The 281,814-nt window shown below is 44.7% G+C and overlaps 18 protein-coding genes and 1 long non-coding RNA gene across 35 annotated transcripts in view; 10 read left to right on the top strand and 9 right to left on the bottom strand.

Moving 5' to 3' along the window:
- The first annotated feature begins 19,034 nt into the window (after positions 1–19,034).
- wfdc1 (WAP four-disulfide core domain 1) lies at positions 19,035–29,841 on the top strand. Its single transcript, XM_056416767.1, has 7 exons — positions 19,035–19,319; positions 27,024–27,219; positions 27,334–27,417; positions 27,868–28,008; positions 28,371–28,415; positions 28,516–28,579; positions 28,689–29,841. Exons 1-6 carry the CDS (start codon positions 19,218–19,220, stop codon positions 28,572–28,574), a joined length of 627 nt encoding a protein of 208 aa, XP_056272742.1. The 5' UTR covers positions 19,035–19,217; the 3' UTR covers positions 28,575–28,579; positions 28,689–29,841.
- A 1,508-nt stretch (positions 29,842–31,349) lies between these two features.
- dyrk4 (dual-specificity tyrosine-(Y)-phosphorylation regulated kinase 4) lies at positions 31,350–53,854 on the top strand. 5 transcript variants are annotated; one of them, XM_056417545.1, is made up of 15 exons: positions 31,350–31,799; positions 32,313–32,382; positions 44,829–44,912; positions 46,430–46,582; positions 47,178–47,328; positions 47,544–47,707; positions 48,671–48,807; positions 49,390–49,530; positions 50,308–50,446; positions 50,698–50,779; positions 50,888–51,060; positions 51,181–51,241; positions 51,420–51,549; positions 51,733–51,869; positions 52,113–53,854. In XM_056417545.1, the coding sequence occupies exons 1-15, from the start codon at positions 31,792–31,794 to the stop codon at positions 52,370–52,372; spliced, it is 1,890 nt and encodes a 629-aa protein (XP_056273520.1). In that variant the 5' UTR covers positions 31,350–31,791; the 3' UTR covers positions 52,373–53,854. The 5 variants fall into 5 exon arrangements, with proteins under 5 accessions (XP_056273520.1, XP_056273523.1, XP_056273521.1 ...); XM_056417546.1 differs by lacking the exons at positions 31,350–31,799; positions 32,313–32,382 and adding exons at positions 42,003–42,400; positions 42,667–42,717; XM_056417548.1 differs by lacking the exon at positions 44,829–44,912.
- Positions 53,855–55,037: 1,183 nt separating this feature from the next.
- Positions 55,038–60,639, top strand: ndufa9a (NADH:ubiquinone oxidoreductase subunit A9a). Its single transcript, XM_056416524.1, has 11 exons — positions 55,038–55,105; positions 56,340–56,513; positions 57,366–57,463; positions 57,587–57,678; positions 57,845–57,986; positions 58,068–58,170; positions 58,441–58,511; positions 58,616–58,692; positions 59,872–59,967; positions 60,192–60,258; positions 60,386–60,639. The coding sequence occupies exons 1-11, from the start codon at positions 55,051–55,053 to the stop codon at positions 60,554–60,556; spliced, it is 1,146 nt and encodes a 381-aa protein (XP_056272499.1). The 5' UTR covers positions 55,038–55,050; the 3' UTR covers positions 60,557–60,639.
- A 3,770-nt stretch (positions 60,640–64,409) lies between these two features.
- Positions 64,410–78,107, top strand: LOC130195952 (probable polypeptide N-acetylgalactosaminyltransferase 8). The gene is made up of 10 exons (XM_056417795.1): positions 64,410–64,651; positions 65,198–65,364; positions 65,559–65,742; positions 65,901–66,098; positions 66,661–66,775; positions 75,927–76,112; positions 76,731–76,868; positions 77,011–77,106; positions 77,194–77,361; positions 77,557–78,107. Exons 1-10 carry the CDS (start codon positions 64,410–64,412, stop codon positions 77,689–77,691), a joined length of 1,629 nt encoding a protein of 542 aa, XP_056273770.1. The 3' UTR covers positions 77,692–78,107.
- Positions 78,108–79,974: 1,867 nt separating this feature from the next.
- On the top strand, positions 79,975–89,262 carry LOC130195972 (probable polypeptide N-acetylgalactosaminyltransferase 8). The gene is made up of 11 exons (XM_056417834.1): positions 79,975–80,281; positions 81,100–81,433; positions 81,631–81,797; positions 82,916–83,102; positions 85,106–85,303; positions 85,964–86,078; positions 86,676–86,861; positions 86,989–87,126; positions 87,279–87,371; positions 87,522–87,692; positions 87,933–89,262. Exons 1-11 carry the CDS (start codon positions 80,047–80,049, stop codon positions 88,050–88,052), a joined length of 1,944 nt encoding a protein of 647 aa, XP_056273809.1. The 5' UTR covers positions 79,975–80,046; the 3' UTR covers positions 88,053–89,262.
- An 896-nt stretch (positions 89,263–90,158) lies between these two features.
- On the top strand, positions 90,159–92,341 carry ribc2 (RIB43A domain with coiled-coils 2). Of its 2 annotated transcripts, XM_056417486.1 has the most exons (7): positions 90,159–90,314; positions 90,409–90,490; positions 90,880–91,155; positions 91,250–91,368; positions 91,681–91,875; positions 91,980–92,146; positions 92,240–92,341. In XM_056417486.1, exons 1-7 carry the CDS (start codon positions 90,198–90,200, stop codon positions 92,307–92,309), a joined length of 1,026 nt encoding a protein of 341 aa, XP_056273461.1. In that variant the 5' UTR covers positions 90,159–90,197; the 3' UTR covers positions 92,310–92,341. The 2 variants fall into 2 exon arrangements, with proteins under 2 accessions (XP_056273461.1, XP_056273460.1); XM_056417485.1 differs by having other exon boundaries at positions 91,980–92,324.
- ada2a (adenosine deaminase 2a) lies at positions 92,340–98,770 on the bottom strand. 3 transcript variants are annotated; one of them, XM_056417482.1, is made up of 10 exons: positions 98,522–98,770; positions 97,884–98,198; positions 96,806–97,025; positions 95,972–96,185; positions 95,762–95,889; positions 95,559–95,649; positions 95,357–95,465; positions 93,795–93,952; positions 93,463–93,665; positions 92,340–93,375 (listed from the first exon to the last, which is right to left on the bottom strand). In XM_056417482.1, exons 2-10 carry the CDS (start codon positions 98,185–98,187, stop codon positions 93,285–93,287), a joined length of 1,518 nt encoding a protein of 505 aa, XP_056273457.1. In that variant the 5' UTR covers positions 98,188–98,198; positions 98,522–98,770; the 3' UTR covers positions 92,340–93,284. The 3 variants fall into 3 exon arrangements, with proteins under 3 accessions (XP_056273457.1, XP_056273459.1, XP_056273458.1); XM_056417484.1 differs by lacking the exon at positions 98,522–98,770 and adding an exon at positions 97,150–97,325 and having other exon boundaries at positions 97,884–97,954; XM_056417483.1 differs by lacking the exons at positions 97,884–98,198; positions 98,522–98,770 and adding an exon at positions 97,150–97,851.
- A 1,228-nt stretch (positions 98,771–99,998) lies between these two features.
- Positions 99,999–132,416, bottom strand: LOC130194702 (chromatin remodeling regulator CECR2). Its single transcript, XM_056415762.1, has 19 exons — positions 132,133–132,416; positions 118,517–118,611; positions 115,703–115,886; positions 114,807–114,934; positions 114,476–114,559; positions 113,900–113,967; positions 113,579–113,739; positions 110,867–110,956; positions 110,561–110,708; positions 109,529–109,658; positions 109,396–109,433; positions 109,209–109,300; positions 108,935–109,061; positions 107,813–108,195; positions 107,562–107,702; positions 106,591–107,395; positions 104,060–106,094; positions 102,941–103,002; positions 99,999–102,689 (listed from the first exon to the last, which is right to left on the bottom strand). Exons 1-18 carry the CDS (start codon positions 132,250–132,252, stop codon positions 102,951–102,953), a joined length of 4,881 nt encoding a protein of 1,626 aa, XP_056271737.1. The 5' UTR covers positions 132,253–132,416; the 3' UTR covers positions 99,999–102,689; positions 102,941–102,950.
- Positions 132,165–142,029, top strand: slc25a18 (solute carrier family 25 member 18). Of its 3 annotated transcripts, none has more exons than XM_056415764.1 (10): positions 132,165–132,235; positions 136,337–136,692; positions 136,929–137,054; positions 137,990–138,045; positions 138,280–138,370; positions 138,982–139,097; positions 139,400–139,556; positions 140,048–140,211; positions 140,481–140,556; positions 140,657–142,029. In XM_056415764.1, exons 2-10 carry the CDS (start codon positions 136,673–136,675, stop codon positions 140,796–140,798), a joined length of 948 nt encoding a protein of 315 aa, XP_056271739.1. In that variant the 5' UTR covers positions 132,165–132,235; positions 136,337–136,672; the 3' UTR covers positions 140,799–142,029. The 3 variants fall into 3 exon arrangements, with proteins under 3 accessions (XP_056271739.1, XP_056271740.1, XP_056271738.1); XM_056415765.1 differs by lacking the exon at positions 132,165–132,235 and adding an exon at positions 134,655–135,309 and having other exon boundaries at positions 136,932–137,054; XM_056415763.1 differs by lacking the exon at positions 132,165–132,235 and adding an exon at positions 134,668–135,309.
- Positions 142,027–146,555, bottom strand: atp6v1e1a (ATPase H+ transporting V1 subunit E1a). Its single transcript, XM_056415766.1, has 9 exons — positions 146,414–146,555; positions 145,913–145,978; positions 145,330–145,439; positions 144,552–144,618; positions 144,169–144,258; positions 144,003–144,071; positions 143,779–143,873; positions 143,552–143,639; positions 142,027–142,639 (listed from the first exon to the last, which is right to left on the bottom strand). Exons 1-9 carry the CDS (start codon positions 146,444–146,446, stop codon positions 142,577–142,579), a joined length of 681 nt encoding a protein of 226 aa, XP_056271741.1. The 5' UTR covers positions 146,447–146,555; the 3' UTR covers positions 142,027–142,576.
- An 806-nt stretch (positions 146,556–147,361) lies between these two features.
- Positions 147,362–159,591, top strand: bcl2l13 (BCL2 like 13). Of its 2 annotated transcripts, none has more exons than XM_056417530.1 (7): positions 147,362–147,454; positions 148,312–148,516; positions 150,574–150,657; positions 151,343–151,499; positions 152,353–152,425; positions 152,545–152,673; positions 157,597–159,591. In XM_056417530.1, exons 2-7 carry the CDS (start codon positions 148,375–148,377, stop codon positions 158,590–158,592), a joined length of 1,581 nt encoding a protein of 526 aa, XP_056273505.1. In that variant the 5' UTR covers positions 147,362–147,454; positions 148,312–148,374; the 3' UTR covers positions 158,593–159,591. The 2 variants fall into 2 exon arrangements, with proteins under 2 accessions (XP_056273505.1, XP_056273504.1); XM_056417529.1 differs by having other exon boundaries at positions 150,571–150,657.
- Positions 159,592–159,864: 273 nt separating this feature from the next.
- Positions 159,865–162,995, bottom strand: bida (BH3 interacting domain death agonist). Its single transcript, XM_056416840.1, has 4 exons — positions 162,886–162,995; positions 162,234–162,507; positions 161,667–161,800; positions 159,865–160,377 (listed from the first exon to the last, which is right to left on the bottom strand). The coding sequence occupies exons 2-4, from the start codon at positions 162,487–162,489 to the stop codon at positions 160,180–160,182; spliced, it is 588 nt and encodes a 195-aa protein (XP_056272815.1). The 5' UTR covers positions 162,490–162,507; positions 162,886–162,995; the 3' UTR covers positions 159,865–160,179.
- Positions 162,996–163,556: 561 nt separating this feature from the next.
- On the bottom strand, positions 163,557–168,136 carry wee2 (WEE2 oocyte meiosis inhibiting kinase). 2 transcript variants are annotated; one of them, XM_056415759.1, is made up of 12 exons: positions 168,048–168,136; positions 167,027–167,360; positions 166,718–166,929; positions 166,367–166,424; positions 165,906–166,075; positions 165,712–165,833; positions 165,448–165,594; positions 165,244–165,348; positions 164,908–164,993; positions 164,381–164,551; positions 164,082–164,230; positions 163,557–164,001 (listed from the first exon to the last, which is right to left on the bottom strand). In XM_056415759.1, the coding sequence occupies exons 2-12, from the start codon at positions 167,309–167,311 to the stop codon at positions 163,839–163,841; spliced, it is 1,668 nt and encodes a 555-aa protein (XP_056271734.1). In that variant the 5' UTR covers positions 167,312–167,360; positions 168,048–168,136; the 3' UTR covers positions 163,557–163,838. The 2 variants fall into 2 exon arrangements, with proteins under 2 accessions (XP_056271734.1, XP_056271732.1); XM_056415757.1 differs by lacking the exon at positions 168,048–168,136 and adding an exon at positions 167,713–167,750.
- A 206-nt stretch (positions 168,137–168,342) lies between these two features.
- dennd11 (DENN domain containing 11) lies at positions 168,343–174,010 on the top strand. The gene is made up of 9 exons (XM_056415760.1): positions 168,343–168,739; positions 169,206–169,305; positions 169,509–169,667; positions 170,440–170,593; positions 170,691–170,829; positions 170,933–171,064; positions 171,177–171,327; positions 171,401–171,469; positions 171,594–174,010. Exons 1-9 carry the CDS (start codon positions 168,349–168,351, stop codon positions 171,787–171,789), a joined length of 1,491 nt encoding a protein of 496 aa, XP_056271735.1. The 5' UTR covers positions 168,343–168,348; the 3' UTR covers positions 171,790–174,010.
- Positions 174,011–174,900: 890 nt separating this feature from the next.
- Positions 174,901–179,595, bottom strand: agk (acylglycerol kinase). The gene is made up of 14 exons (XM_056415761.1): positions 179,347–179,595; positions 179,206–179,245; positions 179,029–179,108; positions 178,854–178,929; positions 178,633–178,758; positions 177,938–178,032; positions 177,716–177,785; positions 177,393–177,472; positions 177,249–177,306; positions 176,629–176,776; positions 175,857–175,954; positions 175,672–175,742; positions 175,512–175,596; positions 174,901–175,385 (listed from the first exon to the last, which is right to left on the bottom strand). The coding sequence occupies exons 1-14, from the start codon at positions 179,454–179,456 to the stop codon at positions 175,248–175,250; spliced, it is 1,275 nt and encodes a 424-aa protein (XP_056271736.1). The 5' UTR covers positions 179,457–179,595; the 3' UTR covers positions 174,901–175,247.
- Positions 179,596–180,014: 419 nt separating this feature from the next.
- Positions 180,015–196,898, top strand: nup205 (nucleoporin 205). The gene is made up of 42 exons (XM_056415756.1): positions 180,015–180,053; positions 181,154–181,296; positions 181,430–181,601; positions 181,838–181,982; positions 182,136–182,295; positions 182,434–182,662; positions 182,806–182,970; positions 183,104–183,279; positions 183,411–183,527; positions 183,753–183,890; positions 184,042–184,192; positions 184,514–184,719; positions 184,877–185,059; positions 185,350–185,400; positions 185,771–185,980; positions 186,119–186,356; positions 186,465–186,654; positions 186,816–186,936; positions 188,459–188,540; positions 188,662–188,826; positions 188,950–189,074; positions 189,187–189,301; positions 189,572–189,721; positions 189,943–190,017; positions 190,180–190,337; positions 190,443–190,523; positions 190,765–190,956; positions 191,270–191,471; positions 191,565–191,663; positions 191,881–192,029; positions 192,601–192,792; positions 192,887–193,008; positions 193,651–193,783; positions 194,051–194,177; positions 194,292–194,365; positions 194,497–194,625; positions 194,932–195,058; positions 195,359–195,531; positions 195,699–195,828; positions 195,940–196,068; positions 196,189–196,265; positions 196,381–196,898. Exons 1-42 carry the CDS (start codon positions 180,026–180,028, stop codon positions 196,531–196,533), a joined length of 5,982 nt encoding a protein of 1,993 aa, XP_056271731.1. The 5' UTR covers positions 180,015–180,025; the 3' UTR covers positions 196,534–196,898.
- A 605-nt stretch (positions 196,899–197,503) lies between these two features.
- Positions 197,504–245,708, bottom strand: fgd4a (FYVE, RhoGEF and PH domain containing 4a). Of its 5 annotated transcripts, XM_056415977.1 has the most exons (19): positions 222,559–222,869; positions 222,392–222,485; positions 219,328–219,408; positions 208,976–209,107; positions 208,192–208,405; positions 205,081–205,483; positions 203,414–203,503; positions 203,152–203,297; positions 202,874–203,030; positions 202,175–202,313; positions 202,026–202,084; positions 201,771–201,917; positions 201,332–201,504; positions 201,010–201,040; positions 200,821–200,901; positions 200,612–200,737; positions 199,753–199,890; positions 199,488–199,628; positions 197,504–199,389 (listed from the first exon to the last, which is right to left on the bottom strand). In XM_056415977.1, exons 2-19 carry the CDS (start codon positions 222,456–222,458, stop codon positions 199,120–199,122), a joined length of 2,595 nt encoding a protein of 864 aa, XP_056271952.1. In that variant the 5' UTR covers positions 222,459–222,485; positions 222,559–222,869; the 3' UTR covers positions 197,504–199,119. The 5 variants fall into 5 exon arrangements, with proteins under 5 accessions (XP_056271952.1, XP_056271951.1, XP_056271950.1 ...); XM_056415976.1 differs by lacking the exons at positions 222,392–222,485; positions 222,559–222,869 and adding an exon at positions 245,565–245,708; XM_056415975.1 differs by lacking the exons at positions 222,392–222,485; positions 222,559–222,869 and adding an exon at positions 227,997–229,062.
- Positions 245,709–248,824: 3,116 nt separating this feature from the next.
- Positions 248,825–279,320, bottom strand: bicd1a (bicaudal D homolog 1a). 2 transcript variants are annotated; one of them, XM_056417702.1, is made up of 10 exons: positions 279,090–279,305; positions 259,705–259,917; positions 256,339–256,491; positions 255,251–255,739; positions 253,251–253,649; positions 252,396–253,163; positions 252,093–252,244; positions 251,761–251,971; positions 249,742–249,817; positions 248,825–248,913 (listed from the first exon to the last, which is right to left on the bottom strand). In XM_056417702.1, exons 1-9 carry the CDS (start codon positions 279,303–279,305, stop codon positions 249,770–249,772), a joined length of 2,649 nt encoding a protein of 882 aa, XP_056273677.1. In that variant the 3' UTR covers positions 248,825–248,913; positions 249,742–249,769. The 2 variants fall into 2 exon arrangements, with proteins under 2 accessions (XP_056273677.1, XP_056273678.1); XM_056417703.1 differs by lacking the exons at positions 248,825–248,913; positions 249,742–249,817 and having other exon boundaries at positions 250,671–251,971; positions 279,090–279,320.
- A 2,106-nt stretch (positions 279,321–281,426) lies between these two features.
- The window catches only part of LOC130195996 (uncharacterized), a 1,188-nt gene continuing 800 nt past the window's right edge, over positions 281,427–281,814 (bottom strand). Inside the window, exon 3 of the long non-coding RNA XR_008832144.1 lies at positions 281,427–281,740. This is a non-coding gene — a long non-coding RNA (uncharacterized LOC130195996). The remainder of the gene's footprint in view (positions 281,741–281,814) is intronic.

The raw sequence follows: 281,814 nt of genomic DNA, 5'->3' as shown, positions 1-281,814 counted from the left end.
CATAATCATTGTGTTCCCATTTGCAACCTGATGAAAAAAGCAAAACACTGAGTCAAATATTTAATTGCAGATAAATCTACAGAGATGAGCAGTAAACATTGATTTACCAGACTCTTTGCTCCACGACTAATCAGACAGCCACCAGTCGATGCCTGCGGACCCTCTCCTCCTATGACTCACTTGTCATTTACAATGACCTTGGCTCATCACACAATCACATGTCTGATTGCGGGACACTTACACACTCACACATTGAATGGCTTGTTAGCTTTTACAGCATTTGGGGCGCATGTGTTAGTGGCAGTTGGACACACGCGTGTTGAATCAGTAAACAGGGGAGTTATCTCTTCTGAAACACTTCTATCCATAAATCTGTCTTGCTGCAAACAAAAATCTGGCGCCCCATTGCCTGATGCTGCAACAGCTAGAGGCCGGTGTTTCTTCAAATGGGATGAAAGACAAACACTTTGATTTTCTTTAACTATAACTAAGAATAAACATTTAATACTGTAACTGTGTACTAGGCACAGTGTTGTTTTGCGTTGTTAATGCTCATGTCTGATACTATGGTAATATGCTCACAATGGCAATGCTAAAATGCTAACGTCCAATACATATATTGTTGACCACGTTAACCATTGTAATTTGTGCGTGTTGTCATGCCAACGCTGGCTACTTAGCATTAAGAAGATGTAAAGCCGATGTCATGAACGACATAGAAATTACACTTTTGAGTCGATGATGGCGCAGAGGTAAAGTAAGGCATTACCAAAGTAACTACGATTCATAGGATTACAAAGGCCTCCATCAAATGTCATGACAATCAATCCAATCGTGCAACTAACAGACCTGTTCATTCCACTCACGAGTAGAGAGAGGAAGCTTGCAAATATACGTGGAGTCAACTTTATTTCTGCGTTATTGCATCACCAACTTGCAGAAAAAGTTTTCAATCTTTTTCCGAAACATGGAATAACTGGAAAAGATGAAGTCAGCAAAGTTTCACAGAAATCGGGATGCTGAAATTGTGAGAAATAGCGGTTTGTCTTTTTTTTTCGAAATTAAATTGAGTAAATCACTGAATACATGAAGGCAATACTGCCCGTGTGGTTGTGCAACATAAACCCATTTCAATAATTCATGATCCATGGTGAGACTAGCGCCGTGTGGTCTTTCCTTCACATGCTGCAGGGTTACCTTGGACAGCACTCGCAGTGGTGAAGAGCTGAGATTCTGTCTGGAAGACACACAGTGAGACGTTATTTCTTCAAGACTCGTTCTCTGACATTCAGGGGCGTACAAAGACATGTCCTTGCTGCAGATACAGTAAAACCATAGAAGAAGACATAAAGACATCAGAGGAGTCTGTCCCTCTATGCCCAGTATGTCAGGCCTCTCCAGCAGATATTCATTATTCAGAGGGTATTCCTCTCCATCTCTGCTCTCCCCTTCTGAGTTATCCCCACCATAGATTTATAATTGATCACCCATATAAATCTTTAATTGTTTGTCGAACACCAGTTGAGGATGTATAATTTAATGATCAGGGCATCAAAAGCAAGCCATGAACTACAGAATAGCCTGTAAAAAAAGCCAGGCACATGATATTATGGAACAGATCCAAACAATTCAAAAAAAAATAGAATACGGCCAAACTAAGTGGTCCAAAAAGAGTGATTAGAAGACCGTCTTCTAGAAATACAACAAAAGAGTGAACACTTATGAACATTAAATATGTAAAGCGAGCCAATGAGTCCACTCATGTTGTCAGTTAAGTGGTTAAGTGTTCAATTCAATTCAGTTTATTTGTATAGCCCAATTTCACAAATTACAAATTTGTCTCGGAGTGCTTTACAATCTGTACACATAGACATCCCTGCCCCAAAACCTCACATCGGACCAGGAAAAACTCCCAAATAACCCTTCAGGGGGAAAAAAAGGGAAGAAACCTGCAGGAGAGCAACAGAGGAGGATCCCTCTCCAGGATGGACAGATGCAATAGATGTAATGTGTACAGAAGGACAGATTTAGAGTTAAAATACATTCAATGAATGTGACAGAGTGTATGAATAGTTCATAGTAGGCATATTCCACGATGGAGACCTCCACGATCCATCAGGCAGATGGCGGTTGGGAGGAGGAGTGGGCGGAGTCTCAACAGGACAGTGGCGTAGTCAGGAGCAGGAATTCCACGACCCAGACCTCGATGATCCATCAGGCAGATAGGATCTATGCCGTCTCATAGGGTCCGATGACCCCATGAGACGTGAAGTCAAAAGGACTCCAGGGGAGAAAGCAGAGTTAGTAACGTGTGATTGAGAGATGAAAATTCATCCTTAAGGTACTCAGTGCATCCTAAAACGTCCCCCGGCAGCTATAAGCCTATAGCAGCATATCAAGGGGCTGGACCAGGGCAAACCTGATTCAGCCCTAACTATAAGCTCTGTCAAAGAGGAAGGTCTTAAGTCTACTCTTAAACGAGGTGACTGTGTCTGCCTCCCGGACTGAAATTGGAAGCTGGTTCCATAAAGAGGAGCTTGATAACTAAAGGCTCTGGCTCCCATTCTACTTTTTAAGACTCTAGGAACTACAAGTAGTCCGCATTTAGTGAGCGTAGCTCTCTAGTGGGGCAATATGGTACTACAAGCTCCTTAAGATATGATGGTGCATCACCAATCAAGGCTTTGTACGTTAAGAGAAGAATTTTAAAAGTGATTCTTGATTTTACTGGGAGCCAGTGCAGAGCAGCTAGTGCAGGAGTGATGTGATCTCTTTTCTTAGTTTTAGTGAGAACACAAGCTGCAGCATTCTGGATCAACTGGAGGGACCTAAGTGATTTATTAGAGCAGCCTGATAATAAGGAGTTGCAGTAATCCAGTCTCGAAGTAACGAACGCGTGAACCAATTTTTCTGCATCTTTTTGAGACAAGATGTGCCTGATTTTTGAAATATGTTGTGCCGGCAGTGATTGGGCCTGGAGATTTACTGGGCTCAATAGTCCATGAATAGTAACAATGTGTTGCCCTAATAAAGCAAAACTAAAAAAAACATCTTGGCCGTTGTGTTTTGACAGGAGCAGAAACTTGGCCTGAACAATGTCAACAGATGCTTATCCCCAGTCACGATCTGACACCCCAAAAGCCTTAGTACTGTGCCTATTTAGGGAACTGTAAAGCCCATAAAGGAGGCCGTTCATAGTTTTCAAAGGTTTATTTGCAGGCTGGACCTCTAAGAGGTAGTTAAAGGTAATTTATGAAGCATTTATCTGAGCTGTATGTGGAATAATGAAGCCATCTCAAATCCAGGCATGCCTCCACACAACCATTTAAAAACATGGACAACCTTGATTTATTATATGTATATAAATGATGTATACATATAGCTATATATCTGTATATACTTTTATAAATGATGTATACGTTTTGCTCTAAGGATTGCAGGACTCTGAACACTTTGTTGGTTTATTTTTTTTTCACACATTCTGATCTTCAGAGGATTCATTCGATTGCAATGGTTCCCAAGTGTCTGTGAGACAGCAGGAGGGATGTGAACATGCAGAGCTGATCACATATGAAAGGACTCGCTGGGCGCCCCACTGTGTTGACTTGCCCCACGCGGAACATTAACTCGGTTGTTTGAGCTTGTAGATGTGCCAATTAATATTATCTGACTTTATTCTTTACTTTAAAAAAAAGTGGAACTTCACGGTGAGACATCATAGGTGTAGGTGTTCCCAATATTAAATCCACATGGCCCGCCGCATGTTGCACTGCTGCACAATGATAGGAATTATTTGAGAAATCCTGCATTTCCAAACAACATCTTTGATTGTGTCATAAATATTTAATGTGAAAATGAGAGAATACGGTACAATGGTGTATTTTCTATAACAAAACCATACATTATGTGATTGGACTTCATATCTCGCATACTGTATATTCTTTCTCGCTTGCTTTTGACTGATTTTTCAGCGTCCCAGCGCACTGAGGAACCCAAAAAATGGTTTACAAAGGTCTTTCCAGGTCACCTGCTCAAGAGCGAATGTTTTATGCACATATTCAGCCTTAGATATATGCAGTAGCATCAATGTTTTTCTCAAGGTGCCTTGGTTGACCTCAGACATATTGTTCATGTCTGACCCTTGTTGTGTAATCTTCAACATGACGAAGCCTGGAGAGTTGGCCGGCAGCATGATGGCTTCATTTTGACCGAAACAGTTCTGGTAGAAATTTAATTTGACATATGTTAACTGTAGCAGCTCTATTGCCACTACCCGTGGGTTTCCCCCAAAAGCTCCAAGGATAGCCAGATAACAGCGACGAGGTTCCGTTGGAAGACATATTTTATTGTCAGCACACAAACATTGCTGTCAGCTCAAATCCGTAACTCAAGGTTATGGTGTCTGTCATTTTCCCAGAGCCTATTCTTCCAGCACATTAAATCTCACACAATGGATGTCCTTATACACCGTTCTACATTGTAACCACAGCGCAGTAAGCCTATTTAACTGAAATGAGATTTTTATACCTTCATGGAATGCAGCCACATCAATTAATCAGGAGTTTTGTCGTCCGCACCATCCCACAGGACCTGGGGTTTTATTCACAGAGCAACTAAAAAAATGATATCATGATACTCTATGGTTATGTTAATTTCATGGCTGATTGCTTCTCAAAGATTCATTTTTCCTCTTTTTAATGGAGTTTCTTCCCCAATGCCTTTCATTTTTTTACTTGTGATTTAGACTGTCTCCTTCAGAGTACAACAACAATTGTAAAAGAGAAATTGGCATAAAGGGGTTTTCATTATAGTAAAATTAATAACTACTGCGGCTTTAAGTTATGGGACAATAAATAAAACATCCAGCAGACAAATTCAATATTATGGGCATATTCCTCAAAGGATCCTTTGAACAATTCAGTGTCTATCTCTCAGAATTAAATATGTATTGTCTACTTATAGTTTTTATGTACTTTCTTCTTTTGTGATACAAACAACAAATTAATCAAAGAAGGCGACTCTTCCCGTCGCCTGTGCATTTAGGTTTCCATCATTTTTTTATCCTGTGTTGTTCCAACACATTTTTTTTTATTATTAATAAACAGGTAGATTTGGCAGTGGCTGGATAGCTTCTCAAAAGTGTCCGCCTCTTTGACAATATGTTTTTACTTCACAGATTTTTTTAAATGTTATGTGTCATGATGAGTCCAGGTTGTCGCAGCGAGAGAGGACCCAAACTCCGACATTACTGCACAAATTATTTAATTACAAAAATCACAGACCAGACCAGACAGAAACGACAAACACGCGGACCAAACAGTACGAAGCCACACTGGGAATGAGACGAACAGGGTTTATATACACAGGCAGGCGGAGGTGATTGGACAACGGGGAACGAGACACAGGTGAACACAATGAGGGCGGGACCAGCAATCACACAGAAGGAAACAATCAGGGCCAGGGCAGACAATCACAGGGAGACAGACGACACAAGGACTTCAAAACAAGACACAAAACGAGACACAAACTCCAGATCCTAACATTATGCAGCTGAAACGCCCCTTGCCCTTACATGCACGAGAAATAGTTTTTCTTCTTGTGCTCTCTCTGTGAAGGGCAGCACAATGTGCCGCCGCGCCCACAGCGCCGTCCTGCAAACCTCTCCGAATTTGAACCTGATTACTGAGGTTATGACCCCACAACTTTAAACAACAGCAGTAAATACAGCTGCTTGACTTTGGCTCCCAGACACAGGAATAACCCGCCGCTGAGCAGTCAGTAGAGAATCAGCTGCTTCAATATGAAGAAACACAGCCACAATATTGTAGTTTGGATTTATTTTATGGTGTTCAGTGGATTTTTTTGGTGGTTGGTTTCGAAAAAACAGGAGTTACGAGTGGTTTGAGTTTTTAAAGTAAAACAATCTGCTATTTTGCGCTGCTGGATTATAGAAAAATTGACTTTCCCTTTTGCAAAGTATATGTTGTAGTGCCGAGAGACGGGAGTCGGAGGCGGAGTATCCAGCACAAAGCTTTAATGAACACAATACCAAAAGACGTTCATTCGTCAAGTCAAAACCGGACTAAACTGGACGGTCGTTCCGTCCCCTAAACGGGTCCGTGCTAAACACTCCCCCCACCCATAGTTCCGTGGGTGAATTATGTTATCCACCACACAAGCCCCCCCAGAATTCACCCATAGTCAAAGTCCTCGTGACGGAAAGGGGCGACGACCCGACCCCGTCTCGAGCGGATGACAGGGGCCGAGGGAGAGGAAGCAGCAGGCACGTCGGCGCCGTCCGCTACCCCGGAGGTCCCGGGGGTCAACAAAGTCGCTGGAGTCTCAACGGGCAGCGCGGCGCGCGGCGCAGGCGGACGTCCCCGGCGTGGGGGTTGCGCTACCTCCACCGGTCTGGAAATGTCCACGTTAGCCGGCTTAACCCTATCCCAGGAAACGGTCTCAGGCCGACCCCCGACGTCCACCACCAGGCACTTGTCTCCATGTCTCAAAACCCTGAACGGGCCATCGTAAGGAGGGCGTAGGGGACCACGGTGGGCGTCGTGGCGAATGAAAACATAGTCTACCGTGCTCAGATCGGGGGGCATGCGGAAAGTGGGAGTGCCGTGTTGCGATGTGGGAACAGGCGCGAAAACCCTAGCGGTTTCCAGTAGGGAGGAACGTTGTTTGGCCGCCGACCAGGGGACCGAGGCGTCTGAATAAAATCGCCTGGCACTCGTAGGGTCTGCCCGTAGACCAGCTCCGCCGAAGAGGACCGCAGGTCCTCCTTAGGGGCGCACCTGAGGCCGAGCATCACCCATGGCAGCCTATCCACCCAGTCGCCGTCCCTCAAGCTGGCCCGTAGGGCTGCCTTCATGGAACGGTGGAAACGTTCGCACAAGCCGTTCGCCTGGGGATGATAGGCGGTAGTGCGGTGCAGCTTGACCCCCAACCCCTCAGCCACCGCGTTCCAGAGTTCCGAGGTGAACTGCGAGCCCCGGTCCGAGGAGAGGTCTGAAGGAGTCCCAAAGCGCGCGACCCAAGTGCCGATGAACGCGCGTGCCACGTCAGAAGCCGACGTCGAGGAGAGGGGAACAGCTTCAGGCCAGCGGGTCGTCCTGTCGACCATGGTGAAGAGGTAGGTGAACCCGTGAGAGGAGGGAAGCGGTCCCACCAGGTCGACGTTGACGTGGTCGAACCTCCTTTCGGGAACGGTAAACTCTCCAAGGGGGGCCTTAATATGGCGGTGCACTTTGGATCGTTGACAGTCAACGCAAGAGCTGACCCACGCACCAACGTCCTTTCTCAGTCCCTGCCATACAAACTTCTGGGAAACCAATTTCACAGACGGCTTCCTGCCGGGGTGGGAAAGGCCATGCAACGCCTCAAAAACGGGCCGGCGCCAGGACAACGGGACCAGCGGTCGAGGGTGGCCTGTGGAGACGTCGCACCATAGCTTCACGTCCGAGCCGTCAACCGCGACCTCCTCCAGGCGCAATCCTGTGTCCGAATCCCTCAGGGCCTGGACCCCATGGTCGGAGGCCTGGTCCACGCTCATGCGGACGTAATCCAGGCCCAGTTGGACGGCCCCGATGACCGTTCTCGAGAGGCAGTCTGCGACCACGTTAGACTTGCCAGCAATGTGTCGGATGTCCGTGGTGTACTCGGAGATGTACGCCAGCTGACGCTGCTGGCGGGCCGACCACGGCTCCGCCACCTTGGACATGCAGAACGTCAGAGGCTTGTGATCCACGAAAGCCGCAAACTCCCGCCCTTCCAGGAGGAATCGGAAATGGCGGATCGCCAGCCAGAGTCCAAGGAGTTCCCTGTCGAAAGCGCTGTATTTGCGCTCCCTGGGGGTCAACTGGCGACTGAAAAAGGCGAGCGGCTGCCAGGCACCATCGACCCATTGCTCGTGCACCGCGCCGACGGCGTAGTCAGACGCGTCGGTGGTGATGGCGATGGGGGCATCGTGCGACGGATGGGCCAACATGGCGGCCTCGCCCAAGGCGGTCTTCGTGGCCTCGAACGCCTTCTCCCTCTCCGCCGTCCAGTCGACAGCCTGGTTAGGGGACTTGTCCTTGAGAGCCCCGTACAGTGGGCGCATGACGTGAGCCGCCTGGCGGATGAACCGGTGGTAAAAAGTCACCATCCCCAGGAATTCCCGGAGCGCCCGAGCGGTGTGTGGGCGGGGGAAAGCCGAAATCGCCTCCACCTTCGACGGAAGAGGGGCGGCCCCCTCCTTGTTGATGAGGTGCCCCAGGAAGTGGATGGAGGACAACCCGAACAGGCACTTCGCCGGGTTGACGATCAGCCCGTGCTGGTCGAGCCTCCTGAAGAGGTCGCGGGTGACCCTGGTGCTCCTTTTCGAGGAGCTGGCGACCAGGATGTCGTCCAAATACACGAAACGAAGGGCATCCTCCTGAGCGCCGAGTCCATTAACCGCTGAAAGGTCTGAGCCGCGTTCCTGAGCCCGAACGGCATACGCAGGAACTCGAACAACCCGAACGGCGTCACCACCGCTGTCTTTGCGATGTCCGAGGGATGCACCGGCACCTGGTGATAACCGCGCACCAGGTCCACCTTCGAGAAGACCCGCTTGCCCGCCAGGTGTGCTGAGAAGTCCTGGATGTGCGGGATTGGGTAGCGGTCGGGCGTGGTGGCGTCGTTCAGGCGGCGGTAATCCCACAAGGTCGCCACCGCCGTCTGGCTTGGGAACGATGTGGAGTGGTGAGGCCCAGGGGCTGTCCGAGCGCGGATGATGCCCAGGCGCCCATGTTGGCGAACTCCGACTTAGCGACTTTCAGCCTCTCGGGGTTGAGTCGTCGGGCCCTAGCGTAGACGGGCGGGCCCTTGGTGTCTATATGATGCTCTACACCATGTTTCGCCGTGACCGCGGAAAAGGTAGGTCGGGTTATACCGGGGAACTCCTGAGCAGGCGTTGATATACGTCCCCCTCTGAGAGGGAGCTGGAGAGTCCGCCGTAAGCCGCCCGACTGCGGGCACATTCAAACGATAAGAACGTCCGTGCGTCCACCAGGCGGTTGTTTTTCACGTCTACCAGCAGATTGTGCGCACAAAGGAAATCCGCGCCGAGGAGGGGAAAGGAGATGTCGGCCGTGACAAAATCCCACCTGAATCGCTGGCCTCCAAAGCACAGGTCTGCGGTCTTTGTGCCATACGTGCGGATGGGTGTGTCGTTAGCGGACCTCAACTGTGGACCATGGACGCCCGGGGCGGTGTCCTCCACCGTAGCCGGCAGGACGCTCCTCTGAGCCCCGGTGTCGCAAAGAAACTCGCGGCCGGAGAGGGTGTCCCTGATGAACAATAGCCGGGTTGACGTGCCTGCACTCACGGCCACTAAAGAGCGCAAGCCTTGGCGTTTCCCGTCGGCTTGAAGTTGCACGGGGACCGGCACCTCTTTGCCTTAGCGCCGAAACGTGCGTGGAAATAGCACATACCATTGCTGGCGCTGCCATCGGCGGCTACTGGGGCTCTGTTGGTCAGCCTGTCCCTGTCCGGTGGGTAGGCACTGCGTGTTGGGGCTAGCACTTCGGGTGCAAAACTCTGAGCAGCCAGGAAAAAACGGTCGGCTTCCTCCGCCAACGCGCGTGGCTCAGTAATCTTCGTGCCCGCGAGCGCCGTCCGGACCTGTGGTGGCATGTGTTGGAGGAACAGCTCCATGAAGAGGAAGTTAGGTTCTTCAGCACCCAGCAGGTTAAGCATCATCTCCATATGTTCAGAGGGTTTGCTGTCCCCGAGGCCCCGAATAGCCAACAAGCGTTGGGCCCGCTCTGACTGTGACAGCCCAAAAGTCTTCAATAGGAAGGCTTTGAGGTCCCTGTACTTGCCGTGGTCCGGGGGGTTCGCTATGAAATTCGCCGCCCGGGTCGCAGTGGATCTTCCCAGCGCCGACACGACGTGGTAATAGCGTGTGGTGTCGTCCGTGATGTCACGGATGGCGAACTGCGCCTCTGTCTGCGCGAACCACGCCGTCGGTGAAAACTCCCAGAACTCCGGCAACTTAATAAAAGCATTATTCGCCATGTTCGTTTTGGTCTCTGAAGCTTCAGCGAGACCTTCGTCGGGGTCACCAGTGTAGTGCCGAGAGACGGGAGTCGGAGGCGGAGTATCCAGCACAAAGCTTTAATGAACACAATACCAAAAGACGTTCATTCGTCAAGTCAAAACCGGACTAAACTGGACGGTCGTTCCGTCCCCTAAACGGGTCCGTGCTAAACACTCCCCCCACCCATAGTTCCGTGGGTGAATTATGTTATCCACCACAATGTAATACATTAAATCTGTCAATTTGTATTGGCATAATGTATGGAGAAAACACTTCTGATCACCCTTCTTAGTCCTTTCTCCCTTTCCCTTCCACTTCACAAGTTCCTGAAAGCCTTCGACGGTAATTAGGATAAAAGCACCGCCAGCGGTGGGCTGGCCATAGGGGATACCGGTAGGCCAGGTTGGACTGGTCCAATACCGGCCCAACTCCATCAACAACCGGCCCTCCCTCTGACATCGCCGACTATATTCTATACTCCACAGAACACGTTACATTTACTCTAATGCTGCGTTCACACCGAAGTGTTGCAAGAAAATAGTGTTGAGCGAAAGATGTTGCCTCATTCGCCAAAAAATTCAACCAATGCTGAGTTGGGAAAGCCAATCAACATCGAGATGCCACGCTCGTCATCACTGATGTCATGCGGTTAGTGAATCCAACTGGCTGCTGCTACTCTAGTAGTATCCAGACATAGTCGGTGGAATTCACCGAGCTGTGTGAGCCTACGGGTGATGTTATGAACTCAGACACAAGGGCGTTAGATGTTGTGGGATTTCCACAACAAGTATAAAGCAGAAATAGTGTTTAATTTTTCCATGGTGGATAGCGTAAAACAAACTGTTTCCACTGAGATAAGCCACGCCCCTTCTCCAACACGTGGAGCGTGAATATGAAGTGGATGACGCGAATAAACCACAAATAGTCAGGCGAGTAACGCAGGATAATATCTAAAGTCAATAATTCCTGACTGACATTTATACTACTCCTCGTGATCTGTATTCACACTCATGGTTTCCATCTTCTTCACTCTATATATAACGCTGTTATTAAATGTCAATCGCCTGCGTCACTTGTTTTTGAGCGCGAGCCAAATTAATGTTAAGTGTATGGATATTGTTCCAAGTAGGCCACAGACTGGTCGATACGTGACTGGCCGTGTGTTGAGTGGGCAGCGCACCGTGTATTGAGTGGGCCGGTCTGACAGGAACCCCCGGGCCACGTTTCCCCCTAATCCGCCAGTGAGTACCGCCACACGTAAATGTCAGTCAATGCTAAAAGCTGAAGTTGACCTCAAATACAGTAAAAAGTTAATTAAAGTGAAGGTTGTGTCCTATTTATAACTTAACATGCCCCCTCTGACACAGGCTATTTCTTACTTATCTACTGAAGTGTTCAGTACTTTGAGGACTTTGAAGACCGTAGAGTTGATGGGTGTTGGAGATTCATCAAAGCGTTGTAATTATGTTTCCTTCATGGGAGGAAGGCGCTGCCATTACTGCCTCGGGATAAAATTAATATTCGTGCAATTCTCTCTTCCTTATCTCAGCCTCAGTCTTTTGCCTCATCTAGACATATCTGTCCAAATATCAGCCACAATCATATCATAAGTGTTCATGTTGCTGTGCGTCGGTCAGCATGGGAGCATTCCAGTCAGCAAAGACTTCTTTTTTTTAAATGGTTTATCTAATAAGGGACAGTGCACATTGATAAAAACATTTCAGTAAATGTGCCAGAGTTAGCCAAGAGGTTATTTTTCATCTGTTGACGTAAGACTTAAATATGGTCATTACAAATATAACTGTCAAAGCTGTAAATCACTTACATGCATTTTTCACTTTAGGATTCTTCCGAGACAAGACGAGTGAGGTTCTTGATGGCAGGAGTGGCTCTCATCGTCTCTGTTCCTGCTCCTCCTCCATCAGATGAACCACAGGGGTCAAGGGTCGACCACCAAAAACATCGATAAGCATCCAGACATGATGGGACGAAGCTGAGACTCGACATGGTTGATGGAAAAATGTTTCCAGATGCAGAGACGATGCATTTTAAAGAGATCTCCACGATCAGTCAGAGGCTGAATCAAGTGAAGTCACACATCAATTGTTTTTATAAACTCAAGGCCCTGTACACACATTCTTAGAGGAGGATCCGACCAGGAAAGAGTTATCTTTGTATTCCTAATTTAGTTCAAACATTACTGTTATTTTTGCTTCTGCAGGTGCATTTTTCTGTCCATGGGCAACTTGAAGCTTCCTTAATGTATTTCACTTTTAAGAGCGTCCTGGTGGTGCGGAGGTCATGTTGCTCCTGTGGCTCGGAGAGTGGATGGAAAATTTGCTAAATGCGATGAATCAGTTGTTCGCCAACAAGTTGACGATTGATCATCTCCTTTTTAATGTATGTATTGGTTTTACACAATGTGGAAATTAAGTGTGTGTATGCTTTTTTACTTTTTTTGTTATTTATTGTAAAAAGAGTTTTACCATTATAGTATTTTAAGACATCGGTGGAAGAGCTTTGCAGCTTTTTAAAAAGTCATGGTGGAAATAGTATTAAAGCGGTATTAATAAGTAATAAGTGTCAGCCTACCTCCAGTAATTATTGTACAGCCCCTAAAGTGTTCATATTGCACATTGAATGGACCAATCAGTAACATAACACACTACAAAAACTGTATATACATGTATGTCTCATGACTTTTTATTGATTACAGTCAAAATCACAAGTTCAGAAGTTGATTAAAAAAGCATGTGTTACAGATAGTGTTTGAAAGTCACACTTTGTTATTGAAGGTGTTTTATTGCAGTCATGTCACGTAAGTATGGCTGCTGGGTTGCAGAGGGGGATGTGTCTGTGGCTCCCTCCAGTGACAAGCTACTGCTATTGCATTTGCAACCTTCTCAACAGCAGGACGGAGCTGAAAGGTGCAGATATTTCCAGATATTATACCACTGGGGGGATTGTGGAATTCACAGATGTAGACCAAACAACCACAATTATGTAGATTGTATCGCGTGTTGGTTCAGTGCTCACACTGAATGTGAGTATTTTGCTGCTGTCAGTAATATATACAAAGCATGCTCCCTTTAACATGCAAGCATCTGCAACACAATTAGAAGTGTTACATTGCATCACTGAAACAACACAATAAGATCGAAATGGTTCGGTGATTTTTATTTTCCCCTCCAAGTTCAATGCCAATGCAGCCTGAAACCTGAGAGCAACGCTTTTCTTCATTCTCTTCCTCTGCAGAATGAATGTGCAGCCAACAAGAAAACTAGCTTTCATAACCCGAACCAACGAGAGGCGACCGATAAACATCTTCAACCTGGTATAATGCAAACATAAATAAACATGTCACTCTGCATACATCTGCAATAACAAAGCTGAAAACCAAACAGTTTACAACAGTGGAAGCCCCCTATACTAACAGACAGAAGCCACACACACACACACACACACACACATTGCCATACACACACTACAGAAAAGAACTTGCCACAACAAGAGAGTTGTTCCACGAGCCTTTGATCTGCCAGACAGGAACAAAGACATGATCCATGTTTCGTAGAAACTCAACATGAAAACCAAGCACAAAGACATGGTTGACTGCCAAGAGAAAGCAGGGGCCACCTATTATCAGGGAAAGGAGAATTTAAAATGAGGAGGATTTCCAATCCAGTGAACCGAAAATACTTGAAACATGAGCTAATACCCTTAAAAGGGAAAACACGTATGAGTATGATTGAGCAAACACAACACGCAGTGTGAATATTAAATAGATGCTCTCTACTTACAGTGTGTCTAAACCCATCTGAAAGGGCCCCTGTACCTATTCTGTCGTTAAAGTTTCAAAACAACCATGTTGATGTCACTGAGATGTCATAAGAATAACATCGGCTTGAACCTGACATTTACATTTTTTAACAGGAAGCCTGAGAGTTGGAAAGAAGTGGCCTTTTAGCTGGCTGGGAGAGTTTAATGAAAGATGCAATTGATTTGCATCATGTGACTTTTAGGATCCAGCTTTTTTTGGAGTGTAGCCCACTGAGGACAAAGAGGGAGGATATCTCGGCCTCTAATGCTTTGAGTTTAATACTGTGTGCGTCTACTTCTTGAAACTAAGTGGGACAATTTCAACCCGAAACATGTAATGCACATGTAATGTAATGTCACCTACCTGTGTGCGTGAGAAGAGAGAGAGAGAGAGAGAAAGAAAGGAAGAGAGAGAGAGCATGGGACTGTCTATATTTGACACTATTAACATCAACTCCAATAAAGTAGGAGACTTGTGAAAGATCTTTGAAGTCTACCCAGCGCCTCCCGGTCACGTTGACCTGCAGTGGAACCCCTGGGTTCATAGTCGCTCTAGAAATCGCTGGAATAGTTTATAGTTTTCTTCTTTTTTGCTGACCTTTGCTCCCGTGGGGTCATGCTGAGGAATGCGCCACGGCTACCTGAGTTCAAAGCTCTTCGGTAGCGGTAGGAGAAAGAGTAGAGGTGAGAGGAGAAGTCGGAGGGAGGGAGGGAAAGGGAGAAACCTAAATGGGGGACAAGAGAGGGGAGAGAAGAGAAGCTAACTGCATGTGAGAGAGGAGAAACCGGCTGGGAGAAAGTTTGGGTCGAGGCAAACATGAAGAGAGGAACTTAAAACTGAGGAGGAGCACAGGAGGGGTCGGAAACAAGTGGGAAAGTTACAGCTGATCAAAAGGAGAGAGAAGCTGTGAGGAAAGAGGAGAATGACAGAAGAGTGGAGTGGAGATGGTGCATGGCTTCAACCTCCTCCCTGAGAGAGGAAACGAGACATGCCGGTAATGAGGAGTGTTGGTGCAGCCACAGGAGGAGCAGACCCACGCAGCAGCGCCACCGGAGGCCCAATACGTGTTGATACCGGTTCCTGTATCACACATGGGACAGCTGCAACTGCCCGTCCGTTTACAATTTTTCAAATACATAATGTAAATCTTCTTTCACATGTTTTTTTAATGAACATAATTTGTGGCTTCCTGTCCAAGTTCTACTCGTTATTTCAGTTTGCAGCTTAAAAAGACTTCAGACAAGAGAGGCAGATAGTGTGTGTACTCAAGCAGATGTTTAGTCCACATGGTTTGTCTGGTGTCATCATTCCGCCTCCCCCCCCCCCTTCCTCCCCACCACCACACCACCACCTCCCCCATCCTCTTTTTATCGACCCATCTGTATTTTGATTGTCCTCCCTCTTCATGTTTCCTTCCTTTCCCCCTTTGATCTCCCTCACCTTCTCTTATTTTTCCATTAGCCATGCCAGCCCACATCTTTAAACACTTTAAATCACCGATGTCAATGTGTTGAAAAATTACATCATATAATAGCACAGATCATAAAATACATCACGAACATTTAAAAGACCTAGATGCAGTTGAAGCGTGGCAGATTGCATTACCAGCGTAGACACGTTTCCACTTCTGTGTCTATGCACTAAGTTTATGGCTCCAGTGATACTCCTCCTGTCTCTTTATAGTCAAATAAATCCAAAAACTCAATCTTGTTCTTTGAGTGCATCCATAATGTATGTGTGTGTTTCAAGATTTATCGCTAAACCTCAAACTGAACAAATAATACAGACGCACACCCTAAAACAGACTAAAACAGTCATTAAGTCAGAGATGTATTATCCCTCGACAGCTGCTCAAGGTTTATATTCTATCAGACGCATATTAAAACCAAATCCCGGGACGCAGTTGATGCCCATTAAACTTTTTTTAAGTGAGACACTAAAAAGGTAAAGCAAAGTAGATTTGTATTGATGTTAATATACAGCACATCAAAGGGATGAAACTAGTGAGAGTCAAAGTGCTGTAAGGACTTGGCACAACAGTGCAGCATGAAATACCTTCTGAATAAATAGAGATGTAGATTGATAAATTCTGCAGGCATGGTTTAGGATTGTATTTTGTGTGTACTAAGTATTTTAAATATGTCATACTGCATATGTGTTACAGACTGCAAGGGCAACTTTCACCCCAATCAGAATTAATTCAGTAGTCTATTTCATAACAACCAATCGCAGCTGACCCCTGACCCCTCCGGCTGGCCTCTGACACTAACTGACCGGCCCGATGTGGAGAGAATGGCTTCAGCACACCGACACGAGAGGCCCACCAAAGTCGACTGCAGTAAACTGCAATAAAAGGATTATTTCCATGTTCACTATGTCATTTTGCATTGTTGCAATGCCAAAACAATAATAATGCAAAAACAAATATAGAGAGGACCTACATCCATGAGAGTTACCATTGAGTGAAACCAGAGCCAGAACTGTCTAGAATTTTTCTCTGGTGCTCGGAAACACTACCACCTGCATCCACAAGGGCCGCCACACTTGTAAGTTCCTATAGTAAATTTAAATGAACACCTATAGAATCCTGTGGCAAAATATTTCAGACAAATTCAAGAATTTAGGACATTTCCAGGAGGAGTGGCCTTGTACAGATTGCACGCAAAGAAGCTCAAAGCAAAGAACAACCTGACTCTTGGCCTTGTTGTCTCCTCCTTCACCCTTAGACAAACGTCTCTTCTGAAAACATATGTATGAACAGGCAAGACTTAACATTTATGATTGTATGTTATTTTGCTCCACAAAAATCCTAATTTCAGCCAGAAATGTTGTGGGTAACAAGCAAGTGTCAGTTAACCAATCACAGGTGTATACACATATGATTATAATAAATGCATACCTATAACACCTTGCACATGTTTTGAGTACACAGACAGTAATAGACACTATCAACACGTGTGCCTAAGCCTCTGTGAGTCAACAAAGTGCACACATTCCATCCAGAGGCACAAGCTGGACCTCGTTGTGAAACATATGCCGAGCATGTTCCCATTCGCCTCGTCTCCAATAATACCTACCGTGCTTGTATAAGCCTCACTTGTGGCTGAGGAGCTGCCCTGACAAGATCCACCGCAGATTTATGACGCCATAAATCAGATTAATATTAATCTTGACCATCGGAGAGGGGGGAGCATGTGATGTGAAGCCCCTTGAGACTCACAGACACTCCTCCACCCTCCAGAAACTGCTTCAATGTGCCTGTCAGATGAGAGGAATTCCTGTTTTCAGTGAAGAGTCCATCTCTGAACCCTCTAACATTCAGCAGACTCTTTCTCTGAGATGTTATTTCCTTTCTCTCTCTCTCTTTCTCTCTTTTATTTCTGTCTCATATTATTTTTAGAATTCACATTATTCCCCCATTCACAACTGTAAAAATGGATATTGTCCAGACTGAATGCTGTGTCTGGATAGCTGTGGGAGTCTTTTTGTATGTATTACATTGTGTGTGCGTGTGTGTGTGTGTGTGTGTGTGTGTGTGTGTGTATTTACATGCATGCTTAAAGTTGTTTCATCTGGAATGTGTGAATGTTTCACCTCTTATTCTGTTCATGAATGCAATTGTTTAGTTTATTAATATCCATGTGTACATTCCAGATTTAGGAAGAGGACAGGATATGGATGATGTATGTGTCCGGGAATATTAGTCTACAACTTGAAACTGTGCAGCTGCAGTTTTCCCCCCATTAGTTGTGGAAGAACTGCAGACAGCTCAGGGTGCGGTACAATCTTTCAAGATAATAGAACACAGGGCTCAAGATTGATTTTTTATTCCAGTGAATTTCATCAAACCAGGCCCACATAAAATACAATACACATGTAGCCTCCGTAGAAAATATGCTACAACTATAGTTTCAATTAATTTCCCCATGTGTTCTCTCGTGTTATGGAGAAGCAGAACACAACATGTTAAGCCTACTCATTGAGTTAACGTTGGCTCGTAGAATCTGCTGCAGTAATTTAAATTTCTGATGCATTATTTATGTTTAGAATTGACTGAAGGTTGAAGGAGATACAGTAAACGTTGTCAAACTCTGTTCAATGCACCCCTGCACCATAATGATCATATATAGGATACTACCAAGTGGACAGGCTCACATTGTCTCCTTCACTATCTCTATACTTCCCCCTCTTCTGTTCTGTTCTCTCTCTCTCTCTCTTTCTTTTCTCTCCCACTCCAACTCTTTCCTCAGTCTACTGAGTAAGTGAAGCCGGGGCCCTCCCAGTGACATGAGCGCCGCTCCTGTAAAACTAATAATGACTGAGACGTGAGCGGGCTCAGCATTCTTTCTCTCTTTCAGTGCAAGACACTGAGAATGGAGTGAGGGGAGGGGATGGGGAGGAAGGTCCAGTGGTAAGTAGGGGGGCGAGGGGGCGAGGGGGATGGGGGAGGGGGGTGTCCTAGTTTGAGATGGTGCAACTTGGGGAAGTTGTGAAAAAGGAAGACGGAGAGGCTCCTTTCCCTGAAACACGCCACATGCCTTTCTTTTTTATTGGTCGATGCCTCAGAAATCACACTTCATCTACTCTAAACATATTATACAGACACATGAGTACACACACGCACGCACGCACACACACACACACACACACACACACACGCACATACACATTCAGGAGTGTTCAGGTATTCCCTCCCACTCTGTGATATTATAAATCATGCATCTTGACCCCACACAAATTCTGGAATGGAAACACAGATGTTGAACAGTTAATAGGTACAAATTACTGCTTCGTTTTTTGTTTTAAAGCCCACACTTAGCACACACATTGGTTTCTCTCACGACACCGCAGCGCACGCAACCAGAACACGTGACGCAAAGCCACGGAGGACACACTCTGCCTTGACCACACACTGACACAGATCTGTCAAACTCACATAAAGATCACCAGATGTCCATTCATCCCCTCGGTACTTTCCCCTTCCTTCCCCTCTGCACTCTGTCATTCTGCCCCTGCACTTTTCCTCGGGCGGACATAAAAGCAGGTCCCGTTGGAGAGAGAGAGAGAGAGAGAGAGAGAGAGAGAGAGAGAGAGAGAGAGAGAGAGAGAGAGAGAGAGAGAGAGAGAGAGAGAGAGAGAGAGAGAGAGTGCTTGTGTAATCTCTGCGCGCCGGAGAGTTATTGCTCCAGCTGAATTGGCGCCGCAAACGTGCAAAAGGACACACTTTTGGAATAAGGAGAGAGGAAAGGAGGAATCCCATAGACAGGGCAAAGGGAGCAGAAGGGAGGAAGCCGCAGAACGAGTTTGGAGTTGGGGTGCAGGACGCAGACCATGACGGGCTCTGTGGTGCTGCTGCTGCTGCTGTCCCTGTTGGCCCTGTTGGCCACAGGAAGTGGCACCAGGAGAATCAGGAAAAGAGGACTCATCCATCAGGTGGGGATGCTAACTTTACTTTTTTCACTTTTTTATGGACGTGTGTGTATGCATGCGAGTTGTGTTGTCTCTTTCTGTCTGACTTGTTGTTTTTTGGAATATCCTCCAAAGTGGAAGGAGGTGAAAGCTCAATGCGTTACAGCACAATACCAGCTCTGTTGCAGAGAGCTCCCACCGTGAGAGCAGCTTTGTGGCTGAGGTGAGAGGTGGTCCAGTTGACCTTGTCTGAGGAAAAGCTCAGTGCTGTGAATTAAGTATAACCAAGTGCTGCATTTCAAGAGAATATTTTTTTTTAATGTTGTTGTTGCCAGAGTTAGAAGAAAAGATCAGTACCACCAGGCTACAGCTGACAGGCTAAAGGAAGCCAAACAGCACCTATAGAGCTCTCCAATTCACATGTCTGGCCAGAGGCTGTGTGCTCTTTCTTGGCCCGGGGCAGTGACAACATGCTGTTTGTCATCTTGGCTTTAGTATAGATTTAACAAACAGGATGAAACATACATGTGGTTCTTTCCCGTTGGTTGTTGTGTGGATTAAAAACTGGCTGGCAAGCCTCTCTGTTAAACCAAGCTGACTGGCTGAAGGCAGCAGCCTCATATTTACCATTCAGATATGTATAATTAATTGTGATTTTGTCATCTTTTTTACACGTATATGACAGCTATACATATCAGTTGGTTTACACATTCAGATTCCAAAGCATTGGTATAGACCAGAGTACCCTCACGTATAAGGTAATCACAATTAGCTCCATTAGAACAACATCAAAATGCTGATCCGGGTTAATGCATCTCTTTTAAAAATGTATTACATTAAAAATATTTATATTTTTTCTTTTGCCTATGTTTGATACATTTGACTGTTGATGCTTCTGAAGATGTATGTAAAAATGTGAATGCGGGACTTTTATTTGCAATGGAGCATCACCCAATTGTCACAAAAAATGTCTTCCACCAGAAAAGAAACACTAACGGACACGCTTTGATTTTGAAGCGTGAGAAATCGACATGGACAGGACTGTTTTTTTCCCCCAGTTTGGATGAGGAGCAGAAAGTGGAGTGTGCAACAGGTTGGAATAAACTGCTGATTTTCAACTTTCCATATGAGTAATTAAAGAGCACACACGATGTACAACCTTTGTCTGTGTGTGTGTGTGTGTGTGTGTTTAGAGTGGATTATTAGGGCAGGAACTGAATTTGCAGACCGGGCCCCTGCTTGTTAACTCAACTCAGTAGCTGATTGATCATCCCTAACAAGGGCTCACTGTAGCGTGATGCCTTCTCTTTCTTTTTCGCTCTCGTGCTTCAATGTTCTCATTTTCGAGCTGTTTTTTTCTTCTTCTCTCTGTCGTGCTCTGGCTTCATCCCTCTTCACTTCTGTCATATGAATCAGTTGGCCTTCCGACCTCCCTCTGTCCTGCTTTCTCCTTCGCCTCGCCCTGTTTTTCCTCTTTTAAATCTCTTTCTCTCATCTCCTCTCAGGATGGGCCAAAAGCACCGTCTTGCTTGACTCTGCTTCAAAGCTGCTGTAATTGAAACATGCTGAGACGGCTGTGCGGAAGGAGTTTGCCTCATTCCTTCTCAACCTTTTCATCTCTAAATCTCTGAATCTTAAAAAAAATGTCAACCACCTCCCCCACACGCAAACATACACACAGCCTCTGCCTCGTTCATAACACCGGGGCAGCGCGGAAAGACAAATTATAGTCACTGAGAATTTCACGTGGGGACTGCGCAGTGGAATAGTCAGTGAGTCTTGAAAAGAAAATTGGTAAAAATGTATAACAAACCCTCGGCCACCAGCATGCAGAGTACCTTGTTTATCTACTCTATGATCACATGAATGTCTTATTTTATGTATTTTCAAATAAGATGTGTAAACACATTACTCAATGTCAATTCGAAATGTATTATTAAAATGTAAGTTCTGAATATTTATATGTGTTATACAATCTACAGTTTGCTTTTCATTCAAAAATAATAACTTAAAAGTTATTACCAGAAAAGTGTGTGTTTGACTTGTGGGTCAGATCGCCTTCTGGAGCAGAGTAGTTTCCTCCCTGGTCTCTTATCTAGACCGCCCCCCTGCAAACAAGGGTCAAAGGTCCACAGGAGCACTTTGAGTATGACTAATATTGCCTAATAATACATGGGATGTAATAAGGGTGTAGAGGGAAGAAACAGGCGTAAGAGGACAACTTACAATCAGTTTGATGTGTAGATGGGAAAACAGGTGGAATCGTGTGAGCAGCAGAAGTCCCACACACACACACCCACACACACAGATTATTTAGTCTCACACAGCCATAACACAGTCTGGCTCAGACACCTGCCCGGGCATGTCAGTGAGCACGAACAGTGTCTGAGCCTACCACCATGAATCTTTCTAGTTTTAATTCATTTGATGTGATGCGAACCATTCTGGCAGCACCTGGTATTTAGATAGGGGCCCTGCAGATGCTCAAACACATGTGTAGCCCACTTCCTGTTGATGGCGGGCGGTTTGACGAGGCCTGGAGCAAGTAACGTTAAACAAAACAGATTCACACATCGCTTGTTGGCTGATTTGCGGCATATAGGGACGTGTCTGCACTGTGTAACTTGTTGCTATAACGAATAAGAGTAAACCAAGAGGTTCTTGTCATGAGCTCAGTTGAAGGGGATTAAAAGGGACATTTTGATTGCAAAGGTTGAGAATCAATGTGTATCCAATATAACTACACACTTACATACTGACATGCTGCCCTGCCTGACTCCTGCTGTTTAAACGGTGTTGTTGCACGAACACATTAGCTGCTAAACGCAAAGAATGTATCTAATGCATCAGCACATGGTGCGGCCTTCAAGGAGTTGACATGTCCTGGGAATGCATGACAAATGCAGCGCGGCTGGCTGTTTAAAGGTCACACTGGCTTTTCAAATGGCAAAATTCCATTGTAATGATTTTTTTTTTTAAAGTGCTAATAATGAATTTGCTTGCAGGGCAAAGGAAATTCCTGAGACTTTGTTGAATCAAGTTAAACTTTTGAATTTGACAGTGCGGAGAGGCGGAGAGTCCAAAATGGAGGAATATTAGTTTGTTAGCTATGAAAGGTACGTAGGAGTAAATCCACAAACCCGATATTTGCAAGTTAACCAAATCAATTCTCAGAATATATTTCACAAAAACTTAAATATTAAATGTGTGACAGTCAGGAAAATAGCATAAATGGAGGTAATAGCATCTTCAATGGAGGCAATTCTTTTGTGAATATTTTGACGTATAAATTGTGTGGCTCTCTGTAAAGAGGGGTGTTATTGTACTCAGTCAGTCATCCATCTCACCTGTAGTCATGTGAACTGGTGCGTGCGGCTCTAAGCAGGACTAATACCAGTCAGATGATGTGAGCCTGCTGGTCAGAAGCGTATTATTGCATTCACACTGCAGTCCAATTACACTTTCTTTTGTTCCTCCCTGGAGCCTCTGATGATTCACATGCCTTTTACGAAGCAACATATATTTTATATCATAACCAACAAGAGAGAGAAAATTGAAATCTTATTATGTGAGACCATAGACGTGATCGTACAATTGACCAAATATGAATAATATACAGCTGCACTACAAATGGAATAGTTGAGTAACAGATGAGTTTAGGGCGACCTCTATCATTACTGTCCCTGCTACCTCAGGCTGTGACTGACAAGTAGCAGACGCTGTTCTCCCAACTCTAATTAGCTGCATTCACAGTCGGTTCAGCTCCTGTCGGGTAAAGCACGCCTCGTGTGGGTTCAGCCTGTTAGTCTGCAGTTAAAGGTTGGACATCACCACTCTCCCAGTATGCTCCCAGTTTTGCTCAGCTGTCGATCTCCCAGTTCGTCCGTCAGCGTGTCTTTCCATGACCCACTGAAACTCTCCCACTGATGTACATACACGCTGTTTGCTTCACAGCTTCTGTTTCTCTCTCTATCGGTACGTCTGTCTATCCTTCTGTCAACCTGACTGCTGGTGTAGAAACAGGAAATGAGTCCTGACAACCCAAAAGATAGCCAGATGTGTGCTGTGGGCTACTTCACGTATAGTCGACATGGGAGATGTGGCACATTGGAGTTAACACCTTGATGAAAGAACACCCGTTTTTTCTTTGTTTGTGCAAATACTGTATGTACAGAGATTGAGTGTGTTTCTGGGTATGTGTGCGTATCTGTGTGCTTGAAGCGTAGGAAACAGAAAATGTCATTATCCGTCCAAAATCTCTGCGTGGAAGCAGAGACCGGCCCGATCGCAGTACAATTACGGAGCCAGACAGGGTCTCCAGTGGCTCCCCATAAACCACAGGCCAATGCAATAACAAGAGAGCCATTGAAAGACAGACTGAACCAGAGCACCAATGAGATCAAATGTAGGCAATGAGATAGTGAGAGTTTTTATGAATGACTGCGACAGACGGCGAGGGGGAAAACATGCCCACAGAAAGACATGAGCACCCCAAACGGGCCCACTGTCAGTGTTTACAAGAGAGCCACATAGCAGACAGGACTGTAAATAACCATTGTGGAACATCAGTGAGATGTGCGAGACATCTCTATGTAGAGCATAGCGAGATTAGCGACCCTTCTGGCATACCAAGACACAAAGAAAAACAGAGGAGCCCTGAGAGGGAAGCAGGTATAGTAAGAGCTGAATGACAGCAAAAAGTACAGTAAAAAAGAAAAATGTATACTATAATATGATATGATATGATATGATATTCCTTTATTTGTTCCACAGTGGCGAAATTTCTAAACTAGTAGTAGCATCCACAATGTTGGCAGGTCCAAGGCTTAGGGATCAATGCAGTAAACACATATAAAAGAAGGAGGGGCTTCTGCTGCGTACAGTATTTAGCCGCTTTACCCACGCAGTCGCATAAACAGGAAGGGCGCACTTGACCTTTTTGTAGGACATGTTTGCAAGAGACTTTAGGAGCAGATCGGATGTGAGACAAGGAGTAGTAAGGGCAGTCATTATGTCATTATCTAATCACAGCAGTGATCTTTGTAGTCTTCATTCATAGAACTAATTGTACTAGAAGAAACGATGAACCACTTCGGCTCCACTAATCTCCTGAGAGCCATGAATGAAGGGTTTGAAAGGCCTGTAGTGTGCAGTGTGTGTGTGAGCATGTTCAAGCAGAGGCGACTGTGAAAAGGCTCATGTCATTTGGGGCAGAGTATTGACAGAAGGGTCTTGAGACTGCTGTTTTGGAGACATGCGTTTCGGTGCCAAGACGGATATGCAGTAAAGGTCCCGAGGACGAAATTGAAACCGAGACTCTGCAATTATATGGCATCCCCTGTAACCACTCGGCATCCAAGCCACTCCAGAATTTGATTATTTTGGCCGCGTGGGACAGCCCAAGAGTTCTAACCGCAACATTATCATATCCTCTTTTAAAGTTGACAGAGCAACTGGGAAAGCAAACAATGGATTTTTATACTTGACTTTCACTGGAGCAGATTGCAGCTGATTACCATAGGTACTGTACAAACACTAGGTACTGTACACACACACACACACACACACTAGGTACTGTACAGACACACACTTACACACCGTGCCTCTGATGTAAGATATTCCTTTTATTTGGCAGCACTGAGATTTTCCACATCATATCATCTCAAGCAACTGAGAGGAAATTGTAAGCAACTCCATTCTGAGTATGTGAAGAAGCCCAGGCGTGTTTGTTTTCTCCCCTCTGCAAACAAAGTGCAGATACATATACCTTGGAATTTGATAAATAGTTTAATTAACCACACTTGGAGCAGCAGTAGGGCTCACTTTGGTCACCTGATGATTGAAAGTCCAATATTCACTCTCATTGTAGCTCTGTTTTGGTCTCTACCAACTCCTGAGAAAGATGTCTGTCTCTCTAGCTGCTAATCGCTCCACGACACAAACTAATTACTAACTTTGTCACAGTGGGCAAAAACAGCTACCTTCTGTGTCAGGAAACAAAGCTGAAGAGAGCAGCACGACTGACTCATAGCTACAAACATATTTCAGCCAGTCCCCCAAAAAAATTGGAAATTTGAAACCCAGCCCCTCAAGTGATGCACAATCAAAAATTGGACTGCTTCCTGTAATCTGCAGGACCTCAGCGTAGCTCCTACCAGCTCTGGCTATTGTTCCCTCCGTCCCTCCATAGTGTGAATCGCTCAGCCCACCCCTCCGAGAGCCTTCCGCCCACTAAGCTCTCAGCTGCCAGGACGAATTAATGTGGGTTTCAAGTGAACTCACGTACAGTGTGTGTGACACCACCATCGACGCCAAACATTTGCTTTCGTTTTGCTGGTTGGTTTGTCAGAGCGTTCGGTAAGCTGCCAAATAAACAGCACCGCTTTAATGATCGCGTGCGACCACAAGCTGATTATCTAATTACTAATCTAGTGCAGAGCGAAAAACACCCATCTCTCTCTCTCGCTCTTTCCCTCTCTCTTTTTCCCCCTCTCTCTCTCTCACCCTCCCAAATGAATGTACTGCAAAACCAGAGAAATTCACCCACACAACTAGAAAAGACATATTGAGAAAAACTGAAACACTGGCCGTGCTTGTTCGACACAGCATGTGTTGTTGTGACAAATAACTCTGCAGAAGTACAATTGTAAGTTTGATTGCAGCCATGATGACAGTGTAGGACAACCAGCAACATAACGCCCTGTTGAAGGGCAAAGAGTTCAAAGGTAACCTTGGTTGCTATAAATGGGATGTTAGATTGGCACAAAGATGGTCATTGTTACTTGTAAAGAAAGGAGTGGAATAAAATAAAAACTTGATCACACTGAATCCTACCATACCAAAGCAAATACAGTGTTTAAGAATGTATGAGAGTTCATGTTTAGTCAAGGGCAGCTGTGCTTTTTTTGGATTTTGTTTTAATATCCCCGTTTGTACATATCTTGAACAAGAATCACTGCTGACATACTGGAGCACAAAACATGTGATATTTGATACCAGCATTGTGAAAGCATATTAAAACACACTCTGTCCTTGACATGTCTAAACCAATGAACATAAATCAATAAAGAGTAGCAGCATTGTAAAAAACAACAATTACACCCCAGACACCCTGGCTGGGATGCAATTAAGTTATCCAAAGCATCTAAGAGCAGATATTCTCAGCAATGTGGGCCTGCACTTAATGTTGCCAAAGCCGTCGAAGTGTGTGAAGTGTTTCAAGCGCGTCCTTGCTTAGCTCAAAGTCCTGTGATCTACTTTCCACCTCTCAGAAAAGTGTTTGTTCCCACGTTGAATCGCCTTCCTGATCCAAGTCAAGACTTTAGGAGGCAGGCATGCTGAAGCCGAAACATCAGCATCCTTGTGAGAGCTCCGCTCTGCCAAAAAGGATCACTCAGATCCATTGCTGCCTTCTGGTGGTTACAATGTGCAACCGCAAAGTCTACAACCACACTGTCAACTTACAGTGCTCTTTTTTCCGTTTATAACCAAATGAAAAGTTGAATTTCTTTTCAACTACAAAAAGACCAAAAAGCATTAATGGTGTTTAAAAAAACCTTTGCAACAACTTTAATGTTGTTTCCTTCCAAAATGACTCGTCAGAAATCCCAGTTCTAACTATATAACTACATATTTTCTTTAGCCAGGAGGTATAAACAGCGACTAGAAACAACCAAATCTACATTCTTATGAATTTATTGGACATGCGTCTCGTTCTCTGCCCTCCAGGACGACGAGTACCCCAACCACCCCCAGTCCACGGAGCACCAGAAGAACGACAGGTGTCCACCGCCACCCCAGATGCTGCCGGAGAGAGCCTGTGAGGTGCCGGGCTGCCGCTCGGACTCAGAGTGCGAGCGCCATAAACGCTGCTGCTACAACGGATGCATCTACGCCTGCCTGGATTCTGTCCAGCCTCCACCAGGTCAGCATCAAACCAGCACACAGGGACACGCAGCTTTGTTTGGGAAATTAGCCCGATCGTTGTTTTTCTCTTAAAAACAACTGTTTCGTATGGATCTGTGCGTCTTCTGAACAGTGTTGGACTGGCTGGTGCAGCCGAAGCCTCGGTGGTTGGGGGGCAACGGCTGGCTGTTGGACGGTCCGGAGGAGGTTCTGCAGGGTGAGTACACACAAACACCTGAGTCACAAGGGAACACGTGCAGCTCCAGATGGTCGGCTTGCATGACTTAAAACAATTCTCGCCGATCACAGTGTATCTCAGTGGTTTTATAATACCCTGCGGTTACGTATGTACTGCTGATGTTGACACTCAACAAGTGGGAAACAACTTTATTATCAACCATCTATCCACTGTTAATAGTCTGAGTATAAATAAAATGCATCCACAAGATTTACCACAGCTGGGCATTATTCAAAAACTGTCATTCTGCTCCTCTTCAATGGATATAAGAGGTTACTGCAGGGTGTTTTAAAGTCTGCATGGTAGCTTGAGGGAGGAAAAGCAAACAAAACAGAAGTAAAACTCACCAACAGCATAACCACTGAATGACGCCAGTGTAGTTCAAGTTTTTGATTTCTCCTCGTGTACTGTATGTTTGCTGCCCACTAGCTGAGGCCTGCAGCACCACTAAGGATGGGGACGAGCCTCTCCACTGCCCCACGGGCTACGAGTGCCACATCATCAACCCAGGAAACCCCGCCACCGGCATCCCAAACCGAGGACAGTGCATCAAGCAACGCGGGAACTCTGGTATGACTTCCGTTTGACACACATCATTTCCTACCTTTTTTTTTTTATCTTGAAAACTAATCTCTTGCTTGTCATATTTAATGGGACGTCTCTGCAAAGTCTGTGCTCCTTTAACTGAGAGGACTTCTGGGGTCCTCTTGGTACCTTCCATGCTGTTGGGTGCCAAGTTTCTCCTGTGAAATAGATCTACAAATAGACAAATCTGTACGCTCTGTCAACAGAGTCTCTTGCCTCAACATATGATCTGTGGCTGAAGCAGTTGGCAGAAATATCAAACTAATGACCAAATAAAAAGAACATAATGGTTGTGCATGATATTATCAATCTTTCTTTTTCCTTTATGGCAATTTCATTTGCTGAAGGACGTCTGAGACACAAATACTTCAAGGACTACAAGGACTACTTAGGTAAGTGAGATAATGTGGACAACCTGAAAACCCGCATAATTACTGAATCAGAAATAAGCGCCAATCCTTCTGACACGTCCATGGCTCTTTTCACTGACAGGTACCAGTTCGAGCAACGCAGTGGGCTACGAAAAACCTCATCATAAGCACCTGGGATGAATGAAGTAGGCTTACGGTCACGTTGAATTTTAATGTCGTATTAAAAAACAAAAAGACCTCTGTGCCTTTGACCTCCTTTGAGACAAAGCCTAATGTTCCCTGTTCTGCTCTCAGATCAGCCTGACCTCAGCCGCACCTCCGACCATAACACAACCTCGGACATCAGCCCAGTCCTGTTCGATCTGCTCTCTTCACAACTGAACCGGGATCCTCTCTGACCTTTTCACCAGACCTCCAGCTGCTACCTCCTCTCGCAAAGCCCCCCCGAAGTTGTTGTTTTTCTGTCTCTCTGTCTGTGGTCTGTGAGAGCATGTAGCAGAGTTGTGTGTGAAAGCTGCTCGTCAAATATCTTGAAAGGAAGTAAGGAACCCATGCTATTTTTGTACAACCCTCTCCTTCCCTGCAGCTCACTGTTATTCTCACAAACACATTATCTCACCTTAAGGCTGGTCAGCAGAGAGAAAATCAAGACCATGTGTCCGTCATTCTGTCTCTTGTTCTCAGAAGGGTGGTGCTCAAATTTCCTGATCTGAAATCTGGAAGGTTTTACAAACAAATGCCATCTGCAGAGGTTGTCCAAATGGGGTTTAATGTTCAAACTTATAACTCAAAACTAAAGTGATAAAGGCCATATGAGTGTGTGGTTGTGTTAGTTTGACCAGATTTGGAACAGCTGTAGAGTAGTTCGAGCTAACGGATGCTGAACGGGATTTCATCTCTATAAAAAAACAAAAGCAAAGATGAAGATTTAAAGAGATACTCCACCTGTGGTCGTATGGAAAATCTGAGCATTGGAACTCTGTACATATTATAGCTGTCATACATTTCCTGAAATACATGTCATGAAACAAGTCAATTATCTACCAGTGCAGTTCAAAGATTTCATAATTTTTAACAATACTGCCTACTTTCAAAATGATGGTCTCTCTATTGGACTTTACATTAGCCCTTTGTCATCAAGTGCTTTTGCACAGAGCAGATGTGACTGCTCCAAAGATCTTCTGTTTCATTCTCAAACGTAGCTTTGCTTTCGTCAAACTTAGGTTGTCTCAGTTGTCAAATGGTGCTCAGTTTTATTGCTGCCGAGAAAATGGAGAATAAGCTGGTCACACGATAAGCTGAAGGTGTCAAACAAAAAGCTGTCGCCGTTCTCCATGAGCAGAGCTGAAGTGACATCTGAATGTTGCCATCGGACTGGTGCTGCAATGTTGCCTTGTTCATTCTATATAAACCACATTGTTGAAATAAATCCGAGTTTTGTGCCGTCTTTATTAGTTTCTGCAGGTGATTTTAAATCTAAGGACAAAGTTAGAAATCATGATGATTATGAGCATTGACCAGCAGGTAAATATCATAATACCATTGCAATGGCTACACTACACCCCTTTGTTCTCTCTGGTCATATCTGTTTTGTTGTTCATGAAGTCTTGCTGACAGTTTCAGGATGTCGTCTGTACAATGAACAAGTGTTTCATTTAACTGCCTGGAAGTGAGCACAGAGGAAAAAGTGCTCTTTTTTAATTTCCCTGAACTTGTTACGTCCAAGTTGTCATATGGGTCCATATATATTTATTATCGACAGTGACAAATGACTTCCAAAATGACACACAAAGTATATTTCACTTAAAATAATTGAGTTGTTTAAAGTATGGTTAAATTAATGATGGCTGATTTTGTTTAGCTTTAGTGTTACTATTATGAGTAACACTTGTTCTAAATTGAAATGTCTGCTGTGAAAAAGCTCAATGGATAAAAAAGAAGTTGTAGGATGTGAGACAATTGCTGCCCTTGGATGGTCTGATGTAGGATTATGAGGCCTGCACAGATTAACACCTTCACGAGCCTGTGACTACAGCCTGACAACTTGCAGTGGACTGCATTAAAACTAATTTGCAGAGGGTAATTGAAAGTGTCAGTGTCTGTTCTCTGTCTATGTCATATCACGAGTCATTAGGAGCTCTCGTTTTGGACTTTTTGGAGATCAAGTATTGTGGGCATCTTGTATGAGACAAATCCCTCATACAAGATGCCCATTGTACCAATGCCAGGTGATTCAGAGTGATTTACCATCCAATCATCAACTTTTTAGCCTCAAATATACAAAAATGAAAAGAGAGCCTTATAATTTTTTGTCTTGTATTTCTGCATACTTCAAAGACACATTATCATATTATTCTAACTTTTTCCCATTCTATTTCCTTCCTGTTCCATCTCATGCACGCCCCTTAAATTTATTCTCTGTGATCACAAGCAAAGTGCATGAGCTGGCTGCATTGCAATCGCACCGGGAGTCTCTCCCACTACACAGGTTGGTCGGAAAACAACTCTCTCAAGCAAAGTTCAGCCTTTTAATACAAAGATGTCGTCACATCACGTCATCCTGAGCTCGGATTGGCGCTGGACCGTCTAGGTAGGAGAAGGACTCCAAGAGTTCCCTCTCCTCAGCCCTTCACACAGGACAGGGCCGTCTCTGTCCCCCTCCCTCATGCAACAATACCGATAACATGGTGAGTGGTGTGTTGTGAGTCGCGTTTCTATACTTGAGAGCAGACATCAGAATATTTCCCAGGGAATTTTCTCACAAAACTAAGACTTTTTATACAATTACAATTAGGCTACAATTTGTTTTTGTTATTCTGAACTGGAGTAACCTGACAATAACATCAGCACATTCAGTATTTAAGATTTCTATTAACACATCCCAGAGCCTATACAGGAAATACATTAAAAAAACAAAAGAAAACATAGGCACCAATTTCCAACAGCTTACAACATTGTACATATGCATAGTCTATGCATTTACTTATTTACTTCTTTTTTTACTTTCTTTTTAAAAAAACATGATTTAAGATAACTTCTTAGTCACCTTTTCATCATTAATTGGGAGCATCTCGAGGTTTTAATCTCGGACATGGTTGTTAAATGCAATGCTACACCTTCGAGGAAAAGGTATAGCCCAGTGGGTGTCTGCCCCTCCCTTTGTCTCTCTCCTCTCCTCTCTCCTACCCGCACGTGAGCACCTGCCTAAAAGCTGCGTCAGAGTGAAAAAGGCAGAATCAAACTGTCAGTGAGCACTTACTGTTGCGCGCATAACAGCCATTGTATTTTGGATAAGCCGGTGGTGGTCACGCTCCGCGGCACACGGGCTCAGAGACCTCCAAATGTATTAAGCATGTCGCGCATGGCCGCTTCCTCACTGCCACCCTGTTGATTCACCATGAAAAGGTCAGTGCGTGTTGCTGTGTTGTTGTTTATTCATGTTTACAACAATATTTCTGCCATTCTGTATAGTGGAATAGTCTTATAGAGGCCAGTCTATAGATTTAAAGGCACATTCGTGTATAGTGTTTTTTGTCTCCCATTCATAAAAGTTTTCTTTCTTCGGGTGATTGGCTTCGGCTACTGGTTTAGAAAGGTGACTCAGAAACTACCTGACTGGCTTGCCACCTCATTAAAACCGGCATAGTTTGTATGCTGAATATAAGACAAACCAAAAAGCATGTGCCCAGAAGGTGTCAGTGTAGTTTAATGCAAAAGGCTGCAGCAATGGTATGTATGTATCTCGGTCTCCCTGTGACTGTCAATAAGATAAACCGGCTCATAAATTCCTGCCTTTTAAAAATATTTATCTCTAAATAATGTTGTTGAGCCATGGACCAATAAGTATTGGCATTACTAAATATTATGTTTGCATTCATACATGCAGTTATATTAAACTCAACTTTTTCCTTTGGACAGGATTGGCTCTAAAAATAAGCTGGAAAAGCTATTAAAGGAAAGAAAAAGCACCTTTCCGCTTCTGATCAAGGTAAGAGGATCGCTTTTCAGAATAACAAGTCTTTGATAGGCTCGTAATTGTTTTGTTGTTGTTGTCAGCCTGACCGCTTCGGTAATATTACCATAATTTCTAGCACCATGTTTTTGAGTGCCTCCAAGCAACCCTATACCCCGTGTCGATGTGCAGGCCATGAAATAAATGTTATTTCGGGGATTGTGTCCACTCAGCAGAAGAGATTTATTAGGGAACATGTTCTGTCTTGTGATGTTCTTGGCATGCATCACTAAACCATCTGAGAGATTAAAACTAGCCAACCCTGAGTCTTTATACAGCCACATGCTGTATCGGAGGTGTTCTGCGCTAACACCAGGATATCTCCTCTTCATGGTAAATTCCACGATCAATACGACATGTTCATGCTGCATTGGTCCGATTCACCTCCTCCCTTCCTGCGTGGAGGGATTATAATGTTTTAAAGCACTCACAGAGCTCCTATAAGACACTTTTCTATGAACTGTTGATTGAGCTTTGACAATAGATATTCATACTGCAGGGTAGTGCTGTGCAATAAAAGAGACATTTAAATATCTGGTCAGAAATATAATGAATGTTTATGATCCTACACCCTTGTAAGGTTGGCTGATATTGCTTTTCTATGATATTTATGCAATTAAATGTTGGATGGAGTAAATGTGGATATCATGAATAAGTGGGCAAAGGCAAAATAAAAAAGAACGAGAACGCAGAAGGTACATTCTGAAAGTTAGATTACTTTTGCGTAATGCAGCCTTTAAAACTGTGAAAAGACACCGACATGCGATACTACGATGCCTGGCCACACTGCAGGGTGTGTTGGTCTTCAACTCTTCAGTGCTTAATCCCACTATGGTCCTTTTTTGTACTTTGATCTAAGCACTTAAATAAAGCCCCTCACATAGATATTCTCATTCAGGTCCTTCCAATAAAGTCACTTATTTTTGTATATACTCACTGAAGACTAATCCCAACGTTTTGAAGTCTCAGATTCAACATTCTGTCCAGGGATTTTTTTGTAGATTCCTGAACCATTTTTATATATGATGATTATTTTCTCTATTGATATATTAATAGCATTTGTCTGTAAAATGTTAGCAAAAACTGGAAAACGTCTGTCACAGTTTTCCAACAGTCCAAAACCCTGAAGATATTTGGTTTACAATGATATAAAACAGAGGAAAAACAGGTATGGAAAAGCTAGAGACAGAGAATGGTTCATTTTTGCTTTCAAAAAAATAAAGACATAACAAACGAATCTCGATTGTCAAAATAGTTGAAGATTAACTTTGTTGACTAATCTGCATAAAAATAACGTCACCGCACTTGATCATTTGTTGTGCTCTCCATGGCCACGCCTCTACCCCCACTGACTGAGGAATAGGGAGTGCGCCTCCCCATTATTCCGATGAACCCTGCCCCTGATTGGGTTTCTCATCACAGCTTTGTCCTTTGTTGACACCGGACCTCGTGAAATAAAAGTGGCCATTAAGAGAGCGAGCTCACCTTTGCTGATATCAGTGTCACCAAGCATTAAAGTAGAGTATGAAAGCCTATATAACGCCATCCTTTCTATCAGCCCCTCTGCTTATTTATTACTTTGTGCATAAGGTTGTGCTGTCAAGTACGTAATTTAAGTTGAGTCCATATTTCTGTGTGTACTCCTCTGGCTGGTTGTCAGGGCCGTCACATGGCCAATGCTTCTCAACATGTGAACGCACCATAACAGTTGGCAGCCCCCTCTCTGCTGTGGATGACTGGTGGTGCACACAGGGCTGTGAAGGCAGGGGCTGCATTGGCCTTGCACAGCTAAGGCCGAGCCTAGTCTTTGTTGAGGAGGTGCTCCGGAGAGGACAACTGGACTGAGACACTCCCCAAGTCTGATAAACATTGATTGGATTTTTAAAAGAATGCTGGGTAAACAGCCACCCAGGGAGTTTTGTTAATGAGTGCCTGGCTTCGTTGCGCGAAGCGTCTGTTTTCCTTTAACGGTGACTCATGCAATGCAGAGCAGCGAGACCGGGTATGGCAACGTCCTCCCCCGTTGCAATCGCTCCTTCCGTCTCCTTGGCTCAGCTGCTTTGTTGTGTAATAATGCGTGAGCTCTGATGTGAAGTGTGGTTATATACAAAGGATTGGTTGTCGTCAACTTGTTAGGCGCACCGATTCCATCATCCATGAAATTATCATTTTCATATTTTCATTTTCGTTATTAGTTTGCACACGTCAACACCCACTGTGTCCAAACCAGAAAATGTTGCAGCTAATAAAAAAATTCAAATAATATTAATAAAACCGGATGGAAAATCCTCTTCAAACTCTGTCTCTCCACTGTTTTGACGACACTGTGTGGCACCATGCCGCTTGTATTTGGCACCCAGAGAAAACAAGTGTTTCGATCCTCATTGTCCACATCTGCCAAACATGTCACCACATTAATCCCTGCAATTTGTGCTAATTGTCACAGTTTGAAGGCGGCGTACCATCTGTGTCGGTCTCGCTCGGACACTGGGTCTTTTGTGTCCAGGTGGCGACAAAAGCGGATCGCCTTGCGAGGTTGTTGTTGAAGGTGACAGTAGAGTCGGTGCTTATGGGGTCAAAAGAGGAGCGGGCAACGCTCATCTTACCTGCACGACAAAGCTCACCTTTGCCTGTCACCCCTGGAAGAGCAAGGAGACAGGCTCACAGTTTCAGAGGGCTGGTAGGTTGGATACAGGCAGTGACTCAGCGTTTCCTGACTGGTCTTTCGTCAATGGCGAGAAGATTTGAAGAGAGTGAAAAGAAAGGGGGTCAAGTCTTTGAAAGTTCAAGGGGAAAATGACAGACGGTGACTTGTGTTGCCTGGCAGTGGGCAACATCGGAGCCATTTTAGGACGAGGTGTGTGGCCCCCGAGATGCCAGCCCGTCATCACTCACACGGGCCTGGCTGCACGAGTGCTACTGCTCCATCCTCGAGTTCTCAAAGCTGGCAGGGCAGAGTCTGGGGCATCCAGCTCAACACCCGCACTGCACATGATAGCTTAAAGCCCGTCGTGTTGATCTGCGACACACACGTTATGAATATGGAGGTGAACTAACAGGCTTTATAAAGTCTCACGCACACACACGCACTTGCCCAAGTTTGACGCCACACCTGCCTCAGCTGGTGGGTCAACTCCTTAATCTGATCGACCTCACTGAAATAACCGTGAAGCTCTGAGGCGCGAGCAGAGCCAGCCATGGGGCCCTGGGTCGGGTCTCGTTCCACGGTTGCATGAAAACAATTTGTTTTTGATGATACTGTACTAGATGAAAAAAGATGTGATTCTCAGTCACTGAGCAGTTTTAGGAGAATTATATCACGTTATTTAGGTTTTTAAGCCCTGGATTAGGTCTGTCTGTATTCTAGACTAGCTTCAAACATGAGGGATTAATTTATCAGACTCACGTTTGAGAATTAAGCTTTTTAATACCACTACGGTCCAACTACCTGCTAAACAATGCCATGGAACGTGGCTTTTGGCCCACTTATGGACATTTTTGTGACAGTTGGGGTCTCTGTTTGACAAAGAATGTAGACAGGAAGCTCTTTGTATGTCTGTTTGAGTTTATTATAGAACATGAAGGGATGTTTTATGTAGTATGAAGCACAAGAGGATTGTATTCTGTAAGCAGGTTGACTCGACAAGCTGGCACAGTTGATACAAATATGAAGTAGTAGGTCAACATCTGCCTCCATCAACCACCACAACTCATCACATATGCAAATAAACAGAGGTTATACATTATGGGTTGGCTTTAACAGTGTATGTGACAGCCACAGGGTCATTTGATGCAAAGCATCATAGTAAGAAGCAAAAAACCCGTAAAGTGTGAAGTAGATCGGATGAACGGTGCTTGAGACATACAAACCAACACACACATACAGACACATGGAGATTCATGAGAAATAATTCAGTGTCTCTTATTAATAACTCTTTTATTGATGGCATATTTCTTATGTGACAATGACAAATAATGTTTTTAATCTGGAAATTTATGTTGTCCAAATTACTAATTTAATTTAGATATCATCTTATATAGTCCGGCAGTACTTGGTTGCTAGTAGAAATGGCTCAAAATGACTACAGAGGTGATATTAGGTTACATATGATTTGCAATCAAAATATTTTATGATATTTTGTTGTCATAGTTAAACATCAAGGGGCGTAGTGAGCCACCATGTTTACCATGAAGTTACAGCATGATGTCATCACAACACAACTTGCTGTCACCTTCTGCTCTAAAACACAGTAGCTTCATGTACACAACACTTGTGAGACATATGTACTATTTTTTAAATATATATACAGTATACACTTTACATCAGTACAGAATGTTCCTGACTGAAGCAGTGAACGTATTACATGACTGGTGCAGTAGCCCATTTAGACATTGACAGAGCTTACCAACACATTGCTGATTGTTACTGTTGGAGTTTTTTTTAATGTCTCACTCTCTTCACCAACGTGAAGTGATCCTCTCCACATGGCTCATGGGATTTTGCTTGGTCTGAGTCCCGCTTAATTCTTTCAGCTGTGTCCACTACAACCACACAGACACACACACCAACACACACATACACACATACACATGCACGAATTTACTTCAACAAAGAAACACACATAATCACTCATTGCTGATTCCTTTTGAGAGAGAATGAGGATAATCAGGCAAGAGATTTAGAACTTGACTTGATTGTAATTACTTTGTAATAATTACAGCTTATCGCTGTGCCCGTGACATGTCATGTAATTTCTTTTTTAGGGGGGCAGAGGGCATTTTTAGGGGGAGATAGCGAATCAACAGTGTGTGCAAAATAGAAGAAGCAGTTTTTAAATTTGGAGATTTCTGCAAGAATTTAATATTTTGGTGAGCATTTCTTTTCTGGAAAAGCTACATTTTCAATCTACCTACAAAAGCCATACATCCTCTGAATGCCAGAGTTTGTTGTTGGACAGTTCCATGAAGCTGTATCCTAGATGTCATTTTTTATAGAGTATGAAAAGATTTCCGTACGATCACGTACAGTATATTAATGTATAGAACTGGGCTCCTTGGAGTCTCGGGTTTCCAGTCAAACACAATTGTTGCAATTCCAAGAGTTTTAAAATCCCTCAGCAAGTCAAATATTTTTAGAATAGGCAAAAAATAACACAAATATTTTGCCCAAAACTGCATAGGATTATCATAAAGTTGACATGTCAGTAAAGGGGTCCTTTGTGGGTATAGTCATAGATCCCATGTTAATTCAGATATCTTCAGGTGAGAGGGAACACTTGAACTTGTTGGAGCTTCTTCAAGCTAGCATGACTTGGCTAATACCAATGGCTGCATTAGGTTGTCTAGTTTCATGTGAAAGCTTGAAGACTAGTCTCAAATCTTTCACATGAAATTAGACAACACTAGAGTCTGTTAAATACAGCAATGTCTGCCGTGATTTTCAGGGTCACTCAGAGGGTTAAAGAGCAGTGTCCTTTAAGTCTTGATCCACTGACTTTCCATTCACAGACAACTGGATAAAGACTATAAGGGACCATCACCTGCAAGACTTTGTTAATATGCACCAATATCTATTGCCAAGACCATTAACATGTCATAAGCCACATATGAGACGATAATTGTCTGTATGCATTCGTGTCGAATGGGAACTCGACCTATATTTCACTGCACACCCTGTGTGTGTATGTGACAAATAAAACATCTTGAATCTTGAACATCTTGAATCTTGAATCTTGAATGTCGCTGAGAATCTCCCCGTACTGCTGATGCCACAGTCCACCTGCCAGCCAGGTCAAGCTACCCACACTCCTCTCTGCCAAATGGAAGGAGACTGATACTGTCTGCTTTGGCTGGCAGCTCAACTCGCTTCAGTTTGCCTCGTCTAGCACCTGGTAGCAATTCGCCCGGGCCTAAAAGCATGTAAAGCTCCGGGTTATGGTTCTCTAAGAGGAGGTCATCTGGCTCTGCTTTGACTGGGTCTCATCCGGCCTGGTGGAGCTTGTCCAACCATCTGCTGCTCACTCTATCCAGATCTGGCCTAATGGTTGAAACACGTGGGGAAGGTGTGTCCCTGGAAGGCCAGCAGACGGTCAAATGACTGTTATCACTGGGATTAGAGTTAATTAAAATGACATGAAAAACTGAAACCCAAATATGTTAAGAAATATAAGAGATACAGCAGCCACGACCCCGTGACATATACACTGCAAGAATGTCTCAGAGGGCAGTAATGAAATTCATCCGTCTGAGTCACGCTACAGAAATAGCAACATTTGATTAATGGATTTGGGCAGAATTTATGTAACATGCGTGTGGCCATTAAAAATAAATTTTCTTTGGTATGATAACAATTTTCTTAAAATGCTGCACTGTTACTTGAGGTAGAGGCACTTACTCACGTTGTACAGTAAATCATTTAATCATCAAAAATGAATAAAGAGATACAGGGAGGTAATTACGACACGGCGTTCCCCCATGACAACCTGCAGTATGAAGCTCATACTCACTGTGTGCTGTCCTGCTGTGGACTCTGCAGTTCTCTGCCACAGTGTCCAGCAGGCAGGAGGCCAGGAGCAGCCATCGGTGTGGTGGGATAAACTTTCACCTCCGCACGAGTTGTCAGCCAGACTGTGGCGTCCCACAGGGGTTCGTGGCTGCAGCGAAGCAGGTGGAGAACGGTAGAAGGGTTGTAGAGGGAGGGGGGTTGACAGCCCCTCTGGCGTTGTCTCCAAGATACCGTGGCAAGCGAGAAGGCATAAGAAAGTTGTGGACGCCACACAGGAGGCCCATTAGGGCTGCACCTCCTCCCCGTCTGACTTCCTCAGCCCCACGAAGAGGGCCACCGGGGAGGATGAAGGGTTTCTGTATCTCCTGTAACCCCCTCCCTCTCTGGACCTGCACTCCCACAGGCCTCCTTTACAGGAGGCTAAGTGCCAGGCCCCTGCTGCTGTGTCTCCGGCTCCGGATGGGTCCCTTGTTGAGTCCCATACATACGTCACCGGCAGCGGAAGAGACAGCGAGCACTCCCTCACCGACTATAGCAACAGCAGACGGCAACAGCCTCCTCTCACGGTCTGTCTTCAGCCTGCCGCTCTACTCTGTCTGTATCCCGGAACAAAGCAATGTAGTCTGGATGAACCTGAAGACAAAGAAACAGAAAGGGCACCGAGGTCTCAAACGACCAGAATGTAACCGTTTCTGAATATATGATGATGAGTGTAGGGGGACCACAGGAAGTCCTGCGTTAAGACGTCAGTCATATCTTCAGGATCCACATCGAAATACGACAACGGAAAGTCAGCGCAACTAAACTTTGGACCATCAAAGCTCTGCAGAGTTCAAGAAGGACTTGATTCTGTCAAATGGAGACGAGGAGCAACACCATAACTTACAGTTTCTAGACCGGAGGAAATGCAGGCCTGGCATCATCATCACCATCATCATTCATTTAGCTTCTGAGTGCACCCATCTGATCTCTGACTCCCCTCAAGATGGAAATGGTGTCTGGAGGCTGAGGTTGTCTTCAGTGTGTGTTGGTGGCAGCATGGGGGAGATGTGCTATGTGGGAAGACGGGACCTCGCCTGCCTGCTGTGGCTTTAGCCTTCTCCAGGGCTGCTGCTGGGGCAGGAAGAGGAGAGTCCAACCTGAGGTATGTTTGGAGGCAACAGAGGCAGCACAACTATTTGCTGAGAATCTTTTCCATTCCACACTCACACTTCTCACAACTTTGCTTTTGTATTCCCTGTTCAGAGTCTCTATTTTCAGAATTGCTCACTGGTATCACAGTCCTCATATATATTTGTGGTTGCCATGGTGAGATATACTGTCTCTGCATTGTTTTGCTCACCAATGTGTCCCGTCCCCCCCCCACACGTCTCTCATAGTGTGTCTGGCAGTGATGTCTGAGTAGCTCTCTTTATCTGCAGCCAGCGTTCAGGAGGGGGAAGCTTGTTTAGGGGATGGTGGCAGTGGCTGTGTACGATGGTCATTGCTCTGCGAGCGGTGCCAGCGTCCATGAGGGTCTCTGTTGGTCTCTGGTGTTAGGATCGAAGCTTGTTTGACGAGTCCAGGTTCATACCGAGCTCTGCACCGTCTCCAGTGACTGGCCATTGGTTGAAATGGGGCAGTGATGGGCGGCGATGTCGATGCTGCTGTCAAGAATGAACTCTGACGTCTTGGTGACGTTGAGGAGCTGCCTGTGAGTACACCACTGAGGGAAGAGGGCAACAGATTGTTGGCAGGCTGTGGTTGAGTCTCTGTCCGTGAGACTGTGTTTAGTTGTGTCAGCAGAATATTCAAAAGTGTGTTGTGATGGAGGAGGAGCTGAGACCATCATTGATGAGGAGTTAGTCTAGAAAGGAACTCAGAACCGAGCCTTGAGGGAACATTGGAGACACAGTGGTGCCGACCCTGACTGCCAGTCACTCGTGTATCGATGGATGAGGAGAGTGTGACGGGAAGACGGGAGAGATAGCTGATTATCAGGTCTCGTTGAATGATAAGCGATTCTTTTTTTTTTAGATCCCCCTTCTCCCAAACACCGTCGGAGAATGTCACCCCAGTTCATAAAACTGCAAAGTCATGGGCTTTCAGAAGTGGGCCATTTATTTATTAAAATGAAAATCTTTACATTGAACGTAATATTTCTGTTTCTATAATAATTGAATTGATCACATTCACTTTCATTCTTCCGATTACAATTGTTCCGACAATGCTGAAGTCTATAGATTGAATAAAATGCAAAGTAATGTGTGATTACGTCTGAAATTGAACTCCAATAGCACACAGCCGCCTCCAGTCTGGTCTGTTCTACTCTGCATGTTGTATAAGGCGAAGGCCTCCTGCTGCAGCCTGTAATATCTTTATTAATCAGGCCAGCTTTAAGGAGCCTCCACCCTCTTGTCGTCCCTCTGTTCCTCCTGAAGGGCCAGTCCACAGCGGGGGCTGATCACGGATTGTTAGCAGCACCTCACGTATATGTAATGTCTGATCTCCAGTGATTTAACCTTGTGATTACGTAGTGTTTTATTGTGGTTATATATAACTTCTTAAGTGCAACAGTAGATTAGGGAAGAGGGGAATCGATTAGGAGAGTAAGGAGGGCAGGTTCATGTTCTCTTGTTACAAGTTTTAGCTCTGAGAAAATATAGTTCACAAAAAAGAACGAGACTGGTTTCTGTATTTGTCACTAAAACATTTAACATACCCAAGACCTCTTTTCAGATACATTAAAAGCCCTTTTTTCATCACTCTTCTTTAGCTGGATGTTGATTCTGTTAGCTCTTGTACCAATTATGAAAACAGATTTAGATCTCACAAGATGATGCCGGTTAAATAGAAGCTTCCTGTAGGTTGGGCATGTATCTGCAGGGCTCAGACCTGACAGTGGGCAAGGAAACGATGACCTCTCACGGGCTGTTGTTGCACTTTCTGGAGGGTTTCAGCAAAAGTAGGAATTCAGTTAATAAATAATAATTAGTAAGAAACGAGTGCAACTGTCCTGTCATGTCCGGTGTAATATTTGCAGAACGGACAGCAGTCAGTTAGTAGAGAGCGAGCAGAACCACAGAATAAGACTGGCCACGACGTGCGTGAGTCGGTGTGAACCCTCGCGCTGTCCGGCGTCGGTGTTGGAGCGCGCATCAGTCACACACAACACGGGGTCGCTGGACGACAGCGGACGAGTTAAAAACACATCGATATCAAGAAAACCGCAGCTGTCAGCGGTAGAAACCTGAACAGGTGGCAGAGAGCCCTCGACAGATCGCCTCGCTCGCTAATCGCCTCTCAGCGGCGCGCGCGTAAAACCCGGAGGAGCGCGCGGGTCGGATCCGTCATCGGGACTCGTTTGTGTCGCGGAGTCGCAGGACGTGCGTTTTGGTTTTCGGGCTGGACCGACAGAGTTGGAGACAATGACCCTTTGTTGGATTTGATAACAACTCTGGTTGGAAGACACTGATAACAAGCAGCATGTTGCCAGAAATAAATAACAAGGTGAGGCACTTTTTGTGATGGCCGTTAGTGTCCTGTGGTGCTCTGGTTTATATTATGGTGGATTTGAAGGCAATGTATTTCCAATCAGTGTCAAAATTAGTTTGTTTTAATATAATAGCATGGCTGGTTTGCTTATTGAGTCAATTCAAACATGATATATAGTTATAATCATACATTATCTCCCATAATATCACTTAAGCATTCCTCTAATACTCACACTATTCCTATTTTTGCTTTTCCATGGAATAAGAGTGTATTTTGCCCAGATACAGGGCTTCGTTCCAGGCCAATTCCATGTTGGGAGAAACCCTCTGCAGGTATCCTTTTACAATTATGAACTATGATACAAGTCACTGTAAATTCTCCAATAATCTGTAGCTATACATGCCAAGAATGTGAAGGGATCCTCAATGTGCTCACTCTGTCGTCCCCCTGTCACTGGACCGCGTGCCAAGTTATGAAGAAAAATCAGATCCACTTCTATTTTAGTCGTTTCGTCAACTTATTTCAGTGTTTGTGCTGCTGACAGAATTCTATATGTGTTGTGGTGTATTTTACACCTTACATGGAAACTATTGCAGATGTAAACCTTACCATTTGGGGTATTTTCGCCTTTATATTGTTCTAGTAACATAAGTTATATATAATGGAATGTTTGCATTGATAAACTAATTATCTTAAAGCCTAAGCCTCAATGTCGTGGTCACATGTGATGCCAACAGGAAGCAGCATGCTGTGTGCAATAAAAACAACAGTGTGATTATACAATGAAAAAATACGTGCTGGCATGTGTGACAGCCGATAGTGTGAGTGGGCACAGTTTCACAGCTTGTTGATGTTACTTCCGGATTTATTGCTTTGCTGACCCCCTGACCAACTGACACTTGAGGACCCAAAGCTGCTTCACATCGGCTCCATTCATCTATTCGTGGGACTCAATTTATACTCGTTGACACATTGAGAGCAAATGCCTCCTATCATATACGTGTTTCATTTGTGCCCAGAGAATGTACTGCATGTATTTATGGATATGCAGGAAGGATTATTTACTGTATTGTTCAATGAAACTGCACCCGACCGCTTTCTTGGGCAAACAGGAATTTTAGGCACAGATATCGACAAATATATATATATATATATATATATATATATATATATATATAGATAGATAGATGGATAGATATTGCTCTTCTGTCTCTTAAAAAATGTCATTATTTCAGTAAAAGGACAGAGGTGAGATCTTGGCTTCCCAGCCATTATTATACAGTAAAACTGTGTGCACTCGGCATGTTATGATGTCACTTGGTTTCCACTGGCTAAGTGCTCATTAGCCAGGCTTACTGTAGATGTTAACAGGTGATGTTTTAGAAGCCAACCTGCCTCAGTGACCTACATGGCTCACTCGGCTCCTGGCATTGTAACACGACTGTTGTAAACCTTTCTCTTTGTATATTAGGGCCGTCTTCGACGACACAAATTCATACACAAACACAAAAGTTTCTCCACAAAGAATCACACAGGCAGCCCTAGACTGTCACTCCGTGTTTTGGGCTTTTCTTACTGAAATATTGAATCAACTTTAATGTTGATGCATGATGACTTTAAGAATACAATCCAGAAGGTTAGAAGACGGTTCAGTGTCTCGTCCTCTTCCTCTGATCTGTGACCGCCGACAGGACGTTTGCTTCTTCATCAAAGTTTTACTGTAAGATGGTTGGGAAGCCGTTTCCTATCCAGCACCTGCGGACCACACCAGCCCCAACCTGTCCCTCCCTCCCTCCCTCCCTCTCTCCCTCCCTCTCTCCCTCTCTCCCTCCCCGAATGCAGGCTGGCAGAATGAGTCCAACCCGTATCCCCATACGGGGCTAAGCTTTATTTCACCCATATGGTTTCGCCTCCACGCAGTCGCACTCTAACCCGCTGATTAAAGGCACATGTGAGCTGGCTTGGTGTCAGAGACAATCACACTGGATCACTCCAAATGCATATGCTACTTCAGTATATCAAGAACTCGGTTGCTTTATTACTTCATTTGTCGCTTCCTTTCGACACATTTAGGAAAGTGGATCTGTAGTTTGCGCGGGCTTGGTGTCACTTACGTGTTCACCCACATGCACATGTTCACACACCTGTGCTAACTAGCAGGTAAACAGAAAGCACTGGATTGCGAGAGGGTGGTTGTTGCTGGGTTATTGCAGAAGTAATCTATTTTAGTACTTTTCTTTTGCTCGTCTCGCTGCCCCGGGCTGTGTATTCTTTTTAAAGCGACTGGAGAATCCAGGCAGCACGAACACAAGCAGTGGCTTCTTATTATTCATTATTATTCATGACCGCTTCAGTTTGCCTCTCGGCCTCAAATACTTTCTAAATCTGACGTCAGAGGTCAAGAAGAAAGATATAGTTGATGTGTCTCTCATTCCTCCCACAGACGTCACGAACGGAGGCCTTCCCTCACCCTCACAGACTCCAGGCAGAAGGCAACCGTCTTGGGACAAACAGACCCTGCTCGCAGGTGTTTAGTGTTTGACTTTTGTGAGGTTTATTATTTCATCAACATTGATTGAGAGAGATTTGTCTTATTATTTTCTTTTCATGCACATGCAGTAAACTACTCCAGAATGCTTTCTCCTAGTAGAAATGCAAGGCTCAAATATGATGCTTTTGATCATTAGCCGAGCAGCTCATTGAAAACGTGTGTATTGGGATGGACAGATCATCTATATTAACATACTCATAGAAAAGCATAAATGTGGCTGGAGACGTCTGTCTGCACATGTGGTTGTGTGTTGTAACGCATCACAGATTTCCATTGATGCAAGTGCAGCTTTTGTTAAGCAGCATGCCCCCCGGTTATGCACAGGCACATAACTGTGTGTACTTCCTCTGCCTGTTGAGGCAGGAGCTGCCAACTATATTTAGCTCTATCTCTATGCGTCACAACCAAGTTGGCAGATCCTGCAGCAGCCCCCTAACGCGTGAGATGACTATCTACTGTATGGATGGGGAAGCTTGTTTTCCCTGGAATGCTATTAATAATTAATATTAAATAATGTCGTAGGTTGCTAATGCACTACATTACTGAAGGCTACATGAAAGTATGCAGTTCTGTTTTGACTTACTCCAACTGAAATTCGAGTGGAAATGCAACTCAGTAAGATAAGACATGTCTTAGAATATACTGTATAATGCCCCTCTGACACAGATACTAGTCCGTAGGATATATCTCATTTTTCCCAGAGAACTTGGCACTGGACACAGGAGGTCTAATTTTGCCCATCATTGCCAGGGCTCAACCTCGCCAGGCTGTGACACATGTAATCATGCTCGCAGAGCAAGCAGCATGGCAGCCAGTGAAAAGCAGGTTGCTGCTCTTCACCTCCCCCACGGAGCCGCGTCCGACAGACTCTGTCAGGGCCCGGCCTCACAGGCTTTGTCCCCATTTCACTCTCAACCTGATCAGTAATTCCAGCCGCCGCTCTGGGGGTCCCGGTCACCTGAACCCCGGCAGACGAAATGCATGTGAGAAGGATGTAGAACGCGAGCTGAGAACATGAACCACAGTTGATGAGCTGGAGCCCAACACACATACTCTTGAAAAAAATGAAAGGGTCTGGAACAAGTTTGTAGCTACAGTGTCAAAAGAATAATTCATTTTGACTTCCCCCTCTTTCTGCCTTTGCTGTGTGTAGATGTGCTGATCAGTATTAGTTATTCTGTTGCAACACAGTGGGCTATTCTCTACAGGGAAAGATCTGAAAAGCCTTCAAGTTGTGAATATCGGCCATTTTCATTGAAGATTTGACGGAACATTCTCATGAATATTCTCATTTTTCTGATTAAGACGGAAGTCTGCACTCATCAACGTCTTTAGTCTCACTGCTTGACATGTTATGTTGTCGGAGTGACTAGAAAAGCGTGTTTCCTCCATCATCTGACCCTACTTCTCTTGTGTCTGTTAAGTAACTTTATTGTTTCTAATGTGCATGTATTTATTCACGGCAGTAAAAATAAACATACTCTTGTTTACAGAAGTTTGGCCCTGGTGTAGGGACCCTGCCTCAGCTTGAGCCACCAGTGGTCCAGGTGGTGGTCAGCAATGCCAAAAACCAACACCAGCAGTCGGACAACATCTTGCCCCAAATTGCCAACAAAGGGGCCCAGAACAACTACCAGACCCACCCGGTGAGGCTCTCATCCACCTGCAGCTTGTGAAACCCTCCAGGAGCAGCTTGTTTGCATTAAAGAGCCTGAATGGAACAAATAAATTGAGCATCAATATTTCTCGAGATTATACTTCAAAACTGAGTAACACCATAGTGCATTGGTTCTCAAACTTTTGGGAGGAAGAAGAATGTCCATGCACCACCACAACAACAAAATGGTCTATGCTGACTTTTTATTTAAATAACTTTGTATGACTCCTCCAGCTGTGCTTTTTCAAATAACAGAATAATGAAAAGTGCAATCACTTTCAAGTAAATGTGCAATCACCTTGTTAGAACAATGCAAATAAAGTTAGTTGTGCAAAAAAACGGTACAGGCATTTCAACATGTATTTATCAATGACTTAGTTGTATGTCCTTTGAACTTGTGTAATATGTGAATTTCTAAATAAAGGTCTTTCTGCATTTCCTCCTGCGCCCCACTAGAGGGGCGCGCCCTACAGTTTGAGGACCACTGCCATAGTCGATGCAGAAACTGAAATGTTGTTACTTTATCTTTTCTATGCTCATAATTACAAATAACCGCTGTCTGTGTGTGTGTGTTTATTGTGCAGGACGAGAGGCCAAAGCCCAGCCAGCAGTTCAGTATGCGTATCGGTGCAGCAATGGATAAAGGGTCCGTGTCCCGCAACAGCAAGATGTTCAGCAACAAGCTGGAGAAAGAGAAGGCGTATGAGGGACAGAAGTTACCGATGTCCCCCATAGGTACGACTTTGTGGATAAGAATACAAGATAACTAAAAATGTGTTTTCTCACATTTTGAATCTTTCTAAACAGGCTTGTAACTAAGTAAGATTTAGTTTTGATGCTGTAAAAAAAAACATGTCGGTATTGAAGTCGACGGCTCACAATCCTCGGCTGAAGTGCAATCAATATGATCGTGACTCATCTCACCCTCCTCCTCTTACTTCCTGTTGCAGAGGCACTGAAGAACTTCCAGGACCGGCTGACAGAGTTTGAGCAGGAGGAGGTCATGGACTACGCAGAGATCTGGTTCCTCGGTCTGGGCTCTCAGAAGCTCGAGGGTTCCCAAGGCACACCGCAGAACTCTGGATATGATGACGAGCATGGAAGCTACGTCAGGGTGAGAGGGTTGGTCTGTCACAAAACATTAAGGCTGGTTTTTTGGGTCAAAAGTTAAAGATTAAACAGTATTTGTTTGTTTTTTACTATTGTTGAATGTCAAAAGCCATACATTTAGAAATGTTGTGGTCTGTAGCCCGGCACGCAAACCTTCAAGAAGCATTACGCAAAAGATACTCCCAAGTCTTACATGATAGCATCTCCCGGAGGCACTTGAATGCACCGCCAAAGAGTTTGCTAACAAAAGTGACGAAATGTGCACCGTGGGGAATTTTGTACTGTATAATAAAGTGCAAAACAGAACTAAAAGTCACAGTGTTGTTGATTTTCAACGCACCAGTATAGTCCTATAAATGACCCCGTGGCTATTCAGAAAAATACATACACTCATCAATTGTGCAGAAACATGAAATTTATATAGTTTGAAAAGTAAGAAGATTAATTGAAAATGTGAAGACTTGTCAATTATCAGTTCACACGCTCACACACACTCACACACACACACACACACACACACACACACACACACACATATGCATGCTTTCAACCTGTGTAAGATGAACTGTACAAGACCAGGCGCCTTTATATGACCTTAATCCAGCGCTGCAGACAGTCTGTTGGGCTGACTTCATTGTTTACTTCTGTACGATAAACTGAACTGAGGTCATTCAACAGACTGTATGAATCAGACGACTGACAGGCAGTTATTTATGTCACAATATGTGATAAATGAGCTGTTTAAGGCTGAGTATGTCTCTATTGAGGCTCACCTCACTGTGGCAAGCGTGAACTGACAGTTACAGCAAAGCACGGTTGAAACTGTAGCACGCAGCCCATCAAAGGTGTTGTCATTGAGTCAATAACATGTATATTCATGTTAGGATTATGAAGTGATTGAGATTTTATTTTTCAGTAAAGGCATAATGCTCAAATAGTCATAGTGCTCTTCCTTTTGCCTTTTCAGGTGCTGCATGACCACATTGGATACAGGTTTGAGGTGCTTGAAGTGATCGGGAAAGGCTCCTTTGGACAGGTCCTGAAATGCCTGGACCACAAGAACAATGAACTGGTAGCCATTAAGATGATACGCAATAAGAAAAAGTACGAGCACACTCACATATTTCCTTCTGATTTATTTCATTTGATTCTGGCGAGGTCACCTTCGTCTGGGCCTTTCCGAGAAAAGATCTTAAAATGATTCATCCATCTGTGTTTCATAAATATGTACTCTCTAGAATAAGTTATTTATCAAGGAGTCAATTAATCTGAGATCTGACACCCTGTTGTGAGGTTTTCTCAAATCCCTTTGCTGCGATCGCTTTACACTTTAAGAGTCAAATTGTTGACATGTTGATTTGGCAGCAGTCATCCGTCTTACCGACTCCTCAATAATGCAGAAAACAAAATAGTGCTGGAGAACTCTGCTTATCTCTCCATGGAGAATGTTGTGTATGGTTGACATGAATAAATGTCCAGGGATTGATGTACAGAGACAAACCTCTCAGAGATAATCAACAGCAGAAATGCATATATAGCATTTCCATAGAGATAGTATCCGTCACAATTGGACCGAAATACATTCTTTAATTAATTCTGGCCCTTCGATACCTTGAAATTCAGAAATAAATGGTCATATTTGTGTATATTCCAGTTCTCTAACACCTCCTCTGTAAATGTGTCTAGGTTTCATCACCAAGCTCTGGTTGAGCTGAAGATCCTGGATGTAATAAAAAGGAAAGACAAAGACAATCTCCACAACGTCATCCACATGAAGGAGTACTTTTACTTCAGAAATCACCTCTGCATCTCCTTTGAGCTCCTCGGGTTAGTACGTGTCTGGTGACTTTGTCACCTGTTTACAGTTAAAGTTATTCAGTCTTACCTCCTTCATTACTACATATTCTGCAGGCAGGCAGGCAGGCCTGCATGTTCATGAGTTAGTGCCACAACAGTATGTGTAGACATTACTGTTAATCAAAGGCGCAACAGCACAGTTAGATCACTATCTTCACAAAGGCCCTTCTAACTTGTCTTTACTCATTCTAACACTACATTAACACATTCAATCAGGAGTTAAGTGATCACCTGTGTACCTTAAACCATCCGTGTTCAACTAATATCTCTTTGCAGGGAGATCGTTCTGTGTATCACTCAGGCTGAGTGACCTTTAGAGGACGTCTGGGACCGACACCTCTTCCATTACTGTCACCCAATCCTTTAGTTAAGGCCTTGATTAGAGCCCTATCTCTTACCCCTTATTGCTTGATGGTGTGAAGGCTCAAGTCACACAGTCTAAAGAAGTATATGCTCATTACAAGTAGCAAGAAATAGTAGGTGGACACATTCTGTGCCTCACAATCAAAAATAATTTAAGTAGTTCTCAGTCAGTGGATGTTTTTTTGATGTAAATAAAGTGTAGAGCGTTGATTTGTGGAGCATTTAGAAGTTCTTCCTGAGGTGCATCTTTTCTTAAAGTGAATCTGCACCGGGCTCACAAAGTACTGAGATAGAGATTATTGTAAAGAAAATGAATCTTATCAGTCTTTTTATGTATTAACAGCATTATGAACTAACGATACGCCGTCTTGTTTCTTTCGTCAGAGTGAACTTGTATGAGCTTATCAAAAAAAACAACTTCCAGGGCTTCAGTCTGGCTCTCATCCGTCGGTTCACCCACGCTCTTCTCAGGTGCCTGCAGATGCTGCACAGGGAGAAGATAATCCACTGCGACCTCAAGCCGGTATTGACTTCATAGTTCCTGGAATACCTGAACCTTTTATGAGATATAGAATATAAAACACAATTTAGAATATAGTCAACAAAACCCAATGTGGACCACTTCATCCACTGAATCATTGCACTGCTGGTAAAAATGGATTCCCTAGAACAGTAGTGGACACATTGCTCCATCTTGTGGAACAATGTGATATTGCAGCTGCATCGTATACAAGCAACTCGTTTGAAGGTGTTTTCCTTCTACTTGTCATACAGGAGAACATTCTTCTGTCTCAGAGAGGGCCGGGGAACATCAAGGTGGTTGACTTTGGATCAAGCTGTTATGAACAACAAAGAGGTGAGCGCATAAAACTCCATGAGAGAATGTGTAACGATACTTAACATGTCGGGATATTCCCAGGAACGGTTTTCCATTCCTCACTGTGTCGTCTGTCTCTTCCCTTAGTGTACACCTACATTCAGAGTCGCTTCTACCGCTCCCCAGAGGTCATCCTGGGTCACCCGTACAGCATGGCCATCGACATGTGGAGTCTGGGTTGCATCCTTGCTGAACTCTACACAGGCTATCCTATCTTCCCAGGGGAGAGCGAAGTGGAGCAGATCGCCTGCATTATGGAGGTACGACATGGAAATGAGTGTGTGTGTTTGTGTATGTGTTTTGTAAATGCATAAACATTTTCCAATATGGTCGTTGAGTTGCGTCAGCTTGTTCAGGCGTCCTGATATTTTGACTTCCAGGTTCTGGGGATGCCTCCAAATGATTTTGTTCAGTCAGCTGTGAGGAGGAGGCTGTTCTTTGGTGAGAGCTTATTCAATTTCATATATTTTTAATTTTAATGTATCATTTATGAGTTATAGCAACCAATGTGGACCATAGGATTACTAAAAGCCATCAGAAGATAAAAGGTGTGAGGCTACTCCATAGGAACAATGTGCCGAGATTATAAATGAGTGCTGTGTGTGATGATTGTGTGCAGACTCCAAAGGAAACCCCAGGAACATCACCAATAGCAAGGGGAAGAAGAGGAGACCCAACTCCAAGGAGCTGTCAACGACGTTGAAAACAAATGACACTTTGTTCTTAGACTTCATCAAACGCTGCCTCGCGTATGTTCACTCTAAACATCTGCATGACTGTATACCAGAACAGGCTTTTCTTAAATCTGTAATAAGCTCCAATAAACTGGATGTGACTTTCTTTATTAAGTTTGCTTCAATAGTACTTTATTGAAGAGGAAATCACCATCTGTACAAGCAAACTTAAATTATTATTTTTCTGTGTGTTTTTAGTTGGGACCCGACTAAACGTATGACTCCAGACGAGGGGCTACAGCACCAGTGGATCCTGGAGGGAAATTTCAACAAAGTCCGGCCAAGAACAAAGCCAACGGTTAAGAAGGTCTCAGAGAGTTACACCAGCAAAGCTGGTAAGAGGACAGTCCATTGCATCATCCATACTATATTTTACGCACAAAGTATAAATACAACAAACAGGTCAATTAAAGCCGAGGAAAAATGCAAAATATAATCTGTACGGTTTAGTTGGATTTGGGTACATGTTGCTCACTCTCATCCACTATTAGCTGTTGCCATAGCAGCGGACACACCGACAGAAATGTTGTGTGTTCACGTCGAGCTGGCATTTAATGTCTTTTGTTTCCGTGGCACAGTGGAGAAGGACGGCTCAGAAAGCAGCGCCACTGACAAGCTGAAGAGAGACGGCACAGCGACGGCCACAAAGATGGCCCCCGCCGAGCGTCTGCGGCCCATAGGGGCCTCAGCGGAGGAGGAGGTGTGTGAGTATGAGGGGAAGCAGCCAGGAGGAGGTGGAGAGAGGCCCGTTCACATCATCATCAAGCCTCGGGAGGAAATGGGCACAGAGAGTAGAGAAAGCCAAGAGCTGTCTCCGTGTTTGCCCCCGATCATATAACAGTCAAAGGGAATCGTGCTGCGTTCACGGCATGTGGGAACTCTTGTTTAGGCTCAGTGGCCCACTGCCCACCTGGGAGGGATTGAGTTGGTGAAGCGGAAGTAAGTAACAGCTAAGAGAAATTGGGATTTGTTTGGCCCTGCACACAAAGAAAATATAGAGATCCTTTAAATCCATTAACTACAAACACTGCCATTTTGCTGCTGTGTCTAGATGACGTCATAAAACAACATGTTAGAGACGTCCGAGCCAGAATAAAGTCTCAGTTTCTGAGTTTCAAGTCGGAAAGAAGTGGATGTTTTCATCTGAAAGGCAGGAAGCAAACCAGTTCCCACATGCCGTGAACATATAGATGTAAGGAGGTGACACTGTGTTCATCAGCAAAGAGGGACTTCCTCTATTTATTGTTTTAAGTATACAGTCCTTGTGTATTCTTTTATTCTGTGAAACTTTGAATTTGTATGACCGTGAAGTCAGTCAAGTTGTACTTTTTTTATACAGGACTTAAGGTGCAGTTGGAGGCATTTTGTTTTTGTGTGTCACAGTTGAGATATCAAGCTGTCTGCCAGGTTATACAGGTTATATACCATAACGCTTTTACTTTGACTGTTAAGAAACAAAGGCGTACACACTGCATGGTTATGAAATGTATAAGATATTAGTTTTTTTGTCTTTTATTTTTTTTTTATTTTACACATTTAGCATAACTTACATGAAGTTAAGAAGTGTGCAATAAAGGCTGAGCCAAAATATGTTTTTTTAAATCATGTTAAAGAAATAATTGTCATATGCAGTTGTAGAATGTAGTTGATGACATTGATTATCAATGATTTCAGGTATTTATAACAGAATATGTTTGATCCTATGTTTCATATTTGTTTAAAAATGTAATTCAATAATTGTAAAATATGTAATTGTAAGTGAAGTCAATGTATATATTTTTGCTGTATTTACTGTGTATGTGTAATACAGAACTCATGTTAAGAAATTATTTCGGATATTTGTTGAGAGTTTAGACAAGGTTTTACTTGTTGTGATGTTACTCTATGAACATATTTTGTATGTTTGTTATTCATGAACCCTTTTATATTATAAAAAAAGACAATCCCGTTATTGATAGTTTGTGCCTTGCAGTATTAGAAGTCTTGCACTTTACTATTGTGTGTGTACACCTGCATTAGAAACTGTTGGATTCTCACCTGTCAACAAGGGTTCAGACTACTCTGCCAGTATCCCTTTTATTTGACAAAATGATATAGTGTCTAATGTTAAAGAACATAGCATCTTTTTATAATGGATTTATGTCTTAAGTCGCCAACAGAGATCAATTTACATTTATTGTATTCAAAATTTAATCTATTAGCTAAGCAACAAGATCCCAAGAGAGATTGCAGCGGAAATAAGAAACGTTATGTTATACTCATGAACATGTGTATGTCTCTTTGTCTTTTATGATGAAATAAAATGTTGTTTTAAAGAGTTTATGTTTATAACATTTATTATATTGTTGTGGGAGAATTTAATGCTTCATTTTGAAATTATAATGACGCACTGTTGGCATATTGTTATAATGCAGTATCTCACTTCGTTTTCACAGCCTGTTGCTAAATAAGTAACTGATACATTAAAACATATGTATTTTAAATAAGTATTGTACAATAATTGTATCATGATGATTACATTTAATTTACTATTTGTTTCCATTTACGAATTTCTCTTTATCATATTCCGTCCTTATAATTTCTCAACCTATTTCTACATGAACTAACATTTGCAGTTTTCACTTTGCTCTCTGTATGTCAACAGTGTGCCACCGACCAATTAGAAAACAGCAACAGGAGCTCTGATTGGTTGATTTTTCCTCACCTGTGCAGCACAGGGCTGCCACCTGCTCCCTTGACCGGGAACTAGTGGTTGCAAGAGTGGATTTGACCTTTTTTACTTTTAGTCATTCAATGCATCATAAATACTGAATCAAAATAGCTTTTAAATTATTAATAATAAGTATAATAATTATAATTAGATATTGAAAATCTATAACCTATAGAAACGTGCAGATTGCATGTCAAATTATGTGAAAGAGTTTAAATATGCGTAATCTAAAATGTTAGATTTTTAATTTATTTAAAAAACTATTGTTCATGAGAAAAAAAGGTAAAACACAGCATGCAAAAATACATCCACGGTCAGTGTTTTTTGTATTTATATATTGGTGCCAATAGAAACAATCGACAGCAGTGAAAACATTCATGCAAACAGATTATATCATCGGTTTTTTTATCATGACACAATTATTTATTCAACAAAGCATACTGTAGTTTAATCATTTAAGCATAATATATGTTTATATGTATTGCGTATTCCTCTGTATATTTAATATTATTATTGTTATTGTGTTTTATTTGTATCTGTTATGCTCTAAAGTCCACCTGCTGCTGTGATCCTGCGATTTCCCCTCTGCGGGACGAATAAAGAAATATCTAATCTAAACTAATAATAAAATTGTAATATGTCTCTGACATGAAAAACTCACAATAAGTAACTTTCACACATTTCATTGTCAAACCAGAGGTTGCATTTGTCTGCATGGTGACATCCACATGTTTTAACGCTCCACGTACCACTGTTGTGATTCGACTTGGGCTTTTTGGCCCATACGGTTTGCCGTAGTCGGAAAAATGGCGACCATAGCGCTGGTTAGCCGTCCTGCTGGTATCCTTCCCAGGATTACAAGTGAGTAATGTTTAAAACAGTAGGCATGTTATGCTTGCCTTTACATCTAGGAATATATTGTTCTTTCAGATATGTACACGTAACTCCTGCTAACCCAGGCTCACAGTTGGACCACACATTCAGCGCGAGTGACCTTGCTCGGATAGTCACCTATCAAGGGGGCTTTAGCTAAATTAGCTAGTAGATCACATTTTGATTTTGTTATAACTCTTATATCATCAGCGACCTGACAACATAAATACCCTTTCACAATGTGCGATAATGAATGAATGATTAGTTAGGTTGAGCTGTCGCTAATCCCCCCTGACGTTATGTCTGTTATGATGGCTCACCTGCTGTTGTTATTGACGTGACATTAGCTTTACTTTCACGTCACGATTAGTTTTTACTTTTGAAATGCAATCGCAATGTCATATGTTCGACTCGTATGTTGTTTTCCAGCGACGATGTTGAAAGTAACGCGTCTGCACAGTGACACGGAGCCTTAGTCATCAAACAAGTCGCACAACAGGATACAACTTGGTCGCCATGTTTCTTCTTTTTTTTTACAGATAATTTGTACTAAATTTACAGAATAAAACGCAATGTGCCCAAAACATGAAATGGAGAAGAAACAGTATTGCATTCGAAATCACTACAGAAGCTCTGTGTCACACACGCATTATTGATCTCCAGTTTTACTGTCGGAGGATTCGGCTCTGTAGTTAGTGATGATGAACTGTCCTGTGTGGTTCTGTGTAATGTGTTTTATGTGCACCCCTTTCAATATAAACAAGTTTAAATCGCAGTAAGCATTAGTAACACCTCTTAGTATAAAGCCATTTCAATAAAGCGCGTCACAAAAGTCTATAATGTGGATTAACCCTTGTGTTGCCTTAGGGTCATTTTGACCCGAATCAATATTACACCCTCCCCCCGCCTTTGGGTCATTTTGACCCGATTCAATGTTTCACCCTCCTGTTACCTTTATATTTACTAACATATTTTACCCTTTGGGTTCAATTTGACGCCAGCAATTAAAACCTCCAGAAAATTATTAGAATTAATATTGTTTTCCAAGTTTAAGTGTGAGGCACTTTATGTTTGTTTGTTGACTACCGAAAGAACACCGACATTAAACATTGAATGGGGTCAAATTAATCCTAAGGCGGGGGGAGGGTGTAATATTGATTCGGGTCAAAATGACCCGAAGGCAACACAAGGGTTAAGCACGATGTTCCTTTCCTCTCGACAGGTAGCTGCTCCCCTGCTGTACTGTCGGCGGCCTCCGTCACCAAAGTCCAGCAGAGGAAGCTGCACCATGTGGTCGTCCCCAAAGGTCAAGGAGGACGCTCCTCCTCCAGTGGAATAGCGGCAACAGTGTTTGGAGCTACTGGTTTTCTTGGTCGATATGTGGTCAACAGGCTGGGTGAGTTGAGAAAACATAGTGTAAATAATTATTGATAAGTTAACTGCACACTAATATTGACTATATTCAACAAACTTGTGTACTTTGACCGTGTGCTTGTAAACCTCACATCTGGTATCCAATATCTCAGATAAGATCTCATCACTGCTATGAGCACAATTCGGATATACGTCTTTATTTATCCCACTAAATTACTATTTACGGCATTTTAATATATACTGCATCAGTTTAGGTGATTTGATTTATTTGAAATATGAAAGAAATACAAAAACATATAACAACATACACAAATATACATTAAACAATGTATTGAGGATAACACAATAAAGCTGACGGATACCTCTTTTTCATAGTGGTCCCCTATTTTATTTCAAGGGTTCTAATTTCTCATTTGAAGTATCAATAATTAATAATACTCATTTCTAATGTTTTTATTCTTTAGTTTGTCCAAATATGTCCAAAGTCTGACCTTGAGGCTACCTAAGAAAACATTTTTTACAAACAATATTAAATAGTGTAAATTACTCCTCATATTTTATGTCTAAATATTTGTTTTTATTTTGTCCGTGTTCATATCCGATGGTGTGTTATTGGCCAACAATTCTGGTTTTGCCAGCTGGTGGACAATGAAAAAGTTTTAAGAAGAGTTCTGAAGGCTGACTCATAAAACAAACCGTTCTTAGGAAAGAAATTAGTTTGCTAAACTCATTTACACCCACCACCAAAACTGACTTTTCTTCACTCGTGTCCACTCAAGCCAGCGGTTCTCAAACTGTGGGGCGCACACAGAGGAGGAAATGCTGTAAGAGAATGACACAAAGATATCATTGTTTATTTTCTGATGATTTGCAGGTCGCATTGGCTGTCAGATTGTCATCCCTCACCGTTGTGACCAGTATGACATCATGTACTTGAAGCCAATGGGTGATCTTGGACAGATCATTTTCATGGTAAGATGCAGACGGACACGGGTGTCTTGAGGACATGGCGGGTGGATTCTTTGATCTGCATGCACTTGTTTATATGACTAATACATTTAGAGCCTTAAATTACATGCAAATGTGTTGTCACAGGATTGGGATGCAAGGAACAAAGACTCCATCAAGCGGGCCTTGGAGAACTCTAATGTTGTCATCAACCTTGTCGGCAGAGAGTGGGAGACGTGGTATGTGTAGTCTGGAAAAAAATTATTAAAGTATCTGCTTCATGTTGTTGATTTGAAATCCATTTTAAGCCGGTTTATACAAGATATGTAGGTGAATGCTGGAGGACATTGCTGAATGTAGGTAAGCATTCACACACACAAGTATTTAGCCTCTTTCTGTGCACAGGAACTACCTCTTTGAGGATGTCTTCGTGAACATCCCTCAGCAGATTGCAAAGGCATCCAGAGAGGCCGGCGTCCCAAAGCTGATCCACATGTCTCACCTCAACGCTGACATGGGCAGCCAGTCCAAATACCTGAGGAACAAGGTGAAGGGCTCCTCTGGCTCATTCAAGGAGACGCTTCTGTGTTTCTGTTGAACAGGACCAACATTGTTCTTTCACCATCAGGCTGTCGGAGAGAAGGCGGTGAGAGACGAGTTTCCCGACGCGGTCATCTTGAAGCCCGCTGAGTTCTTTGGGAGGGAGGACAGATTCTTCAACTATTTTGCAAGTAAGATAAAGAGAAAGTAAAAATCAGTCATTGACTCATCGACTAGTCAGTTTCTGAGTGATGGGAATGTGACTCGTGCTTTTCAGTGCTCCTTAATGGATTCTCCAACTTAACTCATCGTCGTCTCTTCACCAACTTCTACGAGCGCTGAAGTGGAGTTATTGCTAAAACTATTTGACCACTTGTTCCACAGTATTAAAACGGCTCCCTTTTTAAAAGCTATAAGCTAAATAGTGAATATTGAACGTTTGGTTTTAATCCTTTTTTCAGACATGCGCAAGTTTGGCGGTGCTATTCCTCTCATATCCATGGGGAAGAAGACTGAGAAGCAGCCTCTTCATGTAGGTTTGATGAAAGGGGGCAGCTATTCTGATATGTTCCCTTCTAATTAATAAAATAATTGTGATCAAATGAACCAAACTAACCCGTCTCTTTTCTCCCTCAGGTGGTGGATGTGGCCAAAGCCATCGTCAATGCTGCCAGAGACCCTGATTCTAACGGGAAAACATACGCATTAGTTGGGTAGGTGGTCAGTACTCAAACTGTGCCTAGGTTTAGAGCAAATACTGAAATGTGATAACGATAATAACATAAAGCACACAATGTGTAGATAAAAATGTATAGCAAGAGCAATCAGTCGTAATATGTAATAAGCAAGAAAGTGTATTTTGATGAAGTCACGGGCACTATTTACAGAATTTGTGCATTTCAGGGAAAAACCCAATGCATGTCACCATGTCGGCGCATTATGTGGGATTTGCAGTCCATAAAAGTTTATGTCTGCACGAAACAAAAGTCAACTTACAAGAAATGTCAACCGTTTTGTCTTTAGTAAACAGTCGTGCATCTGTATTTCACGCCGTTATTAATATTCCTATCTGAGAGCTTCTTGCGGTCTTCAAATGTAAACTTTGACTAGGATTGGCTGATTTTTTTACATTTGATTGTATTTCAGTTTTATTACGGTTTATTTCATGCTGTTTTGCTACCATTGCTGTTGTTATAGTTTTACTTTTAATTACCTTCGCATTGAAAATGCGGAAGGTTATGTTTTGATCGCCGTGTATTTATTTATTTATTTGTATGCGTGTTATTCGCATAACACAAAAAGTATTAAACCGAATCGCATGAAATTCGGTGGGATGATTGGTTATTATCCGGGGACCATTTGATTAGATTTTGAGATCAAGGTCATGAAAAGGTCAACATCTTCTTTTTACCATAGCGCGGTCAATTTATATCAAATTGGCATGCAACTGACAACAAAATGTTCATAATGCAATGCCCAATCTTGTGATATGCGAAGGTATGCGCTCTACCGAGTGCCCATTCTAGTTTAACTATATTTTTGTCCATTTCTACATTTTCATTCAGTAGTTTTAGTCTTTTCTGTTTTCACGGTCCACACTTGTTAATTATCAAGTTATATTTATTGGAATGATGTTCATGAGTTTAAAGTTTGCAAGTCAGATGATCAGACGAAGATGCATTAAAGTGAAAGTCCGGGACCTCCTTGCCTGCACAGCGGTGTCTTAAATATTGAATCGGGTCAAAATGACCCGAAGGCAACACAAGGGTTAATGAAGGATAGGAGTCGTGTGGCTCTGTGTCACGCCCTGTATTTGTTTCACTTTGAGCTCAGACTTGTGTGATGGGGCTCTTTCATGAATACTCTTTGTCCTGTTTCCTCTTGGTGTCTAGGCCCAACCGTTACCTCCTCTACGACCTGGTGAAGTACATCTACGGCACGGCCCACAGGCCGTTCGTGCCCTACCCGTTGCCCCGCCCACTCTATCAGTACGTGCTTTACTGCATTTTCAGAGCAACCGCAATGAAGGCATGTTGCCAAGCGAGACAAAATAGAGGATTAATTGTGGATCGCTAAATGTCCACAATATTACCACATCTGATTTCACGTTATGCAAAACATTTAACACGTTACCTCATTTGTTGTGTTCCTGTGCTGCTTGAACACATCCAAACGAAACGACAACCAGCTCATCAAGATTTTTTACTTTCAGCCTTCTTGCTCGGTTCTTTGCAATGAACCCGTTTGAGCCCTGGACAACCCCAGACAAGGTGGACCGGGTAAGACGACCAGGATCTCTGGAACTTGACATTTTGATGGGCTTCTGTGAAAATGGCCTATTGCGCCACCAACCGTCGAGGCTCTACAGCCGGCACTAATCATGTCCTGTGCTTTAATTTTTTCCAGTTTCACACAACGGACATGAAGTACCCAGGACTTCCTGGTCTGGAGGATCTTGGCATCACTCCTTCCTCTGTAGAACAAAGGGCAATTGAGATGATGCGTTTTCATCGTAAATTCCGTTACCAGGAAGCTGACATGGATGAGACCATGCCGGCCAAGACCGTCGACTACTAAACTACCAACAACACCGGGGCAGTACCTCTGATTGTTTGGTCTTTGACATCATTCTGTACATAAATAAAAGAATTATCCTCTTATGGGTTGTCTGATTTGTATAAGATATGCCTTCTTACCATCACATTGCCTCCTATAAAGTTTTAACCCATTCTTCATGTTTACTCCATTGGACTTTTATTGGATGTTTATTTGTTGTACGACAGAAAATACAGACGTGCACAATGTCATGCTGCAACACTGGAGTCTGCAGGAAACGGCAAACGTTGTTCACAATAGTGTTAATATCCTGAAGAGGTCGAGTGTGGGTTCAGACTTCAATGCAACTGAGACGTGACTTATAGATGAAGAAAAACACACCTGGAGTCTGAAAAGTTAAATGGAAGGACTGATTGCTGAACTTCATGACATAAAGAAGCTAAGAGCTGACCAGAGTAAAATGCCTCACTTTACACAGCAGGGCCGAGATCCTCACGGAGGCACCACAAAGAATCCAGTAGTCGTCGACAATCGGAAATTGTACAGAAGAAGTACATTTGCCCAGAACAAAGACTCCAGAAAACGGGCCTTGGAGTGGGCAGAGTGGGAGACTTAAATATTGAGATTATGAAGACCAACCCATATAGAACTAGAATGGGCACTCGGTAGAGCGCATACCTTCGCATATCACAAGATTGGGCATTGAATTATGAAAATGTTGGCATTAGTTGCATGCCAATTGGATAAAAATTGACCGTGCTATGGTAAAAAGAAGATTTTGTCCTTTTCATGACCTTGACCTTTGACCCGATTGATCCCAAAATCTAATCAAATGGTCCCCGGATAATAACAAATCATCCCACCGAATTTCATGCGATTCGGTTTAATACTTTTTGAGTTATGCGAATAACACGCATACAAATAAATAAATGGCGATCAAAACATAACCTTCCGCATTTTCAATGCGAAGGTAATCAGGTCAAACCTGTTGAATCTTCTGTCCAGTAGCATCAACGTTATGGATGCTCTGCTGATTCTGTGACTTTGTTTAAAAATCAACTCTTGACATCTGCTCAGGCTGCCGTTTGAGTACACTCAATGCTTTAGGTCTGCTTTTAATCTGTTTTTATTTTGTTTTTCATTTTGCCTTCCTAAAATACATTTCTTGTGTAAAAAACTTATTGTAAATTATTGGCCCTTATGTGGTCACATTGTGTTCATTTTCTTTTCTTATTACTACTGTCAAGTACTCTGTGACTTATCTGTGCTCTGTAAATAAATTGTATTTTTATGGCGCAATTAAACCATAAAAACGTGCTTAAATCGAGGTCGTTTGATTAGCTTTGAGGGTGCAGTAAATAAAGTGTACTTTGAAACCTTTGATATTTATAGCTTTTGAGATAGTGTTGGTCCACCTCTCCAGCCTGAAGTCCGCATGGTACGATCAGGCTATGAGGTTTCTCTCATTTGTTATTTTGGCGTTAAATTCATATTTAAGGAAAGTTATTTATCTTTAAGATAAGGTGTACTTTACTGTGTAATTTGAGCTTTAAAGTGTCCGGCTTAGAGGTACAGAATGACATTGCTGTGATCCTTCGTCAGAAACCACAATGACGATAAATATGAAAAGAGCTGGAATAATTGGAGTCTTTTTACTCTCAATATACTTCCTCATTTATACGACCGCGAGTTGGAGAACAAGCAAATCTTTTCCAGAGCGTGTCACGAATCAGGAGGTCGTGAGGAGGAAACTGGACCAGATAGAAAAGACCCTAAACAAGCTGGGTGAGTAGCAACTCAGACACAACCGTAACAATGCCGTCATGTAAAGCTCTGACTTTCTAATCCTATCATGTATTATTTGAAAGATCTAAAGTCAGAGTTGTGTAGCTGAAAGAGATTATAATAACTTTAGTTAACTGCAGGTGAATCCCCTTAAAATATAAATACAGAATATCTTCGCCATCTCTAGGTTCTGCTGTTTGAACGTGTGTGTCTGTATATCTTTCCAGAAAATAAGCATGTGGTTGCACAAGCACGGCATTTCTTTTTCCAAATAGGAGTAATAAAAAAAGCAGTTTTTAAAAAAGGAGTAGTATTAAAAGGAACAGTCCTGCATTCACAACATCCAGTTATAATGGGACACCTTCCAACATCACAAAAGTGGGAAGGATGTTATAACCACAAGTTGTTCTGTCAGCCGGAGTTGACCATGATTCCACTTTGGTGAACACTGCATCTGGTCTGTAGATCTGTAGATCTGCAGGTCTTTAGGTCTGTAGGCCTGCAGGTCTGTAGGTCTTTAGGTCTGTAGGTCTGTAGGTCTGCAGGTCTGTAGGTCTTTAGGTCTGCAGGTTTGTAGGTCTGTAGGTCTGCAGGTCTTTAGGTATGTAGGTCTGCAGGTTTGTAGGTCTGTAGATCTGCAGGTCTGTAGGTCTTTAGGTCTGTAGGTCTGCAGGTCTGTAGGTCTTTAGGTCTGCAGGTTTGTAGGTCTGTAGGTATGCAGGTCTTTAGGTCTGTAGGTCTGCAGGTTTGTAGATCTGCAGGTCTGTAGGTCTTTAGGTCTGTAGGTCTGCAGGTTTGTAGGTCTGTAGGTCTGCAGGTCTGTAGGTCTGTAGGTCTGCAGGTCTGCAGGTCTGTAGGTCTGCAGGTTTGTATGTCTGTAGATCTGCAGGTCTGTAGGTCTTTAGGTCTGTAGGTCTGCAGGTTTGTAGGTCTGTAGGTCTGCAGGTCTTTAGGTATGTAGGTCTGCAGGTTTGTAGGTCTGTAGATCTGCAGGTCTGTAGGTCTTTAGGTCTGCAGGTCTGTAGGTCTGTAGGTCTGTAGGTCTGCAGGTCTGTAGGTCTGCAGGTCTGCAGGTCTGTAGGTCTTTAGGTCTGCGGGTTTGTAGGTCTGTAGATCTGCAGGTCTGTAGGTCTTTAGGTCTGTAGGTCTGCAGGTTTGTAGGTCTGTAGGTCTGCAGGTCTTTAGGTATGTAGGTCTGCAGGTTTGTAGGTCTGCAGGTCTGTAGGTCTTTAGGTCTGTAGGTCTGCAGGTTTGTAGGCCTGCAGGTCTGTAGGTCTTTAGGTCTTTAGGTCTGTAGGTCTGCAGGTTTGTAGGTCTGTAGGTCTGCAGGTCTTTAGGTATGTAGGTCTGCAGGTTTATAGGTCTGCAGGTCTGTAGGTCTTTAGGTCTGTAGGTCTGCAGGTTTGTAGGCCTGCAGGTCTGTAGGTCTTTAGGTCTGTAGGTCTGTAGGTCTGCAGGTCTGTAGGTCTTTAGGTCTGCAGGTTTGTAGGTCTGTAGGTCTGTAGGTCTGCAGGTCTTTAGGTATGTAGGTCTGCAGGTTTGTAGGTCTGTAGATCTGTAGATCTGCAGGTCTGTAGGTCTGCAGGTATGTAGGTCTGCAGGTTTGTAGGTCTGTAGATCTGCAGGTCTGTAGGTCTTTAGGTCTGTAGATCTGCAGGTCTGTAGGTCTGCAGGTATGTAGGTCTGCAGGTTTGTAGGTCTGTAGATCTGCAGGTCTGTAGGTCTGCAGGTATGTAGGTCTGCAGGTTTGTAGGTCTGTAGATCTGTAGGTCTGCAGGTCTGTAGGTCTTTAGGTCTGCAGGTCTGTAGGTCTTTAGGTCTGTAGGTCTGCAGGTTTGTAGGTCTGTAGGTCTGCAGGTCTTTAGGTCTGTAGGTCTGCAGGTTTGTAGGTCTGCAGGTCTGTAGGTCTTTAGGTCTGTAGGTCTGCAGGTCTGTAGTACTACATTTGATTTTACTGATGAAAAAATTAGAGGAAATATTAGAAGAGTTTATAGTTCCAACACATTCATACTTGTTCTCGTGCCGTTTTACTGACAATGTAAACCATTTCTGTCCTTCAATGAACACAAACCAAACCAAAGCAAAGCTGATGGAAGCATCTGGCCCAAAGAACTCCACCAAGGCAGTTTTACTCCATGTGGATCAAGTACAAGAGAAGATTGTGATGCCAAAGCTCTATCCAAACTCCCTGCTGTTTGCCAAGTGGGGCGATGACCTATCAGAAGAGGAACAAAAGGAGGCGGAGGCTCTGTTTCAGATTTATGGATACAACGCCTTCCTGAGTAATCAGTTGCCAATAGACAGGAAGCTTCCAGACACCAGAGACAAAAGGTCACTTTTCATTCTCACTATTTTCAAAGGGCAACCTCTGCAATAACTCGCTGTGCACAGGAGTCTGCTGTGTTCTCTGTCTTATGGGTGTTATTATGAACCGCCTACCGGTGTTTTACATGCAGCTAATCTAATGAATCTTACAATAAATTATGATAATTGGTATTTAATTGCATTAAATAACTGTGCCAAAGCAATATTAAGCCACAAAAAACATGCACTTAACAGGGCATGACAAGTGAACTGTGACATAATGGCGCCGTTTATCCAGAATATGATACAGATCAGCCAATCCTTACGTTAGGATCCAACCTCTTGTATCTCGTGAGCGTATAGTGAGTTCAGTCTCTCCGTTTTCTCTTTTCCCTTCTGTTGTCAAGCCAGATCAAACGTTTACCCATGATATATTACATGCTGCAGCATGGAGAACATCTACGAAACACAAGCTCCTCATTAAGACACACTATCACTCGGTTTCAGCTGCTTGAGCACCGGCTGACCGACACATTCGCCACACGCTGTTGACACCTGTCCCACACCGTTCAGGTGTCTGATGAAGAAGTATCCCAGGGACCTGCCGACCATCAGCGTGGTGCTGATCTACATAAACGAGGCTCTGTCGATCATCAAAAGGGCCGTGAGGAGCATCATCACCCACACCCCAGAGCACCTGCTGAGGGAAATCGTCCTAGTGGATGACTGCAGCACTTACAGTAGGTGGAACGGTGCACTTGGAATAAAGCCCGAGGATGTTTCTCTCACATGTCTCAGCCCTCTGATCATCACGGCAGTCTCATAACCCCTGTGAAGGAAACTGGGGTACATTGCATTAGTCAGGTGTGCTTCATAGAGTTGTGTATATGAGTTGTAAAGCTGTTGTAGATTTGACTGTTGACTCTATTTTCAGACGACCTTGGGACACCATTGCAAGACTTCATTGAGCAGATTCACAAAGAGAGGCCTGGACTCATAAAGAAAGTGCGGCATAAGCAACACATGGGGTTGTCCCAGTCCCGGATCTCAGGTTGGGAGCACGCCACGGCAGATGTTGTGGCCATTTTGGACGCCCACATTGAAACCACGGAGGGATGGTACGTACATGTTTTCAAATGAAGCGTTGAGGGAAACAACAGCAACTGAACTGCTGTGAAGTGACATTCCTTCACTAAATTCAAAAATCCTACATCAATACTGTGGAGAATGTGCTACTTCATTTGAGGGCATTGTTTACTTGTGGTGTCCTCACCAGGGCAGAACCTCTGCTGGACAGGATCCAGGCCGACAGGACAGTGGTGGTGTCCCCTGTGTTTGATAAGGTGCATTTTGACGATCTCCACGTAGAAAGATACATCCCGTTCTCTCATGGCTTTGACTGGGCTTTGTGGTGCATGTACGAGTCCTTTAGGCCAGAGTGGAGGAAGATGGGGGATGAATCGCTGCCTGGGAAGTACGTGGAACACACACACTTAGTCAGCTCAATGTGAGTGGGGTGATTAAATGAGACCCTCACCTATGTTTTTAATCTTTTGGAGAGTTCTTCCGAGGGATTGACTGGTCAATTTTAAATGCTCATATCTGACTTTAAATACTTGTGCAAAAGAGTTTTCTTTTAATCTCATGAAGTACTTGTATTCATAAATTCAGAGTAGGGCGAGTGGAGAATGAAATTATGTTTGTTATTAGGTTATGTTAAATACCAGCGTTCACACTCACCTCACACTAAACATCATTGTCTTCTTCCCATATAAAAGTGAATAATCTCTGGATTAAAAAAACAGATTAGCACTTCAGTGGCATTTAAATGGGACTTACTTATGTTACTTTTTGTTTGGCTTTCTTGAAGAAATGTTACTTTCTTGATTCTTGTTGTTCTGAGTTTGTGCTCTTGGTTGATGCACTTATTGTAAATCGCTTTGGATAAAAGCGTCTGCTAAATGACATGAAATGTAATAACAGGTCGTATTCATTGTGGCCCAATACTAGTGGCGCTGTCTGTTCATCTTCAACAGGAGTCCCTCTATTATGGGGATCTTTGCAGCAGACAGACTCTTCCTCGGAGAAATCGGTGGGCTCGATGGCGGGATGACAGTTTACGGTGGAGAAAACGTTGAACTTGGAATTCGTGTGAGTAGTAATGAGTGAGTTGTGATGGGGCCTCTCGCGCTCGATGGAAATCAAACTTGTCAGCGAAAAACCCGCCCGTCTACACTGGCAGTTGATAGCCACGATAGTGGTCTGGCCTTTAGTCCTGGCTTTGCCGTGCACATCATTGAGCCACAACTCTTGATACAAAACGTGCTACACACAAGACAATACGAGCAATGAGGAACGCACAATATGACAAAAACATACAACGCAAAAACACGTGAAGAATACACACAACGCTGTTGCGCCAGCGACACACCCGGTGTTAAGAGTACACACAGGCCACTCACACACACCGCGTGCACCGGACACAAGCTAACTCGTGGGAAGACGTGAAACAGACTATACAAGTTAATCACGTAGAAGGACGTGAAAAGAGTCTCTACAAGATAACACGAGGAAGAACGTGAAAACAAAACAACACAAGAAAAACTAGAACGGGCACTCGGTAGAGCGCATACCTTCGCATATTACAAGATTGGGCATTGAATTATGAACATGTTGGCATTAGTTGCATGCCAATTGGATAAAAATGTACCATGCTATGGTAAAAAGAAGATTTTGACCTTTTCATGAACTTGACCTTGACCTTTGACCCGATTGATCCCAAAATCTAGTCAAATGGTCCCCGGATAATAACCAATCATCCCACCAAATTTCATGCGATTCGGTTTCAAACTTTTTTGTTATGCGAGGAACACGCATACAAATAAATAAATAAATACACCGCGATCAAAACATAACCTTCCGCATTTTCAATGCGAAGGTAATCACGCAGGGGCGGCTTGTCCATAAGGGCGATTGGGGCGACGCACTGCCTCGGGGGAAAAGAAAAAAGAAAAGAAAGAAAAAAGAAAAGAAAAAAGTCGCATTCTACCACTAGACGTCTGCTCTCCCTCTGTATGTCATTGTCCAATCAGGTAACAGTCATTCAGTCAGCCTAAAGTCGTGCTTCAAATGGCCCCGCCCCTTCTGGGGCGATTTTGGGCGAAATGAAAATCGCCCCAGACCTCTCCCATTGACTCCAATGTTAAACCCATTTTTTTCACAAAACAGAGCTCTCAATGCATTCTCTATGGCTTCCGGGAGGAGTCGCCCTCAGGTCTTGTCATAATTAATCGACGTAAAAGCGTCTCAGTACGTCATACAGCTTCGACAGAGGCGTATTCAGTCGGCCAGTGCTCAGGGCAACAGCAGCGATTCAATTCTTTCTTTGAAAGAGACTCCTCGATCGGCGTAACATTGAAGACACATCGGCAACAATAAAAGTAGGACCTCCTAGACCAGTGGTCGCCAACACGTCGATCGGTCGACCTCGGAGACGTTCCCTGTCGCTCTCCAAAATAAAATGAAAATAAAATCAGAAACACATTGTTCCTCATTCTCGAACATTTTCTGAGGTGTCTTCTGAAACGTTTTCTTCCTGACTGGAAGATGGACGTCAGAAAAGATCTCCGCCTGATGTTAAAGAACGCCTGTAAACGGGTTCTCTGACAGCCGTGTTGTCAGCTGTGCTCCCTGAAAGAGGAACGTAGGACTACAGACTGCGGTCAACTCAGCCGACACTCGGATCTCCGTGGTCAACTCAGCCGACACTTCAATTTCTGTGCACCTATAGACTGATGTTGACGGTAAACGCATTCAATCGGGAGCTCGCGAGGGTTTTGATGAAGTTAGCGGAAGGATTCACGTGACACAACATCCGGTTTTGCAAGGTTAGCGGAAAGAACTACGTGAAACAACATCCGTTTTTCAAAATAAGATGTCGACAAATCATACACTAACATATACAAGTAAACAATTAACTGATTTCGAATCTTTATAGATCGTTTCTGAGATTTAGCTTAAATTATGCTAACATTAAAACTTTTTTACTGTACCAAGGAAGAGTCCCAATTGGGAGATATTTCAAAGTAAAAGTCCTAAATGTTTAAAGAAATCGGTCATTTCTTTAATGTTTGAAGTGCTTTATATATGTTTTCCTCATAAGCCCCAGCATTGACTGATGCAGCTGTGTTCAGGACAATCTTGACTTCCATTATCCTGGGAATCAGACAAATCTACGGTCCAAATTGGGAGATATTTCAAATTAAAAGTCCTAAATGTTTAAAGAAATCGGTCATTTCTTTAATGTTTGAAGTGCTTTATATATGTTTTCCTCATAAGCCCCAGCATTGACTGATGCAGCTGTGTTCAGGACAATCTTGACTTCCATTATCCTGGGAATCAGACAAATCTACGGTCCAAATTGGGAGATATTTCAAATTAAAGTCCTAAATGTTTAAAGAAATCGGTCATTTCTTTAATGTTTGAAGTGCTTTATATATGTTTTTCCTCATAAGCCCCAGCATTGACTGATGCAGCTGTGTTCAGGACAATCTTGACTTCCATTATCCTGGGAATCAGACAAATCTACGGTCCAAATTGGGAGATATTTCAAAGTAAATGTCCTAAATGTTTAAAGAAATCGGTCATTTCTTTAATGTTTGAAGTGCTTTATATATGTTTTTCCTCATAAGCCCCAGCATTGACTGATGCAGCTGTGTTCAGGACAATCTTGACTTCCATTATCCTGGGAATCAGACAAATCTACGGTCCAAATTGGGAGATATTTCAAATTAAAAGTCCTAAATGTTTAAAGAAATCGGTCATTTCTTTAATGTTTGAAGTGCTTTATATATGTTTTTCCTCATAAGCCCCAGCATTGACTGATGCAGCTGTGTTCAGGACAATCTTGACTTCCATTATCCTGGGAATCAGACAAATCTACGGTCCAAATTGGGAGATATTTCAAATTAAATGTCCTAAATGTTTAAAGAAATCGGTCATTTCTTTAATGTTTGAAGTGCTTTATATATGTTTTTCCTCATAAGCCCCGGCATTGACTGATGCAGCTGTGTTCAGGACAATCTTGACTTCCATTATCCTGGGAATCAGACAAATCTACGGTCCCAATTGGGAGATATTTCAAATTAAAAGTCCTAAATGTTTAAAGAAATCGGTCATTTCTTTAATGTTTGAAGTGCTTTAAATATGTTTTTCCTCATAAGCCCCAGCATTGACTGATGCAGCTGTGTTCAGGACAATCTTGACTTCCATTATCCTGGGAATCAGACAAATCTACGGTCCCAATTGGGAGATATTTCAAATTAAATGTCCTAAATGTTTAAAGAAATCGGTAATTTACTTAATGTTTGAGGTGCTTTATATATGTTTACCCGGAAAAATCTGGGAAATAATTTGGGAATTGTTAATAAAACATGATTTACCCTTCAACTTCCACTGATATGCATACAAACTAATACATTGTTTCACACACACACACACACACACACACACACTGACAGAAACACATAGACACTCACATACGTACACACACACACAGGCAGAGACACACACATTCTCACACACACTCTCACACACTCTTACACGCACACACAGACAGACACACACACACACACACACACAGAATGACAGACACACACGCACAGACACACTCTCACACAGACACACACATACAGACACATGCATACAAACACAGGCAGAATCTCACACACACACACCCACACACACAAATACACATGCACACACACGCATACTCTGCAGACTGACCCTTGACCTCCCAATTGTCTCTCAGATATAACCCTACTGCTTTATATTTAATATATTATATTTACCTAAATACAATACTTTGAGGTCATGAGGGGAATCCCCTCCAAAACTTTCACAAGAGAGAATTGTCACAATAACCCTTATACGATCCTTAAAACCAGTCTTTTAGTTAATTTGTCATACTTTCAATCAACTCAAAGATGTGGATTATTTTCAAATTCAAAGAAGGGCCTCTGAATATGAATACCCTAGAGGTTTGGACCGATAGCTCTGAGCTAAGGGCCCCAAAAACAGGTCCAAAGGGTCAAATTGGGCCTTATTCTCTTAAATTTGCATATTTTTTGACAAGTGCAAAAATGGCCATAATCTCCTAAATATTTGTCCTGAAAATCCCAAATTGAACACAGACACTCAGGACAGGGCCTACAATGAGGTGATGGGGTGAAATTTCCTCCGAAACACCCACAAGAGTTAATTGGCTGTCTGAAATCCAGGACATGAAGAGGGTGTGTGGTTTAACAAATCTGAGACCCTGTTGTGAGCTTGGGCTGATTTTAGCTTATTTTTCTTCTAAACATGTCAGAGTTTAGCTTTCTTTTGCAGGTTGTAGCCCCTCCCAAATGGGGCCCAACCATGTAGGCTGGCAACATATAGCACTTAGCATCCCTGCTTGGGAAGGGTTTAAAAACCCGGAAAAAACAAAATTCCTTCCTTCAAAGGTTAACAACTCCTCAAATGTTTGTACTATATGAACAATTTCAATTGTATTCTACCCCATTTGGGAGTGGCTACAACCTGGAAAAGAAAGCTAAGCTCTGACATGTTTACGCAATTTGACCCTTTGGACCTGTTTTTGGGGCCATTAGCTCAGAGCTATCGATCCAAAACTGTAGGGTATTCATATTCAGAGGCCCCTCTTTGAATCTGAAAAGAATCCAGATCTTTAAGTTGATTGAAAGTATGAAAAATTAACTAAAAGACTGGTTTTAAGGATCGTACAAGGGTTATTGGCACGGTGACAATTTTCTTTTGTAAAAGTTTTGGAGGGGATTCCCCCCATGACCTCAAAGTATTGTATTTAGGTAAATATAATATATTAAATATAAAGCAGTAGGGTTATATCTGAGACAATTGGGAGGTCAAGGGTCAGTCTGCAGAGTATGCGTGTGTGTGTGTGTGTGTGAGTGTGTGTCTCTGCCTGTGTGTGTGTGTCATTCTGTGTGCGTGTGTGAGTGTGTGTCTGTCTGTGTGTGTGTGAGTGTGTAAGAGTGTGTGTGTGCGTGTGTGAGATTCTGCCTGTGTTTGTATGTATGTGTCATGTGTGTGTCTGTGTGTGAGAGTGTGTGTCTCTGTGCGTGTGTGTCTGTCATTCTGTGTGTGTGTGTGAGTGTGTGTCTGTCTGTGTGTGTGTGTAAGAGTGTGTGAGAGTGTGTGTGTGTGTGTGAGAATGTGTGTCTCTGCCTGTGTGTGTGTGTACGTATGTGTGTAAGAGCCACAAGTGTGTTTTAGTATATTTAAGTTTCAGAATTGTCTATAATTTAATATTTAGATTTATGCACATTTTGGAGGAACTATAAGTTGAATATATTACAAGATCTTTATGTTAATGACTGACGCCCGAGCAGGGCTATTTTTATGACCGATCATGCAGCAGGGGTAAGAACAGAGCCGCATTAGACATGAGAGATATAGTTTTTTAACGTAAGACCATGAGATTTTGATTATTTTTTTTTTTTTTTTTACTTTTCGCTTTGTAAAAAAAAAATAAAAGGAAAATAAAGAAATCCTCGTGTAAACGCATTGAGAGGAAACACTGTAGTCTGCTGCTCTTCAAGCTCTTTAAAAAACAACAACAACAAACGCCGCTACAGTGAGTGTCTATGTCTTTCTGTCAGTGTGTGTGTTGTGTGTGTGTGTGTGTGAAACAATGTATTTAGTTGCATGCATATCCAGTGGAAGTTGAAGGTAAATCATGTTTTATTAACAATTCCCAAATTATTTCCCAGATTTTTCGGTAAACATATATAAAGCACCTCAAACATTAAGTAAGTACGATTACTAAGTAAACATTTAGGACATTTACTTTGAAATATCTCCAATTGGGACCGTAGATTTGTCTGATTCCCAGGATAATGGAAGTCAAGATTGTCCTGAACACAGCTGCATCAGTCAATGCCGGGGCTTATGAGTAAAAACATATATAAAGCACTTCAAACATTAAAGAAATGACCGATTTCTTTAAACATTTAGGACATTTACTTTGAAATATCTCCCAATTTGGACCGTAGATTTGTCTGATTCCCAGGATAATGGAAGTCAAGATTGTCCTGAACACAGCTGCATCAGTCAATGCTGGGGCTTATGAGGAAAAACATATATAAAGCACTTCAAACATTAAAGAAATGACCGATTTCTTTAAACATTTAGGACTTTTAATTTGAAATATCTCCCAATTTGGACCGTAGATTTGTCTGATTCCCAGGATAATGGAAGTCAAGATTGTCCTGAACACAGCTGCATCAGTCAATGCTCTGGCTTATGAGGAAAAACATATATAAAGCACTTCAAACATTAAAGAAATGACCGATTTCTTTAAACATTTAGGACATTTACTTTGAAATATCTCCCAATTTGGACCGTAGATTTGTCTGATTCCCAGGATAATGGAAGTCAAGATTGTCCTGAACACAGCTGCATCAGTCAATGCTGGGGCTTATGAGGAAAAACATATATAAAGCACTTCAAACATTAAAGAAATGACCGATTTCTTTAAACATTTAGGACCTTTAATTTGAAATATCTCCCAATTTGGACCGTAGATTTGTCTGATTCCCAGGATAATGGAAGTCAAGATTGTCCTGAACACAGCTGCATCAGTCAATGCTGGGGCTTATGAGGAAAAACATATATAAAGCACTTCAAACATTAAAGAAATGACCGATTTCTTTAAACATTTAGGACTTTTAATTTGAAATATCTCCCAATTTGGACCGTAGATTTGTCTGATTCCCAGGATAATGGAAGTCAAGATTGTCCTGAACACAGCTGCATCAGTCAATGCTGGGGCTTATGAGGAAAAACATATATAAAGCACTTCAAACATTAAAGAAATGACCGATTTCTTTAAACATTTAGGACTTTTAATTTGAAATATCTCCCAATTTGGACCGTAGATTTGTCTGATTCCCAGGATAATGGAAGTCAAGATTGTCCTGAACACAGCTGCATCAGTCAATGCTGGGGCTTATGAGGAAAAACATATATAAAGCACTTCAAACATTAAAGAAATGACCGATTTCTTTAAACATTTAGGACTTTTACTTTGAAATATCTCCCAATTGGGACTCTTCCTTGGTACAGTAAAAAAGTTTTAATGTTAGCATAATTTAAGCTAAATCTCAGAAACGATCTATAAAGATTCGAAATCAGTTAATTGTTTACTTGTATATGTTAGTGTATGATTTGTCGACATCTTATTTTGAAAAACGGATGTTGTTTCACGTAGTTCTTTCCGCTAACCTTGCAAAACCGGATGTTGTGTCACGTGAATTCTTCCGCTAACTTTATCAAAACCCTCGCGCGCTCCCGATCGAATGCGTTTACCGTCAACATCAGTCTATAGGTGCACATAAATTGAAGTGTCGGCTGAGTTGACCACGGAGATCCGAGTGTCGGCTGAGTTGACCGCACGGTGGTCCCAGCCGAGACCACTACTCAGTCAACCAACTCCAGCGACCAGGGGGAAAATGCAGAAAGACCTTTATTGACAACTCCACATATTACACACGGTCAAAGTACACCGACATAAAACTAAGTCATGAATAAATAAATGTTGAAATGCCTGTACCTTAATGTAAATGTTTACGTTACGGTATTTACAAGTTGTGCCTGCGCATGCGCGACAGCCGAGATTCTTGGCGACTTGCCAGGTCTTACCTCCGTGAGTTTGGCTTTTCTGCTGTTGCCCTTCAAAACAAAAGCTCAACATTTAGCTTTTTCTTGTCTGGTGGAGCAATCTGGTTTACTTGAAAGTGATTGCAATTGTATTTCTTCTATTATTTGAAAAAGCACAGATGCAGGAATCACAAATGGGGATCTCATATTTATTATTATAATAATTATTTAAATCTTGTTGAAAAAAATCACCAAATCAAAGACCAGGAGCTGGATTACTGACAGACAGCTCACAGACGGCCTCAGACTGTCTGTCTGCTTATGAACTAACTACAAGCTCACAGACAGAGTTCAGTCACAGCCGTCACACTGACTGGAGTCACATGACTTGATGGCATTGTGAGAAAACTACACATAGACAGCTGTCTGAAGGTCTGTGGTTTTGGGAGGGTTAATCATTATCAAAAAAATTGCCCCCCCTGAGAATTTTTTCAGGAGCCGCCACTGTAATCACGTGAAAGGCGTGAGACAAACGATCCGTGCAAACGCACTACAGAAAGACAAAAACAAACACACAGCGTCGATTTTTTGTGAAACTCTCCGGTCTGGCTTGTGCCCTCCGTCGTGTTTTGACGGTACAATAGTTTAAATCTGTCTCTGAGTTTGCTCCCCACCGCTCCACACGCTAATCTCTTATTCAGCTATGCAGAATTCGAACAAACCGGAACTGCGGACCGTGTGTTGTAGTCGGCCGACTCGCCTGGAGCAGTGCGGAGTCTCTCAGATTGTCAGAGCCGCGAGCCTCCAACATCACCTTCGTGGTCGCCAACTAATGAGTGAGTTGTGATGGGGCCTCTCGCGCTCGATGGAAATCAGGACTAGGATGCGATGAATCAAGTTTAACAGTATTTAATGGCAAGGAGTATAAACGAAAGTTTAACAAATAATCAAAAGCCCACGATCGTGGGTTCCGTGGTGATGTAAGGCTCCGCAGGTACAAGTTCCAAGGAAACAGGTGTTGCTGCCGAACCGGTCATCAGAACGAAAAAACGATTTCCCCAATACATCGTGTGTTAGTTGCATATTAGCCAAACACCTATTCTCAAAGGTTAGTCAAACTCTTAACACCTTCTCGTTGGTTCAAAGTCCCGCTTGAACAATGAGGGGTCGAATGTCATCAAAACGTCACTTCCGGTCAAGTCGCTTAACAAGTATTTTCACAATAAAAGTCCCGTCTATTATTGTCTGCATTAAAGTCACTTTCACAGGCTTCAATCGGCTCCAACAGTTCTGAAATATTAAACTAACATTCACTCCATGCACATACATAACATTACTTCTTGCCATTGACATATACATAGAGTAAACATTACCCCTATGCACATTAACAACAATATCAATATTCTCCCTAATATTTCCTATTACAATATCTTTCTATATGTATTAATTTAAAGCATAAGACCTCTCTGTACATGTGCAATATCAAAATAAACTATTACAACCTAACAGTAGCTAAACCTGTTTCAGTAACAGGAAGTAAACGTGGCACAGAATTATAAATCATTCAAGGTTGAAGATTTGACCAATCGCTGACGACCGTCTCCTCTGTGTCTGCACTGCTCAGGTGTGGCTGTGTGGAGGCAGCGTGGAGGTGGTGCCTTGCTCGAAGGTAGCTCACATCGAGAGGGCACACAAACCGTACGCACGCGATCTCAATGCCGCCATGAGGAGAAATGCCTTGAGGGTCGCAGATATCTGGCTGGACGAGTACAAGCGGAACGTGCACATTGCCTGGAATCTTCCTTTAAAGGTCGGCATAGCGATTTAGTCTGGAGACGTTTAATGTACAGCTGCTGAGGAATGTCATTCAGCCGTTGAGTCACACATAACCATCACTTTCTTTTGCTCACACTCTGGGAAAAAAACGTCCATAACTTGTTCAAATCTCAAAGAGATTTTCAGAAATCATACACACGTCCTACTCTCCTCGTATTCATCACACTTTTGCAAACAAAGTTGTTGCAGGGAAAGAAAGTATGAAAACAAAAATGTCAAAACGACACCATACTGCATTTCCATACTCTCATTATGTTCAAAACTCCTTTTATTTGACTGCAAGGTAAAAAAAAATTTCAAGCAGGCTGAATTGAACAGATCCAGCATTCATGTTGTTTTCTACGAATAAGACAATTATTACATACATGTACATAAATAATAACATGTTTGTTTATTCTATGGAAATTCACAATGTTTTTGTGACTTTTGTCCCTTTCACAAGAATCATATCACAATCTGCCACTAGAGCCGGTGTTTCCACATGTATTTGCTTCGTCTTTATAAACACGACAGTGAATTGTTTTGAAGAATTTAGATTTGACCAAAATGTAGCATTGTTCACGCAGCTTTTGATTTCCCGCATGACGCACAGAATCATGGCATCGACACCGGCGACGTGTCCGAGAGGAGGAAGCTCAGAGAAAAGCTGAACTGTAAACCTTTCCAGTGGTACCTGGACAACGTGTATCCAGATCTGGAAACAATTGATAACGTCTTGGGGTATGGTGTGGTAAGAGATATATTCAGTCATAGTCGTGCTATATTAATAAAGCCTGAAATACTGAGACTGAATTCAAGATCAGAAATATGTTAAAAAAGATAATAATAATCAATGAACACTAAATAGAGCAATATAATGTCCTGTGGTGCAGCTGCAGAACGTCCTTCTGAGGAGCAGTTGTGTGGACCAGGGAGTCGTTCCAGGAAACATCCCCATCCTGTATGAATGCCACTTCGAGCAGCCACAGGTTCAATAAGAAGACAGATGCAAGCACTGATACTGAGATGTTAATAAAGAATCAGAATATTAAATCACTGCCCTTTCTTTCCACCAGCATTGCTTCTACACCGCAGACGGTGAAATCATCATCGGGGGGATTAAATCTCACAAATATAACAGTAACCGCTGCCTGGTTGATCCGGGCTCTGGCAGCACTCCCACCCTGCAGGAGTGTCCGCTGGCTAAGCGACAGCAACTACACATGCACTGGGACTTCAAACAAGTAAGAGACCGGGTGATACCATATAGTAGAATGTTGTTACTACTTCTGTACAGGGACAACCCAGCAGCCTCATCAGATAAGACCAGCAGAAGGTGTCAGACGTGTCCAATCCGACACAATGGGGAGAATATAATTGTGTTGGATGCATTTATGGTTCCATCTCATTCATTATGTCTCTTGATCAAACTTTTGCAGGGCCAATCGATCAGAAACAAAGCAACAAAGAGGTGTCTTGAGGTCGCCATGGGAAAAAGCTCTTTCTATGAGGTCATCATTCAACAGTGCAGCGGACAGAGCTGGACGATTCAGCATCTTATCACAAGTTTTTAGTTTAGGGCTTAAACTATAAAAGGAAAAACTGGATCTTATTTTATTAATTTTTTTTGACTGAGAAATTCAACATTAAAAACAAATATGCTTCATTTTTGTAACATCTCATAAAAACGAGATACCACACTTTATATAAGCAGCATACAATGTGTCGTATTATGTGCAATATTCCAGAACCTTCTTTCAGAATCGTAATGCAACTTCATTATGCCCACTATGTTTCTATCTTTTGTTTTTAATCAGCCACTCGGGTAAGACCTTAGCGGTGTTCGGAGGAAGCATTCACGCACTTGTCGTGTAGTTCAAGTACAAGCCCTTCAAAAAGGTCTTCTAAAGGGAGGTCTAATGTCCAACGGCCTCAGTGAGAGATGCAGCATGCTATCCTCTGACGGTCAGTGAGACAGGTCAGTGAGACAGCTCAGATTACAGCGAAGCCCCTGGCACGAGAGCATTGGTTCTCAACTGGTCTGGCTCTGACCCACCATCAGCCCTGAAGGACAAGCCACAATGTAAATTGAGGAACATTTCCTTCTCAAATTGATTTAATGAAAAGATGGTGGAGTTTGAACTTGAGATAGGAGAATATCACAGTATGTCAACACAAAAAACAAGCTAGATTAAAACCCCCAAAGTGCATCTTAAGGACACAAGGTAATACAACATTCATAATGTCAGCCTTTAAAAAAATACTCAACATGCTTTCATGTACAAACATTAAATAAAAAAAGTCCAACTACTGAGAAATTGTTTCAAAAAGACCCACATTTTGTAACGCTGAAAATGCTCACTGAATCTATGACAACCAACATATCACTATGGAAACCATGCAGCGGGTTGAGGAGCAGCTTTTATCCACAAACTCAAAATAAATCAAACAAAAATTTAAATTCAAAAGTATTCAAGTATACAACATTTACGTTTCTTCTCATTACCTCATCAGTAGATACATACTGAAAAACATTGGGCTTTGAAAAAAATGAAGCAGCGCTCACTTCAACCTGAGGTGTAACACTGACAAAGAGCTGACGGAGGAGTTCATAATGGGAGAACTGGGGATACATTTAGCTCGTGACAAGAGCCTCAAAGTCTGGAGTGAGAGTAGACGAGGCGCTCTGAGGTCATAAAGTGTAGTAGGGAGCAGTGGGGTCTCAGTATTCCTGTGTTTAGTCGTGGCTGAACCAGAGCTGAGAAGCTCGAGTGGCATGGGGAGGATACTCGTGATCACATTGCTGCACCAGAACTGTGGCGTTCACACCAAACATAAAGTTCATTTTAATGTAGATTCAATACAAAGTCACTGCACAGGCATTTCTGCCGGGCAGCGTAAATGACGCGAATCGCGCAACACGAAAAATGTGCCCTTAACATTTGCTTAAGAGTTGCTTAATTTAAACAATAAATTATGTATGAAGAGTGATGTCACTCCCTCTTAGAAGTGCAATACATACCCATTGTATACACACAGAAAAGGTCTGAGAACAACATTAAACATAAACTTTAATTATTCAAATTCTGTAAAAGATAATAAATAATAATAATAATACATTTGAAACCAATGGGAAGAGCTTCAGATTAAAAGAAAAAAAGTAGAAATGGTAGAAACCAAAGAATAAAGAATGTCCTTAACCCTCCTGTTACCTTAACATTTACTAACATATTTTACCCTCGGGGTCAATTTGACCCCAGCAATTAAAACCTCCAGAAAATCATTAGAATTAATATTGTTTCCCAAGTTTAAGTGTGAGGTACTTTATGTTTGTTTGTTGACTACCTAAATAGCCCTTTAAATATATAAAAAAGTTGATATTTCTTATATGTTTGACAGTGAAAAACAGTCTGGGGTCAAATTGACCCCAAAGAACACCGACTTTAAACATTGAATGGGGTTGCTGAATCACTTGATCTTTGAATGGTGGCCGTGTGTATGCAGAAATGGATTCAAAAAAACGTACGATCCAGAAATAAAGATTGAGACAACAGTGTTAGTGCAGCTGTGTCAACATCAACACAATGACAGTCCGAATCTAAAGAACAAAAAGATATTCGAGATGTGACTTTAAATTCGTGACTGGAAGACCACAACAGATTTTTTTTAAGTTTCTCAGCAAGCCTTTTATTTAAAATGACATCAAACTCATCTTTTGTTCTTCCAGTCTCCTCCGCTAAATGTTATCTGACCGTATTATTGACATTTAAAAACATATGTCACTTTATGACGGTTGTTCTTCTCAGCATCAGCCTCAGGAACACGTTCACCTTATGCAAACACACGGCGGAGGGAGGGATTAAATTATCCATGTAAAGTTTCAGCATTGTGCTTGAACTGGTCAGTCTCGTCATCGTAGCTCTCTGGTCATGGTTATAGCCAGAGGTTTTTTATTCTGTTGCCGGGGGATCAGTCGATGTGTCTTCAGTATGAGAGCAAGAGAGTTCAAGAGGATATTGTTCCTTTTGGGCGTGATGGTGCTCGTCTTCTACGTGGGCATGTTGACGGGGACACATGAGGATACGACGGGTGCTGACAAAGAGCTGAAAGCACTGCTCAAGATCAGACAACTGTCAGACACCAAGAGCAACACCAGCAACCTCTGTGAGTCAAAGCGATGGTTTATCTTTCTTCCAGTGTACACGTTGACCTGATTTATTTTAGCTTTGCTTTAAATGTCACCGTTTCTCCTCAAATGAAGATGGGAAATGGAAAGAAAGTTTGATTTGATCAGTGCCTTTGTTAAAAAGGTAAGGGTTGACATGTCAGTTTATACACATCAAAGCTGTGGTATGCTCAGCCTTCAGCAGCCCAACTTGTTTTCTTTAGAGAAAGCAAAAAGCTCCCCTGAGGTGATGAATATTGGGTGAATTTGTTTTTCTTGCAGTTTGCCGTCTACTATTTTGGTCAAACTTGAACCAAAGTACACACACCTTACACGTTTGGCAGCTGTCGCTCATGGGGCAGAGCGGTCGTCCCGTAACCACAACGTAGTCGGTTCGGTCCCCGCTCTCCTCATAGTTGCATGTTGAAGTGTCCTTGAGCAAGACACTGAACCCCCAGTTGTTCCCCGGGCGCTTCACTGCAGCCCACTGCTCCTTAAAAGCTAAGGATGGGTCAAATGCAGAGAATTCATTTCTCCACTGTGGGATCAATATGTTACTTTATTATTATGAATAATAAATGGTAATAATTACATAATAAACTGTTCTCTTCTCTATTTTATATTGGTTATTGTGTCTTTATCTTTTGTATGCTAATGCATAATTTACCTCTCGGACTTAATACAATGTTTTTTTTGTGTAGAATCAAAACAGAAAACACAAATCATTAGATTTTTAAAAACTGCAGTTTACAATTCTTTTTTCGACAAAAGGTGCTCATGCCTCATTTTGCTCTCTCCCTGACATCCTTTCGTCAAGTCGATAAACTCAAAGCGTTTGAGCAAAAGCAAGACACCATGCAGAAAATGCCTAAAGAGGACCGAGACGGAAAAGCTGCAGAGGTCAGACAGCCACCCGTCAAAAAGCAGCCAGAGCAACCCGAAGCAAAGATTCAGGAGCAACAGAAGGACCCCAAAGAGAAAAAGCCCCAAAAACTGTTCCCAGACTCGTCCCTCTTCAAGAAGTGGGGGGAGGATCTGTCTGAGGACGACCAACGAGAGGCCCAGGCTCTGTATGTGAAGTACGGATACAACGTGTTCCTCAGTGATCGCCTCCCTATAGACCGAGCCCTCCCCGACACCAGGGATAAGAGGTAGGCTACAACTTATCATCCTGATGTCCTGTGACGCCAAACCTGCAATTCCACTCCAAACAGAAGCGTCATTGATTGACTTTTGTTTGCCAACTACATCCTTCTTCACCTCACAGTACACACTGTTTGTCTTTCCGCAGTGTACATGTGACATATGGCATATAGTAGCTGTTAAAAGTCCTTCTTTTTGTTCATAGGTGTCTTAAAAAAAATTACCCGAAGGACCTGCCAACTGTTGGAGTGGTGTTGATCTACCTGAACGAGGCTTTGTCTGTGGTCAAAAGAGCTATGCGCAGCCTCATCGACCGCACCCCGAAAAACCTCCTGAAGGAAATCATACTGGTGGATGACCACAGCTCCCATGGTTGGTTGGTTGCAAATATTACAGACTGTTCAAACAAGTTTGATTAACAAGACTTGATCAAATAAGTTTGATTGACTTGACTTTTACTGACGTAAAATATGTAATACAGTCAGCAGCTGTGTAGCTTATTTCAGCATAAAGACTGGATTAAGTTTCAAAAATATCTGCCCTCTATCACGTCAAGGTTCACCCATTAAAGCTGGAGTGGAGAACATGTATGTCCCTTCTCTTTGAGAGTCATTACTATATAATGAAGACCATGAAAAACTCATGGGGATACTCACCTGCAAACATTCGTGTTCCAGCAACAACAAAAATCGCCACAGATGCCGGACAACTTTGCAAAATACAGACGCCTTTCCCTGGTGGCAGAACAGCTTAATCAGCATTATGTGAACTTGTTTGGGGAGGACCTGAATGTAATGAACCTTCAGTTATAACCAAATAAATAATAAGCGCTGAACAAGTTATAATGTTTATTAGTAAGCTTGAGAGTTTCTGCTACAACTGGACTGTGTTACCTTCGAGCAGCCTTTTCTCTTTATTAACAGTATTTATGCAAAGCTAAGCTAATAAGGTGGTGGCAGGAGCCCTATATTTACCATCTATTTGTGGAATATATTTCCGTACCTAGCTCTTGGCAGGAAACCAAATAAAAGTATGTTTACTAAAGTGTTGCACTATTCCTTTATGTGGACGTAAAACCCAATACGGTGTAATACAATGGACCTGCATTCAGTCAATTCAATGGTGTGGATGTGTAGTCTAGGATTGCAATATATTGAATAGTGTTTCTCTTTTTTTTTTGTCTAACAAAAACTTAGTCTAACTTGTTTACAGATAACGAGTGAAATATAACATCAGAAGCACCTTTAAGAATAATGCTACCATGACATCGTCCCTAATATCAGACCGTCGCAACATAAGCTAAACGTTAAAGATTGAATTAAAATAGCTTTCTGTAGTTTGTGAGCATGTCTACGATCAGAACTGTGGCTCCCTGTCAAAATCTTCTCAAATCTGCTTTGCATTCTGGGTAATCGGTGTGCAACCGGTTATCTCTGCCTTGTCTGAACTCGCGAGCAACTACATAACATATGCCCACATTTTGCTATCAGACGACTTGAAGGAGGACCTTGACGCGTACGTGAAGATGATCGAGAAGCAGAACCCAAATCTCCGCATTGCCAGAGTGTGGCACAGCGAGCAGCGAGGCCTGGCGACGGCCAGGGTGTCTGGATGGAAGGCGGCCACCGCTGACGTGGTGGCCATCCTGGACGTGCACATTGAAGTCCATGAGATGTGGTAAAATAAGTTCTAATATACTTTGATTTGTGTGTAATGTTTCACGTAAAAGTCTTTAACGTGAAACATTAGTTGCATCTGTGCTAACACAACCTTCAATTTTTGCGATTCACTGTACTGACGACATCATAATGTTAACTAGAATGGGCACTCGGTAGAGCGCATACCTTCGCATATCACAAGATTGGGCATTGAATTATGAACATGTTGGCATTAGTTGCATGCCAATTGGACAAAAATGTATCGTGCTATGGTAAAAAAAAGATGTTGACTTTTCCATGACCTTGACCTTGACCTTTGACCCGATTGATCCCAAAATCTAATCAAATGGTTCCCGGATAATAACCAATCATCCCACCAAATTTCCTGCGATTCAAAAAGATTTTAACCTGTTCATGACCTTTGACCTTGAACTTTGACCCGATCGATCCCAAAATCTAATCAACTGGTCCCCGGATAATAAACAATCATCCCACCAAATTTCATGCGATTCGGTTCAATACTTTTTTAGTTTTGCGAATAACACGCATACAAATAAATAAATAAATACACGGCGATCAAAACATAACCTTCGCATTTTCAATGCGACGGTAATTATAGCCCGACAGTAATGAAAAGGTTACACAGTGAAGTGTCTACACCACCAGAATGTACACACTGACTCTGGCGAGTTGACGCTCGAGTGGGCTCGGCTCACGTCTTAGCCACTGGTCGAGAACGCCCTGTTTCACAGTTACAGTACACACATTTGCAACAGCTCAGTTCAACCACCGTCTGATCTACCCACCACTGAGCAGCCATACTGAGGCAATCAGACCTTGCACAAGGGCACTGCAGTGGTGGTCATGAGGGCTGGGTTAGTTCTGCTCAGACGTGCAACCTTAGTCACAGATTCATTACCTTCGCATTGAAAATGCGGAAGGTTATGTTTTGATCGCCGTGTATTTATTTATTTATTTATTTATTACCTTCGCATTGAAAATGCGAAGGTAATGTTTTGATCGCCGTGTATTTATTTATTTATTTGTATGCGTGTTATTCGCAGAACTCAAAAAGCATTTAACCGAATCGCATGGAATTTGGTGGGATGATTGGTTATTATCCGGGGACTAGTTGATTAGATTTTGGGATCAATCGGGTCAAAGGTCAAGGTCAAAGGTCATGAACAGGTCAAATCTTCTTGAATGGCATGAAATTTGGTGGGATGATTGGTTATTATCCGGGGACCATTTGATTAGATTTTGGGATCAATCGGGTCAAAGGTCAAGGTCAAGGACATGGAAAGGTCAAACACATTTTTTACCATAGCACGATACATTTGTGTCCAATTGGCATGCAACTAATGCCAAAATGTTCATAATTCAATGCCCAATCTTGTGATATGCGAAGATATGCACTCTACCGAGTGCCCATTCTAGTTCATTTATTTATTTGTATGCGTGTTATTCTCGTAACAAAAAAAGTTGTAAACCGAATCGCATGAAATTTGGTGGGATGATTGGTTATTATCCGGGGACCATTTGATTAGACTTTGGGATCGATCGGGTCAAAGGTCAAGGTCATGAAAAGGTCAAAATCTTCTTTTTACCATAGCACGGTCAATTTGTATCCAATTGGCATGCAACTAATGCCAACATGTTCATAATTCAATGCCCAATCTTGTGATATGCGAAGGTATGCGCTCTACTGAGTGCCCGTTCTAGTTTGTAGTGCAATCGTATGACAAGCTTATTTTTGCAAATGTGGTTGAGCAATCAGTATTGAACATTTTCCAGTCGAAAACTCTCTCCACCTTTCAAATACTGCACCGATGTTCACTTGGGTTTGGTAACATTGAAGGTGCACAGGAGATTAGATGATTAAAAACAGAAGATACGTTGTTTGTTCTGTAAGCACCTCCCATTCATAAGTTACAGTCCTTTCGAGGAAAGAAACAAACATATAAAAGTAGTATATGTCAGATAGTTACATTGATGTAACTCTCCTTCGTTCCCCTCATGCAGGGCCGAACCCCTGCTGACACAGATCAAAGGTGACCGGACGGTGGTGACGTCCCCCGTGTTTGACAAAGTCAACTTCGATGACCTCACGGTCACCGAATACTATCCAGCATCCCACGCCTTCGACTGGGCCCTGTGGTGCATGTACGAGGGGTTTTCAGCCGACTATTACAAACTCCAAGACAGCTCATTGCCTGGAAAGTAAGTGAAAGGAAAGTCAAAGTAAAACGACAGCACTAATGTCCTTAAAGAGCTGAATCCATTGATCTTTGAATGGTTTCTGTAGCTGGAGGTATGCAGAAGTAGAACACAATTACAGGGCGTCTAAACGACCCTTTGTTCTATGGTTCAAAATGTTATATGACCGTATTATTGACATTTAAAAATATATGTCGCTTTATGACAGTTGGTCTTCAGATGTTAAGCAGCTGACTTCTCAGCGTCAGCCTCAGGAACACGTTCACCTTATGCAAACACACGGCGGAGGGAGGGAGGTCTCGCCCTTTAAGGTATCAAATTATCCATGTAAAGTTACAGCATTGTGCTTGAACTGGTCAGTCTAGTCATCGTAGCTCTCTGGTCATGGTTATAGCCAGAGGTTTTTTATTCTGTTGCCGGGGGATCAGTCGATGTGTCTTCAGTATGAGAGCAAGAGAGTTCAAGAGGATATTGTTCCTTTTGGGCGTGATGGTGCTCGTCTTCTACGTGGGCATGTTGACGGGGACACATGAGGATACGACGGGTGCTGACAAAGAGCTGGACTGGTTTTATTAATTGTATCTTGGCTTAGGAATTCTTGATCATCTAAAAGCTGGACTTATCTGGTAATACAGTTGTGACGGTTCTCTTCTTTCACCTCAGAAGTCCATCCATCATGGGGATCCTAGTTGCTGACAGGAAGTATCTCGGAGAAATCGGAGTCCTCGATGAAGGCATGAATGTGTACGGTGGAGAAAATGTTGAGCTGGGAATTCGTGTGAGTAAGCGTCCCTGGTCTAACATGCTCATCTAACACACCGTCCACCTAGTCCCAGACCCACTGGCAGACCCTCTCACTCTGTAAGATGAGGAGGGGTTTCATTTACAACCGTCTCCTACGCACAAAACGAGCGTGAAAATGTTGTGATCTATGAAAAATAACTTGTCGAGAGAATGTGCGAAACCTGTAGAGGACACATGCATCCACAGCTTATGGAAACAGGGGCAATTGGTAACGCAGATGGTGAGGTGGTGAATTTAAAAGCCAGAATGTAAAAATGTAATGTGAGAGGAATTATTAAATCTGCAATGATTTCATTTCACTTCATATCACAAGTGACTTATCGATCTGCATTATCGTAAAACCTTCAAACTAGCAGTTGTATCTATGCCCGTGCAAGTGAGCCTATTCCATAAGCACCACAAGCAATTGTAAAAGATACAAATCAACTCAAATCACACAGAGCTCAATATTTCAATAATGCACCACAGAGCGCAAAGGAAAGAGCTGGACATCAAGAAAACATCCAATAGATTTGCAGAACTTTGCTTCCTTGCTCGGTGAGTGTAACTGAGCTTTTTCTTTGCTCTACAGGTGTGGACATGTGGGGGCAGTATCGAGGTGGTTCCATGCTCCAAGATCGCCCACATCGAGAGGGCCCACAAGCCCTACATGCTCGACCTGAGCGGGCCCATGAAGAGAAACGCGCTGAGGGTAGCCGAGATCTGGATGGACGAATACAAACACAACATCAACTTGGCTTGGAACTTGCCGTTCGAGGTATAGAACAACAATGGAGATGCCCTTTGTCTACACACGGGATGAACATCTAAGAGTCCGCATGTCATTAGATATAAGTGCATTTGATCTTGAACATCACAAACGCATCACTCGATATTCTCTGCAGAATCACGGTATTGACATCGGGGATGTCTCGGAGAGGAAAAGCCTGAGGAAAAGGTTGAAATGTAAACCTTTCAAATGGTACCTGGACAATGTGTATCCTAAACTGGATCCCTGGGACAACATACTTGCTTATGGAGGAGTAAGTTAAGTTGTATTTCATGCTTTGTTTGTGTAGTCACAGACACATACATTGCCATATTACTTATTTTTCTCATTATTCACGCCCGTGAGCAATAGTGTTCTATACATTTCTAATGGGTTTGACAACATTATCAACTTCCCCATTTATAGTTGAAGAATGTTGCCGCCAACATGTGCGTAGACCAAGGCCCAGTACCAGGTAACACGCCCATCGCCTACGGCTGCCACTACTACGGACCTCAAGTAAGTAAAGCAGCTTAAACGGCTTAAGAGTAACGATCAAAGTCTCTCGGAAAAAATACAAGTGGAAACGCTGTCCGTTTGCCACTGTTGTCTTGTTGTAAAACACCCAATCTTCTTGCTTCTTACCTTTAAAAAATCTAAACATTTCAGTTGACCTATTATCGCTCTAACGGCGAGCTTTATATCGGCGGCCTCAAGTCCCATCGGTACAATGACAACCGGTGTATCTGTGACGTCGGGAAAAATGATACACAGCCCGGCCTTTACTACTGCAAAGAGGCGGTGAAAAATGGAATGGGGATTCACTGGGACTTCATCCAGGTAATGCAAGTTCAACTATTATAGAAAGACAAAGCAAACTATGTGAAAGTCAAGGACAGGGAAGTTTTCTCTCAGTAAAACACTCAGTGTGTACTCAGTGTGTATCTCCCGATTTGGAATATGAGGGCGATTGAGTTTAGGGTGACACATCGCTCAAAATATTAACTGTGGTTGTCTGAATATTATAAGATAACATGCTGTGCGTCCCCATTCTTGACACTTGACATCTGTATTTTCTAGGGCAAAGAAATTAAGAACAGAGAGACTAGAAGATGTCTGGAGATTCATAACGGCAAACTTCTGACACGGGAATGCTCCGGCCAAAGATGGGAAATCCAGAACATAATCACGCCGTTTTAAGTGTGTGTGTGTGTGTGTGTGTGGGGCCAACAATAAGTGCACTCATAAGTCAGTGGGTATTATAAAAAATGTAAATGCAAAAAATATTTTAAAAGGTCAGTGAAATTAGACCACCGCTATGATGCCTGAAATTATTTAAAGCTTCTCTATTGTGTTGACAATACTAAACTCAAGCGATGTTAAACTTCTTATTGGATCAGTCGAGCTTTAAAGAGCAATTGGTGTTCAAAGCTCAGCGTAAAAACAGTTATTATCCCTTCATGTCTGAAGATCAAAATGCGTGGCGGGTTAAATGAGTGTCTGTTGTTCCGACTGTCTGATCGGATCAAATGAAAACCGTCTCTAAGTATTGTTTGGACCAGAGCTCGACCTCAGGCTGCTTATGAAGGACACGCCGTTACGCCTAATACCTTTTCCCTCCCTCTTTCCATTCAGGGACACCAAATATATTCTATTCAAGCATAAAAGTTAAAGGTAATGGGTTGTACGTATTAAAACATAGGGCAACACAAGAGAGAAGAGTTTAAGGTGAAGACTATGAGTTAGATGCATCATTGCTATGATGAAATGTGACTAAGGGTTGCTACATCTGGAAGCATTTCTATGCAGTATTGTTGGTATATCATGTTTTAAAGTATAATGTAATTGGGTTTTTTTGTAATATATTTATACCGTACTTACCACTGTGCGTTGTCATCCGCTACAGAAGTATCCTCTATGCAGAAAAAGCCACACAAATCATACACGGTAGAGGAAAATAAATGTAATAAAGACCAATGGAGGTATAAGAGTGTGTTAAGAAAAAGATGGATGGGCTCATCGATGAGTAAACATCGTGGAGTTCATCAGTCGACGTGGAGCAAGACGAGTTTGAAATTGGAACCTTTAAAAAAATGTTTTGTTTTGTTGTGCTCAGACAAAGGGGAATGTTTTCAATATGTTCACATGTTGATCATTCTTTCTTTTTTTTATCATTTGGAAATAAACATGATTTATAAAACTGGGGGTTTAAAAAAAATGTGTTTTAAATGTAAAGCTCTATCCTATCATCTCTAAATGCTGCATATGGTCATCTAAAGCTGTATTGGTCTATTTCGTCTTCCTGAAACCTGAGTCATGAAGAATATGTCAGCCAAATGAATAAACTCCTCCAAATCATATTAAAACTCACATTCCTCGAGGCAACGGCCTAAATTAAACTACAACTCTTTTGAAAGCCTCGTTCTTCGTCTTTCACATCCAACCTGGAAAACAATACAGCCAATTATAATCGTTATAGTTTACCGCAGGTCCCTATTCCCTATATTTCTTATATCAAGTTTAGTCCTTAAAACCAATAAGGTTATTATTGTAGGTGATATTAATATTCATGTGGATGTGGATAATGATTGCCTTAGTACTGCCTTTATCTCATTATCAGATTGGCTTCTGTCACAGAAATCATCTCAATGGAACCCTGGACCTTATTCTTGCATATTTAACATGTAATAGTTTCACAGAACCTTCTTTTATCACACCATAATTTTTGAGTTCATATGCTGGAGTGTATGCCGTCAGGAAAAAGATTCTACACCAGATGTATGACAGTGCTGTGGCTACATTATATACTTTTTTGTCTTTTTCTGAGGGAGTTTCTTTGTCAGATTACATCAAATGTGCTGACATGAACACATGGTCTGCTCTGGCCTTTTATATATCCACAACAGCTCAAAATCAGATGGATTCATGTAAAAAAGTTAAAAATATCTTTTATAACCTAAATTTAAGATATGCTTGCCCAAAATGTTATACAGATGTTTAGTATTCATGTAATGGCCAGTATATATATATACATATATAATATATAATTTAAGAGAGGACTCTATATTTATTTATATATATATATATATATATATATATATATATATATACTGTATATATTTTGTATTTAATCTGAATATACCTCTGCTGAAGGTGGAAACATAACATAATGCGAGGTCTTCTCAGTTACACCGGAAAAATACGAAGTCCCACGAACCCTCACGAAGTCTGGTTTCTTAGCAACCAGTGTGTGTATAGAAACAAGACAAAAAGTAGCTCCGTTCGTCGCGTCCCACGGGAGTCCAGCTCAAGTGTATCGCCGCAACAGACTTTATTCCCGCCGACATGTTGCCCGCGGAGTTGCCCTCGGACCGCGTCGCGAGGCTCCACCTGCAACGGTGTCGCGACAGAGAGACGGAGAGACGAGGAAGGGTCTTCAACCACAAAACGAGGACGATCGGGGTGAGACGACTCTCGGTGTTGGTGTATGGTGAGTGGAGGGATACGTCCATTATGTCACCGTTATAACTGCGCGGTCACGTGGTCCGTTCAACAGGTGGACAAGGAAGCCCTGGACCTGCAGGTGAAAGAAAAGGAGCACCGAGAGGAGGCGGCGAGAGAGGAGCAACACGCGCACGGTGAGTCCGAACACGCGTCAGGATGTTGTGGTCAGTCATGGGAGGGCCATTCATGTCCGGGAAGTAGGTCAGTGATGTTTCAGATTCAATAGTATCATTGAAACACCATCTCAAAACATCCTGATAAAAAACAAAACATGGATGATCTGAAAAATACACACACACACACAGACACACGCGCCACTGTTGCGTATTTTGATACTTGTGGAGTCATCAATAACGGTCACAATTTCTAATATCGTGACACGCTTTTGATATTTGGACACAATTTGCATTATTGTTTATATGTCCGACATATTATGTGGACAGAACTGTGCACGACGCTTGATCACGCATGTCACATGTCGTGTAACACAATGACAGTACATGACCCTGGAGTCTCCGTACAGACGCTGATGTGCTGCGCCACAGCAAAGCAGCCCTCCTCTTCCACAGCAGGGAGGTAAAGGAGAGGCGTGCGATGGAAAAGGCCACCGAGGACCACCGACGTCTGTACCAGCAGCCTCGGTGCCAGCGGGAGTTTGAGCCGGAAGACCCCCCACGTCTGGCGGGCGAGGACCCCGCCAGTGAGAGCCGGCGGCAGAGGCAGAAGGAGCAGCTCAGAGAGTGGCTCCTCCAGCAGCAGAGGGAGCGCGCAGCAGAGAGCCGTCAACGGAAGCTGGAGGGTAGGTTGGCCCATCCAGGGGGTAGCCGGGCAGGCCCCCGGTCCACAGTCTAACCTCCCCTCCTCCTCCCCTCCTCCTCTTCTTTGTCCTTCAGAGCGCCGCGATGACCAAAGCAACGCAGACATGCGCAACACAGCTCTGCAGCTCCAGGGCATCGAGATGGAGCAGAGAAAAGCAGCAACTATTGCCATGAAAGACTACAACCTGGCCATGGTAAGTCACGCAGACCGACAGAGCTCTGGATATAACCCTGATATCGGTATTACTTCTAATAACAAATTAAAAAACAACATAGTGGACACTCTGAAATAATCATGTTTTATTTGCATTGCATTGTGTCTTTGAGTGCCTCAGTAACGTAATGACATCATGCATGTTTCGTGTTTTTATGCCATTTGACAGGGTTTTTTTATTCATTAAAAAAAAGTTGAGATATACTTGGATTAATTTGAACGGGGTTGGCGGTGGAGCAACTCAACACTTTCGTTCCCTTCTCGCCTTTTTGCCGGCTCTGAATTCGCAAAGATTGAAGAGAAGCGCTGCCAGCGAGGGGATCGAACGGCTCCCGGGAACCACCCGCTGACGGGTGGAGGTGCCGAACCCCGCCCGACCGTGGAGGGAGGGCCCGGTGGCAGCCGGCCCAGCAGGGATAGGAGCGCACCGCCGGAGAGCCTGCAGCAGATCTCCCAGTTCCACACATATCAGATGGAGGAGAAAAAGGTAAAAGAGGAACACATGATGCTCTAAACGCATGCAATCTGATCACACACACTCACACACACCTGTTCCCTGGGTGTCTGTCTGGGCTACCTGTGCACCTGCAGAGGTCAGAACTGGAGCGGAAGCGAGACGAGGACCAACATGAGCGCGTCCGCTTGGCCTCGAGTCGGACGGCTCTGCTGATGGAGAGGCAGCAGGCCAGAGTGAACAAGCAGCTGAGGCGACAGATGGACAGCAGCAACGTCGCCATGGCAGCAACACACAAACAGCAGTCGGTGGCGCCGTTCTCTCGGTTATGCACGCACAGCGTATTCATGTCCAAGAGTAGCGTCTCACTCCGTCTCTAAACTGGTGTCGTTTAAAGGGAACCGGACATTCAGAGAGGAGGCATCGACGACAGCTTCTTCTCCAAATTCAACACCTGCAGCCGATGACGAGGAGAACATGAAATAAACTACGCGCACTGGAAATCAAGTTGTTTATTTATTTCAAATTTAATGTCAGTCGTTGACAACATTTCAATGTGTCGTCGCATCAAATGTGACGACGTGAACAAAGGCTCAGCTAAAAATAAGATGGATTCATGTACAAAAAAGTATAGTATCTTTCAAGATATGAATACCATTATAACTATATCTACTTGTTACACTCTTGTAAAGCTCAAACAACAACACAAAGAGCAACCCAGCAGCACCGTGACAAACACACCTGAATCTTAAAGTGCAAATACATTTTAAAAGTCCTCAATAAAACCAGACGCAACAGGAAGTGACAGCTCAGGCCTGGCTCACACTGCCAGGGTCTTTACTCAGGGTTCTTACACATTTCGACCAATGGATTTCCATGACTTTTCCATGACCAAACTGAAATCTCGGTATAAACATGAACAATTTAGAACACTTTGCGTATTGAGAGCGGACGCCGGCTTATATTTTGAGCGTCTTTCTTCAAAAAACATTAATTATGTTAAACGCCGCATAAATGAACATGTGATGATAACAAATTTCCATGACTTTTCCAAAACTTTTATGATTTACGTTTTTTCCAGGACTTTTCCAGGCCTGGAAATGACCATTTTAAAATTCCATGACTTTTCCAGGTTTTCCATGACCGTACGAACCCTGTTTACTGTGTCCCTAAAGAAAAGTTGAAGCGGTTTGGATAATGTAATTGTTCATCTTTTTTTTTTAAATCAGATAACACTGTAGAAGGTGTTACTAATAACATGAACAACGGCTCTGTTCATTTCCATCCTGTGACATGCCAAGCTTTATTGTCATCTGCTTACCTGTGGAGCACCGTTTCCCACATTAATAATGTACCTGAGCGACAAGCTCTCTCAACAGAAACGTGAAGGCATTTGAAAATTGACAGACAGAAAAAAAAAAGAAAGAATAACATTTTTCTTTCTAAAAAGCATTTTCAGACACAAATGCATCCCATCTTCTTTGCCACAGCGTCAGGGCAACTTCCTGTTGCTTTGGAGTCAAAGAACTATACCTGAAAGACAGACGGAGACACGTCAGTGACCTCTGAGGTCACACACACGATTCAATAGTAATGTGTCGCTCCTCGGCTTAAGCTCACCTAATCGAGTTCATAGCCAGCTCCTTGAGGGAGCCCAGACGGGACCTCATCCCACCGAAGCCCACGAACGCTTCATAGAAGTCATAAGAGAGTCCGGAGGCACCGAACATGGCCGGGTCATCGGAGCTGATGACCAACGGGTGGTTTTCTGACATCAGTGCGGCTGCCGGGTGGTTTCGCATGTCATTCACCAGCTTCAGCACCTGAGCGGGGAAAGGAAAGGAGATGTTTGTTTAAACAATGCACGGGAATAAATGACAGCCTCGTTGGTTCATTGTATTTCACGTAGTAGCTGGGGAAACTTTTGTTTAGTGCACAATATAATAGAGTACCTGATTGGAGATGGGGCACACTTCCACAGCCACCCCTCTCTTTCTGGACAGCTCCTTGGCCACCGGGTGGCGGAGCAGAGCAAATCCATGGCCAATACGGGAAGTGTTGAACAAGAGAGCGTCCAACAGGTTCTGGTCCACATCCGTGCCCTGGAGATCTGTTTTCAAGAGAAATAAAAATGCATGCTATGTTGTGATGTGTTTATAATGCAACATGTGATGCTTCCTAATCTAAACCCTCCTGTTACATTCACATTTACTAACATATTTTACCCTCGGGGTCAAATAATTAAAACCTCCAGAAAATTATTAGAATTAATATTGTTTCCCAAGTTTAAGTGTGAGGTACTTTATGTTTGTTTGTTGACGACCTAAATAGCCCTTTAAATATATAAAAAAGTTAATATTTCTTATATGTTTGACACAGTGAAAAACAGCCTGGGGTCAAATTGACCCGAAAGAACACCGACATTAAACATTGAATGGGGTCAAATTGACCCTAAAGGTTACAGGAGGGTTAAGTATTTTCACTCTTGGTAATGATTTAATTCATTTCTAACAAAAAAAAGATCATGTGAAATCTCGGACAGATATTGTTACGGTACGATTTGCATTGTACTTGTTGATACACATGATTGCCAACATTAACATGTCAATGACTTTGCGGCAAAAATGCATGAGCAGAACCTGTGAAACATTTCTACGACGTTTGTTAAAAATGACCACCGTCTATTTTAACTCGCATGAATGTCATGCGGTCGTGGAATGTGAGCTGAGGAAGCTTGTGTCATGACATGTACTCGGGGCTTTTCATTTATTCAAATTGACTTGAAAAAATTAATTTCCAATTTAAACGTAAATGGCCACTACACCCAAATTGAGACAAGTATCACAACAGTCATCAAATATTCAGCTCTGATAACTTTTTTGTTGTCGTTTGAACACATGCAACCAATTAAGACTTAGACGTTAAAAAAAGTATCTTCTTCTTGCATAAGTGATCGTGTGTAAAGGATTAATTACAAAGATTAAACTAAACTGAAGGTAGATATGAGAAAAAAGACTATCTCGTCTATGAACAGGTGTGTGTGTGTGTGTGAGCGCACGTATAAAAACTGCAACAATAACAACAACTGCTATAAAATATAGCCTCCAAAGTAAAAGATATTAATGCAGAGGACACAATTTAAAATCAAATCATAAAGTTCCCATGGGTCCAGGAGGCATCACCTCCCCTCGGCAGGTCGCCGTCTGACGTTGGCAACATGAAGTGACTGCACTGCCCGAACATTACGGTCCTGTTCAACCCATACGGGGTCGCAGTCTCTCAACTGAACCACATGCTATTATACTATTACACTATATGTGAAGCTAGTTGCCGTGGCTTTTCCAAAACGTTCCCAGGCCTGGAAATGGCTGTTTCCCAGCTCGCTCCACCTCCTCGTCCACACATATCTATCTGGATGAAGTCGATGGTCACGTACGGATTGACCTCCGAGCCAAACGGCCCGTGTCTGATGTGCAATACTGTCATTGTACAAACGGAATACTTATGAGCTCACTGGTCTCTCCTGCGTGGAAAAAGAAAGGAAGTGTCACCCCTCTCTCGGCCGGCAGTGACAAGGCATCTCTGAAGTACCACAGGGGTCGGCCTCGGTCCTCGCGGCCCACCTGAACCCGGAGACAACAAACAAAACAAAATAGAGATCTCGTGCTTTTTACACTTGACACGTCTCGAAGTAAAGCTTGGAACCTCGTGCTCACCATGTCAAAACCAGCCATGATATGGGGGAAGTCTCTCTGCAGCTTCATGGCCTTCTCCACACCTCTGGCCATCGTTGATGCATTTACCCCCCTGATACCGGTACAGTGTGTGATCAATGATTACGACATCAGCGTCCTCATCGCTCTGCCAGTGAGCAGGAAGACATTCAGACTAAGAAGTGGCATCGGTCGTAAAAAGGTACCTGGCGATTGTGGAGATGATCCTCGCTCCGAAGAAGTCGGGGTGGTCTGCTGTGAACTGTCTGGTGACCTCCTGGTAGGTCTTCAGAGTCCAGGCGGCGTCGTGAGTGCTGCCGTCCAGCTCGTATATCTGAGAGACCGAACAACAACACGCTGACTCACGACCACCGATCAGCAGACAGGCGACGGCGGTGGGCATGACCTCCGCGTACCTCTGGGAGGAGCGCTCGCAGTTCCAGGTACATGACGTTGTCCATGTAGAGCTCCGTGAGGCCCTGGTAGTAATAGTCTCTGAACACGGGAGCGTATGTGACCAGGCCCCACACGGCGAGGAAGGCCTGTTCGAACCGATCCCACACCACGTCCTGACTGGGGTACACCGCTTCCGGATCCTGGTCAGTGAAGAGCGTCATGTTGCCCATGATGCTGCAAGTGTGGAGACAAGGATGTGAGCAGATGATCAGATTATTTTGGGGTTCTTTTACCAGTCGATGAGTTTTTTCTTCTTAATGCTTCAATTCAATTCAGTTTATTTTGTATCGCCCATTCTCACAAATTACAAATTTGCCTCAGAGGGCTTTACAATCTGTACACATAGACATCCCTGTCCCAGGACCTCACATCGGATCAGCAACAACTCCCAAAAACCCTTTCACAGGGAAAAAAGGACAGAATGCAGACGACCTTGAACGACCTTGAAAACCCTGCTTTCTTAGAAAAACAGTTCCTCTGCAGTGGTGACCTCTAGCTGCTCTCTTGGGTTCAACCCAAATGCTCAACCAATTAAGTAATATATATCTCATTAGCAAAGCAATTCAGTTATTTTACGTGACATTTAAATACAAACTGTATTGTTAAACTTAGCTGCCATTTAAAACTGCCGTCCATACGAACGAGAGATGAATATGACACTAACGTCTGGTGTTGGAGTCATGTGTTTATGAACTTATTCCCTGCTAGATACTCTCTTCTCCACGAGGGTTTCAGGTAACGGAGTCATAGCGGAGTGTCATGATGACACATTGTGCTACAGCAGAACAAAGCACCTGTTGTCAAAATCCGTGGTATTGAGCATCTTGGCCCTGAGGTTTTCCAGGAGGATCCAGGGAGAGCAATGTGGGAGCGCTTTGGGCCATTGGGACGAGAAGATGAACCTGACGGACTGGTTGTCGGTGGAGCACATGTAGCAGTGGGGACGATGAGTCACGTTCTTCATCAGCCACTCCACGTCCACCATGGACAAGTCGTGGACATGGAGAGCTCCCCCTGAAACAGTGAACCCCAAAGAACCTGAAGTCAGACTCTGGGTTTATTGACAACTCGTGACTCTCCCCTGTGGAAAGAGAGACAACTTTTGAGAACACAAAGACATTCGGCATCATACACGCACAAGCCTGCCCCCGCATCACCGTCCACTCCACAGCCTCCTCCAGCTGGTCTTAACCTGGCCAGACGTGTCTCGATGAGCCGACTCATTGTCCAGCCGAGAGAACGTCATGAAATAGTGGAAGAATATCCATCCCCTGGAGTCCACGGTCACACCTTCATATGTTTTATTTTGTCTGACTGTCGAAGATATTCAGTTTACTACGAAGGAAATCAGATAGTATTCACAACGGAGAAGCTGTAACTGTAGATTAATCAATTATCATAATAGCCTCAATGTATCAACGAATTGACCAGACCCAATGTACTGCCAGAAACTGTCTTTTAAAAAACCACAAAATCTGCAGCAAATTGATAAACAAATCTTTTTTTTCCTATCTCGTTATCGTTTTCAGTGATTAACATTATAACCAGGTCATCAATCTCAAAAGATTTTCTTTCATATATTCACAGTCACCAGAATAGTGTGTCAAATGTAGGATGAATGTTTTTAGAGTTAATTTTAAATGTGTATTACGATGCTCTGAGGTGTGCGACTGAACATATTATGTTTCTATATTTGATATTCATTTTCTGATTTATTTGATTAAAATAATTTAGAATAGGAATATATTAGCATTTTTGCTTCAACCTATACCTTTTCGAGTCTTTCGGTTTGGTATATTATATAGAATAATATTGTATTGTATTGCAATGATTGACTGAATAAAATACACAACAACAACAACAACAACATACCCTTCGGCATCTTCTGGAGCAGGTTGAAGACGGGGCTGGCCCTGATGAGGTCCCTGGCCTTGAAGAAGTGCATGGCGGGTGGAAACGGGGTCCTCGCCATCTCCTCCAGCTTCAGTTTAAACAGACGCGCGTCGAGCTGCCGCTCCGCGTCGCTCAGCACCAGCTGCCCGCCCGTCTGCATGGAGGCCTCCAGCCGGATGAGGGCCTCTCTCTGCCGGGGGTCCGGCCCCGCCAGCACACCGCACAGGTAGCCCAGGAGCAGACAGGCCGCCGCCGCGTGGGGGCGCTGTTGCGACACCGACATGGCGCCGGAGGCTTTGAGGAACAAACACAACCGGGCTCGTGATGAAAGACGGTTTCGAGAACAGAAAACCTTTCGGTTGCACGCGAAAGTCAAACAATAAACCTTCTACCTCCAACGACACTCAGAATATAGAACAAAAACACCAGGTGTGTGTCTCCCTCAGGCATATGCACCATGTTTACATGCTAATGGTCCAACTAGCGAGTGAAGTGTAATAACTTATGTACACAACCATCAGCCTCGGTCACAGTGCTCCTCCGAGGTGACGTTTAGATGTTGGTCGGTTGACCTGAGTCCAGACACAAGGCCCCGGGTGACGGTTACATTCGCTTACTTTACTTCAGTCGTGTGAACGCAGAGCTGTGTCACTTAACCGGGAGCTCGTGCTTTGGTAGCCGAGCTGCTGCGATGTGAGTAAACAGTCCGCTCGAGGGTCCCGAGCCACGGAACCCGGATCGACAGTGTCAGCTGGAAATGTGTGCGTGCTTTGGTCGAATAGCGTACTTTTTTTTATTTTAGTCACTACAGGAACAAACGAGCAATTAAGCAGCGCTAACGCTACGTCACGGTATATATCCGTATATTAAATGATTGACTAGAAGTGTTTATTTCCCATGTGGGTGGCAAACCTCAAGTCCCGCCTCCACCCCGATGTGATTGGATGAAATTCAACCCTGATAATCATTTGATTGGTGGACTGTAGGATATATTAATAACAGGCAACGCAGGGATTTTAAAATCAATGTCCAATCCTGATGCAGCCTGGGGACATGCTGCTTTATGACTTTATTTTATAGACCTTTTGGATCACAAACGAGTACAAATAATACAAACCGTAAACATGGTGAGCTTTGGCAGTCATTTTGAACAAAAGGCAGGCAAATGAATAAACAAAACTGCTGTTGTATGACCCTTTATAAATCACTGATGACATATTACACGTTTTAATTTGAACATGCATCCATATTAAACGAAAAGCTAGATGAAGCTTGATCTGTACGACAAAGCTGAAAAATAGTCAATGTATTTCAAAAAGATTTCTAGACCCATTGTTGCTTATTTAAGGGGAACCAAGTATTCCTCTCTGAAAATACATGGACACATTTTATAAGTTGAATTGAAAATAACACCTTTACCAAAAACATTTCACTTTAGTTTGTTTCACTGAATTAGTTCTTATACCTTTATAAATAAGAAATAATAAGAACCAGACGGATAAATACCTTAATGTAGTAGTTCTTTGTCCTTTATTGTTTTACTCCATAATATTTACTATTATCTTAATACACTCTCATGATCCCCACTTTCATGATGTAGGTAGACAACCTGCTTACCAAGGATCCTAATTGATTGCCTCATTTCAATTGTTTTCCCAGTGCCACGTCCTCTTTAAAGTCGACCAAAATAATGTAGTGGTTTGTTTCCAAGGAGCTGTGAAGGAGCCCGAGGAGCCGCGCCGCTTCCCCTCGACGTCACATCTCCTGCAGACACGAGGAGGTTCAAACAAAGCGGCGTCCGATGGGTGGCGGGCGTTGGTCGAGAGGCTGAGCACTAATTGAAGGCGATGGCGTGAGGTGCTCCAGTAGATTCATGCATTGTTTTGCATCGGCCCTCTTGTCTGTTTGCATTTCATTACTTTGGGCCTTTTAGTTTCTTTAACAGATACATGACTCATTGCTATGGAACGGCAAAGCATTATTTTATGTATATTCTTTTACATAGTAGTGTTCATTTTAGAACAAGTCAAAAATCCCTCCTGTACTTAAAGAAATAAAGACATTTTTCTTTGAATTGACAATGATTGCGCCGACTCTTGTTCGAGAAAAGTGATTTATTTCTAAGAAATGTACAGTATAGAAAATACTCTGTTCCATTTCCAAAATAATCTGTCAGTCAGATAAGAACTTGAAAACATCACTGAAAATTAAACTTGCAGTTCTTTTTTCAATGCCACCATGCTATCGAGGTAAAAGACAACTGCTGAAAACAAAAAAGAAATATCAAGAAGAACAAAAAATAGAAACATACACCACATTTATATTAAAACAAGTCCAAAAATGTACAAAAATGCCTGAAGGAGAAAATAAATATGATTCACATTTAATCACATCTAAACGGTTTTCACTAGTGCAGAGATGACAGCAGAGTAAAAGTGAGAGATGAATGCACACTTCCGATCACCTGGTGCCGATTCTACACACCAGAAACACACACACGCATACACACACACAACATATATACAGCAAAGGACAACATCACAACCTCAGGCCTTTAAAATGAACACTGTCCTTCATGCATGAGACCGCACTAGTGAACACGACCTCCAAGGTGACCCCCTCAGGCCCACTAAATATGGACAATTTCCTATTCAACTAAATAGCCTTGTGTGTGCCACATTTTGAAAATTGTCTCACAGCTTCTAGAACTTTCCTATTCCACCATCCTCTCTCAAATATTTCCGTATGATGCTTTAGGTACCTACTACTAACGAACATATTAACATAATGACGCCAAACTCTATGCGGTCCATTACGGACCCTAGACTGGAATACCTCCTACGTTTTCTAGTTCCAACAACCTGAAGTCAGAAAGACATGCCATCTGTACAGCGCGAGACCACTTTTCAGACACGCGATGTCATATTGACCATCGCACTCCATTTAAAAAACGATTATGAAAGTGCTGTCCCACTCAAAAGATTCAAGGATTGCTTCATTTACAGAACACCCGTCAGTGTCAGCAACCTGTGACCGAGCCGGCCGTGTGTGGTAAGGCATTCGTTTCACTTCTGTAAGACTACAAACTAATAGTGGTGCTAAAGATCAGCTGGTCACACCGTGTTGACCAGCAGGAGTCTGGCAGCGCAGGAAAAGACGTTGAGACTCAGTAAATGCCAATGAGGTAGATTATTTTAACGGTCATCACTAAACTGCACAGGTGGGGTTCACAAATGCAAAACAACACGATGAGGTGGAGGTCGTAAACCTCCGCGGACCACATCGGTTATGAGAACATGCATCGGTAGCTCTGAAAACATGTGTTGTGATGAAAAACTGAAAGATATCAAATGGAATAACTTAAATGTGATCCCTCTCCTTTCAAATCAACTTTGATAACTATGAAAAAAGACAAGCGGTGGGGAGGTGGATCCATTGGCCACGGCTGCGGTCCCATTTTCCTCGTGCTGCTCCTCCTCCAAATAATGCAGAACAATACCCGTATATAGAAACTGTACACCCTGAGGATCTGTTTAGTATTGACAAGGGGAAGAGGAAGCACTCAAAGAAGCAACTATGCAAAGCGCAGGGCCGTGAATTAACAAAGAAAGAACACACTTTCAGCTGGAATGCAACAAATGTCACAAATATAAAGAAAGAAAGAGCAGGATCTCTGCGTTTGTTCTGTGCTTGTGCATTTACCAGCGAGCAGAACAGGTCGTTTTAGAATTCCCCCCGTCTGGGACAAGAGATAAGGATATATTTTTATACATATATTCATTTGACTAAAAATAGGACAAGCCAAGGCCACTCAATTCCAGGATGTCTCGACTAAATCCATAGTGCATAACAGAGAGTTATGTAAAGTTGGATACAAATTGCGCCATTTTTTCCAGTCCCTTTCTGCTAATCAAAGACATTCTTGTCAATGAAGGCAGCTTTGAAAGATGCATATACTGCGTGTTTACTCCAGAACTAGAGAAACAGTGAAAGAGTCAGGGGGACAGTAACTGGGCCTTGCGCCGGACGGTTTATGCTCAAGACAAACGATCAGTGTGTGTGTGTGTGTGTGTGTGTGTGTGTGTGTGTGTATTTTCCCACGCAGCTAATCTGCTGTACACACCTTATTGTCTACACATTCACTCGTACATTCACTAAGGTAATCAAGGCAATTGCAAGGGGCCTGTGAGTGGACCGGGTTAGGGGGACAGTCTCATAGTACCTCCTTTTCTACACCTGAGTTTAAAGATAGGGTTGGAACCGAAGATATCAGTAGAACAACAGAACCCGCTCGTCTTCATCACAACCCTCCTCCGCTCCGTCAGTAGAAGGACAGCTCAAGATAGACAGGCTGTGTTCAGGGTACCCATTCATATTTCCATTGCTCAAAGAGAAGAGGGCTGTCGAGTGTTCTTGAGACCGGGTCCTCTGTGTCGGCCTGGTGGTTGATGACGGCTGCCCGTCTGCTGCAGGTTCAACCACGTCGGGGAGAAGCCTTGTGGCGACGGGCCCTTGAGCAAGTCGGTAAATCCCCGTCGGCTCGACAGAGTGTGAAGGACGGCAAGCGAAAAAGAGAAAAGTTCTCCAGGGCTCAAACACGTTTCACATTATCATCACCTCGGCTATTCCAGCTGCCTGGTTGGCTCTTTCACTTCATCGGTGGGCGAAACGGAGCCAGAAGGTTCTTGTCCAGTGTAAGAAAATCATTAAGGGAGGCATGTGGAGCGAAGTGTCGGTCAGCTGACCCACATATTCCTCCTTCTGGAACAATTGATAATAACATGCCTGAAAGGAGAAGAACAATCAGTCAAACTTCTAACATTTGAGCACATTTAGGACCGACACAACAAAAACACAGCTGGACAGCATCATGATGTCATCTTTCTGTTATGTCCCTTTGGTATCTTATGAACGCATGTTTATGTTCTTAGCAATACACACCGTCGGCACTGTGAAGACATATTTAAGGAAAGAAGCTAAAATATGAACGCTGCGAGATAAAGTTTGAACATATCGTGCAACGTGTCTTTACTCACTCCGTTCTTGTCACACTCCTTGTTTACTGCCAGGGTCGCCCGGAGCAGCCATCATCTGCTGCCTGCGACCACAACAAATACAAATGTTGTGAACACGGTTGTGGTTAGTAAAAAGGTCATGTTGCCACTCTAGTTTTGCTTGATATAATTAATAAGGTCTCAAAATGTCTGTTGATTAAGCTTCTGTCGTTTAACTAATACATAATTCACATCGTTGCATGAAGAGGAACCTTGTGTGCCAATATATACACTACCGTTCAAAAGTTTGGGATCACTTAGAAATGACTTTATTCTTCAAAGAAAAGCACTGTTTTTTCAATAAAGATAACATTAAATTAATCAGAAATACACTCTCTACATTGTTAATGTGGTAAATGACTATTCTAGGTGGAAACGTCTGGTTTCTAATGAAATATCTCCATCGGTGTATAGAGGCCCATTTCCATCAACTATCACTCCAGTGTTCTAATGGTACATTGTGTTTGCTAATCGCCTTAGAAGACTAATGTCTGATTAGAAAACCCTTGTGCAATTATGTTAGCACAGCTGAAAACAGTTATGCTGGTGATATAAGCTATACAACTGGCCTTCCTTTGAGCTTGAAGTTTGTAGAACAAAATTAATACTTCAAATATTAATCATTATTTCTAACCTTGTCAATGTCTTGACTATATTTTATATTCATTTGATAAAATAAAAGTGTGATTTTTCATGGAAGACACGAAATTGTCTGGGTGATCCCAAACTTTTGAACGGTAGTGTATATATATATATAAATATAAACATTTATACAGATAAATATATATAGAAATGCTTTCAGATATAGATCACAGTGGGGCTACTGTGGGTCAGCGGTTAGCAGGTCGGTCTTTCAATCAGTGGGTTGGCGGTTCAATCCCACCCTAGTTGATATGTCCTTGAGCAAGACACTTAACCGTGAATTGCTCCTTGTAGCCGTGGCTACGGTGTATGAATGCAACATGATGCAAGTCGCTTTGGGTAAAAGCGTCAGCTAAATGACATGTAATGTAATCACGTGCTTTCAGACAATATATCAGAGAGGATAGTAATATCGTAATATAGGACAAACTATAAACTACGGCGTAATAATAATTTTACCCTGGGTGTAGGAAGTGTTCTGGTGCCAGGCCTCTCTGCTGAATCATCATGCCCTGGAAATTCCCCGCAGGCCGGGGGTGTCTGTACATGACCATGCGCGTCTGACCCGGTGAGTAAGGCAGCTGTTGGGGCCGCTGCAGAGCCTCCATCAGATGTGGGTGAGGTCTTTGGGCGGCGTAGTGTCCTGGATCAGGGTACGGCTGGCCAGGGTAAGGAGCCCTGTTGCAATTTCCATGAGTCTGAAACATCATGTGGGGTGGAGGAACGCCAGCACGCTGCATCCCAGGGTGCATTGCACAATGGTCGAACATGTAGCCAGACACCATGTGTGCAGCAGAGGCAGGCGGGTGCTGTTGGGTGCTGCGGCGGCGGGCAGCGGCATTATGGCTGTCGAGGTCGAGGATTTCTTTCGGGCTCTCCGGTCGCTCCGAGCTCTCCTCATGAGCTTGCTTTGCGGGGCTGTCACCATTGCATCCACTGGCCGGCTCCCTACTTTCACACTTGATGTCTTCTGGGGCTCCAGGGTGTGTTGCTACTTCAGGCATAGGGCCACCAGGGGACATCAAACTGGAGCCCTCAGAGCCCAGTGGTGACACACTGCTCTCCTTCAACGGACCGTTGCCTCTGGCACTAGCTGCGGGTGGGTAGCTATTGGGCGGCATCGATTGGCGAGGCTGATAATGAGGCCGATGCCACTCCTCAGGAGGAAAACCTCCTCTGCTGCTGGCCTGGTTATGGATCTGAGCTTGTGGGAAGTAGTGCTGCTGCTGGTACTGATGAGCTGGGAACACATTGGGGTGCTGTTGGCCTGGCGTGTGGTAGGAGTAGGCAGACCCTCCCTGCTGGTGGTATGCGGGGTGCTGAGCAGGATTGTGGAGGGGGTTAATGGCCTGATTGTGATATGGGTGGTGAGCAGATGGAGGCATGGGCCTGCTCATGTTTGTCTGGCTGTAGTGTGGATGGAGGTGGTTCCCCATGGCATATGGACCCATGGCTCCATTTACCTGGCCTTGGGAATGGGGAGGCATGGCTGGATTGTGAGCAGGTGCTTGCCCTCTTTGAGCCTGCATGCCTGGGTTACTAATGACCACCTGGGTTTGATGGCGATTGGGGCTAAAAGCTTGGTGTTTATAAATACCATTTGGAGGCCCAGATTTCATTATGTGTTGCGGAGGAGCGGCGTTGCCGTCTGTGTCCAGTCTACTTGCAGGCTCACTAGGTCTTTGATCTCCATGGTCTGCTGGGCTAGGCTGGGATGGTAGTAGAGGGGTCGGATGACTGGGTGGCAATGAGGTAAGAGGGACTGGCTGAGGGGGTCCAGGCTGGGCTCCTTGTGTCGCACTCTGTGGCCTCCCATGCATGGGGCTGCTCTGTGGAGGATGTGGAGAGATGTCTTGGGGGATGGGATGAGGCGGTAGAAGAGAACCATGCTGCTGTGTGCTCTGGGTGATCGGCTGGGGAGAGCTCCGTGTGTGGCATTGGGGCGATGTACCCTGGGTTGCCTGAGGTTGCTGCTGTTTTTGGGTGTTCTGCTGCTCACTTTGCCGATGTGCATCCTGCGCGGGGGACAAATTGCTCTCTGACATTGGCCGAGTTGAATCCTGAGACGCTGCAGCATGCAGTGGCGTTATGTTCGGGTGAAGGAGAGTGGGGCTTTGAGCCTTTTGCTGTGGACTGGTGTGTGTATGCTGAGGGTGGGTGGCGTCGGTGGAGCTATTTTCACTTGGGTTGAGCTGGGATGAAACAGTCGTGGCACTTATGTGTTGAATGGATCCGTGATTGGCAGATTGTCTCTGGCCATCGACCTCCTGCGTGTGGCTCTCTGTTGAACGCTGCGACAGCCCCGGTCCGGACGGACTCTCCTGGAATCTGCCCGGGTTCGAAGCTCTGGGGCTCTGCAGTCTCTCTGCTGGCCCAGTGAGGTGTTCTGCGGGGCTACGAATGGACGGGTGCTCTGGGTTAATTGAAACCGTGATTTGGTGCGATGAAGCTTCATCCAAAATGCTGGCTGCCATTTTGTTCTCTGATGTCGAGTCTGTTAATATACAGAATAATAAAAAAGGACAGTTAGCATTGAACAAATAAGTGTGGAGAGGTTAGCAGTGATCAACTATGATAACAATACCAGATTGTTACCTTTGCATTATTCTGTGTATCGTGTCAAAGAATACGAGAAAAGGGTTAAATATGTTATAATCATCAATCCAAACCAGTAATAATGAAAAATATAAAACCAGAGTATTAAGAAGACAAAGATTTATATTAAAGTGAGAATGTAAACACAGTTTAAGCTCGCTTGTGAAGCTTAGCTGACGACATGCCATCTCTTTTGTACCCTCAAAGCAACCAGGAAGAAATTTCACTAAAATAATGAATATTCAAATCACACAGAGCGAGGACAAGGATGGGGACATGGCGATTAACGCATTGAGCCACTACAGTCCTGTAAGAACACTTGTGTAGAAAGGTCAGACTGTGCTCGGGCTCCTTCATGCGGAACATAGACAACATAGAGAGAAGGTCGGGTCTACCTTTGGGCAGCGTGTCTGTCTGTCGAGGAGGCTGGCTGTCTGGCCCATTGTCTCTAGCAGGACGCAGCAGCTGAACCTCAGGGGCAGGGGGAGGCTGCTGAGAGGGGGGAGCTGGGATGCTGCCAATTCCTGATGGGGGCCCGGGCTGCTGAACATTGCCCATGTGCTGATGCGGGGTACCAGCAGGGGGTCCAGAAGAGGCTGACAGCTGCTGCAGGGCCAGCATCTCTGGGCTTTCCAGCATGGACGCCAAGCGTGTCCTGCCAGAGGAGTCTGGGTGGGGGACAGGGGGGCGTGATGACATGGCGCCCGGGGAACCGACCGCTGCAGACATTTGATACTGGGCATTGGGACACGGGTGGGGGTATCCAGCAGCTTCTGGCCAAGGTTTATGCCCCACTGGAGGGGGAACTCCACCATAACCAAAGTTGCGCTGGTTCAACATGTTGGGATCTTGCATTCCCATCCCATTGGGTCTCTCCTGGTGGTTCATACCAGTCCACATGTTAGATAGTCCCATACCGGGAGGCCTTAAGCCTGGGTAGTTGTGCTGATGTGGTCCTTCTGGCCCTAGGAATCTGTTGCCCATGGGGTGCATGGTGTGTCCCTCTGGACGATGGTGGGAAGGATACATGCTGGCTTCAGGAGGAGGGCCAGGCTGGAGGCCCAGCGGACGTGGGCCCAGAGACGGGCCATGAGTTGGTCCCATGTAGGGGTGCTGCGGCTGGTGTGGAGGCTGCTGTTGATTAGGATTTGGGACCATTGGATACCTATGACCCATGTGACATCCCTCAACCATGCGATGCTAGGAAAAAAAGTTAAACAAAAATAGAGTTAGAGATGAGTATCGGCACATCGGTCTGTTTTATCAGTCTGTGGTCAAGTTGACCACACAGAGCAAGGTGGTCACTCAGTAAACACTAACTTTTACTTAGGATTAAGTTTAGAAATGTGTAGTTGGGTCTGGATACCTGCATGGCAAAGTTGTGGGGCAACCGGTTCAAACCAGGATCTCTGTGTCGGGCAATGTGAGCTGGGTAAGAGAAGCGGGGATCCATGGCCATCCTCTGACCATACATGTGTGCGTCGTGAGGGCCAGGCAGACGAAGAAGCTGGGAAAATGGAGAGATTTATTATTTCAGTTTTTCTACTAAATTTCAGACAAAAGTAGGGGGCATAGGTTCTTAGAAAAGCAGAGGCAGCAAAGTGTTCCTGTGGGTACCTGTTGCCCGGGGTGGTACATGCCCCTGATGTCCCCTTGATGCATGTGCTGCTGGCTCGGAGGCAGGCTGTGGGGGTGTGGGGGGCCATTGGCCCAGTGAAGGGAAGGAGGTGGACGTGCGTGTCTGTTGTCCTCTTCCGAGAGTGAGCTGCCCTTGCCGCCCCCTTGGGCGTTTCTCTTACGTTGGACTTGCTCAGTGGCTTTGATCAGACTTTCAGGTCCCAAATGTTTACTGCTGCTACGATTACGCTTCTTGTCCTTGCGGTCCTTGTCTTCGCTGTTGATTTGGAATTCCTCATCCGTGTCGCCATCCTCTGATGGAAAGTGTTTTAATAGGGCCCGGCTAAGACACCGCTCCAGAGACTCCGCCATGATAGTGTACTCTGGGGAAAGGCATACACATTAGCTATGCTCATATGATAAAAACACAACTCCTTACATGTTATGCTACCCCATGAACGCACACACACACACACAAACACACATATCCGTAGCACATACACTTGCAGGCTGCAAGTAACTCCCTCCCCATCACATACCACACACACTCCTTAAAACAACACTTCACGCCATCTCTGTCATTCCCTTACACGCAAACACTAGAGACCAATACGCATGCCATGTACCCGGAGACACACACTTGCTTCTCTGTTCTCATTCTAGCACTGGCCGACTGACCAGGTCAGAGGGCATAGGTTGACCCCTCCTCCTCCTGCTCCACCCTGGGCTCTCTTACCACTCTCCTCCCCCTGTCCCTGAGGAGAGTATTCAGTTGGATGGATGGCTCCAGACAGGGGGCTTAGGGGCTGGAATGTTTCTCTGGCACTGCAGGCTCAGATCCCCCTGAGCACTGGAGCACAGCTCAATCACTCCTCATTAATCACTGTCAAGGCTGCCCTGGCCCCGGCCCCTACGCAGCACCAAGTCCGGCCCCCTTTCTTTTGCTCTCTCTCCCACTGTCAGCCCCCGACTATCACCCAACAAAATCATATATGCACTTCTTTGTCAGAACACACAACAACAGAAATTGATTGTCATTAGTCTTTAAACTGATGCCAAAGTCCTAATGGAGGAAGCTGGACTGAAGAGCTGGTTTGTGTTTGTGCACATGTGTTCATTTACCACTGTCTTCTCCATTGTATTCAATGCAGTTCTCAAACATGAGCTTCACGTCAGCAACAAACTCCTCCTTAGCAACGTACTCCCCATCACTGAGCTTCTTTTCAATGGTGGACAGGTCCATTGGTGTCTGAGGGGATTGGAAGAACAATTAAGTTAAAACATTTTAAACTCTAAGTGGAACAACATTTATGGTTAGTTGGGATGTGAACCCCACACAAACGAATTATCACCAACTACTGTTGCATGCCAGCTCTCCTCGTCTTGTATTTAGTACCTGGATGATCTCGTGGTAATTGGGGGCATAAGAATCATCCACAGGCTCCAAGAAAGGCCAAGCATCTTTATGGGCTTTCAAGACCTCAAGCACTAGAGAGGAGAGATAGATCATTACAGACATGAGAACAATTATGAATGCAGATTGAAATAAAGCAACAGCCTTGAGTCACCGCTCAGAAGCATACCTTTGTATAGAGTCGTGTAGTCGTCATCAATTTCGTAGCTGAAATTACAAACATGTGACATATTACACACAATCCACTTTGAGTTATTCGAGTAGAAAGTAAAATCTGGAGTCAAATGTACAAAGCCCCTTACAACGCTTTATTCCTGCGTGTTCGGTAGACGGGAGAAGAAGGCTCCAAATTCAGGAGTTCAGGTGGCAGGTCTTTTCCTTGAGACAGTAACCAGGCCCTTTCCTCTCGCATCTTCCGCCTCTTTGCTCGCTCTGAGAGAGAAGGAAGAACACAGGGAGCAATTAGAGGCACAAACAATAAAAAAACACCAGTCTCAGGAGGCTGCAGGCAGATTTTAATTGCTTTTTTTCAGGCTCTTGAGTTACAGTCTAAATTGCACTTGCTGTCCATTGAGGCCGTCAGAAGAGTCAATGAAAACCAGGCCTTGGCCATCAGAGACAGAGCTCAAAGAAAGCCACTCGTCAGCCATCTTTTCTCAGGCCCGGATGATCAAAAGAGCAGAGCGTGTGCAAATGTATCGCTGTTTTATCTTTTAACATGAGGCCGGACGTGTGAATTAAAGAGATTCGAGGGAGGATTCTGCATATGCAATCCACACAGAAAGCTGGCCGGTTCCTGCTGTTCATCTATAATACATTAATGAGGCTCCTCCACTGAAGCACAATCATCAGTTCATTAAACCTTGACAGATGACATCAGAGGGGGGAGAGATCCTGTGATTAAAGGCCCTGAACATTCTCTCACAGTGTCTGTGTATTATACATAAATCCCAAGGCTTCGAACGCTGCAATGCTACTGCAGATTTTTAAACGTTATGAGCCAAATCTCAGCAACGGAGAAGTGTGGGTGGGGTGTGGGTTTGGTGCCCTTCACAATCCATCCTGCCCTTGATCCACGAGTTGTAAGAGAGCAAAAGCTCCCAACCTACTGCTTACAGGTCGCTGATGAAAGAATGTGAAATTATTGATTCTCCTTTGATATTTGACTTTTGGCACTAAGCTTCATTTATTTATATTTGTAAACCCGTCTGCATATACTAGCAGACGTATAAGTATGTGGGCTTGCTGCAGTACATCAAGGATATTATTTAAATCTGAAAATCAAGGTACTTTTGGCACAAACACAGGTTTTTACATATTTCCATTCGTCTTACCCTCCACAGCTTTTATCTTCTCCATCTTTTCTCTCTGTTGATCTTCCTGCTGAAGCCGTTCCTCTTCTCGCCGTTGCTCGGCCAGCAGGACCTGCCTGTCCATCTCTTCATCTTTCCTCTTCTCCTGCGCTATCGCCCTTAGATTGTCCTGAACACAAATAGACCCATTAATCAACTCTGAATAAATTAAAAGACTGTCTTGAACGCGTGGAAGCTGAGAGTTGGTTATCTGTAACCATATCAGTCTTAATTGTGCAACACTAGACTTCTGGCCATTCTTTCAAAAACATGTACACAGACACACACCTCCTCCTCTTGGTTTAAGTGTTTTTCAGAGAACCGTTGTGATATGCGAACTGGGGCTGGGTCCAGTAGCTTCTGTTTCTGCTCCCGCTCCTGAATAAATAAAAAAGAGATTAAGATCAACTCTGCTCCTCATAGCTGTTAAGGCACAATCCATAATGCAAATGTAAACAAAAGCCCAATCTTGGGCTGGAACGTCCTATTGCTCCAAAACCGATTCATCGTTTTTTAATAGGCCAAGTGGCAACAGATGAAAACTAAAGTTAATTGTTTTTCTAATAATAAAAATGACATTTTAGAGTAAGCTCAACTTTTGGTTTGTTGTCGTTTCTGGATGTGCCTGTATCATTTACTGTATATGGACAACAAATTACTGATTGAGTCTTCAAGACAGAAAGACAGATAGCCACACACAAGCCAGGCCCTGGGGAGTTGTGGAGGAGCAGAGTATAGAGAGGTCACTGGCTCCGCTCTCCCCTCCCCCAAGCCACCCTCTCTCTTCTGCTGCCTGCAGTCCCACTGACAGCCGAGCTTAGTCAGGTTGACAAATACACGACGCGGCCACGTAACACTAGATAGCTCAACCAGCTCATTTTGAGCACGGTATTTTCAATCCTTCACGATGAATCTTCAAAATACAATCTATAATCTACATTTCAATCCACATCAGTCATTGACCCAGATATTAGCACACAGGAGGGGAGAAACCCCGGCACACAGAGAGCTCTGAACAGATCCCTTGAAAGCCTGTCTTCATCAGGGACCGGCCTCTGCAGCTCATGTCAGAGTTCATCAGGGGAGATGGGACTGTGAATAACTGTCAGTCTGGGACGGCCAACAGCACTGAGAGGTGTCACCCGCAGGCTTCTGGTCATCCATAAAACCATCATGAGGCCTAAAGAGTGCATTAGTAGCTGTATGAAGTCTGTGCATGTGCGCAGGCGAGGTGGCAAAAGGAGAAAGACGAGATAAAGAAAAAGACGGATGTTCGTGATCTGATCTATAGTGCCCTCTAAAACTCTTCTGTCCCCACTCCATCTCTGCCTTGTCCTAGTGCGACACACTGACATGTCCTGGGGCTCCACAATTCTTCCCTACATTACTAGCAGCACTAAATCCCTCCTCCACCCAACACACACACAAGATCGAGTGCCTGTGGTGTCAACACATAGAGAGGTCGAGAGAATCCTGCAGCGCAGCAGAGCTGTCATTCAAGAGGCTCCATCAGGCCTCATGGTGAGCTCCCGCCGGCCGGCAGTGCCCCGTGAAATGGCTGGTGATAGCAGCCCGAGACATGTGGAGGGAAGGATTCAAGGGGCTACACACTCTGGATTTGGCATGCTCGTTTGCACGGACGTGCACACAGATACAGATACTTCTGTCCAACGGGGGTTTAAAGTAATTATGGATCTGCATTTCTAGTAATAAGACAACACTCAATAACCCAAAAAAAAGAGAACTATGTCTTATAGACTATTTGCCAGTTGTAAACGCAAACATTCCACATGAGTCAGCTTATTACCTGTTGCAGGGTATGTGAATGACAGAAGCCGAGGACGTAAACACGGACCACAGCTCTCGACGAGTCATGCCATTTCATTGAAGATAAGATCAACTACAAATCAAGGGCAGCCTCGATACAGCACCACATTGAAATATGGTGACGTACATTAAATAAATAGGCAGGATCTTTAGATGTGATAATACATCCATGGAATTTATTTTCACACAAGAGCATCAGGGAAATGCACCTTCCTTTATTTTTTTAGTGAAATGAATACGAGTATAATGAGTTATTTATTTTGTCCGACAAACTTTTGTAATTTCTCTGTTCTTTTTAACATGAAACCGTCTCCTGAAGTCTAACACGCTGTCGTGGAATTGTGCGCTTTCAAAAATGTCTAAAGAATGAAAAAACAGGAGCAAATTAACACAAACGGTCTCCAAGATGCTCCGAGGAAAACAAGAGTGTGTAGTGTTTGCTATGAACAGGGGAACAACTATCTCTCTGATCTCCCCCTGAGGTACTCAACTCACATTCCAAGGAAGATTTGATGGACAAATGAGCACGACCCAAGGTACGAACAAGCCCAAAGAAGAGTACGACACAGCCAGTACCCCCATTCTACCAAACTAGAAGGAGAGCATGGTTCTCCAGCCAGGCCTCGGGCTAACGTCATTACAAAGCGGGTGTGCAGAATTAAGGGCAAGCACAGACCGGCTTCCCTTCCCCTCTCCTGCAGCTGGCCCAGCGAAAGCGTCCAGGATCATGAAAGGAACTCCTGGAGGAGGACCGTGATCCATCGGAACATGAAAGCAACCGAAGGGAGCTCGGTAGAGATTGCGCAATCTGTCAAGCTCCATTAGTCCAGCTCCACCGGAACTGCCAATGTCAAAAAGTCATGCGCATGGGGACTAAAATAAACACCGATTAAAAATTAAACCATGAAATTATGTTTTGCCTACCATGGCCCTTATACACTGCATACTTCTAAGTGTAAGATTAGGTTCAGATTAAGCTAAAATGAGAACCGTTAAGATTAAGTACTGAAATACAGACCCCAAAACAAAAAAAACATCACTCCAGTGATTATTTAAATTCACATTTCTCTCTGTAAACACTGGCTCATCTAGCCCGGTCAGAACCCAGACCCTATTAACATGAAGTGCTGCTGTACTTGGAGCTAAAGTACCAGTGTCTCTTTGGTGTCTGACCTTGTGCTCAATCATGCTGCGGATCTCAGGCATAAAGTTCTGGCTGATGACGCGGTAGAGGTGGCGGTCCTGTGGGGAGGTCTTGTCCTTGACGCCGTCCACCAGGCTGACCCATTGCTCCTCCGTATCGCACACAAGCGACCAAGCGCCTCGCTTAAGGACTGGTAGAAGCAAAGGAGACATTGACTTATCGTTTCAAGGCAAAATGTATAGACACAAATAAATGATAATAGACGAAAGTAAAAAAACACAACAGAACACAAATACCTCGATGTCGTCAATATGGAAATACATTTGCTTATATTCATGAGTTCCTGTCACCTGTGGTGGGGCGGACATCTTCCAGCTCATTCTCTGTCTTTCCTTCCGTCTCTTCACTCTCCAGCTCACTGAAGGTAAAAAAATGTAAATTTAAAAAAACATTTGAGAAAAATATATTCAACATATTACAGAGTGATTACAACTATTGCATCTTTAGCTCCTTTGCATCTAAAGCGACCGTCCCACACTTTGTGAATGAATGTTTCCGTAACTATGAGGCTTTTGGACTTAGACCAGATTACTCTTATGTATCTACATCTGGAGACACAAAGTTTAGGAGTTATTATCTGTAAGTACTTCTTAGCCTTGTGCTAACCCTTCAGCTCGCTTGCAATTACAGCCAAATCCAAATCGCACAGTACACAGTCGCGACAGTCAACAACTAACTGAGGGCAAAGGGAAACATGACGCAAGTCTTAAAAAACCTGATCATGTATCATTTCCTTGAGCCACTATTGGTTAAACCCCTTTACCGTTCTATATTATAACAGTTAAATGCAGATTTCCTCTAGACATAACTGCACATGTGAACATTGAGCTTTTGGCAGCGATAACAAAACAAACAGTTTCTCTCACCATAGCTGCGGTTCTTCCAGTTTCATCTTCTTTGGTGGTCTTCCCCTTTTCTTTTTCTCTGGTAATGTCAGCTCGGTGGCTTCACTGGAAAACAACATGGAGTAGAAAGGAGGTCTTTACAATTATAGCCTTTTAACCAAGTAATAAGCAATATGATACCTCTATAATTAACCCTCAACGGGCCTGTAAATGAGGGTCAAACTACAACTGTAATTACACACTTACCACATGCAATAGTTCGCCACAGAGAACATGCCCAGTGACATAACATCCGTTCTTCTTTGTGTGCTGGACAGAGAAAGACGATACGCAATGGAGGAATGATATGTACCTGATTTTCTCCGCTTTCCTCTTGACTGGCTCTTCTTTGTACATGCGAGTGCCGTAAAAGTACCAGTAGAGGGCTCCCTTTCCATCCTGCCCCAGTGGTTCCACTCTCAGGCTATCTGCATCCAGTCCCTGGTGTGAGGGGGGGGGAACATTAGGTTTCTTAAATCATTCGTAGGACAGCGATTTCATCAGTCATTAGCAGGTGACGTCATTTAGTCCTTTGAGCCTACAGGGCTGTGAATCATATTCAGACATGGAGCACTTTCAGTATCTTTCTGGGTCCATTAATTGAATCTGCTGATATTTAGGAAAAAAACGTATCTTTATATGAAACTGTTGAATATATTGGAAGGACATTTTTAACCGGCGGTCAGGTTATTATTAGATGCACCAAAGTTAATTCCAGGATATGTGTGGACCTGCCGTTTCCCTTGTTAGGTGTAATATAAGGCTCCATTGATTATAAATCCAGTTAGACCGCAAGCCTTCAGTTACAAATTATGGTTTAAATGTAAATGAAAACCTTACAGCTCTTCTTTTCGCCAACAGAAAATCACCCCAGTGTTGATTAAAAAAATTAAACCGTGTAGTGCTTTAAAATTCACCAACATCTTTTGTGTTGGAGGTGCAGTCAAAAAAAACATATCGTTTAGAAAATCAGGCACACACACCTAATTGTATTGTTAATGTCAAAGCTAATTAAAGTAGTGACAGATTATTATTTTTTGTATGTACCAACCACAACGTATTAATGGCTATGAAAGTCATATTTCAGTAGTTTACACATTAATTAATGGAGCTTCACTTGTGTTTTTTGCATTTTATTTTCAATCCAGTAGCCGAGTATAAGGCATAAACACGTCTAGATAGTTTGAGCTGATCCTCGTGGATGTTTACCTTGAGCAGGTCAAAGACATCAGCAGCATCCAGGCGGTAGTCGCACAGCCGGTGCAGCAGTTCCACCTGAGTGCGAGGAGGGAGGTTCTCAAAGGGACCCTCTCGAAGTGGGTTGGGCTTCCCCTCTTCCAGCTCCCACCGGTAGCTGATGATGTCGTCCAGGTAACTGCTGAATGCCTGGGGACTAAAGGGCAGCGCAGAAGAACAGATGAGGCAGAGGCAGGTGCTGTATGTTTCTCAGGACCACGTAAAAACCATAACTATAAACGGTATGAAAACCGTTTCAATACCGAAATAATATCACTTAAGATACAAACGATTCAATTCAAAAATTTACTTTTTTTGTTGTCTCATTTTGTGTCAGTAACTCTTCTGCCATTTTGTCTTGAGAGTCGGACTGAGAGGGTTACGTCATGCCGTATGTCCTACTTGTAACTTGTGTCTTGGGGTTTGGGGTTTATTGTGTGCTTTGTTTTCAAGTATTTGTTGTTTCCCAAGTGTGTTTTGTAACTGATGATTAGCGGTATTATGGTACGCTCATCCAATATATATAGATTTGAAACATGCTTGTTAGACTATATAAATAAAGATGACTTTTGGATTATAATAATACTTATGTTTCTATTAGTTGTTATGAAATAATCAATGGTTTGATTCATTAATGCGTTTGTTGTGACTCGTTACAAATGTTTATTCGATCATGAGGTTATAAGGAACTTTATGTATTAACTACAAAGTTAAGATGCAGATTACGCTTATAAGAAATAATGGAGAAAAAAAAGACGGACGTTTCTTTGGTCCACTGAGATCTGTCAGTTTGGATAAATGCAACCAATTCAAGTGCAAATTTGTAGGCTGACACACAATCTTCAAATCAACTTGCGTCCTCTTAGAAAGCTCAACCGGGGAACCCAGCAAAGTTCAAACTACTCATTGGCTTTGAGAGAGGAGACGGGGCAGGAGACAAACAAAAAAAAGACTAGTTTCTCTGAATGGGAGTGGGGTTGTATCTCTGCTTTGAGTGGAAGCTGGTAAACAAATGTTGGTTCCGGTTCAGGTCTTGCCGATTAATCTGTACCCTTCAGTTCCAACTCAGCTGAACAGAACAAGGGCTCGGGGCAGGGGTGAGCATCGATGCAAAGGCCCAGAGAAAGAGGGCCAGGGAAAAAAATGGCTTATCTTGAAAGAGCAGTGTGCACTTTTCACACAGCTGCTGCCGCAGCCGCAGCCCCCACAACACCCACTCCCCATCTCTCTCCTACTTTCTGTCCCTCGTTCTCCCCGACATGCTCCCTCCCTTCGTTCCCCCGCTCCGGCAGAGCGTTTAACACGTGCGGATGAAAAGGGCAGCTCTGTGAAAGGCTAGTGCTGAGCAGCCGCCCCCGGGATGCCAGCGCCTGTCCAGTCCAATAAAGCGGGTTGTCCTCCTGTTACCGGTTGCCGGGGCGGAAAAACGGGATCCTTCCTGCCTCCCTGCTTATCGGTTCACTGGGACCACTATGCTCCTTTCTAATCATGGCCTAGAGTAGCAGGCGTTTCAAGGGGGACGCCCCAGAAGAGCTTAGACCCATTTGTGGATTTGAATGAAAACTCACTTTCTCCCATCATTTGGTTGAAGAGGAAGGAAAACAAAGTTCCAGTGGCTGTGTACATGTAAAGCCGTAGAAGTAGCGCACTATTTCACCACAGATGAAGTCATCGTATGACGAGTACATCCTGACGCCTCAGCGAGTCAGTGTGTCGGTGACTCAGACTTCCTCTGAAGGCTCTTGGATGCTATGACTAATTTAAAGAATATGGAAAATATGCTTTCATCTTGGCAGCTACATGTCAAACTGAACAAAAACTCAGATTGATTATTTTCCACCGTGTCTCTGATGTTTTATATCGCAAGACACGCTTCCACCGTTACAGATCTGGCCAGATTAAGACTGCTCGAGTACTTTTAAACACACCCAACATTAGGACGCAGGGGGACTTGGACGGTACTCCCTTGCCCTTTATCCTTCAGGAAGCAGGGTAACCACTAAACCCTTAATTAATCTATGAAAGCACTCATTGTCGGACCACTTATCAGTTGTTTTATGATAGAGGTTAGCACAATATGAAAATACACAGCAAGAAACGATGGACAAGAGCGACACTTTGGGAGACAGCGATGACTGAGATGATGCGTTTGAGATCTTGAAGCCGACTGAGATGTGTTCATGGCAGAGAGTATCAAAACTACCAAGTACCCAAAGCTAGCGCAGCCTTTCCGAGAAGATGCATCACTTATTTCATCTGATATTTCAAGATGATATTTAAACTAAAATGTTACCAATTTAAACTTATTTTCTGAAGTAAAGTTCTTGGACATAATTTAGGACTTCAACCTAATTTGTTTAATCTGAACGATTTGAGAGAATTACATTTTATATTTCTCAAAGCAAGATATCAATAATTTACTTTTCCGAAATGGAAACACAAAAAAAGGAATCGCATCAATTTTATAACAAAACATTGAATGATTCCCAGCCCTAATGGAGAGAACACTGGATACTTGAATCCTGCTTTGTTAAGATTAGTGACTGAAGCTAGGCACCAATACAGTGATAAAAACAAGGCTGTGAACCAAAGCTGTCATTCAATTGGAAGCTGTGCGTACCTCTTACCGCTAGACCTCAGTGTCCTTAGACAACTGTCAAAGTTGTGTTATTATCAAGTGCTTCCAGTTAACCTCAACTTCTCCTGAGACCCCGACTCAAAACCTCATCCAACTATTGTGTTAAGCTACAGCTACATTAGTTTCTTTTCCCCCCGTTCTTTACTCACGTGATGTCATTGCGCTGGTAGCAGCCCTGCAGAAGACACGCAATGAGGTCCCTGAGGAAGTCCAGATCCTGCTCCGACAGGGCCTTCTCCAGCTCCTGGACAAACACATCAAAGAGACAGCAGGGTCAATACACACGCAAATAACATATCTTCCTTTGACCCAAGTTAATAAATACTTTAATTGACATATATATATATAACATATTACTAATGGTTGCCAAAGCTCGGCTGCAAAATTATGAAACCAGAGGAGTTTCAAAGGAATAAGGCAAAGAATGTTATGCGCAAAACAGAGGCGATTGTTGACGCAACAAACAATTGTTAGTCATCATGGGAGAAAAGAAAAGGCAATTCATCAGCTGGAAGTCGCGATACTGAATGAAGAATAAGACGATAGATTAGTGAGCCCTCGGCATGTGTTGTTGGTCGTGTTGGGATCAGTGTACGGGAAGCTGGCAGAGGCCGGCAGCAGGAGGGACGGTCCGATTAGGGCTTCTCGGTTTGCCGCTGGTTGTTCGGTTGAAGCGGAGGTTCAAGTTCAGCCGCGACCCCTCTCTCTCGGCATTGTGTTTCCGCCATTGAGGTTTTATGAAGCGGCAGTAACCGGCAGAGCAAACTCAAAAAGACCTGAAAGCACCGAGGAGCGCTGGGCGGCGGCAGCAGGGGCCTGGAGCTGCAACACAGCTGTGCCCCCTCCTCTCCTTTGCTGACCAACCAGAACTGAGCGCCCCACACGGCTACCCAGCATGCACTGCTTTCCCAAATGATACCCAAAAGCTCTGGAGTAGAACAGGAGGAGAGAGAACGGGAGGCTGAGAGGGCAGAAATGCAAATGAAAGGTGCTCCGTCAGCCAAGTGTCCATTTCACTTGAAGCCCCTTTTACAGGTTTGCAAACAAGCTGAAGCCAAACAGCCACTTCTGAGACAACGGACATGCCTTCATGCAGCTGACCCTCCGCCCCCCCACAGTCCTCGTTCTCAAACTAGAAACAGATCCAAACTGCCTCTCACTCTGTCACTCTTCCTCTCTTATTCATTAAAGTACAAGTGGTCCAAAACCATCTCAAAGACAAGGAGGCACTCTCTCGCCTCCTCTCAGCCGGCCGCTCTCTAGAGGAACATGGTTGAGCTCAAGGGGTCACCAAAGGTCAGCGTACACACCTCCTCACCAAGGAGAACGACGGAAGCCAGGAGCCAACAAGTCAGGACGATGAAAAACAGAGGAGGAGGAGAGACGCAGAAAGCTGGTTAGAAAGAAGTCGCGTTGCTACTTTAGGTTAGAGGAGAGTGAGACTCAACGGCCCGCTTCTGCATTGGACTGAAGCTAAAGAAGGGTAGCGGGAGGGCAACTCCGACGACGGGAAATACAAATCAGCTACGTCTCAAAAGGAAGAACAGTCCGTTGGGTTTGTTGAGCACATTTCTGGCTGAACAATTTAAATGGTCACAGTGGAAAATTTGAAATATTCTGAAGAATATTAATAATAATACAACAAGCCTTAAGAAGGAAGACTTGGTGAGAACACGTGCTGTTTTTAAACAGTCCTTTCCAGTGGCAACTGAAGTCCTGTACAATGAAGCCACAGCAACTGGTTGAAAGAGGTGTGCCGTCACACATTTACAGTGAAACACCGGAGATGTAAAGAAACAGAATGTGTGAATGCTGGTCAATAAAGTATCCAGTGCCCATCAAGGCCGGCAGAGCTTTGACCACAGAGAGCGACTCGGTGTGTAACGGTTGCTCCATCAAGCGCGTGTGCCGTGGCTTGTTCACGCGACTCGGTCCGCTACTCGGCCGCAGGACGCCGCCGTGACCCGTGCTCATCAGAAGGATAGAAAGGTATCTAGGTCTCGCCGTGAGAGAGATCCTGTGTCACTCGTCCACTTCCTGCTCCCCTGTCAGGCCGCCTGTGGGCCAGAGTCAGCCACCCGTCAGAGACGGGCTGCACTTTGATCACACGTCGCAAAAGCCGAGGGCCGGGGGACGAGCAGAGAGCCGAGTACGGCCGAGCGGAGGGCTCGCTACAGCCCCTGGATCAACACCGCCCTACTCCGCCTTTGAAGTGCCACACTGCATCTCCGATGGCAGAGGAAAGGGGAATTAATGTAGTGTGCGGGCCGTTCATCCAGCCGGCCCACCCCTCTCTGGCCTGGTGCTCGCTAACACGTCTCTGCAGCTGGACCCGGCCCGTGGAAACCTTTCCCCTCGATGAGCACAAACACAACTCGAAGCGTTCAAAGGAAACACGCCAGAAGGACACAACCCGCAACCTTTGGCAAACATGGCCAATAGACAGAAAACACACTTTTACCGACATTCAGTCACACACACACGACAGAATAAACACTTTGCAGTACTTTGGCTGCTACACATTAATGATCAATGGGACTCAAAGATAAGCACGCTGCACAACCGATAAGCTTTACAAAAGATGTTTACAAAAATAAGTCCCAGAGCTAAACTGCCAAATGTATCACTCGACAAATCAGGCTCCTCGTATTCACACACACGCATGTACGGGACAAAGATTGGAGGGAGAGTCGAGGCTTGTCAAAAGGTGTGTCCTCGCCGCAGCCCGTCTGTGCGCCTGGCTTGCAATCAGCAGTTTGCCCTGAAGGTATTTGCTTCTCCTCTCACCCGACTCCCCTGCTGCTTCTCTCTCCGCTTCCCTCGGTGGCTTAACCTCTTATTCCTCCCTTCCACACCATTTTCCTCCCCCTGTCTTGCTGCACAGTGTCTACAAGGGCCTCCGAGACATTCTATTATTCCCCTGACAACACCGTCTCTCCAGCCCTCTTCCCCTCCGCGTCGTCCTTATCTCTCGTCGGCCTCCACACATTGTCCCCGCTCCAGCCAGAGGCCGTGGCCGGCTGCCCCGTCCTCAGCTACAGCGCAGCCTCCTGTTGCGTCGTGCAACGGCTCTACCAGCATTATTTATTGGCAGTGGGGGGGGCAGCCTCTGGACAGAACATCTCAAAACAAAACAAGTGATCAAGTTGCAGTCACACCTGTTCATCCAGTCAACAGAACCAGGCACACGGTGTGAGAAGTAACAGCTGTCACCTGTGATCGGTTCTCCCGAGCCTCGATAAAAAATGCCTCATTTTACTCCCTGTACTTGTAACTTGTTGGTGGCTGCACTTCAGACATCCTCGTGTCGGGTGCAATAACTATGCAGCAATGCATATATTGGTTCAATAGTAAAAGTGTGTATGCCGTGGGCCAATGCGTCTGCCGCCCGTGGAGACGATGACATGGTGGCCGCCCTCCTCCAGTCCACAAAGACCCTGCATGCAGTTGGTCAGAGTCACATGGCTGAGGGGTTGAGGATGGGTTGACGCGTGTCAGTCAATTCTCAATCAGGACCCTCCTCCCAAGCGTGGTTTAACAGGCGGTTGGACGCCTGGCTTTGATGACCACGCATCTCTATTTGGGGATGGAAATAATTGAATGATATTGACATCTAAACCTTTTTCAACAGACTTTCCAAAAAGGAAATAAGTATAACACCGTGCTTATGGATAAAGGAGAAATGCAACAACTTATTGTACAAATCCAGTGTAATTCTGTACAATTCTATAGTTTACCAGTGAAAGTTGAGCACTTAGCTGCAGACTGGGGTCTCTGCTTTAAGTCACATGCAGAAATTCACCGGTGACAACAATCTCATACGAATGGGTCCAACATGGGTCGCATTGGCATTCAGAAATACTGCGTCATACGCACATCCGCAGTATAAAAAGGAGTTTAATAATGCCACGCTGAAGATGACAACCGGGTCTCTGCTTGACACGAGGACGGTAAACGTTACTAGACATGTGACATAAATCAGCCGAGAGACACGAGAGAAGAGCAGACTTTTCAAAAGAAGAGCGACATCAAGGCTAAACCGAGTTCAAGGCAGAACACACCAGTGGCATTTGCAGTTAAAAGTGAGATGTGCTTTGCTCAGCAGACACCAACGGCCCCATCGTGTGTCCCAATCACGCGTAGAGAGATAAAAAGGTGTGCGTGTGTCTGGCCAATGCATGCAGCAAGACAGCGAGAGAGAGAGAGAGAGAGAGAGAGAGAGAGAGAGCGAGAGAGAGCCATGGGGCTGTGACACGCAGTGGAGCAGCATCTGCATCCCCAAGGTTGTGGCAGATCCACAGACTGGAGTATCGGGGCTCGGCCTCTCTGGCGAGCCTCAAAGCAGATGCTTTCCAAGCCTCTGCCATTAACGGCTCCTTCGGGGTCTATATCACCAACAGTTGGAGGATGTGTGCACAGCTCGCCGGAGGGGGAAGGGCTGCCCGTTTGCTGTGTGAAGGCCTCTCTCTTCCTCTCCTTTGCTTCTGTCTTTCTTCATTTCTTCCTCCCCCCCCACTTTCATCTCCCACATGGTTCCTCAAGGAGCCATCATCTGACAACACCCTCCACCCCCACACGTAACCACCTCCTGCCACATGACAGGCGTGTACATTCAGCCCTCACGCTGCAGGAAGACGCCCTCGCATCCTCAGGATGTACCGTTCATCGGATCAGGAGGAGGAGAGCGTTAACATGAACAAGTTGGCCGATTTGTCTGGGCCGTCATTCTTGTCTGTTGAAAGCGAGTGAAAAGTTGTGGACTCCACGCCCGTCTTAACTAGCATCATGACAAAGCCAAACAACGAGAGCCTCCAGGCGGGGACAAGATTTGTTTATGAAACAGGAAGAACAGGAAGAACAACAGTTCATGTCACTGAACTACCAGGTGAGAACAGTGAAAAGCACTAAATATAGATTATACCCGACACAATAATGTTTAAAAAGAAAAACTCTAAAGCTCCAACCGAGTTTTATTATAGTTATAATAGGACAGGTGGCTGGGCCGTTGGGAGAGGTAGAAGAGGAGTGCGTGTCCATCCTGAAACAGACCAACACCGTACCTTGGCCTACCTCGCTTGCTATGAGAGTAAAAATCGTGAAGCACAGGAGACGGGAGGCCACCTAGAGCGGCCCGAGCCTCCTTTACTTCCACCGTCAGCTCCGAGGAAACCACATCATCAACTTCCTTATATAAAATGGAGCTTCCTGCTTCAGCCGATATCCCAGCGGTCCCATTCGCTGAATGCATAAACATGTGCCCGCGTACACACACACACACACACCGACCCTGAGGAGGAAAAAAATGGTCCCTGACCGCTGCCAGTGTGGATGTAGACGGCAGAGGGAGGAGTTTGGTAATGGCGAAAACAACATCAAGCAGATGGCCTGCAGCCTTGGAGTTAAAGGAAACACACATGAGGAGAGGAAAGTTACCTTTCGAGAAGACGTTTCAAACAGACATGTGAAGTGACACACTGGGAGGTGTGTGTTTTCTCTTTCTAAAATGTAACAGAAACAGAATATTTCTAGCCAATGTGTTGAATTTATGTCACACAGGAAGTAAAGATAAGATTTACTTTCGTGTCCCACAATGAAATTCGTCTTGGCTTCCAAGTCGCTGCATCACAACACACTGGACAACAATGTCCCGATGCACATACAATCATACACACACACCCTTATGAATGGACATGCTTAAATTCACATGGAGTGTGAGGAGATACTGTTTTTAAAGAATCAAAGACAATAGTTTCATGAAAGAAAACAAGGTACAATCAAAACCAGATAATAAATAAGCAAACTACGATATGTTACTCCCAAATAAAATCGTGAAATATTACATGTCACTATTTAATGGACAGAATGAATAAATTGTTTAACAATCGAGAGTGTCTCAGAATCTTCTGTCGACCTGCGCACAGATCGTTCATATGAAAGGCCGACGGGAACGATCGTATTCCTCGGTGATCTTCGTGGCTGGTTGGCCAAGACGCAGCTGAACGCAGCGTCATCCAGCGAGACGCTGCGTTGCTGTATCGCACTTTATTGTTTCACCGTTAGTGGCTGAACAACTTGCCCACAATGCAATCGTGTTGTATTTTTAAAGCAGGCCTGCATTCAGTTGCCCATTCAGATCTACTATTTTCAAATACCAGTGTTATGGGTCACTCCTTCATATTTTGACAACAAACTGTGTGAAGATGTGGGCTTTGAGAACATTCAAAGTGTACCGACCAGGAATCCCCCCTGAAGCCTGCGGCCTCCAGCGATCCGTGTCGTCAGCCAAGTCTGTGCCAGTCTGGACCCCTCGGCCCCGCTAACTCCCTGGTCAGCATCGCGACACATAAAATGTCAACTCAAGCTTTTAGAGGAATATTTCCAATGATCCCTCCCGTAAAAAATTTTTTTTAAAGTATATATATGATAGTGCTTTAAAAAAAGTTTAACAGTAACATGTTCCAGAATAAATCACTCCCTTTATTACCTCCTCTAACTTTGTTGACACACACACCTCCACCAAGTTGTCAGGGGCTCCTGCTGGATGAGACCTGGCTTGGTGAAGTTCTCATCGCTTGGCGTCCCTCAGTCTTCTCCTCTCGGCACAAAGTGAGACGGCATCACTGGAGGGATGCCGCCCCAGACTGGAGACAGACAGAGGGACCCATGGGGAGCTCCAACAATGGAGCTGGCTGAAACAAACCCCGGTGTATGTGCCCCTCTGCCTCCCCCTCTGTGCACACACTCCCCATGTGAAACCATCTGATGCATGTACTGCTGCTCTCACTTGTCAATCACAATTGGGGGAGGGGCAGTGGCCTCTTACAAAGCCTCCCTCGCAGTGCATGCGAGGGAGGGTATTAAAAAAGACACTCAAAAAGGGTCTTGATCTTCGAGGGGTACTCCAGGAGTGTGAAAAAGTCTCGAGGGTTTTTGTGCAGCCGGAGCTGGAAAGAACGTGTCGGAGGTTGGAGCCTGTGAGGTCGTAACGCGGGCTGAGCTGGAGACGCGTCAGTGGGTGGGACAGAGGGAAAGAAAGGGAAAGCGATGAGGGACGAGTTAACAGCAATCTGATCTGGGATCAGAATGGATCATTGTTGTTGCATTGAGGAGGCAAAGCATCCCGAGGTTGAAGGTACACATGTCATCGGGGACATCACTCCCTGATGACGATGCAGACATCACAACAGACTTCAGAAGAATCTCTGAACTCCAACCTCTGCTTTTGCCCTCGGCCATCCATTCAAAATCCTATCAAACTAAACTAGTCGATGAATATTGAAAATTTGAATAGATATCCAAAAAGTAAATAAAACAAATATTAATGTCATCTTAAGCCAATTGTGACAGCCCTAAACCAGACCGTCTAGTCACATTAAGGAAGAGCTTTCTACAGTTATAATCCATACAACTGGGACTCAACAGAAGTGGGGCCGCGATGAAGCAACACGTAAGCCGTGATCCTATTCCGTTAATCCATTTGCTTTCGAGACAACAGAAACAAGGATGTGCTCACAGGCTGCCCGCTCTTGCTTATTTACCAGATCTAATGGGACTAAATCGTCTTTTACAATCACACTGGGGGCTTTACGGAAAAATAGGACCCCCTCCCCAGAAGAGCAGCAGCAGCAGCAGCAGCAGCTCGCACCCAGTCAGAGTGGAGAGCCTCCACCCTCCAGGGGGATGGGAAAGAAAGAATCACCATCTGGGGTTTAGTCATGGTGATGCCAGGGGCTGGGGCTCAAGAGAGGGACGGGGTAGAGGGGCTGCTCATGGACACACTAGATGGAGATGAAGCTGGGTCGCAGGACTTTGGCAGGTCGTGCAGAAAGGAGAACACGTGCTCCCCGAGACCTTCGCGCCTCTGCGCATCCAAGCAGGCGTCCGACTGACGACGCAGACTAATAACAACGTTCGTAGGATCGCACAAACCACAACAGCTGCAACGAAACTGGAGAGCGGGGCGCTGACGAGGTACAAAAACACACCGTTCGGGAAACGTACGTGAAGACATCTGTGAGGGAGAAGGATGGACGCGTGAGGGCTTTAGAGTTCAGGAGATGATGAGGGACGGAGGCTGCCCACGGCACAAGGCAGGTAGAGTTGGGATTAAACCATCAAACCAAGAGAATATAAACTCTGGCTATTAAAAACTGGGTGCCATAGAAACCAACAGTTGGACATGGTTAGTCTGTACTGTACCCGACGGAGGCTCCTTTTCCTTCAGAGCAGTTAGGATCTGTTTGCAAGGTTTTTTTTTGTAGCAGGTGTACAAATTAGACAATGGGAGAAACATACACTGCTCTTTCATTAGCATTTTGAACTAATCAACCATGCCATCATGATGGAAACCATAAAGCTAGAATCTAGATGACCAATTAAAAATGAATCCTCAAAAACATTCACAAATCACAGTGAGAATAAGTTCTTCATTAGTGGCCCTGCAATGAAAAGGTGTCGGAGAATATATATCCGTCAGGCTCCAGGATGTTAGCGGACCCCGTTACGTTCATCCAGGAATAATTGTTGGACACTATTAAAACTTGTGAAAATAAAACACCTCTTGAGCTACAGTACGTTCAGTAAACACTGCTTTCTGGTTCCAGAAAGCGGTAATGTGTGGAAGAGAAAGCGGGGTAGCAAGAAAGAAACCTGAACTGAAACATGAGCATATTTCAGCCCTACGATTAATTTATTGTAATGTTTTTTAAATAAAGTTATCGGGACAATGAGCAAGACGTCTCAACACATTTGATAATGGAATTTGCTCAATTCCTGCACTTCAGAAAAGCAACAGCCAAATACATTTCAAACCCTTGAATTCAGGACCAGATCCTCCACAGAGCGTCACAGGAGGACGCAACATGCCGCCGCTCGCCACCAAGGATTTAACTGGGCTTCTGGTTTTCCCTTTTCGCTGCTTACGTTAAGTAAATCAGCTTAACTTGGCTTCGCGACAGGCATTCGGATACACGTCTCATAAACGTGTGTGGCACTTTAACAAGTAGATGTGGAGATATTCGACAGGATAAGTGAGACATTTGCCCGACTGGGAACGGCACGAGAAGTCAGAGGATCACATCATTAGGATTTCATCCATTAGTTGGTGATATATTTTAGACTGGATAGAAGTGGAAGGCCAAGTGACACAGATCAACCAACACCACCCCCCATGGAGACACCAATACATAAAGAGATGGATGCGTTTTATGCCCAGACTCAAAGATTCTTCTTGTGCCAGATTTCTGTCTTCAGGGAACGTTTAAGTGAGAAAGGTGCGTGTTGTTAAGTGTCTCTTTATTTCTGGATCCACACAAGGACGTAATGGCCGCCATTAGCTGAAAACATCTCGTCACGGAAACAATCTAAAAATATATAAAAACTGCTGTCTGGCTTTGTTGGCCTGCTACGGTGTAATTTTCTCCTATTATATAATTCTTGTCAAATTAAAAGTACAAACCTAAAAATGCCAGTCAGAAGCTTCAATGGAATATGCTTTCACACAACCGCATTACGGCAAACTGCACAGATTAATGTTGCTTATTTTTACATGAAAAAAAAAGAAACTGACCAAATTGAAGGCTCAAATTGTTTTATGTCTATTAGCTAATCACCAATAATGGGCATCTCCTAAGAGGAGGCTTATTTAAGTCAGAGTTCACCACATGGATTATGACAGGCCGCTGATGAAGATATATGGAAGTGTGTGTAAACGGAGTGTGAAGACGCCGGGGACGGAGGTCGTTGGCAAATGAAGGCTATGTTGGTGATAAAGGGCACAGCGTTCAGAATCCTGCAACAGAGGTGTCGGCTGGCTGTGGGATTTTAGGCATATTTTCATATAATCTAGCATGCGCCACACACACAAAAAGTGGAAACCAGCGACAATGAAGTGTATCATCCAAGGAACAATGTGCAAGGGTTAGTTTTGTTAGGCTAGCCAAGGAGATGGAGGGGAGGGGGGGGGACTCCATTATCACCTACCAGCACCTGAGAAAGTAAAGAGTGGCCCCCCGAACAGAGCCACGGTACTGTCAGACGTACTCATTGAGTCTGCCAATATCCACCATGGTAGAAGTTTCAGAACAAAACATCGTGATCTCCAATGTGCCCCCATGACAAACATCTCCATCATGAGGAAAAGAAAACCGGCGTTTCAGTGACGCTCCGGTAGATATCGAGTCAGTTGCCTCTGACATCCTGAGTTCTCAATACACACGACTGGGAAGCATTCACCCGACTTTTTAAGTCTCGATACCAAGTACCGATAAGATAGCAGTGTGTAATCATTAGACTGTTTGCCTCACTGTGTGGAAGTATACATTCCTCATGTAAGGCAACATCAAGCTTGACGTTCTTAATGTACGGATAGAAATACTGGATTGTTATCAAAATAACTGTGTTCCATACCAGATTGTCACAGATACCCAATCCAGCCATGAAGGGCCAGACCGATGTCTTTCTACTCATTACACACACAAAAACAACCTGAAAAGCTTTTAGTGTGATCAAAAAAGGAACAAGACCTCAGACTAGAGACAGTATGCAGCTCCACTCCCGTAAAAATCCAGAGAGCAAATCCAGACAAGGAAATGCATAGAACGCTGAGTTGCTTGAGGCCCTTAGCGGTCGCAACACGGACCCCTGCCGTCTATAAAATAGGGCCAGGGTGGTAAAGACCGACAAAGTGACGCAATGTCCACAAAGGACTGGCGGTATGTTGGAGCGTGTTGACACGAGAGCCCGGGACAGAGTGAAATCACTCCATGCCCCCAACTCCGTCAGGACCAATGACAGACACTTCCCGCCCCGCGCTCCACCCGATTCTTGGGCAATTGAACCGACACGTCCACAGATTGTAACTGGAGCTGACTGACATCACCAAGCCGTTCTTACACAAGTGCAGCCAAATGCATATAGAAAAAAGGAGGATGGAAGACAAATAACCTTAAGTTGACAGACTTTGTCGGGAGTCAAAGGACTATTGATTCAGTAATGTGTGAGTGGCTCATCAACCTAATCAACCTGTAGAGCTGTATGACGAGACAAAGGCAAAGATAACAGACCGCCCAAAGTACGACACGTGTGACAGTGCCCAAGCCAGCTCGTCTTGTTACTGGTATGTGGCATGAAGGAAAACAAACGTGTCTGGCTCACAGTTTCCTCTTATTTCTAGAAAGTCCTCAGAAAGTAAACCTGTTGGATCCAAATGTTCTGACTTTTGAAAGCGCCATACTATTCTCCATGAATCGAGTGAGAGAAGTTAATGCGATAAGCAAGAAGTGGAGGAGTAGGACTCGAGTTCTCGAGCTTCTATCTCCAGATCATCGTTTCCTAAATGCGGCTCTGTGTGCCGTCCTCCTGGTCTCCGTGTGAAACACAGAAGGTCGGACCAAGGTGGTTTGGATCGCCTGGTTTTATAACTTCCTGACATGAAAGCTGACCAAAAGCCCACTTCACGCGCCAAATGGTATGGTGCACATAGGCGTAAAAGAAGAGCTCCAAGCACAAGCTAGCCTGACAGACCATATAAACAGGTCCTATTCAGATGCTCAACAGCCCCAGCATCTGCTTTGGGCACGCCACTTAGGAAACAAACACCTTCACTCAAGTGGGAAAACATGTGCAGAGGGAGATATTTTAATAACTCAAACCATCAACATGCCCGAAAAGAAAAGCACTTTTGAAATCAAATATGAATAACTTCAAGAGCTGCAAATAAATAGGGCGAGCTAGCACCAACACCAAAAAGACTATATACATGTTGTGTAATCGCCCCCATGTGTCGGCTTAAAAGATGTCTAAAACTGATTTGATTGTCCTTCCTGACAGCACTTGTGGGGCTTCTGCCTGGATTAATATCAATAATAATGAACTCAATGGTGTTTTCAACGCGGAAGAAGTATTTCATCCAAACATGTTTCACCCACATATTCATCAAAACACTCACTTTTAAAGAATAGATAATCTGCCATCTAACTAAAGTAAGAGTCCAGGATCTAAGAATGTTATACGACTTTGACATCATTAAGAATCATCCAACGTCCCACTGGAAGAATGGCAAAAGCTCCTCTGATGTGGGACGGGTTGTGAGAGCTCGACTATGTGACCAGAACTCAGCAACATGTTTTACCACCAAAACGGTTAAAAGTGGAGACACAATATTGCTCAGGTTTCCTTGGAAGACTATTACAACCATGAATGTAGCTTCAGATAATAGTTTACCTACTGAGAACCAAAGGAGTGAATGACCTTGAACACTGATGAAGGTGGCAATGTATAGGAATACTAGAGCAATATCAATACATCCTCGACATCTATTGGGGGGGGGGGGGGGTATTTGTATGTGACATGCGATTAATAGGCGACTATGAAGCAGCAGGACGACCCCTCGCACGCTTTGGTCAACAGATGCATTAGTTAAAGTTAAGATCAAGACGCTTCCCTGAACCTGGAAACATTAATACAATGCGTGTTCATCCCGCGTGTATCCAACACCATCTTAAGGAGAAACGCAACAGCACAAGATCCTCAACTTTCATGTAAACTTGGCGCAATGCGATCCCCCATCTGGCTTGCGCCTCGTTTAATAACAAAGCGATGCCTCCGTGAAGGGGGTGGGGATGAATGAGTGATGGGAGGCTGTTGATGCGTGATGTTGACCGTGCCGCGTTTCTCGAAAGTGCGACGATTCTTCGATGAATTGAACGCTCGGCCTCCGCTGTGATGTAAAAAGGCTTCTCGAATAAACGCACGCTGGATTCAGCCGTTCTTTGAAGTCCGAATACATTTCAAGGAACATGAGGAGGTTGAATCGAGTTAAAGTTGTATTCTGTCGAACAATCGTGATGTTGTACATTTAGTTTATTCTCTAATGGGCACAGAGCGGCGGGAGAGCTAATATCTATTGCTTTTTTCTGACTCGTTGGGATCGGAAATAGACGTTTGAACCATCGCTTCTTGAAACAAAAACAGTACGTGGCGAGCAAACAATGCCCGACCAGCATCTGCGTCCCCGTGGCTGCTCGAGCCAGATGGCTCGCAACAGCAAGACAATAAACTCGAACCTCGCGCGTATGAACTTAACTGTCTACGTCAATTGACAGAAAGAAAAACAAACTACAGCCAGGGTGCTTTTAGAAAAGTAAAGCAGGACAATGGAGTCAGGGTATTACGCGACTTTTCGCTGCACGCGTCGCAGAAATACAACCTAAAAAACATTGTTACCGCTCACATTATTCACGCGCATCGGACCGTTTTGTCACGCAAGCCTCCTCTCCTTTACTTTGTTTTGTTTTGTTTGAATGACCTGAAACACGGTCACTCTTCAACATAAACACGCGGCTCTGGCCAAATGAAAACAAACGGGTGGCACATGGTTTGTAACAAGAGCACCTTTCTCTAAAGTTACTCGGGAACACCCCAGTATGTAATAAAGCCACCCGTAACTTCGTGCATGGGCATCGGTCGACGCACCTGTTTCGTGAGTGCTACAATCACCTGACGTAATTTTGCAACTTTTTGCAGAGCAGCAACGAGCAGTTAGAAGCTAGCTCGCTAACGAGGTGGCTAGCTCGTTACCCAACAGCCCGAGTAACCGTTGGCGAAGGAGAAGCTCAGAGGACGCCGATAAGCTGGTTAACCAGGCGGCTAGTGACACAACATGCGCTCCACGGACCGGGGGAGCAAAAAAGCTGACACAAACAACTTCTCATTTCCGCAATGAAAGACATTCCTGTTGCTGAAAGTAACCGCGATGTTGATTTACCTCTATTTCAAAGTCTGGAAGGTTGAACGCGGTCCTGAACAGCGAGCAGAAGTGCGCTATGGCGGGGACTTCCCACCAGGACTGGATCTCTTCCACAGAAACGGTACATCCCTGGGACATTTTCGGACTTGAGATATGGTGTGACGTCTGTTGTTCACATTAGAAGGTAGTTTCCTCGGCGACTTGGAAAGTCTCCGTAACATTACAAGTACGACAAAAGTTGCTAGTGTCGTCCTTGTCGGGCAGTTGCCATTGCGACCCGAAGAGCGGTACAATCTGTTTCAATCAGAGTCTCGCCGGAGCCGAACAGATGGGAAGGGCGATACCATTACACGGCGAAGAAGGGGGGGGGGGAGCGATAACTTAGCACGATAAGTTAAACTGTAAATAGACACACAGTACTCTTTGAAATGTCGACCATATGGATGTTCTAGGAAAATAGCATGTCACTTTTAAACATATTTGCACTTAAATGTTTCTGCTTGTTACAGTAGCAAAAGTCTAAAGTCAACACTAACCCGTTGGTTTGGTGTTGCGGCTACCGTTTAAAGGGAAAGCCTGTGAATGGTGAATTGATACAAAATAAATAAAAACATGAACCAGGTATGAGCCAGGTAACTTGTTTTAAGTTACATCAGTGTAGTTTCTGTATGCGCGTCGATACAGGTTTAGTTCAAATCGTTTGGCACATCCGTTATCTTTGAGTTAATTTCCTATTTTCCATTGTTAACGTTTATTGTTTTATTGTTTAACCTACCACCTGTTTGATTTAACTTCCAAAAGCAGTTAAGACTCGTTCAGGTGATCATTGCCGTGAACAGTAAATTGCGAGCTACGTTTCGGCTGTATTTTGTAAACAACATCGCGGTGGAAGTCGGCCTATGCGCTGCACAGGGGCTCCCTCCATAGCAATAAGTAACAATTACATGACAGCAGTTGTGCTCGGTGAAAGTTGGTGCCACTCTGCCCTGCACGCTTGTTTTCAGAGTAACATGGACATGCAGTTATTATATCCCTTTTATTTTTTTAAAGAAAGGTCAGGTCACATATTTTCCAAGTTGTCTTGCTCGGGGTGTTTGCCCTGGGAATAAAAAAAACAATGGTAAGCATATGGTAAAAGCCATCAGAATCAGATTTGTTTTTGATTAAATAACTTTTCTTAACACTTTCCTTGACATAGTATTGATTCAAAGTATGTGTAAACGTAAAAGTATAATTAAAGCATCATTATGCATTTAAATAACCACATTAAATTTAAGTCAACTAAAATGCACATGCAAATATTGCATGTTCAAAACTTAAACCCCACTTAAGACATTTAAATTAATGGCATTAAATTCAATGATCAGAAACATGAGATATCCAGTGTACAAGTGAACATGTTGGCCTGAAGGTGGTGCAAGAGGAAAGTTCATGATTTCTCCAGCTGGGTATATTGTCCTGGGAGTCTGTTCCATATTATTATATAGAATATACAGATACTTTATATTACATAACATGTGCTGGGTAGCATCACTGGTAATAATGTGCCATAAAACACACACACACACACACTGATTTTCACAGACGTCACTGTTTCATTGAGGCATCATGAACTCTTGTATCTGTAGCAACGTTTACTGGCAACAACTGTATTGCAACAATTGAACCTGGACCCACGCTCTTTCCATCATAACGCTAAAAGCATTGTTGCCTTTGAAGTGTCAAATGTAACGCTTTAGAAGGGCGAGATAAGAAAAAAACAATGCAACAGCATCCTTCATGATTCTTGACAGTTGCAGTCACATCGACACTCCTATAATACAAATGGGTGACAAAATCAAAATGACCGTGACATATTTTACAGTTCTCTGAACTACATTGTTCTAAAATATACTAATTTGGTGTTTTGATGATGGCGGTGAAAGGTGCTGTCTAACAGGTTGTTCTGGGTTGAGATGAGGTGACCTACAGATCTGGATTTAGTACATCTACTTAAGTGCTGTACTATAGTACAATTTGTACATACTTTACACACTTTTATACATATAATTATAAAATAAAAGATCACTTTATTAAGTATGAAGCATTTTTATTGATTACGCTATCTAACATTATAAGTCCTTGGAATTTGCTCTACCTCAACCAGCTTCATTCAAAGGCTGCTTATACTTTAAATAGTAACAAATTGATAGCCTAATATACCAAAATATAATAGACAGGTTACACTCTGGTGAGTACTTTTATTTTGGATACATTACGTACAGTTTCCTATTCATGTAAAAGTTCAAATGCAGAACGTTTATTCTTACACTTTGGAATTGTTACTTTACCTTGAGTAAAGCATGTGAATAGTTCCTCCATGTAATGCTGTTCACTATATACTAACTCAGGGGCCGGGCACATTGAGCAAATTCCACTCAAATTACATTTTTTTTTAAATCCCTTTTTGTTTTTATACACTGGGGATATTTCACAAGTTCTCCCAGCTGATGAGTGTAATTATCATTGATCGTCATTATTTTTCCATCAACAGGAGTCAATAAATCAATCAATGTTCATGAAAAAATAGTTTAGGGTCAATGAGTGGTTGCTGTGGTAGTCACGTACTTTTTTGTTGTTGATGTCCTGAACATAACGTTCTGTTCTTTAATAATTACCTAATCGTAAATATTTCCAAATATAAATAAATAAAAGGTCTCATACTAATCCTATTAGTATATCACTGTTACCTTGGTAGTAATCGTAAGTCTGTTAACATTTGAGGAATTCAATGTCCCTCGAGGGATTATGTAATACCAGGACTGTTGAATAGAGAGCTCATTACTGAGGGGCAGCCTTTTGTGTTGCTCTTCATGTTGCATAAGAACATATGTTCTTGGAGGAAATACACCCTGGGGTATAACTGTGTGTATTTTGCCCAGCCATGTGTCTGTTGCGTGCCTTGTGGCAGCCGCGTGAGTTTATGTCGAGTTGTGTTAGTGCAGAGCCGAGTTGCCGGGGCTGTGTCACACAGAAGGGAGTCACCACGAGAGGGAGGGACTTAGGCTGCAGCACAATGCTGGTGTTTGTGCAACGGCCCCTGAGTGGCGGCCGGCTCTCTCAGATCGCTCTCGCTTGACTACCATTGCTGCACGCATTGTTGAAGTGAAAGGAAAGTGGACAGCTTGATCCTGTCTGTGGGATACGCCGACAGAGGTAAGACCCTCCTTTCCCCTCTGCTATATCTCTGTGATGGTAGAAAATGAAGTTTCTTTGAAAGCAGTCACATGAGCAGTTTTCTGGGGGAAAAAAGGGGTCCGGGAGCTGGAGGTTGGCTTGGGGTGAGCTACCGTTGTCTGTGTTTTGGCAGAGTCACTACTGTGTGTGTGTGAATGGAGCTGAGCTGAAAGAAAGTTTCACAGAAAGAGGCTCAGTAAAAGGTATGTGTAGAATGAGACCAGGATGAGCAATGGAAAAGACCAAGGGACATAAATAGAAAGAGTTGTAACAGATGAAAAAGTTGAGGTGATGGAAAATTATACAAATCAAAACAAGAAGATAAACACAGCAAAACAATGATGGAGGATGAAATGTTTCCTTTGCTCCCAGAGGAGAGGGCAGTCGAGGGTAGAGTGAAGGTTGAAATTGGTTAAAAAAAAATACAGGCGAAGTGGAGGGAGAGAGATTAATTAAGGAGCTGACAGAAGGGTGGCAGTCAGGAGGAGAAAGGGCAGAAAAAGAATGGAAGAAACAGAGAACATAGTAAAGGAAAGAAATTGCTGTGAAACTAAGATAAGATTGCAACCGCATCTCTATCATCTCACCAGGGCTAACAACTAAATATTGTACTTCCAGAACGAACAAAGAAAACAGTATGTCAAACTAGTTTGTCCATTTCTAATGAAATCTTTGTCGGTCCTTTGTGAAACGCTGGTAAAAGAATACCGGTAAGCCCCTCATTCTAAGGCCGGCCCACCTCGTCAGATGAAATACTCTGATCCCTTTTAGCTGGCAGATTAGAGAGACTCAAGATGTTGTCTCCGTGTGGAAGCCCTGGGGTATGCCGCTTTTCACATTTCTGAATGACTACATCTAGATTTGATAGGCTCTATAGTTGATGTGAGGTGTGCTCAAAGATAATAAACAAAGCTTTGAGAAAGACAAGCGCCATATCGAATAGAGAAACCGTGGTCTCACTGAAATGATGTAATCTTTATTAATTACACGTATTTTGTGTTTCCAGGCTGTGGAGGATTCACGATTGGGTTTTGGTGTGAGGTACAACAAAGCAGAAAGGCTGACCAGAAGACACAGATCTAACTTTGGCGGTTTTGGCCACAACGGAAAGAAAGGGCGCGGGCCAGGGGGACGAAGGCGGTCGGTTGAGCCACAATAAAAGAAGCGGGGAGGTGCATTTGTGGCGTGGGCGGGCAGGTGAGGGTTAAGCTGCGGTGACAACTTTGGGGGCGGCGGACCAAAGTGTGGGAGGAAAGAGGAAGAGGAAAAAGAAGACGAAGAGGAGGGATAGGTAAAGGAGGAGGAGGAGTGGTCTTGGGCCTGCAGCCCAAACCGAAACAGGATGGCGGAGAAGAAAGTGAGGTGAGTATCTTTGCCACGTTTGTTTCGCTTGATGAAACCGGATTCATAATGTGTTCATGAAGTGGAGGCAGCAGCTGGGTTAACGTCGGGCTTTTCTTTCTGTGTCTGGTTGGTGTGCCCGCTTCATTTCTACTTGTGTCCATCAATGGATGTGTCGTTTGCATGGCCGGTGTTGGTGACATGGTTTAAATGGGTCTGTGCATGCATGTGGGCCTGTGTCTGTGTTGATTCCTCAGCAGCCTCCCTGCTAAGCTGATTAATGGGGGCGTGGCAGGCCTGGTTGGTGTGACATGTGTCTTTCCCATTGACCTGGCCAAGACCCGCTTACAGAACCAGCAGGGCGTCCCAGTCTACAAAGGAATGTGAGTAGGGCTCCCCTGGCCCCGAGTTAACCCGATACATGTATGCATTTTGTTTTAGCAAAACAATACTTTTCAATTTTTGTTGAAAAGCAATCCTTCTCTATAAGTTAAGGAAGGAAGACAAATATAGTTTTTCCCGCATGAAAATCTAACCAAATCTCAGAACTGTAAAACCAATGCTAAATATCTGCTCGTGATGAATGATAGCTGAATGTGCTCTGTGGTGAACAGTACTCTCTCATTTAAAGCCTCAAACAAGTCAGAATTATTTGGTCGATGCCAGCATACCTTTCCACTGAATCTCAGATGTTGGAGCAGCGCAGCTCAACACACTCCTTCCATATTTGGCTGAGTGGGTCATATGAGTTCAGGGAAAGACTGTGTGCAGTCTGTGTGTTTTCATCGCCCGCCGTGGTAACGTAACCAAAACCAGACAAAAGTTGAAACGAATGCACTAAAACTGAAACACAAACTCTAGAGATGCAGAGCAAAAGGCTTCTGTGTCCTTAAAAGACCCACCGACCCCGAAATGTCTAACTTGCACACATCTGGTGGACATCAATACTGCTGGCTGATTGGGTGTGGTCATCCTGTGTTTAGAATGTGGGTTTCCACTCTGAGTCAGACATGGAAAAATAGCTTGGATAGCTTCCCTTCATGGCCCAGTCACGAAGTTGGCTTTTTATTCTCTCTTTTCAAAGAAAAAGAAGAGAATGTGCTGCTAATACAGAACGATGGCAGCACTGGTCTCTGTCTCTTGTTGCTGTTGTAGCAGAATAGAGGGTCCGGGTGTGTTTGGGCCAGACCGGTGATGATGCTTGAAAATGAAGCATTTAATAGACATGACCTTAATGTTTGTCAGTAAAGATAATCGTAGTTTAAGACCTTATAAAAAAGCAGACGCAATGTAAATTGCCTTCTTCTTTGTCTTTAAGGATGGACTGCCTGGCAAAGACGGTCCGCTCGGAGGGTTATTTTGGATGTTACAGAGGTATCTTTTTGCATTTCTAATCCCAATGACAAACAACTCTTCAACTGTGCTTCACTATAAACTTAATCCGTCCACCCACGCTGTTGTTTCTCCTGCGAGCCCTCAATCCTATTGTCGTAACGACCAGCGTCTACTACTATTAGACGTGAGCCGTAAGCTGCTGTGTACGTTCGCTCTATTTGTGTAAAATCGGTGGAAGCGGTTGGGTGTCATCAGCCTGTCTGTCTTTTCCAGGTGCAGCCGTGAACCTCACTCTGGTGACGCCGGAAAAAGCCATCAAGCTGGCAGCCAACGACGTCTTCAGACAGAAGCTCTCTAAGGACGGGTGAATACAAGTTGGCACAGTGATGCATCAGATAAAGTCTGGCTGAAACGTACTTGCCTCATTACAGTTGATACTGTTTTTCACATTCTTCATATAGTAACAAAAAGTGGCAAATGTGTTTGTTGATCTTGTTTTAACTGTTGAAGCACTTAAGTCTCAGGTCTTGGATGGATTAGGGTAATTTGCCAAAAAAAGAAGAGTGTTTGCATGATTTGCTTTCGGCAAAATCTGGGAAGCAAACAAAAAAATCCTTAGTCTTGTGTGTGTTTGCTCTTCAATATACGAACTCATTGCCATTTACTGCACAGGAAATACTAAACCTAAAGGCCACTATTCTCAGTACAAAAACAAGGTATACAGTGGTACTAATGGTTTTCACACTCAAACCAGGACATATTTCACCCTTAGTTAGTAGTGAAGAAGAGTTGTGTTGCTTGCTGAGACACATGAAACATCAAAAACATTACAGAGCATGACTTTCCAATCATTGGGTCCTGTAACAGCCATTACATATTAAAAAGAAAAAGCTGAAATATTGTTCAGGTCACTAGTGATACACTGTTGTATGTATGTGTTTTGTTGTATTTATACCTGTATTTGTGTGTTTCCAGTCATTTACCCCTGTGGGGAGAAGTGCTGGCCGGCTGTGGGGCTGGGACCTGTCAGGTGGTCGTCACCACGCCGATGGAGATGCTCAAGATCCAGCTGCAGGATGCAGGAAGGCTCGGTGAGCTGGATTTAATGTTTTTTTTAGTTTTTATTTCCTTGTACGAACACCAAGATGCAGCGTGTCTAAATGCATGTCAGCGTAAAAGGATGCAATTCACTGGAATCTTGAACAAAATCCTATTCTGGAAGTAAATCAACTTGGAAAAATGCAACTTTTACCAATATTTATGCAAGGATTGATTTGGTGTTAATTAAGTCATGTACATGCCATGCCTCTCAATAATGAAAACAGCTGTCGTGAGTGGTGGTATTGACTTTGTGAGTGTTGCTAACTTGGGGCAGTCTGTGTTTGACCATTAGCTGCCCAGAGGCCCGGTCCATCTGCAGCTCAGGCGGCTCAAACCCTGGCGGCTCCGCCCCCTCCACCTCGGGCCTCGGCCACCAGCATCACGGTGGAGTTGCTGAAGACTCGCGGACTTGCGGGCCTCTACAGGGGGGCCGCAGCTACCTTAATGAGGTCATACACACAAAGACATAAACACACACACTTTCAATAAATGATGTTTCACTTTGAAAGAGCGTGTGTGTGTGTGTTTTGGCGTCCAGAGGCAAACCAGTTTCATACCGTTTCACAATCAGTCATTTTCTGGCATCTTAATATGCTTTTAATTATTCTCAACACGTGTTGTCCAATATAATCCCTTAATTTCAGTTGTGTTACTCAGTCCATGACTTTATGCTTCATCCACTTTGCTCTCTGTCGTCTGCTTTAATGACTTGATTTCACACGTGTTTGTTGTCCTCCCTGACAATAACTCTGACAATCATCACTGATCAATAGCTTCCTGCAGCTGTGTCTGTCTGCCACGCCCACGTCTCATTGTCTCTCCCTTTTGTTTTCAGTCCATCCCATTTATTTATCCACGCCCTGACAGCCTCCCTCTCAGATTTTTCCCTTTCCATATTTCCTTCAATCACATTTTCTGTTCTTCTCACGCGTGCTTTCAGGGACGTCCCCTTCTCAATGATCTACTTCCCGCTGTTTGCCAACCTGAACGCGCTGGGCCGGGAGAGAGTGGGTGACGGGCAGGTTCGGGCGCCATTCTGGCAGTCCTTCATGTCCGGCTGCGGCGCCGGCTCGGTGGCAGCTGTGGCTGTGACGCCATTGGATGGTAAGTGGGAGAAAGAGACAGGCAGAGAAGCAAAGATCGTCGGGCAGGAGGTGGGGAGGGAATGGGGATCTGAGCCTCATCTCATATCTGTGACCTGCTCAGCACTTGTGGCCTCGACCCGGGGACGACCGAAGATAATGAGTCGTTGACCTTAGTCCCTGCCAGCTGATACATGCAGTGCATAAATACAGTATATGTATATTATAGTGGCCACAGTCTCTAATCTGAAGTAATGACAGTACACTCCTGTATCTTAAATGCCTGTACAGTCATAAAGACTCGTCTGCAGACTTTGCAAAAAGGTGACGGCGAGGAGACGTACAGAGGGATTGTTGACTGCACACGGTAAGTATTGAGTCTGTAAGAAGGAACATTGGTTATCCTGAGCGTGGAGGGCCATGTGACATTGTCTTCCTCCTGCCGTCCCGTCCGTGTTCCCTTGCAGGCGCATCATGACGCGGGAGGGCCCATCGGCGTTCCTGAAGGGCGCGGCGTGCCGCGCTCTGGTGATCGCGCCTCTCTTCGGCATCGCGCAGGGCGTCTACTTTCTCGGGGTCGGGGAGACGCTGCTCGGTCTGCTGGGATAGCGTTGCTTGGCACTGGTGGCGGTTTTTCGTGTGGTCTCTGCTGCTTTAATCTGCAGTGAATGAATGACACAACTGAGAGAACGCTGAATACAGAGAGGGGGGGGAATACGGCCGCCATCTGGAAGAGGACTGGTCTGGCATATGAAGAGGGGCTATTTACTAATATGTGGACCAATGGGACCGCATCACTAATCAAGCTTCTCTAGGGTCTTACATGCTGACATGAACAGGGGTCCGTAGGTCAAACAGGGTCCCTGCTATGTGTGTGACTAATCTGAGGATGGTTCAGGGTGCTCCCGGGTGCTCGCTGCATTCCGTCTGGCGCTGTTCATTTCACCTAAAAGGGATTATTGGGTCTGGTTAAGAGAGAGCTGCTGCATGTTGTTTGAGGCCGGCCATTTGTAATATAGTAATGACGAAAAACTGTGCACCATCCCATGTAAGTGACAAATCCCCCCTTTTAAAATCTTTTTTCAAAAGCGCAGATGGCATCACATTGAATGTCAAGAGTCTGAACATGTGTCAAAAATGAAATTTACAATATAATGTTTGATGTGTTTGGAAAATGAGTTTAATCTCCTTCTGCCTACCATGTAACACGTCCCCCCCTCTCCATCCGCGAGGTCCGAGTTGTAATCTTGGATTCCTTCAGTGGATTGGGAGGTGCTGGCTGCCAGAAACTCTAAGGTCAGTTGTTAATCTGAAGGTAATGCTTTAATCCCGGCATTACGGGACAATATACCCTCACACACAGCTCACTTCCTCTTCTCCCCAGTGTGTCAGGGTTAAAATATAAATAAACCATCTATTACTGCTTAGCTACACATACAAATACATTGCTTCAAACGATGTGCGCAGAAGAACTGAAGAAAAGAAAAATGCAATTAAAGCCTTACGATTGCTGGTAGTTTATAAATGATCTAAACTGTATGTCTTAAAAGAAGTCGTGGAATTGGGAGTTTTGATTTTGTATTTGAGTCCAACTTAACGAGGACAATTATGTGTGTCAGACCCGTGGAGGGAGTAGGGCACCTTGTCTTGCTAACTGTATGACATTTCTGAAGTCCACTGGGTGGCACTAAAATAAAAAATGTTTTAACATTTTTAATGGAAGACACATTTTGATGTGGCTGTGGTACCTCGGCTACTACATTGTCATCACTGTAGAGAACATTACCTGAGTAAAATGTGTGTTTACAAGCTGTAAATAAAGATATCTCATACATGCTCATTTCTCAGTGTCGCACACATTTATTTGTTCTTTTTTCATTTGGTTTTCGTATGTTAAGTGCTTCAGAACAATGGTAAACATCTTTTCGGGGTCCACATCCACACGCAGTCTGTTATAAAAAAGAGATGTTTGGCAAACATACCATATAATCACCCACATTATGGGCTGTGTTCTACGAAAATGTAGACTAGGCATGTGAAGGGAATATGTGTATATTTGGTGACCTAAATATGGAGCTTTGATTACATTAATCTAGAATCAAATAGCAATAGATTTCTGAAGGAATACTTTTTTGCAATGCCAGTGCGATTTAAAGCAGTCCTTTAAACTGGAGAGGTCAAATAGAGGGTACTTACACGTGAAAAAAAGTGCACTTGTTGAATTATTACGCAGTAAATTAGTGCACAAATATAAACAACACATTAACACATCAGTAGCATCCCATTAAGTGAATGGTAGGTTATTGTACGGACTCAGTCTGCTCACTATGATGAAGGTCTTTGGTCACCTCAGACAGTAAATATTCCACCGCTCTTCAAATCCGCTGTTAATCCATGAACCTGCGGTTTGGATTGGCTCCAAACAAGTTCATCCTGATTTCAGGCATCATCTGTCAGGCGTAAAGTCAGGACACGAATCAGGACACACGAGAAACTCAAAAGGAGAAACATGACAAACACAGATGCTTCAATCTCTCTTTTTCCTCCCTTTTCCTTTTATGGACATAAAGGGGAGTTAACGTAATATATATATCCTCAAAGACGAACAAACAAAGAAAAGTGTTTAGCAGATTCTCTGTAAGGGAGCTGTGCTGGTGGAAGCAGACAAAGAAACAACCCTCTCATCTACATCGTCGTGACCGTTGAGGGGCATGCCAGCTGCTAATTTATTTATTTAAATCATATGTAAAAAACGTCCTCTCTTCTACCTTCGCAAAACGTCTCTATGTTTGAAGGTTTGTGCCTTGGTACAATCTCCATGGATAATGCTGAGTGCCAGAACTTAAAAGAGAAGTCAAAGCCTATTCCTGAGCATATATTTGGACAAAGGTTTGGCCTTGCTTTGTGCAGACTAGAAGATTATAATTATTCCGAATACATCTTTTAGAGGATTCCTATGGAGTGAAAAGGCTTTTGTCTGTGTGTAGGAAGCAGAAACCATTCTGGGAAGCATGCTCAAAACTAATTCCTCTCACGATTTATCTGCAACCATTGCAGCCATTTCCAACTCAAAGCATGAATGAATAAAGTTTAGTTATTTACAAAAGCAAATATAATAGGGTCTGTAATTGCTAAACAACTGATTTCCATTCTGCACCTGAATCTACACTGCAAGACACAAGAAGAATCAGTGTTTTCCCATTCATAATTAAGTAACACTCAATTCAAGTTCAGCTCATTTGTCTCAGACAAGTGGGCTCTGCTGCCCCCCACAGGCCAACAGCAGACAAGTCTACACTCAGACTGTTGCACAGGTGCATTCACAGATTTGGATTTCAGATACATTTAAAAAGTGACTGTACCTGTTGTGCCATCAGCTCCAGCCTGTTCTCCAAAGTGTTGGAAACCTTGATCTTCCTGTTGTCATTATATACTTCAATCCCTCCGCAGCTGTGAAAACAAAAAGTGGATCCACGCTTATGAGATAAGCAAACTCATTTTATGTTCCCCCCCCGCCCCTTTTTTCATAAAATAAGTAATCTGACAATCCATTTAAGAGTTTGTCTTAAAGTGCATCACATGCCCTTACATCTCTGACGGAAGAAAGCGCTCCTGGTCGATGTGGACGACTATGTTGCTCTTCACGGCCTCTTTGTAGATGGGGATGTTCTTATTAACTGCAGCCTGTCGAGCAATACAACAAAGACTGACAGACGCAACACTACAAAGGACTAAGCGGCTGTTGTAATGGCCTGCGCTTTTTAAAATAACTTCTGACAATAATTACAACACAAAGCCCCATATTCAGCTCACCTGCACCATCTCCACATCCTTCTGTCGGCAGCGAATTGTAACTTTAGGTTCCAGCAGTAGATAGAAACCCTAAAAAAAAAGTGGAACGCACACTCAGAAAACACGGAGAACCAACAAAGCCATCAGCTGTTTATTCCCCTGCAGCCTCCCGTGAGAGCGACTGTACCTGAAGCACCAGGCCCTCCAGTAAGGTGGAGTAACTGGCCGGCTCCTTGGCAATCTCTCCAAGTCTTTGACGAGCCTCATTTAACAAATCCTGTGGACAGAGTTTTCACCGATTCATTTAGAGAACTCCAAAGACATAAAAACATGTTGTTTACTCATATTCAGATACTTTGGAATACATAACAGTACATACAGCACCAGTCCAAAGTACACACCTTCATGTAGGCAGTACTGTGTACATGCTCGTCTGTGGTAAGCATTGTTTTCAAAGATCAGAGGACCATAATCACGTCATTGCATTGAAGGAATTCAATTCAGTGGTGACGTAAAGATGACGTAGAGCAAAGCAGACGGTTGTGTGATACAGGAGCATTGATCTCTCACCGTGATCATGTCGTCGCGGTCCTTCAGCACCTTCAGCCTGGCTTGGTTTGTGAGGTTGGACATCTGGCTGTGAGGGTGGAAGGAAAAATCGATCAGTAAACGATCCGCAGACATGACGATGTAACGCAGCGCAGATATCCCGCATGACACCCGGTTCTCACAACACACTGATTTACAGACGCATTTGCCACCACAGCTGGATTGTGCGGTCCAGGACGGTGACGTGGTTACACATACGTATTTCCATTCCCCTGTAAGGAGGACTTTAGTTTAACCGCTTGGTCTCTCGATCCATCTGCGGACCACTCGTGAAAATGTAAGGCTGTCAATCCTCAAATTGAAGAATTTGGAGGTGTGTGAAAATGAACCACAAAAAACAACCAGGATAAATAATAGAAACCGGCAAAACCCTAAAAAAGCTAAAAAAACAACAACAACTACAAGCCTGTTGTGGTCCAGGCCCTCGAGTCCCCACAGCACGAATGTAGTTTGTGATCCGTGTCTGTCATGTGAAGTCCATGTCCCTGAACGTAAGATATGGGAACGCGACTAACATTTGTCTTTATTTAGTAAAGCTTCCAAACACCAACCTCTATTAAACCAGCCTCTATTAAATAACAATTTAAAAGGGAAGGAACAATAATTTGTATCATAATTTCATCTCATTTATAAAAACCTGGTTACATCAACTGTGATGTTGGGGTGTGTAAATTAAAACATCGCAGCCCACTCGACCAGGAGCCGTTTCTTCTCCTAAACGGGCAATAAAACAACTCACATCTTCTTTTGTTGCTCAATCTGCTTGTCCTTCTTCTCGTAGTATTGCATGAGCTTCACCCTCTGAGTCTGCACCAGGCGACCCTTCTCGATGTTGAACTCTTCCTCTCCCTGTAAATAGAGAGGAAGACGAGGCCCGTTACTGGTCACAAGGCCGACAGAGACAGACAGACGGACATACAGGCAGACAGACAGGCAGGCATACGGACAGATATGCAGGCATACAGACAGGCAGACGGACGGACAGACAGACAGACAGACAGGCAGGCAAACAGACAGACAGGCAGGCAAACAGACAGACATACTTACAGACAGACAGACAGGCCTACGGACAGATATACAGGCATACAGACGGACAGACTTAAAGACAGACAGGCAGACGGACAGACATAGAGACTTACAGACAGGCAGGCAGACGGGGACACTTGCAGACAGACAGACAGGCAGGCAGACGGACTGACAGGCAGAGAGACAGAGAGAGAGCCAGAGAGCGAGAGAGAGAGAGAGAAATACATACAAACAGACAGATACACATACAGACATGCACAGACAGGCAGACATAGAAGCAGCTAAACTGCCATTACCTTAGCATCAATTTCCTCCGCTTTCTCACTGGCCTCTTGTTCGATGAAGCCCATCATGTGCTTGATCTGCCGCAGGAGACACACAATAGTTGTTGTTGTGGACCTGACAACTTTAGTGGGAAGAAATACTTATTGCGCTTAACAACGTGCCGCTGTCAGACGAGGGTAACTTATATGGCAAGGAGCTATTTAATGTATTTTAACTTGTAGCAGCTAAAGAGAGCTAACACAATTATGTCGAATGGCCACTACGCCAAACTAAATACGTAGTTAAATAGGTTCTTAACGGTAGCGAGGAAGTTAATGCGTAATGATAATTAAGCAACTAACGTTAACACGCAACGGTAACTTGGTTGAGGTGTGAGCCCATTAGCGTCAACGTGTGTTATGTCCATGCTAGCTAACTTAACCTAACGTTATAACTTCAGTGAGTCACGAGATAAACGGGTTTAAACGTAATAGTTCCGAGTCTAGCGTTGTCTGTCGTTACTTTAGCGTTACCTGTTTCTGTACGTCAGCATCTGTAAGCGCCATGTCTTCTCAGAAATTAGTTTGTTTCTTATAAGACTGAAAAACAATTAAATACAAGTCCAGTTAGACAGAAACAGTTCGGACAATATAACTTTCCCCTTCGTTCGCGTTAAAGTCGAGCGAGCGATACAAGACGAACACAACATCCGGTTACGACCTTCAAAATAAAACACGTCACATTCGGAAGGCGCACCCCGCTCCTCCCCTCTGCATTTATATAGAATAAAACCAAAAACACACAACTGTCACACTGTTTTCCAATGATTCAATTTATTTAACTGTGAGCGGAGTACCATATACATATATATGTAGAGTTAGTGTTGTTTGCACATGGAGAAAGTTTGCCTGAAGAGACTCTCGAGCTTCTCTCATGGTGCACTGTTCCTGCACGCTTTTCGAGTGATTTGGATGTAGTCCTGTCCGTCATGTTTGATTACATCGAACATCTTTGAGGATCATGATGCTATGAATGGATAAAAGTGTCAAATATGTCTCTCTGAAGAAGTAATTATAGTAATAATTAGCGATTATAATTAGAGAAGTCACGTTCAGCCTTTCTGCAGCCAACGTTGCAGATGTCACTCAACTGAGATCCTGCACGTACGTGATAATTTACACTGGAAAGATTCCCATTCAATTCCGCAGCAAAGTTAGCGTTAGCAACACGGTGGCTCAGTGGTTAGCACTGTCGCCTCACAGCAAAAAGGCCCTGGGTTCGAGTCCCGGTCGTTCCAGGTCCTTTCTGTGTGGAGTTTGCATGTTCTCCTCGTGCCTGCGTGTGAATGGCAGCCTGCCCCGTCCGTTGACTCGCTAAAGTCTTATTTTGAAAATCCCGACAGGAACACTGGCGGTGTAGTCTCGCCAGCTTGTGTAGCTCCCAAGCACGCACTGTCCTTGTGCTGCCCGCCAGTGGTGGTCTCCTCTCTTCAGTCACTGCTGCAGCGGGACTGGGTCGCTTGTTTCCATTCTTGCTGTCGCGTGTCAGCACCTGTTTGACTTTGGTCGAGGACGGTAAGAAGTCGACTCTAGTTTGGCCAAATTTAAGTTGAAATAAAGTGTGTTATCTCTGAAACAGCCCCCCTTGGACGTGAAAGCTCCCCGTTGAGTTAGCTAACGTTACAGCATGCATGTGCGCGGAGGTGTTCAGGAGAAAACCAGTCAAACCTATCTTCTTTTCTGATATTTATGTTCTGAAATGTCTCAAGTCACGTTCAGTTTTGGTAACTATCGTACGAGTGCAACACAATTGTGTGTGAGCGCGTAACGTCACGTCCTCTCGCCCTTTGGAGCCATGCTGTCACTGGAGGAATGGACGACAGTAACCTAGTGGTTCATATTCGAGTTACTGTTAAGTTATTATCTGAATCTAGACACGTTGGTATTGCACGGTCTGGGGGCGCCATATGGCAGAAATACGTTTTATTTTGACAGCTCCAGCCGGAAAGGTTTCTTTCATTTTAATGTGTCAAACTTGATGACAATTTCACTTTAGGTCCGCATGGTGTTGCCTCGATGTGAGCTGATCTTAAACTTCCATGTAAGACTAGTTTGAGTGTATCCACTTTCTACCTTCTCTGCCGCATGCAAGTTGAAGTTTTGAGATGCACATCTCTGGGGCTTCAGCTGCCTCCTGTGTGTTTTTAGTTGGCAGCCATACATTCCTAGAGGCAGCGGACGTTAGTGATCGATTTGAACCCCATCCCCCATCTGCTAGAAGAGGAAGTAACCGTGTCCACTTTGCACAATGACCATATGGCATTTTGAGTGGGACATGCATGTCATCCACCTCACAGATGTCACGAAGACGTTTTACCATGATTGTCAAATCAACATTTTAATTGTCCTCCTCTGGCTCTGATTTTTCTCAGGTGAGACGTCCAGCTTTGCCTGTGGAAGAAAAAGCTTCCGCCTGAGAGCCTGACGTCATTTCAATGGCGACCTCAGGCCCCACCTCTCCTGCCTCCATCACTAATGCTGTGCCTGAGGGGTTCCATTATGAAACCAAGTACATTGTGCTCAACTACTTGGCAATGCTGCCTGCTAGTAGATCACAGACGCTAAACACGTCTCAAGGTGAGATGAAAGACTTAGATTAGTGGGTAAATGTTCTGTGATTTCGTAATGCAGTTCAGTGGAACTCGACTTACGGTGTTGCTTCCATCTGAAAGTGAAGTGTGTTTATGAAATGTCCACATCTCCCAAAGAGAAGCACTGTCAAGGACAACCTATTTAGCTGCTCTCTCACGTCTCTTCCTGTCATCAGTGTGTGACGGGCATATCTGAGGGCAAACCTCACACATGTATTCACACAGTACACAAATAGAGTTGCAGGCACTTGGTCACAGAGCAGTCACACAATGTATTCAGGGTGAGCAGCCAGGTTGCCACCTGTTCTCTCGCTCAATTTAGTCGTCACTGACATTGGCACGGAAACGCATCCAGAGGCCGCGTAATGCCCGTGTTATCATGACAGTTATAAAGTACCCGCTGCTTGTAAACAAATGGATGTCTTGTGATGCTGTCCATGAGCTCAGCTACAATCCTTTCTATATGGTGTCCAGAGGAGCCTGGCCTTTCTTTACCGGGGCTTTTCTAGCATGTTGCACCATGACCTCAGGCTTTCAGCATGCGTTTCTTTCCCATCCTGTTCCCTGTGCAGCTAGTGCACTAAACCATACAGCAGTTTTTTTGTGTTGGGCATATTTTACACATATAGACATGTCATTTTTAATTCATTAATCAGTCTATGTGCGGAGAGAGACGTATTTGATCCACAAAGAAGGCGTGAAGTCTAAGAAGCTAAGTCTGTTTTGCAGGAGGACCGTTTTAGGCCTTGCGTGTCATTCCCTCGGTCACAGGAACAGACAAAGATCTGAGAGAGAAAAAATGCGGCAGCATTATGAAAAACAGAAGTGAGAGATGCTCAAAAGCGCCCTATATTTCCTGTCCCTTTTTTATTGTTGTGTGCATGCTTGGAGTGGGTGGAGGAGGGCAGATGACTGGCTGATCCCAGCTTTCCGCTTCACCCGGTCCAATGCCTGACAGCCTGTCGTGTGTAATCACTGTAGGATAACTCGCACGCCAGTGAACCAAAGCAAAATAGTTGTCCGGTTGGCTGAATGCTGAAACAGCACCGAGCCCAGGAAAAACCAACAGTGGTCCTCAGGGTGTTCATGTACGAGCTGCAGGGACCCGGAGAGAATGGAAAAGGGGTTGGCTGAGTTTCCCCTTTCTTCCTGGAAAAAAATATAAAAAAACTAGAATGGGCACTCGGTGGAGCGCATACCTTCGCATATCACAAGATTGGGCATTGAATTATGAACATTTTGGCATTTGTTGCATGCCAATTGGATAAAAAAAAGATGTTGACCTTTTCATGACCATGACCTTGACATTTGACCCGATCGATCCCAAAATCTAATCAAATGGTCCCCAGATCATAACCAATCATCCAACCAAATGTCATGCAATTCAAGACGATTTTGACCTTTTCATGACCTTGACCTTTGACCCGATTGATCCCAAAATCGAATCAAATGGTCCCCGGATAATAACAAATCATCCCACCAAATTTTATGCGATTCGGTTTAATACTTTTTGAGTTATGCGAGTAACACGCATACAAATAAATAAATAAATACACGGCGATCAAGATTTCCATCACAAAAACATTAATTGGAAAAATCAATGAGGAAAGATACCTAAAGGTCCTGGGTGTTTCATTTCTATTGGCTCATAGTCTCCAGTTTGCCTGAAGCAAAGTACATACCATGATGGTGGAAATCACTATTGTCTTTGAGTTAAGTGAATGCTGCATTCATGTGTTTTGCACTCATGTGATGGCTCATATTCGTGCACCAGCAGCTCAGAATGAATCTTATAGCGACGAGCTTGAGCTGAGCTTTGTTTGGATGTATGATGAATGAGTTGGAAGTAAAGGGTTTTGGTTTTAGTAACTAAGCCTGCAAACATGTTTCTCCCCATCAGCAAAGTTTGTCTTTAGACGTGTACAATACTTTAAATTTTATTTTTGGTTGGTGGTTGGAAAGTATTTGTGAGGAGTCCATTTGTGTGGGAGAGAGAGGGAGACACCGTTGTTTCATATGTCGTTTGTTCATCTCTCGCAGAAGATGCCCAAAATGAAAGCGAGAGGCGCACGATGACAAAAGGGCACGAGGAAGAGCTGAGACAACTGGACGATGACATCGCTGCATGTAAGTGGACACACAAACACATCAGCCAGTATCATCTGTTACGTAATCTCAAGTCTCTGATTCATAGTCAACCCTATAGGAGTAAAGTTTACATAACATAGAAAAATAGATACAACAAGAATATGGTTCTGTGTCGACACTTTAGTGTAAATATATATGAAACAAACGCAATTATCATAACTTAAAGCACAGTATCGAGATGAATGAAAGCAACAACAAAAAAACTCAGTGTGGCAACACTCTGGCTTCACTCTGTTCATGTAATGTCGGTCTCTGTGTGTTGAGGTTAATGTAAAGCCTGAACTGCATGCAGGGAAAGAGAACTTTGCTTTCATTACATAACCCCAGTTCTCTGAGTAGCTTGAAACGAGTGAGTCGCGTCTCTCCCCAGCACCCCTTCTGTCCTTTAGGGAGAGGTGAGTGGTTGGAATGGGGGATGGTTTTGTTTGATTCCCTCACAACCAACAACATCCGTGGGTATTTTTCAATGCCGGTGTGCGAGACAGTTATTCATGATACTCGTATAACTGTAGTTGCATAAATAACCCGGAAGTCATCGGCAGGCTATGTGTGACTGTGCATTGAATATATGATGCTTCTTCATTTCCATTGGGAATAATTCCTAAAACTGCCCTGCCCCTCCTGTCTGAGGTAACATCTCTTCCGGTGTTCTGTGCGTTTGCAGCTTTTTCCACGACGGGCTTTGACCAGCACACGTCGCTGGTGTTCAATCCGGTGGTCCCAGAGACCTCTATTGAAGACTGCCTTGCTGCGTTGGGTGACCGCGTGGACGCGGAGCTCGACACACACCTGGAAGCAGCTGTACACACACTCCTCGAAGGGTCAGTTTACAACTCTGTGTCTGACTTTCACAACAGGTTGTGTGTTTTTCATGTCAAGACTGGCGTAAATTAGCAGCATTGAATGTGTAGACATTTTCTTCACAATGACTTGTGCATCGTTTTGGCTTGAATTTATTGACTCGACACACACACACACACGCGCATTCATTTCTGCTTTTCTAAATCAGGGAGCTTAGTAAATCAATGCACCATTGGGAAAAGTTATTGTCACACAATGTTCACACAGGATGAAAATGCAGCCATGCAACTTTGGTATATTTAATGAGTCCAAGTCGTTTGAACATAAGGGAGGCTGACCTGCGTCAGGCAGACGTCAGCTGTTCTCTGAGTTGCTCTGTGGCCAACAGATAAGAACGTTGTTGTACTGGGCAACATCCAACTGTGAGGAAACCACAGCACACTGAATTTCCGACGATCGTAAAAGGTTTAGTTTTAAGCATGGCTGACATCTGCATGTGGCTTCACTGACACACACACGGGGATCAGTCGGAAAACTTTGTGAAAACCAACCCAACATAGATCTGACTTCATTAAAGAAGATGATAGCAGACTGCTGAAATACAACATGCAGTAAATACAAGTGAGGCAGTGATCCCTGGACAAAACACAAATTGTCCTGCTCACATTTTGGACCTCATATAGTTTAGACGGCAAGTTTAGTTTTGGGAACCAAAACCATATTTTTAACAGCTCTTGGCAAATGAATGAACACATAAATGTGGAGTGCTGAGTTTGAATAATCTTTTGATTCGAGACACATTGAACTAATTTCTCAACAGCGATGTGTAGACCGTATGTATCTCACCAGTGGTTGTGTCTGTGTGCGTTTCAGCCCTCTGGACTACGAGCGGTTCAGAGACGCAACACGGGATCTCTCGCTACACACACAGGGAGGCTGGAGCAAAGTGAGTCAGCCATGAGTTTTATGGAGGACGTTTAATCTTCCATTTATTCAACCCTTACGTTTCTTCTTTTCTTTTACTCCCTTAACATTTTAACTTCTCCGTCTCCTCCTCTCTCCCAGGTGCTGGTGCCTTTGGTTCTGCTCCAGGCTTTACAAAGCGAAGGACAGTCGCTCACCACTCTGTTGCATCTGGGAATGCGCTTCCTAGAGGAGGAAGAAGCCGGCTTCATCACCCAGCAGGGAGGATGGGTGAGTTATTAAGCTATCAACGGAGGAAACCCAACTATATGCCATCCCTTTTACTTAATACTTTGTCGCCTTGAAGTCAGAGTCGTTTTTGTAGTGCACATTTAGATGAAAAATACCGTGGACCGTGCTTAAATATTTAATTAAATGAGATTTGCAGAACTCAAAATAGCCAGAGGAGGGCATCAGTGAGTTCCCTGTACAGATGTTTCCTGCTGCTGCCCCTGTTTGGTCTTTTTAAATTTTTTAAAGTATGTAAGACTTTCAAAGCCACTGGCCCCTGACCAGCCAGAAGGAATGACATGCTTCATGCAACCTTCTTTGTGGTCATTTACAACTTGAACATCCATCCTTTATCGACACTTAATGATGGGTTAAAATGTAATAGTCTTCACTTTTCATAAGATGTTGCGCTTTCTAAGGGAGGAATACATATTATTATACTTGCATATTGGCGAATTCCAGCTAATGGTGGTAACGGTGCAAACAATGAGCCCACAGTGTTAGTCGGTGTCGGTTGCAACCACCGGACCAGAACACCATCACACCACCATATATTTACATAGCAAATAGTGGTTTGCGGCTCCATAAAACTTTGCTCAGCGTACTTAACGGCCCTGCAACATGAAGTCTTGTGTGTGCTCATCAATAATCTTTGTAAAGGTGCAACTGATGCGTCGTCATTGTGAGAGTATCCTGACCTAAAGCAGCTGCAGTGCTGTTTAATGTCAGTCACGTGGCATCCTGGCATTCATCTGTACCGACTACATTTTCGAACAGATGTGCTTCGTATAACTGATGATATCGGTTGCGATAAGTGGAGCGCCGTGTCCCAGATGGCTCCCGGTGAACAAGGTCATGCTGATTACGGGTCACGTGACTCGACACGTTAACCGGGGCTCCGGTCGCCATGACACCGTTGTCATGATGCTCTGCCCGGTTTCCCGCGACGTAACGTGAATATGATGCGCCGGCTCCAAACGAAGCAACATTCTCGCTCTGCGTTATGTCACGGGGGGGAATGACCAGATGACAGCCTGGGTCAGGATCAGCAATGGAGGGATGGAGCGAAAGAAAGGAGGAGGGAGCGAGAGATCGCATGAAGAGACTGGTGATGGGATGGGAGGGGAATACGAAGGAGGGAGGGGTGAGAGGAAGAGGGTGGGCATGGTGAGCCAGTGGGAGCAGAGGGAACTCTCCATTGGTTCAACAGCTGCCTGCATGCACACTTCTCTTTCTACATCCACTCCATGGACTGTCCAATAGACACGGGGACCGGCTGTTGTCTACGCAAGGGCTCCAGAGTTGGTACGACTTGGCGTTGAGGTAAGACGCTTTACTTGTGATGTTGAAGCAGCGACGGAGAGCTCGTCGGTCGGCATGCGTTTCCTCTGACAAAGAGAGACGAGCTCCCGGCAGCCGCCGACATCTCTCCGCGATAGCAGTATTTCTGGTTATTGTGTCAACATACTGGACAGATTTGTGATTTATTGTTTTGTTTTTTTAAAGAACTTTTTTTGAAAGAATTCAACTTGAGGAACATCAAGTAGCATTAGAGAAGTCGGAGGGCAGAAACATGTTTTGTTCCTCATATTTATTTATGAATCCGTTCCCGCACTTGTTTCTTGAATGGACACAAAGTATCTCAAATGCACAGATTCGTATCGGGTTGGTCACTTTCCAATTATGTTGCTGCGTTTGGGGGCCTCTCGTGATGCCATTCCTGGTTACATCAGAATACAATAAGGATTATGATGAGCGTAATGTGCTGTCCACTTCATCGGGCAGGAACAAAACCAGCAGCCCAAAGACGGTGCACAGCCTGGGGCAGTGGGGGGGGGGGTCGGGGGCAAGGGGAGATGAGCAAAAACAAAATGGCCTGCATGGAGAAAGAGATTCAGAAATTGAGAAGATATACGCAAAGCTCAAACTGTAGAGTAGATTTAGTTAAGCGCCTCTGGGTCGTCGTCAGTTTGTGTGTTTGCGTGCGACGAGAACTCCGTGTGCACAACTGCCATGTCACATCGCTGTCCTTGGGAGGGTGATGTAATGCGACTCCTGAGGTTTGCACTGAAAATTGCACCTGACCCATGAGCAAAGAGAAAGGGACAATGGGGGCATGAGTTATTTCACTGCAGTATATTTAATCTAAAATTCATAGCACTCATGGTACTTTTGTAGTTCGACGATGTTGAGGAAATGTTACTTTCTGTATTCTTGTTGTTCTTCGTTTGTACTCTAGGTTGAATGCACTTATTGTAAGTCGCTTTGGATGAAAGCGTCTGCTAAATGACATGTAATGTAATAGTGAAAGCGTCATCCTATAAAAGGCAAAAAATGAACTTTTACAGGCCCTCTGTTTTACAATGGCTGCTGCAGGCGAAGGTGCAGTGATGACATTTTGATGATGACGAGGTGCTTTAAGGGTTCCAGCCTTGGCCGTGTCGCGGCAAGTCACGCCACACGCACCCTGCACGGCGTAGCGGTCCTCCCCGTGTTATGTAAGCGCCCTCTCGCCAGCGCCGGGGTGAAACACGTGCATCACTGAGCCGCTGCATTCACATGAGACTGGACCAGAGGAGTGCCCGTGGAGGCTGAGGAAGCCACCAAAAATAACCCGTAATCCTCTAAAAACATCCCCGCCAGGGGCTCGACTGGCCCACTTGTAGCTTGCTGGATAACTTGTGCAGCACACTGGCTGCCAGGGCACCCAGCCCTCCTCTGTGTCCTCCCGGCTGTCACAGAACCGTTTATGATGACGGGACAAAAAACTATATTTACTGACGCAAATGTTGAAGCTGCACAGTGGTCGTCAAATAGTTGTGGCTTCTGTAGGTAACTTACGGTGATGGTGTGCCTTTAATTATTTAATATTAATGACAGAATGAAAGGTACACGGACTCTCAGTTAACTGCCGTGTGTCCTCTTGCAGTGCGTGAGGAACAGCGGTGACATAATCCTCATAAAGGTCATCAACATATGAGCCAGAGAAAATGGTCTCAAATTTAAAACTCCCCGGTTTGAATTATCATTAAAAAAATGGTGAAACATTCTTTTGCATTCTTGTGGATTTGACACTTTGTCGAGCCTTTTTTGTTATCTCCAAGATCGAAAGTATAAATATGCAAAGCAGCAGTATGTGCGTCACGTGGCAATGAAGCCAGTACTTGTAACTGTCACAATAATGTGGCAGCTGTCTCCCGAAATAACAGTGTTTAAAGATATTTTCAGGCCTCTTTAAAGGTTGTTTCGGTTGCCATGGCGACGCTACTTGGCATGTCGGGGATCAGTGTTCGATATCGGCACTGGTGTCATGTGGACGTACAGCGAGGCTCGGGTAGCTCGGTGAGGAGGAGAGAGAGAGCCAAGTAGGCTGTGCACTCGCCCGAAGAGCAGGAATGTGGACTTGTTTTCTAGAGTTGGTGTTTGCCTCGGGGTGAGGGTGGAGCGCTCTGGAAAACGCCTCTCGACTAACACCTCAAAGATCTGTGTGTTTCCCAGCCTCAGCAGAGCTGGAGGGCAACACCAACATGACACTTTAAAGAAAGAGCTCATGTAAGGATCAACTCAGGTGTGTATCTTTTATTTATGCTTTAAGAGATGAAGACGAAGATTAGATTTTAATTTATTCATACATCCTAAATTCAATTATTATTCATCACTATGAATCTAGCGTTAGACTTCCCCTGGTTGGATATCAAATGTGTCCAGGAATATTTCCACACTTTCTACGACGACTGCGACCAAATCGCATGTAAAGTTATGTAACGTTTGTCGTGGTGCTCGTGGTCTACGGTTTGGCACGCCCAGCTGGAACTCCTTTTCTCTTCTGACAATCAAGTCCTCCTTTTCATCAAGTACCATCATCGGATCAATGATTTAATGTGTCTAATTCTCAGGGTTTCTGATCAGCACCCAAGCTGAACTAGTGCCATCGGTCCACTGTAATTTGCGTTTTGCGCTAATAAGCCAATGTTGGCGTGCTCAATATTATGCTTGCTGAACACCTGCGTGTATCATCGTGAGTTAGCATCTCAGCCACAGTCCTGCTGGATGAAAGCTCTGCCTCACGAAGCTGCTCGCGAAAAAAAATGCACAATGAGAGGGGAAGAAATCCAAGATTCAAGAGTAGCACACTGCCATCCACAACGCATCCAAAACAACATGTTCACATGTCATCGCAGGGTAAATACAGTTGATCAAATTAATTATTGCCACATTCTTGTAACAGTAGTTCTTATAAGCCACCACACACAATGCCATGGCCGACCTCGTTGGAAGCGGGCCATAATTAATGTACTTCATTCTTCCTGCAATGACATGTCAAAATGGCTGCTATGAAAAAGGGCCCGTTCGCCTCGTTCTTCACTCCCTGCGTGTTCAACGCGTTTGCCCTCAAGACATGTCGGCGTGTATAATGTTCCTTTTGTGCTTGTTGTCGGCCTGTTTCTGAGCCGTACGCGGTGATTATTATCACTGCACACTCGGCAAACTGGAAAGCTGTGTCCGGCACAGCCCTTCTCTCACGCTGCAACGGGGTTCTTCTCCTTGAAGTTGTGTGAAATGCTCACATGAAAAACTAGCTTTGGTGAAACGTTTGACCTTTTCAATATTTTGAGGTGAAATGTGTATTTCGGCAGACTCTGACCTCTGTGTCAGTCGCTCATACCCACACGATCATATGATAAGCGCGTTACATAATGGAAGAGGTTTGCAGATCTGTTGTTGATTAATCGCTGTGTGCCACTAGGCGGCGGTCCAAGTGCAGCGTTGGGCTGCGTTGGGCTGCTGCCCTTTGGAAGAGTCTGTTTGAAAAGCTATAATCCTCCATCATGTTGCACCCAAAGAGTTCATTGTTAAAAACAACTCATTTTACACTTTTGCACACGCAGAATGTTGATCCGTCTCCCCGTCTGTCCGCCACAGGGTGAAGTCTTCAGCCTCGAGCCGGAGGAGGAGGAGCGAGGTTTGACCGTTGCCGAGGACGGCAACGACATCTACATCCTCTCAGGGGACCAGCACCCGGACCGGCTCAGCCCCCCCTCCTCGCTGCTCTGGCCTGGAGGCGACGGCAGGCTGCAGAGCTCCTGGCAGACGGAAAGCTTCCCCGTGTCTCTGGCCGGCCACGAGTCGTGGGCACAGGTCAGCGCGACGGACCCCGAAGACACGAAGAGCCTGGACAGCAACGAGGCCGTGGCTCTGGCCGAGGAGCGCAGCGAGAACAACTCCTCGAACTCGGACATCGTCCACGTGGAGCGCGAAGACGCCGAGCTGCTCGAGGAAGGGAGCGAAGTCGGAGCGATAGACGAAAGCATGGTGAGCATCTTGGGCACGGAGAGCGAGATGGCCGAGCTCCGGGAGGAGTTTAGGGAGCAGACTCCACCCGTTCCGGCGTCGGCCGAGGCGGACCACACGGACCCGGCCTCCCTGCTTTCATTAGAGGACCCAGTCGTATTAGAGGCGCCTGCAAGCGTGTCGGCGGAGCCCCCCCTCCTCGCCTTAGAACCAGAGCTGCCCCCCCCTCCCTCTGAGCCCGAACCTGCAGCCCCTGTATCTGTCCCTGCAGTAGAACCAGAGCCTGGCCCAGAACCCGCTGCTGCAGCCGCCCCAGTGTCTGCTGAGGTGGCACCCCAATCTCTAGTCGAGGAACCCCCAGCAGCACCAGCAGAGCCCGAGGCCGCCTCAGAACCCGCTGCCGAACCAGAACCGCATCCTGTCGCAGTCCCTCCCCAGCCAGAGGAGCCAGAACCAGAGACGGCGGCCGAGCTGGCTGCCGTGGCCCCTGCAGAACCCCCAGCCGAGAAGCCCCCAAAGCAGCCGGAACCAGAATCGGATCTCCTCGTGATGTTCTGTGGAGGTGCTGCGCTGGTGGTCCTCATGGCTGCAATGGCATACGGCGTCATGAGCCACAGGAGGAAGTAGAACATCTTTCTCAGGGTCGGAGAATGTAAATTACACAATGTTACGGTAGAAATGAATGTGTTAGTACACACACGGTGGGAGTCTTCTTCCAAAGTGTGTTGGACTCTCGAAAGGAGGCGGCTCGTTCTGCTATTCTTTTGAGGGTTTTAAGTCTGTGAAAACGCCCCCTGGGTAATCAGAATCTCACCTCACGATACGACTGTGACTCCAGCTGCAAACGCAGGAAGAGGACAACAATGCACTCCCTTATGCTCCTTGCTTTGTGTTTTCGTCTCCTCTTAAGACTTCAGCCCTTTATGTGTTTGATTGGAATGTTTGTGAACTTCGTTTCTCTTCCGCTTGTTTTGGTTTCTGTGGCTCAGTTGGGACGGTGAGTCACGGGAAATCCACCGATAACTCCCCGAGCCGGCGTAAACCTCAGTCCACATGTACAGTTGCGGTGAGACGTTCAGCTTCCGCTCCTTCTATGCAGCAAAGTGGCATCTGTTCATGCGGTTCCCCTCAATCTGAGATTACCTTTTTCTTTGCGATTAACTACTGAAATCTGTCATTCTGAAACAAAACATGCAAAATCACTTAGATTTCATCTTTCCATATTCCACAAGGGATTTGTATCATTTCAGACATATTAGTGTATTGAAACAATGATTTCCCCCCAGATTGGTTGAAAGTATTTAAATGAGTCCTGAGAATACTGTTGTGCTTCATTTGTAGAAAATAGCAAAACATATGAATGCACTCATCCCTGTTAATGTAAACACAATTCAGGATGTAATTCTTCTGCTAGATGTCTGTATTTTACTTTGTACCATCGCTATTATTGCTCCACTGCTTGTCATGTCACAACTTTCCAATGACTGTTGCATCGGTGAGGAAGTCCACGCCCTCCCAGAGAGCAAATGGCCGTATTGAAGACGAAAGACTTCAACGTGTTTGTGTTGTTTCACACGGAACATGAGGTTAATAAAGATTTGGTTTTCGAAGCCGGTTTCAACTTTGTGTTGGTGTGACATATCATTTTTGCGTGAATATCATCCAGCGAAAAACATTTGCGATTACTCGTGAGCCGATCTTCAGTAGTGCACGGCTTCTAAAAAAGAAACTGAAGTGTTGTAGAGGAAAGTCCCCTGGCCTTCCCCTGAGTCAGTGTAGCAGACGACCTGTTAGTGGTGGTTTGTTCTTCTGACTTATTGTATAAATATAGCTTTGTCATAGAGCAACACACAAAAAATACAATTTCAAAGGATCTATGATTGAAATTACACTCAAATCTCAGGAAAATATATTTAATCAAATCACACTATAATAGCCATACACTGGATGTCAAATGAAAATATTTTTTTTTAAGCAATGTAAACGGATCAAGTAACAAAAATATTTAAGTCTGAAATTCAACTTTCCATTTATCGTTTTCAAAATAAGACTAAACTGTTAATTCATATTCACTTTAATTCATATTCAAATTTTTTTTTTTTACTCATGCGGTCGCCGCCGTTCCTTTTCACAGTCGGCTTGTCGTGAGGAGCGGATGCCGCCGTTTCCCACCGCTCTGTTCTCAGTGTTTTCCTCTCGGCCGGCGGCGCCGAGTCACCGGGCCGTCTCCGGGTTGAAGTACCGCAGCACGGCGTTGAACAGGGTCCTCAGCAGCCGAGGGGTCTGCTCGCACACGCCCTTCACCAGGGTGAGCGTGAGGGCCGCGATGACGCGCTCCTGGGGGAGATGCTCCAGGCCCACGCCGCGCTTCATCACTCGGTCCACCTCCCACGTCAGGTGATCTTTCCACTCCTGGGAAGTGACGCAAAGGGATCAATTGGGACATGAAGGCAACGCTGTGGTTGAGAGTTGTACGTCGTAACCGTGAGAATACAAATGATGCAAGAGGACCTGAGAAGCAACATCTTAGTCTAATCTTTTGAAGTTTTGATTCTACATTTGGGTGAAACATCTTGGTGTGAACTGGATGCAAAGCAGCTTTCATCCATGTAAATATATTATATACAAATTGGTGCCAATAAAGGAAAAGTGTACATCTAACCATTAGTTTATCAACAAATGTAAATGAAATTACCGTAATACAGCTAATCTCAGTAAACACACATTGCTTTATTATGGAATTGAAATGTGTCGTTCCTGTGGCAAAAAAACCATTTAGCAACGAACACTTTTTTGGGTGGCATAAATAAATAGCATATCTTGCCCACAGCAAGTAAATCTGTGAGGGAATTGTTCTTGCAACACTAAACATTATGGAATATATGCCGATAATGCAAATTAAAAATAGTGTAGAGCATAAAATGAATCCCTCAGGGTTTCCTAAAGTGTTTTATTGTGGACATGGGTCCTCACCCATCCTCAAACAAAACCCACCACACGACTATACAATCAAAATCCCCTTTAAAGTTACTTTGAGGAACTTTTAACTGGTTATGAAACCGTCTTGATGTATTACTGATGACTCTATATGACCTATATACGTGAACAGGACCATCAGGTTTCTTTGTAGATTTTCTTAATGCCTCATCATTGCCCCTGTTGGATTTTGCCATTCATAGATTAGATCAATGCAAGTTCACCAGAAAGTATTTTCACTCAGACTGGGAACCAATAATGACGCCACACTGCTGGAAACAGTCAGTTTTTACGAGCTTCAGAATCTCTTTAGAAAACCTCTCATTTGACTGCAACACGAGAAAGTCCCTTGTATTAGCTTCAATTGAATATTAACTTTCAAGGGCAAAGAGCAAATGCACCATTTAACACGGCAAAGGTCGCGTATTTAATGACCGTGGCTATGACGGAGGCCAACAACAACAAACCGACTTGATCACAGCATGAGTCAGTACCTGGGAGGCCTCCTGCCTCAGCTAAACTGGTTTTCAAAGTAGAAAACATTTAATAACAGTTTAATTGCAAGATATAAAGATATAAAATGTGGATGTGGCGATCTCCTTGTTATACACCACCGCACACAGTTTGTTTTTCTGCTCTTGGTAACTTTGACCCATATAGTCCCATCTATGACAGTCAATAGCCACCACAACATGAACACCCCGCTGTGCTCAGAGTAGACTCGCCTCGGAGGGGGAGGCCGATATGTTCCTGCTGAGGTTCCGGGTAGCCTCGGCCACAACGCGGTGTTCAAGCTGGTCCGCGATTTCTCGCAGCCCTTCTGCGATCTGTTGAAGATCTGCTGCCTCTGCGTGGTTCCCTACAGGAAAAAGAGATCACGACACTTTAGTGGATAATGTTTGTTTCTGGATTAAATAGCAAGGACAGATGAAGAAATATATACATTTCCATAAATTACTTTGATACAATGAACCTATATTTAAACTATTTCAATATTATGCACACCAATATCACCCATTGATGGAGTGGGTATATTACAGTGATTAAGTGTGAGATCTTTGAACGAGGATCTGAGTTTGCATGAACTCAGACATGAAATGGTTAATATACGTCACTTCCTGCTGTCCCTTTAAGACACAAGTGGTTTCATCACTATAACTGAAAAAACAACGCTGGCTGCGATAAAGTGGGATAACTTCGACATGACGCGAGTTCGCAGGTGTGTGTGAAACCACATGCGAGACACAGGCTCTATGACGTCACCTTTATACGAGCCGAGGACAGGTACTCACGAGGCCACTGCAGTTCCACTGAGGGCTGGATGTCGCTGAGAGCAGCCGTGATGCAACTGGTCACGTGACCGTCCGTTTCGAGGTCTCCATCCTCCAGCAGGTCTCCCGTGGAGTGGACGTCCCGGGTGAGATTAAAATCCTTGCCCAGGGAGAGGAGCTCCTCCCCGTACGGTGAGGTCCGACAGTCGGTTTGGAGGAAGGCCAGAATGACCAAGGCGGCGTTTTGCCCACAGCTCAGATTCCCCAGGTCGTCCATCGATAATCACTCTGCGGTCTGTTTAGATGTAGGGAGGTGACCGTCAGCGAGGTTCGCTTAAAGAGACTCACTGAAACAAACTAACGTTAACTCACGCAGTTAACGTCGGCTAGCTACACAAAGTTAGGTTTTTAATAAAGAGCAAAGGGGTTCAAGTTCGAGGACTAACTTCCGTCCGAACAAAGTACACATGTGTATAATTATAATTTAACAACAAGTTACGTCATATTTACGGAACAAGTTGTCAGGATGCCGTCTGGTAAACGAGCTAGGAATGTGAGCTAATGCTAACTTAAGTTATCAACGCTGCATTAGCTCACGTTAAATGTCTATAATAAAGTCAATGTTAGGCATACGTCTAGACTGGAGACGTTGGTTTGTGTTTATCGTACTCACATTAGTTTCTTACGCCGGGGGCTTTAGTTTAACTGGTGATTAGCGATGCGCCATTGGGCGCCGAGATGCTCAACAACAGCAGCTCCTCCAGTTGTGCTGCTTGATGCGCGTAGTGGAGGGGGGCGGGGCTTTAATACCTCGTGGTGCCTTCATGAACAGTCGGAAATTAGACCACGCCACACAAAGCTAAACAGAAACGCCCCAAAATCCGGAGATTACACAACACTGGAGATTATTAATAATACATTATCAGATGTAACATGAATTTTGAATGAAGTCATCTTCAAACTGCCAAGACATATGAAACAATGTCCAGTGTTTTTTTTATGTATCTTTTGGACTTTCGCGTTTAACTTTATATTACCGATGGTTACCCAATGTCACTTATATGTAACCTGTTGTAAAGTAATGCAGGTACGATGGAAAACAGTGAAATCACGTGACCTGCTCTCAAAACATTGAAGTTTAGATATGATGGCTCATAGCTACTTCCTGAGTCCACCACTAGTCAGTTGGCTGCAGTTCCAGATAAGAGCCAGCGGAAAGTCCCTGTGTGGCTTTATCAAACAGCCTTCCTTAATGTGCTTTTTGGATTATATGAGTCAAGAGTTCAGAGTTCAGAACTCAGAGTTGCAAAGCAAACTATTAAGAAAAAGAGTAAATCCATCTGATAAAATGCTTTAAAATTTTATTTACATTTTTTTAAAAGAACATTGGTCTGCAGCAGTCACATCTTGCCTCTGCCAGATAATCAATTGAAAGGAGTACGAGTGAGTCAGATGAGTCCTTTAAAAACACAAACCACAGCTCTGCATCACTGAAGATTATTAGGTCTTTCAATCCCGTTATGTCTGCGAGAGACCTCATTTAAAAATGTTTACCACAGCCTGGCTGCAGAAGGAGTCACGTATCATCCGAGCAAAGGACAGGCACGTGGGTGTCGTGACGTCCCGTCAGACGCCATACCCTGAGCAACCGAAGCTCATGGATCGCGCCGTCTTCCCGCCAACAAGCCTCCTTCCAGCTCTGGGTAGGGACCCCATCGTGGCACGTTTCAGCCCAGGACCGAGGAGCTGCTGGGGCGACAAAACTGCCTGACGAGCCTCCTGGAGCTCTCTGTGGAGAAAACAGAAATAAGTGAATGCTTTTATTTGAGTAGAGGTAAAAACTCTCCCTTATGTTTCCCCCCCCTTTACTTTTCGAGCATTGCTGTCCTGAACTTCTCTACATTGAGCTCTCTGCGTAGCTGAGCCGCCACCCTCCCAGTCCTCTCCTCCCGCAAGACCGTGTGTTTGCACAGCTCCCTGGCAGAGGGCCGCTTCGTCAGGTCTGGGTCCAGCAAGAGCTGACGCAAAGAGAGAGAGGAGGAAAAAAAGACATTTTCAACAAGCTATGCTAGTGTCAAGTCATTTTGTCACAAATCTCTTTAGAATTATATTCGATTTAAATAATCAAACTACTTAACAAAAATAAATCAGCCCAGAAATAAGAGCACCTGAAGTAGGCCTCGGAAGGGAGGCGATAGCTCCTTTGGCAGTTTGGGGAGCTTCCCCTCTCTAAGCCTGTGCCACTCATCTCCATTTTGAGGAAGAGGAGGAGCACCGGCTGCCAGCAGGATCGTAAGGCCCAGAGCGAAGATGTCCGCCTTTGGCAGGTGGCTGTACTCCTAGAGCGCAGAGAGACTTCTGAAATAAGACACTTCAAACAATGCAAATACAGCTGGACCAAAACATTTTAGATAACGAAGGGTGTATGATTTGGCTGCATCTAGCGGTGACTGAAACTTCTTCCATGTGCCAAGCGTGTAGGAGAACTACGGTGGTGATGCACTAACAGGACTTAGCCCATCTAGAGCAGATTATTATTTTGAGTTAATTATGCAGAAAAGAAAACATATTTCATAAATTGAATTCCATTTCTGGCAATAGATCCCCTTAAATACTACACACTAGCTCTTTAACCGAAAGTGAGGTGCCAAGCCTCCTTTTCTTTTCATGCCAAATGCTTTGCCAACATGTTTACCTCATGCAGGACCTCTCTGGCCAGAAAGCGGCTGTCCCCTTCCTCAACTCGAGGACTGCGGGTTGAAGTCACATGACCCAGATCCCCTGGCAAAAAAATTTAAATAGACTCAGACCTGAGGGCAAACAATTATGGGAGAAATGTATCCAACGTTTTATCCAAAGCACCTTACATAAGTGCATTTACCCACGAGTACAAACTCAGAACAAGAATCAAGAAAGTAGCATTTCTTCAAGAAAACCAAAATACCACAATTAATCCCATAAGTAATACCATGAGTAAATTCCATTCAAGTGTCACTGAAGTGCTAATCTATTTTTATTCAAAATACGATACCAATTTTGTAAATGACTCCTGCTGAAGCACTTCGGTCATCCTCCTCCTCACTCTCCCCTTCATCCGCTGCACTTGTGCTGGGACGCTGACAAAAGAATATATTACCTGCAAATGGGTGAAACGAGAAGTTTTTAGGCACGGGAGACTTAAGGTTTGGACCAAACTTTACAAGAATTAAACGGGGAACCGCTCAGTGAGACCTACTTGGTTTGATATCCAGGTGTACGAGGCCCAAGCTGTGGATGTATTTGAGCCCCAAAGACACTTGTAAGAGCAGCTCTTTCAACTGGGCCTCTGAAAATAGCTCGTCCTGCACCTTCTTCATCACAATGACATCACTGAGGCTTCCACCTGGCACCCAGACAGACGGTATCAAAACCACAGGTTCAATATTGTTCACCCAAAATATATTTAGACTTTAATGTTATTTAAGTCGACCTAAACAGTGCTGTTTGTGGAGAAACCTACCGTCACAGTATTCATTCTGAATAATCATGTGATCGTCCTCTGCCCAAGCTGAATAATAGCGAACAACATGTGGGTGGTGCCCAAGAACGGCATGCGCGTACACTTCCTTTAGGGCCAGCTGCCTGAGAGGACATGAGGAATGGTCAGATAAATGTGGATCAAGTGGGGAACAGAGCAACAAGCTACTGACTCACTCATTGGTGGAGCCTGCCAGGGGACGGCGGGAGCGCTTTATGGCGTACAAGCAACCATCCAGCCTCTTCACACACTTATAAACGGCCCCAAACTCGCCCACACCAATGCACTCCAGCTCCAGGAACTCACTCTCATAGCGCGACAGCATGAAGGCTTGGACAGCTCGCCGCTGCCAGAGAAACAGACGGAGGAGGGCCTTGTCGTCAAATCAAATGAATTTCTAAAAAAAAGGAGGAGCACGCGTCATATCGCTCAGTCTTTAGTGGGGTTTGTCTTTGTATCACTAAATATGTAAGCACTTTTTTTTTTCCTGGAGTAGGATTGGCAGCATGTAATTTTGAACAAAACAAGAAGTGAGGGGGCAGACGAAGATGACAAAGCCTGATGATGAAATGCTTTCGGAAGCATCGGAGAGGGAGGGTGACATCGACCAGAAAAGCGCTGATAAAAATAGTCGTACCTTCGATGGGAGAAAGGCTTCGTCATCCTCTTCAGATGACGTTAGGCCGTGCTTCAACCTGGAAGATGAAACAGGCTTTTAGACCTTTTATACAGTCTGAACAAAACTGCATTAGTAAGGGATAAAAGTCCACTAAGAGCACTAAAAAATAAAGACTGACAATTCTATTTTTTTATTTCATCCTCAGTGCACTGTGTGAGACATCTACCAAACGATGACAACATTCAAATATTTGCTGTCAGAAAATGGCTATTACACGTTCCACACATCATCACATCCCTATCCGAGTAAAAAATGGCTTTGACGCATATTGTCTCTTTACAGATCCACAGAAAAGCGTGGAGCGGTTACCTGCGTCCATAATCGTCATCATTGTCACTCCTACAGCGGTTATTCCACTGCTGCGCGCTGTTCCTGCGGACGGTCTCCGGGGTGAAAGGATTCACGTTCACAAACGGTGCCTGGATGAGGTTAGCGGCAGAAACTGAGGCGAAGCACAGAGTCCGCTGAGGGCGGACGATCTTAGTGCTGGAGCAAGGCTGGGACGACTTCGATAGAAGGCTCTGCAGGTGGAAGACAAATGAAAGTCATCCCACTGACATTAAACTGGTTTGGATCACAGGGGCACATTAAGGACTATTGATCTGAATTACTCCTCACCTTGGGTGTGCTGGGAGAGTCACAGAGCCTCAGTTTACTCCAGGAGGCGTAAGGTATCGGGCTGGTGCACTCTAAAGGGGAACACACGGTGTTGCTTCTACTGCGGTGTTGTTGCCCCCTGGGTGTCCTGCACACAGAGCCAGGACTGTGGATCCTGGGGCTGTGGATCCTGGGGCTGTGGATCCTGAAGGCGCAGTCATCGGAGCTGTTGTCACTGCTACTCCCCTCCTCTCCACAGCTGGTGAAGTCCAGCTGCTGGCTGATCTCGCCAAACAATGTTGCCATACTTGGGAGCTAAGTTTCCCTTAAACTAATAATTCCAACATTTGCCTGCCTTTAGAGAGCAAAAATACCACTTTACTGTTTGAAATTGGGGATTATGAATTAGATTATTAAAGATGAGAGGAAACAAAACATGGAAATTGTAGTCAGTCAATCTCTAAAACACGAGGCGTACATGTATCCGGTATGATAACAGGTCATTTATACTTAAACAACATTTAAGTCCCATAACAATAATCAATCAAGTAAAAAAAACTATTCAACTATAGAACAGAATCCCATTAAACTTATTTTCAGCACGATGTGAAAGCTCAACAGGTGCTCCATGTAGTGATGATTCACGCACAGGTCAGTTTATGCTTTAGGTTTGAGGAACATTGTGTTTTCATCATCTATATACTCACCAGTCTCGACCCCTCACCAACACCACGCTTGAATGTCGCGCCTCGTATGCAAATGACTTCCTGTTGAAGTAAACTACACCTCCGGGTCAACACCATCTCGCTCTCTGATTGGCTGAATTATTCCTAAACCGCACACCTGACTTTAATTGCGTCGACAACCATGAACACTTAACTACACGAAGCATGTGTGGATGCCTATGTATATGGATGACGTCATTGCAAGACAACTTACAAATTCACATCGAACTAGATCAAATTAAAATATGGTGAAGGATTATGTAATAAAACAGGCACGCTGCAGCTGAATGGCCATCCGACTGGCACAAGAATATTACCTTGCAATGCATTATGGGCCAACAAATGAATAGCCCATAACCAAAATTAGGTCACCGTATGAAATAGTAATGAAAACACGTGGGCGGAAGTCAGCGACGTCATCAAAACAGTGAGACGGGCGGAGGAAAAACAGCCATCAGAGGATGTGACACGCTTACAAATCCAGAGAAAACAAGCAGCGAGCAGCAAGGAGCGATGATCCGGCTCCAGCTGCGTGGATAGTGCTCTCGATTCAACTGCACGGAGGAAGTTGTGCGTGCGTGTGTTTTTCCCCCCCGAGTGCTCCGCGGCAGCAGCGCCATGGTGAAGCAGTCGGACCGAGCCCCGCTGCTGGACTGGGAGGAGATCCCGGCGCCCGGTCCGAACCCGGCGGCCCCGCAGCAGCAGCAGCTACCGTCGGGAGCGGCGGACGACAAGAAAAGTTCGCAGCCACCGGGGCGGCACAAGCCGAAGAGGATCGCGGCCGGCACCGGGTGGAGGACAAGCGGCGGCACCGCGGCCACCACCTTCACACGCAGCCCGACGGGGAGCCTAACAGCTGGGGTGGCCCGCGGGAACGGAAGCCCGGGCCGCCCGCGGACAGAGGCTCTCGGTACGCACGTGCCCTTCCCCGGCCTCTCGACGAGGGACCAGTGGGAGGAGAAGGACCAGATCGTGTCTGTGTTTGTGGTCACCTTTGATACCAGATCAGGTATGCACATCGTGTTGTATCTCTAATGTGTAACAATAGTCTTATTTGTGGACTAAACGTCCTGAAATTGTTATTGTCTTGGGAATGTCTGATATACTGAGTCATGGGGGGCAGAGGGTGTGTGTTGCGATCAGTCCAGGTGGGGTTGTCCAACATTTAAAATGTCAAGAACCTAATAAACAGCTTCAATCGACCCACTGTGGTGAAATACCGCTGGTTTAGTTGGTCGCCAAGCTGGTATGAAAGGAGACCCATCCCCTCCTAACAGACAACAACACCAGGGTGTCAGCGGGAGGGCTCAGTGGAAACGTAGTAGCAGAGGCTGAGTCACAGATCCCTCACTGTCCTTGACCTCTTGCTGATAGACTGACATACAGAATTAGAGGAAGTGGCGGCGATGAAAGAAGCCAGAATGGAAAGTTATTCTAATGGTATGTGTGTGTATGTGTGTGTGTGTGAATGACAGGGAACATGGTGGAGTGGTGCCTGCCTCACGACATCAACCTCGATGGAGTTGAATTCAAGTCCATTGCCAGCGGTTCCCATCGGATCGCCGATGACTTCATGTACGTACCCCGGTCTCCCCACTCGCCCCCACACCGATCACGAAGCATGAAATCCAGATGAAGCATGAAATCCAGATGAAGCATGACATCCAGATGAAGCATGAAATCCAGTCCGCAGAGGAACACGGGCGTGTTCGATCCGCCGGGCGTGAACAATCTGCCGCTCTGTGTTGACGCCCGCTCTGTTTTGTGCCTCGGGCTAGATATTTCCGTAAAGGCTGCTACTTTGGGCTGGCCTGCTTCGCCAACATGCCTGTGGAGAGTGAGCTGGAGCGAGGCGCGAGGATGAAGTCGGTGGGCATTCTGTCTCCCTCCTACACTCTGCTTTACCGCTACATGCACTTTCTGGAGAACCAAGTCAGGTAAGACGAGCCGAGTGTCACGCGTGAGACTTCTTTTGTTGTTTTAATCTTATATCGTCAGTGTTCTGTTTACCTTGTTGCCTCTCTGCAGTGCGCACACAGCTTCTTCTCCCTGCCCCTCGCTTCTTTTGTTGAAATGTTTCTCATCTATTAAACATGATGCGAGTCCGGGTTCCAGCCACCGTCACAAGAGCCCATTTACATGCAGTTTTTGTATGAAGTCTAAGAGCGCAGGTGGAGTACGGCTCACAGCCTCTGTTCTCCTCAGCAACGCTCATCTCTTCCGCCTCAGTGCTCTCACCGGAAGCTTATCGTCTCTTTGACTAAGTATACATCTACGACACGGCCGCAGTTTGGGCTTACAAATACAAATGGCTCAGGTTGCCCCCACATACAAGGTGGACCTGAACGCAGTCTCTAGGCTACGGGTTATCTGTGGTAACTGTGGCTTTATTCTTTATTTATACGGTAGCAACCAGATACCCCAACTTGTGTTTAAATGTGAAGCACGAGTACTGATGGTTAAACTAAATAGCGTGTTGCCTGATTCCACAATGCAATTAAGGAAAAACAGTGATGGTGCTTCTGTAATTGTCTTTAAACCTTCTCCCTGAGCCGAGTGTTCATGCTCGAGCAACGCCGACAGACACTGAATATGCACTTCACCTGCTCCGTTATACAAACCAGAAAAAAAGCTTGGATGACACATATGTGACATTCTTCTTCTTTCTCACCCTCTCCTCCCCATCTCCTTCCCGTCGTGGCCTTGTAGACACCAGCTGAAATGTCCGGGCCAGTATTCTCCGCTGGAGGCCTTCTACGAGGATAAGAAGGCCGTCCTTCCCCCGACCGGAAATGGTCTGGTCACCGCTTGCCCGACCTGGAGTGTCACCTCCATCAACCGCTGCATGCACCCTGAAATGAAGGTGAGGAAGCAGCTGAGCACGTTGCCGCTGACGGTGTTTTGTGCGGCAGCAAAACAAAAACATGTGTTGTCGCATTATTACTTTTCTCTCCCCGCAGATCACCCACCCGGCTGGCTGCATGTCCCAGTTCATCCAGTTCTTCGGGGAGCAGATCATGGTGCTGTGGAAGTTTGCGCTGCTGAGGAAACGGGTCCTCATCTTCTCCCCTCCCCCCATAGGCGTGGTCTGCTACAGGGGTGAGGAGCTCCGCTGCGCACGTTGACACGCGTCTTCACAAACGGGTCGAGGTGTCATCCATGTGCCCGTGTCTCAGCCCCGGTGTTCTCCTGCTCCCCTCAGTGTACTGCTGTTGCTGCCTGGCCAACGTCTCTCTACCTGGAGTTGGTGTGTCCGTCCCTGAGCTCCGGCCGTTCTTCTACATCAACATCGCCGACATCACCACCCTGGAGACGGAGCAGTCGTACGTGGCCTGTGAGTGAAGCTTTTACTGTGTGTAAATGGTTGATTGACCGCTACCTGGACTCTATTGAAATGACTCCTGATGTATGCGTTTTTAAATGTGTTTTTTATTATTACTTTGAAGGTACCACAGAGAAGATTTTTGAGGAGAAGAAGGAGCTGTACGACGTCTACGTTGATAACCAGAATGTGAAGACGCACAGAAGCCATTTGCAGCCGCTGCTTCGACTGAATGCGGCCGATAAGGAGAAGTACAGGAAACTGAGTGAACAGAGGTGTGTGTGTGTGTGTCTCAGTGAGGGGCAACATGATGCTTTAGATATCATAATGACGGCTGTTTCTTTCCAGGCAGCTGTTGCTTTACTCTCAGGAGGTGGACGGAGACTGCACGACCAATGAAGAGGATCTTTTCATTCTGTGAGTCACGGCTGCTCGTGTTCTTGCGTCCTGGTCACGTGTGTTTCAGGAGAGGCGTTCAGTCATATTGGTTTTCTCATGATGACTCAATGGCATGACGCGCCTCTCTTTCATCCCGTCCCAGGTTCTTCATGGAGCTGAACAACCGCATCTTTCAGACCCTGTCTGACGTGGCGGGGAGCACCGACCCCACCCTCACCGCTGAGCACGTGAGGGCCATGGGGCTGGATCCCCAGGGCGACCGCTCCTTCCTGGTGGACCTGCTGGAGGTGTACGGGATTGACGTCACGCTCGTCGTGGACGGCCTCTGCTGCCCCTGAGCCGCCGCGTCGGCCCGGGAAACTCGGAACGCCACCGGATGTTTGTGCCTTCGAGGCCCACGCACGCCGAGACGACGTAGACACGGCCTCCACCCGGAGGGACTTCCATCTGTCGCCCGCTGTCCCCTCCTGGGCGTCTGTTTTCTCTCTTTGTGTGTCTCATCGGGCCTGTGGAGACTGTTGAGGACCGTTCACGTTGGCACACCGCTCCACGGCGCTGATGAACACTTTCCCCGTAGACGATTCCACTTGGCAGCTGCACGGTCGTACAGCCATTCACATCTTACGTCGCGCAGTGCTGGTATATTTTTTTTTGGGGGGGGGGGGGTTGCGTTGTCATAACTACTAGTTTGCTCGTGTGCTCTTGTTTAACTTTGTTTCCCAGCTGGAGCTCGTGATTGGGCCTGCTCCTGCTGCGGGATGATTGGTTGTTCTCCTCTGTCACACCGGAGAAGTCGTTGAAACGTTCAGTCCCGTAGCGCTGGGGCGCACAAGGAGAGATTAACATTGTGTTGCCGTGGTTTTACTGCTGGAAATGAATTTGTGTGCTTCAAATAGATTTTTATAGAAGAAGATTCTAGGCGTATTAACATACTTGGATGATATTATTGAGTGAATCGAATGCTTTTTTGACTACTTTATTTACCTTTCAAAAAGGGAGCAATAGAAGTTGTGTTAGTTGAAACCAGCCCTCTTCATGTAAATGCATTTTTTTTCAATTTTTTACTATTTCTTTCACAATTGAAAGTGACGAGGGAGGCTGTTCGCATAAGAGTGTGATATCCTCTTTAATAACCAGGACGGTTAATAGTTCTGAAGCTGAGACTGAGCAGAGGAAAGCTGTTAAATACTTTGATCACATTTAACACGAGGGAGATCCGGTGATGTGGCGTTCTAGAAACTTCCTGTTTGTGTAACTTTTCTAACCCAAAACGTGACTCCACACCACTATCTCATCATGAATGCTGCACCTCCTGCATATTCCCTGACACACACATGCTCATGTTCAGCGGTATCTTTATGCTCTGTTTATGACTAACGGTCTGAGCCAGCAGGGGGTGATGAAATGAAGGGGCGTTGTGTGTCTACGGGCTGTCGTTGTTCTTTTAGTTTGCTTCCCTCTAAGCAGAGGCTAGTTCATCAGCCAATAGATGTTGTTGTGACGGTGGCGAGCGAAGAGTCCTCGATGGAGCCGTCAGTGGTTTTCCTGTTGATCAGCTTCAAAGAGATCCTCTCTGCGCCTCCTCTGTGTCCCTGACAAAGATCTCTTTGTGTTTTTGGAGATCTGGTCTTGGTCACAGTGAGGGATGGGCAGACGCTTTAAGAGCCCCCCCCCCCAATCTGTTTTAGCTGAGTTCTTTTCTTCAGTCCCATTGAGTGAATCCAGCTCCCGTGGACCAACGGTGTCTTTTGAATTATCCTGGCAGAGTGGTTTTATTTAATCCATCACGTTGCCTATCAGTCATGCTTTGTTCCATGTTGGAACACACGAGGCTGATGTCTCGTGTACATTTTGAGTAGCGGTTCTCGGCTTTCTCGCAACCCCCCCCCCCCCCCGAAAGCACCAAGTCATATACCTTTTTTAAAACATGTCATGAATTTCCAAATATCCGTTTTTTAAAATTCTTTATCACATTTCAAAAAAGTGCGGTGGAGTGGATTATAATGTTGGTCACAACATTTAAAAAAGTTCCATCAAGTATTGCATTTGGAGGATATTTGTTATTTAAATGGGGCCTTAAGGAAATGTGAATCTCTCAAACGGGGCCGACTCCTTACGGTACGCACACCAGTATTTGTACCTTTCTTTGTCCATAAACCTGTTGACTCTGGTCTATTTACTCATCAGCGGACGTAATACTCTTTGCCTCTGACGCCGTGTGCTTCCAGGTGTTTGTCTAATGTAAAGCGGAATGTACACAACATATCCCCCTGTATAAAATGCCTTCTCTCGTGGAGTCGTTCAGTCGTTTGTACAGCGCGTCACTACTGAATGTCAACGACAGCAGAAGTATTGCACACATGCAGCAGCACATCCAAGTAGTGTTAACTGTTTCCTCCTTCATTGTGATGTAAATCAAGAGTATTCACAGAATAACAAAATAAGTCTTTACTAATGTGAAACACTGTAAGATGTCAGTAATGTACACATGAATAGCATGAGCAACTGTTCATTTCACTGTACTGCCATTGTAAAACAATAAAACATTGATATAGTTCAGATGTTATCTAATTCTTTGCTTTACCTTGCATAACTATGTTCCTCTATTTCCTTCATAATCCTCCTCTTCACTCGCTTGGCAGCATCACTGCATTCATCGCCTTCCAAGACACAACAGAGCTGTTGGGATGATCCCACCATCTCGCAAATTATATTTTAAAAAACGGAGCAATACAACTTTCAAAATGCTTTACCACTTTTGTAAAAGTGTGAACATCAAAATGTACTTTCATTATTAAAAGTGGAAGTACTCATAATTCAAAAACAATTTTTTGTAGTATGGAATCTTTATTATTGGTAAGCAGCATTTTACTGTTGTAGTTTTTTTAACTTAGAATATTCCAATTGAAGTTCAGTTTAGTGTTCGAGGAATACCACGCCAGCCTGTGGAGAGAGTCGTGCTGTACGAGTCCTTTAGCTTTCGAAGAGACTTCTAAAGTCAAAGACATGTCCCAGGCGACATGCCCTGGTTCCTTTAAGATGTTACCTGGTCACTGTAACAACACAAACTAAACAGAGCCTCTCGTTTCCCCGAACCAACAAATATGATCAGAGTTCTTTGATGCAGCCAATTGCTTAATCCCGCAGCTTTGAAGTCTCCATCTGTCGGACCACGCCCGGCCTCACGAGCAGTCGGCCACACGCCTCGTCTCACATCTTTTGCAACACATTCAGAAATAAATGCTGCAGCTTTACTGTATGATTCGGCATTCATATAGTACTTTATAGACCTGTACAAATACTTTATAGTACTGTACAAGTGATTAGGTAAAAAGTATTTATCTTCTTTTCATCACCTCTACTTTCCCCCCACACTGACGCCTGCACTCTTTATTTAAACCAGGCAATGCGTACATACTAAATGTCAAACTGTGAAGGAAAAAACAACAACTTTGTGTTGAATTGGACAGAAACATTTTTTTATTGACCAAGGTCAAATATGATGGGACTAGTAAACAAAGTATTTTTGTAAGACAACCAAGTACACGGGTTACTGGCTTAAAGAAACAAAGCCTTGGTCCTGTAGTATACAACAGCATGTAATGTAATCCTCCTTATTATTGTTCCATTGAATGTCTACACGTCGTGAAACCACATCGGTACTTCAGGAGCATTTCAAACTGCTGGAGCAGCCGACATCCGTCTGCCTCCAGAGTCTCGAGGCGTCTGACTTCTTTGCTTTTGTGGTTCAGTTTTCTCCACGCTGTTCTTCTCTCCTTTCTGGTTCAATGTTTGTTCATCCGTGCGTCAGTGCGAGGAGCTGCTCTCTGCGCTCTGCACTGATGAAGAAACGGAGTTTCCGTGGCAACAGCCTTACCTCGACAGGCATGGCCTCGTACTCCTCGTTGTCGATGTTGTAGAAGCCGGCCGCACCCTGCGGGGTCGGACATCAAGTTAAATGTCACGTCAAAAAACTAACAGGCGAAGCTTTAGAAAGTAAACTCTATAATATCAGCACACTTCAATGGTGAAATAGGATCCCTGAAACAGGGTTTCTGACCTCGGGCAGCTGCAGCTGACAAGCACTGGCTTCCAGTTTAGTGGAGTCTTTGGTGAATGCAGAGGAGTCCTCTACTTTTTTACTCCTATAATGACACATTTACATTATTTTATGTATATTTCCTCCGTTTGCAGCAGACTGAAAAAGTGGATCTACGCACCCGACGGTGATGTATTCGCCCACTGTGAAGTTGTCCGGTTCGGCACAGATCATCAGAGAGTCATTCACGCGCTGCACGTTCCAATGAAGAGAAACATGTTAGAGCTTTTGGAACAATCCAAGAGGAACATTAGTGGGATCGCATTATTTTAGAAGAACGGGTACGAGGTTTAGGTTTGGACTGACCCTCTCCATTGGGTTTTTGTTCTGCGTTTGAATAAACAGCTCTAACGTCGACAGATGCTCCTCCTTCCACTGCTCCGGCTCTTCCACTTTTGGAGGTTCTAAACAAAGACACACAAACCACCCAAACAAATGAATACTGCTGTGTTGCCGTCACGTGTCCAGGTCCCCCCCCCACCAGCACCAAGAAGGAAAGAGGCAGGAGGGATAGTTGGTATGTTTGTTCATGGCAGACTGTGTTGTGTTTCCTCTCCACCTGACTCCCTCACTGCTGTCCAGCCAGCTCAGCCTAGACACAGCAGATAACAACACACCAACACAGCTGGGACTGACCCTGATACTGATTTCCAATTAGTCCAGCTGATGACAATCAGACACCGTTCCCTGAACCACACCCCCGCTCCACCCACTCAGCAGCCGAGCCTACACACCCCCCACTGCCACATATACATATTGCAGTCTTTGACTGTTTGGATTTGGCATTGCATTGCTGTGAGAAAAATGGATATAAGAATGGTCAACTCATTTTTGGTTTTCAAAAGGATTATTTCTAAAACAATTTTTGAGGGTTATAAAGTTATTAAGTGTGATTGAAACGTATGTATATGGAAAATGTATGTGGATATATATATATATATATTCTACCTATACCTATTCAGTCTTTCTGTTTTGTATATTATATAGAATAATATTGTATTGTATTGCAATGATTGACTGAATAAAATACACAACTAAAATACACAACAACAAGTGTCAACACAATGACGAGCACTACCTTCGACGGGAGGGCTCCAGCGGTTTTGCAGCCTGCAGATGATGCGGGACAGCAGGTTGGGTCTGGGGGGCTTCTGAGGGTTCACTTCAGGGGGCCGCAGGCTGGGAGCCAGGTAGGACACTGAGATCTCACGGACCAGGGGCCACTCCTGAAAGAAAACAGCGTGAGATTAAAATACATCTGCAGGCACAGAACAGTTATGGTGACCTGCGACAATACTGCAGTATATCTACTGTTATTTAGTGTCTTATTCAAAAGTATACAGCTTTCAGGATGGAAAACTTCTACAGCAGCATTTGGATCATTATAGGATTCGGGGATTGCACTGAAACAAGTTCACAGCTTTTTATGTAGAATGACTCAATACAACAAACAATAAAGTGTTCAATGGGTGTATTAAATAAGCAATACATGCCACAAATGCTTCTTTTGAAAGTAAATATACTTAGCAAAGTGAAGAGTTGCACAAAGGAAAAACATGCTGAAATGATTTTAGTTCATAACAGAGAGGAACCTCTGTGACGTTGACGTTGGCGGACATGGATATTTCATAAAAGGCCCACACTGGTTCAATATGCTGTTCTTCCCCGAGCATGGTGAGAAATTATATATCGCCTTACCCGTAGAGTACTAAACCAATGTGCTGCGTTGGTCTTCAGTGGTCCAAGGTACCAATATCTATGAGGAAATATAATTATTTATTCTTTTGTATGGGCAATTATGTCATGGTTACAATCACAGTGACCAATTTTGTGTATTCCTACTTGCTGATTGTTGTAGCCACATCTCTAAAAGCACCCCAACGTAGTCCCGTCAGAGCAAAGACTGGCTGCTCTTTCTCCCCCTGGAAACACACAGACACAGACACAGACACACACACACACAGATTTCTGTCAAATCGTTGACACATAATATCTCACTGCATAGAAAAAAACTAAACGATGATTTAATTTAATTTCATAATCCTTTTTGACATAATTTCTTTCTTAAACTATTTGTTCATTTGACCTAAAAACATCTGCAATCAAGACAAATACGATGTCAAAAGCTTTGAGGCTTTCCAGAGTGAACGAAGGCCGTTTCTCACTTTGATTTGCAGCACATCCAGAGGAACGGTTTCTCCCTGAAGAATGGACAGTGTTGCTGATGTAATGTCTCTGGAAAGGATGAGACAGTGTGTTTAGGTTGCATACCGTGCCCATATCTACATATTTATATTTACTGGGTGAGACATATCCAGTGCACAGGTTATCACAGCTGAGAAGATTACACGAGGATACTTTACTGATGCTGTTGAGGAGATACTTACTTGACCTTGTTGTCGCTGAGGAGGTGAAGACTTGGACTCAGGGTATTGTGAGTGCCCAGTGGAATTAATCCAATCGGGATGTTACAGACTGTGTCCTGTGGTCATAGAACGTCCGTCAGTGACATCAATAAGAGAAAAGTTTGAAGTAAGTCATCTCAATCAGAGACTGGTGAGGAAGGCCGGCTCCATCATTGGCTGTAGGCAAGACTATCCGGAACAGATGGTGGAGAGGAGGACACTGAAGAAGCGATTGTCCATATTGGATAACCCGGACCACCCTCTCCACCCCCTACTGCAGGGACAGCGGAGCACGTTCTGCAACAGACTGATTCAGCTCCGCTGTCAGAAGACTATAATAAATCACTTCTGGCCAGATCCTCAACAAATTGAACAAGATCAATAAACCTTGCACCGCTTTCACTTCCTATACACTTCATATGAAGTGACATTTTGAATTAAGTGTATTTTTTCTATTATATTTATTATTTAATTGAATATCCTGCTCTGCTATTTTATTGGATTGTATATATTGTGTATTTTTTCACACCAAATATTAATATTATGTTTACTCTGTAACCTTGCTTGCTGCTGCTTCAACCACAATTTTCCATGGGAATGAATAAAGTATACATCTATCTATCTATCAAAATATAATCATTCTTGCAGATCAATCACAGTAACTGTGTGACACCTACTTGATCTGCTCTTCGCAGTAAACCTGTGACGACTTCCTGCAAGGTGCCATCCCCTCCGGCCACAATGAGCATGTCCGTCTGTTCCATGAGCTCCATCAATTTCTTTGCCTGGCCTTCATAATCCGTCTGCAGAGGGAAACGGGTGATAAATGATCACGGTGTCACCCGATGGGAAGTCTACTAGAGCCACTGATGGCACCGATGGGTTCCAAGCCAAATACCTTTACTATTGTAATCTCCACACCAGCCAGGTGTAAAAGCGGAGCAGCGTTCTTTTCAAACAGTTTGTTGGCTTTCCTGGGGAAGATTGAGAGAGGGAATTGGAAATATATCTGAGAGAGCCTGCTGTCTGAAGCCCAGCCACTGTCAGTGAGAGGTGTTGAGGAATCTTCTTACCCGCTGCAAGCGGCAGGATTCAAGATCACTGTTGCTTTCCTCAGACGCTCCTGCGGTGCGATCTGTTGACGCCCGAATTCCTATCAGAAATGATGATGGTGATGAATAGAGGCCTTTGGAGAGTGTTATACTTTATATGGTGACAACATGAAGTGCAAGAATAAGGGGATGTCTTACCCTGGCGACGAGACAAGCCTCTCTCCGCAGAACACTATCACTGATAATATACATAGACACAAAATGTGAGACACACAATCAGTCGCAAAGCCCTGTGTACTTATTTTCATCTGAAGAAATATGATAACCTGAAATACTCACCAGTATTTACCATTCAGCCAGTAGCCCCCGTAGGACAGGACGCACACAGCAAATGTGGACTTCTTCCAGTTATTCCGCAGAGTCCGAAACACTTTCACAACCCGAGCCATAGTTTTGATTAAAATATCACAACGCCCTCGATTTAAATGCAGTGCTACATTTACGACGTTTTATATTCATGAATGACACATTTCTATCTCAGCGGTCACGGAACTAGAACTGTCAGACCGAGCATGCACAGGCTGGTGTCACGTCAAAACCGTCCGGTCCAACACAGGGCGGAACCAATGTTGCTACGTGTAATGCTTCATTAAAGCGTCACCATGTACAGCTGTATAAAAATGTCAGAGAAAATAATATTCAAAAACCGAAACAGAATTAATTAAACTCTGTGAATTTCAATTAAATTACTACTTGAGTCAATCGGCATTAGTGAACTACAATTCCCGTCCGGATAGACGGTTACTACGGTCCGAGGACCTCGCCTGAAAGGATTATACAGTATGTTGGCAATGTTTAAAATATTTTACTGACATAATTATCTAATATTTACATTTAAATGAAACGGGCGAATTTTAACTTAGAAAATAGAATTAAAATGTTTTTCCAGAATTAATCATTTTAAATTTCACACCGGCACAATCAAGATCCTCCTCCCGTCCAAATTTCCCAGTGTATCATGGCGGCGCAGATGGCGGTAAATTCGGGTATGAACTATATTTATTTCATTAAGTAGCTTAATTGTTTTCATTCCCAGCAGTGGCTTATGATTGTTCCTTCACAATCGACTATGTGTATATTCTCCTTTTAGCGCCAGTGTGGTCGCGCATCATGTTTTGACCACATGGTGATGGATCACCAAATTGCAGACTGCTAAGCTAAATTAGCATAGCTTACGAGTTAGTTAGTTTTGCTAATGTTGGTTTAATAACGAATCGGTGGGTAAACGGAGTTAACGTCACACCGTTACACGGTTAACGTTAACCTGTTTTCACAGTATAATAAATGTCCTTCGGTAATATGACTCACTGTCCTGGCAAATGGGTCAGCAGACGAGATTACTTCACGTTCATTGCAAGCAAAAGTGAAACAATCTGACTTGGAACCAGGAAAGACATTATTGACATCTCTGGCTCGGCTCACTTGACTCACTGCTTGGCTTCTACAGTTGCGTCACGCCCAACTTACACACACGTGTGTGTGTACAACAGTTAAGCTAACGTCCAGACTGGTTTACAACACACTTGTCAGTGGGCAATGAGGCAGTGTCAGTTGGTCAATACACACCTGGTTGCCTTAGTAGGAATTCTAGGTGGTTGTTATACAAAACCTATTTACTCAAAGTATAATTCATGAGGCTTAATGTACAACAGGTAAAACTCTGATTGAAAACTGATTAAATTAAATTAATCGCATGTCAATTTTGTATCAGTCTTATAAGTCTGTTTGGTGTTTATACACCAGCATCTGTATGATTTACACTACTCATTGTTGCAGTCTTTAAGAGGTTTAAAATGTCAACACCAAGAAGTACTCACAGGCTCAGCCCCATCCTGTCCTGTCAGTCATTTATATCACATATTACAGATTGTATCAACAATAATTCACATTCTCGGAAAAAATATTTTATTGCGAGAATCAAATTTGAGTGCTGAATCGGCCATGTGTCATATATGAGATGCTCAAAATGCATAAAGTCATCCAAAGCCAAGTTTGGTTATAAGAAACTACCACAATAGAACTGTGAGAATCAGCTCTGTACATGTGTGCTGACACAAGACCTTTGGAAACCCATTTTCCCACCCAGGAGCCAGTCTGTGGGGGCCGCTGAAGGAGTTGTGGGAGACGGTGGACGGGGCGGTGTTGAGGAGACAGACAGAGAGCATCCACCTCCTCGACTTGCAGCTGAAGAAACACAAACCACACTTTCTCTCACTCTATAGGAACCCGGTGAGTTGCTGTGTTCCACTAGCATTCTGCCTGTTTATCCTGCCACTTCATGGCTGCAGACAGACTCATTTTGATCTACAGTGTGTCTTGAGGCTCTAATGTTAACTGAATCTGGTCTTCTCTTAATTATCAGCCAAAGAGTGCTGAGCAGAGAGAGAATGTGCGTAAAGCCAGCACAGAGGGCATCGCCATCCAAGGTCAGCAGGGGTCACGGCTCCTTCCAGAGCAGCTTCTCTCAGAGGCCTTCATCCTCAGCGATTTGTTTGATATTGGAGAGTTAGCAGCTTTGGAGCTTCTGTTGGCAGGTAAAGTGGACTTAAGAAAAATACTTAGAAGCAAAGTTAAAAAGGAAGTTATGTAGTAAATTTGGTGTGTGTGTGTATTATGTGGTATTTTGTCTTATATAAACAGCATTCACATTAGTTTTTGACAATTTTGTTTTTGGTTTGTATTGACCAAATAAATGATTTGGAGGCAAAGCTTTGCATGACTTTAAGTCAAAGACGTTGAAGTTTCACACAATGTATTCATCTGTTTCCAGGTGAGCAACAGCAGCCACATTTTCCAGGTCTGACACGAGGTCTAGTAGCTGTGCTGCTTTACTGGGATGGAAAGCTCTGTTTGGCCAACTCCCTGCGCACACTCATCCAGTCACGCCATGGCAAGACTTTCACCATGGACCTGAGGTAATAATGCTATCTACACAGTAGCACATACAAGCAATCACATGTGCATGTAATGCTACACACGATGAGCATGTAATTGTCTTGTTTTCTCCCCCTTCAATACCCAAGTTACTTGTTATTGACCTGTACTGTTTTTTATTTATTTGTATTCAGTGGGGAGCTGGTGGCTTTGACGACGCGCTTTACAGATGAACTAATGACCCAGGGTCTCACCAAACGCATCCTCACCTTAGTGTCGGAGATAAATGAGACGCGGGAGTTTGAGCGACTGCAGAAGGAGCGCGGCTTGGGCAATGAGAAGCACAGGAAAGAGGTGGGAGCAAATCTTTTTTGTGTTGATTTGAAACGGAGATAATATATAATATGTTCAATATTATTTGAAGAAGTATGGAGCAGAAGAATAAAGGGAGGGGAAATATGGACAAGATTTAACTCCCTCTCTTGTCCCAAGGTCTCTGACCTCATTAAAGAATGCCGACAGGCCCTGGCAGACAGCCTGTTCTCATGGACCTGCCAGTCACCTTTGTCTGAAGATGACACCCTGGCTCTTATCAGCCACCTGGAGACGGTGACGGCTCAGGCTGACGGCACATTGGACAGCGTGAACCTGGCTCTGGTCATGGCACTGCTCTACTGCTTGGATGTCAGCTTCATAGAACAGGGAACAGAAGATAGAGACGGTGAGAACATGTTCAATACACATGTGTGTAATTTGATTTGTATCTAAATTGCTTGTCAAATTCACTTAAACGTACTACTTGTTGCTTTTAGTTTCAGTAATTGTCTTCTACAGCTGGTGATGATTGTCTCTGTGTTCCTCTAGATCTGATCCAGTCACTGCCGCTGCTGACCAACAAGCATTATGTGGATGCAGTACACAGCCGTCTGGTGGAGGGCCCGCCGTGGAAGCTCTCAGGTCTGCAGGCTGTGTGCCGTCTGGCCTGGGCTCTGTCTCTGAGGGTCCTTTCTCAGCTACCACAGGGATGTGGTAAGGTGTTTTTTTTCTTTTTCTTGAATATGCATAAAATATATTTATTGGCATGTTTGAAGAAAACCTTTTGAATGAGTTCTCAAAGATAGTAGCCATTTAAAAGTACAATTTGTTTGTGTGTGATGCGCAGCACTGGTCGAGTTCACGGAGGCAGACGAGGCGCTGGCCGACCAGGCTCTCCTGGGAGATGTCTTCCTGTTTATGAAGCAGGGCATCCTGGGATGTGAGAGTTTTGGCCAGGAAGAGTTTTACATCCGCCGCCTCCATTCACTCATCACAGACTTCCTGGCACTCATGCCAATGAAGGTGAGAGACGCCGCAGATGTACACCACCAACACTTTGACTTGTGTGGCCTTCATGTTGTCGTGTTATCTTGTCAGGTTGTTGTTTTGCATGTTGAATACATTGTTTCATAACATCTTTGCTGTATTTGTAGGTGAAACAGCTTCGTAACCGCGCTGATGAGGATGCCCGTCTGGTGCACATGTCCCTACAGATGGACAGCGAGCTTCCATCATCGTTACGCAAGGACTTGGACCACCTCATGACCCTCGTCAGTGTTTTTTGAAAACGCATACACTTAGAAACATCAGCAACATCACCTTTCACATGTTAAGAGATGAACTGATGATGTTCTTCAAAATGGAGGTACCAAGCAGGAAGAGAATCAGCATAATGTTCTTGATGAGCAACATTAAAAAACAGTAGCAAAAGTGTGTAAGGACAATGAGCAGTGTCCTGTCCTGTGCGTCTGTAACTTACTGCTTTGTCTTTCCAGATAGGAGAGTTTTACAGTAAGGACTCATTTGGGCTGGAGTTGGGTCTGGAGTTCTGGTGTCCCACAGAGTCTCTCCATCACACCTCGCTGCAGGGATCTTACCTTGGCATGGCGCTGCAAAGGCCTCCACATAAACAGGTGGGAGCTGCATTTTCTGGAAACTTATTGCTCAAAAATATATATTTCTCCTCACACCAAGGATTGTCATCTGTAAAAAGGTAAAGTTTTAAAAGTATTTTTCTGACTTTCTGTTGAACATTTTTTCCTCTTTTCTTATGCTTTATTGTAGGTGGTTCTGTCCAAGTTTGTGCGTCAGATGGGAGACCTCCTCCCCTCCACCCTCTATGTCGCCTATCTCCGTATGCTGAAAGGCCTCGCCAGTGGTACTCAGTGTGCCCACTACTCCTTCAGCCTGCTTAAAACCAACGGAGCCACACACAGTAAGAGCAGATGGTTGTTATCATGACAAAGACTTTATACATTGGTTGTCTGGGATTGAAATAATAATTTATTAAACTGTTGAAGATTTGATATGCAGTTTGGATTCCTGGCAAGGACAATTTAATTTGATGTTTGGGAATTAGTGCCTTTTATAATAGTGACTATTTTTGTGGTATTACATGCAATATACATATCGACCAATTCAAATCCTAAGTAATTTAACTTTAAATGTAGGTGATTATGTGACTCTAAAAGCCTGCAGCTTTAGTTTAATAAATATCCAAATGAATGGCAATTAACCTGCTGTTTAATATTTGCAGGTGACAACATCCAGGGAGTGTCAGGCAGCCCGGTGTCTTGGGAACATTTCTTTCATTCCCTTATGCTCTACCATGAGAACCTGCGGCGTGACTTTTCCAATCCAGACGCATCACAGTACCGCCACCCATCACTAAGGGGCATCACCCAAAGAGAGCTGGAAGGACTCACCTCGTTTTTGCAGTTGCTCACCACCATCATAACATGGGTACAGAACTAGTTGTAGGAGGGGCGTATTTCTTTATGTGCTCACATTATGTGGACTTAAATACTCGCCTTGTGTCTAAGAAACGCTAACACTCAGGTTACTGAGATGCTCTTATCCAACTTGTGTGTGTTTTGTATGATGATTTAATTTTTTCTAGAGTGAAAATGCTCGCCTGGCGTTGTGTGAGCATCCCCAGTGGACCCCAGTAGTCGTGATGTTGGGGTTGCTGCAGTGCAGCGTTCCTCCCGTCCTGAAGGCCGAGCTCCTGCGCTGCCTGGCAGCCTTTGGGAAGTCCCCAGAGATCGCTGCCTCACTCTGGCAGTCGCTGGAGTACACACAGGTTAGCCTTTAGCTCATGAGTAGAACACCTGAAAGAATACACGGTTTTAGAAGAAGAAACGTCTGCCAAGTATAAACACAATTACTGGAACTTTGTCATCTTTACCAAGCGCAGGATTGAGTCTGTGAAATGATCTTATTTAGACTTCTATGCCATTTGTCTGTCATATTATCTGAGTGGTTGTCAAGTTTTCCCAAGCTGTGGGCGTGTTCTGTATTCATCGTGTTAAGACAGTGTTTTAAAGTTGCCTGTGATTTTTAGTTTTGTAACTTGATGTTTCTTTACCACAGATCCTTCAGACAGTGCGAGCCCCAGGACAGAGGCAGGCAGCTGGAATTGAGGTGAGATGTTTGTGGTTAATTAATTTCATACTGATTACTCATACAACCCATTTTTCAGGGAGGCTTTTGATATAGCCATATATTATTATGATCATTTTAAATTGGTTCGCTTTAAGATATCATTTTAACGGATCCCCAAAGGGACTCAAATATGTTGTATTGATGCAAAACAATGCTGACTGGAAGGGATTCACTTTTTACTGAATTAAAACTGAATATAGCAAAGTAACATTTAAAGATAAAAACTGAGACTTGACTTTAACCTCTCATTAAAGTGAATATTTGCTGTTTAACAGTTGTATAAACTGTTAGTAGATGCACATTTCAGTGGCTGACCCTCTGACTTTTTTGTTTGTTTTTCGGCTCACAGGTGGAGCTGAACGAGATCGAGTCGAGCTCTGAGGAGTATCCCCTGACTCGAGCCTTCTGTCATCTGATCAGCACATTGGTCGAGAGCAGCCTGCCCACTAACTTGGGGGCGGGGATACGCGTGCCAGGCTTTCAGCCCTACCTGAACTTCTTGCGGGACTCTGTGTTCCTCCCCTTCCCCACCAGAGCTTATCGCCATCCAGCTGAGAAGGTACGGTGCTGTGCAGTGCTCTCCCGTATCCTACAGGGCGAAGAAGTGTAGCTGGAGGGTGCATGTATTCATTTAAAAACTACACATGCATCTGTTCATTTGTTTTTCTATTTTTTTTCCATTCGTGCCGCCTCTCAGTGGGAGGTTGCTGATGCCGTCCTGGAGGTGTTCCACAAGCTGCTGCGGGACTACGAGCCCCAGCCGTCAGACTTTGTCCAGGAGATGGTGGAGCTGCAGGGCGAGCAGGTCGCGGCCCACAAGCCCCCGGGCCACAGCGTCATGTTCCACCTGCTCAACGACTCGCCCATGCTGGCACTCTGCCTCAGCCTGCTGGAGGAGGGTGTACGCCAGCTGGACACCTATGCACCCTTCCCTGGTGAGAGAACATCTGCAGCCGCTGTCGGGGAAAGATTAGATCGCCTGTGTGTGTTTGTGTGTGTGTGTGTTTGTTCTGACAACGTGCTCCCTCACTCTTCCCCTACAGGTAAGAAGCACTTGGAGTCGGCGGTGCTGCACTGCCTGTGCTTGCTGGATTTGGCTCTGCAGAAGGAGGTGGTGTTCATGGACTTCCTCAGAGAGAGCCAGGCCTCCATGCTGGTTTCCCCTTTGGAGCAGCTCCTCCAGGGGGTCAGTCCTCAAACTCGAAGGGCAGATCACATTGTCAATATTGCCAGGTAAGGGCATCCAGGTTTGACTTCTAACTGTGGTATTGTTCTCGTTTACCTTCTTCCTGTAATAGAGAGGACATTTTATAAAACCCTCATCACAAGTAATTGTAGAATATATTAATGAAAAAGTAGTGTAAATTAATGGCGCCCTACGCTCGTCCTTGCAGGTATCTGTACCACAGCAGCTCCAACCCAGAGGCTGCTTTCCAGAGTGCAAAGATCCTGCGTCGTATCGCCAAATACCCGAACATTCAGACGAGGCTCGTGGGAGATTTCACACACGACCAGGTATACAACTCTCAACTCTTACCAAATGAAAATAAAAGATTTCCCTCAGAGATTGACGATATTTCGCCAAATTATGAGCATTAAGCAAAAGAACAAGAAAACCAAAATGTAGTACAGTAGCTTTATATCTTTTTTATTACATCTTTAATGAGATCTACTTTTTATATAGAGCCTTCCATGTTGATTAAATAAACCCAAAATGTATTAAGTAGGGCTGTGAAACGATTAAAATTTTTAATCGGGTTAATCACAGGTTTTTGTGGATTAATCATGATTAATCACATATTACCGATATTCTCGGTATATTTTGTGAGAACATAGAGATTTATGACAAAAGACGGATATATACATTTATACATTCTTCTATACAATGGTGCTGCAACTCAGCAGTTATTTAGCAGTTTTCTTCCATATGGAACATTAATACATCATCCTAAACAGAATGTTTAACCCTCCTGTTGCCTTTCGGGTCAATTTGACCCCATTCAATGTTTAATGTCGGTGTTCTTTGGGGTCAATTTGACCCCAGGCTGTTTTTCACTGTCTCAAACATATCAGAAATATCAACTTTTTTATTTATTTAAAGGGCTATTTAGGTAGTCAACAAACAAACATAAAGTACCTCACACTTAAACTTGGGAAACAATATTAATTCTAATAATTTTCTGGAGGTTTTAATTGCTGGGGTCAAATTGACCCGAGGTAAAATATGTTAGTAAATGTAAAGGTAACAGGGTTAGGGTTAAACAGAGCATTTGTCTCTTGTTTGTCAACCATTAACTCCACCATGATACAATCTAAAGGTGGACAGATTGACAAGTGACCTTTTTTTGCTCGGTCCCGATGCGCGCGCACGGAGCTCTGTGGCGCGCCAGACGGAGATCGATAAGTGTTAACGCAACGCGTAGAGACAGAGATGACATGCTGCTGTGGAGATACGATCAACAACAGACGTTTAGTTTAATAAAAGAACAAAGACGTGCTATAGAGAACATGTCAGGGGCAGGCCAATCTTTTTAATGTCATGCGATCTACCGACACTACGCCGCGATCGACTGGCAGGTCGCGATCGACGTGTTGAGACCCTGATCTACAGGAAGTAAAAGTCGTAACAAGGTTTCCGTAGGTGAACCTGCGGAAGGATCATTACCGATGAACAGACCGTCTGCATGAGAGCGGACAGAGTTCAGATTGAAGTGGTGTATTGGAAGCTCATTTTGCAAGTGACTTTTTTTTTCGTCCCAACGACAAACAACAGACGGATTGGAAGCTCATTCTGCGCATGCGTTAAATGCGTAAAAAAAAAAAAACTAGTTAAACCTGTAATTGGATTAACTGAGTTAACGCGTTATTTTTCACAGCACTAGTATTAAGTGAATCAAAAACACTGCCATTTTTTGTTTCAGTATCCCAGTGTCGTTTTCTGTTTTACTTGATTCACTGAGGTGCTTCTGTTGCCGTGATATTCCCTGTAAACTGGTGTCGTGTTTGAAGTTGAGACATTTCTTTGTCTGTCTTTTAGTCTGTGAGTGAAAAGCTTATGGCGGGCTTCGTGGAGTGTCTGGACAGCGAAGAGGCGGAGGAGGGAACAGAGGACGGAGATGGTGAGAGACGAGTCTTGTTTGTAAAAAAATAAAAAATGAATCAGTCTGAACACTGTTTAATCTTTTGCATTTGGTTTATATCTTGTCCCTCTCACCTACTTTATTACCCCCTAACCTCCAGACTCGGACCAACAAAAGAAGATTGCAAGAATCCGACATGAGACTCAGATCCATATGCTGAACCTGCTCATCACCTCCTTGGAGCTGAAGGCACCGAATCTGGCTTTGTATCTTTTGGGCTTCGAAGTCAAGAAGCCTGTGTCCTCCACCAACCTCCAGGACCCAGGTCAGACCACAGCCTTAGCTGTTGGCATTGGATTCCAGCAATATGTCTGGTTCTGGTTTGGATGGACAGGATCAGATGACCGGAGTGTAATCTTTCTGTTGGCGATGAATTATTGCGTTCCAGGTGTGTTGGGGTGTCCACGGAGCTGCCTGCACGCCATCCTGAGTCTGCTGCAGAGAGGCACAGAGAAGAGATCAGGACCTGTACTCACACAGCAGGCACCACACATGGCTGAGCTCTGCTACCAGGTACAACGTCTTCCTCTTCTCACTACAACTTGCATTTTATGCCTCGTAGGTTGAAAGTATCCACAAAACGTGTGTGTGTGCTGATTTGTTTCCTTGTTTGCACGTCTCTCAGGTTATCTACCAGCTGTGTGCCTGCCCAGACACATCAGGACCTACTATGCGCTATTTGAGGACTAGCCAGGACTTCCTGTTCTCTCACCTGCAGCACCTCCCCTTCATCCTGCCTGGTGAGTGCAGGATCCCGGCTGACCCCATTGGTCCTAAGATGAATATATAATAACAAAAACATTAGGCATGTGGTGAATAAAACCCTTAAACAAAGAGGCAGGAGATGCAGAACCTTAATATAAATTACTGGTTGTTTTGTTTTTCTGCTGAAAGGCTAAAGAAATATTACAATGTTTTGTACAGTATGTCTCCGTTTAAATGTGGCTGTGTGTTTATGAAATACAGTGACTTCTTTCCATTGATGGGATTCTACGGTCCGCTCTTCTCAGGTAATCAGATCGCCGCCCTCTCTCAGATGTCTTGGCTCATGAAGACGGCTGCCATTGAGCTGAGAGTGACCTCACTGAACCGCCAGCGCTCACATACACAACACCTGGTCAGCCTCCTGTTGGACGACCAGCCACACGCTCAACACACAGGTATGTCGTCGAGTCATTTCGAAGGGCACATTTAAATTGATTCACTAGTAATTCTTGCCCTTTAATTTGTATTGTTCTAAAATATTTTAAAAAGAATACAAACTCTGATGATAAATATACGTATGATTTAAGTAATGGTCACACACCCTCAAATGCACACTCACACTCTCAATCACATGACCGCTCATTCATGTGTTGAACCTCTTCATTTATCTTTTTAGCTAATGGGGAATCAGGAATGGAAGAAGAAACCAGATCAGTCAGCGGGTTCCTGCACTTTGACAACGTTTCTAAAGGTTTGCACCGCCGTCGTAAACATGAAATCAAACCGATGTCCAGTCAACATTTAGGGGATCTTCATACTCGAGTCATTTATTCTAGATGCCATTTATTTAAGCCTCTTGTTCTGTGAGAATTCCACCAGATGTTCTCATCTTGTCCTTGTTTGATGCCATCAGTGCGCAGGAAGTTGCTGAGTGTGCTGGACGCCATCGATTTCAGTCAGGATATGCCTGAGCTGCTGCAGCTGGACTTCTTTGAGCGCACTCAGATCGAGCAGGTGATCTCCAACTGCGAGCACGTCAATGAGCAAGGACACACCGTGTGCAACGTGAAGGTGGGTTTCCATGTCGAACACGTAAACTTCCCATCTGCCTTTCAACTATTTAGTCTGTTTTTGATCTTCTGCTGATGTGTCATATTTTGTTCCACTTTCTTACAGTTGCTACATCGAGTGCTGGTTGCTGAGGTGAACGCACTGCAGGGAATGGCAGCCATTGGACAGAGGCCCCTGTTGATGGAGGTTAGTTAACAACCAATAATAGGACTCTGTGCTTTTCTGTGTAATTTAGCAGCATGTTGTGAGTCCAAAATAACCAGAGAAGCCATCAGCTGTGGTAACGTTTCCAACTTCCAGTTAAAATAAACACCGACTCGCTTTGACCAACGCAGATTGAAAGCACTCCAGCATTTCCCCATCACTGATGCAGTCAATCTCTTGGAGGTGAATTCCCTCCGATGTGTCCCTGTGTGTGTCCTTCTAGGAGGTGAACTCCATCCTGCAGCAGGTGGTGGAGCGCAATCGTGTCCGTCGGAGTTTGAGTGCAAAGCGCCACGCGCTGCGGTCCTGGAGGAGCCTGGTAGAGACGCTGCTGACCGCCTGCCCTGCTGATCTCATACCTGCCGATGACCGGCAGCTCATCATCAGGGACTTGCTGCTCGACCTGCATGATAAGGTCAGTGGGGAGGTTTGTCACATTTGGGGGGAAATTGGTGCGGGAAAAATATAAAAATAACATTTGTTATTGTACTTAAGATGCAGTTATTTAAAAAAGGTTTGGCGAGGTGCCATTTGAATCACACTGTACTCCTAATAAGCAACATCTTCAAGGGTGTCATTGCCTGTATTCTATTCAGTGTAGGAAATTAATCAAAGTAGGAAAAAAACCCTGAAGCATTTTTAATTCCTGTAAAAGCTAAAATGAAGATTAGCTCAGATCTCCGGATTGTGAAACCAACTCGATGTAAATGTTGCCGTGCGTTGCCCAGGTGTTGTCTGAAGATGCTGCAGGAGAACTGATGCCCATTGTTGCCGGGGCAGTCTTCACTCTCACAGCCCACCTCAGCCAATCCGTCCTGTCGGAGCAGCAGCAGGGGGCGGGACTAGAAGCATCCTCTGGCTTCGCCTCCATCGCCAACTCAGCCCTGCACCTGATTCTGCGGAAGCTGCTGGACTTCATCCTTTGTACTGGTTAGTGATGACATGAACCCACATTTCTCACATGGTTGCCCTGATGAGCCTTTGTGAGGTTAGATTATATAACATCATCTTTTACACTTTAAGGAGGTGGATACCAGCGTCTGCGTGCTCACTTGTATGGCTCCCTGCTGTACTACCTTCAAATCGCCCAGAAACCTGAAGAGCCAGACACTCTGCAGACAGGTACAACACAGAAACATTCATTCAGACCGTCTGGAAAATATATTATTAGGCCATATTATTTATGATATGGACCTCTTGTTATTTCACAAATGTACATTTCCAGTAGTTATCTGTAGCTGTAGAGCCCAATCACACAGATGAGTCCTTTATCTGGTGTTATGTTAAAGGGACAATGTACACACGTTGTTTAGTCATCTGAGAAAATCTCCCTCTGCAGCGGGGAATGCAATGTGGGAGCGTCTCACAGCCCCTGAAGACGGCTTCTCCAAACTGCAGAGAGAGAACCTCGCCATCATCGAGAGCTACGGCAAGGCTCTCATGGAGGTGGTGTGTCGGGACGCCTGTGACGGCCATGAAATCAGCAGGGTAAGAGCCAAACTATGAGGTTCATACAACATGCGTCATGTCGTTACTCTGCGTCCCCCGTGTCATGTTCTGTTCTTTGATGTTCCAGCACAAAAAAAGCTGAGAAAAAATAGTTGACACCCTGAATCTCGAGACGAAGCACCCACAGCCTTTTGTACAGTACTAGTCCAACGGCATCGACACTGGGTTTTTCTTTCTTCATGTGGGATAAGATGGGAAAAAAGTTATATTGGCTCTCAAGTATAATACCCTCACTTTGGCTATGAAGAAAAGGGGTGAAGAAAAATGTAAACGCCCCTAAAAATACAATGTTATATAATTGTAGGTCATATTGACCTCCCCTACCTCAGACTGACATGATGGTAATATGGTGTATGTAGTAAGTTTTAAAATAATTTTTACTCAAATTGACATGGAATTGAAAAGTTCTGTTGAGAGGATAAATATTTCTAATATAAATTCAGTCTGAATAGCTAAGAGAAGTAACTCCTCTTTATATATCTTTTGATTACCCAACACTGTTCTTTGTTTTACTCTCGGTGCTTTCCTTGTCTCCTCTCCCGTCTGCCAGATGTTGGCTCTGGCCGTGTTGGACCGGATCCTTTCCATAGATCGCCAGAATCAGTGGCTGGTTTACGTCTGCAACAGCGGCTACCTGCGGTCGCTGGTGGAGAGCCTGAGGCAGGATGATGTGGCCCTGCAGAGCCTGCTCACGCCTCAGCCACCACTACTCAAACCCCTTTACATCTACGAGAGCAAGATGGTGAGCACATGTGCACGTATTCTTGTTTAGTTCTAAAGTCTGAAGCCTCTGAATACAGGATGCTGACGGTACACACTTTGCTGTGTGTCCTCAGGCTCTGCTGACTCGTGTGGCGAAGACGGGTCAGGGAGCCGTGGAGCTGCTGCGCTGTGGGCTGGTGGCCCAGCTGATTGAGTGTCAGGTGTTTGACATGGTGCCTGACATCGATGCACACAGGTATGGAAGGAAAGAGGTGACGGAGTAACTTCCAAGTGTGTTCTTATTATCATAAAAATGAATTGTTATTGATGAAAGGTTTTTAAAATTGGATAAAATGTCCTCTGGAGTAAGTCAGTTTCTTCCACTCAGACCTGATTTCTACCAAATGAATGTAAAGAATAATGTATATTATATGTTTGGTTTGTATTTCCTATCTTTAACCCTTGTGTTGCCTTCGGGTCATTTTGACCCGATTCAATATTTAACCCTCCTGTCGCCTTCGGGTCAATTTGACCCGATTCAATGTTTAATGTCGGTGTTCTTTCGGGAGTCAACAAACAAACATAAAGTACCTCACACTTAAACTTGGAAAACAATATTAATTCTAATAATTTTCTGGAGATTTTAATAGCTGGGGTCATATTGACCTCAAGGGTAAAATATGTTAGTAAATATAAAGGTAACAGGAGGGTTAAACATTGAATCGGGTCATATTGACCCGAAGGCGACAGGAGGGTGAAACATTGAATCGGGTCAAATTGACCCGAAGGCAACACAAGGGTTAAGAAGTACTTTAAATAATCTATTTTGCTTTACTCTTCTTAAGGTGTCTATTATTAGCCTTGCCTAAATATGTGTCTCTTCACTGCTGGTCCACAGGCTGATGAGGGACCCGTCGGGCTTCATCCCGAGCCCAATGGACCGCTACAGGCAAATTCTCCTCCCAACCCTGAGGCTCTTTCAGGTGATCTTGACCTCGACAACAATTAATCACCAGCAGGGGGCGGCACAGGTAAGCACGTAACTATTTATATGGCGATGGCTATTTTTTAAATTTTAATTATGTTGATGATGATGATTTCATTTGGTAATAAATGCTGTATATGTCGGTACTAACACTGTGGACCTTGTTGGGGTCAATGCTCATTTGAAAATGAGTACATCTTGGATCTAAAAATGAGTTTCATGCGTTTGTGAAAATTACAAACTGTTTCATAATCATTGCACACAAAGCCTAACTTTCTAATTTGTGTGTCTGTGTGTGTGTGTGTGTGTGTAGGTCCTCCAGTGGCTGATAGTGCATGCCGACACCATTCAGTCCCTGCTGCGCTGTCAGGAGCTCAGCATGGGAGCTCTGCAGGAGCTCTCTTTGCTCACTGGCATCATCAGTAAGACTGCTTTGCCAGGTACAAACTGCAGTCGCTCTTTACTTTGCTATTTATTGTATTTATTTATCTATTTCCATTGCTCCAGCCACGTGTTCCCATTCAGAGATGTTCATGTCCTGCTTGGTCTCTCAGGTGCCCTTGAGACGGGTGGGGAGGTCAACAGCGTGGCTCTCATGGAGTTCCAGGGACACATCAACAGATTTCAGGTTAGACCGCTGCCTTCCTTGTTATTATGTGTCGTATTAATGTGTTTTTATTTATTGTTGTCTCCTTGTTGACGCACACCCATTCCAATGTGTGAGTTGCACAGTTTCTAACGCGTCTCTTCCTCGTCCAGCGTCTCTGTCTGTCGCTGCTCGGCCGTCTGGCGGGCAGCGAGCGGGAGAGGTTGCTGAAGCAGGCCGAGATCGCTGCGCCTGGGGACTCGGCAGAAAGACGAGAGGAGATGGAGGTGTCCATGCAACAGGTCGGAAACAAAGTCTTCGAAGTGACGTAGTAGGAGACGTATGATGAGGGTGGTGGTGCCTGGGAACACTGGATATGTTGCTATTCCTTTAGCAGTGTAGTTTATGTGAGCTTGTCTCCTTGTAATATAAGAAGTGAAAAGGTACCACGTACACCGTTGGCATATTCCAAGAGTAAAATGGACGGGGAGGAGAAGGAGATAACAAAATGTCCCTGAGACGATGCGTGTCGTGTCTTGGATGCGTCACCATGATTATTCATCAGTACGGCATTGTCTGACCTGAGCGCTGCTGTCCTCTGTACCCAGGTGTGTGCGAACATCATGGAGTACTGCCAAACCCTGCTGCTGCAGAACTCGGCCCAGGCCCAGTTCAGCATCTGCCTCTTCAGCCCATCGGGCAGCGAGCCAGCTGGCCGAGACGGAGGACGCACAGGTCAGTGAGGAGGAGGAGGAGGAGGGATGAGGAAGGAAGGAGGGAGGAGGAAGGAGGAGGAGGGCGTGAACTCATGCAGCTGTGTACTGAGTGAACAAGAATACATTAACACTTACAGTTTTAGTCCTCTACCGTCTGTGAATTGGCTCTTATTATTTTTTTTAAGATGTCTTTTTCTTGGAGTCTGATAGCTGATGATATTAATTTGTTTGAGCTTTTACCACAAATGAGCTTTTTATTTCCAGCAGCACTCCTCAGTTCTCCCACTCAGAGACTAATGGCAGCTCTTCTTGCTTTCAGACCTGTCGTCCACTCTGCCATCCATGGCCTACTCCCGGGTCCCCAGCCTGGGTCTGGTCCTCTACTTGCTGAAGAACACCGCGGCGGATTTCTTCCGGTTCCACCAGAGTCACAGACAAAGCCTGGGCAAGCTGCAGACCCTGGATCAGCTGCCTCCCGACGAGCTGAAGGAGGTAATGACGGAGCGCTCAGACTATTCACTCACTGCTGCGCATGTTGGGTAAACTTTAAAAGTGGAGGTAAACAACGGTATAAATAAAAAGTAACTTCTTTATTCCCCGCACCCTTTTGGCTCCACCATGCGTTGTCCTCGGTTCTAACCACGCCACGTCCTCTGCAGTTGTGTCAAGGCCTGGTGTCGGGCCCAGGAGGGGTGGAGAAAATCTCCTCAGTCCAGAGGAGCTTGCTGGCCAAGAGACGGCTGGTCCAGCTCATCAACAACAGAGCCAAGCTGCTGTCCCTGTGCTCCTGTATCCTACGGCCTTTAAGGCACAGTCGTAGTGTGTTCAGTCCATCAGTGTTTTATATTTAATGCCACATCATGGGTTGTCTTGAAATGCCTTGACCGACCTCTTCCTCAGATGTTATCGAAACGTGTTTGTTTGTGTTGTGGCGCCACCTGGAGTATTACCTGTTGCATTGTTCTCCCACTGACCCCAAAGACTCCCTGATGCCTGGAGCCAGTTTGTACAGATCTCGCCTCACAGACGGTGAGAGAATATGTTCAGCAGGCCACTCGGCTGCAAAGCTATTGTTACTCGTCTCTACATGCTGAAAAGAGTCAATTTAGCTTCATGCATTTAATTAATTTAATCTTCTATGTTCTTTAGACTCGTTTGGTGGGTTGCAGGCAAGTGCAGGTCGTGGCCTCGGCCTCTCCAGAGTCAGCCAACAAGACTTAGACCTGGTAAGAAAGGGTTAAATGCCTTTTACACTGTGTGTGTGTCTTTGTGTGTCTGTGTGTGTCCACCCACCTACACTTCTCCTGATTCCTCTCGTTTCTTCTGTTTGTGCGAATGAAGCTGAAGAGCGACATGGCCGCAGGCTTCGGAGAGGCTCTGCAGAGGAAGCTGCTGGAGGTGGAGGGTTTGTACAGCCAGGTCCGGTCCCGCTACACCTTCATCCAGGCCCTGGTTCGCAGGATCCGTGGCCTCCTCCGTCAGCCCAAAAGCTGAGACGGACACACGCTACAAAGACTGTCCGAAACCCAAACTCTCCGTTTCATATTGACTCAAAACTTCTGCCCAGCAACACCAGAAAACTACTAAGGATTCCAACTTCCTGTCAGGCGGCAGCATCACTCCTTTTTACTGACCCGTTGCAGCGCCGCTCTCCAGTAGTGTGAGATGTAAACGTCACCGTGCATTGGTGACCTTATCCCAATTTAGTTTTTGACGAGTGCTGTGCAAGTAGCGTTTCTAAAAGAAACGGGAAAAAGTAACTGTCAAAACACGTAAACAGTTTTTACCCATCAGATGATTTAATAATGTTGTTTTGCTTTTTTGTTTGTGAAAATAAAATCTTTCTAAATCTGTTAAAATGTGTGTTGTGTGTGTATGAACTAGACAGCAAACCACCTAAACCAGACCAGCAATAAGCATACCGTATCATATATGTATATATTTATTTCTGTATTTATTTATTATATATATGTTATGTATATTATTTATATATGTATTTATTATATATACTCCATCACCTCTTTCCTTCCATACCTGTGTGCATCGATGTCAAACACCTATTACAGATTTGAATCGCTTTGATAACTCATTATCGGTCAAGCGGCAGTATAACATTACAAAACTAGAACGGGCACTCGGTAGAGCGCATACCTTCGCATATTACAATATTGGGCATTGAATTATGAACATTTTGGCATTAGTTGCATGCCAATTGGATAAAAATTGACCGCCCTATTGTAAAAAGAAGATTTTGACCTTTTCATGACCTTTGACCCGATCGATCCGAAAATCGAATCAAATGGTCCCCGGATAATAACCAATCATCCCACCAAATTTCATGCGATTCGGTTTAATACTTTTTTAGTTATGCGTGTAACACGCATACAAATAAATAAATAAATACACGGCGATCAAAACATAACCTTCCGCATTTTCAATGCGAAGGTAAAAAGCAAGATCCCCGTTTGGTGTTTATACTTGTTTTTATTTTAAGGTACACTTTATAAGACTAAAGTGCGTAGATTCTCAAATGAGGACTGAAACATCTGGATACACATCCAGATCGTACAGATGATGTTTTGTGCTCTTTGTTTGTGAGTTGAATATTGAGGAGGGGAAGAATGAAGAGGGGTGAGCCTCTGCACACCGCCATGGGGATGAAGAACAGTCGGTGGGTTAGTGGAGAAAACACCACCTACCTACTGCGCTTCTTAGTCCAGTCGGGGAACTAATCTGTGCTCCTTTTTTCCTTTCTTTTTAACAGATCATACTCATCATACTCTATAAATTACTTTACATAACACAATTAATTACAGCATTAAAAACACATTTACATTTCTCACACCAGCTTGCTTTTGAATCTGTGATTGTTCTGCGTTTGCATTAAGGGAACACCTGATGGCCCCTCCCTTCCACAGGAATGTCCTGGAGAATAATTCACTTTCTTCATCCTCCTCTTTACGTTTGCACATGAATGATTATCATCCATCAGTTATTACGCCGTAGGATGCACGTGATTGCAGCGTGCTCTTTTAATACATGCAGCACTGTCCAGGGCCAGAGATTTGGGCAAGGTATGACGATACATATTGTTAGGCCAGAGATATGTGTGGCTTTATTACATAGTTTCTACCAAGTTGGCTCTACCGTTACTTGTCATGGAGAGTTCTTCTCAAATAGAAACAGTATAATGTCTTGGGGGCTCCGCGGGGAACCTTCGAGGCTTCGATGTTGACTGTTTATTCTGGATTAAAATATAAAAAACTCCTCTAGCGATTTCTTCTATGCACAGCTGCATTTATACGTACAACTGGTTTGAATAGCAAAGTAGTTTTCTTCATCCAGAACACGCGAGGACCGGTGCCGACGTGCATCCAGAGTTGGATTAGCATGAGACCGACGAGGAGGAAGATGAGACCATCATCATTATCCAACCACATGATTACTTTTCACAGTTCTGGAAACGGGCAACATCCTGTAAATATTTTATATCGTACTTAGATGTCTTCTATGTTATCAAAACAAAGTTTGGGATTGATTTCTGTACATAAAAACACAAATGACCCCCCCCCCTCCCCCTCCCACATTTATACTGTACAGGTACGCAGAGTTGCGTTACAGCACCAGCTAAGTTTGGAAGTTTGGACCGTCCTTCCGCTTTGATTCACATCCTGCAGGGGGCGCTGTGCACGTTTGTGGTCGTCCACCAGCTGGAGAGGAGCGGACACGATGAAAGCCGTCCTTGGCGGTGCCCGTTGGAGGGAAGTCGATCAGTCCTGAGGCCCCTCTGCTCTCGTGGTGGTTGCACCGACACGCCCTTCAGTAATCCAGCGCCGCTCCAGCAGTGAAGCAGAGGTTCTTCGTCCATGAGAACGTCCCGGAGGAAACTGGGAACAGGAGCGTGGCAAGGGAAGGCAGCTCATCCAGCAGCAGATTGTTCTCCCCCCCCCCCCACCATGTGGGGTTCAAGGACAGCAAAGAGGACCGTGCGTTTGAATTGTGTGCGTGCAGCACATCGTCTGCCCGTCCCGTCTATCTCGAGCCATCCAGCAGTCTGACCCCCCCCCCCCCCCCCTTCCCTTACGAGCTGTCGGTACCCGCCTCTTGTGTGTTATTGTTGTCCATCATGTTGCCGTCGCCCCCGTTGGTCTGAGGGCGTCCGGGCACCTCCCCCGTCACCGCCACTCGAATCGCTTTCAGCCAGCGCTGCTTGAGCTCCTCGCTGTCCGCGGCAAAGTTGTGTGTGGACTTGGACTGGGAGAGGCGGAAGCTGGCGGTGGGGTCGGCGGGCCGGGCGCTGTCATCCACCGAGTAGCCCAGGAGGGGGATCGTGCACTGGGCCTTGACGTCCTGAGGGGAACAATCGGGGGACGGAGAGAGTGTCATCTGTGTGCGTACGTTTTAAATATGCATGGGGGGGGGGGGGGGGATTCTTCAGGTGTTTTTACCTGCGGAGCGCCGTAGAGGTAGAGCACCACGCTCTCCTTCTCGGGGATGACGCACCACACCTTCTGCCAGGGTTTGGTCTTCTCGCAGTACTGCAGGAAGCCGCACATGACGCTGCTGCCGGTGAACTGAGCCGCCTCGATCTGCACGGGGAGCACGGCCGCACGTCAGCGCCACGAGCATCAAAACAACCCCGCGTCAGTTATCTCTAATTGAATCCGAGCACACGTGTGTGTGATGATGGAGGCGTCGGCGTCCCCTGCTCACCTCCAGGATGCCCTTCTTCTTGCCCTCGACTCTCGTTTCTCCCGACAGGATGGACAAGCAGTCTCTGCAGACTTTGTTCATCTTGTTGCCGTCGTATTCGAGCGCGACTTTGTTGTCTGAACATTTCCAGCACACCACCTGCAAGAGAAGAAGAATCTTTCAGAGGAAGTACTTTTTTCCCAATGCAAAAGCCTCTTAAAGCGTTGTTTGATCAACTTTGACCATCCAACTATGACCATGACCGTGCTTTATTATTATTATTTTAGTTCATCGTCTATTTGAATGAAAAAGCATATTTTGGGCTCATTTTGCTTTTGATTGGCAGCAGAAAGAGTGAGAGGCAAGAGAGCAACAGCTTCTCAGATACCAACGTTAAATCCCCCAAATGTTTTCTCACTTGTGGGAACCGTAAAAAGTTAATGTCAAAAAATAAGAAGTGGCTCTTTCACTCAGACGAGACTCGTCTCATCGACGTTTGAGTTCCTCTGCACAAAAGTAATCGGGGTAGAAAAATACTGTGTGTTTTACATCCATCCATCCATTCCCATCCGCTTAGTCCGGGGTCGGGTCGCGGGGGCAGCAGAGCCAGCAGGCTGACCCAGACTCCCCTCTCCCGCAACATTTCCCAGCTCATTCTGGAGGATCCCGAGGCGTTCCCAGGCCAGCTGGGAGAGATCATCCCTCCAGCGTGTCCTGGGTCTTCCCCGGGGTCTCCTCCCAGTTGGACGTGCCCGGAAAACCTCTGAAGGGAGGCGTCTCTGTGAAATCAACCTCTTCTCACAGTCGAACCTCTGGATATTTAAAGCCCCCCCCCTGCAGGCATTATGCATCATGACCCGGCAGCATCAAGGTGACGTACATAGCCACAGGCTCTGCAGTGGTGCCTCCGCCGCGTCAGGGCGTTGAACGACTCCTTGCACTTCATACACATCGTCACTTCGTTGTCGCGGATCCATCGAGGGGCGCGCTTCCCCAGCTCTGCATTCTGCATCAAAACAACAATAACAACACGCTCAGTACGGCAGGAGAGGCCAGTGGGTCTTATCCGTGTCACCGTGCAACACTGACCGACACTTCCTCCACGTCTTTCAGAGCGTTCTTGAATGACTCGTTTTTCTGCTGGAAGATCTCGATGGTCTTCCGGAAAGCCTGAAGGAGGAGAACGATGTCAGGCTCATGCGTCCCTCGTTCTACGCGGCATTCAAACGTGTATCATCAAATGAGAAAATGAAAGTATTTTGATTCTCCGGTATGTACCTTAATCCAATCGGCCTTGTTCTGCTCCGAGCTGAGGAAGATCAGGAAAGCAATAAGCACTCAAACGTATTTATGGAGGTAAAGCTATCACTTTATGTTCCTGTTGTAACACCAACATGGCAATTAGCTGTGGCCAATGAGCATTTAGAGTTTTACAGGATTTAAATAAGGAGTTTGGGTTTCATTTATGTGTAAAATGATACTCTATAGGGTCCAGATTACATACAATTACACACATCAATGTGGGAGGGGCTGGGATCTTGTTTGCAAAAAAATAATTTTTTGAATGAGCTCCTCTCGTGTTATTTCTGATGACCCGTACCTGGCCTGTAGCTCCAGCGTCCTCTCCTTCCCGGACACTTGGAAGGTGTGAGGGTAGACCTCGTTGGCCGTCTCCAGGACCTTCATGCCGTCGATGCCGATCCGCGTCCTCACCGTGTACTTCGGTCCTCCCAGACTGAATTTGGGCACGCAGTACAGCAGCATGTTGTTGAACTGGCAAGAAGAAGAGAACAGACGGGGTGTTTTTTTCTTCCGTAACCTGAATTACACAGATGGGAGATATTCAGCCTGAAGCTAATAAGAAACAGTCTGGACGTAATCACATCATCCGGCCATCTCAGTAATTGAGAGATTTGTTTATGAGCCCCTGACGTGTCCTCACACAGAGGTGCTCCTGGCTTCAGACGATTCACGTGCTTCCATTGACTTCTGGGCTCAGCACGTTTTCCCCTCGTGAGACAAGAAGATGTTCCTCTCACCAGGAAGAGGTATCGCTCCATGGCCGAGGTGTTCCTGGCCGCCAGCTTCAGGATGTGGCCCTCCTTGATGAACTCGTTAGAGGGGTTGACGATGTCCTCCTCCTCACCCAGCATCTCGTATATCTCCATCAGCTTCTTCAGGTTATCCTAAACGAGGACGGTGCATTTGTGTTGAGCTGGACGTTGATGTGTCTGAGATGTTATATTATTATAAGTCGAAAAGAAAAAGGTTTTTTTTAAAGCGTCTGGACTTACCGATTTCCGAATGGCGCTGTTGGAGTGGGTCGCTGCTGTGGCGATAATTTCTAACGATTCTGGGGGCAAAAAAAAAAGAAAAAGATGGGTTACCTTAATATAGTGAAATAAAATAGGACTCTCTGGAGTGGGAATGGATCCCGACTTACTCTCTGAATTCTGTCGGTCAGGGTCGTCCTGAGGCAGCTTCTTCAGATAGTCTTTCAGCAGCATCTCGTAGCGAGGGACTCGCTGCACGGGCTCCAGCATGTGGTGCTGGAGCGTCAGGCTGCCGCAGACCTCTTGGCTCTGAGCACGGGAACAACACACACACGAGTTACCCAGGGTTCTTACACATTTTGACCGCTGGATTTCCATGACTTTAAACCAAATTTCCATGACCAAACTGAAATCTCGGTATAAACATGAACAATTTTGAACATTGTGCATATTGAGAGCGTACGCCGGCTTATATTTTGAGCGTCTTTCTTTAAAAAACACATTAATTATTTCAAACTCGGTGTAAATGAACATGTGATTATAACACATTTCCATGACTTATCCAAAACTTTTATGATTAAAGTTTTTTTCCATGACTTTTCCAGGCCTGGAAATGACCATTTTAAAGTTCCATGACTTTTCCAGGTTTTCCATGACCGTACGAACCCTGGTTACCACCCAGCCATGATGCAGGTTACATCCACATCTGTCCTTAACGTCATCATGTCATCCCATGAAGCATTTGTGTGAAATTGTCACAATTTGTGAGGTCACAGTGACATTGACCTTTGACCTCCATCTCAGCATGAGCGCGTGCCCTTTTGCTGACCTCTTTTGTGAAAAACAAACGGCAATTTGGTGCGCAGTACCTGTATCTCCTGGATGATGGCCTTGAATTGAGGCGACCGGTCGGTCCACTGTTTCACCAGCTCCATGGCGTTGTCGAAATTTCTCACGTACTCTGCGTACATCTTGAGGAAGGGTGTGAGTTTCTGCAGGATGTCTCCGATGCGAGGGGTGGACTCCCTGCAGCCGAGGCAGAGGAGTGGAGGGAAGGAGGAAGATAATATAAAACGTTAGATATAGTGTCCCGTGTTTGTGTTTGTGTTTGTCTTTCATCGTTCTCATTCAGTTCGATCGTTCTCACCATTCTCCCATGCGCTTCTCCAGGTCCGGAAGCAGAAACTGGCTGTGAAAGGCGTTGATGGAGCTGATGTTGGAGAAGATGTTCTTCACCACGTCCACAGGGAACGTCCCTTTATTTGCCTCCTCCATGAGCTTGGCACAGAATACCTGAAAAGAGCCGTAACACAACGCGGGAGTTCGAGAAGTTAACGAGGTTTCCCCGCCTGGGAAATGGGAACTCCTTCCCAGTAGAGGTGGTTTAAAACAACAGAAGTGAACCTCACCTGGTCCAGCAGGTTAAGTCGCGCTACGTAGGCCTTCTCGGTGTGCAGCAGCTCGCTGGCGATCTTAAACAGCTTCTGTTCATTCGTCTCCTGAAAACAGAGGCGGCGTTAGTTGGAGGCAATCTGAAAATAAAATGTGGTCGCAGATGAATACGTGAAGGATGAATGGAAGTGAGATCGTTCTGTTGAGATGGAGAGTCCGTAGTCCGTGTAATGACCGCTTCAGTTCGATATCTCTCTATTTTGGCAAAGATTGGGGCCTAATAAGTTTAATAAGAGTTAGTGAGCTTGAATGAGTGTTGAATAATGCAGAAGTGTGGGACAAAATGTCTGAAGCGCATTCATTTGTTTCAGCTCGGCCTTCATTCCCACATCGCCGCCAACTTCCTGTCTCTGGACTCTGAGCTGGTGTCGGGCCACGCTGCAGCAGGACCTCAGAACAGGAATTGAGATTATGGAGGAAGGGAAATGACACCAAATCAAACAAAGACACAGTTACGTGAAACGGAGCCGATCGATGCAACAAACAACAACCGGAGCCTCAAAACATCTGCTGGTAGGGTCACATGTGTGTTACAGTGTACCCTCGCAATCTGTCTCCTGTTTCCACACAATCACTTGTCAATACGTCCACAGTGTTGATCATTCTCTGAGACGTTATTGTTCTCATGGTGAAGGCTCAACGTTGTTTATTAATATAAAAAACATATGATAAGTGTTAAGAATGCATTGAAACCAGCTGTTGTGTATCTTTAGACCTGTGGGCCCCTCCTCATGTTTTAGATGTCTACGAGTTCTATGAGTGAAACTTGTCCGATTCCTAATTTCACGAGCTGCTTATGGGCAACATTGTGTTCAGTATTCCACATCGAATGAAAAGAACATTCAAAGATGAAAATCCTTAAAAAGAAGCAGAACATTGTGTTTTCTTCTTTCCTCCCCACATGGTTTTATTGATACTATTTAAAGACACAAATAAAGGTCAATAACCCGGCAGAAGTATCTAAGAATTATTTCGCAAAGAGAATCTATAATGTGATTATTACTATTATGTTAATTCATTACATTTCCAAACAGCACAAAGACATGATCATAAATCCAATAACTGGAACAAAGCTACTTAAACTTTCTCCAGACTAAATTGATCAAATACCTTGACGAGCGACGACATGTGACAAGAGAACATGGAGCAGAGTATCAGCGGGTCAAAGGTCAAACAGCACCACTCGTGATACGCCTGGTTTCCAGTGAACTTTGAGCAGAATGAAAGCAGCGCTGCACACGGCTCTTCCTCTCTCAGTCCATCCAGACTCTTGTTGTTGTTGTTGTTGTTTTCAGCACGGAGAAGAACAGATTGATCGGAACCGGAGATATTTAGAATGTGTATGCGGAGGGGTGTGTGTGTGTGTGTGTGTGTGGGGGGCATAAACTCAGCTGCTCGGCATTTGTAGAAAATAACCCCTCTGAGACACACACACACACACACACACCCTTGTAACTCTACCCGTACGGTGTTGGAGTGACTCAGAGTTGAATTGGTTCAGAAGATGTCATGGCGCTGAAAGCCCAGAGCGTAACTCCATGCTGACGAGGCAGCTGTACATAAATACCACGGAGGGTGTGAAGACACAGATCACTCGGGTGCGAGGGCAACGCAGTCGACGTACCTTCTGGTCGGGGCTCCCTTCTTCGGCCCCATGCTCACTTAGTATTTGGGTCCCAGCGTCCTCCTTGTCAGAGGCGCTGTGTGTCTCAGGTGTTCGTGGAGGTGAGGGATCAGCAGTCTGCTCCGCGTCGCCGTTCACCAGCCCATCAGCCTCGAGCCTCACGCTGCCATCGGTCCTCTCCTCCGGGGTATCCACCTTGACCTCTTCCTCGTCCCGCTCCATCTGAGCTAACGTCCCGTTGGTCGGCGGTTGGTGGGCATCCTGCGGCGAGGTGGGTCCGGAGGAGTGGTTCTCCTGAGCGCCGGCGGTCTCCGTCTGCCTCTGGCGGGCGCGGTGAGCCGGGCTGCCGGCGGACATCTTGCCGGTCTGTCTGAGCGGCGAGCCGTCTCTCCGGCTCTCGGTGCTGCCGGAGGGACGCGCGGGGAGAGGAGGAAGTCGGTCAAGAGCACGCGCAGAGAAATGAAAAAAACAGTTAACACCGACCAGAACGTTTGAGAAGAAAAGGGGAAAAGAAGTCGAAGAACAATGACAGGAGTGGGTTCAGTCGCTGCTCGAGCCTACATGTTGATCGGGGAGCGTGGACATGTCGGTCAGCAGATAGCTTTGGCACTCGAGTGTGGGAGTTAAAAATAAAACTGTGGAGATGCACACACTTCCTTCTGTCTCAAGAGGCGGCTGAGAGCTGGTGTACTGCAGAGGAAGTGTGTGTGCGTGTGTGTGTGTGTGTGTGTGTGTCTGTGTGTGTGCGTGTGCGTGTGCGTTGAGCACAGACAGAATGGGGGTCGAGTAAAGCGGAGGACGGCACACCACCACTCCTCCCCAGAGGTGGACTCTGTCCTACTTCCAGGGAGAACCCACATGATATATTGCTCTGAAACATCTCTGCCGTGCTTTAAAATGACATGAATGAAATGAAGCAGTTTGAAAATGCAGCACAGGAACAAACGGAAGCTAGATTAACGCACACACACACACACACACACACAGGCATGTACAATGTCACCATTCAGCTGCTCTACATCCTGTACCGGTCGTCAGTCCAGCTGTTTCCCTGTAAATTACCCTCCAGACCTTCAGTCCTACAGCAGCTACTGGACCGTGGCTGCGTTTCACTAAAACTGTCCCCAGATCAGATCGAGGCTAAACTGATAACACTTAGTATTTCTAGAAGAAAAGAAGTAAGAGGTGCTATATATATACGTGATCTAACCTTTATAACACCGTCAGCCCAGCAGGTGAATTCTTAGCCGCTGAGACATTCACTGTTGTGCTCTTCACTGTGCAGCATAAACAGGAAGTATGTATAAATAGAGGAACAACAACCGGCTGGTGGGACGCTCCACAGTTGGATTACTTGTGGACTGTCGGGCCACCTGAGTGTGTGTTGATTGTAAAACGCTATCATCCCAGGAAGACTGAGTAATACCCCGGTTAGCTGCTTAGAGGCTGTGTTTAATACTGTTTTCAGCGAAGCCCCCTTGGTGGCCTGTCGGTGCAGCTCCTCTCTGCATATAAATAGCACGGTAAGCGCTCCAGTACATGACAAGAGTTTTAAAATAGGCTGAATTAAGAGCAGCTTCGCTCGCCGTGTGGCGGTCTTTTAACCCTTGTGTTGCCTTCGGGTCAATATGATCCGATTCAATGTTTAACCCTCCTGTTACCTTTATATTTACTAACATATTTTACCCTTGAGGTCAATATGACCCCAGCTATTAAAATCTCCAGAAAATTATTAGAATTAATATTGTTTTCCAAGTTTAAGTGTGAGGTACTTTATGTTTGTTTGTTCACTCCCGAAAGAACACCGACATTAAACATTGAATCGGGTCAAATTGACCCGAAGGCGACAGGAGGGTTAAATATTGAATCGGGTCAAAATGACCCGAAGGCAACACAAGGGTTAAGGGGCCTTCAAGGCAGCCAAGTGCCATGTGAACCGGATTAGTATATTAGTAGGCTAATTCAGCTCTCAGAAGCCGGGGGCCTTTCTCCTCTTTCTGTTCCGAGGCCACAGGAGGACGAATCCTCGGAGCCCCGCACAGTCTGAATGAAAGGGCTGCACCCGATTCCTCTGATGCACCTCACGACCACACTGGTACATGTGATGGAAGGTGTGAGGGTACAGCCTGGGGTTGAGTTTCATTTGGTAACTCTGTCCCCAGGGGATCCCGGTCAGTTATGAGTGTAAACACGGGGCTACTGGAGGCTTGAGATACCGAGTGAACTTTTCGTGGGCATGCTTCTGCTGCGGGTCGAATACTTTCGGGCTCAACTGCATGAGCAGCTGGGACAAGGGCACCATTGTTGTGCCTCGCTCTGCGTCCAGTGGGCCTCTCTCTCTCTCGCGTGCACACGGCTGCAGCTCCTACCAACACTTACAGGACGGGTAATAAATCAACATGAGATGCACACAAAGGAGAAGAAGAAGAAGGAAGGGAGCACTAGTAATCCTTGGAGATAGTTATTCCTGTATTAGAATGGTAACAGGTTGTGTTAAAGCGCAGCCAACAGAATACTTAAAGCACATTTCAGTGGGGATCCTACCTCGTTGTCCTGGGCTTTCATCTCGCAACTCTGGGTCCCACAACTGAAGGCGGAGCTGTGTTTCCCCCGGCCTGCACAAATCTCCTTTCATCCCCTTTGCTAACGCTTGGCTAATCTCAGCTTGTTGCGTCTACGGCTCTCGTCTGCGCCGCTGTCAGCGAGTCAGGCCGAGGACTTAAAAAAAACGAGGGACTTCTGCTTTTCGTCCCTGAAATAACCGGTTCGAGGAAACGTGAGGAAAGAGGACGTTTTCCGTCACCGTGGTTACGACAGCCCGAGTGAAGTTGTGCTCTTACAAAAGCTATAAAGCGCCGTTAGATTGAGTTATTCAACCGGAACCAAGTTGTCATGGTTGTGAGAAGAAAAACAAAGTCACAGGCTTTGTGATATGTGTTGAATCCATCACTGAATAACATTACAGACTAAATGAAATACCCTAAAAACTAATGCTACAGTCCCATACTCAGCTCCCCTCTCTCTCTTTTCTTCACAGCAGCGACTCTCTTTATAGTTTCTCTCCGTGAAAAGAAAGCACACACACACCAACCGAGAGGAAAGAGCCCCTACCTGTTCTCCTCAAAGCGGTGGATGAGGTCTGAGACTTTGGAGTGCATCTCTCTGACTTTCTCGCGGGTCACAGATCCTCTCATTACTCCTCCTCCTCCTCCTCCTCCTCCTCCTGCCTCCTCCATGACCGGTTTTAGTGGTGCTTTCTGGATGTGGTCCAGCGGGGACTTGACATCCGTCACCGGGCTCTGGAGATGTAGCGGCTTAGGAGGCACTGCGGAGAAGACCGAGGAGCACGTTCAAACATTAGAGACCATCGTGGATGCCGGTGGATGCAGAGGATTGAAAGTGTATTCTTCTCATGAGGGGAATATGTCTCTGCATTGTCGGTTTACACCTGAAGGGGGCGGTATAAGCTATCCCAACTCGCTTAATAGCACACACAGGGCACTGAGCTGCATTTAACACCCTGGAGGTGACAAACAAGTGAACCAGCTCCTCATAGAATAACTGTTTCACACGAACACGTTTTGAGAAATAAAGTCCCTGCGTGATTCACGGCAGCAGAACGGGTGGAGCTCTTTCTCTCGTCTTATCTGCGAGTGGTTTACTCAACTCAAACAAAAGAAAAGAACAAGGCTCAAGGTTCACCGGTCCAAGCCCAATTTACATAACTCTGTTCCCATTGTCACAGTTTCACCGGAGTCGCATACTGTAGGTCGATACTAAACACACAGCCTCACAGCAGGAGGAAGGTCACCGGAGAACAATCAGCGGCCACATACGAGTCACAGGCCGAGCCGTAGCGTGTCCACGGGCCCTCCCACTCTGCAGCGTTGCGTACCTTTTGGTTTAGAGAGCTGCCTCGGCCTGCAGAAAGAGCATCTTCCATTGACACCTTCGCCGCTCGCTCGCTTCAGACACGCGTGCACACTGGGCGGGTCGCTCTGCTCGCACGCCGGGCTGCTGCCCAGAGCTGAAGGGCACACGGAGACAAGGAAGGACAACATGAACATCCCGTCATCTTCTGTTCGCTGTCGGCGAAATGAGATTTATAATGAAAAACAATATTGTAACGTTGACAGCCGGTGACAGGAAATGAGTGCCGGTCCCCTGTCAGACCCAAACAGCACCACCTGGACCCCAAACACTTGATTAAAACACAAATAACCGAAACAATATACAGCAATAGTGTATTGTTAGATACATACAGGCACGCTGCTCTCCTTGTGAAGCTCTTTATTGCAGACGTGTGTTCTATGAACATGTTCTTCTTCCTGGCAGTTCTTCATTTAGCCAAAGACAGAATGACATTCACACCAAGCTACAACTTTCCAGTTGATTCAATCGTGCAGACGTTTGGAAAAGCAGTGTTTTGGAATGTTTGACTTATAGTAAGTGGGATTTGTGTTTGTGAAAGAAATGTCGTGAACGCTTAAAAACCAAAACAAACTAAAACTAGAATGGGCACTCGGTAGAGCGCATACCTTCGCATATCACAAGATTGGGCATTGAATTATGAACATTTTGGCATTAGTTGCATGCCAATTGGACAAAAATGTATCGTGCTATCGTGCTATGACCTTTCCATGACCTTGACCTTGACCTTTGACCCAATTGATCCCAAAATGTAATCAAATGGTCCCCGGATAATAACCAATCATCCCACCAAATTCCATGTGATTCAAGAAGATTTAACCTGTTCATGACCTTTGACCTTGACCTTTGACCCGATCGATCCCAAAATCTAATCAACTGGTCCCCGGATAATAAACAATCATCCCACCAAATCTCATGCGATTCGGTTCAATACTTTTTGAGTTCTGCGAAAGATTTTGACCTGTTCATGACCTTTGACCTTGACCTTTGACCCGATCGATCCCAAAATCTAATCAACTGGTCCCCGGATAATAAACAATCATCCCACCAAATTTCTTGCGATTCGGTTCAATACTTTTTGAGTTTTGCGAATAACACGCATACAAATAAATAAATAAATAAATACACGGCGATCAAAACATAACCTTCCGGCATTTTCAATGCGAAGGTAACAAACTAAGTGTGTCCCACAGACTGACAGAGTTCCTCCCATATGTCATCCTGTTCCTGCCGCAGGGCGCGCTGTACATATTCATGTCTGCAAATATGCTTATGATAAACAGCTGGAGAATAAATATTAAAGAGTGTCAGCCTGTTTCGTTGATTATCCAACTAATAATCCAGTTGATGATCGGGCCCGGCGGCTTTTCCCAACCAGCTGGCCACAGATGGTACAGCATCAGTGTTTAGATAGAGGGGACAGATTTAATGGCGCAGATGTTTACATCGGCCTGAATACACCTCTCTCTCTCTCTCTCTCTGACCTCACGACACACACACACAAGCACGAACACAAGCAAGTGAAACGTGTGCATTTCGGCAAATCTCCATATATGGTGCTACATGGCCAGGAACCAGTCGGCTGACGAGATTGAAGTCCATTAGACTCTATTTGGCGGTTACTTCAATGTGTATGTCTGTGTGTATGTGTGTGTGATTGAACACAACTGGGTTGGATGCATAAATCGATGCAGCTTTGTGAGCAGGTATGGGTAAACAGTGTGTGTAGACAGACTTACACTTTCGCACAATAATTAACTTCCAACTATTTGTATTAGTAGCTTCTCTGTTTTCAAGGTCCACAATACACAGATTAAAAGAGGAAGGTGCTTCCTCTCTGTGTCGCCCTGATGCTGCTGTGAAAAGAGACTGTTTCCATTTCTGTAATATATAAATCATTAATAAGAGGTCTAAATTCCTTGATCGACGCGGTCTCATGTCCCAAGATGAATCAAACTAAACGCATCTGTACTTTGACAAGAACACGGGAAAATAAGATGACTCTCTTTCAGAAAATGATCTTCCACTCTTCTTGACAAATGATTAGTCAATTAATAGATTATTCAATTAACAGAAAATTAACCTGAAACTATTTTATTAGTGACGCAGCGGCTAATTACCAAGATTTAATCTTTATTTTGCTGCTTGTCTTGTGTGATAGTAAATTGACATTTTTCAGATTTTGAAATGTTGAATGACTATTTAAAGGTTGAACTTAAGGTATTTTCCCCACTTTATTTATAATAAAAATAATGTATTTGTTACATTTCATAAGCTAAACGATGAATTGGTTACTTGAGGAAATAAACGGCCGATGAATTGATCTTTATCTCACCAGTCTTGAAACAGAAAGAGAAAACCAGCAACCACAGAATAGTCTCAGTTTCTATTTTTACAGTCGCTCCGTAATTAAAGACAACCGCTCTCGGCTGTAAACGGTGTCGCGCTGTGTTCGGGGTAGCAGACTCTCTAAATGGCCCCAAAATTAACAATCAATTCCAAAGTCGGCCTCAGGAATTTCTCTTGATTATGTGTTTGGCATCCCCTCGTGGCCACATGAAGAGATCCTAATAAAATATCCAACAACGTGTTGTGCACCCTTTTATACATTTATATAGCTAGAAATGAAGACGCCATTCCTCCAGCTGGGCTGAGTCTGCCCGGGCTGTTATTACCTCTGTCAAACACCAGACCCTCGGCTCTACGTCCCCCCAGAGCTGGAGGCTTTCACCTTTCACTTCAACCTGAGCTTGAAGCCACATGTCAAGTCAATTGCTTGAACAAATATGTTCAGGGTTCTTACACATTTTGACCAATGGATTTCCATGACTTTTCCACGACTTTTCCATGACTTTTAACCAAATTTCCATGACCAAACTGAAATCTCGGTATATACATGAACATTTTCGAAAATGTTGCGTATTGAGAGCGCATGCCGGCTTATATTTTGAGCGTCTTTCTTTAAAAAACATATTAATTATTTCAAACTCGGCATAAATGAACATGTGATTATAACAAATTTCCATGACTTTTCCAAAACTTTTATGATTTAAGTTTTTTCCATGACTTTTCCAGGCCTGGAAATGACCATTTTGAAATTCCATGACTTTTCCAGGTTTTCCATGACCGTACGAACCCTGTATGTTTCATCTAAGATCAGACCATCCCTACGCTCTAATTGGAAACCATGAAGGCAAAGAAACGCAGCCAGTTCTAGTGCAGTACAAACAGGAACTTGACTTTCACCGAAGCAAAGTGTTTGCCAGCATCTGCAGCTCCGGGTAACGCGCATGCTGCCGTCTGCTCATTATCAAAGCTGGCGTGGCACAAGTGACAGGCCGCCACGTCCATGTGTGGCAGCCGGCCACCTCCATCTGTGTCGCCCTGTCGTCTGAGACGTGTTTATGTGGACGGCAGAAAAAAAAGAGGAACTTCTGCTGGATGAGGTCGATAGCACCAAAGAAGTGCGACGTGGGATGCCGCTGAATATGTTCGTGCCCGAACGGATGGCGTGACAACGGCTCTCTCTACATCTGCCAGAAACCCAAACGCCGTTGCTGCAGTTGAGGAGCTGAGAAACGGAGGCTAGACCTTGACCTCTGTCCTTGTTGGAGCCCGTTACCGTCTGAAGATTGACTTCACTACTGAGTGGATTGAGCCTAAAAGCATCTGCTTCCATCTCAATGAATTCAAAACCGCGCAGCGAGTGACAGAAACGAGAAACGAGGAACGCTCTCGTGGAGGTCGCGTGTCGGCAGCGGCGTAGATGAGAAAAGAAAGACTTGACCCAGCGTCTTTTAGATTTCCCAAATATCCAAGAGAGCCGAGTCCGAGCAGACGCATCTCCTCTTCAAACAGAATCCACTTCCTGAGGTTTACCTGAGAATGAGCATGTGTGTGACATCACGCCCACCTTGTGACTTCTTTTGCATGTGCCTCGTCCCAAACCCCCTTTGCTACATGTGTGCTCACACCTCCGTGGGACAGCTCCAGGTGAAATGAACAAAACAAAAGGCGGTGAGTCCCAACCCTACGAGCAGCGAGCGTGTGACAGTTTGAAACCGAGCCTTCGTCTTCTCGCCTCGTGGCCCCACGCTCATATCGAAAGGAATGTCTGAGGAGGCTCTTTAAGCCATTCTGCTTCTTCTTCATACATGGGCTGGCATATTAAAGACCGTCTGGTTGACTTCGACACAGCCGCAGCAGCAAAGTCGTAAAGACAAAAGCGGGGAAGAAGAAGGATAGAAGAAAGTGACGTAAAAAAAAACATGTCCAGAATATCTTCACATGCACAATCTTCAGTTGGCCATAAATCAGCTCATAACTGTTGCATCATGGTTAGAGTACAAATAGGTGGATATGATGTGAGTGTAGTGATCTGTCTTGAGACTTGTAGGCTATTTATTATGCTCTTCTACTGGAGCAAAGACTGGCACATTAACATAGAAAAAAGAAAAGCAGGTCAACACGAGAGCATGGGAAGCTCGTTCGCCACATTACTAAAGTGGGATTTTCTGAGTGAGAGAAAACCACATCTCAGTGGTGGCGATCCAAGAGGAATCAAACAGAGAAGTAAAGAATCCTAGTGAATGAACTCACCCTGGAGTCTGAGACCGAGAGGAAAACAAGCGCAGAGTGTATCCTCAGTGAGCGGCGACGCTGTGTTCGAGTCCCAGAAGAGCACTACACACTACATCCAGGTCCCACGCAATATTCCCAGGAAGCACAAGACTCCTCCTTCACTCTCACTCAAACACACCCCTTTCAAGTGGCTTTAAAAAATAAAAAAAAAGTACAAAGGCACATGTTCCCACAGGTTTCCGACACACACACACACACACACACACCTCAGTGCGGACGGTATCTGCACATTTGTGTTCTGAAAGCTGCACATCCACAAGCGGCTTATGTAACAGCCTCTCCACTTCTGGTTCTGTCTGATTAGTCTGATCAATGATTAACAAGCAGCCCGGAGCACCGCGCACCACTTCACTCATGCCTAAGCCTAGAACGTATTATTTTAAACCATCCTCCCATCAACTTCTCCTCCTCTGGCACATCTTCTGTGCAAATATTTGAGACGTAAAAACAAGACGACAGTCGACAAACTGAGCAAGTTGACACGAGTGACACGTCATCTAACCAAACCCAATAACAAGCTGAAGAAAAGGAAACAACCGAAACTCGATGTACCTCGTGCAGAAGTCAGGACGGGGATCTGTGTCTTTGGATTCTCCATGTTCAGCTCCTCTCCTGAGAGCAGGGCTGCTCCTGTGCTCCGTGAGGGCGGCGCTGAAGGGGCCAGCTCTTGTGAGCGATGGCAGTAATGTGCAGCGGTTACACAGGAAGCCTTCATTTAAATGTGTGATATGGCAGAAATAGTTCTTGTCATCTTGCAATTTGTGAAAGCTGTGTGTGTGTGTGTATATATCCCCACACACAGACACATTGTTCCTGAATGCTCACCGACGTGCTTTAGGTGTCAACGGGGCATGAGTAAAAGAAATGCTCGGTATTCCAGTGAACCAGTTTTACCAGTACAAATTCCTTTCTCTCATTTCCTTTGGAATAACCTGTACTTGCATCACTTCAGACGAACGCAGCGTACATCGACTTCTTAATCACCGAAGATGACATAACGTCCTGAATGATGATGCACATGGTGACGAGAGCGGTAGCATTTGCATGCTCACATAACGATGGGGCAGCAATAAGTCGGAGCCAACAAATACTTGATGCAGCTCCTGCAGCTTTCTTGTTGGCAGGGTCTCGCGTACAGTCAGAGATGCTGCCGGTGGCATCCGACTTCTGACCTCAAACACAGTCTGCAGAGACGAGCACTCAAACACTTCCTTACGCTGTCTGTTATGAAGGAAGTACAGGACATGTATTCACAAAACAACCCACGTTTACGTGCTACTGTCTGTTAATTCCATCTTCAGATTTCTGCAAGTCATTTTTCTCAACATCTGACTCTGCCCTGAGGTGTTTTTATGTTAGAGCATTTGTAAAAGGCTAAATGAAAGGTTAGGTTCTCTATTGAAAGAGCACATGGTTGAATTGGCTTATTTATTTGAGTAGAGTCATCTATTTTAACACATCTCATTTCACATTTCCCTCTCCTTCACATTCACACACGGCAAAACAGAAGCCGGGTTTCTCCAGCAGTGTTAACCTGGTTCTCACACCATGATTACAGAGACCCGGGGACTACTCGCATCCCATTATTATCATTTTAGCATCTTTATTAGTAGAGTGTAAGAGATGATAACTGTGTCTGCATTAGTATTATTACAGTGATCCAAAGTCTCTTCAGCTGTTAAAGCCCACTGACAGCTGATCCAGCTGTGATCAGATGAGATCAGGTGTGATCAGATGAGATCAGGTGTGATCAGCTGTGATCAGATGAGATCAGATGAGATCAGGTGTGATCAGATGAGATCAGGTGTGATCAGGTGTGATCAGCTCTGATCAGCGGCCACCGTCATCAGAAACAGACGTGGCGACTCGTGACGCTTTCGAGGAAAGGACGTCTCATTTCTCTGAAAACATGTTTCCTTGTTTCCTCTCTCCTCGCAAGGAAAAGAGGCAAGTGAGGGAAAGGGGGATGCAATTAAGAGACTTGGCATGCACCCCTGGTTTCTCATTAACAATAATACAAAAATAACACACAAATCCAGTTTCTAACTATTTCTGGTGCCATACATCACTCGATGAGATTGGAGCGTGTAGTTACAGTTCATGTCACGTCACTTGTACCCGAAGCGTTCCTTGTGTCCATCATGCCGGCTCAGACAGTGTGTGTGCTCGTGTTTGATTGTTTGTGTGTGAGTGTGTGTGTGAGGGTGACATAACTATTACCACCAGGCATGGGGGATTAGCTGTTTTTGTTCAACTATCCAGTCTTTCTTCAGATTAACTTTGCCTCATCCTCTATTAATCCAAGGGCCAGCGTGAGATTATAACCCCAGTCTGTGCCGAACAAGGAGGCGCACGGGGGAACAAAACGGTCGGGGGGGTCGTGAGGAAAAAGAGGATGGAGGGTGGCAGATGTGAAGTACATGGAGAAAAAGGAAGTGAGAGAGACTGAGAATTGTACAAAGAACTGGACACAGTGGTATCATCTCACAGCGATGAGCTCAAGGCAGAACAATAGCGCCAAATAAATAGGACAACAGGGAGGAAGAGTGAGGTAAATTGAAAAACACAGAGGAGACGGACAGATGGAAGAGGGGCGAGGGGACACGGAGGGAGTGACAGGCGAGAATGAGACGGTACACCGGCAGAGGAGAGAAAATGATAAAGAAGTGAGAAATAGGAAGACACTGAGGAACGCATCCATTCATCACACAGATGCAGACTGTGAGCTACGCACACACACACACACACACACAGATACTCACACACACACACAGATACTCTCACACACACACACACAAACACACACATACTCACTCACACACAAACACACAGATACTCACTCACACACACACAAACACACACATACTCACTCACTCACACACACACACACACACAGATACTCACATACTCACACACACACACACACACACAAACACACACATACTCACTCACACACAAACACACAGATACTCACTCACACACTGTGGCAGCTGTGTCTGATTTGGCCTCGGCTGCTGGTGATTGGCAATCACTCAGCAGCCGAGGCCACCCTTATAAAAGCTCCCACTCGAGAGTGGAGAGGGAGAGGTGAGCAGAGGCGCGTCATTTGCGGTCTGCTCGGTGTCGTGTGTGCGGAATAAAACATGTCTTTGAGTGAAACCTCTTGCTGTCTGGCGGATCCTTGGTGCTGGTGGGGGAAACCCACGGGTGGCGGCCTCAGGCCTGCTACATTGGAGCCCAACGTGGGGCCCCTGAGGACCCAGTGCCTGAAAGGGATGGAGCCAGACCAGGAGGAAGAGCTGATGAGCAGCTTAGCCAGATACTGGCCCGGATAGAGGAGATGGGGCGGGCACAGGCGGAGGAGAGCCGCCTGTTCCTCGGAACCCTCCGAAACCCGCCGGCGCTGTGGCAGACTCCCGTGGCCCGTCGCCGCAGCCGAGCCCCGGGAGCCGTCGGAGCTGCCGACCCCCGAGGTCCGGGCCCCGTCGGAGCTGCCGACTCCAGAGCCCCAGGACCAGTCGGAGCTGCCGAACCCCGAGGTCCAGGACCCATCGGAGCTGCCGACCCCAGAGCCCCAGGACCCGTCGGAGCTGCCGACCCCCGAGGTCCAGGAGCCGTCGGAGCTGCCGGACCCAGAGCCCCAGGACTCGTCGGAGCTGCAGAACCCTGAGGTCCAGGACCCGTCGGAGCTGCCGACCTCCGAGCCCCAGGACCCGTCGGAGCTGCCGACCCCAGAGCCCCAGGACCCGTCGGAGCTGCCGACCCCCGAGGTCCAGGAGCCGTCGGAGCTGCCGACCCAGAGCCCCAGGAGCCGTCGGAGCTGCCGGACCCAGAGCCCCAGGACTCGTCGGAGCTGCAGAACCCCGAGGTCCAGGAGCCGTCGGAGCTGCCGGCCCCCGAGGTCCAGGACCCGTCGGAGCTGCCGACCTCCGAGCCCCAGGACCCGTCGGAGCTGCCGAACCCAGAGCCCCAGGACCCGTCGGAGCTGCCGAACCCAGAGCCCCAGGACCCGTCGGAGCTGCCGAACCCAGAGCCCCAGGACTCGTCGGAGCTGCCGACCCCCCCGAGGTCCAGGAGCCGTCAGAGCTGCCGGACCCAGAGCCCCAGGACTCGTCGGAGCTGCAGAACCCCGAGGTCCAGGACCCGTCGGAGCTGCCGACCCCCGAGGTCCAGGAGCCGTCGGAGCTGCCGGACCCAGAGCCCCAGGACCCGTCGGAGCTGCCGACCCCCGAGGTCCAGGACCCGTCGGATCTGCCGACCTCCGAGCCCCAGGACCCGTCGGAGCTGCCGAACCCAGAGCCCCAGGACCCGTCGGAGCTGCCGAACCTAGAGCCCCAGGACCCGTCGGAGCTGCCGAACCCAGAGCCCCAGGACTCGTCGGAGCTGCCGAACCCCGAGGTCCAGAACTCGTCGGAGCTGCCGACCTCTGAGGTCCAGGACCCGTCGGAGCTGCCGTCGAACCCCGAGGTCCAGGATCCGTCGGAGCTGCCGACCCCCGAGCCGACCCGTCGGTGGAGGGCCGACTCCGGATCCCCGGGCCCTGTCGGAGGTACCAGCTACCGCTGCTCCGGCTCCATCCCGGCCGGTCCCGGCTCCCCGTTCCCCGGCCCGGCGGGCGTCAGCTCCCCGTCCCGAACCCCAGAGCCCCCACATCCTAAGCAATCGACCCCAGAGCCCCCACGTCCTGAGCCCGGTCCCTCAGAGCCCCCTCCTGCCGAGCCCGGTCCCGGTCCCCCAGAGCCCCTCCTCCGCCCAAGCTCTCATGGGGGGGGGAGGGGGAGTAGGTTAGGCCGGATGGAGCCCCGGCCTAAATCGAGTGGTGGGGAGTGTGGCAGCTGTGTCTGATTTGGCCTCGGCTGCTGGTGATTGGCAATCACTCAGCAGCCGAGGCCACCCTTATAAAAGCTCCCACTCGAGAGTGGAGAGGTGAGCAGAGGCGCGTGATTTGCGGTCTGCTCGGTGTCGTGTGTGCGGAATAAAACATGTCTTTGAGTGAAACCTCTTGCTGTCTGGCGGATCCTTGGTGCTGGTGGGGGAAACCCACGGGTGGCGGCCTCAGGCCTGCTACACACACACACACACATACTCACATTCTCACAAACACACAGATACTCACTCACACACATACTCACTCACACACACACATACTCACTCACACACAAACACACAGATACTCACACAGACACACACCTAGGTAAAGAAATAGAAATAGAGCAGAGACCAACAGCTTCCTTCCCTCCCCTGCTGCCAGGAGGAGAGCTCTGCCCTTCCCAGCATCCTCCTGCTTCCCCTCTCTGCACCTCAACGCCGTCTTAAAAGTTTTCACTGCGGCCGTAAAAAGGAAGCAGAAGATTTCCCCAGAGACGGTCAATTAAAAAAAAAGACAAAGGCCTAAATATTGACTTCCGATGCTAAACATGTGCCCCCCCCCCCCCCCCCCACTGCTGCGAGACCACAGAGCAGAGCAGTGACCAAGCGTGGCGATGTGGCGACGTCACACCGCCGCTGCGTCAGCACCGGCCCAAACACGAGCAGACGGGAAGCCACAAAAAAAATCAAGAACCCTCTCAGACCGAAGCTGTACACCTTTAGAACTGAACACCCAGGGGTGCTTCAAACCAACGGCTGCATTTTAAAGACAGAGATACAAACAGGCGTGGAGGGGATGCTGCGTACCTCTGGAGGGTTCAATCCTCACCGCCACGCAGGCCTCGTCAGCCGTCCTGGACTGGAAACAGTCAGCTTCGCTTTTCTTCTCTGCAACAACACAATGCACTGTTAAAACAAGGAGTGCGGCCAGGTATTTTAAAGGAGCTTCAAGTTGTTTCAGGGAAACTTGACGTTTGACTTCAGAGGAGCGCCGACTCGCTCGTAGCGAGGCGGTGAAGAACAAGAGCGACACCGTCTCTGATAGCCCGACAGCTGAGGCCGGACGTGCTCGGAGATGGAGATATTTGGGGCAAAAGCTGCCGAGGTTTCGGAGAGCTCGTCTGGTAGCTGCATTTATCAAGATCAGGGGGGAAGACTTGTGTTTGTTTGGAGAAGGAAGAGGAATACACCTCCCCTTGGAGAGGGAGCTCCTCATTAGTCTGTCTGTGATATGTAGGGCACAGTCTGTGGGGAGAGCGAGCACCCTTTCAACACAGACGTTTAATATGCACATAAAAGATGAAAGAGGAAATAGCAACGTCGTAAAAACAACGATGGTCTCTCGTACGCACACACACACACACACACACACACACGCTCTGTCTGATCTATTATGAAGCATCAGAGCGGCCGGATTATGATCAATGTAGCCGTTGACATGTAGCCACTCGTGCAAGTGACGAGCATCCCGGCTGGATAAATGTAAAACAAATTTAAGTTGAGGGGACTTTGGCAACTAAATCAAATTCACGATAACAGTGACACCGACCAATCAGAGCGGTGCAAACCCGTTTTCATTGTCTACCGGCCCCATTCCTACCCGAAGGTTTCTTCCAGCTGGATTTTAGGACACATAGCAACGTCAACTGCGGTCTCTGAGGAGTTCTAGCATGGCTGTGGGCCATTACGGACAGATTCACAAATAAAGAGAGGACTTAATTATCAATGCACACGGTATTTGATTACCTCCTGCAAAGGAATAGAGGACGGGGCATTGTAGTCTGTGCTCATCAAACATGCATTTGAATTGTAACCATCAATGAAGTGTCGTGTCACTCCAGGCTGCAGAGACATGTTTCTGTGTTTGGTTTACGACATGTCAGTGTTCATTTGTAACAATATCCTCCGAGTCCATTTACACACATTTTGTCCTGGAAGTCATCTTTTAGGAGACTGTGTTTCCCTAAATACACTGAGAGACTATTTGCATCGAATATTCAGCAGTCGGGATGTGTCGATGCATCAGTGCTGAACTGAGGCCGACATAATGGAGTGTGGATAATGCCACGTAAAGGAAAAGTGGACAAACTCAGTGTGGGGTCGTGCACACAGTTGAGGCGAGGTACAGACTTTGTGTGTGTGTGCGTGTGTGTGTGCGCGTAAAGGGGGGTGTTATATCCTGGCTCAGGGATTAAAGAAGGGCTTTCTCCACCCGCCATCTGGACTCCTCATGACAGGCCTGCCTGCTGTTCACACACACACACAAACTCACTCACTGTTTTGTTTATATACTTTGTTTATATATATATATATACTTTTTATTCAGTCTGTACATATATTCTACTGTTTTTTTAATTATATATATTCTACTGATTTTTCTTTTTTTTTTTTATTATATTATTACTATTTTATATTATTCGTTTATCAGTGAGCTATACTATACTACTGTGATCCTGTAATTTCCCCACTGAGGGACTAATAAAGGAATATCTTATCTTATCTTATCTCTACACACAGACACACACACAAACAATTCAAAAAGTGTCTCACAATCTGTTATATAAGTTCTCTATTCAGAATATACTGTCACACACGTAAGCAGCTTATCTAAAGCGTGACGTACATATCAGACACTTTAACTCTATATAGAAAACCCACTCAGTCAACTGTGACCCCCCCCCCCCTCCTCCACTCTCAGTCATGTGACCAGAGTCATCACACGCCTATTGTTTCCTGAAGTGGGGGGATGTCTTATATGTCAGTACTAAACACACACACACACACACACACAGAAAAAAAAGCCACCCTCTCAGATCGGAACATGTGCTGCTGCTGGGTTTGGGTTGGACCCACTTCAATGTGATGGGGAGCATCTACTGGTCCTGCTACTGGCCTAACCCTACACTTCCTCTTCCTGTCTGTCAACTTCCTGTTTTTCCTATTCTATAATCTCAACTCTCAGCAGACCTAATAACGAAAGAGAAATCCATCGCTCATATCAACACGACGTGAAACACAGTTCACTGTGAGCCGCAACCTTCAAGCAGTGATCATGACAGTTTTATTAAATAGACGGTGATTGACACGTCCTGTAACACAAACTGCACAGTGGGATGTGAATAGAAAGGGATTGGTCTGTCAAGTCAGATTTATATTATGCAAAACCAAATAAAACATAAATCATACACCTGCCCCCTGTTTGTCTGATAAAGACAGGTAATGAGCTGTGGCGTTTATCACATCATCATTACAGTGTGTGTGCATGCGCGCGCGCGCGTGTGTGTGTGTGTCAAATCTCAAAAGTGTTTTAAACAAAGTTATTATGTCACATAACGAGTTATGACCTCCAGCCGACAGACACAATGACATCCTCGTCCCGCCACCGTCACCGCGAACGTTCGCTCCGCTCTTCAAGACTTTGAGCCGCTTTGACATTCACAGCAAAAAAAATGTGGAGTGGTGCCATTTACGCCAGCCGGAGCAGAAATAATCAACTGTTGGAAGTATCAATACTATGCTGCTATATCAATGCTCTGCATCTTGCGTCTTGCATCTTTCATAAATCACATCAAGTTTCCTCATTACCTCCATAATGGGCTTTGCACTGTTCTGTGATTTCATTGTTGTACCCGTACAAACCCGCGGCTGAAATCACCGTAAGACAGACTCTGCGTGATTCACCTTTTATGAGTAATCACCCACATAGTTTCTCCACGACAGATAAGCCACATACTTTAAATATTTGTTTCTGATGACTGCACCCATCGACCTGGCAGCAGCCGTGTGTTTCAGTATGAAAACCTGCGCTTCCTCCGTACACTTTCTTCATGTTTTCCCGCTGCTTTAACAAAATAAAACATCCCTACAGTACCTGAGAGCACTCTTGTCCAGTAAAGCTGCTTTTCCGCCATCCTGGCAACAACACGGCGTTTATCCATCTCAGATTTCCTCCGTAACAACAGCACCTACGGGGAAATTGCAGTCCCTTCTTCAGATACGTGTGTCCCTGTCGCCTGGTTACCTCATGTCTGTATTTACCTTAGTACTTGTACTCCACTGTACAAACCGGTTCCCCGGAAACCAGCGTCACCAGGTGAGGGAGAGACTAAGGGAGGGAGGGAGGGAGGTGAAGACGTCCTTGAAGACCATTTAAGATTCACAGTCACTTTTAACCATTTACATAATAATGTTTTGAGGCTTAGCCAGCAACCAAGGGCAAAGTCACCCAAAGGGTGGGAGGAGGAGGAGAGACTGGGAAGAGCAGGTGTAAATATTGGGGAAGGGAGAAATAAACCAGCGGTAGCTGTTAATATTTAACCATCTGCAGTCCAACAGTCTTTTATTACACAACTGTATTACACTGACGCTGCATCGTTCCACCCAAAGCCCCTTTTTAACCTTATTTCAACCCTGATATAATAATACCCATCCTGTTACTGCAGCAGAAATGAACGAGATTTAGAAATAAAAAAACACCTACATCACTGAGGGGAGTCTGCACTTAATGATGAGAAACAGATACTATTACATGTTTAAAAATAAAATACTTTATCAATCTATAGGGGACCCAGTAACCTCAGCTTCATTTGCACGGCCATGGCCGCCCTAGATAGCTATTCAAATGCAACTCATAAATAATGGAGAGGAAATAACATATTAATATGCCAAGTCACACCCCTTTAATCATACGGAGCTTCATGCTGGTGATAATGTGTCTGTCTGTCTGTGTGTCTGTGTGTGTGTGTGTGTGTGTGAGAGCACATGTCTGAGCTTTTAATGCTTGACACGGAGGAGATTGGCTATTGAATGAGACCAGACGTGTCCGTCTCCCTTCTCTCTTGTACCGCTGTAATGGACAATTACCAAAGAGTTATGGTTTTCTGTTAATAGAGAGAAAATTAAAAGGCCTTGTTCAACCTTTATGTGGTAGATTCAGCCAGATGAGACCCCCCCAGCTCATGGAGCAAACATGGACATAGGATGTAGTTTACTCTCCATCTAACAGCTCGGCGATGTACTAAAGAGAAAATCATTAGCCAGTTGGTAAAGCCTATATAATATATTTATGGTTCTCCTTTTAGCTGTGTTTTGACCTGGCACAGCTGTGAGCTGTGGCCAAAATACTAAATTGGTGATAGGCTTTACCAACAGTGACATCTTTTACATAGTAATAGTCATTTGATCCATATTGTAAAATAAAAATATTGATTACAGTCACTTTCCGACGGAAAATGCCTTAGACCAGTCAACTATATACATATAAAACATCACGCAAACACGCAGCAACATCAGCAATGTGGAGAAGTCTCGATGCTCCACGACGTCCACCAGCTGCTCACTGACGGTGTGAGTGGGCGGGATGAGAGTGAACCATCGATCACATGACCAGAACAAGCAGTTAAAAGACACCACAAGGGCTGGAGAGCTGTGGGGGGAAATACTTTGAACTTTTCAGGCCTCTTACATTTATTTTTGAAATGCTCCCAGTTCATATATATAACTTGTAATAAGTAATTAAAAGGTCGAACGCCACTAAACTACCAAATGCAAGATTTACCCCGGAAAGTCTTCCTTCCTCTTCAGCTACAAGGTAGTCATCCTCACATTCCATCAACTTGAAAACATGTGCTAGAATTCACACACCGTGTGCAGACAGCGTCCGCCTCCCGCCGGACTCCCAGCGTGTGAAGAGCAGCTCGAAGCATGATCTGAACACGCTCTGTGGCCCGTGTCTAATGAGGGCAGGCGGAGTGGGAGACTGGGCAGGGGGGGGGGGGGGGGGATGGAATGAACCTGTTAAACACTTCCTGTCCTTACTTCCAAGATCACATAAAGAAATCCAGAAAGAGAGGGGGTGAAAGAGAGGGAGAGAGAGAGAGAGAGAGAGAGGTTTGGTGGTTGTCGCTGCAGTGACAGTCACGCTCCAGAGATGGTTGACCATAACTGAATATCTAATCGTGATCTGGATATCAGATCGCAATCACTAAATAGTTCCATAACTGATTTGAAAGTAGTTACCACAACAAAAACTGTAACGGAGAAAAAAAGAAGAAGGTGTGGGTGCAGAGAGTGGACTCACTGGCCACTGAGAAAGGGATCGATTATTGGATAACATCGACAGGCCGGTCATTCTCTCCTCCTCCTCTATCTCCCTCTTACCTCCTCCCTTTCAACATTTTCTTTTCTCTCCCAGCCTGTTGTCTCCAGTCAGAAGATAGAGAGAAAGAGACAGCACCCCCACCCACCCCCCTGTGACCTGCCTGTCTACCTTCGACTGCAGCTCTCACAGCTGCTGGGCAGGAGCCCCCCCCAAATGTGTCAATCAATATCCCGTCCACCCAATCACCACGTCTGGTCTGTTCACACATGAACAACAGCGTGCTCTTTCATGATAAGACTGAAGCAAATGGGTTTTTAAATGCCTCCCAGATGAAGCGCCTATATGTGGATGGGACGTCTATCCATCATAAAAGACCAGTCGTTTGTGTGGGTGGAAGAAAAAAGAAGAGAAGAAATCTGATGCGGACTATAAAAAGCAATAAACCACAGTCAACTCAAGAGAGCTGCACTCTCATGTTGTATTATTTCAGTGAAGTAATGCCCCGAGGGTATCTCCTCCTATAATTGAGTTTCCATTCAATGCAATCCATTTTTTTAAACAACATGTTTACAGAAGTAACTATTCAAATTTCCATCAGCTCAGCATGAGTAAAAGACTTTCTAAACATAGCTCCGGCTCCAAAAATAACCCCATGTGAAACTCTCACAATCCGATGCTGATGAGCGAGTTTTTGTTGTTACTCATTCGATGCTGGTAACCACTCCTGCTGTCTGGAGATTAAAAAAACGGAAGAAATGACCGTGGTCATATTCTCAGAGGCCTTCCTCGCGAGGAGTGACGGTGGCTTTCGTGTCAGGAACATTTCAGAAGCCGTTGTGCTGTTTGTATGCAGGAATGATTTTCCGAAGAGGGTTTTATGTTTGTCCTGTAAATACAGTAACAACTGAAACTAGAATGGGCACTCGGTAGAGCACATACCTTCGCATATCACAAGATTGGGCGTTGAATTATGAACATGTTGGCATTAGTTGCATGCCAATTGGATAAAAATTGACCGTGCTATGGTAAAAAGAAGATGTTGACCTTTTCATGACCTTGACCTTGACCTTTGACCCGATCGATCCCAAAGTCTAATCAAATGGTCCCCAGATAATAACCAATCATCCCACCAAATTTTATGCGATTCAAGAAGATGTTGACCTTTTTCATAGCCTTGACCTTGACCTTTGAGCCGATCAATCCCAAAATCTAATCAAATGGTCCCCGGATAATAACCAATCATTTCACCAAATTTCATGCGATTCGGTTTACAACTTTTTTTGTTACGCGAATAACACGCATACAAATAAATAAATAAATAAATACACGGCGATCAAAACATAACATTCCGCATTTTCAATGCGAAGGTAATGATGATGTCACAGGACTGTATCCATATTGACCAGCTGATCAATTGTCCAATCATAGCTTAGCAATGGTCACATTATTAAATAGCTTAGCACAACACTTGCACATGTTGCTGTTGTCAGAACAATGTATAAATCATAAATACACGGCATGTGTATGTGGTTGACAGCCATAGACTGTCAAAGGGTCTCACATAAACCTGCTAACTAGTTTAGTGACACTATACTTTCAGGGCCTCGGAGAATTTCTTTTTGAATTAAGGTTAAAAAAAGTATTCACGTATTAGCGAGTAATTCTGCTCTTTATTAGATTTGGGGAAGTTCACAATGAAGCAACTCCACTGCTCGGGTCAGTTGAACGAAGCTGCCGGCTAGAAGTCCGAAATCAAGGACCCGTTGCTTAAAATGACTCGGTAAATCTGGAGGGAATGGAAAGTTAGCAGGCTTAGCAACGGTATCGATGAGGGCTGAGCGAACACGACAATAATTCAACAAATCAAAAAGTGCTCCTGATAAATTCTTCATTTTGATGCGTCTGGAGCGACTCTTTGTCCCCCTCCCTCATTTGATTCCGGGGCTTTGAGGAAACAGTAAGCCACAGAGATTCATTCATGTTAAACAGATTTGCCTCAATGCATTATGGATGAAGCAAAAAGATGATGAATATAATGCCAATCAAACGGCGTGGGTCCAAACGTGCGGCTCAAACAGGATCATTGTGCTCGGCATGAATGAACCCTTCTGACTGGAGGCCCTTACAGGCTGGAATGCTCCCAATGCACCGAAAACCCTACAACCCAAAGAGGGCCTGCAGCCATGTTCGGGGAACTAATAAAGCAGAGAGAGAAACTAACATTTCAAATGACGCAAACTTCCTCTTTTACAGTTCATGCTTGAACTGGAACGATGTCCACGCTTCCTCATTTCTGTCAACATGTGTGTCAAAAAATCTTCTTTGCAGCCAAATCTGCGCTCTGCACATTCAAACCCGCAGTGAGCGACCTGCTTTCCTGCACCTCTAAATTCAGACACACACGCACACCCGTGCGCGCACACACAGCATTTAATCTGACACGTCCTGGTGGGATTAGGTGTCAAACTGTATCAGCATTGCTTCTCTGTGTCAAAGGAGGCTCAGCGAACCCCAGTGCACCAAACCGCCAGAAGATGTTTGGCCGCCACGAACCGAAACCCGTGATGCCTGTGCACAAAAAAATGACACGTCATTTTTTACTCTGACATTTAGAAAAGGAAGATGAAGAACATATTCCAGGAGCTAAAGGGACACAGAGGAGCCAGAGAGGATCAATCCTTCGGTGATTAAGCTGCAGTTGCTGTTTCAGATAGGAGGCGGTGGTGGGGGGTTATAATATGCTGACAGGCACACTTATACACACCTGCAAATAACAAATGCAAGAAGAAGTCCTACTGTGAGGAAGTGAGCACTTTTTAGGACCAGACTATAATGTTGATGTCCTTGTGGGGACATTAGCATTCAATGAGGCCGTTCGCAGTCCTTCCTCCTTTCAGCTTCTCTTTTCTCTCTTCTTTTTATTCCCATTCCGGTTCCCATCACGTACCTGGCCCCCCTGCATGGCGCCTTTATGATAGGTTCCCTTCCCCCTGAGCGCTGCTGCTGCGATCTAAGACGTAACCCCTGTTACTCAGTTATTTATCCCATTTCCACAAGAGAACAGGGATGAAAAGGACATGTTGGAAGTCATCAAACTTAAAAAATCTGCCTTTGCACACTACTCCACCACAACCAGGGTGTGTTTATTAAAACATGTTAAGAGCAGAGCTGCGATCCAGACTCACAGGCTCACTGGCTCACATCATGGCACTTGATTCATTCGCTGTGATGACAACCATACATGTGACTCAATCTGGACAACATCTAGCTCCACTCCATGACAACTTTTTCAGTGACAACGACGAGTCTCCCCTTAAAAATCCCCGACACGGATGTTTATTTTATTTGAGCCTCAGAGGCCTCCCCTCTTCTTAACCTCTCTTTGTTTCCAGCCGAGCTCTCAGGGACCAGCTCGACCCCGGAGAAGCCCCCTCAGCTGCTGTCCCACGCAGACCCGGCGGGGCATCCTCGTAGTCTGAGCCTCCGGCGCAGCACACACAGCAGCATCGCACTCCGGCCTGCATGGAGAAGCTCAGACAGCGGAGGAAGCACAACAGAAAATATACTGCTGCAGATAAAGTTAATGGTTTCAACTGCAGAGATAGCACGTCAGATGAGGTCTAGTGAGGTCTAGTGAGTGCACACAACGGGGCGTTATGGTCGGGATGTTGAGCCCAAAGAGGAACAAAGCACAAGGCAAATGCTCTCTTTTATTGGTGTGATAATAAAGAGGTAATTATTGCAACAATTTATCATTTTATATGTACTAACTTACGATGCCATTTTATTTGTATGAAGTTAGGAATCAGGGTAGAGGGCAGCCACTACGAGCAGTTAGGATTGTGTCTATCATCAAGAGATTGTATTACAGCGATAATGACAAGGTGACTTTAAATCATAGTTTGCCGACAGTTTCAGAACATCTAGACATAATGTACACACAAGTACACACATACACACACACACACACTTTCCCAGAGCGCACCGTGGACAGCTGAGGTTGATTACGCCAGTCATGGCAAACAGTTAACTGAAATCCGCAGCAGTAGCCTCTACGTGCACGAGCATGTGTGTGTGTGTGTGTGTGTGCGTGTGTGTGTGAGAGTTGCAGATGTGAATATCTTGAGACAGTTTGAAGCTGAGAGGCTTAGTAAACAACGCCTTTTAGAAAATTAATAGTGCCCTCCAGCTATCACACGTCCTACTGCTTGGAGTCCCCACAGCTCTCTATTACACACAGCGTAACTCCCACATAGACACACACACACTCACACCCACGCACACACACACACAGCCACACTTAGCGACAGCGCCTGCCAGAGTAACATCCTGTGGTGAGATCCAGGGTGAGTCTTTTGTGACGTGCGCTCCCCTCTTTGTTAACCATCAGCCTCGGCGACGTGTGACTGTGCAGCGAGCGGCTTGTCACTGTCTCTGTGTTCATGACACTCTCAGCTCCGGGAACCCAAACGCCCCCACGGCGGCATCGTGCACCCGGTGGCCGCGGCGGCGCTCTCTGGTGCTGAATGGTAAGCCGGTCTAAAAAGAGAGAGGCACTAACCTGAGTGGAGGTTGAGTCTGGTGAGAGCAGCGAGGTGGAGTCCAGGGAAGGAATTAAAAATCCACTGCTACACTGAAGTGAAAAGACCTCTCCCTTCTCTCTCTCTCTCTCTATCTCTCTCTCTCCCTCCCTTTCTCTCTCTCCCCCTCCTCTCTCTCTCTCTCCCTTCTCTCTCTCTCCCTCTCTCTTTCTCTCTCTCTCTCTGCGCTCTGTCAGGTTCAGGCTTGTATTAAACTGCTGCTTCGCTGCATTGGTTGCATCCTCCCTTCCTTCCCTCTCCGTCTCGCTCTCTTTCTCACACACACACACACACACGCGCGCGCGCCACGTGCACGCTCAGTGACAGACCGACTCGCCCTTTCACTCAACCTCCCGCCTCGCCTCCTCATATGCTATCCGTTCTATCCTTTTCACCCTCTCCTCATTCCTCTCCATCGCGAGTGAAGATAATCACATTCCAACGGAGATGGGGCATATGGCGGGGGAGCGACACTCCAGAGCCCCAGAGTAAAGCCCCCTCTGTGTGTGAGAGTGTGTGTGTCGCGTGGACAATCGTTCCCATTGTGTCGGGCGAGGGGAGGGCCAGCGAGAGGGGAAGAAGCCAATGGCCGTACTCATCTGCTGTCCCTGCTGCTGGCTGTGGCAGATAGAGGTGCTGAGCGTGACACAAAGACAACCCCCTCCAGGGAGAGAGTGTGTGTGTGTGTGTGTGTGTGTGTGTGTGTGTGTGGTGAAACAAAACAAGGCATCTAGAGAGATGATGAAGAACTGACGCGTGTGTCTGTTATAAAGTAGAGGCCTGAAGTAAAGGGTTATATTATCTCCGTTTTCATGTGTCACCTTCTCACCTTCCCTCTGTGGCTGGTGTGATGATGTTCTCCTTTCTTAAAGGGTTCACACGGAGTCGCACAGAGCAGGATGGAGGTCGACGGAGAAGTGGAAGGGAAGTCCACCCACTCTCTCCCCATGGCAACCAAACAGTCTATAGAAGACAATTCCCAAGTCAATTGAGACCATGTGTTGACAATTCTTTCAAAGCTGTGTAAATATGTGAATTCATACAAAGCTCAAACCATTACATTTAATACAAAGGTCAAACATTTAAAAATTTGACCTCTGAGATCAAAATATCTCTGCAAGCGTTGACTGAATTTCTATGAAAGGACGAAGAAGAGGATGAACCCTCGGGGGTCCAATGACGAGTCAAACGTCTTCAGAACTGTTGAACGGGTTTCCATGAGCTTGGATGCAGATGTTCATGTTCCTCTGAGGATGAAGTGGAATATCTTTGGTGATCTCCTCATTTATCTTAGAGCACCATCATTAGGTCCACATTCTTCATATTTCCAATAGTTTGATTCATTAATTCAATTCAGTTTATGTGTACACATAGACATCCCTGTCCCAGAACCTCACATCGGATCAGGAACAACTCCCAAACAACCCTAGCTGAAGTAATATTACCAAATAGCTTCTGAACTAACACAATGCCGTCGCTCTCAGCTCTTCACGGCACCGTGCTCACTCGGGTCAGAAGATGAACATATCATCATTATACCTGTTAACCATCACTGTCAAAACATTGCCCACGTTGCCATGGTAGCGTTACCACTGTGTCTGTGAGACTTGTGAATTGCCAAGGACTTGACACATCTGTGTTTTTGTAGAAGGCTTTAAAGTCTCACACTCCATAAAGCCTCAGGTCAAAGTCAAGTTCAAGTCTCAGATGTACAGCTCTTGTGAAAAGACTCTCGACGTCTCCAATTGAGGAACAATCTTTTTTCTTTTTGCTTGATGACGATGCATCTTGTCCTTCCATATTTCGAGTGTAGTAGATTTCATAAACCCCAAGTTAGTCAGACAATGTCACCAACCCTCCAGCTGAGGTGCAAGAACAATAACATTCAACAAATGTAATTCACGTGAACATATTTGTGGGACTCTTTTAGTAGCATCACTCCTGGCGTCTCCTCGCTCCACCGCGCTCGGCGGCCGAACGCACAGCTGAGCGGACGGATGGATCTCCGCTGTGATTGGCTGGAGAGGCTGAAGCGTCGACACGGTGAGAAACAGCACTCGGCTGTTCTCACATTGATAAACCTGTCTGGGGAAATGACCCGCAGTGTCACAGCGGCACGGAGAGAGAGAAGTGTCGCTGTCACAGGTTGTGTGAACAAACATACTTTCGGTTGAGTTTGACGCAGACGCAGTGGTGGGCCGTCAGGGCCAGCAAGGCCTTCTCTGCTGGCCTAAACATCATCAGAATATATATTTTTTTCTAAATATATTTTCCCACAAATATGTATTCAATTATTCCCCAGAGTAAGAGTTATTCTCTTAATTTCATAGCGTTCCTCTTGGTTGCGCTGCTGCCAGCGCCAGGTTGAGATTTGGAGGGCTGGTCTTTATCTTAGATCTTTTATCCAATCATATTCAGCCATCGTGTGTTGCCAGGGGGCTAAAATCTGCCCTTAGGCCTTCAGAATCAACATTGCGGGCGCTGGTAGCTTCAAGTGAATGGGAATGACAATGTTGTGTCAACCAATCAGCTTTAGAGTTGGCTCCTCTAGGCCTTCGAGAAGGCCCCGGAACCGGCACAGGAGCCAGCTAGCAGGCGGAGTGCTGCACGTCTTTTGATTGGATTACCAATATTGAGAGGCGGGTCCTATGGGCAGGTATATGCAGAACCTCAGAACTAGGAAACTGAATTTGATAAAGGAATTAATTCGCGGACTACAAAGCTGTTTTTTCAACCCACAATGGCGGAAGGAGGAGAAGATGTCGATTTGGTCGAGCATATACTTGAAATCTGCTTTGGGTGTGACAATGCCCTGTTTAGTGAACAAACTAGTGCAAGTGACTTTTTTCTTCTTCTTTTTCTCCGTCATGATGCGCGCATTCTGCAGCGCGCGAGACGGAGAGCCGAGAGAAATGACATGCTGTTGTGTAGATACGATCAACATCAGACGGCTGTTTAGTTTAATAAATGAACAAAGACGTGCTATAGAGAAAATGACGGGGGCGGGCCAATTTTTTTTAATACTACGCCGCGATCGACGTATTGAGCAGCCCTGGTCTAGAGCCATGGCATCATAATGATAGTAATAAGAGGTGGATTAATTCGGGTGGGACTGTGTAGGACCTCACTGAAGGCCCAGGCCCCAGGCCCACGGCCCGCCACTGCGCAGACGCAGTTACACCTCGGGCGGAGACACCGAGCAGCTTCTCTCTGTCCATCTCTGTCCTCATTCAGCCTGGCAGTCCTCACAGTCCCGACCTCTTTTATTATCCCCTCTCTGATATTGCATCTATATTTTTCCTCATTTCTTTTTTTATTTCCTTTTTAACTTAATCCTCCGTTTATTAGCCAGCTCTTCTTTACCGATACTTCATCTCACTTCCCAATTTCTAATGTTTTACAGGAGCTGGAAATTCAGCACGATGCTGGTGACTCCCTGTATCATCACTCTGTATTGTTAACCAGATATGGATGCCTATTAAAATGAAACCCATTCAGCAGTTACATGAAATGACCTGGTCACAGCCGACACACACACACACACAAACACACACACACACACAAAAACACACACACACACACACACACACACTCATAAGCCACCTCTGTGCAGGCCTCATTACACAACACAGTAATTAGTGACCGGAAGGCCCGGAGACTCAATAACTATATCCAGACATCACCATCAGCGGCTGTATGTGTGTGTGTGTGTGTGTGTGTGTGTGTGGCCTGCATGTCTCCTCGGTCTGTGAGCGCATGTACACCACATGCAGGATATCAAGTGCCACAGAAATAACTGCATTCTCAGTTTCTCTCTGGTCATTTCCCGCAGAGCCATTAACGCAGACGGGTCAGTACTGCTGCTCTAAGGTCAGACAGCCTGCAGCCACGCAGACACACACACACACACACACACACACAGACACACACTCACACGACGACACTGGCTGTTTGAGCCGTCAGGGTCCGTGCTCGTAGCTCATTAGGACCCAGAGCCCGCACGGCAACGGTTAAAGGTCTGCCAATAATCAGCAGCAGGAGAGAAAAGGAGAACCTAAGTTGGAATCCTGTGCACGGCTCCACGTTAACAAGGCCGGAACTAGAGAAGCAGCTTCTTGAATGTATAATATGAAACAACTTCCGACAAAACAAGGTATATACATGATGAAAAAGTGACCCCTCTCAATCCTGTGTGTGTGTGTGTCTCTCTCCTGTGCCTGTGTTTTATCTTTTCTTCTTTGATGTATTCGGGGACTGTGATCACCGGCGAATAAGCAGCCCGACAATGTGACTATACATATTATTAGTGAGGAATGAGGATATTAAAAGAAACGCTTTTACAAAGTTAGTGTTCCATGTATCCTCCTGCACTTCCTGTCAGCTGTTCAACCTAATTGGTGCTAATTCTGTGAAAAACTTTTGGCAGAGGAGCTGAGAGAGCAAAAAGCTCAGCAGTAGCTAAACCTCATTTGGGTCCTTTGGGAACAAATATGTTGCTCTAATCTCAAAAGAATATGCACAGAAATTATAGAAACACTCAACACAATGACAGAATCCCCTCAGTGGGAATGGCTTCGAGAAGAACGTCCGGCATCGGGAGTGTGCCGAACATTTTTCATATCATGTGAGCAAATCATACCTCTTATGAGGCATCACATTCATTGATTACTATCTGCAGGATGGCATATTGTTTCCATGGTGACTGACATATTGGTTTTCAGACAGTGAGTAATGGACCTGCTTAAGTATTCTCCATACAGTACGCAATTTGACGTGAGTGCCCGGACACACACACACACACACACACGGGCATTACGGTCATGCACGCAGCCCGCAAATCCACGGATGTTGTTGCATGTTCCCGAGGTTCGTGCACGGCAACTCAAGAGGAGGCCGACACAGACAGTAACTCATGAACACACACCGCCTGCTCGGGGAGATGCAATCAAACCCTGAATGCACACACACTGCACGGCGGCGTCGATAAGGTCTTCATAGCTGCTTTGCCTCCACAGATCAATCTGTTGCCACACACTGTGAACATAACACACACACACACACACACACTTCCTCATTCAAACTCCATCCGCTGTCCGGTTACAAGTCAAAAAGTAATAAAACCCATCAAGGACGACCACCGTGTCAAGGTTTGTGCCGCTTGATTATTTCTGCCGGATTAAAATTCTCCTCTTCACACCCGGGTGACCCTGAAGGCCTCACGTGGAGACACCCTGTGTGGACGGACTGAGGAGTATCTCTCGCCCTCAACTCAAACGCATTAGATGGACCAACTCAGGCGTGTGAAGCTGTTGAAAGTGTTTTCTAATTATAAATGTTCACTCTCATTTAAACTTGTGTTCATCTTATCAAGCAACACTTTTAAGTGGGATTAGATTACTATTTAATTGATTAATGAAGGATAAGGATAAGGAAGTTTATTGTCGTTGTAAAAACAACATACGACTCCTCCAATCATTGAAGAGACAAATCCCCCATCCTCAATACAATCTACTCCTACGACCTTTAATTAGAGACGTTCTGGCCACTGGGCATTTACTTTACATGGATCAAACCTTATTTTAATGCGATCTTTGTTCCACAGGTCAGCAGGAGCCCATTAAACATGAACCAGTCCAGTACATGATGAAAAATATGTCTCCGTGGGATAATTCTACCAGGTATTTACTTCAGGATGTTGGTCTATTTTCTACGTCTCTATGAGTTTTTATAATTTCCAGACAAGTTCCTTTGGCGTCAACCTATGGATTTCACACATTTAACGGATTATATGACTATTACTTGAACATATCTTTACTCATGTGGGTGCAGTCAACACTGATTGAGTCAGTTGTGTTTGCACTGTGCTGATCCAGCATGGCTTTCATAATGTTAAGGAGTTAATAGCTGATTCTTTAAGTGGATACTAAGCAACACGTTTCCCCGTCTCATCTCTAGAGCGTCTATCTGGACACTAAATCATGTGATCCATGGTAAGTATAACAATATTGATTAGTGCAGTTTTGAGGCACAAGTCCAATTACCCTTTCAGGTCAAAGCAGCTCAGTTGGTCTTTGTGCGGTTTTCTCACTCTTTCCACTTCTGCGCAATGGAGAGCAATATCAAAACCTGTCAACACGTTTAACATCTCCAATATTTCTTCGCTCTGCCAGTGAAGGGAAACAAATTCAGTGCATATGGATTTTAAGGGATTTGATTCAGTTGGCTTTTAAACCAAATCCCGGTGCTTTGCAAGTGGCCGTTTTCAGTTATGCTTATATCACCCCCACAAGCATGAAGTAACTTAATATATGCGCATATATTTTTTTCTGTCCTTTTTCTTCCTTATGCCTCATCACCTTCCTCCCACTCATCACACACACACACACACACACACACACACACACACTTATTTCTCCCTTCTTACCACTGCAGCTGGCATTTCCCTCTACCCTAACACCCCCCACCCCAGCCCCCCACACACACACCCACACCCCACCCCGCTAGCACATCCACCTACCACTCTGTACCTCCCTCCCTCCCTCTCTATTTGGTCTGATAAGAGAGGGGAGGGGAGGAGAGCAGCGTGGCTCGGGGCCATTACACACCTCATCTCTATAAGCATGTTCCCCAGCACACACACACACACACACACACACACACACACACATACACTTAGCATTTGAGCCCTGGCCATTTCCATTGACTCCCCCCTGCACCACCCACATTATAAAGGTCAACGATGGATGACTGGCATTGTCTGGACAAGGTACATTCAAACAGCAGCAGGGCACATCTGTCACGAGGGCAGAGCAGGCAAGGGGTCGGCGTCGGCATCAAAGGCACAACCCACCTTGGATAGGTTCCCATAATCACCCTGGCAGACACACACAGACACACATCAAGCCATCCCGGCTGTCAATCTGGCTCTGAAAAACAACAACAACAACCTGTCAGAAATGGATGCTGACTGCAGAGTCGGTCCTGAGCTGCACCGCCAGATAGATAAGGATTTTCAGACGCCGAATATCGAGACACCAAATTGATTAAACAATTAGTTTGCCATCTCAGAACAGGAGACGCTTGGTTGCTCTCATTATTCTCCTTATCCGTCTCATCTTTCCTCGCAGTAAACACACAGATAACAATAATATCTATAATCCACCCTGAAGACTTGAGAGCGATCAGTGAGAGCGATATGCACTTCATTATTTTCATGTTTGTGTGTATGTGTGTGTGTGTGTGTGTGTGTGTGTATGTCTGCATGGGTGCACAGTACACACATGATGACATGTACACTTGCCAGCACCGGCCTGATTGTAATTAAACTTGCAGTGAGGCTGTAGCATGAACCCAATAATCCAAAACATCTTGGAGCAGATCCGGATCACAGGCGGAGACAAACAATAATTTTCACTTATGCAGGTGCCCTATGCGGAGGTCTGCGGTCCCAGAGTGCCCTTTGAGTTTTAATACTGTTTTATGCTGACCTTGTAGGATGCCAGCTCATCAAGTCAAGTGCCATTGCAAACATGTATCGTATGGCAATTATCATGTTATCGATCCACCTGTCTTGGTCAAAAAAGTGCATTACTAAAACAGTGTTGCAAGAATTCACTGTGTGAACTTTGGATTTCTACCTCTTGCATGCACTCACCTTTCATTCTGCTTGAATGAATCATATTATGTGCAGACTTTATGAATCACATCCTGGCCAAGAGAATTCACCACGTCCCCCTTTACATCATTTAAGGCTCTCGCGGGGCCTTCACGTTCCAGCAGACGGGGTGATGGGATGCTCGGTTCTGACTGGCAACATTAAACTTAAAGGCTCAGAATTTATTTCAGCAGGCCAAGTCTGGTATAGGTGAAAAAACACTATGGCGCTCTTTGTATATTCTTTAATCTCCAATCTTAATTGTCTAATATGCAAAAATAAATACAGTGTAGCACACATAGCTGAAGGAGAGGTGAATGCCGCTTCTGCCCACAGTCCACCTCTGGTGATTCAGTAATCTGCTGATATAGGTTCAAAGGGGTTAATCCAGTTATCTTGTAAAAGTGGATTATTGTGGGTATTTGCATAGTCAAACTTTAGCATATAGGATGATGAACAACAAGAAACCCAGAGTTCTGGTGGTGCCCGGGTGCCTTAGATGAAGCTCGTTGACAGCGAGCCCTCGTGTGGCCACAGTCTAAATGACAGGTCACCTGATGCCTTCTGACCAAAGAGTCGACACATCATCCATTATTCTCAGAAAAAGGAAGAGAGATAATAGTTTATGACTGAGGGGATTTTTTAAGTGTGTCTTAGTGACAACACATTTCTCATGGTCTCAGTTCTTGAGTGTGAGCACACACCTCTTGTCACCCGTCACCAAAACAATCTAAGCAGGATGTCAGGGCTCAGGCATGCCAGGAGAGAGAGAGAGAGAGAGAGAGAGAGAGAGAGATAGGAGCTTGAGGAGAAGAAAGAGAAAACAGGAACTTTAGAAAATATGATGGAGGTAAGAAAGAAAAAGACTTCCTGGAGGCCCCTGCTGTGTGACAACCACAACGAGCGTGAACAAACAACATACTAAATTTAGCACACCATCATCATCTTCACCTGACTACCTGCCTTTCTAGTTTTGCCTCCAGACTCACAGGCACCCTCACACCGGTTCTATCTAGTTAGAACGTACTTTCAGTGATGAGGAGCGCACACCGGGAGAAAAAGGTAAGTCAACCACAAACGTAAAGGTTTTATCCCATTCGGTGCATGCAACAACTTTCTTCATATTTCATTAATAGATATGTTATGATCCAAGTTTGTGTCAATTCAGGAGTGAATAAGTTGCAAGAGGAAAGCTCACGAAATGGATCAGGAACAAAACACCCGTTCGATTAGACCCTGAAGAGGTTCTTGCATGACAACTGGGGTTGAGGGTGATACGTATGAATATGTTCATATTGTATGGATTAAGGGATGAGAGATTAAGACTGAAATATTAAAACAATACTCACTCATAAATAAAATATATATAGAGAGATGGAACCTTCCACACTGCTGGAAATGTAGTAATTACGTGCAGGACCACCTCACACTCTGAGTCATTTCCCAGAAGTGCTGGAACTACCGTTTGAAGGCCGACATGCAAATAGAAAAAAATCGAATCCAAACATATGAGTGAGTGTATACGCGCTGATATGAACGCGTTGTGTGTTACTGGTTGTGACACCATCTCCCACATTGAAACAATGAGCGTAGTGAAAGGACTCAGACCTGCTGGTGTTCCCAGCCTTTTCCTTCCTGCCCCAGAGAAGGAAAGCAGAATGCCTCGCAGTGTTTCCTCTCGATTGCTGTTGAATAAGGGTGACTCACCCCCCCCCGCCCAGCAGCAATACACGCCACCCTAAGAAAGGTGCACAGTCGAGGGGTTGCAATGTTACAACACACACATACACACACATACACACACAACACAAACGCAGTTGGGCAATGGGCCATCAGGGACGTTGCCAAAAGGACAGAGTGGTTAGAAGAGGGTCTTAGAGAGGGGGGGGGGGGGGGGTTCCCAGGCCTCTGAGATAAAGACTTTCTTCTTTTTTTTTCTTTCAGCATGGTGGATTGAAATGCTCCCTGACACATGGAGACCAATCAGTGAATCAACCGTTCAAGTAATGCTGAAACAAATGCATTCACCAAACACTCACATTGGCAAACCACTGACTGCTAACCTACTTAAGACAAATAATTACAAACCTACACTGCAGAGACCATTTCAGATCACTTGGCAACAATAATGAATAATTTGATGCAGCGATACAGCAGCACAGTGTGAAATACATGGTCTGTGAGGAAGAGCGGCCAGATGATGAGATTAGAAAAGGGATCCTGCTCGCAGGTAGAAAATTGCAAACAAGAATAACAAATAATAAGGGCAAGTCAAGGAATGTTTTATGGTAATGATGAGAGATGACTCACAGGTGATGTTTGTGAAAGGATGGGCAGAAAAAAAGAACTTTTTGAATAATAGTGTTCATATTTTAACATCAAATCCCCGTAGATTTTTCAGTGCAACACCAAACATGGAGTATCACATTGCTTACCATAACAGCAGAGCAGACACTTCTTTGCGTTTTTACCTTTCCGCCTCCAGAACCAGTACTTGCGCCGTCGTTTCATTGTCGGTTCAGTGTCTTTTATTTTGAAAAAGGAAATACCGTCCCACGGTCGTCTCTTAGCATACACATTCAACTGATGCCGGTGTCCCTCCTCACTGTGTTGTCCAGCCTGGGAGGATCACCTGCCCGAGGCAGCGTGTTTGAGACAGCACCTCCAGGTAACCAGCGGCCATGCAGTCCATGCCGTGTCCGAGCCGGTGGACGCAACGCAGTAGAGACGGCAGATTGAGAAAGTAATAACGGCCGGCAGCGCCCTACAAAAAAAAAAAAGCGGTGGCCTAAAATACACCTCCGTTTAGCATGTTCTCCCCTTCCTTCCTCTACTTCCCCACCGTGAACCAAAAGGCAGAGGAGACCTCCTGACAGGACGCTCTGCTGAGACCGACTACACTCTACCGGCGAAGAGGAGAAAGACGGAGCTGGAGAGGAAGACGAGTCATCCAACCACCAACGCCGTCATCTTGACGATGGAACGTCCGAAATTTGGCAAAAAGGCGAGAAAAAAGTATTTTGTCACACGTTGCCTCACATCTTCCTCCCCGTGAAGCCACTTCCTCTCGGCCCCTCTCTGTCCAGCAGCTCTGAGCTCGGATGGTACAGTAGCTTTCTTTAAGAGCCTCACAGACTAACACCAGGAGGAGGAAAGCACACACAGTGCGGTCAGGAAGCCCTGACCGGTGGATGTCCAGAGAAACAGTGTGTCCTGGCTTATCTTCTGGTGATACAGGCCATGAGGTTTCATTACATTAAATTTCGGATTCCATGAGAGAATTCTGTACACATCTACACAAACAGTCTAAAAGCCGCTTATTGTTTAATTGTTGTTCACCTCATTGTTTTTCCAGCAGGCATCATTGTTTTGCTAATTGTTTTTTTGTTGTTGTCAAAATGAAATCATTAAAACAGCATGATGATGTTCTTAAAAGGACCTTCTTGGTTTTATGGAGACCATCTAAAAAAACTGATTGATTTGGGAGCAACAGCAGCTCAATATCACGCCGAGATATAGTGCACGTGCACGGTTGCCTTGTTGCAGAGGAGAACATGACTCGGCATGGGTCCCCACCACCGAGGTCCACCTGCTGGTTCCATGGGTGGAGCGTTTCTGAGCCTGCACCTCCACCTGCTGGAAGACTGGCAAACTGGAGAGCCCCAAACTTGATCCGAAATATACTGGCGTTTGTGAGAGCGTGTTTGTGCAACAGCTGAGGGATATCGCACAAACACACACACACATACACACACACACACACACACACACGCACACACACGTATGAGTCGCTTCCTGGGGAGTGCAGCCCACCCCCGCTGTGCTTATCAACTGAGCAATACCACCACCTCCACACACAAGATCATCTCCAGTCGCAGACGTCCCGAACAGACACCGTGGAAACACTCAGAAAATATAATTATGTGTTCCTTAATATATTAAGAAGTTATGGATGAACAGTTTCTTTTTGTTGACATTTTGCTCTGTATACTATGGAAGCCCGTTTCCGCCACTGTGATAAAAAAATTAAGATCCTGTAAGTCATAATTATGAGATAGTATCTCATAATTATGACTTCACTATCTCATAATTTCGATTTAGTATCTCATAATTATGACTTACTATCTCATAATTTCGATTTACTATCTCATAATTATGAGATACTATCTCATAATTTCGATTTAGTATCTCATAATTATGACTTACTATCTCATAATTTCGACTTACTATCTCATAATTATGACTTAGCATCTTATAATTATGAGATAGTAAGTCGAAATTATGAGATACTGAAGTCATAATTATGAGATACTATCTCATAATTATGACTTCAGGATCTTAATTTTTTTATCACAGTGGCGGAAACGGGCTTCCATAGTATACCTAAAAAAAAAATGCTCAGAATAATCCTAGTTGGCACATATGACAACAATAAGTAATGTTGCTTATGTCATAACGTCAGTGATGAATATAAATACATTTATACAAATTAGTACAAAAATATAATTCTGGAGGAACAGTTACAGAATGAATACAATTATTATTGAATCATTATTAAATTCAAGGTTGTAAATTTAAAGACAACATTCCTATTGAATTACAGTCATTTTTGTCAATTGTTAACAAAGCATGTCGACTGGTACTGCTTTCATGAAATAAAACCCAAATTTGAACATTTACCTATTAAAAGAATAAGAATAAACATTGGATTTATTGTTGCTTTATTAATATCTAACCTGTATGATAACTAAACCCCCCTCCCGGAAGTTTATTTTGCACACGGCGCAAATCACGTGGTAATCAATGTTTACAAATTTGATGAGAGGACAGAGGTCAAAAGATTTTGTCAGCCGACAACAGTGACGGTAAGTGACAGACACCACCCTCATTGGACTCATCTCTGGTGGGGGTGAGTCCGCCCACTGACCCTCATGAACAGAGCCCGGATCCCCTACTGACCCTCATTAACAGAGCCCGGGTCTCCTACTGACCCTCATTAACAGAGCCCGGGTTCCCTACTGACCCTGATTAACAGAGCCCAGGTCCCCTACTGACCCTCATTAGCAGAGCCCGGATCCCCTACTGACCCTCATTCACAGAGCCCGGGTCCCCTACTGACCCTCATTAACAGAGCCCGGGTCCCCTACTGACCCTCATTAACAGAGCCCGGGTCCCTACTGACCCTCATTAACAGAGCCCAGGTCCCCTACTGACCCTCATTAACAGAGCCCGGATCCCCTACTGACCCTCATGAAGAGAGCCCAGGTCCCCTACTGACCCTCATTAACAGAGCCCGGATCCCCTACTGACCCTCATTAACAGAGCTCGGGTCCCCTACTGACCCTCATTAACAGAGCCCGGATCCCCTACTGACCCTCATGAAGAGAGCCCAGGTCCCCTACTGACCCTCATTAACAGAGCCCGGGTCCCCTACTGACCCTCATCAACAGAGCCCGGGTCCCCTACTGACCCTCATTAACAGAGCTCGGGTCCCCTACTGACCCTCATTAACAGAGCTCGGGTCCCCTACTGACCCTCATTAACAGAGCCCGGATCCCCTACTGACCCTCATGAAGAGAGCCCAGGTCCCCTACTGACCCTCATTAACAGAGCCCGGGTCCCCTACTGACCCTCATCAACAGAGCCCGGGTCCCCTACTGACCCTCATCAACAGAGCCCGGGTCCCCTACTGACCCTCATTAACAGAGCCCGGGTCCCCTACTGACCCTCATTAACAGAGCCCGGGTCCCCTACTGACCCTCATGAACAGAGCCCGGGCCCCCGACTGACCCTCATTAACAGAGCCCGGGTCCCCTACTGACCCTCATTAACAGAGCCCAGGTTCCCTAGTGACCCTGAATAACAGAGCCCGGGTCCCCTACTGACCCTCAATAACAGAGCTCGGGTTCCCTACTGACCCTCAATAACAGAGCCCAGGTCCCCTACTGACCCTCAATAACAGAGCCCGGGTCCCCTACTGACCCTCAATAACAGAGCCCGGGTCCCCCACCAACTGACCCAGGACCATTTCCTGCCGGTCACTCCCCTGCACATCCCTTGATCCTTCACTTTAAATATACTTGTCACTTTTAACTTACACTAACATTACACTGTATAAAGTACTTTTATCTGTTTGTGTCTTCATTTTATTTTATGTTTTATATTCTGTAAATTTAATATGTTTAAATTATCGCACTGTGTTGATTGCTGTTGATTGTTTAATGTTACTGTCCAATGTTGGCATGACAAATTCCTTATATGTGAAAACATAATAATAAGCAATAAAAGATTGTGATTTTGAAGATGTGTCAGCTTACAGTGCATCTCTGTTGGCCGTGCATGAAATAAAACTCACGCTTCAAACATTAAATTACCAGTGCTATGCGACCACAGCCTATAAGCCTATAATAACATCTTATAACCAAAGCCATAGCATAATATTGTGAGGACAAGACTAACTATCATGGGCACGATATCCAAAGCTCAGTGTTATATCGAATTACTTATGTAATATTATATTAATTATATTAATATTTTTCTGAAATTTTTAACGTCATGTAATTCACTCATCTCAAGATATATAGAAAATGAATTACATATTTGATTATACCTCAATCTGTTCTGTATAGGTTTACTTGGTGTTAGACAGATGAGGCACGCTGTTTTAAAGTTCACTCGGAGGGAGCATGTGCATTCGTTGATGTGATTTAAGCCCATTAACTCGACCTTTTCGGGGCCCGAGACATGTCTGTTGGCGTGTCTGATCCCTCACGAAGCACCTCTACACCCTGGAGCTATGATCGGTGTTTATCGATGCGGTACAGCAATGCACGGCATGTCCAAATTAAACCATGCACATGCCATCATGAACTGGGCTCGCACAGGGGGGCTACTATTAACTCCAGTGAGTTAAAGTAAAGGACAGTGAACGGCTTCAGCTCAGGATGAATGGCCAATAGTGCAGCAAAACAATAGCAGCGGCGGTCGGCTAGCGGGCCACACAGCATCTGACACATTCAGTCCCACTGCCTTTGTCATCGCACGGAGAAAACAAACAGGGCCACTGTCGTAGCATGATACAGCTGTCCTCACAATAACACCAGTTCAAAACGACAGGCCCCGGAGCTATTTGTGCTATAAACAAATTAAATTACAGTCCAGTAATAATAGGATGGATACCGAGGCAAACTCGACCTCACACAAGTGAGAGAGACAGAAACAAATCGACCTCTTTGAAGTGTGTATAGGGATGAGGGTAGTGATGCATTGCAGCTTACGTTTAAGGATGACTGGGCTGAAAGGACAACGGAATTATTGACTCGCTATTCCCTAACCATTTGTCCAGGAAGAATGAATCAAAATAGATATAAATATAAATATATTTTCAGCACAAATAGGACGGCCTAAAGATCTCATTTATTACCACTCCTCATCATTCGAAGAGGGGGGATGCGGGAACAGCCATCATTAAGTTTTACTGAACCAAGTGAAATGGAATAAATGACTATTTAACTGCGACCGAGGAAATGTTGTTATGCTTATTTGTTTATTCCGTGCTTTCACTTTATTCAATACATGGAGGTTCATGTCAAGGTTCGTTAGATTTCAACAAAAACATCACAACAGATATGTTTACAGTAGCTCAGTAATGAAGCAGGGGACTGCGCCAGTTAGACTGGGAAGCAAAGACAATGTATTGTACAGTATAATACAATATATAAACTAACATAGTAACATTATGCATCAATATAAACTTCTCCAGTATTTCTAACACAAAGTGACCCAATGACAAATAATACCTCTGGGAATATTCCAGTGTTTATCTCCCTTCCTGACATGCAGCTCATTGCCCATGAGACTCGAGGCTCGCTGCTGGCAGAGTATTATGTCTGTTCAACAGTGACACGATCAAATACAGGGCAAAGTGCACATCCAACTGCCAGAGGAGTGCAGTGTCTTGGGCTGCATGTTAGCACAAGCAGTCCCCGGTACTGCAAGATAAGACGAAGCTCCCTCCTGTCCCACTGACTTGTATTTGGATCCCAGTGTTCGGAGTGTTTTATACTGCTTAGCCGGATTAGGGTTAGACTAGCCTGGGCCAAGATCCACCTGGAAGCCTGCAGGGATACAGATCCCAGGGCTTCTTTCTTGATCAGGCTTTTTAAAAGTGAGACGCATAACTGCACAGAGACCTGTAAGATAATGTATCTTTATCTTTGCTCCTGAGAGTTGCATCCTGAGCAGAATGAGTTCTGGGGTTTTCCTACCAAGCTCTGTTCTCCAGGGTGAGACAAATAAGTGCCCTCCAGCACAACAGGCTGGGGCTTGCCTTTCATACCTGCTGAGCAGCCACAGTCAGGGGTGGTGTTTAAACAAGGGCTATGCTGTAGGTGTGTAGCAGCCAGGCCGCTCCATACTTTCCCAACCAAGCATGATGACTAATACAACACAGTTAGAGCCATAACACCGAGCCACCAGCAACCCCGTTAAAGTCTATACAGCCTGGACTACTCCTTCGGGGTGTTACGCATGCGCTGAGCACAGGAGAATATATCAGGAACGTTTCCATAATGATGATAATATATATATCTATGTTAACTAAGTCCGGAAAATATGTGTTAATGGTTTTAATGCGCACTGGGCTGCTCTCTTGCAATAGTTTTCCGAAAGTTTTTGCAAGATGTCTCCCAGCATTCCTCAAAGGACTCACCTGCTTCCTCCGCGGTGTCCAGACTGTGTTGTTTCTTGCGAAAAGCGACTCTGCTGAAGCCGTCCATGGTCGTACAAGCCGGTGGCTGCTCCGGCATCGAGGTACCAAAGTGAAACGCATTCAAAGTGACCGGAAATAACTATTAAAAAGCTCGGTCCCCTCCTTACCGCAATCTCTGAAGCGCGTCCAGCTGCGCGGCGGCAGCCCATGTGCGCATGCGCGGGTCAATAAGGAACATTGAAGAATAAACAGCTGTACACATGTTGACTGAACGACACGTAACACTGGTCTCTGAGCGAAGTCACCTTGATGGGGGTGCTCTTCAAAGGTCCGCCCTTCTCCCGCCTTAGTATGCCCCATTATTATGACACCCTGTCAATGTCTGTAGCCTACCCCCCCCCCCCCCCCACACACACACACACACACACACAGATAAGAAATAAGAACAGATATATGAGATATGTGGATTGATTTCCAGTCACATGAAAGAGATTCCATAACGACATCACTTAAAGTCCTAAAGTCCAGTGGTGGTGGGGAAACTATTCAGATCTACTTGAGGACAAGTAATGCTATTTTAATAAATGTAATGATATATTCTAATTAACCTACTATTTTAATTATATTTTGTATCAAAGTAACTTAGTGGAATACAGGTAAATAGAATAGAGGTAAACATGGAAATACATGAGTACAGGTATCTCTAAATTGCACTGAAGTACAGTACTTAAGTAATTGTTAGTTAGTTAGTTGTACACTGTATTATTATTTATTTATTTGGCAGCAGGTTGTAAATTCATATCACTGTGTGTTGTTTGATATTCAGTTAAGCAGATCATTATGATAAAGCCCTATACCGTGAACAAAAGCTGTGGCCTCATTATAGTTATTACAATATTTGAGACTGAGAAGTATTTATTATGACTGAACATTACCGTGAAGCACATCTAGTTTATTTCTTGGTTAATTATATTGACATGAATGATAACAAAAGACACGGCTGACCTTCTTACTATCAGATAGAATAAGCCGCTGTCTCCTGCCACCTCATCCTCCACAGCTTTATTTATATGAACTGATTAAAATCACAGTCCTTTGTGCTTGAAAATAATCTTTTTGTTTTTGGACTGTAAAAAGTATTTAAAAGTGTTCATGGTAATGCCGAAAAATGCAATATTAGTCTAATATCTGGGAGGTTTTTTAACATTTAAACCTATTGTTTGCTGTCCAAGTGAATGCATGCAGAGCTAATTTCTGCATAGTTTGTTGATGAAATATAGAGAAACAGACACAAACACAAAATCGCATACAAATCCATGAAGGACAGGTCTTTTATTTTCTATTGTAACCATTAAACACTGTTTTGAATGTTTAACCTGTAGTACAGCTATTGTTCTTTTCTTTCTTTCACTGGATGAGTCTCTCTCTATCCTCTGCTATATTGTGCAAACAAACCAAGAGCGTTAGGTCACCAATGAGCCTGCGTGGGCTCTTAAGCTACTTTTGAACCAAACATATTTGCATCACTCGGTAGTTGCAAAAGTAACAATGTTAACAAAGATCCAACAGATGTACACACAGAGAACAGAAAGAGCCCACTCATTCATCGTTAATGTAACAGAAAGGCTTTTATCTGTCATGGCAACGCTATACTGGCTATGTAGTTTCAGTTCGTCCGTTTCATATCCATCTGGCAAAAATATGTATTCAGTGCGGTGAGGAGAACATCGACATTTACAGACATTAATATGAGAAATGGGACTTCAATTATGTAGCGAACTTCACACGTTACATCCATCTGTCAGACTTTGCATTCCTCTGTGATTGAAACAGTTTTTCAAAAAGCAACAATCTTGATTGCGTCCACACGCCTGCTGTCTTATGTTTCTAGTGAGCCTGCTGGTTAGTTCACAGTGGTAGAAATGGTTTTAAATAATTGAGTAAATCTTAATCATATCTGTCTACGACCGGAACTAATGTATTGCTATAAATGCATAGAGCGTACTTGTGCTTGGACTAAACTGCATTCAGGGGGAAAGAGTCATGTCGGGACAGCTGAGCAGGGAGACGCTATAAGACGACAAGTGTACCTCTGGGTGTTGAAAATTGAATTCATGTCACTCTCAGCTGGAGGAGCTCGGGCTGATGACAGCAGTTCCCTGGGGGTGTGGCAAATAAAGCGAAAGAGTCAACACTCTGGGGAGAATACAGTGTTGACATGACAGTGACGGTAACGGTGACACACCTTCGGGGGAACTTAACTCATGTCAAAAAGATAGAGGTCAGTTCACTCACTTAAACATGATCAATTCAAAAGGCAAAAGCCCAGGCCGACAGCCCAGTCCGGACCCCAAACACTCTGAGCAGACACAACCATGTCACTAGAGTCTGCTGCAAAAGTAAATACAAATAATAGGAGGTATAAATTAGTATTTTCTGTATCCACATGCAAAAACATCTCAGTATATAAAAAAACAACCAACGTAAGAAACAACATTCATATTATACAATATTTACCTTCGTAGTATGTTTGAAATGTCAAACCAAACTCCTACTGTGTGTAAAAGTGGCATAGGCTACCTATGTTTTGATAATTATACTGACCCTACCTAATATTTTAAATGGATGGTGAGGCAAATTTTAATCCCGTCAACTAGAGCAGAAATAACATTTACAGTTCAGCTAGTGGGTGCTTTGGTTTTCCTTTGTCCAGGAGTACCGGTTATGCTCAGTAGGGAATGTGGTGCATTGTCTGAGATCACTGAAGTCCTCGACACAGCAGTAAAACACTACGTCTTGATTTTCACATTGAAGAATGACCAACAAACACAGAAGAAGAAAAAAAACCCATTCCATTTATAAATATCCCAGAAACGTGTCACAAATCAATATGTAAATAAATAATCCATAAAGCGAAATAAATAATAAATAAATATGAATACGAGTAAAGGAAGATATTCCGTCAGTCGCTTCGATTCAGTCCTTTCCAGGACACGATGTCCCATCTAGAGAAGAGGAGCGTGTCCTGCTCTTCGTCTGCGACCCAGGTAACCAGGAGGCCTCTAAGGGCCGGACCATGTGGCGCTAAGGAGGATGAGGGGGGGCACAGAGTCCAGTAAGCACCAGGTGAGACCGCTAGGTTGGGGGGGGGGAGTTTTAATGAGGGACCCCCCATCCAGAGTGTCTCTGTCTCTGCGTGACTCCTTCCAGACAACAGCAGCAGCGAGGTTAGGTGCCGGGGGGCTGCGGCTGCTGGGCCGGATAGTTACGCGGGTCGCAAGAGGAGAGAAGGTTACTGCTAATGGACAGGACTGTACCGTGTTCCTGGAGGTCTGCCAACAATTTAGAACTGTAAGAATGCAGAGAGACAAGAGAGCAAAATTAATAAGATTGAGGAGAAAAAAGACTACCGACCAACGGGAACTGTGGTTGGAAGAACGAGGTTACCCAAAACCAACAAACAAAGACGCCGGCCATGTGATGAGGGCAAAAAGGCTGACTTGGCTTTCTTAAAGGAACATTTGAACCTTTTTGCGATCTACACTTAATCGCTTTCTTGCAGTAGGAAACCAATATCCCCCTCCCCCCCCAAAAAAAAGTCAAAGTATTCCTTTAACACCACAAGGAAACGAGGAACAAGGACAGGGCTGTTCATAACAAACTTCAAGAAAACAGATTGGTAAAAACATCGAGAACAAAACAGGAGTGGAGAATGTCGGCTCCTAAAACCAAACATGGCCTCAGATCTGTCGGCAGTTTCCTCGTGGCCTTGTATGAACGTCTCGGCCCACTGACTAAAACAGTCTGAAGCTTAAACACTGCTGCACATCCAAAGGTAACCTTGAACGTTGAAACTACAAGCTTAGTTTAATGTCACGGTTATTCTTTTAAAATTGCAAATGCAAAAAGTAGAACTTTCATTAAATATCACCAGTTAAAGCACGAATAGAACAATACCATGAAGAACTTTACGTGCAAGTGAAAAACAGCAGTTCATAACTAGCTAATGTAGAGTTTGAAAGCACCATTTATCCTCTACAGATACAGGTGTGCAACCAAAAGAAGACGTGGATATTAAATCGAATGGGAATGGCGTGTTTATGATGGCGCGTAGTGGATGGACACAAAGAGATAGATGTCGACGAGCCCACCGCGATCAGGTGGGACAGCGTGTTACCTGCGGGCTAGGGAGGCTCTCCCTCGCCTTAGTTGTAGGGAGAGTGACGGTACTGAGGCAGCAGGCTTCTGACAATCTACAAGAAACTGATAAATTAGACAGATATACAGAGTGGTGACACTGCGGGTTAGACAATGGGACAGAGAACACACGGAGGACCAGGCAGGGCGAGCATCTCGTCAGAGAAAAGACGGGTTTAATATGTTCAAATCATGTTGGGGATAATCATCCTCATTTGGTTTTCTCTTGGAAAAGATATGTGTTTCTCCTGCGGTGGAAATCAGTGTTTCACGATGTCAATGATATACTGCTCGTCAATCACAGAGTATGCTTGCATAGTGTGGAGGTATCTAAACCAGCCTCATCTGACCACATCGGACCAGACTCTGCACCACGAGACAATCAGCACTGGAGATGGAAACAAAGAGACACAGATATGGACATATTTACACACACACACACACACACACACACACACACACACACACACACACACACACACACACACACACACACACACACACACACACACACACACACACACACGCACACACTGGAAAATCCAATACCATATTGATGTGTACAGCACAAAAAGAGAGGGACTCACACATACAGCGGACATACTGCTGAACAATCCAGTCCGGCTCAACTCCAGAATCACCTGCTGCTCAATTATATTCATAATCTCCACCAGTCATGATCGCCTGCTCCATTTTAAACATTGTTTGTTTATATGGCGTTGTGTTATCTCAAAATGTTGTTAATGCTGATTCGCTTATGCTATATACACTGTATGATTATCTGAGTAATGACAAAGGAGAGAGAGAGAGAGAGAGGTCGAACAGCATTTGACAGGAACCAGACTGTAAATGTTCTCAAACACTGCCCCCTGGTGGAGAACACTGGGATTACTGTGAGAGAGGTTTATCAAGAAATGGCTCTATTCTAGTGTATCCATTTTTTCCTCAAGTAGAGAGGTGAACAAAGGGACACGTGGGAGGTTGAGGCACAGAGAGGAGGTCTGACTTGTTTTCATATTACTCTGGACGACTTATTAATAATCAATAACACACTTCAAGCCTGTCAAATGCTTTTTGACTGAACGTTAGATGTGACAAAATAGGCATGCAAGAATGAACTGGAGTAAAGAAAACTTACAACATCCACTAGTTTTATGGAATAGAATAGTTAAATAGCATTTGAATTAAATTGTTAAAAAGACTTATTATAACATGGTATTAATGGAGTCCGCCACAGGGAGGCGCTGTGTGCTGAAGCAGAGGCTGCAGCCACGTTCTGCTTGGTTTTCACTTTGAAACACTTCCCAGTGCTCTACGAGAAGGATATTTAATGTCACATTTTATTGGTTGCAGCTATTCCGACGAAGAGAAAGACGCCTGATATCACATTCATAACGTGTGCGTGAGACAAGTATATGCAGTCCAACCTAAAAAATAAGAAAAAGGCTGTTCAAGTGCTGCTTTGAGGATGGAGCAAGCTGTCAGGGGCTCCTTCTTCCCGAGTGTTGCTGCATGTTCAAACCACAGACGTGTGAAACCAGTTTCCCTCCCTGCTGTGTCCCACATAATCCAGTGGCTTCTGTTGTGACCGGTGTGCATAGTGGATATCGGCGCTGGGTGTGGGGACGTCGACGCGTCATCGCCTTCGTCGAATGTGAGGAGACAGCGAGGCGGGACTACTGGCGCTGTGAGACGGGGACAGTCGACCTATGTCTTGTCTCGCGTAAATGAGTCGTCTGAACTCTAAGGTCAGCCGCTCGGGGTCGGCCATGGCGGGCTGGGGGCCGAGGGAGAAGTGAGGGTGACTGCTGTATGGTGGAAAATGTAAAGCTGAGGTCTGGATTGTTTCAGAAAGTGTGTCTGAAGTCCACGCAGACATGGACGGACAGGCGGTTAGTTCTACAGAGGCGGGACTAGTGAGGGTCAGGGAGGTGATAATGGGGGGGCTGTGGAGCCTGGTGGGACTGGAGGGAGCCGTGACGGCGCCTCTGCCACTTACTTTGGGCGGGTTGCTTCTAATCCTGGGCACTTTAGAGCCGCGGCCCCGGTAAGTCTCCTCGTGGTCAAACTCCAGATCCTCCAGCCGTTGGGTCAGGGACAGTTTCTGCTGTATGGCCATACGCAGGAGGGAGTTCAAAGTCTTTTTCTCGTGCTCTGCTTCCCCCAGCTGCCTCTGCATCTCATCCAGCTGAATAACGTACTCATCACATCTACAGAGAGAGAGAGAAAGAGAGAGAGAGACGGAGGTGCGGAGGGAAGACACACAGATTCAGTCTGTATCTATTTATGTTCTAACGTTTACATTTCCCCTCAAACTTCCTCTCCTCTCACCTTGTGGCAAACATGGCCCTGAGAGACGAGAAGGTGGCGGCATCTTCTTTCAGAGCCTTCAGCTCGTTCCTCAGCTTCTTCATGGTCTCTGTCACCATCGTTTTCTCATTCTCGTACTTGCTCTTCAAATTCGCCAGAGCGCCCTCTGCTGTCTGCGATGAGGACAACGTCACATCTTATTACAGCACGTCGGTCTAATTCAGATCTCTGACTCAAAAAGGACAATCGATAGGTTTCCTTAAGCTCGCACGGATATTACGTTTTTCATATGTATATTAAGTACAAAGTAGAGTTATCTTTCACCTGTTTATTGGCCTTCAGCACGAGCCTGAGCGTGGTTATCTGCTCTCTCTTGGTACTGAGCAGGGACTTGAGCTTGAGGATCTCCTCCAGGCACAGCTCCTTGTCCTTGTCGAGCATCGGCGCCAGCTCCCTCGCCGCGGCCCTCTGCCTGGACAGCTGCAGCGAGCGGTCCACTGTCCTCTGGAGGTGTTTGATCTGGTCTCTGATGATGGCGTTCAGGTTGTAGATGTTCATGGGCTCCTTCCGCAGGTCCCCACCGGCCTCCGAGGGCGCCGGAGACGGGCACGGAGAGACGGCGATGACCGGGGAGCCCGTGGGGTTGCGGGCGGGGCCGCTGTGACAGGAGTCCACTGTGCCGGGCGTCGTCTCGTTGTGACGGGCGTCCCTGGGCGGGGCGTCCCTGGACGGGGAGTCCATGGGACTGCGCGGGTGCTCGGAGGAGCAAGCTGCTGATGCTGCGGCGAGGCGGCGGGCCAGGCGAGGCGAGAGCAGAGCCCGGTGGTCGTCGGAGACCTTCAGGCTGCCGTTGCGCGTGCCGCGGCTCTGGCGGTAGTAGTCCAGCATGACGCGGTTGGGCGTCTCGTTGTTGCACAGACAGACGTGGTGGTAGAGCTGCGCCAGCTCCTCGCTGAAGGTCACCAGCTCATCCTGCGCCGCATTCAGCAGGCCCTGGCTCTCCGTGGCCGTGCCCGCGGCCGCTCGCAGCTCTGCCTCCAGGCTCGCCACCCTCTCCCTGCTCTCACGGTAGTGACACTCCAGATGTGTCACCTGCGTGGAAGACATCAGTTGGACCGAGTGAGGTCGATGTCGAGGATGCAGAGATGAAAACATACACCGTGTGTGATGATGACCAACCTGTTGGCTGAGTGCCGGGACCCTGTCGTCGTCCCCGTGGCCGTCGCCCCGCCCCTCCACGGCCTGGTTGTACTTCTCCTTCAGGGCCTTGAGCTCAGCTTTCAGGTCGATCACCTCCGTCACTGCCACCTTGTACTTGCACTCCAGGATCTCGAAGCCGTGGATATCGGGGTCACGGGGACCGTCGTTGGCTGGTGGCGAGAAGGAGCCGCCGTCCGGTTTCTCGCTCTCCCGAGGGTCATCGAGCTCCTTGACCCCGCTGAGACATTTCATGCCGCTGACGTGCTCCGTGAGGCGATGGAGCCGCTCGCTCTGCTCCGTCAGGGCGCCCTGCGTGTGCTGCAGCTGGGTTTGGGACTCCGTCAGGTTCATGAGCAGCGACGACTTCTCGCGCTCCACCTGCAGGACAGGAGACACGCGAAGTCCAGACAGTGAGGGAAGCAGAATGTAATGCTGCATACACAGTGGATTCCCCATCATTCATTGTTAACGTATATTGAGTCTTTCAGAGTTACAACAATAACAAGAGTAAATAGACCCCAGTGTCGGTGTCAATATTTAGAGCAAAACATGTTTGCGTAAAATAAACAGTGTTAAAGTGAATCGACTCTGTCAGAGTCATTACAACTAGAGCAAGAGTAATAAAGAACTGTGTTGATGACAACGTTACTCTGGAAAGCTCCGCCCCCTCCTCCTTTCAAATTGTGGTTTCATCACGTGCGTTTTAATTCAAGAAAGAATTTCTCTAAATCAATTTTTTATATCACATGTTGATATTTCAGCAGAAGCAACATTTTAGAATAACTCCATACTGAGTTCAATTTACACTCGAGATGTGTTTGTGTGTTGAAATATCGAATTGCAGACGGCGAACGTGACCGAGTCAAAAGCTGCACAGGAGAATTGGCAGTGTCCATTCAACACTTCAAGAGTCCATGAACACTAAAACAGTGAACATATGGTCCCTATCTATAGACTGTTAAAGGGCCACATTTTAATTTAAATTTGACACTCCATTTAACACAATAAAGCGTTATTTAGATTTGACATTCGGACTAGTGTTAATCAAAATAAACACTTCTCAGTGTAGTGTAGAGTAAAATATTAACTCATACCAGAGTTGCGTTAACTCTGACATGTTAACATTATGTTCAGTGGTACTTTAACACTCTGTGGATAAGAGAACACATGTTCACTGGCTGAGTGTTAAAATATACTCTTTAAGTGTAAAAGTGACACTGAAAATTTTTCTGTACATGTTTAAAATGAAACATATATTCATATCTTTATAAATAATAATAATATAGAATTCATATATAATACTGTATTGATATCTTCTCTGATGTTAACAGATCAAACATATTTAACCTAAAGAAAAAAAGGACAACAACTGTTAGTCAAGACATTTGATACGGTGAGGTGCTGTTTAGTGCTTCTCGTGGAGCGTGCGCTGAAAAGGTGAAACTTTATTGATCCAACACTTCGATTGCTGAAGAAAGCTGATCACATTGGAATCAAATGTAATTGTTCTTTATACATTGAGAGAGAAAAATCAACTGGCAAATTAGAGGCCTGATGCTGAATAATCTACTGAAAGAGAACATTGATTTGTAGGTAATTGTGTTTACAGAGAAAGCCACACCGCTAATATAGCAGGCATTCTTCTAGTTGTGAGTTTCCCTGAGGAGCTCAGCTCGGGCAAATATCATCAGTCATGGCTTGATTAGATTTTCCCATGAATCTGATCTTCCTGATTTGTAAGCATTCTTATGGTGTGTGTTGCAGTTCCTGTATTTTATTATATAAACCCAAATCTATAATCTGTGAATGGAAATGTATATGATATTTTGTCTCTTTCTTTGGGTGTCACTTCCCAGTTAGGCATTCATGTCCGTCTCCTTATCTCTAAAGTCAGATTATGTCTTTCCTGGTATCCCCTGTGCAGTCATTCTGTGTATTTTAATCTACTGTGGGATTTACTACCTTTTCTTGAGACCCACCTGCAGCAGCTGCTGTTTGAGCTTCTGCATCTCCGACAGGTTGAGCTCACTGAACAGGTCGGGCACGGGGTGCAGGCCGTCGCCTTTCTGGTCCGGTCGGTAGTCCCCGTTCATTTTAGCCAATCCGTTGTCTGCGTGAACGTGGCCGTTGCGGCGGTTGCTGTCCTCATTGTTGCCGTTGGCAGCCGGGATGGTGCTGCCGTTGGTCCCGTTGGTGTCCTCGGGGAACTTGAGGCCCTCAACGCCAGTGACAGTGAGCGCCAGATGGGCCCCTGCGCCGTAGACACTGTCGCCCAGGCTGATGTGGTGGGCCAGTTCCTTTCTCAGATTGTACTTCTGCTCGCGCTCACTCTTGAGGGCATCCAAGGCCTCCTCCAGCTGACCCTCAGAAATGTCCTTCAGACGTAATGCGTCCTCCAGCTGGCTGTTGAGCAGAACAGTCTCCTCCTCTAGTACCTTGATTTCATGTTTCAGTCCCTCGTACTCCACCTGAGGAACAGGAACAGGAAAGAAAGAGCAGAAAGGCTTGAATTGAAATACTTCATTACCTTCTTAAGCATTCTGTCTGTTCAGGATTTGATGGCCCAATCATTGGTCAACAAGGAAGGTGTGAGTACAAGAAGTAAGCAGTAGACCAATTAAAAAAAGGACATTAATAACATTTTCTCTTTAAAACTCTTTGTTTAAAAATGAAACTATTTTTACACATAAAACTTCTTTGATTTATTCATAGTATTCTGTGACAACATATTTGGTTATGCTTGTTTACAATATTCAACGTGGTTACAGTAAGATGTGGTAAAAATGTGATTGTGGTTGGTTTTCATTGGAGGTAAAAACATGTCACTCATTTTGATGTAATATTTACAGAAAGATCAGCAATATCAAAATCCGACTTCACAAGATATATACGACGTTAGTCTGCTCCAGCACAGGTATTACAGAGAATGTGACTGAAGACCACCCAGGCCCTGTGCCTCTGATTGAAGAAGAGATACTATCAGGATGATGAGCAGTGTTGGACTCATCCTGGAACTCATCTGAATGTGGTTTTGGAGGGATTTCAGAAAACTGAAATTGATACTGACCTGGCTCTGCTTGAGCGTGGACACCAGTTTCTGCAGCGTGATGTTCTCCTCCTCCAGCTCCGTGTAATCCTGAAGCAGTCTGGTCTCTCTGAACTTGTACTCCTTCACCTCTTCCCTCATCTGGCTCCTCTGTAGCTCCAGAATCTCATTACTCTGGAGCAAAGAAACACGGGATGAAAAAAAAAAAAGCAGGGGGAGAGAGAGATGGGTTCAAGGAGGAGGAAATAGACTGGAAGTCAGTTCATAACCTAAATCTATTCTAAAATGGACACATGGTTTGATCAGAGAAAGTTGTATCACTCGTACATAGTTATAGTCTACACTCTCAGATCCCTACTGCACATACTGCTCTCTGATAGCATGGGATCAAACTATTTTTCGTTATCTTAAATGCAATGACTCGGCACATTCTGACTCAGAAATATCGTTATTCCGGCTCACCTGCTGAGCACAGATAGAAACATGACAAGTGGAATGCAGCGACAGCAGAATTCATAAAGTAGTAGCACTGGGAATATATTAAGACCTCAGCAAAATCATCATACACAACGACTAGTTTAAAGTTTTAGTCTGAGGGTTATGGAGATGGATGAATATCATGTCCATTAGCATCGAAAGAGCTGAGCCTGTTAAATTAAATAGGTTGCTTATTCATAGGGGTGGTGGAAGAGAGTTCATTTGTTCATCCTCTCAGACCAGTTCACTTTGAATGTATTATTTAGTTGTGGATAATGGATCTCCTGTATTTCCTACAAATTAACTGTCGAGTATATTATTATTATTATTGCATAACATTGCCTTTACTCCTTATGACAAGCAGATTAGGAAGGATGGTCTTTATTTCTTTAAACACAGACATGAGTAAATGTGTACAGTACAATGCAACTGTACTGGCCTGAAGCATTGTGTTAAGTATGGAATAGAAAATAAAGAACAGAGTACAGTAGACGTGCTCATGTGTGTCTCACTGCAGAGCTGCCTGCAGCCTCCCTGCAGCTCTCAGCGCATATGGCCAAAGTGCTGACCCAGAGATATTTTCAGAGGGGGGGGGGGGGGGGGAGACACTCAGGGACCGGAGACACACGGCCTCTTCTGTGCTTTTTCTAAATGTATGTGTGCCTTTTAGAACTGGCCACTGGGCTGAAACTAAAGACCATTATGAGACACTGAATCCTGTGATTTCTACAGTAGCTGACAGCAGCGCCTACACATTCAGAGCGAATGGAGCTACAGCTGCAAAGTACAGAACCAGTGCACACAGAACATACCTGGAAAAAATCTAACATGACATTTTATGAAGAAACTGTATGAGCATAAATAACAAATACATTTTTGGATTACGTAGAATTTATTAAAATGACCTTTCCTTGTTACATAGTCATGACAGTACAGAGAATAAGCTGAGCTGGGGATGAAGTGGACCGGATCAGAGGTCACCTTCCGCCATAAAAAATTCCTCGTTTGTGTAAACATTCCTGGCAATAAAACTGTTTCTGATTCTGATTCTGATTCTGAACAGCGAGGCCCCATAGAAGCTGATCAGGGGCTACAGATGCCGGGTCAGGGCCAGTGTGGCCCACGGTGAGCGGGCAGCTCACAGCACAGACTGGGACTCTGACAGCTTTATTGGATTCATGATACAACGGCACATATACAGAGGTCCAGCAATGCTACAGATATCCATCATTACCACCGGCGTTGCTGCGGTAATGAGGAATACATGCAAAATGTTAACACAGTAATATGACTTTTTGAAAGTTTAGAGATTTTTAAAATAGGAATAGGCAGAAGTGAAAACAACCCAAGTGGTTACTGCATATTAATTTCTTAATCCGTCCATGTTCTGACTAAACACAGCAAAACTTTATCTTACTTACATTCTTTCTTGATGAATCTGAATATGTTGATAGTTTTTGGGAAATTTTGTTTGGAACTTTTTGATTAGACCCCAGTGCGGCTTAAACTCCTGCTGGCGACTCCTCCACATGAGAGCATTGTTTATGCAAATTAGGATTTCATATCGAGCCAAAAGCCATTCATGAACACATCATCAAAGAGCCCTGCAAAAGCAAACAGTTGACCTGTGTTTGTGTGTGTGTGCGAAGAAGAGCAACTCATCGTGAATATATCAACCGCGCTCATCAGTTAGTCAGCCGCCTATTTGAAAGCATCATGTTGCATAATGTGGGATAGGCCAACATGACATTACTCGGCTCCCATTCACACTGTCATATGTGTCATGTTGAGAAATGACGTGCAGAGAGGACCTCATGACACTCGCTGGTGGACGTAGTGGATGAGAGTGTGTGTCCTGTGGGCGTGGTGCTGGTCGTGGGACGAGAGCAGCCTGGCTCACTCGGGTCCGACACATGTGCCGAGCTCAGGGCATTTCACTTATTCCCCAGTTTAGCACCGGATTTCCCCCCCACAATGGGGTCGGACCACAGCTCGAACTCTCGAACTCTTGCACACATGCATATTGTTTTCTCTGTCTCAGGTTTGACCCCCTTTCTGGACCCTGGGAGCGTTTGGCCTTCATCAAACAGCCTGATCTTGTGTAAAATGGTAAAAATGGTAAAAATGTGGAACATTTAAAATTCAAGAAGTGACTCTAACGAAAGATGCAAAAATAAGAAACGGTTTGTTGTACTTTGCTGACAATCCTGACACAAGATGCAGCCGGTGACACAACATTAAACACTTTTACTGAATCTCAACACTCACCAAACCTTTAAGAAACTACAGCTCACATTCACAGCTTCTCCCCATTATAGTTGAAGTGTTCCCAAGGGGTTTTACAATGTTACTATATTACTATCTACACAAAAAGTAATACTACACATTAATGCATTAGATCAGGGGTGTCAAACTAATTTTCACCGTGGGCCACATCACCATCATGGCTGCCTCCTCAATGGCCAGTTGTAACTGAAACATACAAATATATAAACTGATCCCAAATATATTGTTCATAACTCTCTCTGCATTTGATTATTGTTTATTTGATTGTAGAAATATTATACATAAGAATATTTCTCTAATATTATAACATAAATCCATTTAATTTGAAACCTTCAAAATAAAAGCACGGGATATTTTTCAATAATTTCTTGAAGAAAAGGTGATCACGTGTCTTTCAAGCCGTCAGGGGCCACATAAAATGGCGTGATGGGCCGGATTCGGCCCGCGGGCCTTGTGTTTGACACCTGTGCGTTAGATAGTTAAAAGTACTATGTAGCAACGTCCAAATCTACTTTTACCATGCCATTTTCACATTTAAAGAAGATTTCAAGATGTCATGTGTGTTCTCCATGAACTGATACATCTCCTGCAGAAGGACGACTCGGCGGCTGTGGACCCGCTCACCTCTCGTAGGTCCTGCGTGAGTGTGTTGAGCCCCTCGTTCTCGCCCTGGGCGTTGAACGCCACGCAGCGGCTCCGTGTCACCTCCGTCTGCAGCACCAGGATGCGCCCCATGTAGTAGGCCTCCTTTAAGGCCGACTCCTGCAGCAGCGTCTCCTCGTTGTTCTCCCCGTCAGCTGCCGCCTTACGCTGGTTGCTGTACGCATGGCCAAACGCCTGGAGAGGAAGAAAAGAAGTGGCGGAATGTAAGCGATGCAATAAAAATATACATATATATTTGTATCCTGTCATATAACATAAACATCCTAATCCATGTGAGGGATTAGCACCCAGTGGCATGTCGAGTAAAGCCAGCTCATCTCTCACAGCTTTGGCCACATGGTACTCCTGCTGTACCTCTGACCACCACTGACTGCGTACGCGTCCCTCAAGGATACCTGCTGCCTGTCGATGTGAGATGAAGTTTCACTGGGATCAATAGACACACTGTTCCCATTTTCCTGACACTGGTTTTCACGGCAGTGAGAGCTGACTTGTCATGATAAAAGGTGCCGAGGCTTGATTGAGGAAATCAAAGCTCGCATCAACAGCAGAACGGGCCTCCCAGCGTAAAGCTCAGCATGGACCGACAACAAGTGACATTTAGAGATATACAGTTACATGCTGCAAGGTTAAAGGACTAACATATCCGTTATATTGTATGCACGTGCAATACTGCCTGATATTCCTGACAACGTTGCCTGAATGTAGACAGAGTTTCATGGTTTGTGACGACGCACTCCTCCACACACATGCAGCAGCTGCATTGGCGGTTCAATAAATCCGTGAACCATCCTTCTAGTTTCTCAGCAGATCAGCACGATCAGATTGTCACGTCGCACACAGCGGCACCTGAGAGAGACAACGGATCGATACTGCTGTCTCAGAAAACTATTTTTATTTATTGCCTCATGAAACTGTAAACAGTTCATCATGTGTAGTTATGACAGTATGCAGTTTGTGGACAGATGTACGCGGGCTGATTGTCAAATGGAGCCTTAATCACAAGGGAGCCATATATGTTGGACTGGAGTATAAATAATTCACAAATAGTCTTCCCAACCCAACCTCAACATAATAACAACATGTTCCCTGTCTCTCTCCTCGATGAATCCTTTATATAGTACACGCATTCAGTTTTTGGAGAAGAAGTGAGCTCTAGTGTGCATCTGTCTTTTCTTCCCACTGCACATTTTTCCTTTTTCTATAATGTTTCATGATTCAGGAGTAAACTCGAATGCTTAAGTAAACTCGAATGCTTAAGTTCGCTAAGGTCCTATTGTGAGGCTGGGGTAATTTATTACAGCCAGAAATCTACTTATGGAGAATATAAAGCCCGTAGAGGGAAGGTAAATGTTCAGCCATTATGATGACGCCTCATGAGTCCCCCCCTCTATGTTGCTGCTTAATAAATAGCTGTGTAGTTCAGTGAGAATTAATGAGATGAGCTGATTTACCAGCAGAGAGATTGTAATGTTACCTAATTAGCCTAATTGACCACCTGCCTCTGTCACATCTGGCCAGCTGTTTGAACACTCATCACCTGCAGAGCAACACTGAATGCTGGTAACACAATAGATTCATCAACACTGTCCAGTCGTAATGATGCAGACTGGTCGAAATACATGAATATATGCCTCACACACGTTTTTCCATTCTGAGAATATAAACTCATCATTTAAATAATATTCATTTGATTATAGCTGAAAATCAGCTGAATAAAGCATTTTATTTAGAGAGGCACTGACAGCTGTGAAGCACAGATGTAACAGGTGGCATATGAATAAGAGCCAGTAATAATCGGTCGAGTAACAGCTGTAAATACACCGAATATTTCGACAACAACTTTCCTCAAGGACTCAAAGACTTTAGGATGAATGAAAAGCACTAAGGCAAGAATACTGTATTTTAATTGTCTATATAATTTCCCCTCTCTCACTGCATCTCTTTTATTTCTCACTCTCTTGTTCACTCTCATGCCCTCTGCAGCTCTCTGGGGAGGCACAGTGTGATTGTAGTGAACGATGAAAGGGGGGAGGGGCAAAAGAACAAAAAAGCGGATTAATTCTGGACACAGTGGCACCGAATGAGCTCACATTCTTGGGTAAATTGAAAGGATGTCAACGTCCGAGTGGGCCTCACAGCAACAGCTGAGCCCCGCAGGGTCCAGATGGATTTCTAGTGTCGTGAAGTCAAAGGAGAAATCAAATATGTACATTTACTGGAGTGACTGGGGGCCAATTAAAGAGAGGCTGGGTATTGTTTTAAACTTTGTTGGTTTCGATTGAGGAATATAAACATATCTTGAGCAAAATATGCCAAACTTCTTAATGCGGGAGTGTATTCTTCGTCACTTTCAGGTTGAGAGAAAGATGAGAAGATTGATGCTAAGTACGAACCTTTGCAGACAATTAGCTTCGCATAAAGATTGGTAGCATTGAGAACCAGATAGAAGGTCACAACGTCCACCTACCTGCACCTCTAAATCTCACAAATTAACACGTCATATCTGGTCTGTTCGATTACAAACTCCAAAAAGTACTTAGCAGGATTATTTATTGGCAGGAAGAGATGACTTCCGGAAGTTATCTTGCCCGGCAACTAGCGCATACTTCAGTAAGTTGCAGCTCCCGACCAAAAAAGCCTTTCACAACTTGTTTTTTTTGTACGGTTGAAACAAATTTGATAGAAAGTGTTAAATAGTGAATCAAAATGAATCTCCTTTGTACAGAGACGGGATAGCTTCCTGTTATGATAAATTAAGCTAAATTAAGCTCAGCTTATCGTAAACAGGACAGCGACTTTCAACATTATCAGGTGTGCAAAAGATTTCTCCTCAGAATAAAGACACTTCATAATTTGTACGTGTGACTTCAGGAAATACACATTTCATTTTGTTTTCAGGCCTGATGAAGATATAAGAAGCAAGCGGACGGAAAAGCCGAACAACAGACACGCAGACAGGAACGGTCACAGTTGATTCAGCAGCAACTCATCCACGGAGAATCGCAGGTGGTTTATTGACAACCCACTGCTCCTCCTAAAGGGAGAACCAGAGAGACACTGGTGGCTGAGGCTCAACATTCACACATAGAGGAGCACACAGTATGCTCTGGCCCTCCTCACGCTCGTGCACCATCGTTTCAGGGTGGGCTAAAAATAACACGGCGACAGCTCTGTGTTCTTCAGGCTAATTACATGAACGTCTCTAACAATACAGCATGCTGTATCATTATCACGATGGAGTTGTATTGGACCTGTATCTGTGATCCAATTGACCAACATAACACAATTACTCGAGCCCGATAACACGGAGAGAACAATGCAGAAGGTTAATACTAATGCCATTTCCTCAGGACGATTTCAAGATGGAGTCCTTGATTGGCAGCTGGCTCATTTTTGTGTACTGGAAACCCCGTAATGCATTCAACCTTGAGGCTCCCCGGCCTCCTGTGCTTCAGTGGATGAAGTCCGAACAATAGAGACCCCCTCTAAAGATATTCATCCCTGGGGCCAGAGAAAAAGGAGGTAGGATTAAACCAACCGCTGTACTAGTGTGAGAGGAGGAGCGTGTGCAACCCTGAAATCCTTCCCTGTGCGTTGCAACTCCTAATTAGGAGTCAGGGGAGTCAGTGTGTGTATATATAACCTGGAGTCTATATTTATACCCAATAGGGAGAAGCGAGTGGACTATTTTTACATTAGCAATAAATCACCAAACTTTGTTCTTCAAAGATAAAAATCCCAATAAAACAAGTTTATTTATAGTACTGTTAACAGAGCAAGGGGTCCACACTTTAATTACATGTTCAAGGTCAGAGAGCAACTATGAACACATGCAAGAATATCTTAAATTGATGTTTCCTTGTGTAAGTTCTAATTAATGTATAGACTGTAATTTGAGGATTGTCTAACAATAATAATGACCGTGTCATGTTTATCCTTTATTAAGTGTTTATCACCGTACAGTCAGAAATCAATTCATGGGTAAGGTGACACAGAGAAAATGCAGTAAAACCGAGGACTTAAATTGGGCAGTGATAGAAGTGGCTTAAACTCAAATGGTTGTATTTGTGGAGAAGACTTTTATTGCTCAATTGGAGAAAGAACCGTCTAAAATCTGAATCACAAGCTTGATTCAAATATCAGCCGAGAGCCGCCTTGCAGAGCTCTGATCTCTGTCTGCTACTACATCATTTCTATAAGTTATTGGGAAGCAGCAATCAGGGTATTAGTCAACTCATGAGAGGACAAATGATAAAGAAACTCCAGCATACACACGTATATTAGACATATCCACAAAAAGAGAGAGAGACACACACACACACACACACACACACACTCACACACTGTTGTTTCTTGTTTCCTGTCCAGATGCTCGGCCTAGCCAACCACATTTCAGCACCATGGAGAGAGTCCATGCGGCATCATAAGCAGAGCTGTGTGTGTGAGGCTCAGAGCAGACTGATTGTTGCGGCATGTGATTCCCTCGCTTGACAACCAGTTGTAAAATGTGCAACTCCATCGTCACAATTGTTTAAAACCAAGCCAACTAACTCATAAAAAAAGGGCCAGCAGGGAAAGAACTAACACTAAGAATGAGTCTCATAAATAACCGCAGAAGAACTGCATCAAGAGCATAACTAACGGAAGAGACATGAGTCAGAAGCAGCATGTGATCTGTCAACCTCCAGCCACAACAAGACAACACATGCACAGACACACACACACATACACACGCACACACGCACATCAATCTGAGGAGAGTGGAGAAAACACAACCTCACAAGACGTACTCCTGACTCCTTTTGACAATACCAGTTAGACTGCAGTACACAAGTCTGGTCTGTTAATTATGTCTGTTACAATTAAAGTAGATTTATTAATTTTTTTGGTTCGTGATCAATCAACCTTTTGATTAATTTGGCAAACTCCAGTGATTTCCATAAATGTAAACAATACTTAACTCTGCTTTCTCCCCGGAGTCCTTTTGACTTCACGTCTCATGGGGTCATCGGACCCTATGAGACGGCATAGATCCTATCTGCCTGATGGATCATCGAGGTCTGGGTCGTGGAATTCCTGCTCCTGACTACGCCACTGTCCTGTTGAGACTCCGCCCACTGTTGAGACTCCGCCCACTCCTCCTCCCCACCGCCATCTGCCTGATGGATCGTGGAGGTCTCCATCGTGGAATATGCCTACTATGAACTATTCATACACTCTGTCATATTCATTACCTTCGCATTGAAAATGCTGGAAGGTTATGTTTTGATCGCCGTGTATTTATTTATTTATTTATTTGTATGCGTGTTATTCGCAAAACTAAAAAAGAATTGAACCGAATCGCATGAAATTTGGTGGGATGATTCTTTATTATCCGGGGACCAGTTGATTAGATTTTGGGATCGATCGGGTCAAAGGTCAAGGTCAAAGGTCATGAACAGGTCAAAATCTTTCGCAGAACTCAAAAAGTATTGAACCGAATCGCATGAAATTTGGTGGGATGATTGTTTATTATCCGGGGACCAGTTGATTAGATTTTGGGATCGATCGGGTCAAAGGTCAAGGTCATGGAAAGGTCAAACTCTTTTTTTACCATAGCACGATAAATTTTTTTCCAATTGGCATGCAACTAATGCCAAAATGTTCATAATTCAATGCCCAATCTTGTGATATGCGAAGGTATGCGCTCTACCGAGTGCCCGTTCTAGTTGAATGTATTTTAACTCTAAATCTGTCCTTCTGTACACATTACATCTATTGTTCTGTCCATCCTGGAGAGGGATCCTCCTCTGTTGCTCTCCTGAAGGTTTCTTCCCTTTTTTCCCCCTGAAGGGTTATTTGGGAGTTTTTCCTGATCCGATGTGAGGTTTCGGGGCAGGGATGTCTATGTGTACAGATTGTAAAGCACTCCGAGACAAATTTGTAATTTGTGAAATTGGGCAATACAAATAAACTGAATTGAATTATTATACGGTAATATAACTATTCACTTCCTACATGTCCCATAATGCCACCCATTAGCGTTTTTCATAAGACCCTCCCTCCCTCCTCATAGACGACTTCTTTCACACTCCACACCCCCTGTAAGTGGTGCAGGCTTTTAATGAAAATGACTCGAGTCCAAGCTGAGATGACCCTGATGACATTACAATTACATCACAGGACAAGCTCCCGACAGGTCCATAGAAAATACAATTAAAGTAAGTTACATGCACAAAATGCTGCACACTTTCTTTTTATCATTTAGTATAAGTATGCTGAATAAATTGTGTGTACTTAAAACTCATATCCATAATGAGCCGCTGCTGAAGCAGGTTTACGGGGATCGTCGTCCTGTCACAAGGACACCGACACGTCCCTTTGTGCTTCTCAGCCACCGGGGAAAAGTGCCAAGTCACGAGATCTGTCATCTGGAAAACACACACGCACAATTTCACCAGCAAGGGGAAGCTGGGTAATCACAGCCCAGCACTAATGGAGGTCAGCCACACAAAGTACATTGACAAATAAAACTGATTTTTAGAAGTAATTATATCATAAATACATAAAATACATCTGAAAACCCCCCGCATATTCAAAAATCAGAGTTTTTTCTAATGCATACATAATGTAGTGTAGTGACATTTGGGAAGCCGAAAATACATAATGATCATTAATAAGTCAATTAGTAAAGAAACTGTTCAAAATTAGGCTTTGCTGTGTGTATGTATGTGTGTGTGTGTGTGTGTGTGTGTGTGTTAAGCTCTCTACTGAATCAGGAGGGTTGTTTTTCGTTTATCATCGTAACGCTAAGTGCCCACGCATGCTCCACTGCGCCCTTTGAATCCTAGTTTAATTTCCTTAGTTGCTATAAGCTCTTCTATTCATGAATCCCAGTCTACATAAACATTGAGCCGGAGTGATATGAACATTATTGAGATGTTCTTTCTGCTCCTCCTTTCTGAAATGCAATTTAGCACATGCAAAGCCTATTATTCCCCTGATAACAATACGCTATTGTGCTGACACTGAATGCAAGTAGAATCTGTTTTGCAGGATAATAGCAGAAAAAAATGCCTTAATTTGCTTTATAGTGTAAAATCCCTGCCGGTTACAGAAAATCCACAATATCGTCACATCTGTTGCTTCCTCCCCAACACCAATGTGCACGGTGCACGCTGTGGGAGGCTCTGCCAGGGGACGGGCTGTGTTTCCTTAAAAGATCCGGCTTGTTGAAGTGATTTAATTTGGCTGAAGTCTGCTCTTGATAAGAAAGATGCCTGCAGTATTTCCCAGAATGCCTATCACTTATGTGTGCTCAGTCTGTGCCCGGATGAAAGGACGTTGAATGGGTCTTCAGAGAGGCTGTCTAGAGAGGCTGTTTATGTCCCATCCTTTCCCCTCAAATCGATCCCCCTCTCCTCCTGACTCCATCCACATCGTGATCATAACCTCTCTCTGGAAGACGAGCCATTATTCAAGTTTCAAGTTTCAAGTTTTTATTGTCACATCCCCTTTTATACAAGTATAATCGGTTTGTGAAATTCTTATGTGCAAAACACCCGACAGCAGTAGCAGACTAAAAAAAGAATAAGAATGAGAATAAACTATACGATATCCACAAAAAAAAGAAGAAAGTATTAACAATATATATATATAAAACAATGTAATAGAATATACATCATGACAATATATATATATAAAACAATGTAATACAATATACACTTTTTTGAGACAATATATATATATATATGTATATACAGGACTGTCTCAGAAAATTAGAATATTGTGATAAAGTTCTTTATTTTCTGTAATGCAATTAAAAAAACAAAAATGTCATGCATTCTGGATTCATTACAAATCAACTGAAATATTGCAAGCCTTTTATTCTTTTAATATTGCTGATTATGGCTTACAGCTTAAGAAAACTCTAAAATCCTATCTCATAAAATTTTAATATTTCCTCAGACCAAGTAAAAAAAAAGATTTATAACAGCTGAGTGTTTGTCAAGGCTCAGGAAACCCTTGCAGGTGTTTCGAGTTAATTAGACAATTCAAGTGATTTGTTTAATACCCTACTAGTATACTTTTTCATGATATTCTAATATTTAGAGATAGGATATTTGAGTTTTCTTAAGCTGTAAACCATAATCAGCAATAAATCAGAATAAAAGGCTTGCAATATTTCAGTTGATTTGTAATGAATCCAGAATGCATGACATTTTTGTTTTTTTAATTGCATTACAGAAAATAAAGAACTTCATCACAATATTCTAATTTTCTGAGACAGTCCTGTACATACAATATATATATACAATATATATATATATAAAACAATGTAATAAAATATACACCATGGCCATAGATATTCACAGAATATGTTCTGGTGTGTAGTGTTAATGAGGGTCTCAGTCCTTGTTCAGCAGCCTGATGGCCTGACTGAAGAAGCTGTCCCTCAGTCTGTTTGTGCGGCACTTGATACTGCGGTATCGCCTGCCTGACGGTAGAAGGGTGAACAGTTTGTGGCCGGGGTGGTTATTGTCTTTCATCATCCGTTTGGCCCTGGCCACGCACCGCTTGGTGTATATGTCCAGGATGGAGGGAAGCTCACCTCCAACGATGTACTGTGCCGACCGCACCACCCTCTGTAGTGCCCTACGCTCCAGGGCGGTGCAGTTCCCGTACCAGACGGTGATGCAACCTGTCAGAACACTCTCGATGGTACTGGTGTAGAATGTTCTGAGGATGCGGGGGGCCATGTTGAATTTCCTCTGAGAGGTTCATTTTGTCACAATAGCACGAGTCACGATACAAAGAGGCGGACAGGAGGTGATGCTTTGCCTTTGTGGAGGCAGCTGAGATCGGCGTGAGCAGACGGGAACGATGACAACGCTCACAGCTCCGACTGCACCTGCCGCCTGTGTCATGTTGTCGCTCTGCTTGGTCATGTGACCTGCAGGAGACCACAGGCAAGTGAACCACACAACACACGGCCTACCCTTCAGGCCATGTCGGCTCACACATACATGTTAAGAAACACACATGGCTACTGGCACACTTGACATGAATGCATCCCTACTCCACAAAGCCTTTTGTAGCGGGAACGAGAGCATCGGGCTGGAAACTGTGAAAAAGGACCGAGTGAGAAGGAGGAGAGAGTGTAGGACACAGACGGAAGGAAGGATGGTAAGAAGGAAGAAAGACTTGATCAATCTATGAAGCAATTTAAAATGAAATATTACCGAGAAAATAAATCATCAATCAAACAATGCTCTTACTTTACATAATCAGGAATGTAAACTATTCATAATTAATCTGCCAGTGGCCATAACACGTGTTGTGAGAAACTCAGACCTAAAGATTTTAACAAGCAACATTCACGTTTAAGGGGCAGATCTTTTAGTTTTGATTTTAATGACCTTAAACGTTACCTAAATTAAATCAAAGTTAAGTAATTAACTCAGGTGAAATTGCTTTTTACTTTATCAACTAATTGTTTTTGTTATATTAAGGAATATTAGCAAATATAATCTCTATGAGCTGAGAAGGTAAATATGTGATGAACATGTTTAATGTGTTTCAGCCTCCACTTTCAATTCTTTACCATGTAACCTCACCGCGTCCTCACCGTCACGACCAGCAGGACGAGAGTCTGGAGCCCAGATTGGCTTTTTTTGTCTGACGGTGGATATGATTGTGTGTGCAGATCTATGCGGGTACCTAAAGGTGGCAATGCATTAATGTGAAGCTGTTCCGAACATATATATATATATATATATATATATATATATATATATATATAAACAGTGATTTATGGACACCAAATTTAAGATCATCATGATCCCACAGGTCAAACAGCACACACCTATATTTTTACTATTTCACTAACTCCCTGTTTCTTTTTCGATGCTCTAAATCTCTCAAAGGGAAAATGTTTTCAGTCGAAATTCTTCAATCCATCCTTGTCCGGAATCCTTTAAGTGGTTTCTGCTTCATAATCTTCCTAAATGACAACAGGCCATGAAGAACCGAGTCGCCACAGTCAGTCAAGTGTTTTTGTGGATTTGCCTGGAGGGAGGGGGGGGGGGAGAGAGAGGGGGGAATTAGAGCGCTAATGTAAGGAGCGTGAGGATCGACTCGCTCGGTTTCCTTTGTGCTGCACACTTCTCTCCCTCCTTCCTACCGTCCTTCATCCCTTTTGTTTGACTAAATGCTGGAAGTACTCCACGGGACGAACGAGATTAAAGAGAAAACAACTGTGAGGAGAGCTGAGATTAATGAGCACGGCATTGAGAGGAATAAAAAAAGATGGAGGTGTTGGAACGCTCACGGGCTGATTGGTATTCTGCACCCAGAGGCACCCAGAGGCCCCCAGAGGCCCCCAGAGGCCCACAAGAGAGCGGGACAGAACGACAGGGGTCCACCGATAACATTGTCTCCTCTCTGTCTTGAGTCCTTTCTGATTAAGAGGACAAACACCGGCGACAATGGAAAGGCCGGTCCTCACACGGTGACCCTCTTGGTATCGACCCATTGGGCCTCGGGGTGACTCGGTGCTTTGGGGCCGCCGCAGGAGAGCCTCCATGCACAGCTGCAGAGCTGCAGTGGGAATCCTTTACAGGCGACGAATACAAGCCACGTCAGCAGGAGCACATTGTCTTCACGGTGCTCTTTCCTCTCGGTGTGTTCCTTCTCAGCCCAATAGCTAACTTTTTTTTAGTTAAAATATTGTAAGAGATTACCTATGGACGAGATTGTTTTTCATATATTTGGATTTTAGCCGTATCTCCACAGAGGAAAGAGCTAGAAGTTTTGAGAAAGGGCTAATTCCACTAATCTGCCAGATGGTGCGTTACAAAGGGAAAGGGCAGACACTTCAACACTACAGTGGTGCTCTGAGGATACGCTCACACCCTCACACTGACAATAATAACACCTGCTAGTACAGCTGAAGGGAATGTCATTAGTATCGGGAAGAAAAAATGGCTAAAGAGATCGAGTAGATGAAGATATATTTTACGATCGTGCCGTTGTAATTATGAGAAAAGGGCGCTAGAGGAAGAGGCAAAGTCATGAGGATTCATCCTCTGAGGACCCTGAATATGTACATTAGTTCATTGCAGTCCATATAATATAAGATTACGTCTGAACCAAATTGATGGAGCCAACAACCAACTCACAAACCAGCATTGCCTTCCCCTATAGAGCCACACGAGTACACATTACTTTACTTTTCCAACTCTCAAATATGAGGATTGGTAACACTTCTGTTTTATATTGTAAATATATGTGGGTCACCTTGGGCTCTAGATAAATTGTAATTTAAAATTGTGTAGGCTAAATAATTAATTACTCTATGAATAATACAAAATTGACAACTTATCTGATCGTGAAAATAATTGCTCTGATCATACAACACAAATAAAGTCGTCTTGGTCGCTTTAATTCTCATGTCCATTACCTTTCAAAAGCAGGCCCACAACAGCAAATATACTTCCTTTCTGACCTCACGTGACATCAGATCTCTTGTGACGGAGGAGAGGGTTAATTAAATGGATTAACTGGGGGCTGATTTAATACCTGTCTAATCCTATACGGCCCCTCACAGCGTAGAGGTGACACAGAACGATCGTATAATCCTGATTCTGTGTCGCACACCCATCATAAGTGCACGTTTGGGTGTGCACGTGCTCATGCACTTCTGTGAGTATGTGCACTTTAATTGCAACGAGGGGGGATAGGTAGGAATTTCAGAGGATGGAGCTCTTCTTTGCTCGACACAATGGCCTCTGGTCGTCTCGATGGAAGGATGATAGGCACGGAAACAGACTGGAGCTGAAATTAAATCACATTGTCTAGACACAAAGAACAGCATGACTGAAGCCAGTGATGCTTTGAAGTACACATACACAATAACAAGAAACATAGGAAGCAGAAGTCACAGCCGTAGTTATAAATTCCATAAAAAGAAGATCTTTGGGTTGCAAAATTAAAAGTTTTCCTCGCGAGGACAAGCTGCTGTTTCTGCTATAATTTCACAGTTTGCTGTGCCCGCAGCTAAAGTAGACGACTAATCAATACAGCAGCCTGCAGGCGGCGGAGTCCGGTTCCCTCTTACCCACTCCTGCATTTCACTGCAGCAAAAAGGAGCTTTCTGAAAAACATAATCTGTGTCGGCCTCTGCAGAGAGAACAGCTTCGCTAAATCCTGGTCTGGTTTTCATGTGAGAGTCAAGGGATTTTGAGAAACAGGGACACAGGTAAATAACGAGGGTTAGATCTAAATAACTGGATATTCTTTTTGAGCTCTGTTGTGTAAATCATCTTTTATGCAGCGACCAGACTTTCTCTCCCTCCCTGCTCCTCTATCAAGTCACCCATGAAAAAAAAACACCTGAACCAACAAAGAGACCACACTGATGGCCCGGAGTCACTCACCACCAGTCACTCTATCCTGCCGCCCCGCCCTCTCTGGTCTCAATCACAACATCCGCAGCCAGCCCCCCCACCCCACACACACACTCCTGCTACACGCACAGACACGGCAGAAGAAAAAGAAAAAAAGGAGGAGCCAAACACACACGATGCAGGAACAGTGGTCCCGGTGTGGCCAACAAAGACAGATGACCTTCCCTTCAGGTCCTGACAAAACACACATATCAACCACCCCCATAAAAAAAACAGCATAGGCCCCACAGACAGGCAGACAGGTCCTCATCATCCCCGAGCCTGTTGCTGACGTCACAGGTCAACGCCACCACACATGCTCCTCATAGGACCCTGACAACAACAATGTCATTTAAACTGAAGGAACAATACAATGTGTTAGTGGCTATAGCGTAATGACTTCAACAGACACCATTCTTGAGTGCACAGTGTTGTTTAACGGATTTCTCCTCTAGTAGAAGCTCTGTAAGTGACTGTAAAAGCTGTTCTGTATGACCCACTCTGAGGAACATGCAATCTGTCAGATACGTTTTCCCAGCATGCACTGATTCCCACAATGCACACTACAGTACGCACAATAATGCGCAGCTTAGCTCAGAGACAGAATCAATGCATAATGCCCGCGTCACTCCAGGGAGGGATCATAGGGGAGGATGAGGAGGGAGGGAGCGCCACAGGAGTTGAGGAGGGGGGATGGTGGGCTCCTGGTGTCGGGCTCAAAAAACGGAAAAAAAGGAGTAACACCATCTCACGGGATATTGATTGTGCCCCTCAGTCTGTGTTGACCGCCCTCCCTCGAACCCAAGCTCATGTAAAAGAGGAGCAGGCCGGAGGAGAAGGAGGAGCAGAGGGGAGAGAACACTGTAAAGTATCCGTCCTCCTCACTCAGGACAGATTGATTTACAACCACAGCTGCTGTCCTTTCCCAATTGTCGACGCTGAATTGGAGGTCCGGTCAAACACACCGGTGCACGCTTTTTAAAAGTTAATGAATGCTAAGAGGTTTTTCAAGATTTGCTTAATCATGTCATTCAATGATGATTCACCACCTTCAACAAAAGAAACAGAAAACACCAGATGTGTCAGTAAACAGGAAGTCTTCCATAGCGGTCTACAGTTGTTGGATATAGTAAACATTTCATCTCGAATATATACAGTGGGTACGGAAAGTGCTCATGGCTGTACTAGCTCAACAGGATGCTACGACTCAATACTGAGCAAAGGGTCTGAATACTTATGACCATGTGATATTTCAGTTTTTCTTTTTTAACCCTTGTGTTGCCTTAGGGTCATTTTGACCCGAATCAATATTACACGCTCCCCCCGCTTTAGGATTAATTTGACCCCATTCAATGTTTAATGTCGGTGTTCTTTCGGTAGTCAACAAACAAACATAAAGTGCCTCACACTTAAACTTGGAAAACAATATTAATTCTAATAATTTTCTGGAGGCTTTAATTGCTGGCGTCAAATTGAACCCAAAGGGTAAAATATGTTAGTAAATATAAAGGTAACAGGAGGGTGAAACATTGAATCGGGTCAAAATGACCCAAAGGCGGGGGGAGGGTGTAATATTGATTCGGGTCAAAATGACCCTAAGGCAGCACAAGGGTTAAATAAATTTGAGAAAATCTCTACATTTCTGTTTTTTCTGTCAAGATGGGGTGCTGAGTGGACATTAATGAGAAATAAAATGAACTTTTTTGATTTGAGCAAATGGCTGCAATGAAACAAAGAGTGAAACATGTAAAGGGGTCTGCATACTTTCCGTACCCACTGTACATCGTGCGCTCGCCGGTTTGACCACCAATGTGACGGACAGGTCCTCTACTGGGCGTCAATATTCCCTCTGAAGGAGATCAAGTCACAGCTTCACACCTTCATCACGAGGGCCTGATGACCAAGCAGTCACATGATATTAACTTCACTTATATAATTAATGTGGACAGAATCCCAGAGGGAACGGACTGACAGCCAATCAATCATCAACAGGACAATGACAGCGTGTTGTGGCTCTTTGTGAATTTGACCCTTGAAAATAAAAACCTGTTATGACATAACTTGGAAAGTGGCAATTTGCAGTGTCATCTGATTGGAATTGTAAAAGAATAATCTTACTTACACTTACATTATTGATGTTACAGAGCCATCCGCAACTGTCTTATGAATGTATGGCATTGTGGGATACATATGCTAGCGTTGCTTCCCGTGATGCATCCTGTAATATTTCCCTGTAAATAGTACGCACATGTTGTAGTATTGATTTAATTCTAAGGTTTTCAACATACCAACAAATCTAGTCGTTGTAGTTACTAATCACGTCAGAAGATCGACTTGCTGTTTGTCCCTGCTTACGAGACTTAACTATAACAGATTGTCATAACCTAAATAAACAGTCAAATACTGTCATATACTGTATTATTATTGTAAAACCAAGTTATCCTACAGTCATATACTGTAATCCAATAAACAACAATATACTTTAAAATTAAATTACAGTAGATGCACTATACAATTAAATGATTACAATGTAGTGCCTCTACTGCTAAAATGTTACCATTATTTAACAATGACATTATTTTCCATGATTAAAAATCCACCAACTAGAACCTCTTAAACTCATTAAATTAAGTTTGTTTTGCAAGTGACTCCAGAGAGTTTTGACTATGTTTGTTTTTTGCAAAATCCGTAAAAAGTTTTTATTACAAGTGCAGTTATTTTCAAGTTCAATTGCAGAACATACTGTGATTCAGGAATGTTGGATGTGCACAGACGGAGGTGTAAAGGAGACGGATGACGAAACGGCTGCGAGCAACACAGAAACACTTCTTGGAGCTGAACATCTCATGCTGATGTGATGGTACGTGAAGAGTTTGTTATTTTGGCTTCTTTCTGATCCTCAAAGCCTCTGAACTGAACTGACCTGTGAACTGCGTGTTCTCAACTCATCTCAAATGTCACTTCGATGAGTTTGTCAGTCGCGGATGTGACTAACTTCTTTCTCACACTCCTCTTCAGACCTAGGAGTTGTGGAGATGTTTTTCTTTGTATGGGAGATTCAAAATACGTATTAATTAGAGACTAAAACAGATTTGAGCCAAAGACTAAATACTCAAATAATTAAACAGAACTAAATATATAATCCTTGCATAAAATGACTTAATGAAGACGAGGCTGCGTTATCAAGGCTTGTTGACAGCGTGACGAAGACATCACTGAACCATATGAGCACACGGCTCTTCCTCCTCCTTCCGCCTTTTACTGTGTGCTATCTGAGGTTGATCTGCCCGGAGACAGCACTAACATGCCAGAACCACGCGGCGGGGGGGGGGGGTCTCCGCTTGGGCCGCTTCCAGAGACATAGACACAGGGATGCAAGGAACGAGAGAGAGAGCGAGAGAGAGAGAGAGAGAGAGAGAGAGAGAGCGAGAGAGAGGGAGTGCAGGTAAAAGAAGATATCAAGGAAAATGTGTGAGTGATGAACAGCCCACTTGTTTAACCCTTGTGTTGCCTTCGGGTCAATTTGACCCGATTCAATGTTTCACCCTCCTGTCGCCTTCGGGTCAATATGACCCGATTCAATGTGTAACCCTCCTGTTACCTTTATATTTACTAACATATTTTACCCTTGAGGTCAATATGACCCCAGCTATTAAAATCTCCAGAAAATTATTAGAATTAATATTGTTTTCCAAGTTTAAGTGTGAGGTACTTTATGTTTGTTTGTTGACTCGAAGAACACCGACATTAAACATTGAATCGGGTCAAATTGACCCGAAGGCGACAGGAGGGTTAAATATTGAATCGGGTCAAAATGACCCGAAGGCAACACAAGGGTTAAGATCAACAGAAATGCAAATACCAGTTTACCTTTTTCATTCTCATTTCATTTGAATTCAGGGGAAATCAAAGAGGCAACGGGACATTTGAAAACAACAACTTTGTCTGGAAGTGTGAACATTATTCAACAACTTGATTGATTAATAGTCAAGACAAAAAGGACCTATTCAGGGTTCTTAAGACCAATCAGTCCCAGAATCAATTCCAATTTCCCTTTTCTAAATCACCCCTCCTGAGCTCGGCGGGACTGGAGGTGATGTCATCGGAGTGGCAGGTTAACGTCTCATATTTATAAATGATGCGACAGACGAGAAGCAGGACGCGTTTTCCTGTGGAAGTAAAATCACCTCCGGATAATGTCCTCTCTCTCAGGAGAGAGCAAGGACAGAGGGAGATGGAGAGACAGAGAGACAGGCAGACGGAGAGACAGAGAGACAGGCAGACGGAGAGACAGAGAGACAGAGAGACGGAGAGACAGAGAGACAGGCAGACGGAGAGACAGAGAGACAGGCAGATGGAGAGACAGAGAGACAGGCAGACGGAGAGACAGAGAGACAGGCAGACGGAGAGACAGAGAGACAGGCAGACGGAGAGACAGAGAGACAGGCAGACGGAGAGACAGAGAGACAGGCAGACGGAGAGACAGAGAGACAGGCAGACGGAGAGACAGAGAGACAGGCAGACAGAGAGACAGAGAGACAGGTAGACAGAGAGACAGAGAGACAGGCAGACGGAGAGACAGAGAGACAGGCAGATGGAGAGACAGAGAGACAGGCAGACGGAGAGACAGAGAGACAGGCAGACGGAGAGACAGAGAGACAGGCAGATGGAGAGACAGAGAGACAGGCAGACGGAGAGACAGAGAGACGGAGAGATAGAGAGACAGGCAGACGGAGAGACAGAGAGACAGGCAGACAGAGAGAGAGAGACGGAGACAGAGAGACAGGCAGACGGAGAGACAGAGAGACAGGCAGACAGAGAGACAGAGAGACAGGCAGACGGAGAGATAGAGAGACAGGCAGACGGAGAGACAGAGAGACAGGCAGACAGAGAGACAGAGAGACAGGCAGATGGAGAGACAGAGAGACAGGTAGATGGAGAGATAGAGAGACAGGCAGATGGAGAGACAGAGAGACAGGCAGATGGAGAGACAGAGAGACAGGTAGACGGAGAGATAGAGAGACAGGCAGACGGAGAGATAGAGAGACAGGCAGACGGAGAGATAGAGAGACAGAGAGACAGACAGGAAAATGGAGAGACAGGAAGGAAGGCAGAGAGACAGACAGACGGAAAACAGAGAGACAGACAGGCAGACGGGCAAACAGAGAATACAATGGGTACCGATGTTACCGGATGACAGATCACAGCGAAGAGCTGCTGACATCTTTAGAGCTTTATGACAATTCAAGTTTTTCTACTTAGAATTGTAAAATGATGAACCATATTTTATAATAAGCCCCAAGATACACAATCCTTAGATATAAATCCAGCAGCTGGTGGAGTATGACCGACACATCCACCTTTTAACTGTGATTGGAAAGTTTAAAAGAAATTCGAGGCTATAAAACTCTTTAAAGTGTGATTATTTTCCTCTTGACGCAAACTGAATTCATTAATTTCTTTGTTATGATTGGACATTGAAAAAAATGCGAACAACTCAGAGATCTGAAACGGGATCATGGGCCACAACATTGCTTTTATTTATTTATGCAAGGGTTTCATTGACAAAGACGCATTGTATTTTATAAGTGTAACTTTTTTTCTTTGGTTAAATATCTTCAATATTAAAAAAAAAATGTAATGTGTTAGAAGTATACTGTAAAGCGTCATAAAATGGAGAAAAGAATTGGAGAAAGTATCTAAAAACTGTATTTTAGCACACTAATTGACTTTCCACGACTGTCTACCAGGCCTATCTGATAAAAATAACAGGAAAAAACATCGCCATTGACATACGTCCTTTCTTTATGTTATTCTCTTTTTATAACATGTACTTCACACACGTTTAAAACACTCGCTTAGAAGAAAATCTTCCTTGTAACTGAGCTTTTATTTCATAACAAACTGCCTGATGTACACTTAGAGCTGGCAGTGTGAAAATAATAATGAGGATTAAAATGTTCCTTCTCGTTCTCTCTCTCACACACGCACACACACACACACACACACACACACACACACACACACACACACACAAACACACGCACCCCCCCCCCACCCACACACAAGAAGTCTTGCATCACAAAAAGCGACCTTGAGCTCTGAGCCCTGTCAGCATCCGCCTCTAGTTACTATGCATGTGTGCATTAATTACTGAATGTTTTAACATGCCCAGTACGAAGGCCTCATATTCACCTATAGCACTTCACTGGAACGTGAACTTTGAAAGTGGCTGACTCCGGCCTTCAAACTTCCACAGCAAAGCATTCTGGGACGGCAGTATGTGCGGTCCAAAAAAGCTCCAGGAAGTCTCAGTGTCCTTTCATCTTCTCACACTTCACACTTCCTTAAATCAGTGGACAACTGAGCTGGCTGTGGGGGACTTGCTCTGGAGATCTACTGAGGGGTTTCTGCAGGGGGGGGGGGGGTCTCCACAATACACCAAAAGGCCACCAGAGTTGCCTGAAAGTAATGACTGTTGCTATGCACACACAGGAAAGGAATCTTGGAACAAGCACACACACACACACACACACACACACACACACGCACACACACAGACGCGCACACGCACACACATGGGAGGTCCTGATCGAGCTACATGTGCTGTTTGTCTCATGGGTCCACTGCACACAAACAACACACGCCACTCAGCTGTTGTTAATTATAACTTATTCATAAAGGAGGAAATCGATAGCATTATGGGAATGGACGCCAATTGAAGGCTTTTCAATCTACATCGTTAATTAAACCAAGTCACGTGTCCAGACCAGACCGACGCATCCAAGAAGGTACAAGGACGCGGAGGCGATGCGGTCCTCTCACACCTGTCCGCAGTGCGCATACCCGGCCACAAAGCCACACTAAAATAACATATATGTTTTTGTTTTAAAACGCCACAGAAGCCTCTTCTCTTACCTCCTGTAACTGCTCCAGCTCCTTCCTGAGGATGTCCTGGTCGAGCTCCAGGTCCGCGTACCGCTGCTTCAGCGCCTGGTTCTCCTCCAGGACCACCAGCCCGCACTCCGCAGCCCGGACCTTCTCCCGGTTCGCCTCGCCCAGTTGCTGGGTGAGCCGCTCCAACTCGGCCCGGTACTGATCCATCGATGCCCCGCACACTCCATCGGCGGCCATCGCCTCTCTCTCTCTCTCTCTCTCTCTCTCTCTCTCTCTCTCTCTCTCTCTCTCTCTCTCTCTCTCTCTCTCTCCCTGTCTCTGTCTCTGTCTGTCCCCCTGTCGGTCTGTGGGTCTCCCCCCTCCTCAAGTCTCCCCCCGCTTCGGACAGAGCCACAGAGGCGGGCGGAGGCTGAGAGATGCTGCATATCCTCCCACCTCCGGAGAGAGTCAGGCAGTCAGTGGGAACACACACACACACTATGAATAATATTATCAATAATATTTCTCCCAATACTAATATCAAGACCACCTCACTACAGCTATCATATCATTACGTCATTATAACAGCTAAAATAAGAATAACCTGCGACATGAAACCAGGCCAGTGCACTGTGTGACACTCACTAAGTAAAGAGTGTTTGTGCTTATTCATGTGTGAAAGTGCGCCACCTGTCGTCTGCTATGAGACATAACATTCACAGATGTTTTATTGTAGGACTTGCATCTGTGCAAGACATATGGCTCTCAACAAAGGCTCTCAGTATAACATACTTATATTATAATTTCTCAATGGTTTTCATATTTGCAATTACTATTATTTAATTAATAAAGAACAACAGTCTTTGATTATATCACTGACTTCCAATATTGAAATTAATAACATAAATAAATACATTTCCTTTTATAAATCCCTTTTTAAAACCAGTTACAAACTGATTTATATATAACAATAAAAAAGACAATAAGCAAACAGTTAATTAAATAGGATAACAACAGTTCATGAAACATCAGTAAAAGTAATACAAAGCAAGTTTAAGGCTTAAAAAAGCAATCTGATTCATGTTTGTGTTTTTATTTTATTTTATTTTAATATTTTTGGGCCTTGTCTGATTGTTCATATTATGCTGTTATGTAATTTTTATTTATTCGTTGTTGTTTTTAGTTGTCTGGGGTGTAACTTGTAAAAACTGAAAATAAAATGATTGAAAGAAAGAAAGAAAGAGTTATCTGGTCATTCCACAACTGAGTCGTCTTTAGTTTTAAGGGTCGATTGAGCAATGACCAGTAACGACCTACTGGACATACATTCAGGCTCCTGAGTTTCAATTTATTCCAAAGAAGTCAGTTTAACTTATTTCTTTTAATTATCCTCGTTATTTCAGTGGTATCTGACGGGTTATGTTTTGCTCCTGAATACAGAGGACAGTGAACGTATAGATCTACCATTTCTACATCTAGAAAATGATTGTTCCTGCAAATGTCCAAAGGAAGTTGTGGTTTCTCGGCCCCGTCTCGCGGCTGTCTGTACTGTTGGTAGATGCTGGTTAGTCATCGCAGGAGCGTAACAATGTCCGCTCTCGCCCTGCAGCAGGACAACAGTCGTGCAATAAAAGAAGATACGACAGGGTGAGAAAAGTTGAACCGTTCTCAGAGGCTTGTGAAACGTAATCAGTTATGGTACTATTAACTGAGTTATGGCATCGATAGTGAAGGCACTGCTGCGTTATCGTTCCTATAATTGATGATTATTCGTCATTTTCTCAGAAAGAAGGGGGCATGAGCGGTTCAAGTCACAGTTGGAGTCTCTTCACAGAACATTATCACTCCTACACGAAGCAGGTTGAGTACGTGTGGTGTGACGTTACAACGGGCCAGGTTAAGAAACACATTAAACGAAGACGAATAAAGATACCCAAATACACAGTTTTTTGTACACTTTTTCCAATTTAAGTCATGATTATTTACACATATTTACAGTTTCAACACATGTGGACTGTTGATACCGTCTGCTGATATTTCCCCTTTGATCTTTTTCAGCATGTTTTCTGATTCTCCGCAGCTGACCTGCCGGTGACTCGGATTTAGAGCCCAAATTAAGATAAGGAGAGGTTGTCAGAAAGTCAAACAGATGAACAGTTTATGGCGGCGCTGAATCTGATCTCTGACAAGGAAGTGTGGTGTCATGACTCCGGCACAATAACACAGCTCTCTACCAAGAAGCAGCTCGAACCTTGACTCAAACGGGACTGCATCGGTCCAGAGGTGTCACAGGGGCCCTTTATGATAGAGAACGCCAACTGCTTTCAGGAGGCACGCAGGATACTCGTTTTTAAAATCAGCTTTATTGTCAAATCGGAAACAAAGTTCAGTTGTGAAAACGCAAACGTTATTTCATGTTGTCGACGTGTGCCGTGAGTCTCCGTGGCTCACAGGCGACGGTCGTGACTTCCTGTTGGCGCGTCACCAGGAACTCATCACGGTGGCGTCATCCTTTGCAGGAATACGAAAGTCGCTATCTGTCTGTCTCCAGAGGGTCAAAATACAGAGTCCTGTGATCTGGGGAATGCGTGCTGGTCAGCAAGCCGGCTGTCCACGGCGCTCTGAGGAGCAGCTTTGGTTTGGAGGGGTTTCGGGAAGCAGCACGGCAGCCAGCACGGGGCCTTCTGTAAGAACTGCGAGAGGTTAGACGACACAGGAGTCACATGAGCGTGTCCACTGCTGGCGATGCTTCTGTTCAGTGCTGAAA

The sequence above is a fragment of the Pseudoliparis swirei genome, chromosome 6 (genome assembly GCF_029220125.1).
Source record: "Pseudoliparis swirei isolate HS2019 ecotype Mariana Trench chromosome 6, NWPU_hadal_v1, whole genome shotgun sequence".
NCBI lineage: Eukaryota > Metazoa > Chordata > Actinopteri > Perciformes > Liparidae > Pseudoliparis > Pseudoliparis swirei.
This window is presented reverse-complemented; position numbering and strand designations above follow the sequence as displayed.

What these genes read in the sequence shown, in the direction of transcription:
- wfdc1 (XM_056416767.1), top strand. Translation starts at nt 19,218, where the DNA reads ATGACGGGCTCTGTGGTGCTGCTGCTGCTGCTGTCCCTGTTGGCCCTG. An exon ending in TTCTGTCCAGCCTCCACCAG is followed by an intron (nt 27,220 to 27,333) that starts GTCAGCATCAAA and finishes TCTTCTGAACAG; the next exon opens with TGTTGGACTGGCTGGTGCAG. An exon ending in CAAGCAACGCGGGAACTCTG is followed by an intron (nt 28,009 to 28,370) that starts GTATGACTTCCG and finishes CATTTGCTGAAG; the next exon opens with GACGTCTGAGACACAAATAC.
- dyrk4 (XM_056417545.1), top strand. An exon ending in ATCTCCTTTGAGCTCCTCGG is followed by an intron (nt 49,531 to 50,307) that starts GTTAGTACGTGT and finishes TTCTTTCGTCAG; the next exon opens with AGTGAACTTGTATGAGCTTA. An exon ending in CTGTTATGAACAACAAAGAG is followed by an intron (nt 50,780 to 50,887) that starts GTGAGCGCATAA and finishes CTCTTCCCTTAG; the next exon opens with TGTACACCTACATTCAGAGT.
- ndufa9a (XM_056416524.1), top strand. Translation starts at nt 55,051, where the DNA reads ATGGCGACCATAGCGCTGGTTAGCCGTCCTGCTGGTATCCTTCCCAGG. An exon ending in ATATGTGGTCAACAGGCTGG is followed by an intron (nt 56,514 to 57,365) that starts GTGAGTTGAGAA and finishes GATGATTTGCAG; the next exon opens with GTCGCATTGGCTGTCAGATT. An exon ending in CCAAATACCTGAGGAACAAG is followed by an intron (nt 57,987 to 58,067) that starts GTGAAGGGCTCC and finishes TTTCACCATCAG; the next exon opens with GCTGTCGGAGAGAAGGCGGT.
- LOC130195952 (XM_056417795.1), top strand. Translation starts at nt 64,410, where the DNA reads ATGGAAGCATCTGGCCCAAAGAACTCCACCAAGGCAGTTTTACTCCAT. An exon ending in ACGTTGAACTTGGAATTCGT is followed by an intron (nt 66,776 to 75,926) that starts GTGAGTAGTAAT and finishes TGCACTGCTCAG; the next exon opens with GTGTGGCTGTGTGGAGGCAG. An exon ending in GCCACTTCGAGCAGCCACAG is followed by an intron (nt 77,107 to 77,193) that starts GTTCAATAAGAA and finishes TCTTTCCACCAG; the next exon opens with CATTGCTTCTACACCGCAGA.
- LOC130195972 (XM_056417834.1), top strand. Translation starts at nt 80,047, where the DNA reads ATGGTTATAGCCAGAGGTTTTTTATTCTGTTGCCGGGGGATCAGTCGA. An exon ending in ATGTTGAGCTGGGAATTCGT is followed by an intron (nt 86,079 to 86,675) that starts GTGAGTAAGCGT and finishes TTTGCTCTACAG; the next exon opens with GTGTGGACATGTGGGGGCAG. An exon ending in CTTGGAACTTGCCGTTCGAG is followed by an intron (nt 86,862 to 86,988) that starts GTATAGAACAAC and finishes TATTCTCTGCAG; the next exon opens with AATCACGGTATTGACATCGG.
- ribc2 (XM_056417485.1), top strand. Translation starts at nt 90,198, where the DNA reads ATGTTGCCCGCGGAGTTGCCCTCGGACCGCGTCGCGAGGCTCCACCTG. An exon ending in ACAAAACGAGGACGATCGGG is followed by an intron (nt 90,315 to 90,408) that starts GTGAGACGACTC and finishes TCCGTTCAACAG; the next exon opens with GTGGACAAGGAAGCCCTGGA. An exon ending in ATCAGATGGAGGAGAAAAAG is followed by an intron (nt 91,876 to 91,979) that starts GTAAAAGAGGAA and finishes GTGCACCTGCAG; the next exon opens with AGGTCAGAACTGGAGCGGAA.
- ada2a (XM_056417482.1), bottom strand. Translation starts at nt 98,187, where the DNA reads ATGTCGGTGTCGCAACAGCGCCCCCACGCGGCGGCGGCCTGTCTGCTC. An exon ending in TCATGGCTGGTTTTGACATG is followed by an intron (nt 95,466 to 95,558) that starts GTGAGCACGAGG and finishes CTCCGGGTTCAG; the next exon opens with GTGGGCCGCGAGGACCGAGG. An exon ending in TGTGCCCCATCTCCAATCAG is followed by an intron (nt 93,666 to 93,794) that starts GTACTCTATTAT and finishes TTCCCCGCTCAG; the next exon opens with GTGCTGAAGCTGGTGAATGA.
- LOC130194702 (XM_056415762.1), bottom strand. Translation starts at nt 132,252, where the DNA reads ATGTCCCAGGGATGTACCGTTTCTGTGGAAGAGATCCAGTCCTGGTGG. An exon ending in GAAGATAAAAGCTGTGGAGG is followed by an intron (nt 109,659 to 110,560) that starts GTAAGACGAATG and finishes CTTCTCTCTCAG; the next exon opens with AGCGAGCAAAGAGGCGGAAG. An exon ending in CTACACGACTCTATACAAAG is followed by an intron (nt 109,301 to 109,395) that starts GTATGCTTCTGA and finishes TCTCCTCTCTAG; the next exon opens with TGCTTGAGGTCTTGAAAGCC.
- slc25a18 (XM_056415764.1), top strand. Translation starts at nt 136,673, where the DNA reads ATGGCGGAGAAGAAAGTGAG. An exon ending in ATGGCGGAGAAGAAAGTGAG is followed by an intron (nt 136,693 to 136,928) that starts GTGAGTATCTTT and finishes TTGATTCCTCAG; the next exon opens with CAGCCTCCCTGCTAAGCTGA. An exon ending in GGCTGTGACGCCATTGGATG is followed by an intron (nt 140,212 to 140,480) that starts GTAAGTGGGAGA and finishes ATGCCTGTACAG; the next exon opens with TCATAAAGACTCGTCTGCAG.
- atp6v1e1a (XM_056415766.1), bottom strand. Translation starts at nt 146,446, where the DNA reads ATGGCGCTTACAGATGCTGACGTACAGAAACAG. An exon ending in AGGATGTGGAGATGGTGCAG is followed by an intron (nt 143,874 to 144,002) that starts GTGAGCTGAATA and finishes ATTGCTCGACAG; the next exon opens with GCTGCAGTTAATAAGAACAT. An exon ending in TGGAGCTGATGGCACAACAG is followed by an intron (nt 142,640 to 143,551) that starts GTACAGTCACTT and finishes TACGCCTGACAG; the next exon opens with ATGATGCCTGAAATCAGGAT.
- bcl2l13 (XM_056417529.1), top strand. Translation starts at nt 148,375, where the DNA reads ATGGCGACCTCAGGCCCCACCTCTCCTGCCTCCATCACTAATGCTGTG. An exon ending in GTACACACACTCCTCGAAGG is followed by an intron (nt 151,500 to 152,352) that starts GTCAGTTTACAA and finishes TGTGCGTTTCAG; the next exon opens with CCCTCTGGACTACGAGCGGT. An exon ending in TCACCCAGCAGGGAGGATGG is followed by an intron (nt 152,674 to 157,596) that starts GTGAGTTATTAA and finishes TGTCCGCCACAG; the next exon opens with GGTGAAGTCTTCAGCCTCGA.
- bida (XM_056416840.1), bottom strand. Translation starts at nt 162,489, where the DNA reads ATGGACGACCTGGGGAATCTGAGCTGTGGGCAAAACGCCGCCTTGGTC. An exon ending in AGTGGAACTGCAGTGGCCTC is followed by an intron (nt 161,801 to 162,233) that starts GTGAGTACCTGT and finishes TTTTTCCTGTAG; the next exon opens with GGAACCACGCAGAGGCAGCA. An exon ending in TATCGGCCTCCCCCTCCGAG is followed by an intron (nt 160,378 to 161,666) that starts GCGAGTCTACTC and finishes GTCACTTCCCAG; the next exon opens with GAGTGGAAAGATCACCTGAC.
- wee2 (XM_056415759.1), bottom strand. Translation starts at nt 167,311, where the DNA reads ATGGCAACATTGTTTGGCGAGATCAGCCAGCAGCTGGACTTCACCAGC. An exon ending in ACACCTGGATATCAAACCAA is followed by an intron (nt 165,349 to 165,447) that starts GTAGGTCTCACT and finishes ACCCATTTGCAG; the next exon opens with GTAATATATTCTTTTGTCAG. An exon ending in AGGAGTCATTTACAAAATTG is followed by an intron (nt 164,994 to 165,243) that starts GTATCGTATTTT and finishes TTTTTTTGCCAG; the next exon opens with GGGATCTGGGTCATGTGACT.
- dennd11 (XM_056415760.1), top strand. Translation starts at nt 168,349, where the DNA reads ATGGTGAAGCAGTCGGACCGAGCCCCGCTGCTGGACTGGGAGGAGATC. An exon ending in CGGATCGCCGATGACTTCAT is followed by an intron (nt 169,306 to 169,508) that starts GTACGTACCCCG and finishes GCCTCGGGCTAG; the next exon opens with ATATTTCCGTAAAGGCTGCT. An exon ending in AGGAAACTGAGTGAACAGAG is followed by an intron (nt 171,328 to 171,400) that starts GTGTGTGTGTGT and finishes GTTTCTTTCCAG; the next exon opens with GCAGCTGTTGCTTTACTCTC.
- agk (XM_056415761.1), bottom strand. Translation starts at nt 179,456, where the DNA reads ATGGCTCGGGTTGTGAAAGTGTTTCGGACTCTGCGGAATAACTGGAAG. An exon ending in ACAAAAACCCAATGGAGAGG is followed by an intron (nt 175,743 to 175,856) that starts GTCAGTCCAAAC and finishes TGGAACGTGCAG; the next exon opens with CGCGTGAATGACTCTCTGAT. An exon ending in GTCAGCTGCAGCTGCCCGAG is followed by an intron (nt 175,386 to 175,511) that starts GTCAGAAACCCT and finishes CCGACCCCGCAG; the next exon opens with GGTGCGGCCGGCTTCTACAA.
- nup205 (XM_056415756.1), top strand. Translation starts at nt 180,026, where the DNA reads ATGGCGGCGCAGATGGCGGTAAATTCGG. An exon ending in GCCAGACACTCTGCAGACAG is followed by an intron (nt 191,664 to 191,880) that starts GTACAACACAGA and finishes CTCCCTCTGCAG; the next exon opens with CGGGGAATGCAATGTGGGAG. An exon ending in GCCAACAAGACTTAGACCTG is followed by an intron (nt 196,266 to 196,380) that starts GTAAGAAAGGGT and finishes GTGCGAATGAAG; the next exon opens with CTGAAGAGCGACATGGCCGC.
- fgd4a (XM_056415975.1), bottom strand. Translation starts at nt 228,144, where the DNA reads ATGCAGGCCGGAGTGCGATGCTGCTGTGTGTGCTGCGCCGGAGGCTCA. An exon ending in GCAGCTCTCTAAACCAAAAG is followed by an intron (nt 208,406 to 208,975) that starts GTACGCAACGCT and finishes TCTTCTCCGCAG; the next exon opens with TGCCTCCTAAGCCGCTACAT. An exon ending in AGAAGAAGGGCATCCTGGAG is followed by an intron (nt 199,629 to 199,752) that starts GTGAGCAGGGGA and finishes CTCCCCGTGCAG; the next exon opens with ATCGAGGCGGCTCAGTTCAC.
- bicd1a (XM_056417703.1), bottom strand. Translation starts at nt 279,305, where the DNA reads ATGGCCGCCGATGGAGTGTGCGGGGCATCGATGGATCAGTACCGGGCC. An exon ending in TCCCGGCACTCAGCCAACAG is followed by an intron (nt 253,164 to 253,250) that starts GTTGGTCATCAT and finishes TCTTCCACGCAG; the next exon opens with GTGACACATCTGGAGTGTCA. An exon ending in TGCTGAAGGCCAATAAACAG is followed by an intron (nt 252,245 to 252,395) that starts GTGAAAGATAAC and finishes TCCTCATCGCAG; the next exon opens with ACAGCAGAGGGCGCTCTGGC.